The 288,358-nt window shown below is 35.8% G+C and overlaps 2 protein-coding genes across 6 annotated transcripts; both read left to right on the top strand.

Annotated features, from left to right (window-relative positions):
• Window positions 1-100,948: 100,948 nt before the first annotated feature.
• Window positions 100,949-237,542, top strand: LOC149576301 (3-hydroxyisobutyryl-CoA hydrolase-like protein 3, mitochondrial). 5 transcript variants are annotated; one of them, XM_089816771.1, is made up of 11 exons: window positions 100,949-101,305; window positions 145,545-145,646; window positions 145,836-145,900; window positions 146,024-146,088; window positions 149,098-149,232; window positions 149,344-149,440; window positions 155,781-155,910; window positions 156,199-156,377; window positions 201,969-202,096; window positions 202,220-202,321; window positions 237,140-237,542. In XM_089816771.1, the coding sequence occupies exons 4-11, from the start codon at window positions 146,041-146,043 to the stop codon at window positions 237,239-237,241; spliced, it is 921 nt and encodes a 306-aa protein (XP_089672897.1). In that variant the 5' UTR covers window positions 100,949-101,305; window positions 145,545-145,646; window positions 145,836-145,900; window positions 146,024-146,040; the 3' UTR covers window positions 237,242-237,542. The 5 variants fall into 5 exon arrangements, 4 of the variants coding, with proteins under 4 accessions (XP_089672897.1, XP_089672886.1, XP_089672883.1 ...); XM_089816760.1 differs by lacking the exon at window positions 145,836-145,900; XM_089816757.1 differs by lacking the exon at window positions 146,024-146,088.
• Window positions 191,972-194,370, top strand: LOC149576302 (uncharacterized). Its single transcript, XM_089816775.1, has 3 exons — window positions 191,972-193,552; window positions 193,677-193,829; window positions 193,949-194,370. Exons 1-3 carry the CDS (start codon window positions 193,489-193,491, stop codon window positions 194,269-194,271), a joined length of 540 nt encoding a protein of 179 aa, XP_089672901.1. The 5' UTR covers window positions 191,972-193,488; the 3' UTR covers window positions 194,272-194,370.
• Window positions 237,543-288,358: the final 50,816 nt, after the last annotated feature.

Raw genomic sequence — 288,358 nt, 5'->3', positions numbered from 1 at the left:
CTCTTGGTCTATTTTTTCTGCTATGTGAAAAAATTATTTCCTTTAAATGGAACTATTGTATGGAAGAAAGATACCCCAGTGCTATATTAGATCAATGAATTCATAGATGAAATGGGTGAGAATTTTGAAGGCATCATAGATGCATAATTTGAAAACTTCAAGGAGAGGATGTAGAGTAGGTCTAGGATCCCCAAAAAATTTGTAGATGATTATGAGAAAGACATATGCTTCTTGGTTGACTATGATAAAGTGCATCTTCAAGCAGTCAGACCTAGGATTGTATGGGTGAAATCTCTAGCATCTGAGGTAAACATTGATGAAACTAGAGTTATCATTAAAGCCCTTGTCAATAATCCTATAGATCCCAAAGCTACATAATTTGGAACGTATGAAGAAAAAAAGACCACAATCTCACTTGAGATTCAAATTCCTCAAATCTTGAAGAGAGGAAAGAAAAGATTAGAAAATATTGAGAAGAAGCCTATCAAATTAGATTCCCCTCTCATACTTACTGAAAGGAAAGATGGTGATATAGAAGAGGAAGTTGATAAAGAATAATAAGAGGTGGAGGAAGCTCCTAAGAAGAAGGTAAAGACTCCATCAAATAAATTACCAAGATTCGCTACCCCTGTGATCACTGCTACAAAGCCTAGGAAGCCCAGAAGGAAATTTAGGCTTGAGGATGAGGATGATGATGAAGATGAAGACAACTCTCCAATAATTTCTTTGAAGAATCCACCACTTAACTTTGAGAAATAATTGAAAACAATAAGAGAAGGAAGTGGAATGGTAGGGTTCAAATTCTTCAAATATGATTCCAAAAGTAAAGAGGAGCATAAACAGATTAAAGAAGCATTATTTGAGAAGATGGCTAGATGAAAGTATGACCCTTCTGAACTCAAAGGACATGCCCATGAAGCCCTAGTGAAAGTTGTTTCTTGCCATTGGGATAATGTAGTAAAAATAGAGGACATTAGAGAACAAACTTTATGGGAGCTCATACCAAACTTCTCTAACAAAGAAATAAAGAAGGCCATGTCTAAGTATGAAAACAAGCGAACTCCTAGATATAAAGCTTTTAAAATTTTGTCAAATAAGATAGAGGATGTTGTGAAGTCCACAACCAATATGTGGAAAATAATTTTTGATATTAAAGAAGAGGGAGAACTACCAAAGGTTTAGACTATTGAAGAATCTAATCCTAAGAAAATTGTTGCAGAGGTTGTAGCATCACTCCCATCTACACCTCCTAAGGTAACACCTAAGCTACAGTTTACTGAGTTGAAGCTAGTTCAATCAAGCAGTAAAGTGAAGACTATTACATCTTCACCAAGTTCTCTTTCAGTGGTAATCAAGAAATAGGCTCTCATAGTATCAACTGAGTAGCAGCCAAAGAAGGATTCGGTTGACAAAGGAAAGGAGATCATACCTTCATCAGCTATCAAGGGAAAAGAAAAAGGAAGGATTTTTTATGATATTAATCTAGATGAAGAGATAATAATCCCAAATTGGGACCAATATAATCTTTTTGTTGAGAAAATGGACATACTGGGAGAATTATGGAAGAAAAGGGCCAAGCAACAAATTCTAAGGGAAGAAAGGGATAGAAGAAAAGTTTTAGAGGATATCAAGGAAATATTTGTGTATGCACTATATATTGAGGTAAATTAAAAATACCCTATCATGGAATAACTTATTGAAATTTTACATAAGTTCAATGAAGATACAGATGGGTAGGAAAAATTTCTTGAGAAAGTTGAAAGGAAGTTTGAAAATAAAGTGCCAGAAAATGTAGCACAAAAAATAGCCATTGATCAAGTAGAATTATCTACTTTAACTTCTAATTTAGAAAATTTTGTGAATAATTTTGTATCTCTATTTGTAAAGTTGATTGATAAAAAAAAATTTACCAAGGAAATTAAAGATAAACTGGCTAAGATTGATATGGACTTGAAGGCTAGTGCCAACTAGTTGGCACTCAACCCAAGTTCCAGTCCAAATCATTTTGCAAATGTAATATTTTTTATAGATCTTCAAGAATGACTACTAAAAGAAGAGGTTGGGACAAGGGAAACCTTGGTAGATACATAGAGTATGATGCTTCCCCACATGGACATTATGCAAAAGAGAATAGAATGCAAAGACACTAGTTAAGGACACAAACCTTTTAGTGGCAAACCACATGTTGGAGTTATCAACATAGCTTCATATTGATCAGCACATATTAAAGGTACTTCAAGATAACTGGGATAAGACTATGTCTTTTATTTTGAAGGTACATCATGATTTTCTCTCATTTTGGCATTTGTAACAAAAATAAGGGGGAAAGTATATATAAACTATAAAAAGAGGAAAGTATATATTTATGCATATAAATGGATATATGTATAGAATGGATGAAATATTTATAGAATAAAGATATTTAAAAATAAGATTAAAAATCAAAAATAGAGTTTTTAGTGTAAACTGAGCTATAGAACATAGTACACTCAAAGGGGGAGTTTGACTGAAGAATTTTGATTTCAAATTTTGTGCATGAAAAGTGCTTTTGTCACTAATGGCAAAGGGGTAGATTGTAGACATTATGGCATGACATATTTGTTTATTAGTGCCAAAACACTTAGTCATTATGAGAAGTCAGTAGTGACCAAACTACCAAAAAGAAGTGTTAACTGATTTGTAGTGTTAACCTAGTTGACAGTATGCACCAAGCTCTAGTGTTAACTGAGTCAGGTTAGTATTCTTGTTTCAAAATGATAGCCAAGTAGGAAGAGTAGTGTGAACTAAGCTAGCCAATTTTGTCATGTGATTAATATGAACTGAGCATCCGGTATCAACCAAGTGCCAAAGTTAGTCAAGGTGAAAGTGTTGCCTGAGTATTTGTAGTATCACCTAAGTAAGCTATTGGACCCAAGTCTCAGCACTAAGTTGACTTGGTATATTTTTTGAAACTATTGAAGTTGTAGCCGACTTGTTAATGCAATTATTTAGATGGATATAAATATAAGGTACTTTGATTATCCAAATGATGTACTGTAAATTGAAGAACATTAAATACAATTGAATATGAAAGAGTAGAGTATTTAGAAGGCTACAAGTAGCATAAAGGAAAGATAGAGACTCATCTATCACAATCAAGTGATTAGTTTCAAAGGATCTTCATCAGCAAACAAAGTTGCAAAGCAAAGATCAATCCATTGATTCTTCCTAATAGGTGCATTAGTCCCAAATCCTTTAATAAGGTGGACATAACAGTCCTTTACAAAAACTCCTAACGCAGTACATACTTAATTGTATTGTATAAATCTTTTCACAAGGTGGACCTAACAATTCTACTTACTCTTAACTGAGTAGATCACCAAAAGTGATCAATTGTAAGTGTTAACAATCCAACTTTATTATTGCAGTAGTGAAGCATTGTGGATGCCTACCCCACCCTAGTTTTATCTTCTACTTAGAGGGTTTTTGGGTTACCAATCTTGTGTCAAAAATGTTATAGTGTTGTTACTTTAATGATTTATGTTCCATACATGCAAGTAGATTAGATAATATAATAAAGTGGATTAAGAGAAAGAAGTTTTAAGTGGTTCTTGATTCACCCCCCACCCCCACCAGTCACCTAGCTTGCATTACATTTCTAGCACCACCACCACCCCCCCCCCCCCCCCCACCCCCGCAATTTTTTCTTTTAGGTCATGGGAATTTTCTCTTCAAAATAAGGTGTCTTTTGAGATTCCTTGGAGAGAAGGAGTACCATGGTTTTAGTTTGGTGGTTGAGAAAGAGTTGCACATGTGTGCTTAACACAAAGTTGTGCACATTTAGATAATGTGAAAATGCATGCATGTGCATAATACCAAAATGTGTATGTGCATGTAATACAAAGTTGTGCATGTAATACAACAAAAGTGTGTATAACATGAAGTTGCACACATGCACATAACATGAAAGTGCACAAGTGCATAACATGATAATGTGCACATGCATATAATTCAAAGGTACACATGTGTGCGTAACACAAAAATATGTGTATGTATGTAGAATCTAGTTTGGTATCACTTTTTTATCAGGCTACCCAAGTCTTAGGGTTTTTGGCTTTCTTTTTGAGTCATTAGGAATCTATTCACCTTCAAAATTCTTGGCTTACTAACATCTATTGCTTTGTGTAGATTATCATGGCATCTTCATCTTCAGCAGCAACAAAGATCCCACCTAAGCTAGTAACCTTCACCTTTAAAGGAGTTCCCATGCAAGTTCCTTGTCTTATGAAACTATTTATGGAAAGATTAAATACAAGCACCTTAGGAGTTCATATTCAAGAAGAACAAGGATCTCAAGTCCATGCCAATGTTGTACTATAAGGAGGGCATAAATCATCAAAAAGATCAAATATAATTAAATAAGAGTGGTCCTGGACCCCATTTGAGCAAAACCCATAAATCATTTTCAAATCTAATAACTTTGATTTTTGGGGGTCGTGCACACCTTGCATACATCTCCAATGGTGTGCAAGTGCACAATTTGAAGATTTGGTGAAGAAATTGTCTCTACAGGTGAAGTATGCATATCCAAAACATCTAAAAGTCCCCAAATTATGCAGGTCCATAAGTTTGAAGTGATGCTGATAGTTAATTGTCATATCTATTTTTTGAGTGTTTCATGCACCAAAAATGCATTTTAATGATAGTTTAACTAATAAAGACACACAATGGAGCATGATTTTGCATCTAAAGAAGTGTTTGAGTCTCCTAGAACATCTAAAGTATGTTCTCTTCTAATCTTCTCTTTCTTTATGAGTTTCTGAGTCATGTAAAGGTCCATGCACCATGTAATTAATAAATAAAGAGTATAGGCCTACTTAGAACCTACTTAGGAGTCTATTTGTACATAATTTACTTAAAATTAGTTATTTTGGCATGCTTTTTTCAAGAAAAAACCCTAGATCTAGAAATTGCATTAAGGATAGGGTTGTCTATAAATACAGAGATGTAATATGTATTTAAGGTTGATATTTTGATGCAATAAAGTATGATATCATTGCTCTCATTTTGTGTGTGGTGTTTCTTGTTGGAATGTGCCTTTCCTTTATGAATTTTATGTTCATGAATAGTGATAGAGACAATGGTTTAGTTGTGTTTGAATTCTTGCATGATCTTCTAATTCTAGTGTTTTTCATTTGCTAACAAATTCCTCTATTGTGACAAATTAGAGAGAGGATCACCCTCAAGTTATTTTATAGCAATTTGTCTCATGTATATGCACTTTATGTGGCTACACGATTTGATGAGTTGTGAAACATCCTACAATTTTCATTGTTCACCTTGATGATTGGATCAATGGAATTGATGACATGTTGCTCCTAATTTTATTGGTTTCTACTTGATCTCTTTCAAAAAACTAATTTGCAGATGCACTGTGGCTATGACTTATGTCCATTAAGAATTTCATTTTTAACATTTTCCTTCAATCTCTTGTAACCCTAACTCTGTTATTTACTTTTGAACACGTGGTTAGAATAGTAATTCATATAGTTGCATTGTTAGAACTTTTATTCATCACAAAAAATATATAATATAAAAATATATTGATTTGTGGTTGTTTTCTTCATATTTTTGTAGGATTTACATATACCAACAAAGGCCTCCTTGTGAATAAATTAACATTTATATTCAAATTGTTCTAACCATCTAAAAACTTAGAGTCGGCTGAATTAATTATCTTTTCAAGAGATAAATTTGTAAGGATTTATTTCATTGGCATTGTACAGAAAAATTGCTCAACAACAACATCCTCCAGTAGATTATTACACTAATCAAGACAAGTAATTGTCTATGATGAGCCATGAGTTTAAAGGTGGAGTAAAACAAGTCATAGATAGAGAATATATTTGATGAGTCACCATTTTAAGGGACATAAAAATGGGAAAATAAGGTGTATGATATGACATGCATTCATGTTAGAATTCCCTCAGATAGAAATGACAAAATCTACTTTATAGGTGTATAGGGAGACTGGGTGGCCTTCCTATATAGGCACCTACTCATTGGTAGTCATGGGTGCTAGGTTGCATTTCCCTGTATGCTATTCAAATTTTGGATCCATCATTTTGAGCAGGATGTTTAGAAATGGTTTTGACATGCTGATATTGGGAAGTGAAAATAAGATTTTATACACATTATTTGTTATTTTGTTGTTAATATGTGGATGAAGAGATTAGAGTTGTAGAAAAAAGAGTAAAAAACAAACGTGTTATTAGACATAATGAAGAAAAAATAAGGGGAACATGTGACACAAGAGTATTCACAGGGAAATGCAAGGTAGAGAATGGAGATTAGAGAATCTTCAAGGGTTATATAATGGATTTTCAAGGCAAATTGTGCCATTCATTTAGATCATCCATCTAGTTTTATTTATTACTATCATGGCTATTTGTAAGCTTTTAATGAGGAATATTTTATTGTACAAACACCATGGATGAACTTTTTGGGGGCCATTTTTTGGCTATTTTTCTAGGGGTTAACATGTTGTATTTATTCTAACCCAAATTTTGCAAGTGGCAAAAATCTTGTATAAAATGGCTTAGGGTTAGGGATTTCATAGTGTATGATGGGATAGTAGCTTCTTGCAATGGTATCGAGTTGTAAGGGATTATAGATTATTATCAAGTTGTATCACTAGATAATAAGAAGAACTTAGACTCATTGTTGGGTGGATGTAGTCCAAGGATTGGGTGAACCACATTAAACCATTGTGTCTTATGTTCTCTAATGTGTGTTTTATTATTTTTTGATATTGTTAATATTTGCAAGTAATTATTATTTCTATCTCGTTGATCTCAACAAGTAGTATTAGAGTGAGGTTGTTTTAGTTATCCTCTATAGGAAGGTCTCACAGTTGAGTGGGAGAAATGACAGATGAGGGTAAGCTGAAGGTTGAGAAATTTAATGGGAAAAAAATTCGTTATGGAAAATGCAAATGGAGGACTATCTTTATCAGAATGATTTATGGCAATCATTGGAAGGAAAATCCAAGAAAGAGGCAACTATGACACATGGGGACTAGGATATTCTGTACATAAAGGCACTTAGAAGTATTCATTATGCCTAGTGCAATCTATGGAATTTAATATTCCAAAATAAAAGATGACAAAAGAGTTGATGTAAACCCTAGAAAATTTCTATGAAAAGCCTTTTGCTTCAAACAACATTTTTCCCATGAAGCATTTATTTATTGTGAAAATGGTAGAAGGTTGATTAGTTGCATATCATTTAAATGAGTTTAATATGATTTCCATTCAATTATCTTATGTAGATATTAATTTTGATGATGAAATTAGGGCTCTCTTAATTCTATGTTCTTTGCCTAAAAGATGAAATAACTTGGTAATGGTTGTGAGTAACTATGTTTCTAGTTCTAATTTCCTAAAATTTGATGATGTTGTTGGTGTCATTCTATGTGAGAAAATTCATAGAAAATCCTCAAGTAGATCTACATTGAACACACAGGGTAAAGAAAGAACAAATTAGAGAGGAAACAATTTCGGAAATTGTGGGAAATTAAGAGGAAAATTAAAGGGAGAGAGGTCTCAATCTAGAGGACTAGGAGATTGATGGTAGTATGGGAAATCAGGGCATAAGAAGAAAGATTGTTGGAATAGAAAGAACAATGAAGGAGAAAACCAAGAAGAAAACAAGCAAGAAAATATGGTAAGTAATAAATTTGAAGAGGATGCTTTGATTCTTTCTCCAAAAAATGTTGATGATTCATGTGTTTTATTAATTATGTCCAAGGGGATTCTGGGCCAAGTTTATTTGAGAGATAATGAACCCTGTCATATTGTTAGACAAGGAAAAATAAAGATTAAGTTGCAGAGTGGGAATCATTGACTACTACAAGAGGTAAGACATGTTCTAAGGTTAAGTAGGAATTTAAGTTTAGTATGGAAACTAGGTGATGATAGATACACCATTACTTTTAATGATAAAAATTTGAAGGTTTCAAAGGGTTCCTTAGTAATAGAAAGAGGTGTAAAATTAGGCACCTTATATCTTTGTACAGGTCATATTTCTCCTTCTACTTTAATTATTTCATAGAAAAACAAATGTTTAGGAAGAGTTGTTGTAGTTGGGAAAGGAGAACAAATAGTTGTTGTAGATTCTAAAACAACATACTTGGGTACATGACTAAAAAAGGTATGAAATTGCTTCATTTAGAGAAATGTCTACCTAGCCTAAAATGTGTCAATATGGATTTCTATGAAAGTTGTGTATATAGAAAATAAAAGAGTTAGTTTTGAGAAGAGTGGGAAGGAAATGAAAAATGAAAAATCAGAGCTTGTGCATACAGATGTATGGGGACTAGCTCAGGTATCATCCCTTGGTATCTCTCATTATTATGTTACATTAAATATTGATGATGCGACTAGGAAAGTATGGGTTTATTTATTTAGATATAAATATGATGTATTTCAAACTTTTAAGAAATGGAAATGCTTGATTGAGAATGAGAGTAGTAAAAGATTAAAATATCTCAAATCTAATAATGATGGTGAGTATTACAGCCAAGAATTTGAATATATTGTTCCACTAATGGTATTTGTAAGAATAAAATTGTTCCAAGGACTCAACAAGAAAATAGAGTGGTTGAACATATGAACATGACAATAATGGAGTGTGCATGGAGTATGAGGTCGCATATTGGACTTCCCATAAATATGTGGGTAGAGGCTATCAATAATATTATATATTTGAAAGAGGTTCAACAACATAATGAAATGAAATAATTCAAGAGAGCTAGTGATGAAAATAGTTACCATAACTCAAAGCCAAAGACAGAATGGAATAAGAAAAATCCAAAGAACAACTACCAATTAATCAACAAGAGGAGACAAATATTTTGAAAGGGGAAAGAGAAGAAAACTCTTTGTGTATAATATAAATAAGATAAAACCTTAAAGAATGAAAGAGAGAGAGAAAGAGAAATGCAGTCATAGGCTAATTAGAAAAACTACATAATGAGTGTGTAGTGTAAAAAATGAGAGAGGAGCATCTCTTATATAGAGATGAGAAGAGGAATTATTTAGTAACTCCCATGTGAATGATTGTCACATGCATAAGTGTGTGCATAACAAGTGTCATAATCCTTTTAAGGAGGAATAAACTATTTTCCTTAATAAAGGAATTACAAAAATGGGTTGTCTTCACACATGAACATGAGGAAAAAATACATAAGAGATACCTTTATTTATCTCATTTAATAAATAAAATCAAGGAAAGAATACTAATTATGACACCCCCCTTTAATCTTTACTTGGGGATATTACAATAAGGGGCATCAAACCCAATTTTCAAAAAGTACAACTTAATCTTTGAAATATCTTCAATTGTGCAAGAGGTTTCTTGCCCATGTAGGTATGTTTTTCTAGAGCCAATAAAAGTGGATAGGTCATTTGAATGTGTTACATATTCAAGTAGATTTGTGGTGCATAGGATATACCTAACAAATATGAAGGCCTTGTATGTGTCTTGATGGATTACCTGAAAAATAGAAACAAAAAACAAGACAATTATCCACAAGGAGAACTTCATCTTATAATCAAGTTAGAAATCCTTTTTAAATGTTATATAAAATAAAATCGCATAGGGTAAATTGGGATAGAGTGATAAATGTAAATGTAACTTGTCACCACAAAGCAATGGAGTTAACTTGATATCAAGATAAATTATATGCTCAAAATATTAAAAAATATTAGACATGCAAAGTGTTATCAATACTCCCATGAAGGTAATATACTAATAGACAAATGACCACAGAAAAGGCCAACTAATGTTACCAAAATCAACATTATGTCAATCACATAGATATAGACAATCCACTAATGAATCATCTCACTACAAGTGAATGGGTGTATCATCCAACACTTACATGACTCGCTATCTAAGCAATGAAGCATGTAGAACACTATCCATTTAGTATAGTTATAAGATAAATATGATGAGAGACAAGGATATATCAGTAAAAATGTGACTCAAGCACCAAATCAACTCAAGATCCTAATTTGTCAGCATGTTTACTTGAAATAGTAACAACATATTACCTTCAAGATGCACCAAATCAAATGAAATTGGATGAAACCTCCATAAATAACATCCTCTTCGTGAGGAACAAATGGAAGAAAAATCAATATAAATATCATCCTTTCAAAGTAGACCAAATAGATCAAAATAGAAGGAAACTCCATAGAAATATCATATTTTCAAAGTGGAACAAATAGAACCAAATGGAGGGAAGTTCCATAGAAATATCATCTTTTCAAAGTGGAACTGTAAGGAAACTTGTAACAAAAATATAACCGTTTCCACATAACCCATAATAGATCTGAAATAAATATGTAATTAAAATCCACATGCAAGAGAATAGACAACATACCCACAAAAATGTGATACAAAATATACCTTGGGAAAAACCCTCATTGGGGGGAAAAATCCAGCCTCCAAAAGCATCCTTCACCATGTATTATTCAGCAAAAAAACCATTGTAATACAACCATGGAATCCTTCAAATCCATAGACACAACCATGTAATCCATATGACCAAGCATGAATCCATACATCCCATGTCATGCTTCTCAACCTTCACAAATGCTCTATTGGCTAACCTGTCAAGCCTTGTCTCTCTCAACTCTTGTCATTTTTCCCTTTTGTCTTATCTCTACAACTACCCTTCTGGCTACTTATATAGTAGCAAGTCCCACAAAATTACCAAGTGGTATTACATAAACCATGTGCTAAAACCATGTGCTATCTAACCCATTAACCCCACATTTAATATTGGACATTTACTTCTTTTCCCCAATATTAAATAATTACATCAAATATTATCACAATGTTATAATACAACTTATCAAGTATATCCCATGGGAATCTTTTCATGTTGCACATCCATCTAGATGCTCCTAGGTGTAACATTACATAATAAAATAAAATATTGCAAAATAATAATATTATGCAATGTGTGCAACACACATAATATCAACAATCTTCCACTTCTTATATAAATTGCATAGGGTCAATTTGTATCTACATAAATGGAAAAGGAAATAATCCTTCCTAGCACATCCACCGTCATGGATCAAAGTACCCCATGTGCTACATCCTAGTACCCACAACAAAATCAAACTATCCAACTTCTCCAACATGAATGATCCCACCTCCTATTATGCCACTATCATTGGACATACATAGAAGCCATCCAAAGAGAAAGTCACCCAACTTGTCACATTAGAATCATAAATTATTGTACCAACTAAAATGCCAAGAACAACACCTAATACAAAGGTAATCACATCTATCTATAGTTTTCAGAATCCATAGCTAAAATAGCACCCACACAAAGTGCCAACCTATCCAACTATCCATACCTCTAAAGGCATACAAATTGAATCTCATGTCATCAACATATCCAATCTGTAACCTAAAATCACAAGCTTCAAAAGAAATACTTGCCACATGCATACCAAGAAGCTCCCACTATAAAAGATGATGTCAAATATATAACCAATTCACTCACAGCATCTCAAAGAAGTGAATCCATGTAGTATCAAGGTTATCCACAGTACATAGACTAATAACCTGCAAGAACAACTCCTACAACAAGTCTTCATTGTTCTCCCAAGTTCTCCACAACCAATAAAGGGAAGAGATAAAGGAATAACCATGTTATCTCTTACATGACATACATGAACACAAACCAATGATCACAAACTCTAATAAATACCAAATCTAATGCTAGTAAAATAGAACCTCCAAGAAGATAACCAAGACCAAAGAGAAACTATGAAAATCATAACCTATATCATATCCTTCTACACACACCTTTAGATATAAAATATGCCAAGTAATATCTCCTCCATAAAACCCCAACTAAGAAGCTGCAACAACACTCAAGCCATACCATATAACTAATCATGGATGTAAGCCTCTCACAAGAAGATCAAATGCATAAACCTTGGTATAACCATTCCTAATCTAAGGAATATGCCTAATCTAAAATCATATCCCAAACTCAACTAGCATAATAACACCATATGCACATGGAGATAACCAATGATAAATTATCTCTCAAATGACCCCTCTAGAACTAACTCATGTATTGTAGCTCAAGATCCATATCTATGAAAGACAACCATAAACATAATGCACTTGAGGGAAATAATGAGCTTTACCTCTCAAGTAGTAAATCGTCGAGTAGGCCAAAGTAGGGAATGAGAATACTCATCAAGATATCCAATTCTCTAACCAAGACTCATCTAAGAATAGTCTCCTCTCAAATCCATATTGGGTGAATATCCCTCACACTTCCTATTGAAATCAAAAAACTGCCCCAACAAATACTCCTCTAATCAAAGAGAATTCAACATCATGACTATCTCTAAGTATCCATGAGCACCTATAACCAATCAATCCATTCCAACTCCAAATGCAACATAGCAATATATCATGAAGCATCCAACAAATGATCAATTTACTTAATGTAGACACCTAAAATCCCTTAGAAAATAAAGTATTTTTATTCTCTGAAAAGTCCCTAATGACATCATCATTAATTAATTAATTAATTATTTGATTTATTTATTTATTTTTGTGCCATTAAATCCCTTTATCTTAATTAAAAATATTTAATTAAGAAATCCCTCCCAAAAATGTTTAAATCTTATTTAAACATTATTTCTTTATTTATTAATTATTTAATTAATAAATTTACCAAAAATCTCAAAATAAATTATTTATTTATTTTTTGCCCAAAACTTGGCCAATTTCTTTAAGACCACTAACCTCTTCCAAAATCTTCTAATCCTTCTTTAATTTCGATTAAAAGTTAATCTCATCATTTCCTACCCCTAATCCCAACTCAAAATATTTAATTAAGATTAAATATTAATCCTCATATTTATAAAAAATGTTTTAATGAATGTCTCCTCAACCCAAACTTTTAAGATAAATAAACTTTATTTATCCTCATCCTAGGAAGTTCTAGACTCTTTTAGAAGGTCTTCATCCTCATCCTAAGCCTATCTCTAATCCTCCATTTAGCCTAATCCACCCCATCCACCCATACTAACCAATCTTAGCCACTAACTCACCCACCCTCATTAAATGCCATCCACTTGCCCATCTCTAACATCACTAATCTAATCCTAAACTATCTCTAATCCTACCTTAATCATTTGCACAATCTTAAACAAGCTTAAGACTTTTCTAAGCTAAGACAAAGTCTTCCCTCAAAATATCCCAACCACCAAGCCATAAATGCTCTTACAAACCCATTCATTGCTCTTACAAGCCATTATGAAAGGTCTTTATGAAAATATTATCCCTTGAGCCTCCTTTGTTGACTCATCCTTGCCCTTTTCTCCATCCTTTCACCCTGTGACATGTGTCACTCCCTGATTGATTGTAAGGAAGCACAATCCATGTGCTCCACTCTCATGCAATCTAAGCCCTCCATGAGCTTTTTCTCATCCTTGCATCTTAGTCCTCAAACCCTCAAGCCCTTAGCCTATAAATTGAATCCTCTCCCAAGCCATTTCATCACAATCTTTAAGCTAAAGTTATAATATTATTTTGAAAAGTCAAAATCCATACTTTTTACATACATCCACATCCAAATCCCAACATTCATTGAAGCAAATTTGAAGCCCTTTGAGCATATATACCAATCCTTTACTTAGACTCATCTACCAAGCAAAGAGTGAAATCCTATTGGGAGAGTCCATTCATTTGGCTCACATTCCTAATTAAGGGTTCCTCTTTAGTCTCTCGTATATGTTATATTGATCTTGTTAGTTAATGCTTTAGTTTTTAAATATATTAGTGTTTTCTTGCTAACATATTAGTGTATACATTTTGGCGCGCCCAGTGGGACCCCACTATGGGTCATTCATTCATCCATTTCAATCCATGTTTTGTTCTTATAAACTAACCATCTAATGTTTGTTGTTGTTTGAGTGGGTTGTAGGGTCTTTTCCTTATTTTTGTAGGTTAAAGGACGCACTTGGGAAGAATTTACATATCCTCAAAAATCTAAAAAATATCAAAAAAATAATAAATTTTTTGGAAAAACTTACGTCCATCAATTTTGTTCGCGTAGTGTCGTCTCCGCAATTTGACGTCTCTGACTAGTGAATTATCATCTCTGCCAGGTCAACTATCGTCTTTGCCTGACAAATTGTCATCTACGCAGTTTGGCGTCTCCGCCTAATGAATTGTCATCTCTGCCAAATTAACTTCGTCTCTGCCAACCTAGTTGTCATCTCTGCAGTTCAACATCTCTGCCTAGTTTCCAGTTGTTTTCGTCACTAAAGTAACTATCATCTTCATAGTTTAGCGTCTCTGCCTGGTTTCTTATTTTTTGCACAGCCAGATTAATTGTCATCTCTGCCTGGTTCTCTATCATTTGCGCAGATTAGCATCTCTGCAGTTTAGTGTCTCCACAGTTTAGCGTCTCCACCTGGTGAATTGTCGTCTCCGCCTGTTATTGTTGCCTAGCTGTACCATCATCATTTATGTTTTAGCATCTCTGTGCCTTACTAATCCTTGCACTTTTTATAAAAAAATTAAAAAATAAAAAGTATAAATCAAATTTTAACTTTTGGTGGTTCCATAGAGTAGAGGTTTTTTTAAGCATTTTTACGCCTATGAAAAAAAATTTAAAAAGTTAATTTTATTTTTCTCATAGTTAAGTTTTAATTTTTGATATTTTTGGATGACTAATCAAATTGGCTTTTGTAGCTTTGCAAATTGGAGCATCTATGAAACCACTAACCATGTTTCTTGCAGGTTCTCCTTACATGGTTTAATGCTCTTGAAAAATGAACTTGAATGTTTAAACACTTGTCTTTGAATGCATGTTGCTAAAATAAACTTGAATGTTTATACACTTGTCTTTGAATGTATGTCACTCAAACACAATCTTGAATGCAAAAGGTCAATTAATCATTACAATATCTCACACTTCATCTTTTGGGGCATAAAAAGAATCCACATTTTAGAAACTTTCTAAGTTATAAAAATAAATAAAGACACTTTGAGTGAATTTGTTGTTGGACTCACCATCTTTAATCACCCATCATTCTAACCATTGGTTGCAATATCAGTGCCATATATGGGGATGGGTCTACCTAAGAAGGTGTTAAGTGCTCCATAAAAATAAAATTCCACTCACTTGAGTTTTTATTAGTTTTTCTAAGTTAAAATTTTTTTTGAATGCACATTAGTCTTGCTAACACTTCATTTGGGCATAAAAATTGAACAAATCTTGACATGGAGGGCCTCCAGGCACGTGCTTGAAATTGAGTTTTACACACATCTTTGTTTTGGGCTTAAAACAAACTCACACTCAATCTTGAATGTCTTAAAGAAAATCAATCGATACTTGACGTGGAGGGCCTCCGGGCGCGTGGGTTTATTTTCTTGTTGACCCTAACTCTTCTTTTTGCTTGCATTCTTCGATCAATTTTACTTTTTGTTGACACTTCAAAATTGAAATAAACATTGTATCTTAAACATGAGTGCTTGCAAAGTCTAGATAAAAAAACTTAAGTGTCAGTTGGAAAAAAAACTCTATCTTTTAGCCCAAGATCATCCAAGTCTTCTCTCCCCTTATCGTCTTTCGAGGCCATCTTGGGTGCATAAGATTAGGATCCAAAATCTTGTTTAAGTTTTAGGAGGCCTGCTTGGAGATTTTATCACCCCTTAGGATGACCTCAACTTCAATATTTCAACGGAGTATAAAGATCAAGAGGTGAATCCAAAGACACCTCTCTTGGAATCAAGATTTTTTCACTCGGGCTAAGCCTCAAGGAACTTTATACCCTTGAGAAGTGAAAGAGGAGAAGTGGGTTACTGCTCCTCTCGACTGTGTGATATTGTTTTGGTTTCATCTATGGACTTAAGCCTCACGTACCTTGGGTATATCGAGGACTCCCTAGCTAAACCAATTGTCAGCCTTGTAGACAACCATCTAAGATGTTAATATGTTTGAAGTGACTAATCGAAACATTTGTATAACATACACACTCCTTGGCGCAAGTATCACATTCTGAGAATCACAAACTTCTATCTGGTTGTTCCTATCTATTGCTTGATTTTTTTTACTTGTTGAATGAATGTTTTCCAAACTTGGTCAATCCTAGCTTAGGGCACACTTAGCGTAGTCATTGCCTATTTCAGAAGTTGAACACGTTGAAGCAAAACAACCTAGATCTCTCAAAGCCAAGCAGATTCAAGAATTTATGTCAGAACAACCCAAACCCAAACAGAAGTTTCACAAAGCCAAAATCAAGCCATCTCAGGTATATCAAGAAATTTCAACCAAAAGAAAAGAAGTAACACTAAGATCTTAAATTACCAAACTCCACAAAGCAGAAGACAAAGCTACCGACGAAGCCCTTCAAGATGCCTGGCTAGATCGCACTATCAGATTTAGCAAACATCCAGGAGTTAACCCTGCTTATGCCTTACCAACTAGGCATGATTTTTATTATTAGACCCCCTTGTTTCTCCACATCTTCTTGCATAAACTTCATGTTAGAGTCATCTTTGTAGGAAAGCCAGCCATTCTAGGTTATCCCTTTAAGCATTTTAGCTCATCCATCTCATTTAGATCTTTGCCTTAAAACCAAACCAATCCCCTCAAACCTAGCTAGCATCCCAAAAGCCTAATTTTCACATCCAAGCCTTCAAAATTGTTGTCACCTTGCCAAAGGTTTTCCATTCCTACCATCTTGGAAATCCACCAACCTCACCGAGGTTATCCCTCTGACAGAGCTTTGTCTAGGGTAATCTAGCTTTGTCACTTGTTATCCCTCATCACCTTGAGCTAAAGGTTGGGATCCACAAGTGGTCAATCTCGTGTTTTTCCTAAACAATCATCAGTCTATCCTTAAAGTTGACACACTCACCACCAAGATTGCACATAGGAAAGCAGACCTTTAATGCTTTGGCAACATATCTTTGAAGTTAGAATCCCCAACCCAATCCTCCTTAGGTTTGTCATATAGCTTTGCCTCAACATAGGAAATCATTTGCATAGAAAAGCCTTCCCCTTTTGCATCTATTAGCATTGTTGCATCTCATCCCTAGGAACATTCTGCATTTTCATGCCACTCGTCACTCACTTAGCCAAGAAGAAGAAGGAAACAATGAAGCCCTATCATTTGGATCAAATAGCATCACTCCCCTTGAGCACTCAACCATCCTTCAGCCCAAAAAAAGCTATACCATCACCTACTGACATTGAAGCTTTCATGAACCAACTAGGAAATGCAGTATTGGTACCATCACCTACTGACATTGAAGCTTTCATGAACCAACTAGGAAATGCAGTATTGGTGAACGCCATTATAGACAAGAACAAAGAAACAATCATGGCTAAATTTCAAAGGGACAATATAGGAGCCTTCGACTTTGGAAGACCTCCTCCCTTATCAGATCCATCTCACCCGTTGTTTGGACAACTACCACCCATAGGCTCTTATTATTTAAATTATCCTTAATATGTGCCAAAAGAAGAGCCTCAAGCCAATCCTTTTGATCCAACAGACCCAAACATATCATCCTCCACCCAAGTTGAAATCTCCATTCCGCAAGCCAATCCAACCACCACCACTCCATCATTGGTTTATACCTCACCACTCCAAACCCCCTTCACCCAAAACACCTCATCATTCACTCCCTTCACTATTGTTGTTGTTGCTCTCCAACCCAGCCTTCCAAATCCACCCGTCTCCCAAATCAGTGCTAGCATCTTTGGCCAACCTCAGCAATATACAATCGGGATGCCACCCATGGGGCCAAGTAATCAACCTTTCATCACCCCCAGCTTGTTTGCCTCAGCTCAGAGCACAATTCCATCATTTTCACTAGGTCCTTGGAGCTCAGTGATGTCAGCCACAAATCCACAAGCTACTGCCCTCACTCCACAAAGCTATCAAACCCCACAAGCTACTACCAATGTTCTGCCAAGCTCTCAAGTGACCCAAGCTCTTGCCACCACTCTACCAAGCTTTCAAATCTAGCCACCAAGCTATCAAACCCTATCAGTTCCATTTTCAAGCTTTCAATTCCCACCACCTCCACCACCAACTAATCCATTACCTCCTATTACTAACTATTTTTCTATGCCACTTCTAGGAGGAAATCCATCACCACCAACCACCAATTATTTGGCCTCTTTTGCCATGCAGATACCTTCCCAAATAGGGGCACAACCCACATATATTGGTCAAACTCCTCAAATCCAAAGTCAAGTTCCACAAGCTCCCCGATCCTTTCCCCAAGCTTCACAACCATCTTATACCTTACCTCCACAAAGCAATCCATTTATCCCACAACCAGCTTATGTTCCTCAAATCCAATATCAACAACAAGCCTCACAACACATGCAGCAATATGTGCCACCTCCACCTCAGCAACCCATCATCCACCATTTAGTTTCCCAAGCCATGTACAATCCCTACCAGCCCATACCTCAAAGCCATCCATAGCATTGCCCCATCTAGGACATACCTACCTCAAGGCACTCCTACATTGGGGGCACCCTAGCCATCACCCATTAATTCGGAATGGGAAGCCATGAAGACAACTTTGAAGAACATCTAGGAGGGAAATGATCCAAAAACCTTTAAGTTTGAGAATGCGTGTCCTTACCCATTTGACAGAGCCATTACCATGACACCATTTCCCAAACACTTTGAGATACCCAAGTTTGACAAATTCAGAGGAAAAGGAGACTGTCACACATATCAAAGAATTTTACATGCACTGCCAAGAAGTGGCATACAGTGACGTCTTCCTCTTGCATCTCTTTCCCAAAAGCTTGGTTGGACCAGCTCTTGAATGGTTTTATAGAATCCCATATGGCACAATTAAAAACTTTGTTGAATTGTCTGAGGCATTTGTAGCCCAATATGCCCATCTTGTCAAAATAGAACTATCAGTAGTTGATCTTGTCCACACTAAGCAAAAAGGTGGAGAAAGCCTTCTCGAATATCTACAAAGATGGCAAACCCTTACCACCTGCATATCTTGCACCTTGCCAGAGCGCCATTTGGTGAAAATGTTTATTGATAATGCCCATCCTAGCTTGGCTCACCACATGACCATGAACTGTTTGCATACCTACAAAGATATCAAAGAGAAAGGAATGATCCTTGAGCAAGGACTCATTAAAGATGGTGTGGTTAAGATTTACAAGGAAGCCAACCAAAATCAAACACATTCAAATGACAAGTCTAGGTATTGGAACAAAAACAAGCACATTGCAATAGATGAGGTTACTGATACAAGACATGTGAATATTGTTGGTCCTTCCCAAAATCAGTCCAACCCACCTTATCAACCAAAAAATCAACAAGCTATCAATAACCAACAGCAAAATCAACAAACCTTTCAAAGCCACAATCCAAAGCCCAACTCTCAAGGGTCTAACAATCAAGCTAATGCCATCAATGTAGCTGCAGGACCAAAGCCCAAGTTCCAACCTGCACCTCAAAACTATACACCCCTTGGTGAGCCATTGGATGTCATTTTTGAGAAATTAGTCAAGGAAAACCTCATCAAATTTCCTCCTACCTAGCAAATTGACCCAGGACAATCCAAAGCTGCATGGTATAGAGACAATGAGTATTGCAAGTTTCATAGGGTGAAAGGGCACACCACCCTCAGATGCATGAAACTGAAAGATTATGTACAGGACCTCATTGATCGAAAAGAAATCACCGTTGGTGCCCAAACCTCTCCCAATGCAAGCTTACAAATCTATCAAAATGCTTTTCCTCCTCACAACAACCAAAATCCTGGAAAAGCACCTATCCAAACCAACAACAAAACCAACAACCGCCAGCCAAACCAACAACATGGGAAGAACAATGACCACACTTCATCCTACATAGACTATGGTAGCCTTATCAGTTGTATATCTGAAAAGGAGCCTTCTGTCAATGTTATCAATATCCAAGGCCCAAACAATGAGTGTGTAGTCACCACTTGAAGAGCACGATTGAACACCGCAGCCCCATCAGTCCCATCAACACTATCAACCCTAGCAGTATCATCAGCTCCGTCCAAAAGCCAATACAATATTTTGGAACACCTTGGGAACATGTCAACCCAAATCTCCATTTTAGACCTTCTCTGCACTAGTCCTGTGTACAAGAACATCCTTGACAGTGCTCTCATAGAATCTCGTGTCCCTTTAGATATCAACGCTACTGATTTTCATAATCTTGTTGGACACCTTTCATCCTAATGTGCCCTATCATTCAAACCCACCGACATACCCGTGGTCGAGCCAGATCACACCCTTCTACTTCGCATAGCCATCATGGTATCCAATTTTCCTGTAAAAAGAGTAATGATAGATAATGGATCAGCCTTGAATATTTGTACCTTACAATTCATAAAACAAGTTGGGTATACTAAGGTAGATATCATCAGTGAGGTTATCACCATCAAAGCTTATGATAATTTGAAAAGAACCACAGAAGGAATTATTTTACTGCCAATCAAGGTTGGCCAATCATCCAAGAAACACTCTACCATGTTATTGATTTAAACCTACCATTTAACATCCTCCTCGATCGCCCATGGATTCATGCCATGAAAGCTACTCCATCTACTTACCATCAGTGTGTCAAATTTTTTCATCAGGGCACTGAGGTAACCATCCATGTCAATCCAGAACCCTTTGCTTATTGTAATGCAGTTGAAGCTTCATATGCAAATCATTTCCCTGGAATTGATATCGGCACAGCCATCACCAGCTCATCCCACACTTATAATGAACCAAAAACCATCCTCTCCTTCACCCTATCTACCATGAAGATCAATAACAAAGGTTGTGGAGAGTATAGTTTATCAGACGCATTTGTTGTCGGGGCACTCCCACTTGATCCACACACCCATGCACGACTGACATATCACAAAGCTAAGGAGATTCCACCTCCTTGATACAAATAGTTTGGCCCAACAACTTTTGTATCCTCAAAAATCCCTCTTCATGAGGAGCTCACTCCAGATATCAACAATTGGTTACATAAGGATGCACCTCCAAGAAATCAAGCATGCCTTGATCACTTCAGCCAGAAGTATCCCCAAGAACATAAGCTCATCACTGAAAAATGGAACTATCAAGGTGGTGGTCTAAGATCAGAAGAAAGAGGCATGCAATGCCCCATCGAAGCACACAAGTGGGAAATGAAGTCAGGTCTTGGCTTTGGCATACCCACAACTAGGGGCACCAATGAGAACGGTCACACTTTTTCAAACATTCACCGCAACCTTGTTGAAATCGAAGATATTCCTAAGGAAGTTGAAAAGAGAGCCTATGATGATATCCCAAACCAAATCTTCCTTAGAGACTCTGTTCTCCAAGAACTATCCATCCATTTCATTGACCTACCACTTGCCCATCCACAACTCATAGATTGGGACCAACCAAGCGTCATACACATTGATGAGTTCACATCAGAGGAAGCACTTCTCAGATTCATGGGAGCCAAAACTCCTCACAAGCAAACAAAGCCAGATTCTGCCTACATCTATAAGCTAGATCCCAAAGCATATTTTGGAGAAAATCCTCAACCTAGTTTCGATACACCCAAAACTGGAACTAAGACGAATCCAAGACTAGCTAAGGTAGCATAGAGAGCCCCTCAGCAAGAAAATTTAGAGTCATAAGTAGAACATGAGGATTTAGCATTGCCTCCTCAAGATAATCGACCAGAGGTGTCTTCTATTCTAATTGAGGATACTAGAGAAGTCAACATCGGTTCTTCAGAGATCCCTAGACTTGTTCACATTGTTGCATCCCTATCACAAGACCAAGCTAACCTCCTCTTTGAGGTCTTAAGAGAGAACATTGGCCAATTTTCATGGTCATATCAGGACATTCCAAGACTAGATCCAAAGCTTGTAGTTCATCATCTTGCAATCGATCCAAAGATCAAGCCCGTCAGACAAAAGCTTAGAAAAATGCACCCCAAGGTGGCATTATTGGTCAAAGCTGAATTAGAAAGAATGTTAGCTACTAAGGTTATCCAACCTATCGACTACTCATAGTGGATCTCCAACATGGTCCCCACCACTAAGCCTTCCGGTGACATCAGAATCTGCACTAATTTCAAAAATCTTAACAAAGCTTGTCCAAAAGATAATTTTCCTTTACCCAACATAGATATGATTGTAGACCTTACAGCTAGACATGAAATTTTGTCTCTCATGGATGGATTTTTTGGGTATAATCAAATCAAGATTGCAGAAGAGGATCAGCATAAGACAACATTCACTACCCTTTGGGGAACCTTTTGCTACAACATGATGCCTTTTGGCCTAAAGAATGTTGGGGCTACCTATCAAAGAGCTATGATAGCCATTTTCCATGATCTTATCCATAGCATTTTGGAGGATTATGTGGATGATATCTTGGTTAAATCTCACACCTTCATGGATCATCTTGCTGGCCTGGAGAAAGTCTTTGATAGGTTAGCCAAATATCATCTCGTGCTGAATCCCAAGAAATGTGTCTTTGGGGTCACATCTGGCAAGCTTCTAGGCTTTATAGTTTCTAAATGAGGTATAAAGATCAACTCTAAGAAGGTCAAGGCTATCTTAGACATGCCTCCTCCCCAGACACTGCAACAGCTTCGCACTCTTTAGGGAAAGCTTCAATCCGTTTGACACTTCATCTCCCAACTTGTAGATAAGTGTACGACATTTGCACATTTATTAAAGAATGATGAAAACTTCAAGTGGGATCCTTTATGTCAATGCAGCTTCGATCATCTCAAGAAGTATCTCACCAATCCCCCTATCTTGGTTCCACCAGTTCCTGGTTGTCCCTTGATCTTGTACATATCAGCAACACCTACTGCTCTAGGGGCACTTCTAGCATAGCTCGAAAACTACGGCAGAGAAAGAGCCATCTACTACATTAGTAGAACCCTAGTTGGTTATGAACTCAATTATACTCCTATGAAAAAATCTTGTTTGGCAGTTGTTTTCTCAACTCAAAAGCTTTGCCACTACATGTTAAGTCATACCATCCAACTAGTCTCCAAGATCGACCCTCTCAAGTATATGCTCTCCTAAACAGCACTTACAGGCTATTTGGCCAAATGGGTTATGCTCCTTAGCGAATTTGACATCCAGTATGTGGACAGAAAGGCAATCAAAGGGCAAGCTATAGCAGATCACCTAGTTGATGCGCCTCTAGTAGATACATATCCTTTGATCACAAAATTTCCAGATGAGCATATCTGTCTAATTGAAGAACAGCCCCCATGGAAACTTTATTTTGATGGCTTATACACATCTCATGGATCAGGAGCAAGAATATTGTTGGTCACACCTCAAGGAGATTACATTCCAAAAGCCTTCAAGCTACAATTCCCTAGCACCAACAATATAGTTGAATATGAGGCTCTCATAACAGGATTAAAGATAGCTGCAATTACAAATCTTTGGCGATTCTCAGCTCATCATCAAGAAAGCCCTAAATGAATATCAAACCAAAGATGAAAATCTATTACCCTACAAAGAGTTAGTTGATCAGTTAACCCAGCATTTTACAAAGCTTCAGTTTACACAAGTGCCTTGAATGCAGAACAAAGCAGTAGACGCTATGGCTACTATCGACTCGCTCTTGGAAATTCACCAAGTGGCTACGCAGTATGATTTTTTAATCGAGCAGCTCCTCACACCTACCTATGCAAATGATGATTCAAATTGTGTTTGCATCTTGGTTGGTCCCCAATCCCCTTGGTACCATGAAATCCACACTTACCTTAAAGATGGTATCATATCCCCTCACCTCACACGAACCCAATGCCAAAACCTCATCCAAAAATCATCCCGCTATGTTATCATAACCAATACCCTATATTGTCAGGGTTATCATGATACTCTCTCTCGATGTTTAGATGAAAATGAGGTCGCGATGGCATTAAAAGAAGTACACTCTGAACTTTGCAGTGCCCACATGAGTGGTATTGTCCTAGCACGAAAAATTCTTAGAGCAGGCTAATATTGGCCTACCATTGAAGAAGACTCTTGTGACTTTGTCAGAAAGTGTCTCCCATGTCAGCAGCATGCAAATCTTGTGCACACTCCAGCACAGGATCTACAACCTATTGCACCACCTTGGCCTTTCGCTTGTTGGGGCCTTGATCTAGTTGGAACTATCACACATCTCTCATCTGATGGACATAAATGGATAATAATAGCTACAGACTATTTCAATAAGTGGGTGGAAGCAGTCCCCCTAGTCTCAGCTATAGGAGTTCGGGTCTCCAAGTTCATCTTGTACCACATTGTTTGCCGCTTTGGCATCCCATCCACCATCTTTAACAATCATAGAGGTAACTTTGAAAATCTCAACATGGAAGAACTATGCACTTCCCTCCACATCCATCACCACTTTTCTAGCCCATATTTCCCACAAGGTAATGGCCAGGTAGAGGCAACTAACAAAACCCTCCTCAAACTCCTAAAGAAAGTTGTCAACGATTTCGGCTACGATTGGCACCTACAAATAAATCCAACCCTATGGGCCTATTGAACCTCCTTCCACAAGCACAACTCCATAATCCCTAGTTTATTATGGCAAAGCGATACTACCTATAGAGGTTGAACTTCCCTCCTTGCGCATATCTTTGTGAGGGGAAATATTAGATGAAGAATATAGAGTAGCTCGGCTCACCCAACTAGATCTCTTAGACCAGAAGTGACAACAAGCCTATGATCATCTCACAGTTTATCAAACTCATCTCAAAAGGAATTTCAATAAGAAGGTGCTTCCACGACACTTTCAACTGGGCGACATGGTCCTCAAAGAAAATATGAAAGTCCAAGCTGATTGAGAAAAGAAAGGCAAGTTTGAACCTACCTGGCTTGGTCCTTATGTTGTCACTGCCTCCTTTGGCTCTGGAGCCTATCAGCTATCTACACCAGAAGGAGAACTCTTGAATGATCCTACTAACATCATTCATCTCAAGAATTTCTATGCTTGAAGATCCTTGGTATACCCAACTTTTAAAAAATACAAAAAAATAGTAAAGAGAAATAAGCATCCAATGGTGAAAACTTGGCAATTCAAGCACCTTGGATAGGTACCTTGGTGAAAACTTGATAATTCAGGCGTCTTGTGTACTAAGACTAATCCATTATCTATCACTATCATATCCATCATCCATTCACCCACCATCCCATAAAACACCTGCTTGTTCCCTTGGTGTTCCAACCAAATATCCAAAATCTAATGAAGCTTGTAAATACCTCCTGTACAGCTTGTAAATTGTGTACCTCAGCTTGTAAATCTTGTACCTCAGCTTGTAAATCTTGTACCCCAACTTGTAAATCTTGTATCATCCATTGTATCATAGCTTTTATATCCAAAGCTTGTACCATATTCCAGCTTGTATTATATACCAAAGCTTGTATTCTAGTTTGTATCCTATCACATGCACACAAAAAACCCCATTTTCACTTAAGCTTTTCGCAAACCATCTACCTATCTGCCTATCAACTATTACAAATATCCCACCCTTCACAAAAAATTCCATCTCACAAAAACTACAACATGAACAACCTTGTACATTTGTAACATATCTTGGTATGTCAGCTTGTACATCCTCTTTAGCTTAGTACCATTGTATCTATCCAAGTTTCGTGTTAGTTCATCCTTGATCAGCATCTTGCACACATCGCACAACCCTTGGTTAGCTATTCCAATGCATCCTTTAGCTATATCTCCTATCACCAAAGTGTTATCCTTTTAGTTTAGCTTGCTAGACACATCACTCATCCAGATCCATCAGCTTAGGTGCTCTCTGATAGATCCATGTAGGATATAGCTTTCCTCATGTCTGATCTTGGTCCGTTAGTACCTCATCCTACCCATCTCATTAGCAAACGGTTCTCTTTTGGATTTTCGCTTTCTTTTGATTTGGAATCTTCCCTTTTGGGTCTTGAAGTATCCTTTCCAAGCAATCTCCTTGTTCCCTCCTCAAGGTTGCCACGATCTTCCATATCATGGTATACTACGAATGGGGCAATCTGAGCGTAAGGTTTTGATCAAGTCTTTCATTTGTTTCTTTTTTGCTTGTGGGTTATCCAGTGTCAGTTCCACGCTGTTTCCTTTGGGTTTCATGTGTGATGCTAGGGCAACCCTTGTGTGTTTGTTTTGAGTCAATATGTCATTCCTCTAGACAATTGGTGACATGGCCTTGATGTTCTTGGTAACCTTGGCAATTAACCAATAGTCCTATAGAAAATCTAGTGCTCAACTACATGGTGGTACTTCTCTTTGAAGTATCCCCCTGCTCAAAAAGCTTCAATGGATTCCCTTCATCTCCATTATCCCCCATCCATATCCAACATCTGTCTCTCCTACCCCAGCTTATGCATCTGTGTCTCTTTGAATCACTCTTCACTTTTAGCTTTAGGGATCCACAATCTTAGTCTTAGGGATCCACCAATCCAATCAATCCACCAAGCCTCATCTTTCGAGATCCACAATCCTAGTCCTAGGGATCTTTGAAACCCATCTTCCGCCAATCTGACTCTTTGAAATCCTGTTGCATCAGCTTTATAATCCCCTCATCCTTCTCCCTATCCTTGATTCCTTTTTATAGCGCTCTTCTCCTTCATCCTCCACCTTTCCTAAAGTCTTAAGCTTGCTTCCTCTTGTGCCTCTAATTCTCCCTTTATCATTCTCCCGTAGTGAGAGTTTGAGCTAATTCAACCCCTTCTCTTTGCCAATCTAAGTCTCCTTACTCATCCCGAATTCTTGTATTTTTCAAAAAACCGTCGAGCCTCGCTTTCTCTCCCTGCTACCTTCTTGAGGGGGCATCTCGCAAGATCCATTCTCTCCTCTTCTACTCTAGCCTTGGGCATCTTATTTTCTTATTTTTGATGCCATGCCACTTGTGGCATCACATCAAAGAGGGGCAAAATGTAGACACCTAAAATCCCTTAAAAAATAAAGAATTTTTATTTTCTGAAAAGTCCTTAATGACATCACCATTAATTAATTATTTATTTATTTTATTTATTTATTTATTTTTGTGCCATTAAATCCCTTTATCTTAATTTAAAATATTTAATTAAGAAATCCCTCCCAAAAATGTTTAAATCTTATTTAAACATTATTTCCTTATTTATTAATTATTTAATCAATAAATTGACCAAATCCTAAAATAAATTATTTATTTATTTTTTGTCCAAAACTTGGCCAATTTCCTTAAGACCACTAACCTCTTCCAAAATCTTCTAATCCTTCTTTAATTTCGATTAAAGGCTAATTCCATCATTTCCTACCTCTAATCCCAACTCAAAATATTTAATTAAGATTAAATATTAATCCTCATATTTATTAAAAATGTTTTAATGAATATCTCCTCAACCCAAACCTTTAAGATAAATAAACTTTATTTATCCTCATCCTAGGAAGTTCTAGACTCTTCTAGAAGGTCTTCATCCTCATCCTAAGCCTATCTCTAATCCTCTATTTAGCCTAATCCACCCCATCCACCCATACTAACCAAGCTTCGCCACTAACTCACCCACCCTCATTAAATGCCATCCACTTTCCCATCTCTAACATCTCTAATCTAATCCTAAACCATCTCTAATCCTACCCTTAATCATTTGCACAATCCTAAACAAGCTTAAGACTTTCCTAAGCCAAGCCAAAGTCTTCCCTCAAAATATCCCAACCACCAAGCCATAAATTCTCTTACAAAGCCATAAAAGACTCTTACAAACCCATTCATTGCTCTTACAAGCCATTATGAAGGGTCTTGATGAAGATATTATCCTTTGAGCCTCCTTTGTTGACTCATCCTTGCCCTTTCTTCCATCCTTTCACCCTGTGACATGTGTCACTCTCTGATTGGTTGTAAAGAAGCAAAATCTATGTGCTCCCCTCTCATGCAATCTGAGCCCTCCATGAGCTTTTCCCCATTCTTTCATCTTATCCCTCAAACCCTCAAGCCCTTAGCTTGTAAATTGAATCCCTTTCCAAGCCATTTCATCACAATCCTTAAGCTAAAGTTATAATGTTATTTTGAGAAGTCAAAATCCATATTTTTTACATACATCCACATCCAAATCCCAACATCCATTGAAGCAAATTTGAAGCCCTTTAAGCATACATACCAATCCTTTACTTAGACTCATCTACCAAGCAAAGAGTGAAATCCTATTGGGAAAGTCCATTCATTTAGCTCACATTCTTAATTAGGGGTTCCTCTTTAGTCTCTCATACATGTTATATTGATCTTGTTAGTTAATGCTTTGGTTTTTAAATAGATTAGTGTTTTCTTGCTAACATATTAGTGTATACACTTAATACCAAGAAACTAAACCAAGATCAATGTCAAAGTTTCAACCATGGCCTCAGGAACATAAACATGACAACATGATCCAAACCATCTTAACCAAAGAGATAACATGTTCCATATGAACATACCATAACATGTCAAAATTCTAAATGCATTTCAAGAGTATACCATGACATAATAATGAAACCATCCTAATACCAAGGATAACATGTCAAATGAAAGCATAAACCACACCTTTACCAAGAACCTTATGAATCATTAAGATGCAACTATCTCCATGCACCATGAAGATGACCAAAAAACTCATAATTCCTCAAGATCTAACTATCTTCACACACCATGAATAACCATCTCCACACACCGTTAAAATAACAAGTGCGCTATGCAAATGTCAAAGATGTTTCTACAGCAATAGGATCTAAGACATCCTCCAACATCTACAAACACTCAATAAACATATCAATTTCAACAACTTCCATTCAACCGTGGTACCAAGTCACCTTTGGAATCATAAAATACATCTCCTACATGAAAATCCTCTAGGTATACACAAACACACACACAACCAATGTGTTAGTTCCAAGTGCAACCAAGATCTCCAACCCAATAAGATACAAACTAAGGCATAAACTAATATTGCACTAACACCTCATCACTATCACAAGCTCCCACTAAATTGTGTATCCAAGCTATCCATGAAATTATGATGAAAATCCATCCCCTAACCATGAGAATCAACTAAGGCATCAACCATCAAGAAACTCAAAGTGCACATCAAGAGATCCTCAAAAGAAACCAAATAACCATGATCCTTAAAAAAGAAGATATATACCACCATAGCCAAATCAAGAGTCTAAATCAATGAACATCAAATATGTACCTATATATCCAATCATTTCATGCCAAAAACCATGGTACCATGATCACATCCATGAACTAAGAAACTAACTCTCAAAGTGTCCAACATGTTAACATAAAATAGTCAACCACAATCCTCCACCGTGATTGTACCTGGTAACAACATCGCATCCCTTCTACATGAAAAAAAATCAACAAATCATGTGACTTCATTATATATATATAAATGTGTAAATATATAAATGTACAAATATTAGCTTAAAAAACTTCATTGAGGATCAACAAGAGAACTTAAATTATTTATGAATTGAAGTATTTAACATGTTTATTTGAAACAATAATATAACCATACAATTAGGTAAGCATCATAGTTAAAAGATTATGTATATTTATATAGGCATATATGTGTGCACTCATATATACTCAAGTAAATACACCTAAAATATAATGGTATTGATGGAAGTTTAATTGGGAAACTAAGTTACTCAGGGGGTGAATCAGGATCTATAAAACTTTTCACTGATAAAACAATTAATTGTATTCACACCTAAACCTTCTCATATCTTATATCTCATACCATAAACTCATAAATTTTAATGCTGAAATGAAATATTATATAATCATAACATCCATGAAAATATGAACACATAATACAAAATATTTTTGTAACCCAGAAACACTTCAAGATGAAGGTAAAATTGGGGTGGGGATGAAACCCACAAATTTTTGTTGTTGCAACAAAAAAAAATTCCTATTAGGGCTGTAATTTGATCATATCTGATGATCTATCCTATGAGGGGTCTACTCTGTTAAAATTATTTAAGACTATTAGGTCTTACCTTGATTAAAGGATTTCACACTTACAATAAAGTAAGGACTTTGCTGGGAGATTTAAATAGGTTTCTTAAAACTACTATGTTTAGAGATTTTCCCTAACTCAATTTGTCAAAACCAGTACCTGATCCTTCGGTTTGCTCTAAAATTTGTTGATGAATCTTCTCTCTTCAATATCTCAAACTAATCTCCTTATCTGATATCTTAATTTTCTCCTTCACCACTAGGTTTCTTTGTCTGATCTCATTTCACACTTAGTCTTCCTTGCTTTGTTCTAAGCTTTCTTGCTCCTTTATGCTCACTTATATTCACATACATTGATCTTAGGGTTATAACCCTTTCTTAAATAGATAATCATAGAAAGTTCTAGATCTTAATCAATGATCCATATTTCACATTTTTTTATTTTCCCTTCTAATTTTTTGATTGGTTAATCTATTAATATTGGGATGAATACCTTCTAACAAAACACATAATATTGACCTTAACTATCTGTAAAATATTTAAATGTCATGTAGAAGTCGGCTAAAATGATTTACATATGTGTTTGTGTCATTAAAAACTCATATGTCAGAATTGGTTTACTTGGCACTTGAATGTTTTGACACTCAGTTAGGACTAATATTCATGTTGTCACTCAGCTTCTATACACTCGACATATACTTATTAACTTGGCATCAATTAACTTTCCATTAGTTTGGTCTCCACTATTTTACTCGGCATGTGTGTTTGCTTGATCGCTACCAAGGTGCTTAACAACCTTTGAATTGCTCAACATGCAATGAAATATAAACAAGTCCTTGTAACTCGACTTTCTCTAGATGGCTCGGTCGTAGTGATGACCATCTAACACTACCTTGACAATGACTGAGTGTTAGACACTAATAGGAAACTTAGGCTTAGAGATCATCAATTTCCCCCTTTGACATTGGTGACAAAAACACTTTGTCGTGACTTAGCAATCCATACAAAATAATACTCCAACTAAGACTATAACTCAATCTTCAAAACTTATTTTTGCTATACAATATATACATGTCTATAGACTCTGATGGTGACTCGTCTGATAATTATGTTTTTGATTTTCTATCTCCCCTCTTGTGTCATCTCCCCCTCTTTTTATGTCATATGGATATTTCCCCCTTGTTTTTGTCACTCACGGCTTGGGTTTGCAAGGGTTAGCTTGTATTTATCCAAAAATATTTGATGACTTTGCAAAATTTCTTCAATTTCTTTATTCCATCTATCTCTTGATGATTCCATGACTTGAATGTGAATCTCTAGCTGAGTAACTAGATCAATTAGGCTCTCTACTATTAAAAGATGTGGATCTTTCTTTATTAAATTCTGAGCCATGGATAATTCCCTCTAAGTTATCTTCAAATAGGGTAGTAACATAAATTGACTTGAAAATAATTTATTCCTTGTGCCACTATCTCTGGCCACTGACTCAACTAATCTTTTCTAATCAAATGTCAACTGATTGTATGAAGGTGAGCTTGAACTTTTATTCTTGCTCAGTTAGATTGTACACACTTTCATATATGCTTCTATCAAATCAATAGAATGTTGATTCTCCAATGTAAAGAACTCAACGTCACAAAGTTTCATATATAAAGAATGAATGACCTTCAAAATTCCTTCCAACTAAGTGGTAAGGTTAAAAGCTCAACCTATTGCAAATTTTGTTGAGACTTTCTCCAAAACTTTGTGCTCCAATTTCTTTTTAAACCATCTCAAAAATTTATCATTGGTTTTTATGTCTTCCATTTGTTAGAATCTGAAAAGATTAATAACCCGAAAAACTAGTGCAAAGAATAGATATCTAAACTATGAATGCAAATGATACAAAATCAAAATAGCGACATAGATTTAATCTCCAAGAGAGTAATGCAAATGCTAGAAGCAAAATAGCATTAAGAGGATGCAAAAGAAATTGATCCCAAATACAAGCCAGGTAGCATGCTTATATAGACTAGGAAGAGGGAGGAGGTGGAAACACCAACCAATGAGGAGCAACCATCTATCAGACTAAAGATAGCAAAGTATCTTCCTAAGATAGCTAATGAATGCTGACATGTAGGAAGGTGACACCTTGCAACCACTTACTAAATAAGACATGCTTTATTAACCTAAGCAAGATTATTAAAAGTGTAGGAAAAACCTAGCAATTTAGGAAAAAATAAATAACCCACTGAGAAATTAAAAAAATACACTAACACCCCCCATAAGCGAAGCTTAGGTGGATGTAGAAATGGGTCCCGGAAAGTCAGACCTAATGAGGTACCTGTGTACATAAAAGTCCCCTAAAAGAGAGAGAAAAGAGACTCCCCAAAAAGTCAAGACTCTGAGTGAGAGGAAGAGGCCACCCCAAAAGATGAAGCATATTGCACCCCTAGCAAAGCTCACAAATGAAGGAACTTGCTCTTAATGAAGGGTTTGGTGAAGATATCAGCAACCTGCTCAGAAGTCGGACAATAGTGAAGGTTGATGACATGACCATGGATGAGCTCCCAGATGTAGTGCATGTGGATCTCTATGTGTTTGGTTTGTTGATGATGGATCGGGTTTTGTGAGATATAAATGGCACTTTGGTTGTCACAAAATATGACTGATGGCCATTTGATCTGGATGCCAAACTCAGTGAGAAGATGTTGAAGCCAATTGGCTTCTACCCAAAATTATGGTGCAAGAGATCTAGAGTGAATCATACAATTTGTCATTTCCTTCAAGGATCAATTCTTCTGTTATCCTAGAATTGTGAATAAGTTTGCCTGGTGTTTGATTGATCCCCAACCCAATTACTTATAGATTGTAAGGTCTGTCTAGCCCAAAGTGGACTAGAAGATGGAGAATCTAGAGGGGAATCATTAACCTTTGAATGATGACTAGGAGAGGAAGGAGGTGAGTTCTCTGAATCACTCTCTATATTGGAAGTGGAGGAAGAAGAGTGCTTAGGTGAATTTGACTCATCAGAAGATCTATCATGTATTCCAAGTGACTCCAATGTCAAAGAAGAAGGAGTTGGAGAAGTGATAGAAAGTGACCTTGAAGATCCCTCCTCAAACTAAACACTCCTCTCAATGAGAAACTCATGTGCAGTAGGGTGGAGCAACCGATAACCCTTCACACCATTAGGATAAACTACAAATATGCAAGGTTTTCTCTATGGATCTAAGGCCTTGTGTTTCTCTACAAGAATGTGGGCCCATGCAAGAGAACCAAAAACTTGAAAGTGCTTAATTGATGGGTTTTTGACCACTCCAAGCTTCAAAGGAGTAACTCCCTTCAAGGATCGGTGAGGAACATGGTTCTAGATATAACAAGCACAGTTAATGGCCTTTGCCCAATATTGTGGTGCAAGAGATCTAGAGTGAATCATATAGTTTTCCATTTCCTTCAAGGATCTATTCTTCTATTCTACAACACCATTCTGCTAAGGATTGTATGGAACTGAATGTTGTAAATCAATCCCCTCTGAAGTACAAAATCTTTCAAACCATGGTTGACATACTCACCATCATTGTTTGTGTGTAAAACTTTGATGGCTTTCCCGGATTGCTTCTCTAAAAAAGTTTTGAAGTCCTGAAAATGATGAAATACCTCTAACTTTTGTTTGAGAAAGTACACCCAAGTATATCGAGAAAAGTCATCAATGAAAGGACATATCGGGCCCTGTTGAAAGAAGGATGCTAAAATGGACCAACCAAATCACTGTGAACTAACTATAGTATCTGTGAAGCTCTCTATGCCTTACTTTTTTCAAACTTTTGTTTAGGATGATTACCAAGAATGCAACCTTGGAAAACACTGCCTGAGAATTGAATTGAAAGCAACCCTGTGACCATGCACTGCTAGTTGAGGTGAAGCAAGTAGCAAAAGTTAAGATGGCCAAACCGCTCATGCCATAATTTACTCACATCATTAGAGTGAGAGAGAAAAATAGTTGAAGGAGGATTAGGAACAAAGTCAAAAAATAGATAGAGTCATGACTGATGATCTGCTCTCCCAACTGCAACTATAGAATCACTATGCAACTCATGTATCTCCATTGAATCAAGAGTGAACTCAACATTGCCTAAACCTATGTGAGTGATCTAGTATACTGATAGGAGATTAGTTGATAATGCGGGTACACAAAGGACATCATGGAATGTGCCATCCCCCACATCAATAGACCCTCTCCCACACACCTCAATAGGAGTGTCATCACCCATCAAAATAGAAGGCATAGTACATAGCTCCAAGGATGCAAGTTCTTCCTTAGATGAAGCCATGTGGTGCAAAGAATATGAATCAAGAACCAAAGTGGATGGTGAGGAAGCAACTACAACAAAGGCCTTGCCCTTTCCTTTCCCCTTGTTATTTTTTTTTGCCTTGTTAGACCCTTCATTAGAACTTTGTTTGATAGACTCAATAACACTGATATTATTCTTTTCAAGAATCATGACCAAGTCTTTTACAATAGGCACATTGGACATTATCTTTCTTAGGCTTATCGCCCTTGGAAGATGGGGTATCAATAGTTGCTTTTGAAACAACCGATATCTAATCCTTCTTTTCCTTGCTATTCTTTTGTTTCTTATCTTTACTATTGTTGTTACTACTTTGTCCTTTTTGTTCTTTTATGTCTTGGTTGGTAGCCAAGGCATGTGACTTAGAGGACTTAAGAGTGCCCATCTAGATTATTTTTCTTGTTCTCAAGTGAGATTGACAACAAAATCATCTAAAGATGGCATGGTGAATTGAGTGCCAAGTGCACCCTTAGTAGCATAGAAGGTAGAGACAAACACAAAATATTCTAAACTTAGCTTAGAGAGAATACTAAGAATCAATTGTTCATCTTTCTTTTCAATTCCATGTTGTTTTAACTGCAGCCTTAGTGATTTCAATTTAGTGAAGAACTCCTAGATTGTGTTGAAATTGCTTGGACTTAAACTAATTAGTTCATTTTCCAACATATGACCCCTCACTAAATCTTTTGTGCCAAATAGTGTTTCTAGCTTTGTCTATATTTCATTTGGTGTATCCAAAGAATCAATGTGAAATAGCAAGTCAGGAGAAATAGATAAACACAATGTTCCATATACCTCATCGCATTTGTTAAACCACTTAGGCTTATCTTCATCTTTATCAAGTTTAGTTTCAAGTCCCATAGTTATCCTATTTAATCCAGCTTTCCTTAAGTGAATTTTCATGTGTGATTTCCACTCAAAGTAATTGTATGGAGTTAGGATGGGATATTTGTTTGATCCATGATGAAAAAATACAAAGAAGAAATGCCAAAAAAAGAAGAGAACCCAGCCAGAACAATGCCCCCCCCCCCCCCCTCTTTACGCAATCAAAGAACCCCCCAAAGAAATATGATTTGGCACTTTATTTTATTGCATTTACAACTACCACTAGCAAGAAATAATAAGTGGTCTTTATTTCAATGCATTACAAAACCCACACGAAGAGCATATGTTGAAAGTGAAACTTGGGCACAATACTCAAGGAAACAAATAGCACCATTGTGATCTACTCAAAAAATATGCACTTTGAAAAAAAGAATTGCCTCAATACGAGGTCGTATGAGAAAGTTATGATCCTTCAAAGTTTTCAAAATGAGAACTGTGTGAAGTCATGGCTAAGAATTTGCAATTTCTGAAACATTTATGTATGAAAGTCAAAAAAAAATTGCAGTAGTTGATGGCGCACAAAAAAATAGCCAAGATCATAACAAGAATTGTCAAAATCAGAGTCTGTATGAGCAAGAATGAGGCATTTGAAAATTGCCTTCAAATCTGCAACTGCCAATGGAGACGGGTACAGTTGTAACTTTTTGTGCTCGATTGTGTAAAATATACAAATTGCATGCAAAAACTAAAAGATACCCAGATAGTTTTTTGGTGATGCAAACAAAACCCTTAAAGCATTTTCTCTTGTTGATGTACAAAAGATGTAGCTGTAGTGTAAATCAAACACCTTTAACAACAAAAAATGGCCCCAACAACCAAGAAATGACCCCAGCAACCAAAAGACGACATGAAAAGGTTGAATCAGCTACCTAAGTCAATCAATGGCATGCTGGAACCTGCAATACTGATTGAAAACACCAAATATGCAAATTGGTTATCAAATTTAACATTGAAACCCCAGAGATTAAAAATGTTTTTGTCAACCTTTTCTGATTCTCAAAATCATCCAAAGATGCAAGAGAAGAGCATACTAGGTTTTTCAAAAACCTAAAATAAGATTTATTAGCGACCCCCCCCCCCCCCCCACCCCGAATCTCTGAAATAAGGAAACTAAAATCTACTCTTGTACATAGAAAAACTCTAATACCATGTTAGAATTTGAAAAGATTAATAACCCAAAAAACTAGTGCAAAGAATAAATATCTAAACTATGAATGAAAATGATACAAAATCAAATTAGCAACAGAGAGTTAATCTCCAAGAGAGTAATGCAAATGTTAGAAGCAAAATAGCATTAAGAGGATGCAAAAGAAATTGATCCCAAATACAAGCCAAGTAGCATGCTTATATAAACTAGGAAGAGGGAGGAGGTGGCAACACTGACCAATGAGGAGCAATCATCTATCAAACTAAAGATAGCAAAGTATCTTCCTAAGATCACTAATGGATGCTCACATGTAGGAAGGTAACACCTTGCAACCACTTACTAAATAAGACATGCTTTATTAACCTAAGCAAGATTATTATAAGTGTAGGAAAAACCTAGCAATATAGGGAAAAATAAATAACCCGCTAGGAAATTTTAAAAACCACACTAACACAATTTGAACTTTATCAACTATATACACTAGTTGATCCAAAATTGTATGTTGCTCATTAACATTATAAATCTCAAATGCATCAACAAAAATATCTTTTATATTGTGCAATACCTGTTTCTTTTTTTGTCTTCTCTTCTTAACTATCCTTGCTTTGTCTTGCGGCTCAGCAAAGTTTTCAATTCTTGCATATGTTCCAGTGTCAAGTTATTTAAATCATACATATGTAATGTGATTACCTGATCTAAACTCACTGACACTTTGGATGTATTATCTTTGTGTTCCATTATCTTGGATCGAGGTATGCTATCACTAGGTAGTGATATTTGTAGTTGTTTTCCCTTTGCACTCGATTCAGATATTTGTCTTGACTCCTATTGAGTTGATCTAACTTGTTGTACATGTGTAATAAAATGTCTATGTTGGGACAACATTCGGTAGTTCTATAAGATCTTGAATAGCCTCTTGTTCTTTGGATTTCTCTATTGACTCTTTCTCTTCTTTAGCTTGTGTCTTATCTATAACATGAGTAAATTCTGGAAACACAATTATTGCCTTGCCCTATTGCTCGGCACTCATGTCAGAAGTAACTGATGTAACATGAAAACCATTAGTTCTAGCATTGTCAATCCTTAGATAACCCTATATTAAAACTCGATTGGTACATGGTAGAGAGTTATCTGATGTAGCATTTTTTAGATCTTCCTCAATCAATAAATTTTGATTCTGTGGAGATGAATCAGGAATGTCCTCAATTATGACAACATCTTGTTGTTCACACCCTTCTACCAATTGCCTTATTTTTTCTTCTAGCTTAGCAACTTCTTCTTCATCCTTCTCTTCTAGCTCTACTACATCTCTACCTTCTTCTTCATCTTTATCAATCAATGGAATGAGCAATCCAAATGCTTCCTTCCATATGAGAATGCGCTCTTTCTCAACTTCATAAGCCTTATTCTTCAAAATTTTGTAAGCTCTTTGTTTAGGTATGAATTTATTTACAAAATATTTAAGGGCTATAGATATATGTTTCTTTCCCAAGTCTAGCATTGTTGTGCTAACATGGTCTCCCTTATTTGTTTTTTAGTGGATAATACCCACTTCCACTTAGCATCTAATTTATTGTATAAATTGTCAGGAATGTCTTCTCCTAACTCTATAGGTGTATACCTAAACTTTATCATCATGTCCATCATAGCTTTTTCAAGCTTCTCTTGATCAACTTTATTTAGAGAATCATATTCAATATCCTTAAAACCTACAAAACTTATTGAATCCTTGATCTCTTTACATACCTAGTCTATAGTCATTGGAGGCAATCTGGGTACAATCTAAAGTTTGTTAGATTGTCAAACTTGGTCATCTTCCTCCTCCTCATTAGATGTCATGACTAGTTTTCTCCTACGCCTCTTTGGTAAGATTTTCTTTGGTGGTTTGATTAGCTTCCTCTTTGATGGACTTTCTTTTTCTTTTGTAGTTGGGAGGTGAATCAGGATCTATAAAAATTTTCACTGATAAAACAATTAATTGTATTCACACCTAATCCATCTCATATCTTAGATCTCATACCATAAACTCATAAAGTGTAATGCTGAAATGAAATCCTATATAAGTATAACATCCATGAAAATATAAACACATAACACAAAAGATTTTGGTAACCCAAAATACTTCAAGATGAAGGTAAAATTGGGGTGGGAATGAAACTCACAAATCTTTACTGTTGGAACAACAAAGTTTTCCTATTAGAGCTACAATTTGATCATATCTAATGATCTACCCTCTAACGGGTCTACTTTATTAAAATATTTTAAGACTGTTAGGTCTTACCTTGATTTAAGGATTTTCCACTTACAATAAAGGACTCTATTAGAAGATTTAAATAGGTTTGTTAAAATCACTCTATTAAGAGATTTCCCCTGACTCAATCTGTCAAAGTTGATTCAATACCTGATCCTTCAATTTTCTCAGAAAGTTTTTTATGGATCTTCTCTCTTCAATATCTCAAACTAGTCTCCTTATCTGATATCTATGTTATGTCCTTCATTGCTAGGTTGCTCTGTCTGATCTCCTTTCATACTTAGCCTTCCTTGCTATTTTCTAAGCTTGTTCACTCCTTTACACTCACTTCTATTCACACACACTAATCTTAGGGTTAGAACCCTTTCTTAAATATATAATCATAAAAAGTTCTAGATCTTAATTAACTATCCATATTTCATCCTTTTGTCATTTTCCCTTTTGATTTTCTAATTAGTTAATCTATTTTTCTTGGGATTAATGCCTTCTAACAAAATGTGTAATCTTCTCCTTAACTATCTCTACAATCTTTAAATGTCATGTAAAATTTAGCTAAAATAATTTATATAATTGTTTTTGCCATCACAAACTCATATGTCAAAATTGGTTTACTCGACACTTGAATGTTATGATGCTCAGTCATGACTAACATTCATGCTATCACTCAACTTCTATACACTCAACATATATTGACTGACTCGGTGTCAATTAGCTTTCCATTAGCTCAGTCTCCATTATTTTAGTCGGCATGCACGCTTCCTCAATCTCTACTAGGGTGCTTGACAACCTTTGACTTGCTCAACATGTAATAAAAAATAAACAAGTCTTTTGTAACTCAATCTTCTTAGGATGGCTCGGTCGCAGTGATGATTGTCCAATGTTGCCTTGAAAATGACTAAGTGTTAGACACTAATAGCAACTTAGGCTTAGAGATCAACATGTATGAATGGAAAGGTCCACCCTTCAATCTGCAGGAAAAACTTACATATAAAAAAGGGAGATTAAGCTTTCCTTTATAAAGTTTGTGAAACAAAAAATTATAAATTACAATAATTAAAATAAATAGAAAAAGTTGTACGTAGCATACAATAATTATATTCTATGAGAAGTGAAATATTTCAACTTTACAAACACACAAAGTGGAATAAATAATTGAGTATATTTCATGCATTTCATGCAACCAATGAATACTAGAAAAAAGTTACACTTAAGTAAGTCCAAAATCATGAAGTCTCAACAAAATACTAAGAACAACAAGGTGTAGGTGTAAAATAAAGTACTTTTAAACATAAATTGGTGACAAGAACCAATGAGGTGAGAAATCCCAAGATTGTAATAAGAATAAGGTTAGTCCAAACATTAAATCTAAGCATGTCCAAAAAATACTTGTATAAAAAAATCATCTAATAAGATAAATGAATTGTATTGAATATTAATGTATCAAGACAATTGTAGCTAAAATATTGATAAGAATAAAATTAGATAACAAGAGCTCTTTGCGAGCTGGAGTCCCTGCCTTTTGGGGTCATTGTGGGGGTTGTAGATGTTAGTAAATTGTTTGAAAATGATTTTGCACTTAAAATTTTGTGTTTCTATAACAATCGAATAATATTTTACTATTTTTGAATGATGTACTCTTATACAATCTTTAAGTTTAAAACAATATTATGTAATTATAAAAAGTTCTCAAATCTTTTAATTGATGTCGTGATTAAGAATTATTTTAATGAAGATAACCTTAACTATTAATTTGCCATCAAATTATGGGGGCTAAAATTGATTCTTCCCAGCACATTTATAATCTTTGATTCAACCCTCAATTCATGATTTTTATGATTAAGATAGATTTTAAATAAATTTTGAGTATAAAAAAGGAAAGCTAAATTTGTTTAATACTTAAATCATTTACTAAATGGTAAAAAGTATAGAACATATGAAATGTATAAATAGATAGAATTAATATAATATTTTAAAAATAAATAAATAACAATGATACTTGAAAAAACAATTCAAAAATATTCATAAAACAATAAACAATTTACAATACATAATTTAATAAACAATATAAAAATAAAATACATATGTAAAATTTCTTTTTAATCAAAATGAAACTATAAAAATAAAATACTTCTTAGTATTTTTAATAAATGTCTATTATTTGGAATAGTATATAAAATTCTTTAAACTTAAAATAATGTAAAACTAAATAAACCAAACCCATAGTTAAGAAAGATATTAAAAGCACAAACTTTGCAAACTATACAATTAGTTTTATATTTTAATATCATAGACCAATAAAAATCTAGGTTTTCGCCCTCATCCCTATCATTTTTTTGTTGGAGAATGGACGAGCATGGAGATCTAGTTTCCAGCCTTTAGATCAAGCTGGTAATTGAAGTGCAGCGGAGAGGAATCAAACGCGCGTCAAGCAAAGTTTGGATAGTAAAATTGGTAGCTAATGTTTGCCTGGCTATGGTGGTGTGAGGTCACTGCCTCATTATATTTGCACAAGTAGACAAAAGATAGTAGCCAACTAAATTGACAAGTTGCAGAAGTTTGTATAAAATATCAAACAAATTCTAACATGAATATTAATTACATTCCCATCTTTTGAATTTTTTCTGAATTTTACTATTCTGAAAAATAGGATTTATGCCCAGGAAAATGAGCTTTGACCAATTAAAAAATAGTTCTAATAAATAATTTTAAAAATATACAGCTCAAAACTTTAGAGATGTGACCTTGCTTTCTTAAAAAAAGAAATACTAGGGGGGTCAAACAAAAACATTAGTTCCCTACCTTATATAAGGCAAGGACTAATAATGTGAAAATATAGAATCCAATATAGATAATGAAGAAATTTAAGATTAGTTTAAAATTCATTAATTAGAATAAAAAATAAGTAAACCAAAAGACTTAGTTTGATACCATATGACAAAGATTAAATTTAAATAGTGATATATAAGCCTAAGTCAAAGAAAAGTAAAGGAGATTTTTAAGCCAATGGGCTTTTTTATTGTGGCACACAATGGCCTGAAAATTGTCTAACATCTGAAAATTGTCAGATGTTGGCTAGAAATATACTAATTTGAAATATCAATTTATTGAAGCTTATTATAATTATCACCAATATATGAGATCTTTTTCACTCCCTGAAAAGAAATAAAATAATAAAGCACAACACATTAACTGATTCTAAAAATGGTTCTACTCTTTAACCCCATGTGTCCTAAAATTAGGTTTTTATGTTGTAATTGTTATTCAAATTCGTTCTTCAACTCTGTTAGGCACGTTTGTAGTTTTGAATGTGCCAATTCTCTTCGTCTTCAAAAGCTTCGAGAGGTCAAGAAAAGGTTTCAAAGTATGTCTCTAAAAGGGACATTATGGATTTCTGGGACAAAACATGATCCATGTTGAGAGCAAGGTATGATTCTTCTTTCCTTTGTAAAGATTTTCCAATCATTCTCTTTCATCAACTTCAGAATTTGTCTTCGCCAAAACTCATGAGGGTTTGTTAATCTTATTGATTTTAGAGTGCCCAGTATGTATTCGTATGGACATGTTGGAGATAATCAAGACTAGCTAGGTTACTGAGAGGGGAGGGGTGAATCAATAACCTCAAAAATTCTAAATCAATTTAGCACTTAACCATATAAATCATTAACCATTCATTTATCTAATATATTGCATATATGAGAAAAGATAAACATTCATAACACATAAACATAGTATTTTGGTGACCCAAAAACCTTCCAAATAGGAAGTAAAATTGGGGTGGGGATGATACCCACAAAACTTCACTACTGCAATATAAAGTTGGCTTGTTAGGGCTTACATTGACCACTTCTAATGATCTGCCATGTTAAGAGCAATTTGGACTGCTAGATCCACCTTGTTAGAGGTTTTACAAACATATAATGAAGTATGCACTCTGTTAGGAGATTTATACAAAAGACTGTTAAGTCTACCTTGTTAAAGGATTTGGAAAACTGATTCACCTGTCAGGATGAAATAGTAGATCTGATTTACAACTTGATTGTTGAATAGATCTTGAAGTACAAATCACGTCTTGTGATTAATATGTACTTGTTGCTCCTTAATGACCTTGCTGAAAACTTTGCTCTGCTGCTAATTCGCATTCACTCTTCTCAAAACATTACATGTCCATTCCTTAACATACTCATGATAATAATACTTTGCAAATGATACAATACATTACATATATACCATTCCAATAATTACAATTGCAAGGTCAGCTAAAACACAAGTAAACAAAACATTACTGAGTCAGCCAAACAGTAGAAAACTCGAGCTCTTTAAGCTAACTTGGTGACCTTCTAATACACGACATTCACTGCATTACTCGGCATTGTCATGCACTCGGTAGAAGTAGAAGCTCGATCCATACTAATCACACAACGTAGCTTGGAACTCGATAACCATTGGAGACTCGATAGATATAGTGTCACTTGGTAAATATTGAATCCTTCATTTACCTTGTTGTCACTCGGTAAACGCTACACATCCATCACTCGGTAGAAACTGGCTTCATATCATGCAAACTGATGACTCGGTAGATATTGTGAAGCTCAGTGACCATTATCTATTCAGTGAACATTGTAAGCCCGGTAAACACTATTGAACTACACATACGCTTGGTAGCTTCAGGAATACTCGGTGTGAACTACTTAACTGTTGAACTTACAAGGTAACCACTAAATGCTCAGTATAAACTGTGGACTAAGTGATGAGCTTGGTAGCCATTCAAAATCAAATATGTGTTGTCACTAATGACAAATACAACATAATGCCAATAGGACATATGTAGATGGAAAAGAAAAAGAAAAAGAAAATAGGGGAAGAGTCATGTAGTTGTAAGCGTACCGATAAAGAGCACTAAGTGTTGAATGGGAAGACTAGGAGATGGTCAAGGTTAGGATCTACAAAGGTTGGAGACAGTGCATTGATGGCTAGAATAGCATGGGCAAACAAGTGGATAATTCTCTCCAATTCTTTCTCCCCTTCTGGACCTCACCTTCTGCCCCCACCTCCTCACTTTATCAAACAACACTGTATTGTTACAAATAGTGAGTTTTAACCTTTCCCCATCCTCATTCCAGGCATTGTGTTAAAGGTACACTGGATGCAAATCTAGTGAAGGGGAAGATAGTTGTGTGCAATCAATTATTATTTTCCAAGAATCCAAGAGAGTCGATTGTCATGGATAAGGGGAACGAAGTGGCTAGAGTGGACAGTATGGGAAAAGTTGTTGCAAATGAAGTGGACATCGGATCCCAACAACGGATTACCAACCCTAATAAACTGCCCTATAATGGTCTCTCCTCTATCATCGCCACTTTTGTAGACAGTGAGAGAATAAAATCGTACATCAATAGTAAAATGAATAAGGCCACAACCATGATGAATGTCGCTGGCTTGACTGTCGTTGGAGAAAAAAATAACTGCTCCAAAAGTTGTTGCATTTTCTTCAAGGGGGGCAAGTAAAGCATATCCACTTATTATGAAGCCTAATATAATTTCTCCCAGAGTGTGGTAGTGGGATATGGTTATGAATTTATGTCAAGGACTTCAATGGTGGCCCCCTCACATGAGAAACAATGTGGTGCTCATAAAAGTGGTGCATCAAGGGTTGCAGTCTTCTGAAAAAATGCACAGTTTTTGTTTTGTATGTGTTAGTACCCAATACAGCCACAGTTTTAAAACTTGTAATTCATAGCTTCGAACCACTTTGAACCTTAGTTCAAAGTAGTTCGAAGTGGTTCAATGGTTCAGTCGATCTATCCTGCAGGTTCAATAAAAACAAAATTCAGACTCTCGGTTCAAAATTGCAGATTTGTTAATTCATAAAGGTTCAGAATTATGTCTCAATTCACATTTTAGGCTCAGACTTCATCGGTTCAATGGCTATACAGTTTCATCAGTTTAAAGTGGCATAGCAAATGTGTTCAGAGAATAGTTATCAGAAATGAAGGGTTCAATGAATTTGATAGTTCAAAGGTTCGGTAATTCAAAGTTTGAGTTTAAAGGCAAGCATAGAGACTCTGCTCTGATATGATTGGTTTCATCGGATTCAATTGATGCAGTTGATTAACATAAAAGACCATCACATTCATTTTAATTTCAAGTTCAGGGTTTCTGAACCACTTCGAACTAAAGTTCAAAGTACTTCAAAGCAATTCAATGGTTTAAAAATGCAAAGTGGTTCAAAAATTTTAATATGTAGATGCAGAAATAAGTTTCAGGTTCAATGCCTTCAAAATGATCCTACAAGCTTGTTGATTCAATATGGCTTATTCTATGTTCAGAAAAGTTCATGTGATGTGACGGGTTTAAGATAGTTCAAATTAGTTCAAATCTGGAGCTCCAGCTTGTCAGGTTTTGAGATCCAGATTAACGAGAACAACGGCTCAGTTTTAGAATCACGCTTAGATCCAGAGTCTAAATGCAGATTCAGGCATAGTCAATTTGTGAATTTTAGATGTGAAAGAAGTCCACACACATATTGAACATGGAATCATGGTTAAGGTTGAGAAAGATCAAGAGCTATCATTTGTCTATGCATTAAAACAAATCAATTTCCAGCTCGAAGAGATTGATCTGCTTGATAGAGGTGATGAGCATTAACCTTATATTGGTGATATGGATTTGTATGAAGTTTAACTGAATTGAATAGTTGATAAGAATAGCATTGATTTCATGCAACATACATACAATGAGCTGACATTAGAATGCATCCATCTTAAAGTAGAATAAATATATACAAGTAGAAGAAATCTCAGATTCTCTGATGACCTAAAAATAGTCATATTTTGGAGGTCGTATTTCACAATTTAACCGTTGGATCAAGCTCAATTTTGGATATGTGTTTGAAATCCTAGTTTTCTACGTTCTCACTGGAGCGATTTCCAAAATGTATGCAAAATCATGAGATATGCATCACTGTTTGCACCTCTATCGGCTCAGCAATAATAATTACAAAATGCAGATCACAAAATTGGGTCTTAGTGCGGGGGGGATAACTTCTAATTGAACCGTTGGATTTGGCTCAATTTTGTTCTTGGTTCACGAGTTATAGTTGACAGAGTAGATCACTATCAAAACTGTCAATCACAGTCACAGAATTATAACAAAACCACATCACCAGCAAATGCCACCTGTCAACATGAGTATACCATAGGGGCCATGAATTTGCTAAGATATAAGACTATTTTTATAATGATATAAAAACCTAAAGAAGGAAAAGAACATAAATTTTAAATAAAGTTCACCAAAGAAAACCAATGGTGGGGGAAAAATTAAGAAGTCTCCACATAAATGATTTTATATAATATTGATATCCAAGAATCAATTACGGGAAGGTGAATGGAGATTGACAAAAGAGAAGAATAAATAAGTGACAGGAGGTATTCACAGGGAGTTTTTTACACAGATCTTTCTCTCCAAGACTGCAGACTTGGTGCTACAACAAAGAGAGAAACTTTTCTAGGTTATTTCCAACATTAGCCCATTTTCTTGTGAAGGCCATGAGGAGCAGAGCCAGAGTTTTTCTTTCTTGCTTTTTGAACTGTGCATGTCAGAAAATAAGAGAGTTGTGTTTGTTTGAAATGCAGAGAAAAACTTTGGGTTTCATTAATGGTGATTGTGATAGTAAGTGCATCTTTACGCTTTTAGAGGAGGGAGACTTGAAAGTTAGTTGTTTATCAAAACTTTGAGTTTGAGAAATCTACTTTCCACTAATTGTGATCTTTGTGTCGCTTTAGTTTTCTCTAAAATATGTTGTTATATCTCCATATCTTCATTTTTGTACTTTCTCAAGAAGATGGATAATGTGTTTCTTGATTCTATATGTTGTTAGGGTGAATGGACTTTGTGTCATTTACCATTTAATTTCTTGTAGTTGTTTAGTTTTTCCCGTTTCTACGTTGTATTTATAGGTAGATGTTTGATATCCTTTTATGCTTTCTAGTAAAAGCATTCACATTTGGTTCATTGAATATTTCACACGAGGAGTTGTATCCAATAAAAATTCAGAGGAAGGTTATCAATCCATGATAACCTATCCAACTGTTGGTGTTAGTTTGTCTTCTCACTTGGACATTCAGGGTCCGATTTGCACATGTTTTCTTGGAGGACAATCTGTTCACTAACAGTATGATTAAAATTTTTTTATCTATAATCTTTCTCTTCATTAAGATAAGGCTTCTTTATAAATGGTTTTCAATTTCACATTGAAAATAGAATGTTTATGTAATCAACATATGTTTGAGTTAAAGTTATTTTTCTCCAATTGTTTTTGCTTTCTAATCTTGTACCCAAATCATTGTTTAGTATTTACACAGTGTTTGGTTGTCTTCAATGCAAACATATATTTTATAGTTATCCATTCCAGTGGGAACGCAAAACTGCATATATATTTGTGGATATGTTTCCAGTTATAATTCAGTTAAGATATATTGCTATCAACACTTCGTGATTGGGAATAGATCAATGTAAATCCAAATGTGGAGAGGCTAGATTGATTCTAAAAATGTTTGTAGGGTCCTCTTGGTTGTTACTTAAATATCAATTAATTGTCACATCAAAAATTAGTAAATTTCTAAAATTTAAAAATATAATATTTTTTTAAGTTTTGAAATAATTTTAGTCATTAATTTTTGTTTTTCTATTGCTTCTTTTTAATTTTGTTGAAATTATATTAGATTTTCTATACAAACAATTTAATAATAATTTTTTTGAAAATTTTGTGGAGAGCACCAACTCTGGCATTTTATTTGTATTAAAAAAATGTGTATATTGATTCTTCAATCTATTCTAACAGCCAGTTGATTCTATGGATGAGAATGGAGTTTAATGGCAAATCATGTTGAATATTTTTCCTCAAAGTTCTCTAAGTCCCTCCTCATTCATAGTGGTTTTCTAGGTATGCTTGTTTTCGCAAACGAATAGCCAATTGTTTCTCTTTTACTTTACAACGATATTGATGACCCATACTATATTCCACGTTGATCTACACTATTTCTCTAGTTATTTGGATCATGTCATTATATTAAGGCATCAAGGGTTTTATCAATTAGTGGATCAACCCACTAATTGATCTACTAAATATTCAATGTACACTAATTGCATGGTGTTGGCTCTTATGATTTTGCAGGTCAGAGCATCAAAACAAAAATCAATAGCAGTTAATGCTACAGTTAAACAAAAATAATAAATTGGTTGGTTACTTGTTCTATTTTGATCATATGTTATTTATGATGCAAACCTTCATGTTTCAACATTGGTCAACTTTCCTTTGGCATATATTATTTTGAATGTGGTCTTGATCACTTTGGCATATTGTTTTCAAATGTAAGTTCTCTCCACACTTGTAAACCCAGTGTAATTCTTTTATTAATAAGTTTACTTTAGTGTATTTATTCAATACATTATATTATATAATTTTTGAAAATATTATGCCTCATATTTAGACTAGATTCTTGATAGATGTACAGGATATGCTACTATCGGCATACACATTGCACCTTAGGATGCAAGTGCTAGTTTTTATAAAACCCATGTGAATTCCTAAAGAGATAAAAGGCAACTTATATGATGTCAAAAATCAGTCAAGATAACATTTTTGATGAAAAAAAGCTAAGAGCCCAAACATGGCTTGAGTTTCATTTATAAGTCTACTAATCCAATGCAATAAATTTTTGGGTAAAATCAACTAAAGTATAGTTCGTTATAATAGATTTAATTCAATCTTACTTCTTCATAGCTCTCCTAAAATAAATACATACATTCTATTTTCAAATTAGAAGGAAAATGTGGCAAGTATAGATTCTTAAAAACTTCTCATCACAAATCAAAGTTGTACTAAAATACATTCTCTCAAAAATGAACCATATCAATCAAATAAACTTTAATTTTGAGTCACTTTACCCTTCATGTTAGACTTGTTTGAATAAACTAAAATATTCTTCTAAATATAATGCAAAACTCTACTTAATATAGAAGTTTTGACAAAGTGAAATAAACATTTTTTTGTAAGAAGCTTCAATATGTTATATATGTGATATGCTAGAAAACTTGATAGAAAATGTTGATGAAATTAAAGTGTTTATAATGTTAAAATTAGATTACCAAAAAGTTCTTTAATAATAAAACATTTTCTATGTAATATTGATCTGAGAAAAAAATGCATATGAAATAAACTTACAAAGTCTTAAAAAAAAAGGTCAAGAAATACTCTTGAGAAAAAGTTCATTTTTAATTCAAATAAATTTCAAATTAAAATGACATAATAATAATAATATTAAGAAGGAAAAAGGGTAAAAAATCCAAGAACAAAGATAATGATTTAGAGGAATTCTATTCTAAATGGATGATAAGAGAAAAAAAAATTGAAAATTATAAATTGTTCATATGCATTAGAAGCTTTTGTTTTGGTCAAACTTTCTAAAACAATAAATCAAGATTAAAGTTTTAAATCTTGCATATAAGATAAAGAAAATGGTATGAATGTGCTTTAAAAATATACTGTTATTATGAAGAGAATATAATGATAACTATTACTATTTGTAATCTGAAAAAGAATAAAATGATTATATAAAAAAATGTTACAAGGAATAAAATAACAGTAAATGATTGCATTCCAACAATGGGGAATGGGAGGTCCAAAAGAAGAAGAAGGGGGGGCGAAATTAGATGTTGGTTCCTCTGTGATAGTAGGAAGACCGTCTAGCAGCCTAGCTACTAGGACAAAGCAAATAGCTAGGGATGTTGCCAGTGGTAGGCAACTTACACTGGAGATAGTTACTAGAGGTAAGAAATGAAATTTCTTTCTTGGAATGTGAGGGGGTTAAATAATCCCCAGAAGCAATATGCTTTGAAACAATATATCTTGCAAGAAAAAGTTGACTGTGTCTTAATACAGGAGACCAAAATGTCTAGTGATAGTTTTGATAACATTGCTAGTTATATTTGGCCAAGGGCTGCGCATTTACATACAGATGCAGATGGAGCTTCGGGGGGTATTTCCACCATGTGTAATCCGAACTCTATGAAGGGTACAGAGGTCTGAAAGGAAAAAAAAATTATCATTACTAATTTCCAGTCTAGCAGCCATTGTTGGGGGTTGATCAATATCTATGCCTCTAATAGCAAACTTGGGAGGAAGGAAACGTATGATAAACTAGGTAGGATTGCTAAAACTATAAAGGGTGAGCAATTGATGTGTATGGGAGACTTTAATACCCCCCTCTACCATTTGGAGAAGCTGGGTGGTAACAGAGAATGTTTGGAAAGTTTGCAAGACCTTAATGACTTCATGAGTAGGCTAGACTTTATGGATGTGGAGTTAAGAGGAAATCCATATACCTGGACTAATAATAGGAAAGTGAAGGACCTTATTCAGGTGAAGCTGGACAGATTATTGGTGTTGGGGAACTAGAATAGACTAGGGAATGCCCACCTTGAGAACATCACTAGAACTGTTTTAGACCACTCCCCTATATTATTCCACTGGGAGGATGGTTTTAAAGGTGGACAAAAACCTTTTAAATATGAAATAATGTGGCAGTCTCATCTGGAATTCAAAGAACGAGTTCAAGACTGGTGGAATATAAGGATAGATGGTACTGCAATGTACAGACTTACTCAAAAATTGGATAATATTAGGAGGAATGTTAGGGTCTGGGCAAAGAGTTCATTTGGTGACTTATTCAATGTCAAAGGTGAAGTGGAGGAGAGGCTCAAAAAACTCCAGGGAGAAATTACAGCTGGGATAAATCTAGAAGGTGCAACTCAGGAAGAGGAGTATAGAAAAAAGTGGAAGGATATCCTACTGAGGGAGAAATTTTTTTGGAAACAAAGATCAAGAATTCAATGGCTTAAGGGGACAAGAACATGACATTCTTTCACAGGTCTGCCTCGAACCATAAAAGAAGAAACACTATCAATTCACTGAAAGATGAAGCGGGAAGGGTCTTAAAAGAGTAGGAGGAGATGGGAAGACATGTGGTGGAACACTTCAACAAAGCTTATGTTAAAGACAATTTTGTAGGGAACCCGTTAATTAGAAGAAGCTTGATCAATTCGGTCCCAAAGATACTTGGGGAGGAGGAGAATAACCAGTTACTTGGCAATATTACTGAGGAGGAGGCGAAAAGAGCGGTATTCTCTATGAAAGCCTATAAGGCTCTGAGACTGGATGGGTTTCCTCTGGCGTTCTTCCAACATTTCTGGGAGGTGGTCAAATCGAAACAAATTTGGGCCACTAGAGATTTCTTCAAAACTAGAAAGCTGCTAAGGATGATTAATAGAACCTTCTTAGCTCTAGTTCCTAAAATTTTTACTCCTTTGAGTCTGCTTGACTTTAGACCTATAAGCTTATGTAATACTATTTATAAGATTTTTGCCAAAGTTCTGGTGAATAGAATAAAGCCTTTCTTGGAAAGAATAATTGGTAGCCCTTAGAAAGGGTTTGTCCCAGGAAGACAAATATTGGATGTGGCTATAACCACACATGAAGTTATTCATTCTATGGAAAAAAATACAAAACTGGGGATGGCATTTAAATTGGATATATCCAAAGTTTATGAAAAGGTCAACTGGGACTTCCTTCAGGATGTGCTGGAAAGAATGGGATTTAACAATAAGATTATAAACTTGATCATGATGATGGTTGGTTCAGTGCAATATGTTGTTCTACTTAATGGTTCCTCCTGGGGCAACTTTGCTATAGAGAAAGGCCTAAGATAGGGTGATCCACTTTCCCCCTACCTCTTTATAATGGTCGTTGAAGTCTTGGGGAGGTCATTCTATAAAATAGCTAGTACGGGCTATATCAAAGGGTTTAAACCTGCTACTACTGTTGAAACTGAGGTCATTCAGCAATTTGTTGATGACAGTTTTCTATTTGGAGAATCTTCAGTTAGGGAGGTAGAAGCTTGGAAGATGATTTTACATAATTATGAAGAAAGTTCAGGGTAGAGAGTGAATTACCATAAGAGTAAGATCTATTTCTTTAATACAGAAGCCTCACTACAAAGGAGGACAAGGAACATTTTGGAATGCCAATCTGCTAGCCTCCTGGATACTTATCTTGAATTACCACTTACTACTAAGGAAGTGAGTAATGATTTCTGGATTACAATAGTGGAGAGAATTCAGAGGAAGCTTGTAGGGTGGAAAGGGAGGATATTAAGTAATGTTGGAAAATTACAATTGCTCTCTGCTGCTCTTCAGGGTATCCCTATTTACTTCTTATCCATTTTCAAAATCAATCAAACCATGGCAGAGAAAATTGAGAGAATACAAAGGAATTTCCTTTGGTCAGGGATAAAGGAGAAAAATTAATTCAATTTAGTAAATTGGGAGGAGGTGTGCAAGCCAAAGATTAAGGGGGGGTTGAGTGTAAGAAGGCTTTGGGACCTTAACAAAGCTCTCCTTATGAAAATTGGATGGAGACTAGCTAAAGAGAATACGGATTGGGGCAATATCATGAAAGCTAAGTATTTGTCTAATACCTCCTTTGAGTGGAATCTATTTAGTAATGACCTCCTAGGAGGTTCAAAAATATGGTAGAATGTTGTTAGGAATAGGGGTTTATTAAGAGAAGGTTTAAGGTGGATTGTGGGGAATGGTTTCAATATCAAATTTTGGAAAGATAGGTGGACGAGTGGGAAACCGCTGGTCTTCAGTAAATTTAAAAGATTGATGGAATTACTTAAAGAAGATGTGGGGGGGAAATTTGAAGACTATATTGATCAGGGGAGGAGGTGAAAAAGCTTTAAAAGGAAGATTACTCCTAGGAGGATATTCTTCTCATCAAGGAGTTGGAAGAGTTGATAAAGGAACAAAGACTCCCCTTACTACCTCAGGAGGACACTATGGCTTGGGACTTAACTCCAGCTAGTAACTTCATGGTCAAATTTGTATACACACTCATGTTTATTAAGGACCCCAACCAAAAATTGTGGCAGAAGGTATGGATTAATGACCTTATTCCTAAAATTAATTTATTTTGGTGGATGGTTCAGCATGGTAAAATCTTGACTTTGGACAATTTGAAAAGAAGGGGTTTTTATATTACGAATCGCTGCTATCTTTGTAAAGAAAAGGAAGAAAGTATCTCCCACCTTTTCTTAGAATGCTAGTATGCTTTAGGGATTTGGGCTAAGGTTTGGGAAATATTTAGCTTGGAATGGGTTATGAAAGATAATCTAGGACAGTTTGTGGAGAATTAGTGTTGCCCCTTTTATCACCCTAGATTAGTTTTTCTATGGAAAATTGTTCCTCCATATGTTTGCTGGCACATATGGAAAGAAAGAAATAATAGATTATTTAGGGAGGAGAGTAAACTAGAGGAAGTGGTTTTTGGAATTATGGACAAATTGTTGAAGGAAAATTTAAGAGTGGCTAAATGTAAAATGCCAAAGGTAGAACTAGTTAGACATGAAGGCCTAGTTGCTGAAAAATGGGGTTATCATGAGGATTTCTACCTGTTTGATAACTCAAAGTTGATGATGAGACAGCAGGCGAGATGGAGACCCCCCACCCTAATGCAGTATAAACTGAACTTTGATGGTGCTACTAGTGGAGGATTAGGAGTGGCAGGAGGTGTGCTATGAGACAGGAATGGTGATGTACTGCTGGTATATACTGGAAAGGTGGGATTTGGAAGCAATAACTTGGCTAAGGCCATGGCATTGTTATGGGGACTTCAATTGGCTAGGGAAATGCAAATTAAGGAGCTAACAATTGAGGGGGACCCCAAATTAATCATTGACTTGGTTAAGGGAGTGGCTAGACTAGGCTGGAATATTCAAAATGCCATTATGGATATCAAGCAATTCTTGAACGGAATGGAAAGTGTCCACCTACAACACATTTACAGGGAAGGCAATAAGGTGGCAGATGCAGTAGCAACTATGGGGTTCAATGCAAAAGCACTCACATGCTGGAGGAATTGGGTTGATCTCAACGAACATTTTAAGTCGTTCATAATCAAGGAAAGAGATGGGAATAGTATATGATGTCGACTATAAATTCTAAAAGTACGGCCAAATTTGGCAACATGGTAATTATGTTCACTAAATTTTAAAATGGCTTTTTGGAAATAATGGAAAGACGTGGCCATACAAATGGTAATAGGAGTGATTACGAATCAAGAAAGATGTCATTTCATAATTATGGTAACCCATGGCGAGTTTTAAATTACTTCCCAATTGGAAGTACAAAAGATATCATTAATCAAGTTGTCAGAAAACATCGGGGGGTGAAAATTATGATTTTATACATTCACAAATCCCATCATAATCTCACATGGGATTTGGGAGTACATCAAACACAGGTTTGCAAATTATATTTTTTTGCTAAAGGGTTTAAGGCAGAGAGTAGTTGCAGAGAAATTGCAATTGAGAAAGTTCAAATGCGTATTACTGAAGAAGGGGAACCAAAAACTGGTGAAATTGAGATGGGGGGGGGACTTGAATAGGCTAGAACCCATGAAAATTGAAAATTTTAAAGATAGGATGGCCACCCGGTTTCTTTTGAAGGAAGGGGTTTTTTTTGCCCCACATGCAGTCGATGGCAGGATACGACAAGAACTATGAGCTCCAATTTGTTAATAGTTGGAATGATAGAAAGGTCACCATTAATGGAATTACATTCCAAGTCACTTAGGAAGTGATTGCCATGGTGACTAGCCTCTCAATGAAGGGGAAAAAATGGAGAAAGGTAACTAAATTCAATGATGAGGCCATTATGAATAGCTTCTTTGTGGATGGTGAGGAGTCGATTCATTACAGAGGAGGGTTTAAAAGAGACAAGCTGCCCACCCCATGGGATGATGTGTGCCTGGTCCTTATGAGGTATCTAACACTGGAGGGCAGGTTCGGTGTCTGCTATTACTATCATTTCCCTTTATTAAATCATTTTAGGAATAGGGATTTCATTTCTATCTCTTTTTACCTCCTGCATTCTCTTAAGGATATGGTAGCTGATGTTAGGGAAAAAAGGAGTAAAGGTTTAAATTTTACTGTAATTCATCAAGGTTTAATCCTCCACCTCTATCAGTTTCACCTTACCCTGTGCCCCTCGAGGGTGATAGTGGTTGATAACCAGTGCCATTGCCCGAATTCATCCCCAAGCTTCAGTACGGGCACCAAAATCCACACCCCCCGACCCTCCCCTAGTAGGGAAATCAAGAAAAAGAAAAAACCTGATATAACAGTGGAACAAAAAGGAAACAAGAAGTTAAAAATTGAAAAATCAGTTGAGGTTGATGGAGAGGATTCAAAGGAGGAGACAAGGGGTAAGGCTAGGAGGAGATCTGGTAGGCGCACAATCTCAGGCTAGGTGCAAACAGAAATCCATCAAAGTCCCGATTGAGGAGGTTGAGGAAGATAGTTCAGAAAATAATAATGAAGGGAGGGAGGAGGAAGATATTTCCAACTCCGAGAAGGAGGATGGCAAGGAAGAGGGGGGGAAAAGTTTTAACTCGAAGACAACTCGATGGATAATGCCCAGACTCAGGCATCTACTGGTAATGTTGTAAATACGAAGATCACCCATGTGACTGCTAGCTTCTCCCTTAAACCCATTACCTTTTGTGAAGAGAGCAGCATAATGGACACCTCCCCCTTAACTATTCCTCCCTTGTTAAAGATAATTATAAGGTTTCCTCTAACCCAAGGGTTTTGCAGAAGGATTTCCAAGAGTAGAATGCTAAGGAGGAAGTTGTAAAGGTGGAAGCGAAGACTAAAGAAGGGACTCAGAGGCTGCAGGAATGATATACCAAACTGGAAAGGAGGGTTAAAACTTTGGAGGAAGGGTTTTTTACCTTCTCCAAATTCAGCCTCAAAGTTACACATGCTATTGCCACCACCCTCCAATTGCTGGCATAGGAAAAGGAGGACACGGGTATGGACATGGAAGATCACGAGTTGCTCTTCAAGTTCCTTGCGGATGACTGGGCACGGATCCTACTAGATGCGAAGGGGAAGAGGGAAAAAGAAAATTAAGTTGTTTAAGTTTATTGGGATCCTTGGATTCAATACTTTTTATGTTTTATTGTTGACTAAGGTTTTGTTGGTTTACAGCTGTTATTAGAACTCAGGTTGGTCAATGTTGCCAATTTTGGTTTTGATAAACTCTCGTAGTTTTCTAGTTTTCTCTGGTAGGTGTTAGCTTAGTTGTTCTATTTCTCTGTTGGTTCTTGCAGACTACTGGTTCTTGATGTTTAGTTAGTCTTTTGTCTACGGGTGGTTATGTTGGTAATGCGTTGGTTACCAGCTTTTTGCTTGTATGGGCTGACCCCCTTGTTTTGGTCGCTTTTAATTTCAAAAACAATAAGACACACACCTTGATTGGTCAGATATGTGTGAAAAGGGTTGTAGGAGATGTTTAGAACTTTAAAATAAATCCAATCATGTGTAAATAAAACTCTACAAGCTATTGGATCAACCTAATCAAATGTTGTATAGTTCTACTAAATTCATGTCAACTATATATGAACTAAAAAACTTAATGAAGGGTACACAAATTTTATATTCATAGAATCAAATGCTTCCTCAAAATAAAAGCTTGGATTTTCAATCTAGTTGACAACCAATAAAAATTTGTGGAGACTTACAAACATATGTGGAGATCTAGCTATATGCTAGCAATGTAAGAAATGTATGGAGAGTTGTGTAAGAACCTCTTATGGTTCATGGGGCACATTTAGATTCTTAGAGCATGAGACTTGAATATTTGTATGGAGATTTTATTTAGTGATTTTATTTGATTGAAATTGAATGACATTTTTAAAAAGTCATAGACAAAATGATATTATATGGAGATAACCAAAGTGAAAAGACTAATTATGAAAGGTGTGAATAGATCACACTTAGAGAATTAAAGGAAATGGACTCCTCTCAGCCTAGATGTTAGAAGTGGGGTGGAGATATATGTTTAATTCTAGAATGAAAAAACTTCTTTTTTGGTCAAAAGTTGATTCAAAACTGTGAATGTTTGACTTTGAACATTGTTATTCCATCCTTTCAACAATTAAGCTTTTACTTGACTTTTTCTTTTCACCTTTTTGTATAATTGGGAAAATAATTAATTTTTGATGCTTGTTGATGTTAAGTTATTCTTCAATTTCAATAATTAAGATTCCTTTTATCAATCAAATAACAATTGCAGAAAAGAAAAAGTTAATAGCATAAAACAAACTCTCGATACTTTAACAGGAATGTTCAAATAATGTTTTGATGTAGTTAAACTTGATTGACAATTTGTTGAATATTTAGAATTATTTTGATAAATCAATAATGCATAGAGATATGATTTTCATTCTTTTTTTAAAATTTGCAATACAAACATTTAAAACATAGATGTGTTTTATAAACATAGAAAAATGTATTAGACTAAGTAAGTAGCAAATTTCTTTTGTAAATCTGAAAGAATAGATTATTAATAAAAACTTACAAAAAAATTATTAATGAAACTTTGATAAAATGAAATAAAACCTGCAAACAAGGTTAGAGAAATGAAAAGTAGAGAAACTTTTCTCTTTGTTTTTGGTGTCAAGCCTTCCAAAACAACAGGAAAAAATGTTAAATGATATAAAAAGGAACTCTTTGGTGAACAACCTTCCAAAGAGAGTAAGGAAAAAAAACTATAGAAAAAGTTGCAACACAAAAGATTAAGAATGAAATTTTGCTCCTCTTCTTCTCTCAACAAAAAATATTAAATGTGCCAACCATAAACTTAAAGCTCAAAACAAGGATTAGCAAGCTTTGATACCATGAAAGAAGATCAACAACAAAATGAAATAAAATAATCCAAGAGAGATTGTGACAAAAATAGTTAACATAAACTCAAAGCTAAAGAGAGCATGGAATAAGCAATACAAAGAACAACTACCAATGAATCAGCAAGAGGAGACAAATATTTTGAAAGGGGAAAGAAAAGAAAACACCTTGTGTATAATATGAATGAAGAAAAATCCTAAAGAATGAAAGAGAGAGAGAAAGAGAGATGGAGTCATAGGTTCATTACAAAAACTACATAGTGAGTGTGTAGTGTAAAGAATGAGAGATGAGCATATCTTATATAGAGATGAGAAGAGGAGTTATTTAGTAACTCCCATGTGAATTATTGTCACATTCATAAGTGTGTGCATAACAAGTGTCATAATCCTCTTAAGGAGAAATAAACTATTTTCCTTAATAAAGGAATTACAAAAATGACTTGTCCTCACACAACAACAAGAGTACAAAATACATAAGGGATATTGTTGGAAATATTCAAGATATGATAGGTTACTAAGAGGAGAGGGGTGAATCAGTAACTTCAAAACTTTAAACAATTCAACACTTTAACCATTCATCATTCATTTATCTAATCTACTGCATATATGAGAACTAAAACATCCATAACACATGTACACAGTGATTTGGTGACCCAGAAACCTTCCAAATAGAAAGTAAAATTGGGGTGGGGATGATACTCACAAAACTTCGTTATTGCAGTATGAAGTTGGCCTGTTAAGGCTTACATTGACCACTTCTGGTGATCTGCCCTGTTAGGAGCATAAAGGACTGCTAGGTCCACCTTGTTAGAGGATTTACAAACATACACTGAAGTATGCACTCTAGTAGGAGATTTATACAAAGACTGTTAAGTCTACCCTGTTAAAGGATTTACAAAACTAATTCACCTGTTAGGATGAAATAGTGGATCTACTTACAAACTTGATTTTCTAATTAGATCCTTGAAGTATATCACCTCTTGTGACTGATAAATCTTTACTGCTCCTTGTAGACCTTGCTGAATACTCTGCTCTTCTGCTAATTCGCATTTACACTTCAAAACATTACATGTCTCTCTTGATACTCTTCACATTACACACATCTTGCAAATGATATAATACATTACATATATACCATTCCAATCATTACAATTGCAAGGTCGGCTAAAACACAAGTGAACAAAATATTACTGAGTTGGCCAAACAGTAAATAACTCAGGTTTACTGAACTGACTCAATGACCTTCTGATACTCGGCGTCCACTACATTACTTGACATCGTCATGCACTCGATGGAAGTGAAGGCTCGGTCCATACTAATCACTTGACATAGTTCTAAACTCGGTAACCATTGGAGACTCAGTAGATATAGTATCACTCGATAAGAACTAAATCCTTCATTTACCTTGCTTTTAGTCGGTAAACATTGTGCTTTCATCACTCGGTAGGCACTATGCTTTCATCACTCGGTAGACACTGTGCTTTCATCACTTGGTAGGCACTGCGCTTCCATCACTTGGTAGACACCATGCTTTCATCACTCAATAGGCACTGTGCTTCCATCACTCGGTAGGCACTGTGAAGCTAGGTGAACACTGTAAAATTGGTAGCTATACTCAGCTTAGTTAACACTTGAATGCTCGGTGTGAACTATGAGACTCGGTGTGAACTGCTTCAGTGATGAGTGTCCAAGGTAACCACTGAATACTCGATGTACATTGTAGACTGAGTGATGAGCTCGGTAGCTATACTGATACAGATAAGTGTTGTCACTAATGGAAATAATAACTTAATTCCAACAATCTCCCCCTTTGGCATTAGTGACAAAAACACTTATAAGCCAAAACATATGTACACCGCCTGACTGAATGAATTTAGGTTTTTCAAAATTGATCTTCGTAGAATTGTTATATATACAAATATACTTATGTACACATGCAAACTTTATTGAGTGCTAACTCCCCCTATCACTTATAGTGATGACTTTCCTCTGAATCTCTCTCCCTTTTTGACAATAATGCCAAAGGACTGCATATATAGAATTTATATGGCTACACCAAAATGAGATAGAAATTCTTGATGTACCTTAAGAATGGTTGCAAAAGTATTATCCCAAGTTTGCTACAAAATTTGATAGGTCGAGAGGGCAGTTTGAACTTCTGCTAATAATTGGATCAAGTGATCAGCCACTGAGAAGTTCTGATCTTGAACCAATGTTTTGCAATGTACAAGATGTTTTTGCATTGTGTCCATGATAGGAAGGATCATGTTCTAGATGTCTATGAGTGTAGACTGGATCCTTGCTTCCTCTCTCAATAATTCTACCTGAACATCAGCCAAATATCTGATCTTGGTGTGGTGGGAGGTTGTGGAGGAGGAGTCCACCTTTAGCTTGGAGGCACTTGATTGCATATCAATGTAAATATTATTTAACTTATCTTTAATTTCTTTGGTGAAGCCAAAAACATCACAAAGTTTAGCAAAAAGTGATGCTGCATTATTAAAAGAATTTTCAAAATTTCCCAAAAATGTTGACAATTTAACTTGCTTTATTGCTATCTTTTGAGCAATGTGCTCTAGCACCTTATTATCAAATTTCTTTTTAGCTTTCTCAATAAGCTTTTTTTGTCCGGAAGAATCCTCATTGAATTTTTGTACAGCCTCTTCTAACTGGATCAAAATGTGTTGAGTAGAATCTACTTCAACACCTATAGCATCTATAATTATATTCTCGGCATGCTCAATTATTCTTCATTCCTTATCCCTTTTAGACCTTAACTGTTGCTGCATAGCTTTCATCTCTATTAGTTGACTAGCAAACCTCATCTCTTCAATGGTAGCATTTTCATAGTCAATCTTTGGAATTACTATCTCTGTGTCTAAGTCAATATCTTCTGGAATTTCCTTTCCAGTGATCAGAAGTCTTAATGGATGCTTTTGTTTGACTTCTGTGATGACTGGTTTGACCTTAGGAATAGACACAATAGTGGAGATGGAAGGGCTAGTAGTAAAAATTGGGATAGGACTTGAGGATTGAATGCCAATAGAAGTAATAATTGGATCAAAAACTGGAATACTTCCCAAAAATGATGATACACTCGGTATAGCAGTATCTAAACTAATTGGATTTAAAGTAGATGCAAATAATGCTGACAAAACTGTAGAACTAGCCAGAACTGATGAAAACAAAATTGTGGAACTTACTAGTGCACTTATTGTTGATGAAAGAGTTGAGGAGGTTGGCTCGGTAGCTGAAGAAGTGACAAACAGCTTGGTAGATGAAGTGCTTGACACCTCTATTTTAGATACCTGGAGCTAGGAGGTGGTCGGTGAAGATTGAGCAATTGATGTGCCAATTGTGCTCACAATCTCACTTGCAGAAGCTGTCTCCATAGCAGATGTAACAATTTCGGTAGAGAGTGAGGAAGGGATGCAATCACTTCTACTACTATTATAACTAGATCTTCTTCTTCCTCATTTTCTTCTTCCTCCTTGTCTTCTTCCTCCTTGTCTTCTTCCTCTTTATCTTCCATAAGTGCATGCAGTTCTCCTGGAGTAACTGTGATGGATGGAGTGCTATCAAAATCATCACCGTCACTGCTATCATCATCCTTGATCTCCACTGGATCTTCACTGGGCTTTTGCAGATGATAGATGTCCTTCCACATGTTTGTTGCATCATTTACAACATTCTCAATGTCTTTAATTAAGATCAAACATGTGTGAAAACTAATCATCATTTTACCTTCATGGTTTTTCATTGTTGCCTTCATTTCTACTCTAGTGAGATTCGGTAGAAGATTCTTCAGAGATTGCTCATATATGTCTATAACCATTTGGGTGGCTGACTCCCATCTTGGTTGCAATCTCTCCAACAATTCTTTGGAGATTTGAGAGGCAAGCTAGTCCGAGGAGTATTTCCATTTACCCATCTTATTGAGTACCAGTTCCTCAATCTGCATTTTCTCAACATTAGTTCTTGTTTCAAATTTCAATGCCTTGAAATTTGTGATGTTGACTCCTTCTTCCAATTGTTTAAGCCTTTCCTTGAATTTTGGTGGAGGCTTGACCAGTATAGGTTCCTGCTTGCCTTTTCTAGTTCTTCTGGAGAATACTGCAATGGACTTTTTCTTAGGTTTGGTAATAGTTACCTTACCTTTCTTCTTTGGCTATTCCTCTTCAGATTCTTGTTCTTCTTTTTCTTCTTCTCCTTCTTCTTCTTCATCATCTTCTTCATCTTCACCTTTTCCCTCGATAAGCATAAGAGGGCTTGATGTAGTTTTTAATTTGGCTATCTTCCTCTTGCCTTTGCTTATGGCCTGGGGTAGCTTGATTTCAAGCTCAATTTTGGCCTTTGCCTCATCATATGTTCTGAAGATTGGTTGCCTTGGGTCTACTGGCTCATTGACCAGTGCTTCAATGATATCCCTGGTCTCATCAATATTTACCTCATAAGGAAGAGGTTTTACCCATGCAACTTGGGGTCTGACTGCCTGAATATATACCTTATCACAGTCAACCATAAAACATACATCATCTCTGTAGTCTTCAACTAATTTTGATGGAATCTAGAACCTATTATTCATTCTCTCCTTGAAGTCCTCAAAATAATTTTCCATGATGCTATCAAAATTTTCACCCATTTCTGCTACAAACTCATTAATCTGATAAAGAATGGGAATGTCTTTTCTCCACACAACTATTCCTTTTTATGGAAAGAATTTTTAAACATAGAAAAATAAATAGATCAATAGAGATCCGAATTTGCAAGGATTATTCTTTGAGGTCCTTATACTATCCATATTTTTATTCAATTGTCTCTACAATAATTCTAACAGATCAAATTCAAGGGTTTTCTTCACAATTTTGAAGGCTAAATCCACAGCTTCACAAGGTACACTGTTCAGTCGACTGGAGCTATAGATTTTGTGGGCAATGACATGAATGCCAAATCTTAGTTCGACATCTGATACAGTGGTGACCTTTAAACCTCTACCATCCCACTTGGCTAGGGTTTGGTTCTGTAACTCTTCCTGACCTAGGGTTTTGGTGGTTTTTGCCTTGCTGAGCATAGGGAGACCTGTGATTTTGTGAATCATCTTCTTTGTGATTAACACTAGCTGCTCTAACCACAGTTTCCCATTGTGCACCTGACTCAAAATATACCTAATCTATTTAGTTTGGAAGCTTCTAGGCATATGCAAGATATGAGTCAAACCTTTGGTTTCAAGATGCTTGAATTCGGGTTTCAAAGAGCCATCTACACTCATCTCTCCTTGGGCATTGTCCATCTCTAGTTTTCCAATTTCTTAAATAGAACATTTGAAATGAGTATGAATATCATTAATAAGAAGTACCTTAGGTGGAATTTGCGATTGAGCTCCATTCAGGTCGAGTAATTTTGCAATGGCCAAAACAATTTTGAAGTTGGGCGCTTTCGATTTTGTACCCTTTACCAGCATTTCTGAACCTCTTTTTGCCTTGGTGTCGCTGCTACTTCTAGATGCCATTGCTGCTTGGTAAGTGTAAGAAAAATTTGAACAAATTTTCTGCTTTAAAAATTGCTTGAAATCGCTTGGAGTCACTTGGAATTTGCTTGGGAATCACTGTAAGTTTCTTAGCTCTAAAATCGCGATGAAGAATGAAATCGAATTCTACCCTTTTGACAAAATATTGCCATAAATGCTTGGTACGAAGGTAGCTGAGATGACATAGTGTTTGACAAGCTATCATTCATTTTCTCGGTAGAAGCTTGGAACTCGATGATCGAATAAAAATTTTGTTGCATCTGACCTAGCTCAGTAGGGTCTATAGCCAACTTTCCTCGGTAGATGCAACTCGGCAAAAGATATGCTTTGTGTATTTCAAATACTGATTTGATCATTTTACTTTCTTGCATTTGGAACTGCTCTTGATATAGCTAGATGATACAGTTCCAGATCCTTTATGAATCTAATTGGAAATGATGGAGTAACCCACTTCTTGAGTGACATTACCATTACTTGAACTATCTTGCTTGGTAGATTTTGGAATCCACTGTTGCCTCATTTGCTTCCGAATGTTTTCAGCTTTAGCTTTCTTTTCATCTTCAACTCTTCCTATATTCGTGTAGTTTTTAGCTATATGACTGAGTTGAATGCATGTATAACATCTTACTGTTGTGTCTCTTTTCCTTAAGTGATGCCTTGAGCAGTCTTTGCCAATGTGTCCATATTCTCCACAATAATGACATTTGCACCAAGTATTGTAATCCCATCCAAAGATTTTTTTAACAAGTTGTTCAGCTGGATTGAAAGATTTGAATCTGCATTGGAATGCCTTGTGACCATGCTTTTTGCACTTGTGACAATTGCCTTCAAATTTTGGTTTTTCTTTGCATTCATTAGCTTTAGGACCATGCTAACTGCAATTGTAGCATTTACCATTGAATTTACCTTTTTCATTGCTCCAACACTTGTTTGATGTGTGAATTAGCTTACCATAGTGATTACAAGTAGGTCTTTGATTCCTTTGGGCACCTTGTTTGGAGGTTTCACCTTCTTCCTTGTAACCAAGTCTAGCTTTGCCTTTTTGTCTATGAAGATTTTGCTCACTTTGTTGATTTAATTGAGTCATGTCTGCTTGAGATTTCATCATTCTCTCATTGATTTTCTTTTCAGTGATCAAGTCATTTTCCAAACTTTCATTAATTTGTCTTTCAGATCTCAAGTCACCTTTTAAGCTTTCATTGATTTGTCTTTCAGTGATCAGATCATTCCTTAGGTTTTCATTTTCAGATCTCAGATTCATAATTTCTTCATTTGCATTAGATAGTTGATTTACAAGATTTTCATGCTGAAGGGACTGATTATTTCTTACCTCTAAGTCTTCATTTGCCTTGTTTCTTTGTTCCAAAACTTCACATAGCCTGATTGATTGGATTTCTTGTTCTCTTTTAAGCTTTCTTACTTCTTCCTGCAGGGAACCATTCTTTGCTAGGAGTTCCTTGATTGCCTCATTAGCTTCATTTGAACTACTCGATGGTGAAAGGTCTTCAATCTTTTCTTCAACATACTAATGATCATTCATTTGTCTTGCAAGTTCCTTCCTTCTCTTCAAGGATTGAGAAAGATGCTCCTTAGCTTCTTTGAGTTGAGCCATGGCCATTTCCAGATCCAGCTTTTCATTTTCAATAGCTTTGTCAAGTCTGAATATCTCCATTCTCCTTGATCTTTGTTCAAGCTATCAAGCTTTTTCCTAAGAACCAAAATGCTCTGATACCAATTGTTGGAAATATTCAAGATATGATAGGTTACTGAGAGGGGAGGGGTGAATCAGTAACTTCAAAACTTTAAACAATTTAGCACTTAACCATTCATCATTCATTTATCTAATCTACTGTATATATGAGAAATAAAACATCCATAACACATGTACACAATGATTTGGTGACCCAGAAACCTTCTAAATAGAAAGTAAAACTGGGGTGGGGATGATACCCACAAAACTTCGTTACTGCAGTATGAAGTTGGCCTGTTAAGGCTTACATTGACCACTTCTAGTGATCTGTCCTGTTAGGAGCATAAAGGACTGCTAGGTCCACCTTGTTAGAGGATTTACAAACATACACTAAAGTATGCACTCTGTTAAGAGATTTATACAAAGACTGTTAAGTCTACCCTATTAAAGGATTTACAAAACTAATTCACCTGTTAGGATGAAATAGTGGATCTACTTACAAACTTGATTTTTTGATTAGATCCTTGAAGTATATCAACTCTTGTGACTGATAAATCTATATTGCTCCTTGTAGACCTTGTTGAATACTCTCCTCTTCTATTGATTTGCATTTACACTTCAAAACATTACATGTCTCTCTTAATTCTCTTCAGATTACACACATCTTGCAAATGATATAATACATTACATATATACCATTCCAATCATTACAATTGCAAGGTTAGCTAAAACACAAGTGAACAAAATATTACTGATTCGGCCAAACAACAAATAACTCGGGTTCACTGAACTGACTCGGTGACCTTCTGATACTTGGCATCCACTGCATTACTTGGCATCGTCATGCACTCGGTGGAAGTGAAGGCTCGGTCCATACTAATCACCTGACGTAGTTCTGAACTCGGTAACCATTGGAGACTTGGTAGATATAGTATCACTCAGTAAGAACTGAATCCTTCATTTACCTTGCTTTCAGTTGGTAAACACTGTGCTTGCATTACTCGGTAGGCACTGTGCTTTCATCACTCGCTAGACACTATGCTTTCATCAATCGGTAGGCACTGCACTTCCATCACTCGGTAGACACTGTGCTTTCATCACTTGGTAGGCACTGTGCTTCCATCACTCGGTAGGCACTGTGAAGCTAGGTGAACACTGTAAAATCAGTAGCTATACTCAGCTCGGTTAACACTTGAATGCTTGGTGTGAACTGTGAGAGTTGGTGTAAACTGCTTTAGTGATGAGTGTACACGGTAACCACTGAATACTCGGTGTACATTGTAGACTAAGTGATGAGCTCGATAGCTATACTGATACAGATAAGTGTTGTCACTAATGGCAATAATAAATTAATGGCAACAATCTTTGTTTATTTTATTTAATAAATACAAACAAAGAAAGATTACTAATTCTAAGAATGTTTGACCAATAGAGGTCCCTCTACTCCTTTAGATTGTGGTACTCTAGAGGAATTGTGGAGTGGCAAGAAGGTGAGCTATTATTTTCTCTAAACCTTTGGTTGTGAAACATTTGCACATATAGATCTTAAAGTAGAACCAAGCTAGAATTTAAATGTAAGAAATGTATGTTTATTGGATGTGACATTGATTAATTTGACTATAGACTTTGGGATTTTGAAAATCATAAAATTCTAAAAAGTAGGGATGTCATATTCAATGAGAAAGTGTTGTACAAAGATATGTTGCAACAACATGAGAAGAAACAATGTAGCGTTGGATGATACTCAAAAGGATGATGTTCCACCAATCCACAAATACCATTGTTTTAACTTTAAGAGGTTGGACGATGACAATTACATTATTTTATGTTTATATGTCGATGATATGCTTGTCACTAGGTTTAACATGGATCACATCAAGGGGTTGGAAAAATAGTTAGTGCATTCATTTTCTATGAAGGATTTGAGCACAAAAAAATAAATCCTTGGTATGAAAATTTGCAAAGATAGGAAATAAAGAAATTGACTCTATCTCAAGCTGATTTTTTAGAGAAGTTGTTCTAACATTTCTCTATGGAGAATGCCAAAGTTGTTAGCACACCTTTGCCTGATCTTTTGAAATTGACTAAGTAGATTTGTTCAAAGATACAAGAAGTGGAGGATAAAATGTCCAAGGTACTTTATGCTTCAATGATAGGAAGCTTAATGTATGCTATGATATGTACTTGGCTAGATATTGCACATGTGGTGGGAATCATTAGTAGGTATATGAGTCATCTTGGGATTGAGCATTGGAATGTAGTCAAATGGATTATTGGATATTTGAGAGAAACATCCAATAAATGTTTACATTTTGGGAGCTCTACTACTAATTTACAAGGCTACATTGATTCAAATTTGGCAGAGGATCTCGGTAATAGGCGGAGTACTATATGATATGTATTTACTATTCGTAGGACAACATTGAGATGAGTTTATTAGTTACAGAAGCTGAATTCTTTATCCACTACAAAGGAAGAGTATGTTGTTGCTATAGAGGAAACTAAGGAGATAATATGGCTTCAATTCTTTATGGAAGAATTGGGACACCTACTAAGAAACAATTTTTTATTTAAAAATAGTCAAACTATCATTCATCTTCGAAAGAATTTTGCTTTGCAGTCAAAGACAAAACGCATATTATTGCAGTACCATTTCATTTAGTCAATTTTGGATGATGAATAACTAAAGCTAGAAAAGATACACACAGATGATAATCTAGTAGATATGTTTAGAAAGGCAGTGACAAGGGAGATGTTGAACTCCTCTTTAGCTTTAATTGGTCTTCTTGACTAACTAAAATAAAAGAACAACCAAGTTCAAGGTGGTTCAATCTAGTGGAGACCTCGCAAGGTAGTGGTATTGATACATGATCACTCTCCAAGCAGGAGGTTTTTGTTTAGTGTGGAGCCTAATTAGTCACCAAGTGGGAGATTGATTTCTTGTTGTGGTTAATCAGGATGGTATTGTACACTCACCATAGAGGTTTTTTTTTGGGCTACTATCCAGCTATTTTTTTTGGGGGGGGCAGGGGGGGGGGAGGCAACATGTTATAATTATTCCAACCCTAATTTTGTAAGTAGAAAAAATCTTGTATGAAATAGCTTAGGGTTAAGGATTTCATAATGTGTGAAGAGATAGTAGCTTCTTGTAGTAGTATTGAGCAGTAAGAGATTACATATTGTAATCATGTTGTAATCATTTGATGATAAGAAGAAATTGGACTCATTATTTGGTGGACGTAGCCTAGAGATTGGATGAACCACGTTAAATATTTATGTCTCATGTTCTCTTATGTGTGCTTTATTATTTTCTAATATTGGTTATATTTGCATGTAATTATTAATTATGTCTCATTAATCCCAATAGAACTAGGGGGTTAGGATTGGGTTAAGGGTTAGGCTAGAGTTATGATTGATTAAAAGGAGATTTAGTTAATCAAAAAGGATTTTGGAAAATCAAATTAAATAGGGTTCTATGCAATCATTAAATTTAATAGAGGGAGTGGAATTTAATTAATAATTAGACTATTGATTGTAATTTTGATTTATTATTTGGACTATAGTCAATTAATTAAGTTAATTAACTAGGAGATGACACAAATTAATTAAATATTTAATATTTAATTAATAATTCCCTAGAAGAGAAGTAAATATGATTACTTTGTGAAATCAAATTTAGGTGTCTATAGGTAAAACCTAGGAATAGTCATTCTAGACGCACTTACAAAAGTCAAAATTGTGATCCACTCTCTACTTTTTGATATCATGTGGGGTACACATCTCTGCCCCAACCTAGCAAATACTCCAATTCTATAGTTCCTACCATCTTGAATACTGGTCTCATTGCAATTCCAAATTCTACTAGTTTTGTAGTGGTTGAAATTGTAGATATTCTCCAAATTGTCATAGAATGACATCTCAAAAGAAAGTCATACCATAACTACTCAACCAATATCCACTCCTTAAAATATTCTCATTTCTAAATCAAAGTTCCTATGGTGAAAACCATCCCACCACAATTTTCCTATCATACCATTATTGATTAGGTTCGGCTTATTCCCACAAATTTTGATAACACTTGTTTGTAGTTGACTGATCAAAAAACCCTTCTTAGTTTCTACCATTTCCTTGACCCATTGGGAAATTTTAGACTCCCCCTATTCAAATGAAATGGTATTTGGTCCCTGAATTGTGGTTTGTGTCATTATTGTTAGCCATAACCTCAAATTGGTATTGGGGACACCAAACTTGATTGTTGCAACTTTGATTGACATCCCTTGCTCTTCTACATAGGTAATTTCTTATCTCATGTCATGTTTGGTCCATTTTACTCTTGGATATGACTGAGTAATAGGATGAGCATTTTCAACAACAAGCTCTACATGCATTCTAGGCTTTGCTTTAGATGCAATGTTTGCTTCCTAGCTTTGATAACAAATATTACTATCTTGGTTGGGGATTTCATCCACTGGATTTGTGTAGCATTTTCAACAATTCAATCTTACTTTGCTCTACCTCTACCTCTTCCTCCTATCTCATTCGCTTTAGGAGCCTCACTTCCTTCTGTTGTCATACCCATTCTACTTTTGCCTCTACCTTTACTCTATGTCATTTTTTTTAGTTAACTTGCATGAGGACAATCAAGTTACACTCAATAATCATTTAATAACAAATTGAAACCATTAACGCCACTTACAAAATAATAAGCATTGTCAAGAAATAGAAGGCACTGAGAGAATCATTGCTTAATTTCATCATTGCGCATACAAGAAAGGAAACATGCTTGATGGTCACAATGATACTTGGAGGTTGCACAATAGAGCCCAAATAGTTACAAATGAGTAGAGATTTGAAGTTGATGGAAAATGGTAGAAGAAGAGGGAAAAGATTGCATAGAAGGAAAAGCTTTCCATTTTAGGGTTGGAGATTCATGTGTATGTATATGCATACATAATTATATTTATGTAAACATATTCTTGTGTGTGTGTGTGTGTGTGTGTGTGTGTGTGTGTGTGTGTGTGTGTGTGTGTGTGTGTGTGTGTGTGTGTGTGTGTGTGTGTGTGTGTGTGTGTGTGTGTAATTATAATTACAAGTGTTTATGCCTATGTGCCTATTTACATGTTTCAATTTTGTACTGGGAAAGGGTGGACCTTGAATCCCTTCTATATTTATGTAGTATACTACATGGTTATTGTCATATGTATGTATCTATGAAGTACACGTGGCTAAATGTGTGTGTGTGTGTGTGTGTGTGTGTGTGTGTGTGTGTGTGTGTGTGTGTGTGTGTGTGTGTGTGTGTGTGTGTGTGTGTGTGTGTGTGTGCAATAAACATGGATATTATTATATGTATATATCTATGCAGTATAGATGCCTACATACGTATGCATATGTATGTATATATTAATTTATAGTTATACATGTATCTATGCATAGATGACTACATGTGTATACATATGTGTGTAAGTAGTATACATGACTACATTTTCATCATTATGTCATTTTATATACAATATGTGTGTGTACAGGTTTATATATTTTAAGGAAATAAAACATATTTAAACAAATCATGACAAAAGATACAAAAATGTAGGAACATGGAAGCATAATACATCATTCTATCACAACCCTTTATACATAAAAACAATCAATTGACAACAAAATAAAAAAATGATGACCAAAGAAAGGAAGATGCATGAGATAAAACATAAGCACACATGGCTACAACCATTTAATGTGACTTTCAATACAAAATCATTTATACACAACATATATATATATATATATATACATATATATACATATATATATATATATATATATATACATATATATACATATATACATATATACACATATATATATATATATATATATATATACATATATATATATATATATATGTATATATACACATATATGTATATATATATATATACATGTATGTATATATACATATATGTATATATATGTATATATATATATATGTATACATATATATATGTATACATATATATATGTATACATATATACATATATACATATATACATACATGTATATGTATATATATACATATATACATATATATATATACATATACATATATGTATATATGTATATATGTATATATATATATATATATATACATATATGTATATGTATATATATATATGTATATATGTATATATATATGTATACATGTATGTATATATGTATATATGTATATATATACATATATACATATATACATATATGTATATACATATATATATATATATATGTATATACATATATGTATGTACATATGTATATACATATATGTATATACATATATATATACATATATGTATATATGTATATATGTATATACATATATGTATATACATATATGTATATACATATATGTATATACATATATGTATACATATACATATATATATACATATATGTATGTATATACATATATGTATATACATATATACATACATACATATATGTATATATATATGTATATATGTATGTATATATGTATATGTATATATGTATATATATACATATGTAAATAATTATGTATACACATACACACTAATAAACACACACACACATACATACATGGATATGTGTGCATGTGTATGTGTGTATTCTATATGTGCATACATTCTTTAGCCCCAAAAATATAATTCATTCATTTTATTGTAGCACTTTATGTATATAGATTACTAGCTAACAACAAAATGAAACCCTTTACATATGCGTATATGTTTTAGAACTTAAGATTACATAAGCTTGATATAAAATAGTACATTTTTAACATATTAATATGTTCCATCCAAACGAAAACAATTTAGTTAAGGGTACCAACCTAAACAATATCTCTTTGATGATAGTGGTGCATAAAACTCACACTTCACCATTGAATTGTGCAAAAAATATTTAGACAAAGCAAGTGGTATTTGTGGTAATGAAGATCAAAGTTACAATTCCTTTCATAAATACATTCAAATGAGCAAGTTGATTTCATTCATTTATGGTAGTTGATTCTCAATTTTGAATATTGGTGGAAACTATTTAGTCATTTAATACTTGATTTGAAAATGTGCAACACAACCTGAATTCTTAATTCTTGCAGACATTTTGTCATTTCATACTTGCATATCCATTTAAATTTGATCATTTCATACTTGCATATTCATTTAAATCCGGTCATTTCATTCTTGCATATCCAATAATATTTATTTTTGTGTCTCTTTGGGAGCCTTACACAAGTTGCTGACAATACAGGTATTATTTGTAGATAGAGTTAATGTATTTACAAGTGCAAATAAGTTTGGGAAAAAGTGCATATGATAACACATAAAGTTCTTTTTATGTATTTTATATTTTCATTTGAAGGACCAATAAGTATCCATTTATATTTGTAATTTGAATTCATTTGTACTTTAGAATCACTTGCATAAGGTGGGTTTTTGTATACAAATACATTTAAAAATAATAATAAAGTGACTTTATTTGTGCAACATTATATGTATGTTATCACATGAGGACTTGATGTAGGAGCATCCCAAGGTAGTTAGGAATCCTACATGTTGGAGAAATTTTGGCTTTGGAGTTGTGGACTCGGTCACCAAAGGAGTGGTGCTCGGTCATTACTAGGTGTAGTGCTGGTCAAGGAGCTCGGTCACTAAAGGAGCTTGACATGTACAACTTCTCGGCATATGTTGTTGCCTAAAAATGCTGGTGGTGGTTGCTAACGCTTGGCAATGTGGCTTGTGTAATGGATTTTTCATGGATTTATTCAAATGACTTGCTGCATTTATTGTGTGAGGACTAAGATCATGGTGTGGAGTGATCATGAGAGTTTGTGTAGACCCATTTAGGTCTTGGTATGTTCTGTTTGTATTTAATGAGTGTTTTAATCCTTCTAAGACATTTGGTATTTAATATCTATTGGAGGCCGACTTGTGGCTCAACATGTATTTAATATAAGTTTTTATTTAATTTGTAACTTGCTAGGTTGACTTGTGCCTTAGTTGGGTATACGTAGAGGAGTCTCGGTACTACTACATTTGTACCTAAATTGTGATGAAAAGTCGTCGCAATTGTGATGGCCACTTGTCTCCCAAGCAACATAACTACAAATTGGCTCTTATCAGATGGGCGTCAAACTTTTGCTATCGCAAATTGTGATGGCAAGGGCATCAGTTGCAATTGCACAGATAAAATTGTCATAACTTGAAAGAAAGAAGGGGCAAGATTTCATGTTGATGATGTTACAATTGTTACAATGCATAGTTGTAATTATGATGTCTGTCGTAATTACAACCTCCATATGACAGTTGCACTATGGAATTGACATTGATCTATCAGGACTAGTCATTGTAATTGCAACTCTCTTGTGATAGTTGTGTTATGCAAGTGACGACTAGCTATCAGAGCATGTTGTCAAAATTGCGATGACTAGGTGAATAATTTAAAAAAAATTGTTGCTTGTAATGCCTAGGTTGCTTCCGCTATTAGAGAGGCTTCAAGCTCTCCAATCAATTATAGTTAAGTGAGTCAGTTGAAGTCAATAAGAAGCCTTTCAATCAATTTGGACTATAGTCTAGTTTGGGAGCATATTTTCCATGTGGAGTTACAAATGGTGGAGAGTGACAATTATTTTTAGTGAGAACAAGGCCTCTCCGTAATGAAGTGAAAATCCAGTTGCCCTGCTTTCACCCCTACTTGTTCAAATCAAAAAATTTAGAAGCTGATTTAAGACATCAGATATCTAAGAAAAGAAGAGTAGCATATGAGTAGATGTTGAGTAAAAATAATCAATGCCATCACAAACAATGTCAAATAAATTCTCTCCTAAACACTTAAAGACAAGCATGTTTAATGTTAACTTTTTTTGAACCCTTACTTTTTGTCCACTAGACTTGGTGTTATTTTTTATTTTTATTTTTATTTTTGGACCCTTTCTCACTTTAGCTAATAAAAAAAAATTGAGACATTTTAGGCCACACCAAAACCAAAAAAATATGTTCAATATATTCTCTATATGTTCTCTTCATATTGTCAAAATATTTGTCAAAACAAATTACTTGATAATTCAATGTGAAGAGGAAGTTGATTCTTACAAGAATGGTATTTCTCTACACCACATAAAAGTAAAGATGTTGAAGTTATTTTCTATGTATATTATCTTCATATTGTCAATGTATTTATGGTAACAATTTACTTAAACAACATCTATTTCAACATGGGGAGGTTTTTGGTTCTCACCAAAGTGGTATTTTGAACAACATGGATCCAAATGAAGATTATTATGCAAATCACAGAGGGGAACATGTTGGATTAAATTTTGCATAGTATAGATTTGAAGGTGAGCTTTGAATCACCTTAGGTTTTGCCTTTGTGTGGTGGGGTCCACTATGACTACTCATTCCTAACCAATATTCTATGAGTCAAAAATAAGAATTGATAGTACAACACCAAGAATATGTGTTTCAGTTACAGTGTTACTAGATGCCACAGCCTTATCAAAATATGAATACCCCTTTTGCCCATAAGAATTTAAGAAGACTTATCATATGCAAATATATAGCTCTTTCCAATGATAATATAAGTAGATTCATCACATTAAAATAACCCATTACGTGAAGGAATACTTTTATATTCCAAGCTCTACTCGTTCTCTCTTTTTAAAGGATGGTAATTAAAAGTGATGAATAACAACCAATCAAATCATTCACTTAGTCATATTACTCAATAAGGAGTCATCCTCCACAAAGGATTGAAGAGATTATGGTAGGTTATATAGACTATAGTCAATATTAGTCATGGCCAAATCAATATTCAGAGTGAAAGTTGTATTTGTCGAAGCTTTCTCCTCCTTCAAGATTAAAAACAATGGCATGCAAAGTATAACATGGTAAATACTTGAAGCCAATGTTGTTTTGATTATTGATAAATAGGAGAACTCATCAATATGAAGAAAATAGATTACATAATCAAGATGCAAGGAAATAAGAATGGAACAAAAGGTAACTTGGTATCTTTTGCAAAGATTTTAGAGGTTACACCTTCATTCTTTGTAATAATATGAAAAATTATGTAATCATCAGCTTAAACCTACTCTCAAAGATATCGTATGGGTTTGGCAAGATGATGATCATACTTTGGGACTTCAGTCATTCTTAAGGAAGAAGCTAAAATTATTAAGTCAAATTGAAGAAACTAGATTGCAAAATAAAGATGTTGGGATAAATGGTTTGTACATTTCAAAACATTAAAAAAAAAAATCCAAAATCATTAATCCTTGTGAATGATCATTTTCTCAAAATAAAAAGTTGTAATGAGAATGTGATAATAAAATTCACTGCCCAATTCTATTAATTTAAAAAAAAATTAACTTGTCCACAATTTCAAAAAATTGATGACCATTATCTATATAGATTAGAAAAGTACCAAATACTACATACCTCACTTCCTATTTTGATGCAATCCTAGTAAACTTGTTTGCATTATATCTAGCAAGCACAATCCATTTGTCACCATTAGCAAGCACCGGAGCAGCAAAATCTAATGTTAGAAAATATCATAATTAAAAAAATTGACATAAGTTTCATATTAAATCAATTGACATAAGTTCTAGAAAATTTATACACTTAACCATTTCTTTTTCAAGTCATCCTTAAATTGGTCTCCACATCTCCATATTTCAAAGACAAAACACCATAGAGTGTCCAAGCTACAGGGTTCAACCGATAATACCATCTCCCTCATAAAGGAATCATCTGTCAAGTTGTAGGTGTCCACCCTACTTGTGAATGCCTCTCTGAATTGAGAATGCACGTGCAACTACATTCTATATGCATGGACAATAGGTGGAGATGAAAAAATGCACCATGTTTACATTTATTTAATAGGTCTATTAAGTTTTTAAAATTATAGACCATCATGAATGTTAGAAATCTAGCTACTATGGACAAGAGAATATCCTCAGCAAGCCAACACATAGAAAGTCTTGATTTTCTTGCATGTTGAGGATGTTAATTACCCTTTCCTATAAGAGTCAAAGTTACAATGTTCGTGATGGTCTATAACTTAAAATACCTAATTAAAGACCTCTAACAAAAATGCAAACCTATTTCATTTTTCCAACTCCACCTGATGTCATATGCATATGAATTGAGATTGCATATTGAATAATAGCCTCCTTCTCCATTGCCTGAAACCAAGAGATTCACATAGTTAGTTGTCATGCAATCATATGTTAATGTTGAGCTTCACTTGGTTTCAAGAATAGTTTAATATTCTCTACTAATCAGGGCCAACCACGTGAAGGTACAAGCTCATTTGCACCCCCCCCAACATTAAATTCAATGTTAACATCTGAAATCTTTATTAAAGGATCAATCTTTAAAGTACCTGGAAGCTGGGCTACTCTTAGGGGAAGCTCATCTTCATTGCTCACAATCAATTCATCACAATTCTTTAGAGTTCCTATACATCTAACATGAGTACATCTAGGAATGTTCTCATCGCCTCCTGCATAAAATGAATCCAATATTACAAAATACCCCCTAAGAAATAATAGTTCAAGTGAAATAAACATATAAAAAATGAGTGAGAGAAAAGAGGAATCTACTTACCAATAGGCATTGTCATCGCATCTATGGCCATGCTACGTGTTGAGTGAGTTTTATTGTTTTATTATTTGGATTTTGGAATATGTATGCAACTAGATCAATAAGCACCTTAAAAAATATCACTTTGTATACATACATACATACATAGACACACATGTATGTGTATGTATGTATATATACACATATATACATATAAATATGTATATACACACATACATATACATATACATATGTATATATATGTATATATACACATATATGCATACATACATATATACATACATACATACATATATATAGATCACAAGGGCATGACAACGAAATCCTAGATCTCCACCTATCTCCACCAATGTTTGAAGCTCTCCACCCTCTTTCATGCACAACACTCCACAATCGATAAAACAAATGGAGACTGATTAATGTTATGTTTTATTTTTTGTTGTTATTTATAATCCATAATCCACAATCCACAAAATCTCTTTGATTTTCTCCAATTCAATTATGGTGCATCTCTCATTGGAGTAGCTATTTGAGACGCACCGTAATCAAATTAGAGAAAATTATTGATAAACCAAACATATAATGAAGAGGAAACTTGAAAACTTGAATGTTGAAATGAAAAACTATCAAGGATCAAACACCTATGCTAGAGTTACAATACAATGTGAAGTTGATTTAGATATGGTAGAGGCAGATATTCAGAAGTTTGATCAAAATTTAAGGTACAAAAGAGAGTCTATGGAAATATACCAAAAGGAGAAGCGACTTTAGAAAGAGATTGTACAAAAAAAAAATAGCTAGACAACATAGAGGATATTATGGGATCACCAGAAAGAATTCAAGAAAGTGTTGCGATACGTACTATGATATTTGAATCACTTGCAAGAGTCTTTGAGAATTTGCAGTCCAAATATCAGGAGGACTAAAAGTTGTGCAATTTTTCATGTATCACATCTGCATTTGCTTTGTCACTGCTTATAAGTGTTTCAAGGTTGGGAACCACTTCAACATCCTTGCATGGTTTAGAGGTAATGTCATTGTAAGAGGCTTTTGCAAGGGAATAAGCCTCATGATTATGGCATTTACACATAAGCAAAACTTACTTCTTCAACTCCTTACACTCAACTCTTCAATGAAGTTATTCTTCCAACAATGAGAATAACTACTACAAATTCCTGGGAGCCAAGGGACCTTGAACCTATGCTACATTTACTGGAGACATGGGAGAAGTTACTACCAACTTCAGTAGTTCATAACATTATGGATCATATAGTGATGCCCAAATTAATAGTGGCAGTAGATACTTCATATTCTCACAAGGAGACTATGCCAATACATGCATGGTTGCATCCTTGGCTTCCATTGTTGGGCCAACATATGGATCCTTTATATCCAACCATTCTTTATAAGTTGGGAATGCACTTCATGCCTGGCATGCAAGTGATGCATCTACATATGCAATTTTATCACCTTGGAAAACTATATTTGATCCTACTAGTTGGGAACAATTGATTGTTCATTTTATTATACCTAATCTAATGACAATTCCACAAGAATTTGCAATCAACCTAGCTAAACAAGAACTAGACCAATTGAACTAGGTTATGGTTTGTTTGTTTTTGTAAAATTTCTTGCAAACTCTACCCATTTTTCTTGGTTTGCATTATTTTTGTGTAGGATCTTGAGGTAAGTCACTTAGCACAGGTTGAGTGAGCTTTATTTTTTATTATTTGGATTCTAGAATATGTATGTGATGCAGAGCCACACCTTGGAAAGCTCAGGAGGAATACTCACTCAACTGAGCTACTTCAAGGGGCACGCACATCAATCAGCCAGGATCGAACTCGAACCAAACTTAAGATTGGATTGCTCAGAATATATAAATTTGCACGTTCTTCTACTTTCCTTTACAAACATGGTTTAAAGGTTTTCCATCTTTTCATAATCTACTAGATCAGGGTGTTTCATTTTATATAATATAATACGAATAGAGACACCATTAATTATCTCGAGGTTTCAACACGGCTACTAAGCTACGAACAGAGAAAATTTAAAATCGAAAGTCCAAAATAATAACATCAAGCAACACCCCGAGGCCCTGCCAGCATGAATAGAATCAAAATAAAGGGCTCGAATAAGCTGAAAAGATGCAAGATTGAGTCAGAAAACAATAACATTGTTCTTCAGATGATTCGATGATTGGTTTTTTCCATCACCCCCCAATCTACTATAGATGAATCAAACTTGCATTGCAGATGTATAGCAGCTATATATATATAGAAATAGAGGGTTCTTCGTCGCTAACAACCTAAGCAAAAGATGAACGTCAACCATAGATCTGTGCAAACGATCTTGCTGCCATTTATAACCCAAACACGGAGATGAATACAATACTCTCCAAATTCAATTCCTCAATGGTGGAAGTCGCAAAGTTCAAAATGTTGGAGATTTTCGAAAAGATGACATCCCCTGCATGTATATAAAATCAGAACCTTCCTTATCTCTTTTAATATCAATGGGACGTGTAATGGAAACAGCAAAAATAAAAATAAAAAATCTCCTTCTCCAAAATTTGATAATTCTCTTCCATCTCCAACTGGCTATTTAAAACTGACTCTCCTTTTCTAATAAAAGGAAGAGAAACGTTTTTTTGTCTTCTATCCAAGAAAAGGATAAGAATCTGAAAACTGCCTACTACCTATTATTGGAATCTGACAATCATGCCGTAGGCCACATGTTTTTTCCGTCTTCTATCCAAGAAAAGGATAAGAATCCGAAACTGCCTACTACCTATTATTGGAATCTGACAATCATTAAAACTATTCTAATTTAAAGAATCTACACCCGGTCCTAGGTGGCTATATCTGGAGAGCTCATCGAACTGCTACTCTAGGTATGCCACCACATGTAGGACATTTATTGAAAACATTAAATTTAAAATACACAAAACATAAACCTTTCTTATTCTATTTCCCGCTCTGCTACTGCAGCATACTCCCCTGTAGAAAGAATCTCAAGTCCACTTGAGATGAGATCGTGAACTAATGAACCATGTTTGCTAATTTGTTGCTCATCCATCCAAATATCCTTTTTCACTGGTTTGTTCTTCCATTTGACTAGATACTGAGTGTATTGTCGTCTGCGAGTTTTCTTTATTTTTGTATCTAGGATTTTCTCCAACTGAGGTGGTGCTGGTTTAGGTAGTTGTTGTAGATCTTCTATTACTAAATCTTCATGTACGGCTTGTGTTTCAGAACCTCTGTATTGTGTGAGATCACAAACATTGAATATGGGTGAAATACCAATATCTGTAGGTAACTAAATTTTGTAAGCATTATGTCCATATTTTTCCAGAATTTGACAAGGGCCAACTTTCTTAGGTAGTAACTTTGTATTCTTCCTTTGAGGTAACCTCTCTTTCTTCAGATATGCCCATACTAAAACACCAACTTCGAATTGTACTTCTCTTCTTTTCTGATCAGCAACTTCTTTGTACTTTTGATTTTAATTCTGTAGCTACAACTTGACTTGATCTTGGACCTCTTTAATAGCTTCAGCAAATTCTTCAGCATGTGAACTACTTGGAAAAGTATTTGGAAGTTCCCTCAGCTCGAGAATTCCTCTTGGATGTGTACCATACACAATTTGAAATGGAGATTTCCCTGTGCTTCTATTCACTGTATCATTGTATGAGAATTCAACTTGAGCAAGTACGGAATCCCACTTTTCTCCATGTTGTTTTGTAAGGCATCTCAATAGATTTCCCAAAGATCTGTTGACAACTTCTATTTGGCCATCGGTCTGTGGATGATATGCAGATGAAAATGATAAATTTGTGCCAAGTTTCTTCCAAAGAGTCCACCAAAAATGAGCCACAAATCTACCATCTCTGTCTGAAACAATATTTAGTGGTAGTCCATGAATTCACACTATCTCCTTGAAAAATAAATCTGCAATGTATGATGCATCTTTGGTGGATTTACATGGTAAGAAATGTGACATTTTACTGAATCTATCCACAACAACAAAAATGCTATCATACCCCTTCTGAGTTCTTGGTAATCCCATAACAAAATCCATACTAATACTTTCCCATGGTCGTGAAGGAATAGGTAAGGGCTGATACAATCCTGCATTGGTACTTTTACCTTTACCTTTCTGACAAATGGTGCATTCTTCTACAAACTTCCGCACATCCTTTTGTAAATTTGGCCAAAAATAGTGTCTACGAACCAGCTCTAAAGTCTTATCCAGTCCAAAATGACCAGATAATGCCCCACTATGTTTCTCCTGTATGATGTTATCTCTCATTAAACACTTTGGGATGCAAAGTTGTCCTCCCTTGAACAATAATCCTTCTTGAACCAGAAAATTAGAATATTCCCTATTGTACCTTTCATCTAGATTAATACATGCCTGGTAAATGTCTTTGAAATTAGCATCATCAACATACATACCTTTCAGATTTGAAATACCTATAGTTTCCAACTGAATTTGTGACGTAGTCAAAGTTCTCCTACTTAATGCATCAACAACCTTATTTGTTACTCCCTTCTTATGCTTGATAGAAAATGTGAATGCTTGTAATGTCTCCACCCATTTCATGTGCCTATGATTCAATTTCTCTTGACTGTTTATGAAACTAAGTGCCTGGTTATCTGTGTACACAATGAATTCCTTGGGTAGCAAATAGTGCCTCCATTTCTTCAGGGATTGAACAAGTGCATACATTTCCAAATCATATGATGAATATCTTTGTTCGGCTTCATTGAGCTTCTTGCTAAAAAAGGCTATTGGTTTGTCCTCTTGACTAAGAACACCTCCTATGGCTATGTTGCTTGCATCACATTCTATCTGAAAGACTTTATTGAAATCAGGAAATGCCAGGACTGGTTGTCGGGCCACTTTTTGCTTAAGAAGTTCAAAGGCTTTATTGGCTTCTTCTATCCAAACAAATTTACACTTTGGCCTCCTTTTATGGTGTTCAAAATAGGTGCACAAATCAAGCTGAAATTTCTAATAAACTTTCTGTAGAAAGTGGCTAAACCATGAAAACTTCTAACTGCTGCAATAGTTCTGGGAGTTGGCCAAGAAAGAATTGCACTTACCTTATCTTGATCCATCTTGAGTGTTCCCTTTGAGATCACAAAGCCAAGGTATGTCAGTTCCTCTCGCATAAAACTACATTTCTCCATATTGATCATTAACTTTTCCTCTTGTAACCTTCTCAACACCAAATCTATGTGTTTCAGATGCTCCTCTTTTATTTCACTGAAAACCAAAATGTCATCTAGATATACAATCACAAACTTCCCTGTAAAATCCTTCAAAACTTCATTCATAAACCTCATAAATGTACTAGGAGCATTAGACAATCCAAATGGCATTACCTTCCATTCATACAATCCCTCATTTGTCTTAAATGTTGTTTTCCATTCATCTCCTGGCCTAATTCTTATCTGATGATACCCGCTTTTCAAATCAATCTTTGAAAAATATCTTGCTTTCCCTAAACAATCCAGTAAATCTTCTATTCTAGGCATTGGAAATCTGTACCTTATAGTGATCTTGTTCAGTGCTCTTGAATCTGTGCATAATCTCCATGTTCCTTCTTTCTTTGGTGTTAGAACTGCAGGTACTGCGCATGGGCTTAGACTTTTACCAATCAAACCAGTCTCGAGCAATTCTCCAATTTGTCTTGCCATTTCTTCATTTTGTTGTGGTATTAGTTTATATGCCGCCTTGTTGGGTAATGTTGCTCCTGGTATGAGATCAATACAATGACTAATTTCTCACACTGGTGGGAGACTTTTTGGTATTCCATCAGCTATAATTTCTTTGTACTTGTCCAGAATTGGTTCCACTTCGTCAGGTACCTTTTCCTTGTTCTTTTCTATCACTTCCACCTTCAAGTTTGAAGACTCCAACTCTGAATTTTCTTCCTTAGTCTGATTTTTAGCATCATTCTACAATTTATCCTTGAGTACAGGAATCAGTGCAAAGAGTGGGCTCTTCTTTCCTTTCACTTCTTTCAAGAATTCTTTCTTGCCCATCACCATAACTTTGGCTTCTGCGGCTTTTGCTTCTTCTTGACTTGGCTCAACTAAAGGTATCAGTTCAATGACCTATCCATTCTTTGTAATGGTATATGTATTCTTCACTCCATCATGATGTGCCTTGAGATCATATTGCCAGGGTCTGCCGAAAAGTAAATGGCATGCATCCATGTTAACAATATCAAACAATAATCTGTCCTTATAGGCTTCAATCTGAAATTCCATCCAAGCTTGCTCTTCTACTATAGTATGTTGCCCTTTATTTAACCAAGATATTCTGTAAGGATACGGGTGTTGTATTCTTGGTAGCTTCAACTTTTCCACCATTTCAAGAGACACAAAATTTTCTGTAGAACCAGAGTCCACTAGTACCTTACAAATTTTTCCTCCAGATTTACAGGTAGTTCTGAAAATGGACTTCCTTTGTGGTGGTTCTTCTCTGACAGGCCTTTTCAACAGTGTTCTTCTCATCATAAGTGCTTCCCCTTTTTTCGGATAACCATGATTGTCTGAATCTTCTTGTAAATCCGCTTCTTGTGTCAGATGTATTCTTCTTTCGCCATGAGTACTAGAGCTTGCTTTTGTTGGACATTTGTGTGCCATATGATCTTCCTAATTACAGTTGTAACATCTTATTGGTCCATTCGTCCTTCCTGGTGATCTTCCTCTGAAATTTGGCCTTCTACCTCTGAAACTTCCTCTGAAATTATCAAACTTATTAACTTCATTATGCATCTCTGGTTGTGGCTGAAAATTTGAACTCCTTCCTAGAAATGTACCTCTTCCTTTGAATGGTTGTCTTCCTCTGCCTCTGTTATTATTTTCTTGTCTCCTTTTGATTTTCTCTTCCACCTTCAAAGCCAGCTGATAGCATTTAGCGACGGTGTTTGGACTCAGCAACTGCAACTCTTCTTGTATGTTCATCCTCAAACCATTTAGGTATCTTGCTACCTTGATACTCTCAAGTTCTGCAAATTTTGACCTTAGACTTAACTTCTGAAACTCTTCTGTATAAGTACAGACATCCATATCCCTTTGTCTGAGATTCTGCCTTTTCTGATGCAATTGTACCTCATAGTCTTCAGGGAGATACGTCTCTCTTATCATTGACACCATCTTCTTCCATGAACAGATCTTCCTCTTATCTTCCTTTACCCTTTCTTCTTGCATGAAATTCCACCATGTAAGGGTTGCTCCCTTCATTCTGGACTTGGCCAATTTAACTTGCTGCGACTCTGAAACTTTCTCACATTCAAAATGATTCTCTAAGGCTTCAATCCATTCCAACACTAATTCAGCGTCCATCTTTCCTATAAACATAGCTAAATCAACGAGTTTTCCTCCCAAATCCTTTAAAGCTTTAAAAAATGGCCTCTCGTTCTCAGCTATTCTATCTTCTTCACTGTCGGGTACATCTTCTTCTTCTTCCATTCATTCTTTCATTTCTTTCTTCTCAACTACACTCTGCATATATTCCAACTTACTGGCTAGTTCTGCCACTATCCCCTTCAACTCTTGATCTTGTATTCAGTTGGAAACTACAGGTATTTCAAATCTAAAAGGTATGTATGTTGATGATGCTGATTTCAAAGACATTTATCAGGCATGTATTAATCTGGATGAAAGGTACAATAGGGAATATTCTGATTTTCTGGTTCAAGAAGGATTATTGTTCAAGGGAGGACAACTTTGCATCCCAAAGTGTTCAATGACAGATAACATCATACAGGAGAAACATAATGAGGCATTATCTGGTCATTTTGGACTGGATAAGACTTTAGAGCTGGTTCATAGACACTATTTTTGGCCAAAGTTACAAAAGGATGTGCGGAAGTTTGTAGAAGAATGCACCATTTGTCAGAAAGGTAAAGGTAAAAGTACCAATGTAGGATTGTATCAGCCCTTACCTATTCCTTTACGACCATGGGAAAGTATTAGTATGGATTTTGTTATGGGATTACCAAGAACTCAGAAGGGGTATGATAGCATTTTTGTTGTTGTGGATAGATTCAGTAAAATGTCACATTTCTTACCATGTAAATCCACCAAAGATGCATCATACATTGTAGATTTATTTTTCAAGGAGATAGTGCGAATTCATGGACTACCACTAAATATTGTTTCAGACAGAGATGGTAGATTTGTGGATCATTTTTGGAGGACTCTTTGGAAGAAACTTGGCACAAATTTATCATTTTCATCTGCATATCATCCACAGACCGATGGCCAAACAGAAGTTGTCAACAGATCTTTGGGAAATCTATTGATATGCCTTACAAAACAACATGGAGAAAAGTGGGATTCCGTACTTGCTCAAGCTAAATTCTCATACAATGATACAATGAATAGAAGCACAGGGAAATCTCCATTTCAAATTGTGTATGGTACACATCCAAGAGGAATTCTCGAGCTGAGGGAACTTCCAAATACTTTTCCAAGTAGTTCACATGCTGAAGAATTTGCTGAAGCTATTAAAGAGGTCCAAGATCAAGTCAAGTTGCAGCTACAGAATTCAAATCAAAAGTACAAAGAAGTTGTTGATCAAAAAAGAAGAGAAGTACAATTCGAAGTTGGTGATTTAGTATGGGCATATCTGAAGAAAGAGAGGTTACCTCAAAGGAAGAATACAAAGTTACTACCTAAGAAATTTGGCCCTTGTCAAATTCTGGAAAATATGGACATAATGCTTACAAAATTCAGTTACCTACAGATATTGGTATTTCACCCATATTCAATGTTTGTGATCTCACACAATACAAAGGTTCTGAAACACAAGCCGTACATGAAGATTCAGTAACAGAAGATCTGCAACAACTACCTAAACCAGCACCACCTCAGTTGGAGAAAATCCTAGATACAAAAATAAAGAAAACTCGCAGACGACAATACACTCAGTATCTAGTCAAATGGAAGAACAAACCAGTGACAGAGGTTATTTGGATGGATGAGCAACAAATTAGCAAACATGGTTCATCAGTTCACGATCTCATCTCAAGTGGACTTGAGATTCTTTCTACAGGGGAGTATGCTGCAGTAGCAGAGCGGGAAATAGAATAAGAAAGGTTTATGTTTTGTGTATTTTAAATTTAATGTTTTCAATAAATGTCCTACATGTGGTGGCATACCTAGAGTAGCAGTTCGATGAGCTCTCCAGATATAGCCACATAGGACCGGGTGTAGATTCTTTAAATTAGAATAGTTTTAATGATTGTTAGATTCCAATCATAGGTAGTAGGCAGTTTCGGATTCTTATCCTTTTCTTGGATAGAAGACGAAAAAAACATGTGGCCTACGGCATGATTGTCAGATTCCAATAATAGGTAGTAGGCAGTTTTCGGATTCTTATCGTTTTCTTGGATAGAAGACGAAAAAATGTTTCTCTTCCTTTTATTAGAAAAGGAGAGTTAGTTTTAAATAGCCGGTTGGAGATGGAAGAGAATTATCAAATTTTGGAGAAGGAGAATATATATATATTTTTTGTTGTTTCCATTACACGTCCCATTGATATTAAAAGAGATAAGGAAGGTTATGATTTTATATACATGCAAAAGATGTCATCTTTTTGAAAATCTCCAACATTCTAAACTTTGCGGCTTCCACCATTGAGGAATTGAATTTGGAGAGTAATGTATTCATCTCCGCGTTTGGGTTATAAACGATAGCAAGATCGTTTGCACAGATCTATGGTTGACATTCATCTTTTGCTTAGGTTGTTAGCTGCGAAGAACCCTCTGTTTCTATATATATATAGCTGCTATACATCTGCAATGCAAGTTTGATTCATCTGTAGTAGATTGGGGGGTGATGGAAAAAACCAATCATCGAATCATCTGAAGAACAATGTTATTGTTTTCTGACTCAATCTTGCGTCTTTTCAGCTTATTCGAGCCCTTTATTTTGATTCTATTCGTGCTGGCAGGGCCTCGGGGTGTTGCTTGATGTTATTATTTTGGACTTTCGATTTCAAATTTTCTCTGTTCGTAGCTTAGTAGCCGTGTTGAAACCTCGAGATAATTAATGGTGTCTCTGTTCGTATTATATTGTATAAAATGAAACACCCTGATCTAGTAGATTATGAAAAGATGGAAAGCCTTTAAACCATGTTTGTAAAGGAAAGTAGAAGAACGTGCAAATTTATATATTCTGAGCAATCCAATCTTGAGTTTGGTTCGAGTTCGATCCTAGCTGATTGATGTGCGTGCCCCTTGAAGTAGCTCAGTTGAGTGAGTATTCCTCCTAAGCTTTCCAAGGTATTTCAAATCTGAAAAGAATTATTGAATTTTGGAGAAGGAGAATTTTTTTTATTTTTTTTGTTGTTTCCATTACACGTCCCATTGATATTAAAAGAGATAAGGAAGGTTCTGATTTTATATACATGCAGGGGATGTCATCTTTTCGAAAATCTCCAACATTCTAAACTTTGCAGCTTCCACCATTGAGGAATTGAATTTGGAGAGTACTGTATTCATCTCCATGTTTGGGTTATAAACGACAGCAAGATCGTTTGCATAGATCTATGGTTGACGTTCATCTTTTGCTTAGGTTGTTAGCTGCGGAGAACCCTCTGTTTCTATATATATATAGCTGCTATACATCTGCAATGCAAGTTTGATTCATCTGTAGTAGATTGGGGGGTGATGGAAAAAACCAATCATCGAATCATCTGAAGAACAATGTTATTGTTTTCTGACTCAATCTTGCGTCTTTTCAGCTTATTCAAGCCCTTTATTTTGATTCTATTCGTGCTGGCAGGGCCTCGGGGTGTTGCTTGATGTTATTATTTTGGACTTTCGGTTTTAAATTTTCTCTGTTCGTAGCTTAGTAGCCATGTTGAAACCTTGAGATAATTAATGGTGTCTCTATTCGTATTATATTGTATAAAATGAAACACCCTGATCTAGTAGATTATGAAAAGATGGAAAGCCTTTAAACCATGTTTGTAAAGGAAAGTAGAAGAACGTGCAGATTTATATATTCTGAGCAATCCAATCTTGAGTTTGGTTCGAGTTCGATCCTGGCTAATTGATGTGCGTGCCCCTTGAAGTAGCTCAGTTGAGTGAGTATTCCTCCTGAGCTTTCCAAGGTGTGGCTCTGCATCAGTATGCAGTTGGATCAATTTTTCTATTGTGCCAAGATCTCTTTGTATATAGACATACATATATACATAGACACACACGCACGCGCATGTGCATACATACATACATACATATACATAAATAATAGTAATATATGTTTTGCATTTGCATTTGCTTTGCCATTTCTTATAAGAGTATTTCAAAGTTGGGAACCACTTCAACATCCTTTGCATGGTTTAGAGGCAATGTCATTGTGGCAGAGGCTTTTGCAAGGGAATGAGCCTCATGATTATGACATTTATATAGAAGTAGAACTTGCTTCTTCAACTCCTTACACTCAACTCTTCACTAAAGTTATTCTTCTAATAGTGAGAATAGCTATTACAAATTAATGGGAGCCAAGGGACCCTAAACCTATGCTACATTTTCTGGAGACATGGGAGAAGTTACTATCGGCTTCAGTACTTCATAACATTATGGATCATATAATTATGCCCAAATTAACATCAGTAGACACTTGGGATGCTCACAGGGAGACTGTGCCAATACATGCATGGTTACATCCTTGGCTTTCGTTGTTGGGACAACGTATGGAGCCTTTGTATCCAACCATTCGTTATAAGTTGGGGAATGCACTTCATGTTTGGCATGCAAGTGATGCATCTGCATATGCAATTTTATCACCTTGGAAAACTGTATTTGATCCTGCTAGCTGGGAACAACTGATTATTCATTTTATTGTACTTAATCTAATGACAGTTCTATAGGAATTTGTAATCAACCTAGATAATCAACAACTAGAACAATTTAACTAGGTTATGGTTTGTTTCTTTCTAAAATTATCTACTATGATATTTTAAATTGTAAAATTTATTGCGAACTCTGCACATTTTTCCTGGTCTACATTATTTTTGTCTAGGATCTTGAGGTAAGTCACTTAGCACAAGTTGAGTGAGTTTTATTGTTTTATTATTTGGATTTTGGAATATGTATGCAACTGGATCAATTTTTCTATTGTTCCAAGTGTTAATCTGATTAAGGTTTTGACAAAGTTAGTGACAAAATACTTAGTCATTATCTAGCAGAATTAGACAATCATCACTATGAATGAACTACTACTTAGGCTTAGTAAATAGAGCAAGTTGAGCATAAACATTCAGATAATACATGTCGAGTTGATATGACAAGTTAGTTTATGTCAAGCTGATATGACAAGTTAGTTTATGCCGAGAAATGGTTAATGTTGAGTTATTTAGGAGCTGAGCAACAATATGTGTCGAGCCATTCAAAAGTTGAGTAACAACAAAGAGTACAATAAAGGCTGAGCATTAGAAGTTTATTGATGTTGAGCAACTAGTCATGGACATACAAGTTTGTAATGGCACAAACTCGTATGTAAACCATTTTTTGGCCAACATAATCTTTTATTTGTGATATTGTGAGATAAGAACAAATTCATATCATGCATCCCAAGGTAACCTAAGTAACCAATAAGAAAAAGACAAGCTTTAAGCGGCAAAAATAATCAACCAGAGTTGTTGATCATGACCTAAGATTGTCTCCAAATGCCTACATAAAGAAGCAAACCCTAAGGGGGGGTATGAGATGCAAAGAAGAGTGAATGTGAAGAGGAAAGAAGGCATTCATGATGGAGAAGATGATTAAGTGAAGGATCAAAGATGCAAAATCGATTGATAAGAACAAAGTCATTTGAGAAGACAAGCGATGAAGGATCAAAGAAGAGAAATTTGATCAAAGGGATCAAGATATATTCAACAAAGAGGAGATCTGATATCTAGCAGAAAGGTGCTAACTGAAGGATCAGATACTAAATCATTTTGATAGGTGATATAGGTTAAACCTCTTAACAAAATAGTCTTAACAGACTTGTCTGAATCTCCTAATAGAGTGCTTGCTTAATCATGAGTTTTAATCCTTTCATCAAGGTAAGACCTAAAAATCTTGTAAGCCTTTAACAAGAAAGACCTTTCACAGGGAATGGTCATAGATTGTGATCAAAACTTTGTAGCCATAATTGGCTACACTTTATTGTTGCAATAATGAAGATTTGTGGGTGTCATCCCTACCCCAATTTTACCTTGACCTTGGAGGGTTTTTGGGTAACTAAAATCTTTTGTGTTACTTGTTGATTTACATTATGTTATGGTTGTGATACATCGTTAAATATTTTAGTTTATTTGATAAGTTATGAGATGGCTGAATGGTGAAATGTTTTTATGGTAAAAGTTTTAAAGTACTGATTCAACCCCCCCGCGCACCACCCCCCCCCCCCCCCCCCCCCCTTCCCCCCCAACCAAGAACTTACTTTCCCATTTATATTTCCAACACCAAGATCTCTCTATATACATACATACATACATAGACACACACATATGTGTATATGTATGTATATACACATACATATGTATATATATGTACATACATATACATAAATAATTGTAATATATGTATTACATTTGCATTTTCTTTGTCATTGCTTATAAGAGTGTTTCAAAGTTGGGAACCACTTCGACATCCTTTGCATGGTTTAGAGGTAATGTAATTGTGGTAGACACTTCTGCAAGGGAATGAGCCTTGTGATTATGATACTTATATAGAAGCATAACTTTCTTCTTCAAGTCCTTACACTCAATTCTTCACTAAATTTATTCTTCCAGCAGTGAGAATAACAAATTCATGGGAGCCAAGGGACCTTGAATTTATGCTACATTTTCTAGAGACATGGGAGAAGTTACTATCAACTTTAGTACTTCATAACATTCTAGATCATATAGTGATGCCCAAATTAACAACAACAATGGATACTTGGGATCCTTGTAGGAAGATTGTGCCAATACATGCATGGTTACATCCTTGGCTTCCATTGTTAGGCCAGCATATATAATGCAGGAGCATTAGAACATGCAAGGATCCCTAAAGAAGACAAAAGATGGAATAGAGGCAAGGAGGGTTTAAACCAATCAATTGGCATGTCTTGAAGCCAATCTTGGCCTTAGAAGGTTTTAAAGATGATAAAAATTTAATGAATCCTAAAGGGCTTGTAAAGGACCTTAGGATCTTTGATAGTGAAATATGGGCATAATGTCATAGTGGAGTTAATTGGGTCCTTAGGAGTCTTATAAGGGTTTAGGATTGGTTAAATTGGTTTTGAGAACCTAATAGGCAATTTTAGTGGGTTAATTAGTTGTTCTATTCAATAAATTGTAAGTTGGAAACTTCAAATATTTGAATCCCAACAATTAGTTCCATTTTGGATGAAATTAGATTTAATGAGTTTTAGGCATAACTAGGCATTGAAACCAAACCAAATTGATTGGGATAGTTGTAAGGGATGCTATTACGTCAAGTTCGAGGCATTGTACGGAGAGAGCAGTATGAGGATTGATCAATTGTACGAATTGTGTAAAGAGAGCTAATAAAAACTTCATTTTGCAAGCATTTGGTGCATGGTGGCTTGACTATCATTGATTTCTTGTAGCCTCATGATCTCATAAGAATTTTTTCATATTGTTTTATCAATTTCTAATGCACTAAGATTTTTGAATTTCATTCCTTTCAAGTTTGTTGTTGTTGCTTTAAGGGTTTCGTTGTTTTCATTAACAAGTTTGAGTCTCTACTTGAAATGTTGATCATTCCATGAGTGTAGGAATCTCATCCTCATGGAATGATCTTGTAAAAATGTGTACAAAGCATATCTAACAATGTTTTGACTGGAAGTTCTAAGGATTGGTGATCATCATTGGAGTTTGTGAAGTAAAGGGTACTAAATTCATGGCTATGGAGATACATCAAGATTTCTAGCCATTAGAGGTCAATGTTTAATGATTGGAAGTGCTTTGGTATGTTGGAGACAAGGGAAACAACCTTCAATTGAGTTTGAAGGTGCTTGGAAGGCAAAGATTTAGAAAACCCCTCATTTGAGGGTTTGTAGGAGACTGATTTGGGGCTTTTGGGGTTATAGATGTTTTGGGACTAATTCTTTTGGATTTGAAACATTTACAACATAAGCAGAGACTATCCAGAGTTTGGGGTCTTGGGAATACAAGAAAATTGTAGTTACTTTATTAAATTGTGCTCTTTTCATGCATTTTTTAACCACAATATGGTAACAGTAGGATATGGTCCAAAGGAATACATAGAACCCTTCTAATATGTTTTAGTATGGCTTAATGGGTATTTGAATTCATCATTTTTTTGGGGAATTTTTGGAAATTTTGAGAGGAAAGTTCACTTTTGTGCTGCTACAAGGCTACTGGGAAATCAATTAGGCCTCTAGCACAATTTGAAGGATTTGGGTGTTGGATGTTACTTGAGGACCAAAAATTGGTTGAAACCTTTTGAATCCACCTTGATTTGTCCTAAGACACCCATCCTAATCATTGGGGAGGTGTGGAGTTGTTTGTGTACTTTTTGCTTTGTAGAGGGTTTGGGGAAGCTTGTACTTGCCTTATAGGTTTAAGTGAGATTAACTTGGTTTTGACTCCCACTATCTTTACCTTTGCATCAGTATGGATTTTTATATCCATACCAATCGTTATGAGTTTGGGAATGCACTTCATGCTTGGCATGAAAGTGATGCATCTGCATATGCAATTTTATCACCTTGGAAAACTGTATTTGATCCTACTAGCTGGGAACAATTGATTGTTCATTTTATTGTACCTAATTTGATGACAGCTCTATAGGAATTTGTAATAAACCCAACTAATCAACAACTAGACCCATTTAATCGAGTTATGGCTTGTTTCTTTCTAAAAATATCTGCTATGATATGTTTTTGTAAAATTAATTGCAAACTCTACCCATTTTTCCTGGTCTGCATTATTTGTGTGCAGGATTTTGAGGTAAGTCACTTAGCACAGGTTGAGTGAGTTTTATTGTTTTATTATTTGGATTCTAGAATATGTATGTAGCTAGATCAATTTTTTTATTCCACTACGATATAATAAGAACTTTAAAAAGATCTCTCTGTATATATACATACATGCATACATAGACACACACACACACACACACACACACACACACACACACACACACACATGTGTGTGTGTGTGTGTTGTGTGTGTGTATGTATATATACATATACATATACATAAAGAGAAACATCTATATATACATACATATATAAACACACACATATAGAAGCTTCTATATATACATGCATACATAAAGAGAAGCTTCTATGTATATATACATATACATATACATAAAGAGAAGATTTTGTACTCATCTGCTAGGGGAAATATAAAGAGATACATGTTTAGAAGAGAGAAAAAAAAAAAGAACATTTATGTAGGTACCTCTTCTCCCCTCGAAGAAAATCACAGAGAAAAGGTGCAAAGATCACAAGGGCACAACAATGAAATGCAGAGATCACAAGCAAGGGCATGACAATGAAATGCAATGATCACAAGGGCACAATAACAAAGCCCTAGATCTCCATTGATCTCCACCAAGGGTATGACAATAAAATGCAGAGATCACAAAGGCGCAACAATGAAATTCAGCAATCACAAGGGCATGACAATGAAATCTCCACTAGCATTCAGAGCTCAGAGCTCTCCATCAACATTTAGGGCTCTCCACTCTTGTTCAGAGTTCTCCACCTTCTTTCGTGCGCAACTCTCTACAATCAATCAAAAAAAATGGGGAATGATTTATACAATTTTTTTTTTATATTGATCATGTGGTGTCACAATTGTGATGCCAATGTTGGTATTGCAACAACAGCGAGGGCAATTGCAAAAAAAAAAACAAAAAAAAAACATGAAAGTCACCCACAAATTACCTTGTTGTTGTAATTTAATCCCAAATGTTGTAGTGTGGGGAGTCTCGAGTAATAATCATCCAGTTTGGAGAAGAGGATGTGGAAGAGGACCAAAGTTTGGGAAGAGCTAGTAGTTTCGGTTTGAGAAACTGTAACAAACAACTTTTCTTAACTAAAAAGAAAAGAACTAATATCTGATTTCAAGTAGAAATGAAAGTAATTCTTCAACTAACTTTCGAAACATAACATCTTAAAATCCATTTCATGAGATATTAACTGAAATAACAACTTCCTAACATTATTTGTATACAAGTAATGTAAATAACTGTTATTTTCACTATGATACAAAAGGAAACAATTGCATAGTAGGGATATAGAAGGAACATACAAAAAAAAACTGATTAGTCTTTAATTGGTTGTGCAAGCCTCACCTTTCAGGTAAGAGGAGAAGCATTGACTTAGGCTTAACCTTCCAACCGCAAACCATATCCATCCCCACACAATATTTTGAAAATAAAGATCCTCCCTACCCTGGGGCTAGGCTTGGGGTACTACCAGTCTAGCCATTTGAGCAATGTTGATGTTTAGAATGTTTGCACAGTTATGGACAAACATGTTTGAATAATTGGTGCTATCGACATCATGTGATCTTTAGAAGGTAAGAATGTCTTTAATGACCTTGGCCAAGGTTTTTGGATGGGTTTTTAATACCTGATCACCACCGCTCGACTTGACAACATGAAAACAATATAAAAGGACATGTATGAGCTATTAAATGATTCTTTTAAAATAATATATGTATTGTACCACATTTGATTTTGTTTCATGTTCTTGCAGAATTTTCTCTCACCTCTTCACCCTTTACCTTGGCTATACAGCCAGGTGAGTCCTAGGTGTTCAAATCCTAGAGTAATCCAACTCTTTATGTTGAACCTCAACCGGTGTAAAGAATATTATAAAATCTCAGTATGTCATATCATAGTCTTTAAGACTTGAGAGCTGATCTTAATGGACTTGCAAAGAATATAATTTGATTTTGAAATCCATCAGTAAATAGAGATGTATGAACATATCACACACATTTGATTTTGACTCAACATGGGAAGAATGGACTCATCGAATATCTATTCAATATTGCAATACAATAATAATGTACGAAAAACATGGACACATTTCTTACTACTGTAAATTCAATTACAATTATAAATATATAACAATTTATGTTTGGAAAATTTGACCTCATAACCTGGTATGGAAAATATGAGCTTGGCTGGACTTTATGCAACTGACTCCTCTTGATGTGAGCAATCCTAAATGTAGAACTCAAGGTACAATGAATACAAGTTGTCTTTAATCATTTGTAGTAGAACATAAAATAGGAAAAACATAGGAGAGCAAAGGTATAATGTGCAAAGAGAATAATATCTCTTTAGCTCTCTCAACTTCTATATATAAAAGAGGCATTCAGAATCATAAAGGCTTCCAAGAAGCTACGACTCTATGATTGGTTATAAGAGAAGAATAATCATCTTCTTGAATCATCGATTAAATTGCCAAGTGTAGATTCTCGCCTTGTAAGAGGAAGAAAAAATAATAAGAAAGAGAACTTGAAGGTCACGAAATCAAATGGATAATTTATAGAGTTATATACATACTTATATATTTGTGCGTGCGCGTGCATGCACACACATAATGATGACATCATATTTAATATTTATCCAAGGTTGTACCTACTAAGGTATGCATATCTAGATATGTGTATCACTTGGAAGATTATTTTATTTATGTATCTTCTCATGGTGTATGCATATTTAGATATACGTATTTTAATAGATATAATCTTGTATAAATTAATACTATGGTGTCACCTTATTTTTACATCTATGTGCATGTACATAAATATGTATTATATTGAATTGATAAGAATGTCAACCACAAGCTATTAAAAGTATGTACTTTAATTAAGTTGAAATGTGTAATGTTTTAATGTTTATCCAATAGCTCATGCGTGTCCAGTGATTGTATCCTATCATTCAAGTCACTAGGTCCTTACCAAGGTAGTTAAAGGTCATACCTGTTTATCAGATAAATGGACTATGTTAGTACCCCATTTCATAGATCCCTTAAAGCAATGTTTCTCCCCTTCGTCTTCTCCTGCAATCACTTGTGCAACATTTTCCACAATAATAACAAGTTCCATGGCAAATCCAAAATAACAAATAACATAGATATTAGTAAGGAAGTTAGTTAATAATGATAATTCTGAAACCAAGCAACTGCTAACTACTATCATCGCCATATGACAAATAACGGATAACAACCATCATCATTAAAAAATTATACAAAATAATTGATGACAACCAATTCCATAGGATACAATGGTTATATTTAACTACCCCTTTCACATGAATAGGAAAGAAAATACCATTCAACTCAACGACTATAATAATTTAAATTAAGGTCAAAATTTGGGATGTAACATACCCTTCCCCTTATGTTTTCATCGTCCTTGATGAATATCACAGCAAAACTTAAAAATAATATTTGTACAAACCATTACAATTATAAAAGAATTGAAAAATAAAAAAGTTCAGGCTCTAGCCCTAGAGAAAACATGGGAATATTTTTGAAAAATTTCATTGTAATCTTCTCGAGTAGCAGTATCTTCTGCATATTGATCCCACTAGACCTTGCATTGAGTGACATTTCAATTTCGTAAGTGTAGCTTACACATCTTGAGTATTTTGAGTGGTTTTATTTCCACCACCCCTAGATCTCGTACCTACAATAGGTTCCAATAAATTATATGCTCATGATGAGTGATGTATTTATTAAGATATGACACATGAAAGACGTCATGTATCCTTGCAAGAGTTGGTGGTAGGGCAATTCTATAGGCTACTAGATTTATGATTTCCAATATTTCAAAGGATCCCACATACCTTGGGGCCAACTCGGCATTCTTACCAAACTTGATGGTACTCTTTTGAGGTTTTACTTTTAATAGCACCTTTTCTCCCACTAAGAATTCTCTAGGTGTTCTTTTTACATCTGCATAACTTTTATGTCTATCATTGGCTTCTTTCAATCTTTGATGAATTTGTATTACATATTCTTCCATCTCCTTAAGCATTTTGGGTCCAACAATTATTTTGTCCTCTACTCGATTCCATCTTACACGAGTTCTACATTTGCGACCATATAGAGCCTCAAAGGGGGTCATTTTAATGACAGATTGATAGGAATTATTATAGGAAAATTCCACCAAGGGTAGATACATTTCCCACTGGTACTATTGATCCATACAATAAACTCTTAAAAGATCCTCCAAAACCTAGTTTACTGTTTCTATTTGACCATCAATCTTGGGATGATAAGTTGAGTTGATATTTAGCTTAGTTCCTAATGTCGAAAATAATGTTTGCCAAAATCTAGAGGTTATCCTAGCAACCTTGTCTAAGATAATTTTATCTGGAATTTCATGTATTCTAAAAATATCCTATATAAATTTGTGAGCAATTTTTGGTGCTCCATCGGTTAGGTTTCCTGGTATGAAGTGAGCAACCTTAGTCAACCTATCCATCACTACTGAGATGTTGTTGTGTCTAATATGTGTCATAGGTAATCCTTATACAAAATCCATGGAAATTATCTTCCATTTCCACTCTAGTACTTCGTTTGGGTGCAAAAGGCCAACTGGGTAACGATGTTCTGCCTTTACTCTTTGGCATTCTAAACACCCTACCACAAAATTTGTGATCTATATTTTTATTCCTTTCCAAAAATGTAGTGATTTTATATCTGACAACATTTTAGTCACTCCAAGATGTCCTAAACAAGGAGTTGAATGAGATTCCTCTAGAATTATTCTTTGAAGTTCAAGTTTGTTGGGTATGTAAATCTTGTCATGATATCTTAACAATCCATCTTCTTCTATTCTAAATTATGAGTACCTGGAATCATGTGGGTCTCTAATGAGAGCTTGGCTAATCTTTGCATAAAATTCATCATGCTCTAGATGTTGTAGTACCTGATATTTTAATCTAAAATTTATGATAGTCATCGCGAAAATATGTCTCCTTCTGCTTAAGGCATCTGTCACCTTGTTTTCCTTACCCTTAATATAGTTAAAATCAAATTTGTAATCCACTAGAAATTCTAGCCATCTCCTCTATCTAGCATTAAAGTTGGGTTGAGTAAAGATATATTTTAGACCATGGTGATCGGATCAAAGTTCAAAAGGTTTCCCAATCAAGTAGTGTCTCCACATTTGGAGGGCATGTACTAGTTGCTAGTTCTAGACCATGTGGAGCATAATTCTGCTTGTATTTCTTCAACTTCCTTGACTCATATGCAATTACCTTCTCATCCTACATTAGCACACCTCCTACTCCTTCCCCTGGTGCATCAGTTATGATGATAAATTTCTTCTGTGGGTCAGGCACTCTTAGTATGGGTGCAGTAATTAATTTTTCTTTCAAATACTCAAAGCTTGATTGACATTTTTCAATCCATAAATTTTTTTTTCCCTTCATCTGAAGTGAACTGATCGAGTGTGTTATTTTGGAGAAATTTATGACAAACTTCCTATAGAATCCTGCCAGTCCCATGAAACTCTTGACTTTTGTCACATTATTAGGCATAGGCCATTCTCTAATTGCTTTGATTTTTGAAGGATCTATGACTATTCCTTGGGTTGATATAATATGTCCTAAATATCAGATTTCTTTGTGATAAAAAGTGCATTTAGACAAGTTCCCATATAGTTTATGTTCTTTTAACCTTTGTAGGAATTTTTCCAGATGCTCCTAATGTTCTTTTTCATTTTTTGAATAGATTACTTGATATCATCTATGAAGACCAGTACAAACTTATCTAGATAATCTTGAAATATGTTATTTATCAAATTTGTAAAAGTTGTCGGAGCATTGTTTAACCTGAAGGGTAATACTGTGAGCTCATAATGCCCATATCTAGTTCTGAATGTAGTTTTGAATGTCTTCATCCTTGATGCAGAGCTGGTGATATCCCGACCTTAAATCAATCTTTGACAATATTGCAACACCCTTCATTTGATCAAAGAGGTCATCTATTCTAAGAAGTGGGTATTGGTTCTTGATGGTGATCTTATTGAGCATCTTATTTTATATGCACAGCCTCATAGTTATGTCATTCTTTCTGATGAACAATACTAGGGCTCCCCATGGTGAAACACTGGGCCGAATAAGTTTCTTGCTTAAAGTATCCTGCAATTGCAATTGCAACTCCATTAATTCTGTAGTGGTCATCCAATAAGGGGCTTGAGAAATTGGTTCTACTCCTAGTACTAAATCTATGGTAAAATCAAAAACTCAGGATGGAGGTAATCTGGGAAGTTCTTTGGGAAACACATCCTAATATTTCTTTAGGTAAGGATACTTCTCTTCGAAAGATTCTTTCAATCTTTCCCATTTTTCTTCATTTCCATGCATGGCATCCATTGTTCCTCTCAAATCTTCAATCCTTACTGCAAAGATCTCACAACCTTTTCTTCCACATTTCTTGAGTTGCATGGTAGATATCTGTCTTGATTTAATTTCATGTATAACCCCCCCCTTAATGCTTACAGGTTTGCCTTGGTCATCCAAATAGTCTATAGTTTTAGCAAGACAATCAACCTTGGCCTTATGCTCATTGAGCCAATTAATGCCTATAATAATGTCATAAGACCCAAGAGGTGCTACATACCAGTTCAATTCAACGGAGAAATTTGAAAAATCAACCCAAGCATCTCCAATGATTGTATCCAATCATTCAAGTTGCTAGGTCCTTATCAATATAATTAGAGGTCATACTTGTCTATTAGATCCCCATTCCGTAGATCCCTTTAAGAAATGCTTCTTCCCTTCGTCTACTCCTACAATTACTCGTGCAATAGTTTCCACAATAATAACAAGTTCCATGGTAAATCCAAAATAGCAATTAACATAGATATTAGTAAGGAAGTTAGTTAATAACCATAATTCCTCAACCAAGCAACTGCTAATTACTATCATCATCATATGACAAATAATGGATAATGACCATCATCATTAAGCAGTTATACAAAATAATTGATGACAACCAATTCCATAGGATACAACGGTTATATTTAACTACCCTTTTCACATGAATTGGAAAGAAAAATCCATTCAACTCAACGACTATAATAATTTAAATTAAGGTCAAAATTAGGATGCAACAAAAATAAGGAGATTGCTTGGTGGCTTGCAAGCACAAGTTTAGATCTTGCTTGGAGGTTTTTACTGGAGTGCTGTGGTGCTACAGGTCTGGACTAGCTAGGGTTTGGATTGGATCTCGAGGGATCTTGCAGAACTTTTACTTGCTTTGTATTTGGTTGTAACCAGGAAGGCCTTACAACCCAACACATTGCATATAATCAATTATTTTATGAATAAAGAGTTGTATTTGGTATTAGATCTTATATCTTGTATTGAATTTTCGCTATGTGGTTATTTCTTAGGGGCTAGGACATCTCTTGCCTTGCACTGTATTAGGACCAATAATGATTAATTTTTTAAAACTTTCTTTGGTTCAACTATTTAGTAATGATTTAACATGTATTAGTGTCAAATAGTTATTTTTTGAGTTAATTATGTGTATTTACTGAATTAGATATATTCATTTATGAGGGGTCAATGTAGCAAAAAGTGATCAAGATATTGAAATTCACTATTGGTCCCTTTTCCCTACTTTTCCCTACATCGTTAAAAACCAAATTCCATATTTTTGAAAATACAACTTATAGTTCCAAGAAAAATGTAATATTTAGACCATTATGATATTTGCTATCACAATTCAATTATATAATTTTTTGAGTCAAATTCATTGACCCATATACAAATGTATCTCTCATGAGTGACCACCCCTAATACTCATTGCATGTAAGTGATGCTCACAAAAGTGAAACCCTATCGTCGCGAAGGGATCAACACGGATCCATTTCCAGATACAACTCGTAGGGGTGGGGTGGGGCCCTTACAACTATTGTTGTAGTAAAGGCAAAGGCTACGGGTGCCTTTGATCTACCTATGCATCTTTGGAAGAGATCGATGGTGCATGTAGAGGTCGATGTGCGACATGAAGAAAACCAAATGATCAATGAGATATCGACCTTTGCATTACCAATCTCTTCTCAAGGCCATAGCCATAGCCATAGCCATAGAGTTTATAGGCTAGGGATAGGGATAGGGCCGAAATGGTGCATATGAACTGATTGAGAATTGTAGGGCATGAAGCCCTCTAGAATATAGGCGGCTATAACCTTCCCTTTACCCTTTACCTTTACAATAATCAGTTTGGGGGCCCTACACCTACAATAATATGAAGGGAGGCCCCTATAATAATCTAGAAGGGGCCAGCTTCAATTATGTCATTTTTTGAGTCAAACTCAATGACCACCCCTAACACTCATTGCAAGTAAGTGATGCTCACAAAAGTGAAACCCTACTAGCGTCAATTATGTAGTTTTTTAACTCAAATTCATTGACCAATGTCAATTATGTAGTTTTTAAAGTCAAACTCATTGACCCATACACAAATCTCTCTCTTGTAAATGACCACCCTAACACTCATTACATACAAGAAGTGATGCTCACAAAAGTAAAATCCGAAACTTGCCATCTCAACCATCCATTTATCACCATTAAAACTTTTGAAGTGGAATCGTCTGAAAGCGACACGAAAAACCTTGATCACTCTGCTGTTCTCACATGCTTTGAATCGAACCAGTTTTCGAATGATGCTCACCCTCTCCTCTTCTTCACAAGCCCTGCGACTAGCCTCACAAATTTATATTACCAATTGTAGAGTCTCTTCGCTCGCATCTATTTTTCTGTCATTTCCGCCTTGTGCGAAAGCAGCGGGACCTCTCGGCGGCCATTTGAGGTGTTTCGGAGCGAAGACATTCAACACCAGCACTATGGCGGAAGCAGCGGCTTTTGTACGCGGCAACGTCTTTCCCAACGGAGTGGCTGTCCTCACTCTTGACAGGCCCAAAGCTCTCAATGCCATGAATTTAGGTCTCTTTCATGTCTTCTTTTTCTTCATTTTTCTCTCAGAAGCGATTCTCTAGAGGGTTAGGGTTTACATATTGGCCGCAGCACATGCTTGATTGTCAATTGTATATGCGAATTTCGTAAATTAAAGATCGCAAGTTATTTGCTCATCAGCTACTTTATTTAATTGAAAATCCTGCTTTGTGTTGATTTTCTTTATGGTCACAGTGATGTCTGGGTCAGGCAACCTTAAAAACCTAAATATGAAGAGAAGTACCTAAACTGGCAAAAATTACAGGGTATGGAAGGTGTGGCGAGGATCCATGCCCAACTATTTGGAACAAACTCACATTGTAATGTGCACGCGACTTTAATGTCTTGTTAAACCTAGCGGCTGTTTTTAAATCACATATTTCTGAATATAACGGAATGCCTCTTTCTATCAACCCCAATGGTTTTGTGTTCTTTCACAGGCAATGTCGCTACATCCTGTCTCAAAGATGAATATTGCTGAGTCAACTGCAGTGTAATGTCACAACGGTTTTATCTTACACCAAATAAATATGCAACTCATTTGCCACGTGGATGAGTGACCCCATTTTTCGTTTTTATTTTATTGAGGATAATGGTTACAATTCTGAATTTAAAAGCATCAGTTACTAATTTTATGGAAGTCTTTTTATAAAAGTCTTTTCAGACCACTATTTGACACCATTAATATGTCAGACGGTGGTCTGAAAAGGCCATTAATATGTAAAATATGGTCTGAAAAAACTTTTATAAAATTAGTAACTGATGTTTTTAAATATTCATATAAATGGCTATTAATATGTTAGATAGTGGTCTTGAAAAGGCTTTTAATAAAATTAATAAATGATGCTTTCAAATATTCATATGTCTGATAGTGGTCTGAAAAAAGCTTTAAATTGTTTTTGGTAACTGATGCTTTAAAATTTAGAATTGGAACATTATTTTCATTAATAGAATAATAAAAATGAAAAATGGGGTTCACTCATCTGCATGGCAAATGAATCACATAATTATTTGGTGTAAGATGAAGCGGGTTGTGACACCCTTCTTCACTTAGAAAATGAATTGTCTTGATATAGTAGTGAATAGGGTGAAAACAAGACCTATCCTCAACCTTGATTTCCAATAGAAATGATCCAAATTGATTAAGCACAAGAAAGTGATCAATGCACAAATGGATCATGTAATGGAGAATAAGGAGAAAGGAGGTCCTATGGTTTTCCTATTTGAGAAGTATGTGTTTAAATCTTGAAATAGATAAAAGACAAATACGAACCTTGAAGTAGGATAAATCTGTAAAATGCTGATTTCTGGTGTCAGTATGCAATTTCGGGGATCTCTGCAACTTGTTCCGAACTGGAAATGTTGAGACAAAGAAAACCCAGAAAACTTGTCCTTTTGAAGGGAGGTCGACCTCGACCCTAATAGCGGGGCACAATCTTACCCTGGGGCACAATTGTATACCAAAAAGTTGACTTTGACTTGCACTGCTTCGACGAAATTTTTGTTCGCAGAGGCTGCAAGTTCGACGAAAAGGGTATCCAAATCTGCTCATCAATTCAGTGTTCCACACTTGTATCTGCAAGAAAAAGGGGTTTTGTTGTTTGGATAGGGGGTTTGCCTTGGTTAAACCCTAGTTTGGAATTAACCTTGAAATTGAATCGAAATTGCAATATGTATAAACAAAGTAAATGAGACTATTCACCTTGCTTATATTGAAATCCTTGTGGCTTGAATCCACAATTACAGATGCTCCAAATGAATGTAGAAATTTATGTAGGATGTCTCAAATCAATGACAGTAGATCTTCAACACCAATCTTGAATGTATCTTTGCATAGAAGAAGACTTGAATGAATGTGGATGGAGAAATCTTCAACAAGAGGGCTCCATAGAGATTGAATGCTTCAATAGCTAACAATGGACCTCCTTGATGAATTGGATGCTTGAACACTTGAATGCTTGAATGTTAGTAGATCTTCACTTCATAGAATAATGGATGTAGAAAGGTAATAGTTCGCCTGATATCACAATGCATCTTCTTTCAGAAAAATGAGAGGAGGCTTTCTAATGTAGAGATCTAGGGCACAAACACCTAGAGAAGGCCAACATGGGAGCATTAATTCCCATTTAACTTTAACCTCTAGAAGTGGACCTAGATTAAATGTAATTTAAGAGTCTACCATTCCGAAACCCGAAACAACTGATCCAAAAGCGGGAAATTTTTTTTCTTGAAGTCCGATTTCCCGAAATTGAAAAAAGGACCTGGGGTTAGGGACGAGGTTGACCTTGCCCTAGGTCAGGGTTGAGGTCGTCCTTGACCTAGGTCAGGGTCAAGGTCAACCTTGAGCTAATAGGTCGTCCTTGACCCAAAAAGTCAAAGTCCTCAGTTTCACATAGGAAGTTGTCATAAATAGGCTGAAAATAGAGAGAGAAGCAGAATAGGGGGAAAACAGCCAAATCCATGCAAAGACCCATTCAAGGCACTTGACATGACTCCAGATCACTTTCTTAGAGGGCTAAACACTCTTAACATAGAAGTGCTTCCATTTTAAGACGATACAAGTAGTATATAAGAAATTGCAATCATATCCAAAGGGATTCAAGAAAAGCACATTAAGAAGATCATAATCTAACATTAGTTATTTAGAATAATGCATGAAACCATACTTAGGTTCTATCCTAAAATCAACAAGATCTAATTCATTTACTTTGATTGGAGCTTACTTTTCATTTGGAATAGTTTCCAATAAAATCATCATACACTACCTTTTTCAAGACAATATTAACATAAATCGAAGTAAACATGGTAAAGAAAAACAAACACACACTTGAAGTAAGCACATATATCAATTTATCATTTCAAGAATATTTTCTACGTGAGTGTGAATTCCATTACCATCCTATAGTTTTATAAGGTTACCCTACCTCTCTTTGACAATATTCCCCCTTTCTTATGATGCATCGTTCCCCCTATTGCATTTATAGATACAACACCAAAATATCAGTCCATATTATATCATAAATCAAATCAAATATTTCCTTATCTCAGTTATTCTCAAAATTAAGTTGTGTACTACCTTAAAATCACACAATAACACACACATACTTGTGCTTACTTACCATAACTTGATATCACATGGATTTGAACCCACTAGTAAATACCTCATATGTACTTTCTAACATTCTCATACATATACACATACAATACTTTTAGTTCATTCACAATGTCAATAGCTCAAGAAAATAAGGTTTCAATCATAGTTCTAGGACTCTGTGAGTCAAAACAAGATTCGCCAAGTCAGAGCCAGAGTCCATCAAAACGAGGCAGATTGCCTTTGGCCTTAGACTTGGCAGAGGCTTGGTAGAGTCACCATGGACTCGCTGAGTTGAGGGACTCTCGTGCCTCGTCAAGTCCTGAGCTTTGGACTCACGCTGACAACAGGATTCATAAAGTGCAAAAAATAATAAAATAAAAGGGTTAAGTGAATTGTTTGTGCTTTGTATAACATCTATTTGACCTAAAAATGTCATTACATCCTTTGCTAATGCTTGTGATAGGAGAAAAGAGTTAGAGAAGAGTTTTGGAGTTCTGAGAGAGAAATTAGCAAACCGGATTACTTTCTCATATCGATTGCTAATTGTTTGTGCAACTTTGGAGCTTGCAGTTAAGCATTGATAGGAGCTAAAGGAAGCATTTAGAAGAGGCTTCTACAAACTTACTTGCATTTCCATTGTGCAAATTTAAAGAGGTCCAACATTCAAACTACAACCTCCGCCTTCACCTTAGACAAATCCAGGGCATCGATACATCACTGATTGTATTAGGTGTTGATCCACATGCAGAGTGGAAGACAAAGATTGCTGATCTTGTCTTTAGTGATGAAGATGTGGAGTGGGTTGATTAGGTGGATTGAGAGGCAAAGGCAATGGCGATGGCAATTGAGGAGGTTAGAGCACGAGGAGACCGAGTGTAGGACCCTGAGGTTAGGAGTGATGGATTTGAGTCTAATGATGAGGATTTTGTGGGTGAGGATGAGGATGATGACGCCCCTAAGGTTCAGCCTCAGACATAGGGAGAGGGGATGGCTCTAGAGTAGTCCATGATTTATCTTAGGCATATTTGTAGGAGGACATAGGCTACTATGAGCCTTAGTCTTCTACACTCTAGTTGTTATTTTGATATATGTTTTGAATTTTTGATTCCGTGGATTTTATAATCCATGAATATTGTAGACATTTGACAATGACACTTTGTTTATAACTTTATGTTATGTTATTCAGTTTTTTTCCTTTAGAAATTCGCTTTTATACTTATGTGATGTATGCAAAATAGTGTATGTGTGTTAGGTGGCTTCTAGTTATCTCAATTATTGTGTATTTGATGCTAATTGATTGAATGATGCATGAAAAAATCTTTAAATCCTTAAAAATCTTTGAATTTCATGGGTTTTTTGATTTTCTGAGTCCTTGCTGAGTCCCCTGGTCAAGTTCGAGTCCAAGCCCAATTTTGACTTTTCAAGTTAGAGGCGAGTCTGAGTCCTGTAACACTGGTTTCAATTCTAAATATTAAGAGTCAACGTTCTCCTTTAAAATTATGATTTCTTAACTGAACTTAGCTTTAACCACATTTTGGTCATAAGTTAAAAAAATAATTAATCATACATACCATTTAAGATGTGGTGCTCATTAAGTGAGTAAGTCATCTAGGTGTGCTCATCAATCACCTGTAAAAGATTAGTGCATCCACATTTCCATTTATGTGATCTAGGCTTTCATGCTCATTTTGTTACCATAATATTTAAAGAGAAATTTTAAGTCTAACAAATGTTACATCTTAACAAAACAAGCATTCATAGTTTCATCTATTAAGTGCGCCATAATCCAGGTAGAAGCACAAGATGTAATCTATGGCCTTCTTGCCATTTAACAATCATTGTTAGGTAACCACAAAACATAAAAACAAAGTTGAGGTGCTTTTCACCGCAACCATAAGCCTTACACTTCCTTGGCATCTTACACAACTTTTAGAATTCCCAATCCTGCAATGCCTATGAGTCTCAACACTCTACAAAAGGTAGGAGGTATCTGGTGCAGTTGAAGCTAACTACTTTCCACATATGTCTAAGTAGAACTAATCACGAATGTGGAAAGGAGATGGGACATAGGCAAAACATATTCAAAAAAACATAGCACATAGCTTTGGCCAAATTATTTTAGTACTAGATTTATACTTGTAGGTAGAGTGAAAAGGAGAGATCACTTCTATTCTTCCCTGTCTTGTCCAATTTTCCTAAATTGGTTGGCACTCTTCTCTCTTTTGTTTTTGTTCGCTAACTAGAGGCACGGTGTTGAAATCTAGATCAGGTGTATTCTGTAGAATAATTTTGTCCATTTCCCCCCTCTTCTTCCCAATCATGGCACTCCTTTTAGAGAAGTTGGTGATGGGGAGAGATGACAAGGTTAAAGACTTCTTGTAGGTTGACTTTGGTCGAATGGAGCTTGATTTTGCCGAACTTGAAATGCTTGAACTCATGGCTTGCAGGGCTGAGTTTGGCCCTTTGCAACAGTTCAAGGGAGCTCAAATTACTGGATCTCTTCGTATGACCATCCAAATGACGGTTCTCATCAAGACCCTCACTGCCCTCGGAGTTGAGTAGAAGTTGGGGGGAAGGTCGACTTAAATTTGGAGAGCTTCTTTCATTTCCATTCAGCATTTGCAAGGTATGGATGCCTACACCTATGCTTGTATATCACAGGAATGTCCCTCTTGTAATGTTTTCGTTCCCCTATGTCTTCTCTGTATTAGTATTTTTCTCGTTAATAGCTGAAAATGTCAAATGATGGAGCAATTGTAAAGACCGTACGGTTTGATTGGGAGACCGTATGGTTAGAGTAGGATGCCGTACGATCAATTATGTGCAGGGCCAAATTTAATACGGTTAGAGCAAGAGGCCATACAGTGCAAAGCCAAGTTGGATGACGTATGGTCAGAACCAGAGGTCTTACGGTGTGATGTTGGGGTGGACGGAAGGATGTCCGCATAGTAGACTCAAGATGCTGTATGGTGGAAACATGCTTTATCGTACAATGTGTGACAAGGAGGTATGAGTGTCGTACAGTATAGGGAGGTAGTGATGTATGGTTTGGTGTGGAGGGAAAAATGAAGAGGGGTCGTACGAACTAGGAGGAGGGGTGTAGCTACATACAGTAAATACACAAATTCGACTAAGAGATATTACTAATATTGAATATAATTGGAGTAACGGGATTACCACAAACATAATGCAACTCTAGAAGACAATGATATTAGCAAACGAGATTAATGCTTCGATTCGCCAAATTCGAGCCAAGTAGCTCCCAGACGGAATAGGGTGAGGGTTGAATTCCATCGAAACCAAAATGGCCAAGTAGGGAAGATCTTTCATTTCTGAAATGCCAAACAACAGAGAATCCTAATTGGAATTTGTAGTACAAAGAAGAATAATCCAAATCGCATACAAACTACTACCTACATGATGTGCTTAAATACCCTTCAGAGGAACTCCTGAAGGTTTACAAAGACAGCCGACGGTAACACCTATGGGAACAATGAAAATAAAAATGGGTCCAAGATATACTATAAATCAATCACCCTATAAACAATGCTTTGATTAATTATATATTTTATGACGGCAACATTATAGTTGTCCCATTCCAAAATTTGCTTGTCCTCAAGCAAATGCAATTTTGGAGGCTGAAGAATGTCTTCACCCTCCCAAGTTGCGTCGTCTAGCGGCAAGTGTTTCTAGCGTACCAAGTATTCCCTTAGGGTGCAGTTCCATAGAGTCTCTCGTACATCAATGATCTCGACATTTCTAACATGAGGTTCCCTTCTTCATTAAGTGGTGGAAGGTCTGTGGTTATTGCGATGTTTTGTCTCGAGACTTTCTTCAGGCAAGAGATGTGAAAGACGTTATGGATGCGACTCCCTTCTGGAAGTTCGAGTTCATAGGCAACTTCACTGATGTGACGAGTTACATGATAAGGGCCATAAAAACGTGGCTTAATTTTTCTTTCCCTTTTTCCTTCAATGAGGATTGCTTGTACGACTGGAGCATGAGATAGACCAAGTCTCGCACTTCGAAACTTCTCTTAATTCGATGTTTGTCGGCGTAGATCTTTTGTTGATTTTGTGCTTTTTGTAAGTTCTCCTTCAAGAATCTCAAGATGTCTTGCACTTCCTGAAGCCAATCCCTCACCCTTGGTGCGCAACTGTCACCTAGTACCATGTCGATAAATGAAAGAGTTTCATACTCGTATAGCGCTTTGAAGGGTGCCATCCCAATAGATATGTGATAGGTTGTATTGTAACAGTATTCCCCCAGATGCATCCATTTGACCCATGCTCGTTACTGTGTTGAAACATAGTTTTGGAGGTAGCCTTCCAGCCACTTGTTCACAATCTCTGTTTGTCTGTTTGTGTGAGGGTGGTAACTAGTACTTGGCGACAATTTTGTTCCTGCCAATTGAAACAATTTTGTCCAGTAAATACTGAGAAACCGACTATCCCTGTCACTAAAGATGTTTCGGGGTAACCCATGCAGATGAAAAACTTCTCTGAAAAATAAGTCAGTTACTCGTGCATCCTGGAAATTTAAGGAGATGGCGAAGAAGTGTGCATAGTTTGTCAATCTGTCAACTACCACAAAGATACAGTCCCTTCCATTTACTGTAGGAAGTCCAGTGATAGAGATACTTTCCCACTTCTGTTCTAGTATCGGCAAGGGTTGTAATAGCCCAACAGGTAAAGTGTGTTCGGATTTGTTTTGCTAGCAGACTGCACATTCCCGTATGTACTGCAAAGGGTCACATTTAAGTCCCTTCCATGAATACCTCTCCTTGAGCTGTCTATAGGTTTTGAGAAACCTTAGGTGCCCAGCCAAGGGTAGGCATGTATTTCCTTCAAAATTTTTTGCTTCATTTTGGATTCAGGCACTAAGTATATTCAATCCTTATTGTAAATGATGTCATCCACCACCTTGTATCGGTCATCCTGAGTGTCTCGGTCCATTAGCTTATATGCAAATGTGTTTTTGGAATATTCCACCAATAAGTGTTCTTTCCAGTTAGCTGAAATTTGATACAGTAAGCAGTTTCTTGACAAAGCATCTACAACCACATTGTTCTTTCCCTTCACATATTCAATGTTGAAATTAAAAGTCTGAATCTTACTTACCTATTTTTGTTGCCTCTTGTTCAGATCCCATTGCTCCAGAAAATATCTCAAACTATTGTAATCGGTAGGGATGACAAACTTGACACCCCCCAGATATTGCCGGAACTTGGTTAGTTCCTGCACGATGGTCAACATCTCTTTGTCATAAATGGAATATAGACCCTCTGTTTGTGTAACCTTCTGACTCTCATAGGCTATAGGGTGTCTATCTTGCATCAATACCGCGCCAATGCCCTCTTTGGATGCGTCACACTCCAGAATGAATGGTTGAGTGAAGTTAGGTAAACTGAGAATCGAAAAGTGCTCATTGCTTTTTTAACTTATCAAAAGTGTGTTGCTCTTTTTCATTCCACTAGGAGTCTTTCTTAGTTAGATATGTTAATGGTGCATTGAGTTGAGAGAATTCTTTTACAAACCTTTAGTAACAACTGCACAATCCAAAGAACCCTCGTAACTTGGACCGATTTTGGTGGGGGCCAATCAAGGATTGCTTGAATCTTCTCTTGGTGGACCTGCACTCCATATTTATTGACAATGTGCCCTAGACACAATATTTCTGTCATTCCGAATTCACACTTGGATTGCTTGGTGAACAAGGACTGAGCCTTCATGGTCCCTAGGACTTCATCCAAATGTCTCAGGCATTCTTCCCAAGTTTTGCTGTAAATAAGGATATCATCATAGAATATCAAGAAGTACTTATGCAATTGTTTGTTGAAGATGCAATTCATGCAAGACTGGTAAGTAGCCGGTGCATTGGTTAATTCGAAAAGCATGACCAGGAACTCATAATGCTTATAGTGACAACGAAAAACCGTCTTCTCCACATCTTCTCGCATGCGGATCTAATGGTTTTCAGAACGAAGATCAATTTTAGAAAAAAAACTGCACCATGCAGCTCATCCAAAATTTCATCGATCCTGGGAATAGGGTATCTATTTTTTATTGTCTCCTTATTCAATGTCTAGTAGTCCACACACATGCGCATCGTCTCATCCTTCTTTTTTACCAATACTATTGATGATGCAAAGGGGCTAGACCTGGGACGGATCCATCCTTTCTCGAGCAACTCCTAAATCTTCTTCTCGATCTCATCTTTGAATTTTTTGAGATGATGGTATGGCGTATTGATAACTGTTTTGGCGCCAACTTCCAACTCGATGGTATGCTCAAACTCATGATGGGGAGGTATTCCAAGAGGAATGTCTCTAAAAACTTTATCATAGGTACTGAAGATATTCTGAAGATCATCATCCCAGTAGGGTGCCAGGTTGTCCTTTTATAGGTTCTATCGAAATGAAACAATGTGCAGCCCATGCAATGTCATGATGCCAAAAAATGGCCTCCATTCGTTGTGCTAAAACTTCCTTTAGTCCCTCATTGGCCATCCCACGGAGAATAACTTTCTTTCCATTGACAACAAAAGTGAAGTCCATCTGCTTGAAACTTTGTGTGTATTCATCTAGTGTCTCCATCCACTGCATGCCCAAAATAACCTCCATATCATCCAGGTCCACTATAAAGAAATCCTTTGTCACAGTGTGATTAGCTATGGTGACATTTAGTTGGGGGACAAGGTGCGTGCAGGGTAAAAGTGTTCCTCCGGCGACCTTGACCTGGAATCTTGCGTGCGTCTCTGTAGGTAGACCTCTTCTTTTCACCAAATATGAGTTTATGAAGTTTACAGTGGCTTTGTTATCGAGCATCACAATGACCCTCTGTCCTTGAAGGGTTCCCCGTACTTGAAATACTGTACATCTTGGACTCCCAGCTAGGGCGATGGTTCCTCCATGCTGTACTAATGTAGCGATCCTTTCTGCACTGTTCAAATTTACCATTTTGGAGTCTTCGTGGGGGTGACCATCCTCTGTGGATAGATTCTCTTGATCATCCTCGTCATCAGACATGGTTCATTACAATTGAAACATAATTTCTTCCTTTCAAGCTCTTGTTTGATAGCTTCGTCCAACGAAGGCTTCTTTGACAGAGGTTTGTTATCTTTGACCCTTGAAAATACTGGCAATTTGGAGTGGGAGTAACCTTGAGAGGATGATGTTGATGATGATGATGATGCCATGCTTAGCACCTTTTTTATAGCCTCCGAAAGGGTGGCAGGATTGAAAACTTTTACTCAACCCTTTAGCGGTTCTGTCAGTCCGTCCATGAAGAGCACTATTTGTCTCCTTTCAGATATGTTTGTAACCAAAACAAAGAGTTTCTGAAATTCTGTGATGTATTGATCAGTCGATCCAATTTTGCCTCAATTGTGCCAACTCTTTAACATTAAGCTCCGGATCTTTACCATCAAACTGATCTATCAATCTTTTAGTGAATTCTGCATAAGTATGTACTTGGTCATGTCCCAATGTGATAGTGCGACGATGCTTCAATTCATGCGACACTCCCTCCAAGTGGAGTGCTGCAAATTTAATTGCTTCTTCTGGCATTGAATTAAGCTGGAAGTATCAACCTTCATTACCCATGTTTCCGCAGATATGGATCTAGATCCGTCAAATGGTGATAGATTTACTTTACTTGACTTTCTTTTGAGATCATTGTTAAAATATCTTCGGTTTCCGCCTTCGGAATATCGCATTCTCAATTTTGTGTAATCTTTGTAGGATATATCATCTTCTAAGTTTGCATTCTTCCAGTCTTCTTTCAATTGTTCTTGAATTTCCTCAAAGGTTGGTTGCTTTCCTCTTTGTGGTACCTCCGCCCGTGTAGGAAAGGTCGGCATGAAAGGTTGAGAGTGTGTCGGATGAAGGTTTGCCTTTCTTGAAATCGAGTCGGAATTGTGACCATTTTGTTCCCCAGATATCTTATTGTCTACCAGTTTCTGGGGAGTTTCTTCCATAAGTCGTTGAGTGTCATTGATTTGTGCCTAATTCCTTGAAAGATCCCTCAACAGTGCTATGACTTCCGCAGCAGTGGGTTCTTGATCTACCATTCTATCGAGTGGGATCTCCTTTTTTGGCTATAAACTTTCATTCATTGTCCATAGGCTAGCAGGATCCTTGGCTTTGATACTACTGTAATGTTCCCGTTCTCCTACGTCTTCTATATATTAGTATTTTTCTCGTCAATAGCTGAAAATGTCAAATGATGGAGCAATTGTAAAGGCCGTACAATATGATTGGGAATCTGTACAGTTAGATTAGGATGTCGTACGGTCAATTATGTGCTGGGCCAAGTTGGATTATGTATGGTCAGAGCAAGAGGCCATATGGTGTGATGTTGGGGTAGGCGGAAGGATGTTTGTATGGTAGACTTAGGACGTCATATGGTGGAAGCAAGCTTGACTGTACAATGTGTGACAAGGAGGTATGAGTGTCGTACATTATAGGGAGGTAGTGATGTACGGTTTGGTGTGGAGGGAAAAATGAAGAGGGGTCATACAAACTAGGAGCAGGGGCGTAGCTGCATACAGTAAACACACAGATTCAACTCAGAGATATTATTAATATTGAATATAGTCGGAGTAATAGAATTACCACAAACAAAATGTAACTCCAGAAGCCAATGATATTAGCAAACAAGATTAATGCTCCAATTCGCCAAATCCGAACCAAGTAGTTCACAGAAGGAATAGGGTGAGGGTTCAATCCCACCGAAATCGGAATAGCCAAGTAGGGAAAATCTTTAATTTCCGAAATGATGAACAATAGAGAATCCCAACTAGAATTCGCAATACAAAGAAGAATAATCCAAATCACGTACCAACTACTACTTACATGCCGTGCTTAAATACCCTCTGGAGGAACTCCCGAGGGTTTACAAAGACCACCGACAATAACACCTACAGAAATAATTAAAATAAAAATGGGTCTGAGATGTACTAAATCAATTTGCCCATAAATAGTGCTTTGATTAATTATTTATTTTATGGCTGGAACATTACACCTCTTATAAGTTAAACTTATTTTATTTTATTTTGCTATGTCGATGGACATCTTCCTTTTTGCTTGGTTATTTGCATTCCCTTTGCAACATAGATTGTAGCTGTCTTTCTCTCTTTATTTTTTTTTGTTTGAAACTACTATAGATTTGGAAAGATTTTGAAAATCATATTCCCTCTTGCAGATGTCGATGAACTCGATGTTAGTTTAGTTATTTTTCTTTTGTTTCCACCATAATCTGCCAGTTTGGGTAGTTGGTAGTTTTGATATGCTCCTCTTAAATCTATGTTGCCCGGAGTTGTCTCCTCTACCCTGCCTGCATTTGCTGGGTTATGTTGTTAGTGCTGACCTAAGTTCCACTCTCTTGGCAACTTGATCTTGGCTGAAACGGCCAGCTAGGCATCATTTCTTGCCATTGTTGGGTATTGCATATTGAAAACTGTAAAATTTCCTTATTATTTTGTTTTGCCAACCCCTCTGCAATCCTTTTCATGATTTTAGATTGTTCATATCTAGTTCTCAGTTGTCATCAGGTCTAGATGTACCAATTTAACTTTTACTAATGTCAACCAACTTTAACAAACTCATAAAACCACTTGGTCCATATGGCATCTCATCATCAACTTAACATTTTGTTGATTACTTAACTCTCTGGTCAATATATGTCGACCAACATAAAATAAACAATAGTAAATAACATGCATCACACATATTTGACACCAAGATTTAACGTGGAAACCCAATTTGGGAAAAACCACCAAGTAACATGCTACCACTTTTCACTCTTATGAAGTGAGCTCAGTTAAGAGCCAACCTTGTTAAAGGTTACAAAACACATTGTTAGTGTAATGCCTAGCCCAAAGATCCTTGGAAACAAGGATAAACAAGGACAAACATTTTTTTTGAAGATAAAGCATAAAAACATGCAACAACAAACATAAAAGAGATTGCAACGGAAGACTTAAGGTCAACCAAAGATCCCCAAGCGTTCATCACTTACTACCACATTCATTTCCATCTACACGAGTTAAACATACAAGGTTTATTCCATTAATATAATAATAAGGTAATGATCATTTTAAATCCCAAACATAGATTCTTAAATGATTAAACCATACAAGTCCATTTACAACTAACCATAACATAATCAAGAATTATAAGTAGAGACCCTCAAACGGTCAAGCACAAGACAAGGGCTCAAGGTTACGACCACTCATTTACTGGGCACCATGCTGAAAGACAAATGTTGAATCTTGAAATTGGCTAAATTTGAAATCCTGAAGCCCTAAGATTTTCTAGAATCTTTATCTTGACTCCTAGAGGGTTGGAACCTATCTCAAATGAATCGTTGCATATATATAAAATATAAAGAATAAGGAAGAAGGAAGAAGAGAATGCCAATTTATATGCCAACTTATACTTGAATTATATATTTTATATATAGGAAGCAAGAACCTCGAAAGGATGCCCAAATTGCCTTAAAGAATTTGTGCGATACTTCACACAATTGCCATGCAATACTTCTCATTACTATGGTGCGATACTTCATCAGTACCGTACGATATTTCATATACCTGTGGTGCGATACTTCACCAATATCATACAATACTTCCTACAACTGAGGGTGATATTTCACCAGTATTGTACGATAATTCCTCCAACTGAGGGCAATACTTTACTAGTATCATATGAGATGCTGTCCTAGTGTCGCCCAGTAATAACAAGATTAAAAGGCCAAACTAGGATGCAAATAAGGTTAAAACCTCCATATTGGGGGTACTGGAACCACCAAACTCAAGGAACAAACACTAAAGAGGCATTGTATGGATACAAAAGATCCAGATAACTCACATAAACAACATGCCACTCTAAACCATGAAAAACAACATTTCAACAAAGTAAAGAAACATCCTCATAGGATACATATACATATCAGCATCTCAAGAAGGAAAACACAAAAGAAGAAACCACCGAACTAAAACAACTGTACTCGTTTCCTCCCTACCATAATGGCATCATGAGATCTCAGAGATCCTTACCATACCCCTGAGCATGAATCTCAAATTGCCAACAAGATAGTTGGAGTTGTCTTATGAGATTGTTCTTACCAATAACCATCAATTAACATCATAAGAACAAGTACATCCAACATGCTAATCTACCAATAGCATCACTAATCCAAAGTTGTGGTAAGAAACATCATCTAGCAATATGATACACCATCATGATAAATGAATGCATCAACATACTAAACATCATCTAAACATGATATCAATGCATCTAAGATAAAAGATAAACCACAATAAAACATATTCTAGATACACCAAAGTACCAAGTGAATATCCAACACCAACCTCAAATTGGAAGTAGATTGTCTCTGTACACCAATCTCTAGTAGTGGTATAGGTAGCTACGCCTCCCAACCACGTGGTACCCATAGGTCCACACCCATTGTGCTCATGGAGATAATGACCCAACCACAATCACAAAAGACAATCACCCATGGCTAACACTCATGCCAATCAAGTACAATACCAACATCTATATGATCATGAATACAATGTAGTACATCAGGTCACTGGTCAAACCCACCAAGGATAACTATGTAGGGACTCAAGTGGAGTGTCAATTGCTTGGCATCAAAAAGCCCAAGCTAAATGTGGTGTGGAACAGATCTCTTAGGAAATCATCACATCGTGTCCTCGCAATAGCTTCCACGGAAGACTGCAGAACACACAAACACCACACACCCTCACATCGAAGCATTGGAGAACGTTCAGGTGTGCCCTTATCTTATTTAAGTTTTATTACCCTTTAGTTAATTTAGTTATGACTTATTTAAAACCTCTTCATGATACCTTGTCGACCCTAGTCCGGGGTAATGAGGGAAGCCACTCCACCACCTACCCTACATACCCATGCTCATCACACGATGAGTGCCCAAAGGCAATGCAAGTTCCCAACCCAACCCCCAAATGAACAATCCCTCAATTGGCCTATATCCGAGAGTTCGGGTCTCGCAACATCTCGTCATATGCATGTGCACGTGCTCCTGTGTGAGCACAACCAGCTTCACGAATGTAATCACATAATACCAAGCAAGGGTTGGATATGAGAAATGCAACAAATGAAATAAGTATAACAATCTCACTCAACTAGCCTATGTCTGGGAGTGTGGATTCTATATGAATCCCAATAATGCGATAAATTGCCGAGAATCATGAACTCACTCAACCGGCCTAACTTCGGGAGTATGGATTCAATAGGAATCGCTATGTCCACAAAGCAAAACAGTATAACATATGAGGAAACATGAAATACAAATCCATTTCCACAATCCAAAGAGACAATGCCAAAATCCCAACAAAATATGGGTGACACGCAAAATGAGGCAAGACTAAAAGTCCAAAATTCAAACTTCTTGGATATTAACAAAATTGAAACCTCAACTCAAGAATATGGTCACAAGACTAAGGGCCCAATAAAATTCCCTAAACACGATCAAATTCACAAACTATCAAATCCGACAAAATGTATAAATCCACAAAATCCAATATGGAAACACGAGTTCAGATTGGGAGATAAAATACCGTGGAATGTCTTATAACCATTTTGATTCCATGAGCCTAATCGTTAAGGCAAGAGCTAGAAGATTAAAACTTTAAATAAGGCAAATAGAGAATTGGGTGAAAACTAGATGGCACGCAAAATGAGACAATGCCAAAAACACCCAAAATTCAAACATAAAAAAAACAACAACTAAATTAAAACCCATTAGTCTAAATCTACCCAACATCACACTTTTCAAATTAAATCATGGATCCAGATACTTCACGGAAATCCAATAGCATAACAGCAAGAAAACCCTCAAACCCACATGCTGAAAACATCAAATGCTCACACCCATCTAACCGGGTGATGTAATTGCATAACAATAGAGGAGAACACTAGTTTCCCACTCCCTAACATTTAGTAACAAGAATCAAAAGCTAAAACGAAGTAAAACCATTAAAACCAGAAAGTCCTACCTCGCAGCCAAAAGGGCAAAACAAGAATTACCACCGTAAAATAACGGGGACATTGAATCGGATGAAATCATTGACATAGTGGAGCAATCTCAATACAAATCTAATGAGACTGATCTCACGAGGATTCGTTGAGCCAAACTCTGACAACAAGCAAAACTCTGAATTCTCACAAGAGGGTTTTTGGAATTTCCTCCAAACCATAAAATAAAGAAGTGAGAAGTGAGAATAAACTCACTTTTTAGCCAATATATGCACTTTTGCAAAGTGACATAAATTAGATTATTTAAATTAATAAATTAAATAATCTAATTGACTCCCTTTACCCAAATTAAAATAGGTGATTCCAATTAAATTGGAATTCAACTACGGCAAATTAGCTAGCAATAAAATAAAGATTAAATCAAATAATTAAGATCCCTCTAAGCCGTTAAAATAACATTTAAATAATATTTTCCGTGGCAACTACAAATTCCTAAATGTACAAACACGCTTACAGGTCCAATCACATAATGCATAATGAATTCGGATTTATCAATTACCGCAGGTTAAAAATAATAATAAAAGATACATCACCCATACATGGACGACATTGGCTCATCATGAAAGGTCTGATCAATAATTCCATGTGCCATTGCCGAGGATATAAGTCCTGCACAATGAATGAACACAATCAAGCGTAGATGCACAATAATAATAGTCGAAGCAACACTTACACGAAATCATGTATTTAAAACATCTAGTTAATTTCAGTGAAATAATAATTTAAATGGCTCATTTGCATAAATTACTGAAATGATTAAGGTAAATATCCATAGCACATACTTCCATAAATCTAATATGGATAACTCACTTCCAATTATTCTAAGCATTTAATAATGAAAATAATAACTAGTTACTCAATAGTAATTAAGGCACAATAAACACATAAGTCAACATGGTCAAACACGAGTAAACATTGCTGCAAGAACCTAGTCAAGTGCAACAAGACAAATAGTACAGTGTAACCACTATTCACATCTTAGGATAATCACCGAACAACATTGTGATGCCACATCAATCTAGGTAACTATTGGCACAAACCTTAGTAAAACCACCAAATTCATCATAATCTCATGAATTAGACATAAACATAAATTAATCCAACTGATACAATAAAATAAAGAAATTACCCCAAGGGTGTAGACCACTCACGAGTCCTGATCACAATCACTCACAACACAAGATCATCATAGTTGCATCTATTAGGTTGAATTACAAAAATCAAATGAGAGAGGCACTACAGTTAGGTGTGACCTTGGTAAAAGATTTAATCACTCTCTTAAGAGTGGCCGGGTTAGAGGACTTTGGATCATTCCATTAGAATGTCACCTTGATTAAAGGATTTACAAAATGACTGTTAGGTCAACATTGATTAAATGATTTTCACTACCGCAATGTTTAGAAAGTAACAACAAGTTTGATCGATAATAATACAACTCACTTTGCAAATTCAGAGCTCCATTTGGCTCATTTGTTGGTTCATTGACTGGACTACACTGTCATCTCCTTCTCTGATGTGCTTGGCAACCCTTCAACCAATCACACTTCACCAATCTTCTCACTTTTCCTCTGCTACTTTGTTCTTTATAGGTTCTCCACAAAATTACCAATTAACAACAAACCAACCTTAGAAAAGATCTCTTATGCCACCTTAAATAGGTAACTTTGATCTTTTGCCGCTTAAACATCACCATAGATCTTAGGGTTTGGGTAGATTCAATGAATCTATCCTTCATTTTGTCTTTCTACTCCTTTTTTGATACTTCTTGAAACTTCACTTTAAATTCTTGCCTGTGATTGCATAACAAACTCTATTCGTGCATTAAATATGCCAACTCATCAATCCTTATCATACATGTGTTTTGACTAATCCAAAAATTCAACTATGTCAACCTCAAACTCGTTTCTTTCACAAACTATTATTTTGTTGACACTCGGTCATCATTGAATTGCTCAGTCTCTATTATTCTGTTTCGTTCGATTTACACTGGTTTGCTCGGTCTTCACCACGCTCAATCATTACTACATTTCCCTTCTTCAACTTGCTTGGCCATAACTATCACTCGGCTAATACTGTTTACTCAACTATCTCTCAAGTTGCTGTATCTTCTGATTCAATAGCCTTGTAAAACTGTCACTCAGTCAAGCTTAGTGATTTACTCATTTGCTTGTCTTCTTCTCTAAACATCAACTCAATTGTCTTCTTCACTTAATATATGGATTAAACAACACATTATCTTGTCAAAGACTAACTGATCAAGTTCCCATTGTAATTCCATCATACTTTCTCCTCTTTACTCAACAACTTCACTAGTTCATCTAGTTATCTCTCTTTTCAAATCCTCTTCATCAAACAATTGATATGGCACTATACTGTTAGTAAATGTCACTCCAGTAGGTTTGACATTAGTGACAACAAAACAATTATTCAATTGTAGTTTCCAACAACTTTAGACTCTTTACTCATTTGATTAGCAAATGATTTACATAGCAAATCACTACCACCGAGTATAATATCATTTAAAAATATTTCAACAATCAATACCATGTTTTCACTTTCGCTCTTAAAATACAAATTACCATTTTCACCAATTCTTGCAAATCTAATTTTAATCAAGTATGAATGTAACTTTGTATACCACGCTCTCGGTGTTTGCTTCAATCCATACAATACTTCATTCAATTTGCAGACCATGTGCCTTTGATTAGGTTCAACAAATCCTTCTAGTTGTTCTATGTAGACTTCTTCAACAAATATTCCATTCAGAAATGCAAGTTTAACATCCATTTGATACACTTTGAATCTCTTATGAGTAGCATATCCAACAAAGGACTCCTTCCTATCTTTCTATAGGAACAAAAGTCTCACCATAATCAATTTCCTCTTCTTGAGCATATCCTTTGCAAACTGATCTTGCTTTGTTTCTCACAACTTGGCCATTTGCATTTAGTTTGTTTCTAAAAATCCACTTTCTTCTAATCACATTCTTGTCATTGGGTCTCGGTACTAGTATCCATGCGTTGTTTTTTCTCAATCTAATAAATCTTTTCATTCATAGCATTTATCCAATCTTCATTGTCAAGTATGACTTTCACAGTTCTTGGTTCATTCAGCAATTAACCATGCAGGGTTCTTCAACTTCTTGTCATGACTCCAACACTTCTATCTCCAATGATTTGTTCAGGTGAATAGTTCTTTCTCACATACTTGGCTACAAGAGCTTCAATTTTCTGATCTCTAGCATTATCTCCATTTGGTTAGGTCTCTTCATTCTACTCGGGTTGTACTGTTAGTGGCTTGGGTAGAATAGGCTGATGCTCTGTAGCACCATACTGTTGTTTAGGTATTACATGTTTCTTGGGTACTACATCAAGTGTATCATCATAGACATAGATAAACTTATTGTAATCATTAGGTTCCTTTTTGCTATCCTTCTTATTCTTTTCAGCAAATTCATCAATTCTCACAATCACACTTTCGATCATTGTGTTAGTAGTTTTGTTCAAACATTTATAAGCTTTTCTCTTAGAGGAATAATCGAGGAAAATACCTTTATCACGTTTATAAACAAATTTACCATTTCTTGCATCTTTGTGAATGTAGCATCTACTTCCAAAAACTTTGAAATCGCTTACATTAGTTGCATGACCATACCAAAGTTGATAAGGTGTCATATTTGTTCCTGTGTTTAACTCAACTCACTTGAGAGTTAGACTAAATTAACAATTGCTTCTCTCCAAAAAAAACCAGCAATCCCTTGTTCAATCATTAGCATCCTTGCACAATCAACAATAGACCTATTTTTTCTTTCAGCAACTCTATTCTGTTGTGGTGTCCTCAAGCCAGATAGTTGTCTCTCAATTCCATTCTCAATACAAAATCAACAGAGATAAACAACAGGGATGAACTCACCACCTCTATCAGATAACATTTTAACGGTTTGCCAGTTTCCTTCTCAACTCTTTCCTTGTACCATTTGAACATATCAAAAGCATGTGACTGAACTTTTATAAACATGATAGTCATCATCTTACAGTAATCATCAACAAATAGTATAAATTATTTGTTGCATTAATAACTTTCCACTCCCATTTGTCTACACAAATTAGTATTTACAAGTTCCAAGACATCATTAGAAGTATGTACTTTGCTTAAAAAACTTGACTTGGTCATCTTATCGAGTTGACATTGTTTGCACATTGCATTCTCAGGTGTTTGCAGATTTGGTAAGCCTCTAACTCTTTTCTTTCTACGGACCTTAACTCAAAGTTAACAAGACAACCTTTTGTGCCACAACCATACATCTTCAACTTTTGGAAACAAGAAAGTATCAATTGTAGGATCAAGGTAGAATAGATTACCTTTAGTTTGTTCACCAGTGCCAACTAGATTTTCATCATTATCAAAGATTTTCACTTTTTTGTTCTGAAATTTAAGTTTATGTCTTGTATTATTCAACTAAGCAACTCTCAACAAATTAGATCTTAGTATCCAATATGCATCATCACGTTGTATTTTTTATCATTAAGCATTAATGGTCCTCTACCTTTCACTGGACATGGAATATCATTGCCTAGCTTAACAGTTCCACCATCACATTCTTCAAATTTGTCAAACTTACTAAGATCACCAGTCATATGATGTGAACAACTATTATCAATGATACAAGTATTATTCTTACTAACTTGTGAAATAAGTGCCTTTTCTTCTTCATACCTTTCATCATTAGGGTCTTCTTTAACAGAAACATACACCACTTCAACTCCATCTTTGTCATCTTTAGTATATGACTCGGTTTTCTCTTCCTCAACAATATAGCACGACTTCTTCTCTGTCTTAATAATCTTTGTAATCTGTGTTCTTTTTGTATTTGTGCTCTCTCTTGTAATGTTTGTCATTCTTGTGCTTGTTAGGACATTTGGCAGCAAAGTGATCAACTTCATTACATATGAAATATATCAGAGGTAATTTACTTTTGTATTTACCTTTGCCTCTCAATAACCTCCTTGCAAGCAATGCTTCAATCTGAGCTATATCATCTTCTGATTCTGACTCACTTTCATCTTTACTTTTCTTATCATTCTTTGAACTACCAATGACTAGTGAAGACTTGAAAGAATTCCCAAGTGTATGGATATTCTTATCATAATTGCTTAATTTAACTGCATTCAACGATCCAACTAAACCATCAAGTGTAAGAGTATTACCAGACATAGCTCTAACTTCCTGAATTGTAGAAACTTTTATGGGATAGATAGGTAAGAGTACTCTAATAATTTTATCTACAATTTCAGTGTCACCGATAACTTTTCCAGCAACTTTGATAGCACTCACAATTTCTTTGATTCGGTTCACATATTGAACAACATTCTCACCTTCCTTCATTCTCATGTCATCATACTTTCCTCTCAAACTTTTTGACTTATCTCTCAACACATTCTTGTCATCGGTAGAAATTGTGTATCGACCGATGGTCCCTTTGGAAAAGAAATTGTGCATCGGCCGACGGGTCCTTTCGGAAAAAGTCTTGTTATGTAGCCGACGGGTAAATAGTTTGTAGCGGGCATAATGTATTTGGCCGACGGACTCCTTCGGGAAAGTTCTTCGAAAGGTATTTATAACCCCTTCGGAAAGCATTGTAATCATGATAGATCCTACCATCGAAGTATAATGTACTGTGGGCATATGCAAATAATAATAAGAGTTCTGCTGGTTGCTGTTCATGTTCGTATTCTTTGGCTGTGTACGTTTCTTGATTAATCCATGCGGTAAACATTTGGCGCCGTTGCCCGATGGACTTGGTACACAGGTAGGCGGATATGAATTAAATGCGGAATCAGTTGAACAAGAATAAGAATAAGTTGAAGGAAAAGGATGACATACGCATTGCGCAGGAAAATTTAATTTTGGCTCAGCAGACAGAGCGTGAAGGAGATGTCAGAAGATTGCCGACAGAAACAAGAGCGCGGAAGGATTGTGGAAGGAGACTCGACAGCGGCTCGTTTTGGTAGAAGAAGCGAGGGAGGAGTTTTTGAACCTGCATACGCCATGGGAAGAGAATCCTGACGGAAGGAGATCGACTCACACGTCTCAAAGTGCCGAAGGAGCACGAGCGTGGAGTGACCTCTTCGTTTGAGATATACTTCCGGAACGAACAACTTCGGTTGACGAACCCTCTTCTTCACAAAACAGCGCGGAAGCTGAAAATAGCACGGGTGTTGAAAACAGTGCGGAAGCCAAAAACAACACGAGTGTAGAAAACAGCGCGGGTGTGCAGAACAGTGCGGGTGTTGGGAACAACGCGGGTGTGCAGAACAACACGGGTGTTCAGAACAGCACGGGAGCTTAGAACAGTGCGGGTGCTCAAAACAGCACGGGAGTGCAAAACAGTGCAGGTACACAACAAAATCTTCAACATACAGTGATAATGGCAGGTCCGAAGGAAAAATTGCCTAAATTTGATGGTGATGAAGTAGCTGATCCCATTCGACATTGTAAAACATGTGAAACAATCTGGAGGGCAAATGGCATAACAGATACAAACGAATGGATCCGACAATTTCTCGCTACCCTACGGGGTGTTGCGATTGATTGGTTTATTGATACTGATCCACAAAAGTTAAACAGTTGGGATAACATTAAGGAGTTCATCGCAGAATTTCAACTTTTGCGCGACGATAATGAAATTGTAGTGGAGATATTCAATACCAAAAAAAAAAAGAATGAAAAAAAAAAGTACTGTATGGATTTTGGAAACAAAGCACTGTACGGATTCGTAACTGTTCACCATACAGTTTTGGAGGAAGTATGGCTTTTGCATATTATAAAGTATGAGATGTACGACTTTCTACTGTACGGATTTCCAGCAAGTGTACGGTTTTCTTTTTGGTGTACGGGTTTCAATATTTGAAGAAAATAGTACCGTACGGTGTCATATCTGAAGGGAAAAGTACCGTATGGTTTAGTACTGTACAGATTCCATTAATAAGGTACGGATTTCATTGCCACCGTACGGATTCCATTGCTAAGGTACGGATTTCATTGCCACCGTACAGATTCCATTGCTAAGGTACGGATTTCATTGCCACCGTACGGATTCCATTGCTAAGGTATGGATTTCATTGCCACCGTACGGATTTCTTTGCTAAGGTACGAATTTCATTGCCACCATACGGATTCCATTGCTAAGCTACGGATTTCATTGCCATCGTACGAATTTCATTGCTAACCGTACGGATTCCATTGCTAACATACGGATTTCACAGTAAATAAGGACTACCGTACGGTTTTCAATGTCTGAAGGATGGTGTACGGGTTTTAGTCCACATCTGAAGGATGGTGTACGACTCTCCAGATAAATTAATGTATAGTACGGTTTGCAAATGTGAAGTACGGGTTTGAAGGCAAGGTTTTATAATATATATAGGCCTTGTGTGGGTATCAAAGACAAAGTTGCAGGTAAAATTGATGAGCTCGCTTCGACGTTGAGCTTGTACAGATCCTGCAATGCAACAAAGGAGGACAATAGCATTGACTGATCATCTTTAGCTGAAATCTTCACATGGGTTTCTTGCTCCGGAGGCAGGTATTTACAATTGAATGTACAATTTGTAAGTGATAACGTACGGATTCCAAATTGTTCTCATTGCATGGCCGTACGGTAACCACACCATTCCTATAATCCATCGTACGGATTTTTTTTTTGGGGCAACCGCTCTGTAGACTTGTGCTCTTGCTGTTGTACGGATTTCTCAATTTTACCACCGTATGGATTTGGAAGACCGTTACGAAAAGACAAATATAATTAATGGAATCTACAGGTAAATGATAGTGGAAAAAACAATTAGCACAGTCCAAAGTTGTGGAAGGCAGGAGCATGGCAGGTACAGGTAATCTGAATGAAGGCTCGAGCAGTAGCAAGGAGAAGTGTAAGACTACAACACCTGTAGCAGTTGAAGTCACACCACAGACTATACAATTTGAGGGATTAAATGGAACGGATTGTCGGAAATGGTGGCAAGAAACCCCTGATGACTAGCCAATTAAAGCAAGCATCAGTAGAGCGCAGGTTGATTGGGCCATTCAGATGCCTATTTTTTGCATTCGAGATTACGAAGGGTATCTGTGTACCATGATTGAGAGATATGGCAGAGCTTCTCGGAGGAGCACATTTTAGTATCTGGGACGGAAGTTTAGTGGTATCATTCAAGGCAGCCGACTTCACACGTGTTTTTGGCATTCCAGGGCAGCAGGGCAGAAAGATTCAGCCGAAGAAAATTTCAAAGGATGGGAAGCTATTTTTAATCAAATTAGTATGTGGAGATTTGACTGAAGCAGAACAAGCGGCATTAGCCGAGACATCGAAGGGAAGGGGTTTAAAGAAAACCGACATTCCAGAAGGGCCATGGCGGTGTTTGATGGACTTGGTCAAAAGCAGGCTCACGGGATCCTCTAGGGCATCGGATATCACATTTTCGCAGGTGTCCATGATGAATGGCATAATGACTAGGAAAGTGTATGATTGGGCGTCTGTGCTGGCTGAACGGATGCATGAATTCATGACTCTCCAGCACAAGACCTTCTATATGCCCCATTACGCCATTGGTCTATTTCTTGATGCTGTAGCACGGATGATTCCAACGGAGGAGTTAGAGGCAAAGCCTGGACCACTGGCTGTAGGAGAACCTCCTATCATGCAATGGAAGCACTTGGACATAATCTCTGGGCAGAAGGGTTCAGCAAGTCAAAAGAGGCCCCGGATAGACATGGCAGGTGATATTGACAGCGGCCAACAGGAGACATCTTCTGAGCAGGACAGTATGGAGGAAGAAGAAGGGGAGGGTGAGGATGATAAAGAGGTTCAGATTGTCACGGTTACCCCCTTGCTATTTCCGCGTACTACAGTTCCTATGACTTCCGAGTTGACATCCCGAGGTCTGCACATGGCTCACATTCCAGGGTTTGGATAGACTCGGCGATCGATATTGATGACTGGAGGATCCCACCAGGTAGTCAGACTGGCTGCACCATGGCAACACGGGGTACGGCCTTCTCCTGTCCGACCGAGAGCAGGATTTGTGGTCGGCTTTGCCCACCTGACAGCACCCGTCAACCGAGAGACTTCTTTAGCTCCTGAAGCACTTCCGGTAGCAGCACCCGTGGCGCCTGCCATAAGTCAGCCAGCAACAGTTGTTACCGTAGCACAGTCAACAGAAGCTTAGGCATTGCCAGTAGAGAACGTACCAGCAGCTCGAACAACCAGAGGTCATGGATAGAGCCAGTGTTTTTCTGAGGCAGCAGTTCCGACTCGTTCCTGACCGGCGTGGCCCGTCCATTCAGTCCCCCAGCTATTCCGGAGTAGCACCTGTACCAGAGCCTCAATCTCAGGAGGAGGGAATGCCACATGCCGTGATTGCGCCGACAGCAGAGGAGGCGGCACCGGATGTGGGCATGGCTCCCGCTGATGAGGAGGACAATAGTGATGCAGAATGGTCATTTGATGACTTCGCCAAGGAGGATTATGGGTCGGATGAGGACAGGTGCAGGGACTACCTTAGGACTATGAAATCTGCATTGAAGAAGGGGCATGATGTGGCGATTCAGGCTCTAACTCGGCGAAGGGAGTGGCATTTGATCTGAGCGTATATTCGTGGGATTTGTCCTGAGCGATTTCAAACTTGTTTTGTGGATAGAGGTTGGCCGGCAGTTGAGACACCAGAGATGTTGGCAGATTGGGCCACTGAGCTAGAGTTGGGACCAAGTGACACTCCGATGATGAAGTTGGCACATGAGATCGTGGGACTGTACAAAGAGGTTTTCTATGCACGGCAGCGCGCGGAGGCGGATAGGGCAGCAGACAGTGTTGCGGCTCAGAGATCTCTAGCGGTTGAAAAAGAGGCAAGAGAAAAGTTAGCCACTGATTTGGCCGACAAGCAGGTAGCATGGGCAGCAGAGCGGGCAACACTATTGAAGGATATGGCAGTAGTGGTACAGGAGAAGGACGTGGCTATCCGGGATAAAGATGCGGCAGAGCATGAGTTGCAGTTGGCCAAGAGGCAGGCTATGGATGCTGCGCTTCTACTGAAGGAGGCCGTAGAGGTTAATTCACAGATTCAGACAGATCTGCGCATCCGGACTGACTAGGTGTATGAGTTACGTCGTCAACAACACTCTTCTGGGACACCTCCTTCTCTCTAGTATTTCTTTTTCTTGATTGTGGGTTGTCTCCTAATTTTGCTAGTCGTCAGGAGACGACTTTTCTTTTTGGGGGGGATGATGTCGTCGGTAGAAATTGTGTATCGACTGATGGGTCCCTTTGGAAAAGAAATTGTGCATCGGCCGACGGGTCCCTTTCGGAAAAAGTCTTGTTATGTAGCCGACAGGTAAATAATTTGTAGCGGGCAATGGGCATAATGTATCTGGCCGACGGACTCCTTCGGGAAAGTTCTTCGGAAGGTATTTATAACCCCTTCAGAAAGCATTGTAATCATGATAGATCCTACCATCGAAGTATAATGTACTGTGGGCATATGCGAATAATAATAAGAGTTCTGCTGGTTGCTGTTCATGTTCGTATTCTTTGTCTGTGTACGTTTCTTAATTAATCCATGCGGTAAACAATTCTAATCTGCACCATGTACAAGTGCCAACTTGTCCCACATCTCTTTAGCATTAGTGCATTTCTTGATATCATCAAATTCTAGATCATTCAAGGTAGATGCAATTTCATTTATCACGTTGTTTTGTTCTCATTTCTGATTCATTTCATCCATAGTCATAGGGCTAGCAAGAGCAACATTTGTATTGTCTAGCAAGTTTAGAGCATGATCTCCAACTCTAGATAAGTGCAACATCATTCTATTTTTCCATGAGAAGTTCTCCTTGTTCAGCTTAGGTGCCTCTTTCTTGTACATCTTTGGATCTTTAGCTCAAGTCCCTTTAAACTTCTTTCCTTCAAGCACTCAACTTTGATACCAATTGTTAGATAACTGAGAGGTGGGGGGGAGGGGGGGTGGAGGTGGGTGAATTACTTATATCCAGTTATCTCACTGGCCTTAAAAACAATTCAGCACCAATTCAACCTTATATACTTTCTAAACACAAGCTCGGTAACCACATGCAACATTTCATCTTTCACTTATAACCTTTTTTCTTCAAATTGTTAACTCACTGTTTATGACTATATTTAGCTTATATTGAGTTACAATATGAAACATAAACATGAAATAAACCTTGCAACACATAAGCAATCACACAATTGAATGCACAAATTTAACGTGGAAATCTTGTAAATGGAAAAACCACCTGAGATCGGCAACACAAATAATTCACTATTATGAAGTGAGCTCTGCTAGGAGCAAACCTTGTTAAATGTTTACATACACATTTTTTGTGTGACCTAGTTAGAAGATTTTAGTCAAAGATCATCTAGACCTTATTCACTCCTTGTTATTACTAAAGAGTGACCTTTAAATGACTTACAAACATCTAATTGCTGTTGCCATATATGATGTCACAAACTTGTTAGGTCTACTCGGTTAAGAGATTTTCTTTGCTACAATGGCAATACAGTAATAGTCAAATGACCTGTTTAGGTTTCAACACTACCTTTACTTGTTCAAATCTCTGCTTCGCCTGGTCTTCTTCCTTCTGATCTCTATCTGGCTGATTCACACTTTTTCTCTTTCACCTTGTACTTCCTCTGTTCTGCTTGGTTCACCTTGTTCTTCTTTCTCTTTCAATAGTTTGCACTTTATCACCAATATCAATAAACAATCACCAACGATCAACAACCAAAAATAATCTCAATTATCTCTTTCAATAACTAACTTTTACCTTTTTGATTCTTCCATATTTTGTCACTTAATCACGATCGTAGATCTCAGATTCATTTTATCTAGTAATTTGGTCAATACTAGTTCACCTCAAAGTTTGTGGACATTCTAAAAATAGAAAATCCTCTCCATACGATCATCTTTGAATTATTCTAGCGATAGATCTCATAACAAACTTTGTCCTTATTCTTTATGCTTCTCGAACATTCTTAATTCTCATCATTTGTTTGCCTCAAATCTCATCCTTCTATTTGCTCTCCACTCAGTGAACGTTACCACTTTACTTAGGCAATACTGAACTTGATTAACACTAAGATTACTTGATTAACACTAAATTCCATCTCTACTTTTCCAGATATTACTTTAGAAGCTCAAGCAATACTGTATTCCTTCTTTCACTCGATATAATTGGTGTGGCTTAGTGAATACATGAAATTCATTACAACTTTACATGATTGCAAAACAATCAAATCAACATTACACTGATAGGAACTCATTCAAGTGCCCATCGAACACCAATACTTACAAACTCTGTCATCATCATACTTTCTTCAATTCCTCTTCATCAATTAAATGGTATGACACTCTACTAAATATGCATAATGTCTAACCAACTAAGGCTTGACATCAATGACAATATAATAATGGATATGACTCTTTCACATACAATAATAGCATTCTTACCTACATTATTAGTTGGGGCTAATAACCAAGGTCTATGGATTGCACATCGAGAACTTATAGATGGTTACTGGCTTAGTGAGATAATATAACATTATCCAAAGTGTCAACTTTTTCAATTAAGATCTATCCATTCTCAGTGATCTCTCACACAAAGTTATGATGAAAATCAACATGTTGGGTATGACCAATAGCATTACCAAGTCTCCATTCTCAATCATCTCTCACACAAAGTTATGATGAAAATCAACATGTTGAGTATGACCAATGGCATTACCAAGTCTAACACCAAATTACATCCTTATCTCAGCATGTGTAGTAGGTATGTAATCTATGTTAGTGATGGAAAATGCAATTGTAGGTTGTCTTTTACTCATCTAACTCATTGTTCTTTAAAAATGTAAATACATAGCCACTAGTGGACTTTTTCTTGTCTAACTCACTTGCCCAATCTGCATCAAAAACCTTGACATATGCAATGATTTGTCCACATCATCATTATGATGATAATACAAAAAAAAATTTGAAGTTTAGCTCACATGTACACAAATGCCCTTTAACGAAGGGTTAAATATATACATGTTTAATATTTCCACTGCTTAGGCTATATCTAGTTTAGTATAAACCATTACATTCATTAAAAAAGAAATAGTATAAGGTGTAAGGATTGAAGGATACTGAAAGGGGGGTGATTAAGTATTATAGCTCTTTTAATAACTTTAAACTGATTGCACAAATTCTATATAAATAAAAGAGAAAGTAAGCTAGAACAAAACCCAAAAGTAATCCAAGAACTCGTAACACCATTTTTATTTTCAAGGAAAACCCGGTTATGGGAAAAAAAAGAACGGGGATGAAACTCATAGATAACTCAGTACTGCAATAATAAGTGCCATGTCAAAGGCATAAGTACAAAAGAGAGGATGCACTTACATTCATGCACTTACTTGGATCACATCGCTCAATTACAAAATAGATTTTACTCTCATTTAGGTTCACTGATCAAATTATATAAACAAAATGGACTTCTTGTCTTATGTCAAACTGACTAGTATAATCAATAAGGTTTATCTAGTTTTGATGATGTTATAACAAGTATCCACATCAAATATAGTTTCTAATCACATAATTCAAATCTTCAAAGCATATTTTCTATCCACACATCATACATACTCATCTCAATCAAAACTAGATGTCATATATGAGGCCATAACTCGAATTTACAACTTGTCAACTTTAAAATTGAAATGTATAGCCAAATCAACTAAACAAATCTTTCTAACCAAGAGTAATTAACTCTGTGTTAGCTCAACCAAAATATTACTACGATACTAGAAGCTTCTATTATTAGTTAATGGTTATTTGTTTGTAATCTATTGTAAATATTAGAATGTTTCTAATATTTAGTTAGCTGTAGTTATTTGTTAGCTTTCTTTAGCTTTCTTTTAGCTAGAATAGAATATTTCTATTCTTTACGATCATTTCCCAAGGAAACATCGCTTTATTCTTTTGTATATATAAACCTCTTGGTCTCTGTTAATAATAAGCAAGTATTTTACCAACTACTTCGTAATATGGTATTACCACTTTAGATTTTTTCAAAACTCGTAATTTCTTTTATGAAATTATGAGACCCAATATTCAAAATTGTTTTTCTGAAATATTTGCTTCGAATTAGGGTGTATCTAAGAATATTGACGATCAACATTCGCGTTTTTTGCTGGCTGTTTTTGAAAAAATGCAATTGTTTTTTGGGCATTTTCATCCATTTTTGCTGCACATCTAGGGCTGGGAGCAACACCAAGGGTTTTTTAAAACCCTCAATAACAGATTCGTGCCTAGAAACTGTGTTTTTTGCTGCAGATTCACCATTGATTTCAAGCTTTTTTCAGCCTAGGACTTTTCTGTTCGAAACCCTAATTTTTGGGCTTGAAATGTTTTTCTAATTATAGATTCTTGATGGGTTTTTTGAGAGCTCAATTGGGTTGCTATTCGATTTTTTTGGGTGCCTTGATTTTCGTGTCTTAATTTTTGAGTGAGCGAATCTAGAAACAAACATATTCTTTCTAGGTTTCTCAAGCTCTCTTTTGGGTCACCTTTCAAATTTTTTGGCTCTTTGATTTTTTTTGCCTCAAAGAACATGCCTTCATAGATTTTCACACCTTTTCATTGAAAATTGTGCTATGGCATCATTGATTAATATTTTGTTCGATAGCAATTCCAATTTCAATGGTCAGAATTATGGCACTTGGAAGCAATGAATTATGGCAATTTTTGAATATTGGAATACCAATTAGATTGTTTTGGGTGTTACACAGCGTTCGACTGCCCCTAGTGCTGATCAGGATAAATGAGATTTGAATAATCGGAGGCGGTGATACTTCCCAAATTATCTGTAGGTGATGATCAACTCTCTCAAATTTCATCCGACAAGACAGCTGCCAAGATAGAGGCACATCTCAAAAATCTTCATGAGGCTTTTGACAAAAGCAAAGCTTTCTTTTTGAAGAACACTCTGTTTTCTATTATCATGGATGAGCGAACATCGCTCCAGGCTCATCTGAATAAGATTCAGTAAATCTATGATTAGTTGCTTGCTATTGGTCGCAAGATGAAGAGGAAATTGTGGTTATCACTCTTAGGAGTTTATTGAAGTCCTACGAACATTTTATCGAGACTCTCAACATCACGTCTTCTGGTGTTGATTTGAAGTTCATGGATCTCTGCACACTTTTGCATTAGCAAGATTGGTGGAAACAATAGTAAGGTAGCAGTTCTAACTCCACCTCCACAGAGAAAGCCTTTGCTTCTAAATCATTTTAGAAGAATAAAGGCAAGTCTCAACACTCTTTCCAGCAGAAGTCCTCTGCTCCAGCTTCAGAAGGCTCCCGAAAGAACATTCAATGCAACTATTGCCACAAGTTTGGTCATATGAAGGTCGAATGTCAAAAACGATTAGCTGCCCAATCTAATCAATCGGGGTCGCAACCCAAAGTGAACAATGGAGAGCACACTGAGCAGATAGAATCTGCCTTCTACGCCTTCATGGCTAAAAGACGTGCAGATCATGTGAAGTCATTTGCCTGGTATATTGGTTTAGGTGCCTCTTGTCATTTCACCTACCTCAGAGACTGGTTCATTGACTACCAGCCTTGCTCAGATTCTATTATTTTTGGTGGCGGAGAAGAGTACACCGTTGTCGGTAAAGGTGACATTCAGATTCAGTCTGTTGGGAGGAATCTCATTTCCCTCGATGTGTACTATGTTCCAGGAATGGAACTAAATCTACTCTTAGTCAGTTATTGTGACATTCTCCACACTTGGATGTCACCTTCAGTTCACATCAGTGCACCATCACTGATAGGGCGACTTAAGTGTTGCAGTGGGTCTTGAGGTTCATGGTCTTGATTTTGGTGATTGTCAGCCGACTGGATGGTTTCGGCGGTGTTTCTATATTCTGTAGCCGACGGCGTGATGTCTGGCGGTGTTTTTGTATTCTGTAGCCGACGTCGTCAGTAAATAGTTTGTAGCGGATAGAATATTTGTGGCCGACGGACTCCTTCCGGAAGGTTCAGCGGTAGTATTTATATCCCGTCTGGGATCATTGTAAATCATCATTCATCTACTATTGCGAATATTATGAAGCCTAATGTATGTTCTGGCATATGCGAATATAATTCTGCTATTATTGTTTGTATGCGTTGATCTCTTTACCAATACGGTAAACAGTGATTCTCGGGACCTAGCTATGACTGCTTGATTGTCTTCTGTAAGCACACTTTGGCATCAATGGTCTTCTATTACCACACTTTGACATCAACAGTATGGGCACTTAAATGTGCATTATCTTTCTTAGTTTGCTTAGGAAGAACTTATCCTCGGTTTGCCAAAGATTCAGAGTCAGTAGCTTCGAGTTTGTGATGCATGTCAGACGAGGAAGCAACATTGCACACCTTTCACCAATGGCGATTCATGACAAGCTTCTTAGGTACTTCAGCTTGTTCATGCTGATAACTGCGGCCCTATGGCCACTCCTTTTGTTCTTGGGACTAGGTATTTCTATTGTTTGTTGATGATTTCAATAGAAAAATGTAAGTGTATTTTCTTAAAAAGAAATTAGATGCATTTTTTGTATTTCAGAAGTTTAAACCTTTAGTTGAAAAAGAGTTTGGGAAATGTATTATTACTCTTAGATCAGAGAATGGGGGGAAATTTTTATCTAATGAATTCTCTAGCTTTTTGGATACACATGGCATCAAATACTAGTTAACCACACCCCACACACCACAACAAAACAGTGTAGTTGAACATTGGAACAAAACAATCACTGAGATGGCTTGATCCATGCTCCAACACAGACATGTTCTGAAGAAGTTCTGGGTAGAAGTGATCAACATTGCAGTTTATCTTTTGAACCGATCACCCACTGTAGCGGTCAAAGGTAAGACTCCGGAAGAGGCTTGGTTAGGTCGCAAGCCCAAAATTAGTCACTTGAAAGTTTTTGGCTCCTTTGCTTTTTTTGGGTCCTTGATGCATCATGCCAAGTTGGATGCCAAGAGTCAGAAACTTATGCTTACTGGATACAGTAGTCTTCACAAAGCCTATCGCTTGATTGACACCGAGACATCTTGTCTCCTGTACAATCAGGATGTAGTCTTTGATAAGCAATGAGGACCATTCATGCATGTTTCTCCTGTTCTCGATGCAACAGACCAGCCTATGAAGGCTCATGATTTGCGAGTTAGGCTTCCATTAGGTCCACCTGATGGGAGGGCTCTAGTAGCTCCTGTAGCTATAGTTATACCTGTGATCCTTGGAAAAACACCTCTAGCTTCTCCTGTAGGATCACCTCGATTTGTAGATGCTTCACCTGAGTTGGATCTAGATTCTTCTGATGAGGAATCTGATCACTAAGTATTTCTTGATACTAATGTTAGTCGTTCTCCTCTCTGGCCTAAGTGGTGGGCTAAGACACTTGCTGATCTTTGTAATGGTGAGCTCAATGATAGGAGAACTGCTCGGAAAAAGAGCAGACCTACTTAGTTTGTTAACTTTTCTCTTATGGCTGAAATTCATTGTGTGTTTGAACCTCAAACATATTTTGAGGCTAAAGGAATTACAAAGTGGGAACAAACCATGAAATCTGAACGCCAGAGCCTGATGAAGAATAACACCTGGGTCCTTTCTGATCTTCCCCAAGGGAAGAAACCCATTGCTTGCAAATGGGTTTACAAAATCAAATACCAATCGGGTGGTACTTTGGATAAGTACAAAGCTTGTTTAGTTGTGAAGGGCTTTTCTCAGCGTCAGGGCATTGATTATGAGGAGACCTTTGCTCCTACTACAAAGATGAGCACAATCAGATTAGTCCTACCAATGGCAACACAGTTTGGCTGGAAGGTCCATCACATGGACGTCAAGAGTGCTTTCTTGAATGGTGATCTCCACGAAGAGGTCTACATGATGCAACCTCCTAGTTTCAAGGTTGTTGGTAAAGACCATCAAGTTCTTAGATTGGTGAAAGTTTTCTATGGCTTGAAGTAGGTCCCTAGGGCATGGTACATAAAAATTGATAAGTACCTCAATGATCAAGGCTTTCGGAGGAGTTCGTCAGACTCAAATTTGTACATTAAGACTATTGACAGTGACATCATCCTTCTGGTTATTTATGTGGATGATTTGATCGTCATTGGCAGTTCGACATCTTTGATTCAAGGAATCAAATAGAATTTATGCAGTCTTTTGATATAACGGATCTTGGGCTTATGCATTATTGCTTAAGTGTTGAGGTTTGGCAACAATCTTCTGGTATATTCATCTTCCAATCCAAATATGCAAGGGCTCTGTTAGATAGATTTTGTATGCAAGATTGCAAGCCTGCATCTACACCCATGGAGAAAGGTCTCAAATTATCGACCAAGTCTGATTCTCTTCTTGTTTATGATACTACATACAGGCAACTAGTAGGCAGCCTAATCTACTTCTCTGCTACTAGGCCTAATATAAGCTTCGTAGTCAGCTACATCTCACATTTTATGACAGCTCCCAAGGCTGATTATTGAATGGCAGCAAAGTGTGTCTTCGTTATGTGAAGGCACTTCAGATTATGGACTTCTTTACTCCCAAATTTCTGATCCTAGACTCAGTGGGTTCACCGGTTCAGATTGAGCAGGTTCTATTGATGATAAAAAGTCAACTTTTGGATATGTGTTCAGTTTGGGATTAGGTGCCATCACATGGACCATTAAGAAGCAACATGTAGTTTCTCTCTCCTCTACAGAGGTTGAATACAGAGGGACAATCAAGGCAGGTTGTGAAGCTGTTTGGCTTTGTCGGATGCTTGGGGATATGTAGATGTCAGCAGCAGGACTAATCACTTTGTTTGTTGATAATGAAGGCATTATCAAGATAGCATGAAATCCAGTGTTCCATGAACGAACCAAGCGTGTGGATATTCATTGTCACTACATACGAAAGTTGGTTGAAGATGGGACAATAGACTTGCAGTATGTTCCTGCCATAGATCAGACTACAAACATTCTCATTGAGCCTTTTGGTCCTGATAAGTTTGTCAAATTCAGAGGACAACTTGGTGTTGTGGATAGATTAGCCATTAAGGGAGGGTATTATGATAATAGATAAGCTTCTATTATTAGTTAATGGTATCTGTTTATAATATATTGTAAATATTAGAATGTTTCTAATATTTAGTTAGTTGTAGTTATCTATAAGCTTTCTTTAGCTTTTTTTAAGCTAGAATAGAATATTTCTATTCTTTACGATCGTTTCCTAAGGAAACATCGCTTTATTCTTTTGTATGTATAGACCTCTCGATCTCTGTTAATAATAAGCAAGTATTTTACCAATTATTTCGTAATAAATATATCATTTACCCAAAGCTTAACTTTGATTAATCAAATGTACTGAGCAGTCATTCCAAACTGCTATGTTGTTTACAGAACATTTCAACCTGATATTTAATAGTGAATATCTCACAAATATGATCACTTATGGTGGTACAAGATAACCCCTTGGATCCATGAAAAACTTGAAGACATCTATGAAATATATTGGAGAATAAGGATCATCAAGAACCAATTGTGATGTATTTGTTAGATTAGGTGAAAAACTAATCTCCCAAGAACACCTGCATGCATAACCCTGTCACATGGATGAAGCAAAGAACAGAGGCAAGGAAAAAATAAGGAGGCCAAAAAGCCAGATCCATCTTATGGACATGCAAAGAGCAATATCTCATATAATCCAATAAGTGAATGTTTAAAATACAAAGAGGTGAATCCTTATAAAGGAATCACGAAACCTGAAAAGGGAAACTAAAGCCTAAAAAAGCTAGGGCTGCACAATATAATTAATAAAATATTAATTATATGCACCTACAAGATAGCTTAAGAAAACTAGAGTAATAGGCAACTTAATTAATTAAATCAAAGTGATTTAATTAATAAGTTAGAACAAATAATTACTCTAACACCCCCCCTTAAGCGAAGCTTGGGAGGAAGCTAACCTAGCACAACTATGAAAGAGAATTGGGTCCCGGCAACAAGGCCAGATCAGGTACCCAATCATAACAAAATCTCTATAAAGAGGAGAAATAGAGAAAACCAAATGGGAAAAACCCTACTCCAAAAAGAGATAGAAAAGAATGTTCCAGAAGAAGGAACAAAGAGATCAGAAGAGAATCATTGAAGCATGAAGAACCGCAAAACTCTGTCAAAATGCTGATCTGTAGAACCTCCATGGAAATAGAAGGCACGAACCATCAACCAAAGGAACCTCCATGGAAATAGAAGGCACGAACCATCAACCAAAGAAGCATAGAACAGCAATATAACCTCCCCTTAAGGCAGGTGAGGTGACAGGCAGCTGAAAAGATGGGCCAAAAATCTCCTACAACACAGGAGCCAAACACATCGAGAGTGAGGTACAAACACAAATAAAGGCACGTGTCATCGACATTGCATGAGGAATTAGAGAAAGAGGGCCTATAAGCGGCAAACAACTATCCCCCCCATGGCACTTTATATAATAGTGCGAGTACAACGAATCACAATGATGAAAAGGATCCTGAAACGCAAGAGTGGCACTTTATCTCAGTGCGTTGCATAAAAATGCTTACAATGAATATCAACAATGATCAGAAAAGACATAAGGCTGAAACAACAGAAGGTAGAGCCCAAAACGAAGCAACTGAAGCAACAAAATCGATCCCCGGACCTGAAACAAACAAGATATCCACCAGAATGCTAAAATGCAAAAGACTGAATAGGATGTGCCTGGAATAGAATCTGGAACAACAACCAGCATCACTGGAAAGAGCATAGAAAGAGCTTTCCAACGATATAAAGAAGTCCAAAATCGGAGATCGGAAGCTCAAGATACGCCTCCCAGAGTGCAAAATAGAACATCCGGCTTTGACTGCCAAAATAGGCAACCAAAATGTATCAAAAGTCCAAATAACTAGCACCATCATGACGGGCTCGGAAAGAGCTTTCCGACGATATAAGATTCATCAAAAAATACCTCTGTATGACAAAGATATGGCCAAAAAACCACAAACAGCTTTTAAAACAAAACAAATTATAGAAATGATGATTTGAAAGCCGTCAAATTTCGGCCCAAAGATGGATGACGTCAGCACCTGCGGCTGTTAGACCTGCTTCAGTACCTTGCTGATGTCACTTCTCTGTCATACTTTGCTGATGCAGCATCCTTTTTTGGAAGATTTTGAAAATGTTTTTTTTAAACAAAAAACAAAAAACTTTGAAGAATTTTTGCAAAAAAAACAAACGCTTTTTTTAATAAAAACTCATGAGCCTTTTTTTAATAAAGCCTTTTGATTTTATGATTTATTTTTTTAATAAAAAAAATAAATCTTTTCTTCGGAAAGCGTGCCCAAATCTGGTAACAAATTTTTGCATCAAATTTCAACTGTGTCCAAATTGGACAAATTTTATATGGAAACAAGGGTTTTTGGGTGCTACGAATCCAACGGTGAGGTCCATTTGGGCTCAAAATGCACCGAAAAAATGACCCCTCCAAATCCAATACAAAATAATTCTAAAAATTGAAACCCTCTGAAAAATGCAACTTCTGAAATGCTTCAACAAACCACGAACAACGAGCAGCAAGCTTGCTCTGATACCATGTTAGAATCTGAAAAGATTAATAACCCAGAAAACTAGTGCAAAGAGTAAATATCTAAACTATGAATGCAAATGATACAAAATCAAAATAGCATCATAGAGTTAGTCTCCAAGAGAGTAATGCAAATGCTGGAAGCAAAATAGCATTAAGAGGATGCAAAAATAAGAGATGCAAATACAAGCCAGGTAGCATGCTTATATAGGCTAGGAAGAGGGAGGAGGTGGCAACACCAACCAATGAGGAGATATGTGAGTTGCACATTGATTCTACAGTTGCAGTTGGGAGAGCAGATCATCAGTCACGACTCTATATGTTTTCTCACTTTGTTCCTGACCCTCCTTTGACTGTTTCACTCACTCACTCTAATGATGTGAGCAGATTATGGCATGAGCAGTTTGGCCATCTTAACTTCCACTACTTGCATTAGCTTAACCAGCAGAGCATGGTCATAGGGTTGCCTTCTACTTTGACATTGGAGTCACTTGGAATACATGATAGATCTTCTAATGGGTCAGATTCACTTGAGCAGTCTTCTACCTCCACTTCTGATGCAGAGAGTGATTTAGAGGACTCACCTCCTTCCTCTCCTAGTCATCATTTACAGGTTGATGATTCTCCTCTAGATTCTCCATCTTCCGGTCCACTTTGGGCTAGACAGACCTTGCAGTTTACAGGTGATTGGGTTGGGGATCCATCAGACACCAAGCAGACTCGTTCACAATTCCAGGATGCTCTACATATCTTCATTGCTACTGCCTCAAATCCACAGTCCTTTCATGAGGCTTCTGGTATTTTTGAGTGGGATACAACTATGCAGGAAGAGTATAGTTCCTTGATGAGGAACCACACTTGGGATCTTGTCCTTTTTCCTAAGGGAAGAAAACTTGTTCGATGCAAGTGGATCTACCGGACAAAATTTGCAAGCTTTGCTGGAGGTGCGGGATGCTACATCTTTTGGGGGGGCCTCTTCCTCTTACTTGGAGTCCTAATTTTCTTTGGGGAGTCTCTTTTCTCTCTCTTTTGGGGGAATTTTATGTACATGGGTACCTCATCAGGCTTGACTTGCCGGGACCCATTTCTACATCCACCTATGCTTCGCTTATGGGGGGGTGTTAGTGTTGTTTTTTAAAAAACTACAATAAAGTTTATTTGCCCCCCCCGAATCTCTCAAATAAGGAAACTAAAATCTACTCTTGCACATAGAAAAGCTCTGTATGACAAAGATATGGCCAAAAAACCACAAACAGCTTTTAAAACAAAACAAATTATAGAAATGATGATTTGAAAGCCGTCAAATTTCAGCCCAAAGATGGATGACATCAGCACCTGCGGCTGTCAGACCTGCAAAATTTTGGTTGCCTATTTTGAGATTGAAACCCCAGAGAAAAAATGTTTTTGTCAAAACTTTTCTGATTCTCAGGATCATCCAAAGATGCAAGAGAAGAGCATACTTCGTTTTTCAAAAAACAACACTAACACCCCCCCATAAGCGAAGCATAGGTGGATGTAGAAATGGGTCCCGGCAAGTCAAGCCTTATGAGGTACCCATGTACATAAAATTCCCCCAAAAGAGAGAGAAAAGAGACTCCCCAAAGATAGCTTAAGAAAACTAGAGTAATAGGCAACTTAATTAATTAAATCAAAGTGATTTAATTAATAAGTTAGAACAAATAATTACTCTAACAGTATTGAGGCCTACAATGGCCATTGAATGTAATAACAATTATGTAAGGGTCAAATGTCATTGGTCCTAATAAGGACCATAGGACCAAAGTTGTAAAATGGCATAAATGACGCCAATTGGGTTTGTGAGAGAATAAAGAGTCTTAAAATATTTAATAAGGTCAAAATGAGACCATATTTATGTTATTAGGAGGTTAGAAAATCATTTATTTAAATCTTAAACTTTGAATTTTTAAATACCAACGGTTAGTTGGTTCCTGGCAGTTACTAATGGTTTGGGGAGTTGGGTAGTTGTATAGGCCTTTTGAGCACATTAATAATTTAATAAAAATTATTGTATTCTAAGGAAGGAGGAAAAATGTGTGTGTAATTTTTTTGACCAAATTCTCAATAAAGAATTCAGATTTCTTGCAATTTTGTTTAGATTTCAATTTGATTTATGATCACAGTCTAAAACACATACTTGTTGCATTGAAATGGGATTTAATTGCATTCATATTGGTGTCTTGTATATTTTGAGATCATTTTGAGGCTTGAGACTTTTAATTCTTATACAGTTGTGTTGATTGATCCAAGACAACGTTGGGGAAAACTAAGGACTTTTGAGAGTTTAATGGACTTTTGACCCATTCGTCTTTATGATTTGTTCTATAACGTGTTTAATGGTTCACAGTGTATTCTTATGATATACTAACTTTCTTTTGGTGACTACCTTATAATCATAAGGTAGTCACCAAAAGAAATGAGAGCACCTTAAAAAACTTTGAGTTTTGTTGTGTTTGAGGTGTCAACATGTAATAAGTCCTTGTGGCAACAAGTCTAGTAAGAATGAGCCAAAGAAGGACAATTTTTGTTGTGAAAAGTCCCAAAGTTGACATAGTGTAATTAGGTGGTCAACTTGGGTCAACATGGTCAAAGCATAGGTGAACAAATGTGAAGTGTTGGAGTCATTAGAACAAGGTTTTGGTTGAGTTGTAACAAAGTTGTCAATGTTGCTCAAAAGTTACGAAGTTGCAACTTGACAATATGTGCAACTTTCTGGCAACTTTGAGAATTTGACACCTATGGTCTGAGAATCAGTTGGAGAGCTCGCTAACCATCCCAAGAGCTTATAAGAGCCTTGGAAAACTGAATTTGATGGGTTGGCAAGCAATCTAAATCAGCATTCTGCAAGTTTTTACTGTTTTTCCTGCATTTGACCATACATTTCAGTATTGTCCTTGATTGATGATTGCTTAAATCTTTAGTAGTAGTTAGAGTTGTGAATTAGCTTTCTTTTGCAACTGGTTTGAGGTCCCTGAGTGCTCATTGGTGGATTTTCCGTGAGTTTTTGTGTAAGTAGGTTTAAAACCCTCACAAATCAGGGTTTGTACAGAATAATGGCGTTTTACCAGACATTCCACAGTTGAAAACTCCCATGAATTGGTGGAATGTTAGGTCAACCTGTATAGATTTCATTGTTGTTAAAGTTTGAATGGTTTAGACTAGTTTGGTAATTTTAATGGGAAGCCCTAGGCTGATCACTGTTTGGTGGTGAGCTACGAAGCTAGTGCAAACACCCAAGCAAGTGGGTTGTACGGATTGAACAAGTGGATCCATACCTGGATTAATGTTCTTTGATGTCTTACAGACTTGAACTAATGATTAGTTTGATGGGTTGAATCCCCTATGTGGTATATGAAGACCAAGTTCTGAATCTTGTTCAGGAAGGTCTAAAAGCCTTAAAAAGGAGGGTTTTGTGAAAAGGTGGGTAATTGGAAGAGCCCAGATGCCAAATTGTGATATTGTTTAGAGCATCCAAATGTCTGTCTGAAATGTTCAAGAGTTTGTACCCTTGCTCAGCAAGTTTGAGAAAGAGGTTGGAAAAATCAAGAATGGAGGCCTAATTCTAGTAGGTCAATTAGGCCTAGTTTACCTAGCAAGTTGTATCTTGCCAAACTGATGCAAACCCACAACTCCACCATTTCAGAGGTGAAACAAGTGATGGAAAGGGACTCTTAGGACCAATTGGGAAGATGATTCTATTGGTAGAGACCATTGTGGTTTAGCCTTGTTTGGTGAATAAGGTTGCCTAGTTGGGAACTAGGAAATGCAAGATTGATTGGTTTATTAATTATCTTGGGAAGGTGAAACCTAATCTTTGTAGACCTTGGGAAGGTCTAGGATAGATACCCTTGGAGGGATCAAACCCAAAGCAAGAAGAGAAACCACAACTCACCTACTGTCTCTGCATCACATCCCCATGTTCCACTAATATTTAGACATGGCAGTAGAACACACTAAACTGACAAAACTGGAAAGATGTTAAATTCGAGTGTGTTTCAGATTGTGGGGGAGAGAAACTAAGTGGTAGATTAGTGCCTTCCTCCAATCGGGCGATAAAGTCCTTGAATTCATTCAAAAAATGTAATAACCAAAACCAAAGGTGATAGATACCTCGATCAATATACCACAAAAGACTATGCCTTTTGAAATGCATAGGTAAGTTGGGCTCGGCTCTACAAATACATTCAAAATTCAATATATAGTAGCAAAATATAAAATGAATCAACTAAATAATCCATGAGTTTACCTATCTATTCCTTTCATTATGTTGAAAAGATACCTTATAGAAGCCTTGTAACGATTTTAGAGTCACAAAGTTGACCAAGTAGACAAGAAGCATTCATAAAAATATACCATAGACAAGGAGACATTCAACTTAGGAGATTCCACCTTTAATTCTTCAATCTATGAAGGTTACAAGTGTTTATTACAAATTTGGGATGAACCCAGATCATTGCAATATAAAAATATCTCCACCTAGAACTCAAGATTAAAACCCTAAGGAATCCTATAAATATCCCCCTTTTTTGCTACCGTTGCAATTGCTCTCTGTTTTCCCTCTTCTTTTTGCCCAATGTGCAAAATATATCCTTAAACCACTCAAAGATCTTGGGGAAAGAATCATGGTTGTCTATAATTTTATAGGCCTTCCATGCTTACTTGCATCATCCTTACATGGCTCTACACTTGCCCTTTACATTATCGACCATATGCTTTTACACACTAATCATGTCTTAGAGGGGCCCAAAGGCTCAAAGATGCATTTGGGAGTCCTCAAATGGTGAATCATATTCATTACAAGGCCATTAATGATGTCCCAGGCTGTGCATGAAGGTAGGTTGAGTTTTTCATTTGGACGACAAGGTTTTGAGGCTTTGAATGCCAAAAGCGGAAGAAGGAAAAAACTGCCTCAAAGGTACAATAAGCATTCAACAATATGAGAAGCTTCAAAATTTGAAATTGGACTTGTTAGAGATGGCATGCTATGCATGAAGTTAGATTGGTCTGATAATATGAAAAACTTTGATACCTTGAAATTTGTAAAGTGGAACTTTGGTAAGAAAAGTTTTCAATTGAGGAATGAATGCATGGATGACCAAACCCAAGATATTGAATTTTAAGAAAAATGAACTTAGAGGGGACAATCAGACTTTTCTAGGATGACATGACATGTTAGATGGGTATGACAGTATGAGATTCATTGAAACCTCATTATTTACAAAGTGTTGTTTTGGGAAGAAATAATGGCAGTTGAGGAAAGGATACATGGATGACCAAATCTAGGATCTTAGGTTTCAAGTAAAATGAGTTGAGTGGAAAGCCGAACTTCTTAGGAATTGCATGTCTTGCATGCTAGACATGATAAGTTAGATAGGTATGATGGTATTAGAAACCCCGAAATCCCAAAATTTAAAAAATCGCAATGATACCCAAACAAAAGCCAAATTACAAGGCATAGACTACAAAAGAATCCTATAACAAATTTTATGAAAGATATATGATAAATGATAAACATAGTTTGAATGAATACCTTTAGAAAACTACTCAACATTGGGGACATAATGAATGACTTTTCAGATTGGTTATCAAAAAACGGTGGATAGGGCCAATTACACCTGTTGTGGAGCACAATGAAGAAAAATTTAGACATAAAGTTGAGGTGCTAATGTGGTCTACATGGCTTTTGGGCTGCCTGAGCCTTGTCTAGGGTCAGTTGTTTCTTTAGATGTCTGCATTGTCTGCTTGTTTTATCAGTTGGTTTCACAAGGAGCCATCCACTTTTTGTCAAGGAGCATGTCTGTTGGGTTTAGAATTCAAGTCTTTCTAAAATTATGTACTTTATAACATTGCCGGATCACACCTTAACATATTCTTACCTCGTAGACTTCAAATAAAGTGTGAAAATTATTTATAAAATATATATAAAACCATAGTCTGATTCTCATAATTTTTGTGGATTGTTTTTGTTTTCCTGAGAAAAGCTTTGTGCGACTCTGAACAATTTTGTTGTACTTTTGGTCTCATTGTAGATTTGTAAAAGCTCAGTGATGCTTTGTTAGCTTACTTTCTTTGATGACAATTGCATATGGATGTGAAGAAGTGAATTTGTCTTGCATAAAGATTTCTTCCATTTAAACATTATTGCTACACTTTTCACTGTACGTGTCATGAACATCTCTAACAATACTTGTCTTTTGAGTAACTTGACATTGTGAAATGTATTTATTCTATAGTGATTACATTTTTTATACATTGTGCAATATTCTTTATCATTTCATCTGTTTGTAGTTTAGGCTGCACGCCTGATACAGAATTTTTCCATCAGTAATATTTACAGAAAATCTGACTCTTTAATAACAGAGATGGACCTTGTGTACAAGAACTACTTGGATGAATGGGCAATGGATCCAAAAGTGAAGTGTGTCCTTGTAGAGAGCAGTTCTTCTCGGGCATTCTCTGCAGGTAAGATCTAGGATTTAATGCCTTTCATTGCATGCTGATAATTGTAATAATGATGTCTTCATGATTGTCATCGAAGATTATTGGTGAAAATGAATTAACTACTTGTATTTCCTTATTTTCACCATTGATTGCCTGGTGAATTTGTTGTTTATGGACGTGTTTGAGATTTGATTGTAATGATCAATGCAGGTATGGATATAAAAGGTTTGGTTGCTGCTATTCAAAAAGACAAGAACACTGATCTTGTCCAAAAGGTGCTTTCATGAGCATGATTATGTTGATTGATGAAGAATTTATTTGCTTTTGGCCATAAAGTAGGAACTCCCAAGTCAAGCATATGCTTTGAAAAAGGTCATAGTCCTGATTGTACCCTGCAGGTGGTGATGTGAAGTGGATGACAACTGGACAAAAAGAATCGGGAATGTTTGCAATAACCCCTAAGGTTCTCTTGCACATAATTTTGCTGTTTCATTAACATGCATGTTATCCTTTCAATAAAAAATAATTGGCAGAGCTCCTCAATGAGTTTGCTGGCATTATAAGACAAAACAGTAAATAAGCTAAATGTCACAAGGTAAATAATGGTATTTGCACTTAAGGCTTTAGTTTCCTTCACCTCTTGCAAAATTGTTTCTATCTGATTCTGCAACCATTTGAGTTTAAAACATCAAATTCAATTCTGAAGTTGTAATCATTAGTAGCATGGATCATTGGATGCTAATAATTGTGTCACAAAAATTGGCCATTTGAGTGCAAAGCTCAAAGTCAGCTCTGACATTTGCCTATGCCAGGTAACATATGGTAGCCTAAAGGGCTATCTTTTGATATAATTGCATTCTAATGAACAACTAATTGACTGTCTACTGGCTATGGATTTGCCACATCAACTCTTCCATTATCTAACAATGGAAGCTCCTCGTTCCAATTATCCTCTCTGAAACAATGATAAGGCAAATTTATGCCTTATTAATTGAGTCATTCAATCCCTAAATCCACATATACAAACTTTCTCCAAGCCTGAAAACTGCTAACTACCATCAAGAGCCATTGTCAACTAGAGTGGTAGCATGAGCTAACTGAGTAAAAAATCAACCGAGAGATATCTAGCTACTGCTACTGTAATTCCTTGGTCAGATGCGAACAAGGATCAAGTCTTAAGCATGCAGTTTTTCATTTGAATCTTTCAATAATAACTTCGATTCCCTCTGCACTGTTAGGATTTCATCCCAGGTCCATGGAGAAACATCCCAGAGCAATACCAATAGTATTAAAATAAAATCTCAATCTAGCTTGATTTATGTTTCCTTGAGATATTCCATCAATGGTTAGCTTGATAAAAAATCTCTCTCATGTCGAATCCAAGTGCTTGGCTTAGATTTACTAGCAGGGCCATCAATGTTCTTCTGGTCATAGTATCTGTCTTCTTGCCAATGTACATAAGGGCTTTGATATTAACCACCTTATTCCTTTTTGAGCATGTGTTTTAGAACATAAATTTACTATCGCTTACAAGTCTCACTCAAAAAATTTTGTTATCACCACATCAGTAGTGAGACCATTTGCAGTTGTATACAAGATAAATGACGTTAATAGATAGGACTGAATCTACATTTGTTCTTTTGCCTTAAAATTTGAAATGGTCCTTTCTAATTCACCAATGCCCCCATATTTCTAGTAGTGTTGCCATAAAGATTCATACTCACAGTTCTATGCTTTCGGAAAAGAAAACCATTGGGACGATGATCAACATATTAGCTTGGTGACTCTGCTTGTTAGCAATGACTTTTGGAAGAAACTGTAACAAATGTTTTTCTTTCTAGTAATGCAAAAAAACTTACTCCACGGTTTCTGCTGAAAATTGATAGTATGAATCTGTAAACTTCAAAGTCTGATGACCTCCTGGTTGTGTTAAGTCAGGTGCATTTACAGCCAAGTCAATTGAAAATGCAACACCCTTCCAAATGCTTAATATTAATATGAACATAAAAATTGTTCTTTTTTTAATCGCCATTGTAAAGACTGTGCCGTACCAGTTCAATTTTTAATTTTTTTTTTCTTTTGTAAAATAGACAGCAGAGACCTTGTTCTTCTTTAGCATGAAATAGCTTGATATCTTGTGATGGCGAGTTTTCCGGCTGTGCCCTTTGTTGGAATGAATCTCCTACATTAAATCCATATTGCCTGTCGAATTTTAATAATCTTATTGAACTTTGATATTTTTTTTATAGGATGTTGAATTGCTTTACTTGGTGGTCTGATTGCAATTATAATATGATGAACATTCTATTGCATCTGTGTTCGTATTTTTTATAATTAGCTAATCCATCTGTGGGTCATGCTCAAATTTATTTTTCAGTTATGTACAAGCATGAGCAGCAATGCAGCAGGATAATCACTTATTCTGTTGCTTCATGAAAGGATCTACATATTATGAATGGACAAGAACTTTCATCCATGTAATTGGCTTTCGTTAGCTGACATCATTTAGTTTGTGCTGATGTAAAATGCTAATGCTGATTAACATAGCAATAGCAGTAACACACTATTGCGGTTACCTCATTTAATTTTTGTTTCAGCAACTCCAACACGTTCTAAAATTTTGCAAATTTAACTTGATTTGGGGGCTTTCTACATATGCATGCTTCTTGATCTCAGTTCTATAGCAGATTTAATGCTTGTTCACTGCTGTGTGCTGCTAAACTTCAATCTAATTGTCTGGGCATGGTTTATTGGATGCTGGGCATCAATATTGCACTTTAGTAGAAGTTAGCTGGTTTTTTATTCAAGCAATGGCACACTTGCATTTAGCAGCTAGTTTTGTATTCTGCTTCAGTAGAAGTTAAAGCAATTGTAATTTATTTCTTGATGTACAAAGAAATTGTTCATTATCATCAATTAATCTACTTTATTTTGAATACAGTTGAATTCAGATTCCAATGTGATTCTTTGGGCGGGGTCAAAAAATCTTAAAAGGACAACAGCAGTGTAAACAGTATCTGGTCAGGTCGTTAAAAATTTAACTAGATTAATCTGAGAATGAATTGTCTATGTTAGGTTCCATCTGCAAGTTTTATCTGATCTTGAGTTGGTAATTTGATGCCTACTTATATTCAAGTTTGTCCAAGGGTCACATTTCTCCATTGTCAATCTGTTCATGGCCTCTTTCTATACCAGTTTGTGAAACAAGTATTTATTTTCTCCTGCCAACCCTTTCCCTGATGATAATGGAGCAAGCAGATGTGCTCATGTAAACAGTAAAACTACTGTCAGCTTGGTTGTTTTTTCCCCCTTAAAATTTTTGTTAAGGAATATTCTATTGTAGGGCATCTAAGATTCATCACGTTATCTTTGACCAAGCTCTTATTTGCTCTTCTTGTTAACAATCAAAAATCTATTATTCTTGGATCATTATATTAAGGCTAACATAACTAGGATTTATTTTATGCTATAGGTCTTTTCAGCAGAGTATACTCTTATATGTAAGATTGCTCATTATGAAAAGCCATACATCTCGTTGATGGATGGCGTAACGATGGGTTTTGGAATTGGACTTTCTGGTCATGGCCGGTACCAAGTTATTACTGAGGTTTGTGGTCTTGTTATAATTCATTTCTGCTATTTATTTACGTTGTTTGTTTCAATTTGTCCTATTATAAAGTTCTGATGTTTGGAGCTTTTTGAAACTCTTATTTTTCAGAGGACCCTTCTTGCAATGCCAGAAAATGGAATTGGCCTATTTCCTGATGTTGGATTTGCTCACATAGCAGCAAGGACTCCAGGAGATGGAACTGTTGGTATATGCATTTTTGCATCCCTTGGCTATTTATTGTTGTTGATGAAAGGCCTTTGAAGTACATCTGATTCTTAATTTCAATTCACAAGCTGTAAAACTTGGAAACATTTACAAGCCTCTTATTTAGCTATAAATGAAACTAGCAATATATTGCAAAACTCCAAAATCTGTTGAGCAGATGAATTTGGAACTCAACTCATGAAACTAATAATTAAACACATAACTTCAACAAATACATGCATATCCTCGTGTGCACAAGTGTGTGGGACTATGAATCAACATTTATTTGATAGTAAAAGACCTGTTGAGATTGCCAAATAACTAATTTTCACCTCACTATAAAAACTGAACATGAGAGACTTACCTTAAATATGGGAATGATGACAAGGCCGTAAAACTATTGAAAAACTCTACCAACTTAATAGTTAGTATTGAAATAACAAGATAGATAATTGATGCAGAGCATCCTGCAAAACCAACAATCTCCTAGGATCTTGCTGATCCAAACAACATCTCGTCATAAAGGCAAGTCATTAGAGGCATTTATCGATAGTCTTAACATCCTAAAACTCAATTCATCATCCCATCACATCCTACTTCTAGGCAACTCAATCAGACAACTTACCAAGTCATTGCCATTTTGTAACCACACCTTTGGTCTTCAACCAACATCCTTCTCATTACCCTGCACTCACAAACTTTAGTCATTTATGTTGACCATTCAAACATAACCTTGGTCTCTGCCTGCACACACATATTGTTAACAACCACCTTAATCTCCACACATTGTCCTGATGTTCACTTTCCATAGTTCTTATCCATCTGCATCTCAACTCATCACTAACCATCTTCTATGAGCCATTCATTACATATTACTGATCTTCTCCCTGTCACAAAATAACAGAGAATTCATGCGAATAGTCATCTAGGGCATCAATTTTCTCACAACACACAACACCATTTGATTCCAAACCAAATCCATGTGAAAGTCAAGTCAGTCCACTGCTAGAATCCAGAATATTACAATTTTCCAATGGTTAAAATGCGAGATATTAATAGACCCTTGATGCTACCTTTGTAAATGAGGGTTTGCAAACAGTTTGAAAAAACTCATTTTTTCTTTCACCATAAACCACGGCCAGACCCCAAATTTGTTTTTAATCGAATAAAATTCATCATATAACAACTTCAAATTGATTTTGGGGTCCATTGAATTCAATTACTAATAGAATCATTCACTGAAACAGAAGGAAACATGACTGATTTCTGAGACAATTAAGTTTATTGAACAAAATCTATTCTTACATTCAATAGATCTATTTATAACCAATACATTTCCAATGTCTTACAATGAAGAAATTTGCTCCCATGATCTTCCAACCACCCTTACATGGAGATTTACTTCCTCATTTTCTATCTCAACTCTATGACTGTCAATCAACAACCTGCAGATTGGTGACAATCAGAGGTAAGAAGGTGCTTTCCTTGCAATGCCTTCCTCCAAACTTGTCACCATGCTTGAACACGACCATCACAAGACTTTTATAATGCTCTTGGCAGTTACAAACTTCTTAACTGCCATTTGGACCGATCATCTAACTCTTTTACAACTTTTGAGTGCAATGGTGCAAAGTTGCATTGTGCAACTTTTACGTCTTACACCAAATAGCTTTGAAACTTGAAATTGACCCTTATAACACCTTGATATGAACTAAATGATTAATTTAACATTATATTTGTCACCTCACTGACACCTTTACATCATATTGACCTCCTAGTCCAATAAGGACCTTATTGACAACTTTGAGCAGCTTTTGCACAAACCATCACATTGCTTTATCAATACATCAATATGACTTGAATGACTCTTAATACATCAATATTGACTCAAATATAATCAAATGGATCATTTTGTGATCTTTGACCTCCTGTAGCTTAGGAGCTCCTGCACCAATTATGCTCAAAAACTATAAGATAAAAAACTTCTAGAGGAAAAGAAAAGAGTGGAAGAAGAATGAGACTGGTTCATCTTGAGAAAAATAGAGCAAGTAGATGAATTTCCAAAATGGTAGCTCAACTATTGATATCTTCAAATTAGCTTAGTTAGATGACAGGTATGTTGAAGAGGTTGAAAACTTGAAAAGAGCACGAGTGAAAAATCGTAACTCACATTAGAGGAATAATGTATTATTTTCGTCTGACCAAAATGATCCAGCAACATATGATGATGTGCAAGGCAAGCCAAAATGGGGAATATCAATGGAGGACTATAAGGCACGGGTTCCATGGGAGGGCTTGGGCTCCATTTTTGTGGAGCGGGTAGATCCATGATAAATTTTTTTTTTGGGAGGCTAAAGGTTTAATTGGAACCTTTTCCTACAAAATAGGAGCTCCGACTTTTTAGCCCTCTCAATTTGAGTGGGTGAAAATGGGGTGGGGCTGGTAATAGCCCCACCAACTTAGGGTTTTTTTTACCACATGTCAACAATCTATTAATTATTTAAAATATTTAATTATGATATTACTAGAACAGTGACTTCATAAATATAAAATTGACAAGTAATATTCATGAGACCACTAGCTTCCCTAAATTTAGGAGCTAACATTTTAAAGCTGAAACAAACGAAAATACTTCAAGGGACCATTCACCTTTAAATATTCCTAAAACTCTCAGCAGCCACCCGCTCTATTTTTAAGGAAGCCCTCCCTCCATGGGACCCCAGTCTAATTTATTAATTACTAATCAAACCCTAAAGCAATCTTAATGATCACGAGTTAAGCATGTTATCGTGGACAGGCATGTATAGAACTAATAACATAGTTGATTGTAGATTAATGGAAAGTGCTTTTAAAAATAGCAAGATGTAAGAAACAATATCTTATTTGAACACAATCAGTGCTATTTCATCTTTAAAAGCTTAGTTTGACTTAAAAAATTATCAGATGGATGCAATGAGTGTTTTCTTGAGTTACAATTTTGAAGAGGGAGTTTAGTTGGGGACAGTCTTATGGATTTGAGAAGAACAGGTAAAGTTTACAATATAGGCTTGCTTTGACAGTCTAAATAGGTAGGAAGAACATCTTTCTGAATTGTAAATTTAAAAGAATGCTGGAGCCAAGTATGTTCATTGAAGTCATAAAACTATGTTAGTTATTATTCTTTTCTTATACATTGATAACTTGATCCAGAGTTGGATGATGATTTTGTGATTGGTCTAAACATCATAGTTGAAACGAGAGGTCTAAGAAAATCAACGCATACAAACAATGGAACAGAATAGCAGAATTATATTCGCATATGCCAGACATACATTATGCTTGATAAGATCAGATGATTAATGATGAATGATAGATGATGAATTACAATGATCCCAGACGGGATATAAATACTATCCACCGAACCTTCTCGAAGGAGTCCGTCGGCCACAACCATTATGTCCGCTACAAACTATTTACCTGTCGGCTACAGAATACAGAAACATCGACGATAATCATCCCGTCGGCTACAGAAACATCGACGACAATCACTCTGTTGGCTACAGAAACACCGACGACAATCCAGTCGGCTGACAAGCTTCTTGAAGTCCTACAAAAGGAAGAGGGTTTTATTGTCACCAGCCAAGTATACTTGCAACATTTTTAAAAAAGCACAAGAGCATAATGAGGATTGATATCCACTTTTTGTAAGGCTTATAAGTTTTATGCCATACGATTATTTTGATATAAATGGTTGGCTTGTCAATACTAATGAATTTTCATCATGGGTTGTGTCAAGGTGTTATTTGAACATCATTGTTTACTTCTTTATACAATGATGAGGTGATTGATATTGTTGCACTGTTAGCATGGTGTGAAGCTTTATCATATTGAATCCCTTTTTCCATGTTTAGCTGGATCCATTTGTTAACTTGTCCATAGATGCTGATGCCATGGTTATTCCTTTAAGCTTCTTAAGATTCATCATTATTAAGGTTGTGTTGATAGGTTTGTTGTGGTCATGTGGGAAAACAAGTCTAAGGCTTATGCTCTAATGTATGAATTTCTGTAATGCTGTAATTTGTGCAAGTAAAGGTGATTTGGCAAGGTAGGATGCTTTGCTAAATGTCGACCGGAAAATTCCAAAATTTTGGGGAATAAATCACTGCACCATGCTGGCTCCTGATTATTTGTGTATAATAACGTTTTTTGCTGTTTTCTGCTCTATGCTATTGATATATATTAATGGTCAATAATGTAAACTTTGAAACTGCTTTTTGATATTAATTATAAACTATAGGAACTCACTAGTTTCCTGTGAAAGTGCCATTTGTAATACTGCATAGTAGTTATTAAAATTAGTGTATAATCTTAGTTATATATTCGATCTCATAACAATCCATGAGGCGAGGCGTGCAAAGATCTTAGCTCATATTGAAACTGTGATTTAGAAAAAATTCATTAGATGCTTCGACACTATCTCACATGCCCCCCCACTATTTAGGAAATTGAGGCTGGTTCAAATTTCGTTGATGCCTACCAGTGCTCCTCCTGTTCCTCTATTTAGGGTTTTCCAAAGGTCAGAAAGAAAACTGAAGGATACAAATTATTTCCATGTTGATTCTGCATGGACGTCACTTCCATTCTGGAATCAACCCTGTTTTGGATGATCCATCAATTTTGTGAATTTATTAGTGTTTTGTAGGTTTTTGCAATGATCTGTAACCTTTTTTTGCCATTTTTAGGGATTTAATAATGATTTTACTGCACTTTAAATGCAATACGGTTATTGAAAATTGTGTTAATGATTTTTTCATGTATCGAGAATTTTTTGTGGAAAAAATTGGCTGGCTCTAGGATTGAGGATTAATTGGATATAATTAGGTTTTTGTGCAGATTTATGCTTCTATGGTTTAAGTAAGTTATGATTGTGCTGCTGAAATCATTATTCAAGTTGGTATTTATTTTGCTTTTTGTTTGATTGTGCAATGTGATCACTTTATTAAATATTTGAAGGTTGAATTGGAAGTGGGAAATCAATATCAAGATTTTTATTGATTTATTTGCCCATTCAGGTTGATTTTTATGCAACTTAGCTATTTAATTCTTGGAATCTTGTGTTGTCTATGCAAAAATTAGCTAACTATTTGGGTTTTTCCAGTTGGAGGGTGCTGCTGTTTTTATATTTAACTGCTTTTACTCTTAGCGGCTTAAATTCATAAAATCTCGCTGGTTAGAGAAGAGCTTATTTTCAGTTTTTCTCACTTTGGAGAAACTCCCAGAAAATATTGTTCATTGTATTAGTAATTTTATATTTTGTCAATTGTCTTTTGTCTAAGGGGCTCAATTTTCAAGGATCTTTGTGTTATAGGTTGAGAAGAGGTTTTGCCTCACATATTGCTCTAGTTTGAGTTGTCTTGCTAAAGAGTAGTTAAAATGCTAACAGTTACAGAGACTGTGCTGCACTGTAAAGTTCACTTGATTAATAAGGCATGATGAAGTTGCATCAACAACTGTTTCTTTTTAATTTCTGTTTGCTCCTTGTTTATTTTTGCATAGTTCTTGTTCATTTAATTTACTTGTACATTCAAGCTAGAAGTAAGAAGCAGCACAAGGACACTCATTAGATTTGAATCGAAACTGGCTTTTCTGGAATGTTCACATGTTCGTAAAATAAAATTTGCATCAACAAAGACAAAATTTTATCCAGAGACAATTACTTTTCAAAAAGATATTTGAGAAGTGCTGGAAATGCAGCAAAGGGGAATGATAAAGAAAAAAGATGATACCTAGAGCTTGAGCTAAATGTAGAAACTCATTTTTGTAACATTAAAGTAGGATTATGCAGTCAACCAAGTGAAATGATTTATTAAAAAAGGCTGTCTTGGCATGACTGCAATAAATTATTGCAGTTTCTATTTAAATATAGCTTCACATCATTAGAAATTCATAGATCCAAAATATTGTTAAACTAAAGGTGGCAAAACAGTAATTCTTAGAATTCAAAACTACATATGGCCTGTGGAAAGCTGAAAAATCTTAAAAGTTAAAAAGCTATATAATTCAATTTCTTAGTTGCAGCTATATCTGAATATCCCTTCTTTGTTTGTCAAATAGCAATGAGCTAAACCTATTTCGAATACATTCTTTTCTCTATTAGTTCTGCATGCTGTTGGTTCTATGCTTGTTCAATTTTTTGAAATTGTTTATGCAAATAATTAGATTATTCTCGCAATTTGAATTTTGAGTGGGAAACTCCCTTTTTTTAGCAAGTTAGAGATTTTGGGTAAAAGTATCATTTGAGATCTATTTTTTCATCCACTTGGATACAATGAATTTACTAAATTATTTTTAGTTTTGTGCAGGTTTGTATCTTGCCTTGATGGGGAAAAGGATTTCAAATCCTGCTGATGCTCTTTATGTGGGCTTGGGCACACATTATGTGCCATCAGCGGATCTACCACCACTAAAGGATGCTTTCCTCAACCATGACTTGTATGCCACACAGCCATTTTGTTCTCTATTCATTTTGTGCTAGGAGAGACAATTTTTGGAGTTGGCTTTGGAAGCTCTGAAATGTGTTCTTTGTAACACTATTATTTTGATATATGTTTTTTTTTATCCCTTAGTTCACATTTTTACTGATATTTTTAGTCTTTTGACTTATGATTCGTAACTGTGATTATAAGGCTCCCATTGTTTCTTTTTAGGTGTTCTTGTATGTTAGTAAATTTTCTTTCTTCATACGTACCAGTTAGAACTCGTTTGAGACTTAATTTGCAGCTCACATGATCCGCATGGAGCTGTTCAGAAGCTATTAGCAGATTATGGCAGAGAACCTGAGTCAAAGTCTCAACTGCAGGTTCTCCTGCCATCAATTACAACAACTTTTGGTAGTGACAAGTCAATTGCTCAGTCAATAGAAGAACTCAGGAAACAACAGCTCTCTTCTGACGAAACAGGTTTGATCATATACCAGAACTATAATGATGTCTGCGGTTAATTTGTTTCATTAGCCACTACAAATATAAAACAGTAGCACATTCCGCTACATTTCTTGGGAAATGACTATGTTATTGTTGTAGATTTTAGTCCGAGTGGCAGTTAATTATTGCAAATTGAAAACTCAATGGAAATATAGTACTTCACACAATATGAAAAAGGTCGAAATATGATGGGAAAATTGTATCCCCAGACACAATTATTCTGATTATCTTTCGCAGTAGGTAACTGACCTTTCGTAGGTTCCATTTTGACTTGAGTATATGTTCTTACTTTTTTATTTCTTTTTGATATTGAGGAATTGGCACTAGCTAGGACCTCATTTATAAGATCTTAATTATGCAGCTTGAATAACTTGTCGCCTCATGAGCTGCCCTTACTCATGCAGCATTTGAAGCTGTGGATTCAAACCTATGACCACATCTGTGTCTTTCAATGCTTAAACATCCAATCTGCACGCCATGGGCTTACTCACATTTCTGATTTCAACTCACTCTCATTCTTGCCATACAAGTTATTAATAATCTATGTCCCCTGGGAAATATCCCTCCAAAATTTGCTCGTCTCTTATAGGGTCACTTCAGGAATGCAGGATTGGGTAGCAAAAATTCCCACCCCATCCTCAATTTAAAAAAAAAAATCAAAGCATTTGAGGGATGACAGTTTTTTGACAGGAAAAGCAAGGGGATGGCCAGGGGATTCAAGTCTGTTCTGTGGATGAGTAGCTGTCTCCTATAGTGTAGTCAACATAAAATGCAATTTCAAAAATAAAACCTGAAAATAAGGGATGGGGGTCGTTAAGTACCACTAACATGCATTTACATTGACCCTAACTTGGAACTTGAAAAAGTCACATTTACAACTATAAACGAAAAACATTTATTTGCAATTTTCTGTAGTCTGAAAAAGAAGACAAAGGGAAACAAATGTGAGAAGAAAATGATAAGATTGTGAAAAACTATGTATGCTTTGAAGGCTAGTCTGGTCTCAAAGGCTTTACCTTGGGCTTGGTGGTAGGGATTCCACGCCATACTCCACCCTGTAGTGTGATAGGCACTTTGATGGGAGTATTCCTACTAGATTCTCCTTGACCTATTGAGGGTATTAATCCCAAACTCTCACAAGACACTACCCATCAAGCTTACAACCTCTGTTTACTTGGTTATTCTACTGACAAGCTAAGTTGCCAGTTTGAGTTTGAAGAATTGGTTCGTTGGTACGACAAAAAATGGAAAGGGGGTTTGGTATTAATCCCAAACTCTCACAAGACACTACCCATCAAGCTTACAACCTCTGTTTACTTGGTTATTCTACTGACAAGCTAAGTTGCCAGTTTGAGTTTGAAGAATTGGTTCGTTGGTACGACAAAAAATGGAAAGGGGGTTTGGGTTTGTTTGTAGAAAAACATGTAAGAATTATATATACATTACATACATACATATTTATGCAACCTAGAAGCATGAGTTAAGATTACAATGTCACATAGTGTCATGTCCCTTATTTATAAGCTTTCATAATAAATAAAATAATAATAGAATAATGTAATGTCCCCTTTTTAGCATTCATAGCATGATGTTGTCGTTAGCCTATTTCCCCACAGTCCCGTAGGCTAACCAGGACATTAAAGGGGCTTAGAGGCCATTTGGCCTAGATAGTTTCAGTTGCAGGTCTTTCTGAGGGGTTTTGAGGCAACTTTGGGCTTACTTACTATTTATAGTAAGTCATCTTGGACATGGGCGGACATCCAGTGGCAACGGTATGTTGATGGTAATTGTTTAAAATCGACAAGAAGACTTGTTTATCATTGATAAGATTTGTTATGCATTGATAAAGCTATTTTATAAAGTTAAATTTAAATATTTAACTTTATTAATGCATAGACTATAGTTTGTAGGAAATATTTAAATTAAAAGAGTCCCCTTTATTTTATAACACATTGGAGACATAAGTTACATAAAGGGAGTTATGTTTTATCCCACATTGAGAAAACGAAGGATGGAGCTCTTGTGAGAACACTATAAAAGAAATGGAAGAGCTTTTTTTAAGCATGCTTGGAAATATCAAAGAAATTGGGAAATTGTCTGGAGATTATGTCTCAATAGTTTGAAGGACGAAATCCCTTCAAGTTGGAAATCTTGATGCCATTGAAAGATATGGTCTTGAGATTCAACATGGTAGCAGTCCGAAAAAGTAGAACCGAAAAAGCAGTCCGAAAAAGCAGAACTGAAAAAGCAGATTGAAAAAGCAGTCCGTAAAAGCAGTTTAAAAAACAGATTCGAAAAAGCAGTTCGAAAAAGCAAATCGGAAAAGCAAAGCAGAAGGGGCAGCATTGAAGAAAATTATTACAGCTATCTACAACCAGGTTCCTTTATTAGTATTGCTTTTTAGGTATTATAAGTTTCAGCTGTCAGTGTGCATTATACCAGCATTATCATTTTGTAATCCATGTAAATGCCAAAAGTCTTGGCCCTATTTCATGAGCATTGCATTAGAAATTTCATTGCAATTAAGAAGATAATAGTTGCTGGTGTCATTTAAGCAATTCAATATCGTTATTTATTAGCTAGTTAGTTTGCATACCAACTGTTTGTAAAAATGCTAGTTGGCTGTAGGTGTTCATTTCTCATGCTTAGATCATATATATGCACTGAATATTGTCAAAATTAGTAGCACACTCATGTTAGGTCATTGTGTAGTCCATTTGGAGTCTTCTAGCACAAGATTCTCATTGATGCAAATTGAAGAAAGAGTCATTTAAATCCAGTTGAAATACTATATCAGTCATACGTCCCTTGCATGTGAATTGTTTGATGAAATTCCTTGAGCTTTCATCAGCGTTTTTGAGAGCAGATTTGAGGAGGGTCATTACAAATAAATAATAACATGATAAAATTTATTATTATATTGTAAATATAACAAAATTATGAAATTGAATTATAAAAATAAATAATTAACAATTCAAATGTATAACTTGACATTATAAATTTTATTATTAATATAATAACACAATATAATCTGAATATAGTAATATTATGATACAAATTATATCAAGCATGAATATCTAGAAATAATCAATATTTCCTTTAACTATAATACTGACAGCAAATAATATTTTGTATACAATAGAGACTTATATTGGCAAATGCTAAATACCAAACAATGTACAAAGGCCATCTAAGAAGACACTATGCCTAAAAGGCATTAATTGAATAAGAGGTATAATTAATTTGATAAATAAAATAAATATAATCTCGAGCCATAGTCGATAACGAAGGAGTCATCGAAAGTAAAGTAAACTCAATCCTCACAAGGGCTAAGTTACCTGGCATAGTCAATGGTTAAATGAACCAAATCTTTAAATTGACAATTTACAATGGTTTAGGATGTAACAGATTATTATACGATTAACAATGATTGTTGAAGCCTAATGAAAGTTGCGATTAGTTTACCAATAGACACACCACCTTGGTTATTCAAAGACACCTGCTTGTCGTAAAAGGGTTATTATACAGAACAATGGTCACTAAATAAGGATACATGGAAGAATATAGATTCAAGCAATGAACGAGAAAGATGAGGGGTAGATTGACCAAAGGTGACAAATGCATACACTGGCTCAGGAGTGTCATCAAACAAAAAATTAGTAAGAAAAAGGATAGTCAATGCTGAATTGAGAGAGATAACTCAAACCAATCCACATAGTGATATAACTCATCAGATAACAACTTTAGAAACGTGAAAGACACCAAAAGGAAGGGAAGTTTCCAAGGTGCGATGAGAAATCAATAGCCAAAGAACTAGTATCAAGTATGAGATCGTTGAATAGGAAATGGAATAAGAAGTGTACATAAGTCATTATTTCCTACTATTTACGCACAAGGAATCATAAATATTAACAATGATGCTAGATGATTGGACTGTAGATATGAATGAATTGAGAGAGGGATCAATTAAGGATATGAGGTAACTTGGATACCAAATGGTGAAGAACATGATTAAAATCATCTCGAATCTTAAAGTGTTAAAACCATCTCACCCATGATGCACTCTTAGAATATCAATGATCAAGTATTTGTTATTATAATCTCAAAATAAGCTTATTATTGACTTTGTTTTTAGTGGGCATAGTGTTATAGAAGGAAATGGTAATCAGAAATATGAAGGACTTTGTCATGATAAAAAGAATATTGAGGAGACAGTTGCATAATTCAAGAGCCTAAACTAGAAAGTAGCAAGGAACTTACAATATAATTTATATTGGTATAAGCATTTGAAGGATGACTTGCACACTATTAGCCCACCATATTGTTAACGGTTAACAAGTAAATTCAAGTGAAAGTTACATTTTAGAGAAAGTAGAGAAAGAGTATAACAAAAGTCATCCTTTTATAATGTCTTATCCATACATCATTGATAGATAAGAGAAGATAAATTTATTAATTTCCAACAAGAGGCCACAAAAAGGGTCTAAGATACTAAAAGCATACAAACAAGCAGACTAACAACAACAGGATCACCAAACGGTGTCCGAGAAAGAGTAGAGCAAAAGAAAACAAGAAGGTGAAAGAGAAGCCAGAGCAAGAATAAGAACAAGAACCACTGCCAAGGCAAGGACTAGAGATCCTTCCTTGGTGCAAAGAAGTCCAAAACAAAAGGGTAAGGCCCAGGGCAGCCAAGAATCCTAGTGTATCTTTGAGTACTCCCAGAGGGGTGATGTTGTCGAGATAGCCCGCTGCAAGGTCTCATGGATCTGGAATGAGCGATGTAGAATTGTCGACCAGACACTTCACACCCCGAGCAAGAAGTAGGGGCAAGAAGAAGGCATTGATAAGCTGATTTGAGGCCTGGCTTTGGGGGAAAAAGAAGCTCCAGAGTATGGTCACAAAGTTGCATGGTCTCCCAAATGTAAAGCACAAGACATCTTTGGTCTGTATAATTGAAGAAGGTGGAGATAGACTAACAATCTCTGAATAAGCAATAGTATTTCCCTCTAATCTCATAGTAGGCGGGGCATCGATGAAGGAAGTGGGTCTTAGTCTCCACCTCAGCCAAGGTACATAACCCATAAAGCAGGTCCTTATCAATGTGATGAGCGGTTTGGATTTGAAGCTTGTGAGAACCAACCTGAAAGGAACCCAGGGAGATACGCAAAATGTGGCTCTATCACCGTGACAAATAACCTGGGTGTGCAATAATCCCATCTTGAATATCCAAAAACTGCTCAATGTAGAAGGCCATTTGTGGATGTAACCCCCATAGGGGATTACTCCAAGTCATGACAATATACCGCCTATAAATGTCAAGTCCGACATGCCCATTCAGCTCTTGCCGAGAAGGAAAGAGGTGAGCAGGAGCATCCAACGCCCCAATCCCAATCAAATCCATCAAAGTAGTGGCTTGATCGTACCAACAATGAACTCTGGTGGTAGTGTCAGTGTCGGCAATAGTAACTGAAGACCAATAGGCCAGATAAGAGTAGTGGTGTTGACACCGCTGAGTCCGCATAGCCACAAAGATGGCGGAGAAACCAAATCAAATCAAAGATAGCCCCTAGCCTGATGGGGAGGGCCCTAAACTCAACAAGAATAATATTGTGGAGTGGACCGATGGCACTTGATAATCCATCAACAGAGAAGACTCAGAACCCGCTCGATCAAGGCCCAATTCAAATCAAGGAGGGAGGGGTCCCACACCACAAATCCATAGAAAATAGTCGGTCTAACTAAGGAGTCAAGGAGGAACAACTTAGACGTAGTATCTTGAAATTGATGTCTGAAGCGCTGTCTCTCCAACATGGAAAGGGAACCCATCCCTTTACCGATCCTGGGCTGAATGACCGGTATCAAGTTGAAGCAAGGCCACAGAACTTAACCTTGAGGTAAGTATAAGAGGAAGTAATCTCAACCTCTTAACCTTGAAAGTGAAAATATAAATGCAAAGTCTTCAAGCAATTGAAGACCATGACTCGAGTCTTGCTTAGGTTCACAACAAGCTAACGTAAGTCGCAAAAGGATGCAAGCCCATCAAGAAGCCTCTAAAGACCCTCCAGAGAGGCCATAAGAATCACATTGTCAACGAAGAGAAGGATTGAGATTATAGCATGACGCAAGTAACATCAATTAATAGGGTGCGAAGAGTTCCTGAAAAAGGCCTTGAGCTCATCGATGTAGATGTTGAATAAGGTGGGCAAGAGAGGGCAACCCTATGTCATGTCAATGGTGCTCAGAATAGGATTGAAGAAACCCTCAGGAGTCCTGAATCTTCCCTCAATAGCCTCATAGAGCCTCATAATAGCAGTCAATAACATCTAAAAAATCCCAATATCTCAAAGTCTCTGGAAGAGGGCCACTTGTGGGTGGAATCAAAGGCCCTATGAAGTTCCACAAAACAACAACCTTTCGCCGAGCGGTGCCGAGCCTCCTCAATAATAGCACGTAGAGTCAAAATATGGTCCATAATCTATACGAAATCTAGCCTGGCCCCGAGCATGTCTCTTGTCAAGTACACTAGATAATGCTATGGCATAAAGTTTGGGAAAGGTGTGCCTGATCTTGATGGTTTTGTAGTTGTTGGGGTCGGAAGTCACACCAAACTTATGTATTGGATAGATCACGTGCCTCGACCAAGAATCAGGGGAACTAGTGCAAACCACCCTATTAAAGAGTGAGAAGGAGCCCAAGGTTTGGATGCTGAGCTTGAAGAACTTAGCCTAGAACCATTCCTCATCCACCGCCCTACTGCATCCCATTGATTTGACGCCCTTGTGAATGTTGGAGGTAGTGAAAATGTGGCAATGGGAAAGGGGTTGAGGCAAATAGAAAGCTGGCCAGGAATATCATAAAGCACAGAGGTACGAGAGATGAATGCAGGGGAACAAGGTGTACTAGAAAAGCTTGGGGTTGTAGATAAGTATGTTACAAAAGGATATACTCTGAGAAGCAATGAATAACCGCTTCTTATGCCTAAGTAAGCGGTGTTAAGAGAGACACATGGGTGTAGAAAGGGGAGCTAGCAACAAAGGCCGAGTGTAAAGAGCGGTAAAAGTTTTTATTGTCATCATCATACCACTGGTTCATAGGGCAGGTATTATGACATTTGGGGCCAAGGGAGGTCAAAGTAGTCAGTGTGGGATGGAGAGGAGAGCCGACTCCCAAATCGCTGTGGCCAATAACTTGAACATGGAAGACACTTGGCTAGAGTTTGTGAAGCGGTCATGGGGGAGGAGACATTTGAGATGGATGATGAAGAGGTCCTAGTCACTCTCTAGGAAGAGGAAAAGGGTGCAGGGGCAAGGCACAATGGGTGGGGGGTAGGCAAGAGGGGATGGAGAGTGGGGAGGGGGGAAATGAATCGCGAGGCTAAGGAGGGCATGATTAGCCAATGGGAGGTGAAAAGTAGTGAAATTACAGATGGAGGGAATGAAGGAGGCACAGGTAATCATGTAGTCCACCATGCTAGCACCACCACATTGAGGTTCAAAATTACGAGCCCAAAAGAATCACAAAGTTGAAGAAGGTGGCGACCATAACTAGAGAGAGGCCCCCAACAATTCTCAGAGGTATGCTGCATGCTGGTAGGATCTATCTCCAAAATGCAGGTAAGGTCGGATTTGCGTTAATGAAGATGAGTTTTTAGGTCCCTAGTACGCGCATTGAAGTCTCCCAAGATAATGATATCAGCCATAGCCGAAAACTTAGAGATGCACTTGTGCATGTCCATAAAGGGGTCCCCCTCCCTGGTCCTGTGAATGGCATACAACCAAGAGATCGGTGGAAAGTAGAAGACAACCATGAAGATATCACTATGATGGGGACTTGCACTATTAATACGGATCCACAAGAATCTAGCATAGGTGTCAGAGTGAACAATTGAGATAGAGATGAAGAGACCATCTTTGGCTAAACAAGCAACGCCACCAAAATTACAAACATTCCCAGAAGCATAAGCCTCATCTCTACAAATAAACAACTACTGGTAGCCAATAGATCCAGGAAGAGGACAGACAGGGCTCTCATGAGTCTCTAACAACCAAAATGTTTGTAGATCCCACCACATCCTAGAAAAGACCAGGCAAGGACCATAAAGAGCCATTCACATTGCAATAGTTAACAAGAAGAGAGAAGAAGAGGACTTACTCTTGCTCAACTACTGGTGGGACTGTCATTTGGCCACGTGGGTTGGTCTCAGTTCCCAACCACTAGGAGACGAGTCGCAAATCACCACTTTGAGGTTCCTAATCATTGCCCATTTACCGTTGTGTTTAGCCTTAGCAACAAGGCCCTTGGCCTGTTTCAACTCTGTCACTTGTGATCTCATGACATCCTTATTGAGGAAAATCTTAGTGGAAAGAGAAAATAACTTCCTTTTCGCCCTAAAAGCTTGTACTCTATTAGATAGAGAGAGGAATCAGAGGTAGAGGTTATTATTTGGATTGAACCAACATTTATCCAATGTGATATCGGAGACGCCAAGTCGATCACAAAGAAATGAGTTACCGACTAAAGTGGGGTCCACCAAGGAAGCAAGAAGCCCCTTAACTCGCAAATTAAGTTCCCGAGCACACCTTACTCGTTCATTGTTAATCTTCCCTTGAACCAACTTTTTGACACCCAAAAGAGGTGCAACCTGTAATGTCCCCTTTTTAGCATTCATAGCATGATGTTGTCGTTAGCCTATTTCCCCACGGTCCCGTAGGCTAACCAAGACATTAAAGGGGCTTAGAGGCCATTTGGCCTAGATAGTTTCAGTTGCAGGTCTTTCTGAGGGGTTTTGAGACAACTTTGGGCATACTTACTATTTATAGTAAGTCATCTTGGACATGGGGGGACATCCAGTGGCAACGGTATGTTGATGGTAATTGTTTAAAATCGACAATAAGACTTGTTTATCATTGATAAGATTTGTTATGCATTGATAAAGCTATTTTATAAAGTTAAATTTAAATATTTAACTTTATTCATGCATAGACTATAGTTTGTGGGAAATATTTAAATTAAAAGTCCCCTTTATTTTATAACACATTGGAGACATAAGTTACATAAAGGGAGTTATGTTTTATCCCACATTGAGAAAACGGAGGATGAAGCTCTTGTGAGAACACTATAAAAGAAATGGAAGAGCTTCTTTTAAGCATGCTTGGAAATATCAAAGAAATTGGAAAATTGTCTGGAGATTATGTCTCAATAGTTTGGAGGACGAAATCCCTTCAAGCTGAAAATTTTGATGCCATTGAAAGATATGGTTTTGAGATTCAACATAGTAGCAGTCCGAAAAAGCGGAACCAAAAAAGAAGGCTGAAAAAGCGGGTACGAAAAAGTAGTTCGAAAAAAGTGGAACCGAAAAAGTAGGCTGAAAAAGCGAGTATGAAAAAGCAGTCCGAAAAAGCAAAACCGAAAAAGCAGTTCGAAAAAGCAAAGCAGATTACAGCCATCTACAATCAGGTTCTTTTGTTAGTATTGTTTTTAGGGTGTTATAAGCTTTCAGCTGTAAGTGTGCATTATACCAGCATTATCATTTTGTAATCCATGTAAATGCCAAAGTCTTGGCCATATTTCATGAGCATTGTAATTTTCATTGCAATTAAGAAGATAATAGTTGCTGGTGTCATTTAAGCAATTTAATATCATTATTTATCAGCTAGTTAGTTTGCATACCAACTGTTTGTAAAAATGCCAGTTGGCTGTAGGTGTTCATTTCTCATGCTTAGATCATATATATGCACTGAATATTGTCAAATTTAGTAGCACACTCATGTTAGGTCATTTGTGTAGTCCATTGTAGTCTTCTAGCACAAGATTTTCATTGATGCAAATTGTAAAAAGGTCATTTGAAGCTGGCTGAAATACTATATCAGTCATACGTCCCTTGCATGTGAATTGTTTGATGAAATTCCTTGAGCTTGCATCAGCATTTTTTTGAGGGCAGATTAGGGGTGGGTTATTACACAACCCTAGTATTGTTACACAAGGAAGCCCACGTTTTAACTTTTTGCTCAGTTTTAGTTAGCAAGGAGGAATGCTGAGCCACAATTTCAGTTTGCTTGTCCTTCATGGTGTCTAATTCTCCCGATTGCCTAATGATCGAGACTAAGTCAACTTGATCCCTGTTGTTTCAGTGGTGAAAGTGGTAGAGAAGCTTCTCAAAAGAGCTTGATTAGAATTTGTCTGTAATTTGAGCATTGAGATTTTCTTTGTGAGAGTCGCCACAACATCTTTCAGTCTGCTTTTTAGTTTCAAGCTTCAACAGACGTTCGACAAGCCTTTGATAAGTTAGGGACAGAGGTGGCAGAGAAGGGGGAGCCTCGGCAGAAGTCGACATATTGGATGAAGCAGACAACAAACCACAAATCCTTTCCAAGAAATAAAAAATGGTGAAGCCGCACTAGAAGGAGAGCAATGCACAATAATGCACAGAAAAGACTAGCTTGCCACAACATCCAATAGCAGAGTGAAAAGACCTTGCAAAAAGCAGAAAGGTTACGAGCAAAAATGATTGAAGCAAACAAACAGGGAGCTGGAATGACAAACGTCTGCCAGGAAAGATTAAGTGACGATAATGCAAAGCACATCCAAAATGTTGGAGAAGAGGAGGCATGCATGCGTGCAACTTCATCCAGCAACACATAGGAACCCTCAATTGCTCGCGACCTAGAAAAGATCGAAAAGAACACAACAAAACAAGAGTTGGCACCAAACGCAGGAGCCAGTGCACGAGAAAGAAAAGGAAAACCAGGTGGGAAGACACAAGAGCCACTGCCAAAAAGAACGCAAGAACACCAGGCTAGACAAAATGAGAGGGAAAATGTAATACAAGAGGTTCAACAACCCCAATAACAAGCATGAATGGTGCGTGCGCAAGCAAAACAAATCAATCGTGTCGTGTTAGCAAGTTTCATCAAAATTGTTGTGTAGGTCATCATCAATGAAATTCTGAAAGTCTAGGGTTTAGTCATCAAAATTGTCGTGTAAGCAAGTTTTCCACATAAGAAAATTCCTTGCTTAGGAAAAGTTCGTCATGCAAGAAAATCCACATCGGGAAAATTCGCATAGGAGCAAATTTTTATTAGATTTCTTATGTCTTTAATCAAAAGGACAATTAAAGTATGCATTACATTCCATGTGATTGATTATACAAGTTGATTGTTACTATGATAGGATATTTGTGAATTAGTATCCATAAGGGATTTTATGGTATTTGATGGAATTTAATTGGCGAGATAACAACCTCAAATCTCCTTGACCGAATTGGGGATATTGTAGTGCTATCCAAGCATGATCCTACCATCCTGCAGGGTAAATGATAAAAATGGAATCATTGTATAAGAGAGGATTAAAGGAATAACTATCACTTAGTCACAAAAGAAAGGGCACCAACATTTAGCATCAAATGACATTTGGCAAGTCTCAATTCTAGGAAAGAAGACACATATTGTTGTGGTGATAGAAACTCAGAGCAATATGAAGGAATGAAAGCATATGAAACATATTGGTATCATTTAAGGAAGATGTGATAAAATAAGTATGACTTGTGTACAAGATTTAAAGAGGGCATTTGTGATGAATGTTGAGATTCCTAAAGGGAATCTAGAGACCCAAGATATTTTTTGTAGAGGCATTTTTGAATGTCGAGCACAAAGGGCATTCATGGTGAATGTTGACCATAGAGGGCATTGTTGAATGTCGGTCACAGTGGGCATTCATGTGAATGTCAGCAAGAGGTCATTCTTGAATGTCGGTCACAAAGGGCATTCTCGGCGAATTTGGGCTATAGAGGTGTTCTTAGTGAACACCGCGATGCATGGTAGAGGGTGCTCTTAGTGAGTGTCACCATTGTTGGTGGAGGGCATTCTTAATGAATGCCACCATTATTGGTAGAGGGCATTCTTAGTGAGTATCACCATGCTTGGCAGAGGACATTCTTAGTGAGTGCAACCATTCTGGGCCGAGGGTGTTCTTAGTGAGCACTGCCATTCTTGGCAAAGGGTGTTCTTAGCGAGAATCGCCATTTTTGGCAAAAGACGTTCTTAGTGAGCGTTGCCACTCATGGAAAATGACATTCTTTTAGAATGTTGCCATTATTGGCAGAGGGCATTTTTGGAGATTCTATATCCCAGTTGCTTATTTATAAGAGTTGAGCAACACCTATCAGAGGAGAAGAAAGTGTTACAACAAATCAAGATAAGTTTTATTTGAATTGTTTTTATTTTGAATATTAGGATAAAATATTTCAAGTTGATAAGTTTATACTCGTGAATGTATTCTAGTTCTAACCTTAAGTTGAAATTGCCATTTCAGGACTGCTCAATTGGATGTTGGGTTACATATCAGTATACCCTTACATTGACGGTTTTGCATTGCTTGAGGATAAGCCATTTGAGGAAGGGCGAACTGTCATGTCCCCATATTTATAAGATTTAATAATAAATAAATCAATAATAGAATAAATAATAATATAATTTATTATTATATATTATAAATGTAATAGAAATATGAAATTGAATTATAAAAGTAAATAGTTAACAATTCAAATGTATAAGTTGGCTTTATGAATTTTATTATTAATATAATAACATAATATACTTTTGAATATAGTGATATTATAATACAAATTATTATAAGCACGATTATCTAGAAATAATCAATATTTCCTTTAACTATAGTATTGGGTGCAAATAATATTGACAGACTATATTGGCAAATGCTAAATACCAAACGATGTATGAAGACGATCTAAGAAGATACTATGCCTCAAAGGCATTAACCGAATAAGTGGTATAATGAGCCATAGTTGATAACAAAAGTGTCATTGAAAGTAAAGTAGAATTAATCCTCACAACAGCTAAGTTGCCTAGCATAGTCAATGATTAAATGAATCAAATCTTTAAATCGACAATTTACAATGGTTAAGGATGTAATAGATTGTTATACAATCAACAATTATTGATGAAATCCAATGAAAGTTGCAATTAGTATACCAATAGACACACCTTGGTTATTCAAGGACACTCGCTTGCCGTAAAAGGGTACTTATAAAGGTGATCATTAAATAGGGATACATGGAAGAATATGGTTTCAAGCAATGAACAAGAAAGATGAGGGGAAGATCGATCAGAGGCAACAAATGTATACACCAGTTCAGGAGTGTCATCAAACAACAAATTAGGAAGAATTAGGATAGTCAAACGTGAATGGAGAGAGATACTGAAACCAATCCACATAATGATAAATCATCGGATAACAACTTCAGAAATGTGGAAGACAGTGGAAGGAAGGGAAGTTTCCAAGGTGGGATGAGAATTCAATAGCCAAAGTGTTGGAATACAAACACCACTGAGAGGGGGGGAGAATTAGTGGTTTAAAATACTTTTAAAAACTTGAAACAATTACAAATTATAAAAATTTAACACGTGAGCAAGAGAGTTAATGAATAACAAAGTGACACAATATTTTGACGTGGAAAACCCGTTAGGGTAAAAAACCACTTTGAATCTGAATCTTTATTGGCCTCTTGGGCAAATCTTTTAGAGCTACAACTCTGGGAAGCACCAACACCCTGTTTTAGAAACACCAATTTCAAGGCACACCAATCCCTTACACCTGAAGCACCAACTTCATGAACACAAGAAGCACCAACTTCAAAAATGAACAAGTTGAGATATAAAATCAGAGGATCATCTTTGTTACAACACAAATCATGAATCACTAGTTTCAACTTCTTGTTGAAAACACAATGCAGGATATATTTCTATTCTCCTTGAAACATCCAATATCCAAATATAGTTTCTTTTTCCATTAAAAAATCTGATCAAATACTGATATGAATGAATGAAGAAGCAATATATAGCCCACCTTCTACCTCTGATAAACTTCTGCAATGAAAATCAAATCACAAATATGAAATAAGAAACATAAAGCATTACCCTCTTCTTTGCTGTTAAAAATTTGCTTGCAAACTGTTTGGTCTACAAGGAATTCCACACCAATTTTGCAACTTCTATCAAAACCACCTGTTGGATGTTTTAGAGGAGTGTATCCTCTACTTACAAACCAAGAAAAAGTCGAAATTTTGGAGGCAAGTACATACTTCAAACTTCCATTAGACCAAAACTGCTCAAAATTGCTAAAACTATCATAACAATTTGGTAATTGTTTCTGATAAACAAACTTTTTCTCTTTCCGTACATGTGTTATGCAAAAACTAACAAACACCCATTTTAGCTAACTCCGAGACCTTTTCAAAAAGGTCTGATAGTTGGGGTCTATCTGATAAAAAAAACTTGTCGACTTTCTAATAAAGCAAAACTATTTTTTATATCCGTTTTCAAAAACAATGTGAACATTAAGTGTTAATTGTATAACACTTAAGTATTTGTCTTGAATATGTTTTGAACAATATTGGAGGACATCAAATAAGATAATTACATGATGTTAGCCATACCATATGCTCATTATTGATATCAATGACAACAATCAAAGACCAAATACTAAGGGTTCAACACACTCCCCTTTGGCATTGATGTCAATACCATCTTCACCTGTATATCCATGTGTACCTGTATATCCTATTTTTGTACCTGTATACCTGTATATCCATGTGTACCTGTACCTGTATATCCATCATGCAGACATCTTCATTTTTCTCCCCCTTTGACATCAATGACAAAGGAGATATACCAAGGTTTTAGTGTAACAAAAAGATAAGCAAAATATGCTCCCCCTGAAACCTATCACTCATTTATGAACTTATGCAAGAGAAGAGAGGAATAAAACCCTCAATCTTGTTCTTAACCCTTCAAATGTGGCTCTTGAGAGAGGTTTTGTAAATATGTTAGCAAGCTGATCTGAAGAAGGAACAAATTCCAATTCAACATCACCATTCAAGACATGTTCCCTTATGAAATGATAACGGACATCAATGTGCTTGTTGCATGAATGCATAACTGGATTCTTAGAAATATTGATTGCACTTTGATTATCACAATAGATAGGAATTGGTTTAGACACTATTACTTTCATAGCTGATAAAGTTTGAAACATCCAAAGAACCTGTTGACAACAAGAACATGCGGCTATATATTCAACCTCTGCAGTAGAAAGTGTATTGGATTCTTGCTTCTTACCATGCCAACACACTAGCCTGTTACCGAAGAAAAATGCTGCTCCTGAACTACTTTTTCTTTCATCTAGACAACCTGCCCAATCTGAGTTAGTACAAGCAACAAATCTGAAATCATCCTATTTAGGATACCAAATCCCATAATCCAAAGTACCCTGAATATATCTGAAAATTCTTTTAACTACCATAACATGAGATTCTTTAGGTGAAGATTGAAATCTCGCAACCAAACATACAACATGCATGATATCAGGCCTTGAAGTTGGGAGATATAGTAAACTACCAATCATGGATCTATAAGTAGTTTGATCAACATCAGGAGAATCATCATTTTTAGTAAGTTTACATCCTGTTATCATTGGTGTTCCCATGGGCTTACAATCTTCCATATGAAATTTCTTTAACATTTCTTTTGCATACTTAGATTGGGATAAGAATATACCATTTTCCAACTGAGAAATGTGCAACCTAAGAAAATAGGATAGTTCCCCAAGCATGGACATTTTAAATTCAGATTGCATAAGCTTTGAAAAACTTTCACTTAAAGCATCATCAACATAAACAAGAACAATGAGAACATTATCACATGTACCATATATGTGCAAATTGCTATCAACACCACCTCTTCTGAAGCCATTTTTGATAAGATACTAATCCAACCTAGAACACTAAGCCTCAGAGCTTGTTTCAAACCATAAAGAGCCTTTTTTAACCTATAGACATGATTAGGATAGTCTTTGTTTTCAAATCCTTCAGGTTGGTCCAAATAAGCCTCTTCATGAAGATAACCATTAAGAAATGCCGTTTTAACATCCATTTAGTACATTTTAAAGCCCTTGAAAGCTGAATATGCAAGAAAGATTCTAATTGCTTCAATTCTAGCCACCGGTGCAAAAGTTCCATCAAAGTCCACACCTTCTATTTGTGCATAACCCTTACAAACTAATCTAGCCTTTTTCCTTGATATCTTTCCATTTCCATCAAGTTTACTTCTAAAGACCCATTTAGCACCTATTACATTTTTGTCTTTAGGTCTAGGCACTAATTCCCAAGTTTTATTTTTTTTCAATTTGACTTAGTTCCTCTTTCATAGCATTAACCCAAAACTGATCCATACGAGCTTCTTTATATGATTTAGGTTCAATTTGAGATAGCAAACATAGATTAGCACATTCACTAGATTTAGTTCTTGTTCTTGTTTGAATACCTGCATGTTTATCCCCTATAATCTGTTTTTGAGGATGATACTTCTTCAATCTTGTTCCTGTAGCCTTTGTACTTGTGGGTTCCGGTGTTTCTATTTGATCTTTTATCTCTTCTTCAGCTTTAACAACTTTATTATCTGCTTCTTTCAAGTCTTTATCACTGTCTTGTAGGAAAGTATTATCCATTCTTATTTCCTCTTTATCTTGCACAACTTCGTCCGCTTTCACATGCATAGTTTCAACAAGTTTATTCAATCTTTTATTAAATTATTTGTAAGCTTTACTTTTACAAGAATATCCTAAAAAATCACATCTTGAATCAAAGCTTCCAATTCTTAATGAAACATCTACTTCCAAAAATTCTAAAATGCTTAACAAATGCAGGATGTCCATACCATAACTCATAAGGAGTGTACTTAGTTTTTACCTTTAGTTGTGCCCTGTTTAAAATATATAATGCTGTTTGAATTGCTTCTTTCCAATACCTGTTTGGTACTTTAGATTCATCTAACGTAGTCCTTGTCATTTCTTTCACTGTTCGGTTCTTTCTCTCAACAACTCCATTTTGTTGAGGTGTCCTGGATGCTGCATATTGTCTTTTGATGTCATGTTTTTCACAATAATCAACAAATTCATCTGAAGTAAACTCACCACCTTTATCTGATCGTAAGCATTTAATCTTCATGTCTGATTTGTTTTCAACCATTTCCTGAAAATCTTAAACTTGTTAAATGCCTCTGATTTATGTTTTAAGAATGTTACCCATGTCATTCTTGTATAATCATCTATAAAAAGCATGAAATACTTTTCACCATTTAACAACATTGTCCTTGTAGGACCACATAAATCAGTTTGTACTAATTGCAATGATTTAGAAGCAAAATATTCTTTTGAAGGAAAAGATGCCTTTGTTTATTTACCATGTTGACACCCTTCACAAATAACATTCTCTGGCTTACTTATACATGGCATACCTCTTACTTTCTGATGCTTACTAACTTTTACCAAGTTGTCAAAATTCAAGTGCCCAAGCCTTTTGTGCCATAACCAACTTTCATTTACCTGTCCCATAAGACAAACATCTTCATGATTGTTAGTATTTGTGATATCTTTTAAATTGTATACATTCCCTTTAGATCTTTTACCTGATGCAACCAACTGTCCAGATTTTAATTTGATTTGGCAACCATGGTCATCAAAAACAACTTATATCCATGATCACAAATTTGACCAACACTTAGAAGATTGTACTTTAATCCATCAACATAATACACATCATGAATGGACATTTTGTCACTAAGCATCAAAGAACCCAAACCTTTAATTTGCCTTGAAGAATCATCACCAAAACTAACATTGCCACCTTTGTAGTTAATCAATTTGTCAAATGTCATTCTATCTCCTATCATGTGTCTAGAACAACCACTATCAATTATCCAAAAGTCCTTTTCTTCATAATGTAGAGCCATTTGAACAAACATAGACTTATTAATCTTAGGCCTCCATATCTTAGTGACTTCAGTATCAAATTCTTTATCAACTTGTAGACTAGCATAAGATTGATCATTGTGAATTGACTTAGTTTTGCAATTACCCATAAGATGACCAAAGAGATTGCATTTGTAACATCTTAGACTATTCATTCTAGGAAAGGAATAACTAAAATGAAACTTTGAATACCTCCTTGACATGTATCTGCAATTACTTATTCTATGTCCATATTGATGACACATGAAGCAATACCTATCAAAGAAGGAAGTGAACCTGTTTGAGTATCTTTTACCCATGAATGAAGTGCTTGATATACCCTGATTTTTATAATTAGAGATCTGATTAAAATCTGCATTTTTACCTGCATTTGAAGTGGTAGCATTTTGATTTGTATCCTTACTTTCAGATTTAAATATCTCGAATAAAGATTTATCTTTCTTGTCACTAGAACATTGTCCAAGTTCAAAACCAATTCCTGTTAGATCATCAGTTCTCCTTTGTTTCCTTAACATATCATCCAAAGTAGTGTTCTCATATTTTTCAAACTTTCTTCTATATGATACTACTTCATTCATTAACCTTGTACATTCCCGATCTTTAAAACTTAACTCTTCCTTAGTGACAAACACAATTCTCTTTTGTTCCTCAACTTGTAATTTCAATTCTATAACTTGTTGATTTAAGTCCTTAGTTTCTTTTTCAAAGTTCTCTTTTTCTTTTAAGAATTGATCTTCTTGAACAATTAAATTCCTTTTTGATTCCTTGATTATTTTAAGTGCATAAAGAAATTCACATTCTAAGTTAGCCTCAACAAGTTCAACATCATCATCACTATCTGATTCTTGACAAGTAGTTTCTATAGCCATGAATGAAACTTCATTTTCATCATATTCAAAACTACTAGAGTCACTATTTGATACATCAGCAATCAAACTCTTCTTCTTCTTAAAGAACTTTTTGTTATAGAATTTCTTTTTACTTGATTTCTCTTTCTCATCATCTACTTCATCATGACTATTATAAGGACATTTAGATGCAAAGTGTCCTATTTTACCACAATTAAAGCATTTGAAAGGAAGTTTACCTTTGTATTTACCTGCTCCTTTATTTAATTTCCTTGATAAATGCGCTTCAAGAACATCAAGATCTTCTGATTCTGAAGAGACTTGCTTCACTTTCTTTTCCACCTTGAATGCTGCTTCTTTGCTTGTGGATTCTTGTTTGCCAAACTTTCTCATTTAATAAGCTACAAGTGCTCCATGAATATCTTCCATTGTATACTTGTTAATATCTCTAATTTCTTTTATAGAACATATCTTAGAATCAAATTTATTAGGAAGAGATCTCAAAACTTCCATGACAACATCAATATCATCAATTTTTAAACCAAGTCCTCTTATGCCATTTACAGTTTTATCTATCTTAAGGAGATAGTCTTCTACCTTTTCATCATTACCCATCTTAAGGTCTTCAAATCTTGATTTCAAATGTTGTATCTTGGCTTCTTTAACTCTATCATTATCATGATATGTGTTTTTCAATTTGTCCCATACATCTTTAGAAGACTTGCAATGCGTTACCTTAACAAAAACATCTTTAGATAAACTGTTAAGTATAGCAAATTTAGCTTTCATATCAGTTTCATACTTCCTTTTTTCATCAAGATATGTTGGTAAAGTATTAGGAACTTTATAACCATTAACAACTGAAGCCCAAACATCAACATTAATAGATAACAAATATGTTTGCATCATTACTTTCCAAAAAACATAATCTGATACATCAAAAATAGGAACCTTTGAAGAACTATCTTGAGCCATGAAAGATAAGTATTCCACTCAACCAAAATCTACCCAAAGTTGTTAAACTTGATATAGGGAACCTTGATCTGAAACTGCATGTTGGAATACAAACACCACTGAGAAGGGGGGGTGAATCAATGGTTTAAAATACTTTTAAAAACTTGAAACAATTACAAGTTATAAAAATTTAAGACATGAGCAAAATAGTTAATTAATAACAAAGTGACACAATATTTTAACGTGGAAAACCCCTTAGGGTAAAAAACCACTTTGAATGTGAATCTTTATTGGCCTCTTGGGCAAATCTTTTAGAGCTACAACTTTGAGAAGCACCAACACTTTGTTTTAGAAACACCAATTTCAAGGAACACCAATCCCTTACACCTGAAGCACCAACTTCATGAATACAAGAAGCACCAACTTCAAAAATGAACAAGTGAAATATAAAATTAGAGGATCATCTTTGTTACAACACAAATCATGAATCACTAGTTTCAACTTCTTGTTGAAAACACAATGCAGGATATACTTCTATTCTCCTCAAAACATCTAATATCCAAATATATTTTCTTTTTTCATTAAAAGATCTGATCAAATATTGATATGAATGAATGAAGAAAGAATAAATAAGCCATCTTCTACCTCTAATAAGCTTTTGCAATGAAAATCAAATCACAAATATGAAATAAGAAACATAAAGCATTACCCTCTTCTTTGCTGTTAAAAATTTGCCTGCAAACTGTTCGGTGTACAAGGAATTCCACACCAGTTCTGTAACTTCTATCAAAACCACTTATTGGATGTTTTAGAGGAATGTATCCTTATAAACCAAGAAAGTCGAAATTTTGGAGGCAGGTACATAACCAAAACTTCCATTAGACCAAAACAGCTCAAAACTACTAAAACTGTCACAACAATTTGGTAATTGTGTTTGATAAACAGACTTTTTTCTCTTTCCATACATGTGTTATGCAAAAACTAACAAAGAACCAGTTTAGCTAACTCTGAGACCTTTCCAAAAAGGTATGATAGTTGGGGTCTATTCGATAAAAAAGCTTGCCTACTTTCTAACAGATCAAAATTGTTTTTTAATATCCATTTTTAAAACCAATGTGAACATTAGGTGTTAATTTTATAACACTTAAGTATTTGTCTTGAATATGTTTTGAACAATATTGAAGGACATCAAATAAGATAATTACATGATGTTAGCCATACCATATGCTCATTATTGACATCAATGACAACAATCAAAGACCAAATACCAAGGATTGACACAAAGAACCAATATCAAGTATTAGATCATTGAATAGGAAATGGAATTAGAAGTGTATGCAAGTCATTATTTCCTACAGTTTACAAATAAGGAATCATAAATAATAAGAATGATGCTAGATGATTAGACTACAAATATGAAAGAATAGAGGGAGGAATGAGTTAACGATATGAGGTAACTTGGATACCAAATAAAAAAGAACGTGATTGGTAACTTTAAAATCATCTCGAATCTTAAAGTGTTGAAACAATATCACCATGATGCACTCTCAGAATATCAACAATCAAGCATTTGTTAATATAATCTCAAAGACATCTTATTATTGACTTTGATCTTAGAGTGGGCATAGCGTTATAGAAGTATATGGTAATCAGAAATATGAAGGACTTTGTCATAAAATAAATAAATATTGAGGAGATAGTTGCATAATTCAAGAGCCTAAATTAGAAAGTAACAAGAAACTTACAATATAGTTTATATTGGTATAAGAATTTGAAGGATGACTTATAGACTATTAGCCCACCATATAGGGAATGGTTAATTGACAAGGAAATAGGGGTAAAAGTTACATATCAGAGAAAGTAGAGCAAACTCAATCATTGTAGATCAAAGTATAGTAGAATTCATCCTCGTATAATGTCTTATCCATACATCATTGATAGAAGAGATACTCTAATGCATCTTTATTTAAAAGGACAATAAAAGTATGCATTATGTTCCATGTTAATTGATTTAATACTATGTGATGCAGGGGACACCCCTTAATACCATAAACTCATAATAGAAACATGGAAATAATAGCAAATGCCAGAACAAAATATGGACTTCTTATTTGCACCGCAAATGTGGAATTATAGAATTCATAAGTACAATATGCTAACCCACATGGGCACCTTCATTACAATAATCTACAAGACAAGCTGCCAATTATCACCTAGAGCTGTCTTAGACAATGTTCGGGTCTTTCTTAAATAGGCAATTTTATGCCGCTCGGGAAAGTTCTAGAGACTCAAACTTAATACTTAGGGCTGACAAACCCTAACAATACACATAGAGTCGGCCAAATGCATCTTTGACAAATTATTTTAGAAATTTCGGTAGCCCAACTTTCGAAGGCCATAACTCACGAACCGTTGCTCCGATTGGCTATTATAACTATTTTTCGGAAATGCTAGCTCTTGATCTACAAGCTTGAAATAGTGCTAGCGTGTGTCCGTCGAGTTTTCGGACCTCATCCGGGCACTCGAAGGCCTCCAACGGTGAGCCTGGAGATTTTTCAGCAAATTTTTCCACTGAAAATCTGCAATAACTTTTCTAATACTTATGCTTGAGCAATGAGATTTTTATGGTAGGCTTATAACTCTAAAATGAACCGTCCTGTAGAAAATGAGAACATTTCGAGCTCATATGACAAACTTACTAAAAATAGCAAGTTCCCATTAATAGTAACCACCATGTCTACTAGTCCTTATTAAAATAGAAAAGATTGAAATACAAATATTTTTGGGGTGATGCAAGATTGCTCTTACACCCAGGATGCTCCTGCATCAAACACCTGGGGTAATTTGAGAAGTGACCTCGTCACATTTCAGGTGTTTAGAGGAAAACCAAGACGATTAACCTCCTCCTTTGCTAGCCGTGATGAATCTTCAACTGCTCTCCCTTTGACCAAATATTCCTCATAAGTTCTGTTTCTAGTACTTTTCTCAACACGATTGTCTAGTATCTCCTCAATCTCCTTTGTAGCCGAACTAGCTGCTGGAATGCTCCACTGCGCTTTTGCAACTTCATCTCCATCACCTCCTTCATAATACTCTGTCAAATCTAAAATATTAAATACTGGTGAAATATTCAATTCAGCAGGCAACTCCATTTCATACGCATTTCTAGAATCATGTGTCTTCATCAACTTGCATGGTCCAAACTTCTTCAACTTATTATATGTACCCACTGGAAAACGCTCCTTTCTCAAATGAACTATGATTTCATCTCCAATCTCAAATTCGTTATATCTCCTTTTCATATTTGCCTTAGCCTTATACTGTGTATTCATCTTTATGATGTGCTTCCTCACCTACTCATGAATGTTCGTCAAATGTTCAACAAAATCTTTTGCTTCACGCTACTTATCTCTCCTTTATCCAACTGCCTTAGTTCAGAAGCAGTTTTGGGAGTAGTCCCATATACAATCTGAAATAGTGATTTACTAGTACTCCTATTGATAGAATTATTATATGCAAATTTTGCCTGTGGTAAAATCATATCCCATCCTTTTGGTTATCTCCAATCAAGCATCTCAGCAAGTTTCCCAAACTGCGATTCACAACTTCTATTTGTCCATCAGTTTGTGGATGATGTGATGAATTGAACTTCAAATCTATCTTCAACTTCTTCCATAATGTACGCCAGAAGTACCCAACAAATTTGGTATCTCAATCTGAAACTATACTCTTTGGCAGACCATGTAATCTCACCACTTTTCTGAAAAACAACTGTGCTACGTGAACAACATCACTAGTCTTTTTGCAAGGAATAAATTGTGCCATCTTTGAAAACCTATCAACCACCACAAAAATAGAATCATGCCCGCACTGTGTCCTCGGTAATCCAAAAACAAAATCCATGCTAATATCCTCCCATGGCTTTTCTGGTACAAGTAATGGCTGATACAACCTTGTATTTTGCTTCACTCCTTTCGCCATCTGACATACTCTGCAACTTTGTACAAATTTCATCAAATCTTGCTGCAGCTGTGGCCAGTAATAATTTTCAACAACCAAAGCTATGGTTTTATCTCTACCAAAATGTCCAGCCAATCTTCCACTATGCTTCTCTTTGATGAGATTCTCTCTCATTGAACTTTTGGGAATGCACAACTGACTTCTTTTGAACAACATATTATCCCGGATCATGAAATCCAACCACTTTGTCCTGTCAAGTGTAACAGGTTCTGTACAAGCCTTCCATGCTTCACCAAAATTAGGATCATCTGGATACAATGTGCTGAGTTCCTTGAACCAAACCACTTCTATTTGCATTTCTGTCAGCAAAAGTTGTCTTCCACTAAGAGCATCTGCAACTTTGTTAGATTTCCCACTCCTATGTTTCAAAACAAATGTATAACTTTGCGAAAACTCAACCCACTTTAAATGCCTTTGGTTCAATTTTCCTTGACTATTCAAATATTGCAAAGCTTGATGATTAGTATACAAAACAAACTTCTTAGGAAGAAGATAGTGTCTTCACTTCTTCAATGCTTGAACTATAGCATAAAATTCCTAATCATAAACAAATTTTTTTTTTTATGTCATTCAACTTCTCATTGAAATAAGCAATAGGTCTACCTTCCTGACTCAAAAGAACTCCTATTGCAGTACCACTAGCATCACAGTCTATTTGAAACACCTTGTTAAAGTCAGGAAGTGCTAAAACAGGTTGCTCAATAACTTTCTGTTTCAACAGATTAAAAGCTCCTACAATCCACTTAAACCTTTTCCTATTCTCTCTCATTGTTTCAGTCAAGGGTCCACAAATATCGCTAAAACTTCTTATGAACTTTCTATAAAATGTAGCCAGTCCATGAAAAGATCTTTACCTTTGTCGCACTCCTTGGAGTAGGCCATTTAAGGATAGCCTTCACTTTCTCTTAGTCCATTTTCAGACCTTCTCCAGAGACTATAAATCCTAGGTACACCAACTCTTTCTTTACAAAACTGTAATTCTTCAAGTTTATCAACAACTTTTCTTCCCTCAACTTATCAACCAGCTTGCGAATATGAATCAAATGCTCCTCTAATGTCTTACTAAAGATCAATATATCATTTAGGTAAACAATGACAAACTTACCTTGAAACTCTTTTAGTACCTCATTCACGAGCCTCATGAAAGTGCTTGGTGCATTGGTTAGCCCAAAAGGCATGACTAACCACTCATATAGTCCTTCCCTTGTCTTGAAAGCAGTCTTCCGCTCATCACCTTCTCTGATACGAATCTGAGGGCACCCACTCTTTAGATCTATTTTTGTGAAATACTTAGCTCCACTCAAACAGTCCATAATATCATCCATCCATGGCAATGGAAATCTATACTTTATTATGATCTTGTTGATAGTGCGAGAATCTGTGCACATCCTCCATTCTCCATTCTTATTTAGTGCTAATACCGCTAGTACAACACATGGATTCAGCCTCTCTCGAATCAACCCCTTCTGCAACAACTCATGAACTTGCCTTTTCAACTCTTCACTTTCTACTAATGTCATTCCGTGCGCTGCCTTGTTTGGCAAACTGGCTCTTGGAACTAAATCCATCTGGTGACTGATCTTCCTCACTAGGGGCAATCCATCAGGTACATTATCTAATACAATATCAAAAAACTCTTCCAACATATCTGCAACTTCTACAAGGACGTCCTCTATTACTTCTTTACTATCTTTAGGAATTATAGCAAAACACATATGCTCATGCTTCATACCTTTAAAAAACTCTTTTCCATCAACAAAACATATTCTGGCAGTACTACATACCTTTTCTTCTTTATCCTTCAAAGGCTTCAACTTATGTTTCACTCTATCTTTAGAGTGTAGGTATTTGCTCACCCATCATGTACAACATTCCTGTCAAACTGACACGGCCTACCCAACAACATATGACATATATCCATAGGTATGATATCACATAGTACCTGATCCTGGTAGCTTCCAATCTTGAACTTCACTGAGCACTGCTCATTGACCATAAGCTTGTGGTCATCTTGCACCCAAGCAATACAGTATGGACACGGGTGTTTCTGTCTCTTTAGCTTCAACTTGGTGACCATTGTTTTTGACACGAGATTGTCAGTACTTCCACCATCAATGATCACATTACAACACTTATCTTCACATTTGCACCTTGTGCAAAACAAACTTCTTTTTTGATCAGGTTCATTCTCACCACTTAGCAGGACTCTTTTGTTAACTAGGACTTCTCCTCTTTCAGCATCTTCAGAATGTGAGGATCTGACATCTTCATCAACATGTGCAACCTTGGCATGGCGTTCTATTCTTTGATCCATCTTTCCTTGGCGCTAGGTAAATTCAAATGCTCTATGCTCTTCTTCTGCAGTGAAAACATTTCTCACGGAAGCCTCCTCTTCTAGATCCTTGCCCTCTGCCTCTTCCCCTCTGATCTCTATTGTTCTGATCATGGAAACAATTGAAGTTGTTTCTCCTCTGGTTCTGATTGCTACTTTCAGCCTCATCCTTGCTTTTTTGATCATCATTACGATCACCATAAGATCGTCCACCAAATCTTCCACCGCGACCTCTTCCACTGTTCTTATTGTCAAACTTCTTGCTTAGTTTCTCCTCAACTCTTAGGGAAAACTGGTATGCCTCCTCAATACTGCTCATTTGAACTAGACTTAGCTCGTCTTGAATGCTTGGCCTTAACCCATTAAGATAACAGGTGAATTTCTCCTTATCAGCTTCTGCATATCCGGTTCTAATGAGAACTTGGTAGAACTCTTCTGTATACTCTTGAACAGATTTTCTCGCTTGCTTCAACCCTTGCATTTTCTTCGATAGATCAAGCTCATAATCCACGGGAATGAATTGTCGCTTCAATTTATCTTTCATCCGATCCCATCTGGTGATTTTGTCTTTTCCCTTTCTATTTTGCTCCAACTGAACCTCCTACCACTAGATCTTCGCATGTCCCTTTAATTTTGCCTTAGCAAACTTGACCTTATCAGGATCATCAATATCATCATACTCAAAGTACTCTAGTTCATTGATCCAATCGATTTGCTCCTCTGGGTTAAGATTTCCTAAAAATGTGGTAACCTCAAACTTTGGTCTTTTTCCAATCTTGGAGATGGCCCTAAAAAGCCTCTCTTCCTTGGATTTAGAACTACTTCTATTTCGGCATTTTCTTCTACTTCATCCTCATCCTCACTTTCATCTCTTATGGGAAGATTTATTCTTCTACGCATTTGTTCTTCCAATGCTTGCATTTGTCTTTGGAGGGCTCAAAAACCCTCAAGTGTAATGCTTACAACTTTTCTATCATGCTCTCTTCGTGGAGGCATTTTTGCACTTCTGCTAAAATCCTAGTGCAAACTGCCTCACAATTAGTGATCTGTCTACACGCTCAGCCCAAACCACAGTCCTAGTGTGAACTGCTTCACAGTTGCTGATCTATCCACACACTCAAGAACTCTAGCGTTAATACCACTTGATGCAGGGGAGTCCCCTTAATACCATAAACTCATAACAGAAACATAGAAATAACAACAAATGCGAGAACAAAATATGGACTTCTTATTTGCACCACAAATGCGGAATTACATAATTCATAAGTACAATATGCTAACCCACATGTGCGCCTTCATTACAATAATTTGCAAGACAAGTTGCCAACTATCACCCAGAGCTGTCCTAGACAATGTTTGGGTCTTTCTTAAATAGTCAGTTTTATGCCGCTCGGGAAGGTTCTAGATGCTCAAACTTAATACCTAAGGCCGATAGTGCCTAACAATACACAAAGTCGGCCAAATAAATCTTTGACAAATTATTTTAGAAATTTCAGTAGACCAACTTCCGAAGGCCATAACTCACGAATCATTGCTCCGATTGGCTATTATAACCACTTTTCGGAAATGCCAACTCTTGATCTACAGGCTTGAAATAGTGCTAGTGCCTATCCATTGAGTTTTCAGACCTCATCCGGGTACTCTAAGGCCTCCAACGGTGAGCTTGAAGATTTTTCAACAAATTTTTCCACCGAAAATCTGGAATAACTTCTTTGATGCTTATGCTTGAGCAATGAGATTTTTATGGTAGGCTTATAACTCTAAAATGAACCTTTCTGTAGAAAATGAGAACATTCCGAATTGATATGACAAACTTACTAAAAATAGCAAGTGTTTATTGTATAGGGTAAACGGTTTATTAATGCATTCAGACAATAGAAAAGAACTTGTAACACAGAAGTATTCTTTTTATTATTCGCATGTATGCAGAAGATACTACAATATTCGATATGATTGATTACAATGATGATGCTTCCAAGTCCATTCCGGACGGTGTACATATATTTTCCCGAAGGGTTGACTCAACCGTGACGCACCCATTTGGATACAATTGTATCCGTCGACTACAATATTGATTTTACCGACATCATCCCCCCCAAAGAAAAGTTGTCTCTGGACGACAATTACAAAATATCCGAGATTGATTAACAAAACAGAATACATTAACTATGACTAACTATAACAGGATAGATCTATTTCCGTCACACCACTTTTACATTCGTCTTGTGCTTGCACCAAAGTGGTCTCCAAACACTTTGCATCTGTAGCCTTTGCTAACACAATACTGTCACCTTAGCCAATTTGACCTTGATAGCCACCTGTGACGCCTTCTCTACTTCCAACGCATTGGTACGCTAAGCCAAGTGTCGTTCTATTACCTCCAACTGGATGATCAGCTCCTCCCGAGCTCTCTATGTATCCACCAAGACGTCGAACATCTACTTTGAGTGCCTCAAAGCGTATCACCTCTCTCGAAATGCTTGCTCCAGTGCTCTCTCCACCTCTGGTAGATAGACACTCCATGCTTGCAGGAGCTCTAGGTCTCATCACCAAATTAGTACCCTCAAACCCACACAGAACTCCATGGAACACCATTTTGTGATTTTCTTCTGATTCCATATACTTTCAACCAACTACTTATGTTTTACTACTTGTTTATGTCTTTCCCTTCCCTTCGGTATCATATGTTTTCCATTCTAAACTGTTTTGATTTGTCATCATTTTTTTCTTTTTACTTTATGGCTTCCTCCTTGAAAAAAAATGTCATACTGGCTTTCCCTGTTGCCGTACGGTTATTTACCAACAGCCATATGACCTTTTCAAATGACTCTCTGTGTATCCGTACAGTTGCACATTATTGCTCCCTCTTATGCTTAAGTGCCTTCCTCCTCTTTGTCCGTAGGGACCGTACAACATCGGTGCTTCACCCTGTTTGGCTGTACGACTTTTTTAGATTTTGCTGGTATACTGGCTCTGCTCTCCCACAACAGGCCGTACATTCTACTCCTGTCTCAGAAGTTCGTACACCATATGGTATCCTCTCTCTGAAGTTCTCAAGCCGTACAATATTCTCTATAGTACGGTGCTTACTCTTCTAGTGATCCATATGGTATTGTTTTCCTAGCTGTACGAGATGTGTTCCTGTGTGGCCGTACATTAGTCTTCCTAATGGGCCGTACGGTGTCCTCAATGAGCCATACGACATTCTCCTAATTTACCTCCTTGACCGTACGCCATACGGTGTCTTATATTTCACTTTCTAAATTCTGTACAGTGTGGTTTTAACACTCTTTAGTCTGTAATTGCTCTTCGTATGGTGTGATCTCCCCTTGGTGCCCATACGGTAGTGAATTTATGCTTACTTCCCCTGAGCTGTACGATCAATTATATCTCCCTATTGGCTGTGCGGTTCCAATTCTTTGGCTTATTCTCTCCCTTCTTGCTTGTGGTACAGGCTGGATTTTCCTTCAGATACTCTTCGTACAATGATTGTTTTAGTAATTTATGTCTTGCTAGGCTGTATGACTCCGCTTTGCTGTGATCGTATCCCCTTTTATTCTCCTCCCCATGTGGTCGTACAAGGTTTTCTTTGCAGTGCCCTTCCTGTTTATGCCCTCTGTACGGACCGTACGTTGCTTTTCTATATCGTCAATCTGTCGTACGGTGTCTAGATTTCACCCTTATCTGACTGCCATATGGTACCTTTGTTTCGTACGACCGTACGGTCTTTGTTTGTATGCACAAATTCCCTTTTCTTTTTCACAAGCTGTACGGTAGGCTTTCCATTCCCCCAATAGCCATACGGTTCTGTGTTTTTTTTTTTCCTCCTTCCCTTTATGCTACTGTAAAGGCCGTACGACACTTATTTTGTTTTACTATATTATTCCTGTTCTTTTACTCATTTTATTACTTCCAGGTCCATACTTAGAAATTATGCTCAACTTTATATATTATCTACATTTACTTATCTTACATATATACATTATTATTTATTATTTTTATACTGTCCCTCAGTTGTTTATCCATGGAGGTGCATTATTTCTTTGTTGATAGACTTTCAGCTTCAACCCATTCACTGCATTGGCTACTTCCTTCCTATCGAGCGTCCATAATCTTATTGCTTTGTTATCGCCTACTTTGCGGATTTTATATGACCCAACCCACTTTATTAGTTCCTACCTTTGGCAGGTAACTAATGGAATCACGAGGTTTCATATTAGTTATATAATCTAAAAATTTCAAGATATACTAATGTTTGCAAAAACTATATTAATTTGCATGTTTTTTTGGAATTGAAAAATACAATTTAAAAAAAATTGTATTGGCTTGTAATGAAAAAGGCAATGAAAAAATTCAATTTTCTTCAACAAAAATACAAATTTTTTTTTTAACACCTCTATTAATGAATGCACTAATTGCATCTTTATCTTTTCCACATTTGTAACAAGTGGATAAACTTTAAAAAAAACAATCATTTTTCTAACACCTCTATTAATGAATGCATTAATTGCAACTTCATCTTTTTCACATTTGTGACGAGTGGATAAACTAAAAAAAAAAACAATCATTTTTATCTTCCACCTCACAAATATGTCTAATCAATATTAATTATTCCTATCTATTTTCCTTACCAAGTTCACATATAGACTTCAATGTTTTATATTTCTTATTTTAAATATATTTATTACTAGTTTTACATTGATGTTTTTTTTGTAATTTGTAAAATGTTATTCAAATATAGAGTTAAATATATTTCTTATCTTAAACACATTTATTATCTTCTACTATTTTACAGTTTTGCTCAATTTTTTTTTAATACCATTAATACTACCCTTCAAACTTACTACATATTTTGGTATTTTGATATAAGTAATCAACAATTTTTTTAAATTAAATATTTCAACTTATAATGGAATTGGTAGAAATGAGTAGTTCATTTATATAATATAATTTTTATTGTTATTTATATATTTCTTAAAATAATAAAATTATTAATACTTTTCAAATTCTGTTCAACTCTCTCTATTATTCTACCTTTACTTGTCCTTATAATAACATATCATTCTCTTTTAGCTCTGTCTTCGTATAACATTATATTCCATGGGCCATAGGCATCCTTGATATCAACACTAGCTTAGTTGTATATATATATATATGTTATGAACGTTTTCATTTTAAAAGACACTTCAACGTTTTCCATTAGTTCCTCACTAAACACAAAAAACTAATCTTGAGCCATAAGTTTCCATCAATAAAACATAGAGGCGTTGACAAGATAGAGATCATTGCAAAAGTTACTTCAGTCAACCATAAAAACATGAAGGCAGGAACTTTGGTGCATGCGCCCCTTGTTTTAAATTTGTCTGGTCTGATCTCGTTGCGCCCATTATACTTCAGCACTAGTTTTCCTGAATGAAATTTGTTCAACTTCAAGTGCTTATTCTGCCATGCCTTATGCCTGTTCTATATAATCTTCGTGGCCCATTGTGCCTGCAATCGTCGCTCATCAATTTTATTTAAATTATACCATCCCTCCCTTAGACTTTCCATATCTCCAGGTTTATTTCCCTTGCCATCAATAATTGTATTCTTGATTTTAGAACCTGCACTCTGTACTAGTGAAGTTTTTATTAAGCCTTTCCTCTTTGTTTCTTGTGCAGACCATACGATGTGTTTTCCTTGCTGTTGGTACCTTTCTACTAAATCCGTGGTGCGACGTAACATTTTCTTTTTGCGTGGTCCGTTCATTGTGTACCGTACGGTGGAATCTTTCTTTTTGTTGGGTTCGTACAGTATGTTCTTCCCTTCAGCTTCAGTCGTAACCGCTTTTCCTTCTTCCACTTCTCTGTATTCCTTCGGACATTCATTTTCCTCTCCTTTTTCACCTTCGTCGACCCTTTAACATATTACAGCTCGGAAAGAGCTCATAATCCTCTATCTGCCAGTGGAATAAACCGTTTAGCGAATCCAGATCATCGTCCTTCAGTCCACCTTCCAACCGTAGGACTCCTTCCTCATCCGGTTCCATTTGCATCTTACTTTCGTCCTCTCCTTTTGAATTGGATGATCCGACTTCTTCTCCCACCATTTGTTTGTGTAAATCAATAATGAATCTTCGTCCTCTGTTCTCCATTGATAGTTTATTCTTCTTCCAATCATGTTTAACCTTTGCTTGTACGAGCCATTCTTGTCCAAGAATGGCATCATATCCCCATCTTTTTAGCGGGATGACTACAAAGTCAAGCAAGGACGACTATGTTTTAATAGTCACTGGTTGTGCCATCAGGAGGCTTAATGCCATGTTGGTCTGTAGTTAGCAATTGGAACATGGGTGGCCACAACTTCGGCTGTCCCAACTTCTTCCCAGTATCTTCTGGTAGGACATTTACCCCCGAACCTCCGTACACAATTGTGTTTGAGAGGATTGTTCCCAATATACCCATTTCTACGATTGTCGGATGCCTTCCTGATGTGAGGGCTAGCAGCATTGGGTCTAGTGCGCTTGTTCCGCTTTCTTTCTCCTTCCTAGGTTCTTCTGGTAGTGTAGCAGCCAGTGCCATGTTTGTGAGTGTCATTCGTAGTTGGGGCATTGTGAGGACCAGATCTTTTAATTTTACTGACACTTTAGTTTGTAATATTTGCCTTATGATGTTCTATTCCGCGCAATTCCTTATTGAGGTACCCGCAGTGTCCTCCTTTTCTATTTGTGATTTTTATATTTGCATCCTTTTCTCAATTTCCGCCCATGCTTCTTCTAGTCCCTTATTTTCTTTCGTCGAATCTGGGTACAACTTTTCCTGTTTACGTGTAATTGCTAGGACTTTCTCTTCGTCCGTTCTCGATTCGATGCTGATCAAATTCACTTCTGATTTCAATTTCAGGCACTTAACATTTTCATGGTCTCCAAGACCACACCATCTGCATAACAGTTGCGGTGTGTTCATCGTCGTACAGTTTCGTGCAAAGTGGGCCCACAAGTTGCATACCCGACATTGAACCATCGATCGGCCGTTCACATCATACTGAATTAGACTATGGCCCCCATTATTATTGTTATTATTGTTGTTGTTGGTGTTGTTTTGTCCCCTTCTGTTGTTTTTGTACCCACCCGAGGTGGCACCGTCATTATTTGTGTTTTTGTTCCCTTCTGACGTGGATGCTTCTTGTGTTAGGAGCACTTGTTGATGCCCTCTTGTTTACATATTGAACAGGCATTCCTTTGTGGAATGTCCTGCAATTTGGCAGATATCACAGAACTGATTCTTCGGACAGGATCCCTTAGTGTGACATTCTGTCTTGCATTTTGTGTATCATAGTTCATTTTCTTTGGTCTGGCTATTCCCTTTCTGCATATTCTTAAACTCTTTCATCATCTTGATCATATCCTTCTGGAGAGCTCGGACCTTCTTAGTTCCCTTTTCATCACCATCACTATCTTTAGAAGAGGATTCATCCGAGTCGAATGATCTACTTTTCTTCTTATTATTTGTTTTCTGTTCACTCTCTAAGTCCATCGCTTGATTGTATGCTTCAGTGTACGATGATGGCGGCACAATCTTTATTTTCCTTTTTAACTCCGAGTGTAGTCTTTCTATGAACCATCTCTTTTTCAGCCCGTCTGTTGGCTTATTTTCCATTTTATTTATTAATTCTTTTAGCTTTCTAGCATATACACGGACTATTAATGCGAACAAATTTCCACAATCCATGATAGTTATACTGAGTTTCTGGATTAGATTGTGTGAAGATTTTTCCATCAACGTTTCGAATCACACTACGTGATCCATCATCAGGATGAGAGAGCAGGAGGTGCAAAACAATGTAAGTCGCAGATTTAGCCCAGGTTCACCAAATAAAGGAGATTAGGAGGAGAGGGATTGCACATCTCCCAAAGCGAGAGAAAATAATAAAATAAAAACTAAAATCCCTCTCCTCCTGATCTCCTTTATTTGGTGAACCTGGGCTAAATCTGCAACTTACATTGTTTTGCACCTCTTGCTCTCTCATCCTGATGATGGATCACGTAGTGTGATTCGAAACATTGATGGAAAAATCTTCACACAATCTAATCTAGAAACTCAGTATAAATATACACAGACTGTTTCATTTTTTCCTTATTTTGTGGTGTAGATTTCTGTTACCATCTCATTATCATCTCGAAGCAGTTGAAACTCTGTAATAAATTCCTTCTTTATGTTTTCCCATGTCGTTAGCTTTGCTGGATCAGTGCCAGAAAACCAATCGATTGCTACACCTCATAAGGTGGCTGGAAATAGCCTTGCCCATTCGTCCTGGTCGTTTTCTCCATTCACTGTCCAAATCATCTCACAAATTTTGCAGTGTCTGATCAAGTCAGTCGTGCCATCCCTGTCGAACTTCGGTAACTTTTCCTTTGGATTGGTCATCGGTACCCTCTCTTTCTTTTGTTGTGCACTGTTGTTTGTACCCACATTTTTCTCTACTTCCGTGCTGCTCTGAACACTCGCATTATGGACACCTTCGTTCTCAGGTGGCGTGAAGGCTTCCTCAAGGACTTGGTTGTTTCGACCAAACTATATTTGCTCGTCAGATGTATCAGGGACGAAGAGTTCACCCCACGCCCGTGTTCCTTCGACACTCTGAGCCGCGCTGGTCCTTTTCCTTCCATCCGGATTCCCCCTTGGCGTATACCAGTTTGCCAATTCTTCTTTTGTTCTTTCGATCACACTTCGCCTTTCTCGGGCTTCTTCTATCAACCTCTCCCTTGATCGACTTGGCGACTGCACTCCGTTCGTTAGTGCTCCCATTGTACCGTGGTCACCTCCTGTGCCACCATTGTCGTACCCTTCGGCGAGTTGTTGGAGTCTATGCCTCCAATCGCTTCGCTGTGTGCGGTTTAATACTTGCCATGCCACTCTTATGTCGTCATCTTTTGGATTCTTATTTCTATCTTTATTCAATGTGTTCGACATTCATAGCACCTAGTCTTTATAGGCAACGACGCCAAATGTTTACCATACAGGGTAAATAGTTTATTAATGCATTCAGACAATAGACAAGAGCATGTAACACAGAAGTATTCCTTTTATTATTCGCATGTATGCAGAAGATACTACAATATTCGATATGATTGATTACAGTGATGATGCTTCCAAGTCCATTCCAGACAGTGTACATATACCTTCCCAAAGGGGTGACTCAACCATCATGCGCCCATTCGGATACAATTCTACTCATCGACTACAATATAGATTTTACGGACAATAAGAAGTTCCCATAAATAGTAACCACCCTATCTACTAGTCCTTATTAAAATAGAAAAGACTGAAATACAAATATTTTTGGAGTGATGCAAGATTGCTCTTACACTCAGGATGCTTCTGCATCACTATGATAGGATATTTGTGGACAAGTATATCAATAAAAGACTTCATAGTTTTTGATGGAATTTAATTGGCGAGATAAAAATCTCAAATCTCCTCGACCGGACTAGGGACATTACACATAGTATCATATAAACCATAGTTTCGAGAATCGCTCGAAAATCACCTGAATTGCCAGTTTGGCGATTCGGTTCAAACTAGGCGGTTGTTTTTGAATCGTGAATCATCTCGTTTGATTTTTTGGCATGAATCACCTGAATAGCTGATTCAAGCGATTCATGCCAAAAATTGCTTGAATCGGTCCTAAAAATCAACCTTGGCAGGAAATAAAGTTGGCTTGATTTAAAAAAAAAACACATTTTTTTTCCTTTTCTTTTTGGCCTTTCCTCTTTGTTTTAACCCTAAAGGGCCTTCTAATTGTTAAACATGAGTAGAAGAGAGGAAAAGTGAGAGACGAAGAGAAAAAAAATACCATAGGTTTCCAACCGGCAAGAAGGAAGAGCACCAAAGAGATCAGAAGTCCATCTGGGGAGGCCATAAATTACATTGGGAGCATTAAGGAGTCAATATCAACACTCTTCAACACTCCTGAACTCATTTGCAAGAGGTAAGTGCTGATTTTTATTTTGCGTGTTAGTGTATTATGCATTTTTTGTTAAATATGTTTAGTTTTCATTTGCAAATCTCGAATGTTTTTTAGTTTTACTAAATTGCAAACTAGGGTTTGTTGTTTTGTAACTTTTGTTTATTAGTTTCAAATTTTGATATTTTACATAAATTTTCTTATTGCAGCAGCCCTTTGCTTTCATTTTCCGCAATGGGTAAAACAAATAAATGTTGAAAATATACTGAAGAGTTTCTTGGAAGAAACAAATTTTAAACAAAATGTATGTTTTGTAAAGAAATAAATTTTGGAGGTATTTATAGATTCAAATACCACATTGCTGCTATATCTGGACATGATGTTACAATTTGCACTAAAAAAACTGCTAAGGCAAAACAAACTTGTTTAGTGGCATTAGAAAAATATGAACAAGAGAAATTGAATAAGAAAATGCAACTTGAAGGGTTAAGGGCTATTGGCTCCCATGCTCTCGTAGCCGCATCTGCATCTGCATCAGCTTCCGCATCCATAGGTTGTGTTGGAGAGGGTTCTTCCAGGCCTCCTTTTCATCCTAGTTCTAGGACTCATGCGAGTGCTAGTGCTAGTCGGTCTTATACTAAGACTGAGTCCAACTCCAACCTTTTGCAGCCTAGAGTGTGGAAAAACAGAATGGATAGTTACTTTGTGCCTTGTGCTACTCCTATCTCACAACCCATGCTTGAGGGTATGGGTTTGAACAAAGAGATTCATAATGCTGCCAGAAAAAAGATTTGCAAATTTTGGTATTTTTGCAACATTCCATTTGTTGTAGCCAAGTAAAAGATTCTTTTTTCTTTGTTTTCTTTAAGGTTAAACTTAAAAGTAAAACTTTAATTATATCTACTTGTTTTATGATTCATTGATTAATCATAGATTCGCTTTACAAGCTTACATATTGATTTGACATCTAAATTTCTAATCATTATCTATTTGTGATAGGACTCCTTATTGGTAAAACATGATAGATGCAGTTACTATTTGTGGTCCGAGGTTTAAAGCCCCAATTGAGGCTGAGTTGAGTGGATACCTCTTGGATGATATGGTAGAGGATATGAGGGTTGAGCTTGAGAACCGAAAGTAGTGGATCAAAAAGGGTTGCACCATCATGACTGATGGTTGGACAGATAGGAGGAATAGAACACTCCTCAATTTTCTTGTATCTTGTGGAGGTTATTGATCATTCCGCTTTCCTACATACATAATTGTGAATCGTGATTGAATATATTATATTTCAAATTTTGATTTGTTGATTGCTAATTTGTTGATGATCCATTATAATTTGTTGTTTTGTAGGATATACCATGTTTCTCAAATCCATTGATGCTTCTGTTCATATAAAAAATGCCACATACTTATGTGAGGTTATTGAGGAAGTCATAGCAGAGGTGGGGGAACAACATGTGGTGGAGGTGGTGACAGATAATTCAACAAGTTATGTTGCTGTAGGTAAACTTTCAACTTTTCAAGTTTTGAAAATAAATTTATTTGAATTTTGAAATTTTCGAATTCTAAGTTTCCTAAGTTTTAACATGTTTGAATTTCTAATTAACTTAAAATTGTTGTAGGTAAACTTTTGATGGAGAGGAACCCCTCCATATTTTGGTCCCTTTGTGTGGAACACTACATTGACAAGCTTGAGTGGGTCAAGTCATGTGTCGAAAGGGCAAAAAATATATGCAAAATTATTTATAATCATTCATTTGTCCTTAGCACAATGAGGAAGTACACAGAAGACAAGGAATTAGCTCGTCTAGGGATCACAAGGTTTGCTTTAAATTTCATCACACTGCAGTCCTTGTTGACATCAAGGGATGATTTGAGGAGCATGTTTGTTGGACAGGAGTGGATTTCATCTTCCTATGTGATGCAGGAGCATCCAAAGGGATAAGGGCAATCCTGTGTCACCCAAAAAAATGTATTTAGACTTAGTTTCTGTTTCATGTGTTTTTATTTTTGGACACCCATTTGGGTCAAATAAAGGTTCCAACTCTCACAGTTCAACTATCAGTGTGCTAGAAAATTCCGAAAAAATAGGAGCATGCAATTGGGCCATCAGTTTGGTAACCTAGAAGGTGTGAATTGGCCAAATGAATGTAATTGTGATTTAGAGCATTCCAGAAAAAGAATCAGGTCAAAAGGCCCCACGGTTTGAAACTTATTGCAGTTTTTCGAGTTGTGTAGACCTCTTAAGAATGCTTCAAAGTCAGGTTAGGGGCATTAAATGACCTCGAAAAGGGCCAAAAAATGGGGGACCAGCGAAGCTGGTCCATAGGGCTATAGAGCGCTTCGAGAGCTTTCCGGAAATGCAAACGGTTCGTCAATCGGAGCTACGGTTCAAAAGTTATGCCTCCCGGAAGTTCGGTTACCGTTTCTGGATTCTTCTAGATTTGCACCGACTTCTAACGCAACTTTTGGAACCTTCTATTTGGTCGGTGGATGTCTACTAGCACTTTCTAGAATGTACTCCTAGTCCTTAACCCTTCGGGGTCTATTTAAGGAGATTTCTGGCATTGTAAAAGGCAGTTCGGAGCGGAGTTTGAGAGGAGGTACTGAAAGGAGAAATTATCTCCAGATTTATGCTATTGTAAGCCCTTAGGGCATGTTTTGAAGTTGATTTTCTCTGTACTGTTTGTACGAGCTTATTTTCTCAGTTAATATAATTTCCCTTTTTCTGTTGTGTCCATTCTGTTCTTGGGTTGTGTCCCCATCACTATGCTACGACCACTGCAAGGGTAGATGTGGGGAATTGAATATTTGATGATGATGGATTTTGGAAACCTGCTAAAGAAATCCTTAAGGTAAATTTATTGCAATTTAACATTTAGTATTTTACAATTTACTATTTAGTATTTAATATTTAATATTTAATATTTAATTGTTTAATGATTTAATTTAAGTTATATTATTTTATATGTAAATTTTGACTCAAATTTTTGTTTATATGCAGGTCACTAAGCCCCTTGTATCTCTCCTACAAACTGTTGATGGGGAGAAGCCCTCTATGGGCTACATATATGAGGGCATGGATAGGGCCAAAGAGACCATTAGAGCCTGGTATGCAGGAGTGTAGGAGAAGCATGCCCCTATTTGGGATATCATTGATAGGCGATGGCAAAATCAGGTCCACCAACCCATCCATGCAGCAACTTACTTTTTGAATCCGGCATTTCGTTTTCGTCCTGACTTAAAGGCGGATGAGGAGGTTCTCACTGGCTTATATACAGTGATCTAGAGGTTGAGTAGTGATGAGGATAGCGCAGTTGCAATCATTGAGCTCGACAAGTTCAATAATAAAAAAGGGCCACTTTTCTCTAGTAGGATAGCCATAGATGCTCGGACAACAATACAACTAGGTAAAAATTAAATAATATATTCATGAATCTAAAGCTTATGACTTATAAGTTGTGCATTTTAAATTTTAATTGTTGATTATGTAATTTTAAAGTTGTAAATGAGATTAATTGTTTTTTGTTTTCCTTTATTTCAGATAGATGGTGGCAAATGTTTGGGCCCACAACTCCAAAACTTCAAAAAGTTGCCATCTATATTTTGAGTCAGCCAAGTAGCACTTTTGGATGTGAGCACAGTTGGTCCATGTTCAAGCACATCCATTCGAAGAGGAGAAATAGGTTGACTGTGTTGAGGTCGAATGATCTTGTCTTTGTTCATTACAACCTTCATCTTAGGATCAGACAGATTTTGGGTGCTCACTCATCTCCGATCATTCTGGAGGAGATTGATCTAGAATTAGAGTGGCTCACAGAGGTTGTGGATCGAGTCTTCACTGAGGAAGACCGTGAGTGGGTTGACCAGGTGGATATAGAGGCTGAGGCTGTGGCCATGGCAGAGGAGGCAACTAGAGCACATTCAAGCACTAGTAGACACGCATGCGCACGCATAGACACAGGCCGTAGCGATGTTGTTCGTAAGTTCATCTTACATGTGGGGGATATGGCTCGGCGGTCCTCTAGGACCTACGTTAGATGCCTTTCTAGTAGGCAATTTGGATACTTAGAGGCTAAGGCTGAGGCTGTGACCGAGCTTGAGGATGATGATGAGGATAATGATGAGGCTTGAGCTAGAGCCTTGTTTTTTCATTTTGTTTACAGATATTGATACTGATAGACATATGTTTCATTGATCTTCATCTTAGATTCTTACATACATTTATGATTTGATGTTTTATGGATCTTCATCTTACATACATTCTATGATTTGAATCATTATGATCATATGATTTCTATTTACTTCGGCTACAGCCTACGATTTACATTTTACCTAGTTACGTATGTGATGAATTTATCATTTATGTTTCATGTTTATGTATGTTAATTTCTATTTGATGATATTATAGTGTGTTTAAGTTATATTCAATAAAGGTTGCATGAAATAAGTTTTAAATTTTTAAAATCTCTAAATTTAAAGGGTTTTTTCTAATTTGCCAATTCATAGCCGATTCATGGCCGATTCACGATTCGATTCGGCCTTGCCGATTCCGATCCAATTTGATTCTTGTTACTTTGATATAAACAACAAAAACAGCATAAACTTGTAACTATAACATCGCGATCATACTATCATATACTTCAACATGAAAGATTTAGAATATTAAAATGTCAAATGATAAACCATAACAACAATTTCAAGCATCATTGTTTCAAGTTGAACTAATGTATTTATAATTTATTGATCATCATCATCTTCTTCTTCTTGATTGGCATTGGTTGATACACAAATAGTGCTGAGACCAGTGACCTTATTGGTGTCAAATTCTTCAAATTCAACAAATGCAAGTTGAGAAGTGGAAACATCCAACTCCGGATACTTTGCATTCAAATTTTACGTCTTTGTCTCCCCTTCTTTGTATTCTTTATTCTTGTGCAAGATGAGACACAAGTTGCAATGCACATATACGAAGTTCTCCGCTCTTTTTGATTGCAACCTATTGCACTTTATTGAGTGGATGAAAGAATATGTGCTCCATTTATTTTTTGATGCAGATGAACTAACAACCTATGAAGATAAGACAAAGTAAACAATTAAAATAGAACTATTAATCTTATGAAGTATAAATTACCAACGATTCATGAAGACAAAACAAACTTTAAAAGATAAAAATAAAACTTTGATAAAATTTTGATTGCAAGGGGCTGCAGCATGTGGAATCTTTGGTCATGGAGGTACCACCAACTATGAGCATCCTTCCTAAAGCGATGACAAAGAGCATCAATACCTAGACCTCTCGCATTCACAAACTCTATGAACTCATTTGTAATCAAATCTTGCATATAATCATTAGGAAAGAGTCTTCCAAATGCTGCATTGTACCCATCAAACACTTCTAAATCTCTATATGGTGGCAGCCTTCCTTGTAGATCAATATATTAGGTGCTATAATATTTTGGTGTCAATGCATAAGCAAGCAAATGTAGAGGAATGGTAATCTTGTTCCATCATTCTACAAGAACTGCTTGCAATTTTTTGAAAGTCTCCTCGCCCATCAAACACTTCTAAATCTCTATATGGTGGCAGCCTTCCTTGTAGACCAATATATTGGGTGCTATAATATTTTGGTGTCAATGCATAAGCAAGCAAATTTAGAGGAATGGTAATCTTGTTCCATCATTCTACAAGAATTGCTTGCAATTTTTTGAAGGTCTCCTTGCCCATCAAAGACTTCTAAATCTCTATATGGTGGCAGCCTTCCTTGCAGACCAATATATTTGGTGCTATAATATTTTGGTGTCAATGCATAAGCAAGCAAATGTAGAGGAATAGTAATCTTGTTCCATCATTCTACAGAATTGCTTGCAAGTTCTTGAAGGTCTCCTCAGGATCTTGCTCTTTTTCATTTACAATTTGCTTCATCTTCTCAAGCATTGAGTATATGCCATCATACACCTCTCCAAGGAAAGGCGTGTCTATTTCATTGCAGAAAAGTAGGGTCATAATTGGCTCAGTGAATTTAAGGAGATACTTTACACGTTCTCACCATGAGCCACCTGATATCCTTTGCTTAATTTTTGTTGCCCTCTCAGTGTTGTTTTGTTAGACCAATAATTGCTGATTACCAATTGCAAAGTGCCACTTTCACTTGCACAAGTTGTCACAAGATGATTAAGTTTGATGCAAAATGGGTCTCAACATCCCTTAACAAAATCAGAGCAAACAAAATAGAACTATTAGAGACATACTTCAAAAATAATTCACATCACACAATCAAATTATGAAAATCAGAAATTGTAAAATACTGATTTTGTTTTCATAAATTAAGTTTCCACTTCAAGTTCAAATTCACTTACCTTCGATAGCTCCAAATGTGAGAATAATCTGAAATTTCTTGAATCACGTGGTGGCTTGTGACGAATACTTGGATGTCCTCAACCTCTTTATACACATGTTTGATTTACCCAATTTTGATCCTATTCTTTAGTAGCATAAGATTGAGTGAGTGGACCGCACAAGGTATCCAAAAGATATGATGATATTGTTCTTCAACCAATAAACCAACAACTCTACAATTCTTTGCATTGTTCGTTACGACTTGGATAATTTTTCCGAGTCTCACTTGTTCAATGGTAGAGACGAGACTATCATCAATAAAGACCCATATTTTACTTGCCCCCTTACAAGCCTCGAATTTCAAAAATATTGGTCCTTTAGGGGACACTACTATGACATTGATCAAGGGATGATTTCTTACATCTTTCCTCCCATCTGAAACAATCAATACCCCTATCTCAATCCATGAATCCCTTACGAGCTTGAACGCATTCTCAATCCCCTTAACCTCTCTATCCAACAAGGTGGTCTATACTCTCTCATAACCGTGGCCCTTGTACCCTCTTGGAGCTTCATCAATACTTTTCATTATGTTATGGGGACCAAACCACATTGAAAGACAACCCATTTGCAAATAGACATCTTGCTACATCAATTTCCGCAATTTCCCGACTCTCATTTTGAAATGCAGTTTCCAATGGTCCCTTTCTTTTGTGTGTAATGGGTGCTTGAGTTTCAATTTCAGGCTAAGTTATAGTAGTATAAAAGTGGTGGTCTTTTATCACAATATTTGTAGAGGGGGGCTGCATTCCCTTTGATTTTAATTTTTTAGTACTAGTAGTGGTATTTTGTCTATGTGCTTCTCTCTCTTCCGCTACTTTATGCTCTGCAATATATCTTAATACTATTACATTTGGTATAAGTACATTTCTTCTAGGGCATTTGCCGACTCCTCTTCTAGTGAATTCACCTAAATAGCTTGTTGGTTTGTGGTGACTATTCTAGCAATTTTTTTTTTGGTTAACTTGTCAAGCATTTCTCAGGTTAACTCACCAAGCATTTTTAGGGTTAATTTGTCAATAAACATCGGTACATTGCATAAAAGGCCTGTAAATAAGTGATGATGTAATGTCAAATTATCAGATTGTAATTTGTTCTTCGTCTGATAAATAAAATTAGTGGATGATTGTTTCTCTGGTAGATGTAGCTCACACTGGGTGAACCATGTTAAACCTTTTTGTTATTTGTTTTCTATCTCCTCTATTTTTGCACTATCTTAATATTGTTTATTGGTCATATTTGCTTAAACCCTAACATTGCCTACCACTTGATAAGATGACCTTTTCATTTCTACATTGTAACCTTGACATGTGCTACAAAATGCACCACCTCCTGGAAGGGCTCTTACAATACCAACATACTTCCAGAAGGGAGAATCATAACGTGGTTATATTTGTTTCTCTGTATTGCCTACAAGGGAAGAGGTAGATGTGATTATAGTTATTATAGCAAGAATTTTATATATATCCAATTTAAAAACAAGAGAATGAAAAATTTAAAAAAAGTGAGATCTTATGGACAATGAAAGGGAAATGAAAACAATTGAAACTTAAACAAAGCAAAATCAAATGGAGAAAAGTTACCTTTTTCAGTCATTGTAAGCTTGCAAAGGTGTAGGAATGAGGCACAAACCTATTATGAAGACCACAAATCAATCTTCCAACTCTTTGTCACACAATCAAACTCTTGCTTATCCACCTATTTCCTCCATCTCAAGAGAAAATGACCTATTGGCATGCTACAAATGAATGTTAGAAGCCAACTGAAGTCTTTAGAAACATTAAATCTGCCAAAAAAAAACACTTGGCCGCTGACTTTGACCACTGTCCCTGCCAAGTTCATTCACAGTTCTGCCAAGTTCGGCATTGTCTGAACTGTGGCTGGTCTGGTTTGAACCAGCCACCTATGGTTGGGACCCTATCGGGACCCCCAGCAGACCGGGCTAGAACCACTGACCAGTTTGAACCATGTCTGGTCTGGGTTGCTAGGGGGCCAAATTGGACAACTTAATTTACAAGAGTACAAAGTAAACAAGATGTATATTTACAAAACATGGGAATAGGAGTAACTTTTGACATATTCAAAAGATATAGCTTTATTTACGGATTCTCAGATGTGCAATAAGTACAAAGTGGTCCCAGACTATGAACAATAAGCACATATAAATAGTAGACCGATGTTGCTTAAGGCTGCCAACTTTCAGTATCTACTAATTACCAACTCACAATTAGTTGGGAAATAGACACCATAAATATAAAACATAATAATTATCCATTTCACCCGCTACAATAATGTGCTTTATTCTTTTCTAACTACAATCTGATATAGTTAATTAAGAGGAATATGGTCACCACTCAACAATTGGAGAAATTGGTGGTGTATATGGTGCCTCGTGACTTTAGGATCAACATGGTCTCGACTATAATCAGACTCTGACCACACATTGGGATGACGACCCAATAGATGCCTCCCAGGTTGATGAGGAAGATATACAAGGGATTGTTGGGCTTTCATTGGATGAGGCAATCCTTCATGGTTACAGAAAGTTAGACTCTTGTTTGATGCAATGTTAGTTGATGCTGATTAGGGGCAGCAGTATATTTCTGTGTTTTTCTCATTTTGTAGTTTATCTTTTTAGCCTTTGGGCTTTTTGTTGAATTTCTATTCTATATACAGTTACATTGACAATGAAGCACAAACAATTAAATTCAATTTGTTGGCCCATTCATATGTGAAATCTTAATTCAACTCTAATGTTATGTATTAGGTTTCTATAATGTAGATGATGAATGCCTTGTCAATGTTATTGTATGAATATTTGAAATTTCCTAGCCTTTAAAATTTACCCTATTCTTCAATAAACATCCCCTAAAAAATAGCCTCCCATAAAATGCTTCCCAGAAATAAGTCCCCTCGTGCCTTGCTATACCTGTCCTGGCAACTTGATAATAGGTTATTATGTTGTATTTGACAATCTTACATTCTCTTTCCCTGCAGAAACTTTGACCTGAAGCTAATCATATGTCCCATCAGGCTCTACCTCAATCAATCAGGATATTGTTGGTCTTAAGGAGAACATACTAAAAGAGGCATTGTAATTTTACAGTTCTGATGTTCTAACTAAAAGTTACCTGCATTTAGATGCCATGAGTTTGTTTCTTGCAACTGATTATAAGAAGCATATTACTGTTGGGTGAGCTTATATTTCCTATATTTTATGTTGAACTTTTAATGTGAAAACAGTGGCAGAGTGGGCAAAAGATGCACTCTCAGGACTGGGAAAAGGTGCTCCATTTTCTCTTTGTTTGACACACAAGCATTTTTCAACCGTCACATCTGCGCATGGCGATCTTGGAAATGAACTTTCTAAGGTTAGTTTCTTTGCCTATACTGTGCATTGGAGATCTTTACCTAACTTCTAGGAATCAAATTCTGAAGGTTTATGCTGTGAGTATGGTATTGATTGTGGAATTTGTATTTCTTTGCATGTTCAGTTAGATGGCGTGATGAAAGTAGAATATCGGATAGCCCTGAGAAGTTCACTTCGAAATGATTTTGTTGAGGGAGTCCGTGCAGTTCTTATTGACAAGGACCAGGTTTAAACTTCCTTCTAATTCATTTTCTCACTAAATCTACTTATAGCATCTGTTTTTTGTGTCCTGTATCTACTCCATTCTTACCTCAGGGTTCATAACATCCCTTGTATCGATATCAGCTTACGCAAATTTTTTTTGAATGTGATCTAGCGGAAGTCAGTCCTTTCACTGCTAGGATTCTTACTTTGTATTCAGGTTTGTAGGATATATAAAATAGTGTCTCAAAAGTGGTCCTCCGAAAAGATTCAATGCTAATGAGAGAAACACTAAAAGTGAATTTTTTTTTCAAAATCTAGTATACATTTTGTCCCATTTAAATTGTTGTCCTCAATTTTGTATTCGCAAAATTGTACAACACTACAGCAAATTTCTTGGTTTAATTCTTAAAGGTGAGTCTTTTCTTGATTTTTTTGGTTGTGTGCTTCGTTATGGTTTTCTTTTCACACTAGGATTGTGACTTTTTTCAATTCCGCTTGTTTTGAGCTACCCTACCCTAGACTCAATTGCAATTGTCTATCAAAAGTTATTAAGGAATTAAGCATTCTGCATTTTGGGTTTTTCGGCCTAACTACATATCCTTGTTCTTTAATTAAAATCTCTCATTAGTGGGCTTTTTGTTGGCAACTGCACCATATAGGTGTTATTTACATGTGAGATTGATCTAAAACTTCATTTTAAAATTTCACATCAAAATATGTTAGGCTTCAATGATTTTTGAATGTAAGGTGGACTTTTTAGGTGTTATTTTCAATGATTTTCTCATTAAAGTTGTTAGGACTAATTATGGACAAAAATAACAATTACATGCAAATATAACCAATATTAGAAAATAATAAATTGCACAGAAGAGAACACAAGACATAAGGATTTAACGTGGTTCACCCAATCCCTAGGCTACGTCCACCAACAAGAAGTCCAATATTATTATTATCTAGTGATTACAATCCACAATCCCTTACAACTCAATACCGCTGCAAGAAGCTACAATCTCATCACACATTATAAAATTCCTAACCTAAGCCATTTTATAGAAGATTTTGCCGCTCACAAAATTAGGGCTAAAATAAGTTGTCCAATAGAAAAATAGCAGCCGACGCCTTTTACGATAATGAGTCATTTTTTGGCTTTAGGGGCGCTGCCCCCGAAAACTGCCACAAGGGCATTGCCCCTCGACCCCGTAGAAATAATCTAAGGGTAAACTGCATCGAATAAACCTCTAAGTCTGATTAGGCTCCACATCACAACAAAAGTTTCAAATTACATGTAAATTTAAACATGAGAACCTATGTGCATGTAGAAGTGGCAATTTTTATATGCATTACATATTAAAAAGTTTGTTATTACCTTTAACATAATGGCTTGCAAATCCATTTAAAAAGACCACCATGGGTTTATAATGGCAAGTCATTGAAGTTTTAAATATGCAATGGTTTATTTAAAACCCGTTTTTTGCATATAAAGGGCGAGATATGGAGTTTTTAATATGGATTTTCTTTGCTAAAGCCCATAGGGCTGATTGTGATAAAATAAACATCATATTTCACATGCAAATGCATATTTAAAACCCATTTTTGGTGATTTAAGCAAAAAATAACATATGCAAACTCTCCTCTAAAGCCTATCAACGATAATTTTATTAAAATAATGTTTTGTTAATTATTTAGTTTGGACTGGTCATGTCTGATCTTATTTGTAGTCTCTTTTTAGAAACCTGTTTATTTTGTAAATGTTGTAAAATTATCTATTGAGCGCCTTTGCGCATTGCTAATGTATCAAATAATTTACCAATTACTTGCGTAATATGGTATTAGAGCCATAATCCAAATAAAAATTCACAAATAACTTCTAATGCTTTCTTGAAAAAATTTATGGTTTCTGAAATTGGCTTGTGAAAAAGGTTTTGAGTTTCAGACAAATCATGGAAAGGAAGAATCATGGGTTTCGTTTTCACCTGCATTTTGGCCATTTGTATCGTCATATCATTTCAATTATTGGTCACTTTTTGGTTGCAACTTGTTGTGGACACTGGGCAAAATCATTTGACAATTTTAGTGCCAATTTCATGACCAATTGTGGTTTCTTTTTGCTTGTTTTCATGGTTTTTTCTTAGTCTTAAGTGTCTTCTTTGGGTGTCATTCATGTAGAGACATTTTTCTTTTACTCGCTTCTTCTTGCTGCTCACGTGACTGCTTGTCTGCGATTTACCTCTGCAAATCCGCATTTTTTAACCTGTTTTTATTGCTTGCTTGCTACTAAAGGCCCCGTCAAGTGTTTCTAAAAACCCTTTGCCTTTGATCTGCGACTAGAAGTATTTGTTTCCACTATTTTTTTTATAGTCAAATCTGCAATTTTTTGGGTTTTTCAAAAACAGGTAGGGTTTCTTTTGAAACTCTCAAGGTCTTTTTCGTTGTGGAAAACTACTTGGAGGTTCTTGATGGGTTTTTTGAGATCTCATTTGGGTCATTGTCAAAATTTTTTGGGTACCTCAATTTCTATGACTTGATTTCCATGTCATTGGATTTTTATTCCGGTTTCAAAAATTTTCCCTTTTTTTTAGATCTCTTCTAGGTCTTCATCGGATTTTTCTAGTTCTTTTGACAATTTTGTCTCAAAAGCCATGCCTTGATTTTTGTGCTAGCAGATTTGTATTGAAATTTGTGCAATCAACATCTTCATAGTCCTTTGTTTTTCGTGTCTCAAAAATGTCAAGATGGCTTCATTGACCAACATCATGTTGGAAGGCAGACAACGTTTCAATGGCAAAAACTACAACAATTGGAAGCAGCGAATGATGACCATTTTTCAATATTGCTGCCTTGATAATATCTTCTTGGGCACCATTCAATGTCTAGTCACAGTGAATAAAGATCAGGAAGAGTTTGATGAGTGCAATTGTGAAGCTGTCATGCTCATTAAACTTTCTGTTATAGATGATAAGCTTCCACAGGTTTGCTTTGGAAAATCAGTTGTTAAGATTTGGGAGCACCTAAAGGCCTTGCATGAAACCTTTGATAAAAGTCGTGCATTCTTTGTAAAGAATTGATTTTTCTCCATCATGATGTATGAGGAAGTGTCCGTACAGCAGCATCTGACAAAGATTAAGGACAACTATGATCAGTTGGAGTTAATTGGTCAGAGGATGGAGGAAGAATATATGGTTGTGATATTGCTATTAGGATTTAACTGTGTAGTCTTTGAGTGAAACTCATTAACCCATGTTTCATGAGTTCTAATTCAACATGAATCCATCTATCATGAGAACAAACGGAACACTTAACACTCATTGGATCTAGGTGAAGCACCAAAACTTCTCGGGAGGTCACTCATCCTAGTACTATTCCAGCTTGAGCGCGCTTAACTATGAAGTTTCCTCCATGGTTAAATCCACCCTGTTTGCAACCCCATTTGCAAAACCTTCACCAAGTGTTGTGCCTTATGAACCATTGATTAGAAAGCCTCTTAAAGCTCATCAATTGTTAAGGGATAGATTCCATAGCAAGTCAAATTGTGATATTGCTATCAGGATTTCACTATGTAGTTTTTGAGTCAAACTCATTGACCCATGTTTCATGAGTAATGATTCAACATGAATCCATCTCTCATGAGAATAAATGGAACACTTAGCACTCATTGGATCTAGGTGATGCTCACAAAGGTGAAGCACCGAGACTTCTCGGGAGGTCACCCATCCTAGTAGTACTCTAGCTTGAGCGTGCTTAACTACACAGTTTCCTCTATGGTTAAACCCACTTTGCTTGCAAATGCATTTGTAGAACCTTGACCAAGTGTTTTGCCTTATGAACCATTCATTAGAAAGCCCCTTAAGCTCATCAATTGATAAGTAGGAGATAGCTTTCACAACAAGCCAAATTGTGATATTGCTATTAGGATTTACTTGTGTAGTTTTTGAGTCAAACTCATTGAGCATCACCTAGATCCAATGAGTGCTAAGTGTTCCATTTATTCTCATGAGATGGATTCATGTTGAATCACTACTCATGAAACATGGGTCAATGAGTTTGACTCAAAAACTACACAATTAAATCTTGATGGCAATATCACAATTTGACTTGCTGTGGAAACTATCTCCTACTTATCAATTGATGAGCTTAAGGGGCTTTCTAATGAATGGGTTTATAAGGCACAATGCTTGGTGAAGGTTTTGCAAATGGGGTTGCAAGCAGAGTGGGTTTAACTATGGAGGAAACTTCGTAGTGAAGTGCACTCAAGCTGGAGTATTACTAGGATTGGTGACCTCCCAGGAAGTCTCGGTGCTTCACCTCTATGAGCATCACCTAGATCTAATGAGTGCTAAGTGTTCCATTTGTCCTCATGACAGATGGATTCATGTTGAATCACTACTCATGAAACATGGGTCATTGAGTTTGACTCATAAACTTCATAGTTAAATCTTGATAGCAATATCACAATTTGACTTGCTGTGGAAACTATCTCCTACTTATTAGAAGATATGGTGTTTATTACCTTGAAGAGCCTTCCAAGGTCCTATGAACATTTTGTTGGAACTCTAAACATTACCTTTACGAATGTCAATCTGAAGTTTCCAGACCTCTATACCTAGCTTTTGTAGCAGGATCGTTGGAAACAATAGTTTGGTATTGATTCTTCCCCATCTTCTATAGAGCAAGCTTTTGCAAGACACTCTCCTCTGCAACACAAAAGGAAAGGTCAACCTTCGCAACAGAAAGACTCAAGTCAACCATAGGATAGTTCTAAGAAAATGAACATACAGTGTAATTACTGTCACAAATACAGCCACATGAAGGATTGCCGGCAAGGATTGGCTTTGAATAGAAGAAGCGGGGAGGGTCTCAGCAGAAAGCGCATGTAGCCGAGCACATTGATCAGAAAGAATATGCTTTTTACGCCTTCATGGCTAAAAGATTTGCAGATCATGTGAAGTCTTTTGCTTGGTACATTGACTCAAGTGCTTTGCACCACGTTACTCATTGACATGACTTCTTTATAGACTTCTCTCCGTTTACAAACTCAATTGTTTTTGTAGGAGGAGAAGAATGCACAGTTGTCATTAAGGGGACACTATAGATACATCTTGGTGGGAGAGATCTCATGTTCCTCAAAGTGTACTATGTTCCTAGCATGGAACTAAATCTTCTCTCAATTAGTTAGATCATGCGACATTCTCCTCAGCTAGATGTATTCAGCTCACACGCATGTTCGATTGTGGATCAAGAGATTCACACTACTATAGATGTTGGCATTGAGGATCATGGTCTTTACCGACTTTTGGATATTGGTGATTCTCTAGAGTTAGCCATGGTAGCCAGAAGTTTTTCCATCACTAGTCTTTGGCATCAACGGTATGGGCACTTAAATGTGCACTATCTCTCTCAGTTGGTTTGGGAGAGACTTATAGCTGGTTTACCTGAGATCCAAACTCAACCTCATGGTGTTTGCAGAGCTTGTCATGATGGGAAGCAGCACGAGACACTGTTCACAGATGGTGACTCATGGCAAGCCTCTAAGGTACTTCAGTTGGTTCATGCTGATATTTGTGGGTCAATGCATACACCTGTTATTGGTTGCAGGTATTTCTTTCTTTTTGTCGATGATTTAGTCATCAAATGTGTGTACTTTCTTAGACAAAAATTAAATGTGTTTATTGTATTTCGAAAGCTTAAGGCCTTTGTAGAAAAAGAGTCTAGTTTTATAATCACTTTTAGGTTAGGTAACAAGGGGGAATTTTGTTCTACTACATTCTCCAACTTCTGTGATATACATGGTATAAAACGTCAATTAACTACACCCCACACTCAGCGAAACAGAGTTGTAAGAGTGATGCAATTGTACTATTGTTGAGATGGCTTGTTCCATGTTACAACACAGGAGTGTTCCTAATAAGTTTTGGGCAGAAGTTATTTTCATTGTGGTCTATCTCCTTAGTAGGTCCCCTACACAAGCTGTTAAGGGAAAGACTCCTAAAGAAGTTTGGACTAGTAGCAAGCTTAGGATTAGTCATCTCAAGATATTTGGCTCTTTAGTTTATGTATGGATTCCAGATGCCCAATGCTCTAAGTTGGATTCCAAGACTCAAAAGCTTATGTTCATAGGGTACAGTGACAACCATAAGGCTTACCAATTGATAGATGCCGACATTTATCTTCTTGTCTTTAGTAGGGATGTTGTCTTTGATGAAGCACATGGACCTTTTTACCCATCTCATCTGTGCAGAATTCAGAGGATCAACCTTTAAAGGCTTCGGATTTGGGTGTTTGTCTTTTGATAGGTCTACTTGATGGGAGGGATGATACTGATTCTAAGTTTGAAGATGTTCAACCTGAGTTTCCTTTGGATGATGACAATCTTCCACCTCTTGAACTTGTTCTAGATCCAATACCAGTTCGAGCTCCTACATTGGATGTTGGTTCTCCTACTCTTCAGCCTAATGGTGGGCTAAGACTATTAGTGATCTCATAAAGATGAGCTCATTGAGGGTAGATCATCCAGAAACAAGAGCAAACAATGCACAGTTAATTTTTCTCTCATGGCCAATGAGTCTTCCTTGAGTGGGAAAAGACTATGGAATCTGAATATCAAGCTTCAAAAGAATCACACTTGGGTCCTTTCTGATCTTCCTTCAGAGAAGAAGCCCATTAGATGCAAATGGGTGTATAAGGTGAAATACAAAGTTGATGGAACCCTTGACAAGTACAAAGCTCATCTCATTGCTAAGAGGATTTCATAGAAGGAAGGCATTTGCTATGAGAAGACTTTTGCTCCCACAACCAAGACGAGTACAATTCGGCTTGTCCTTGCCTTAGCAACTCAGTTTGTTGGAAAGCTCATCAAATGGATCTTAAGAGTGCTTTCCTGAACGATGAGTTGAAGGAAAAGTCTATATGACTTAGCCTCCAGGGTTCAAGGTTGCCGGTCAAGAACAAAAGGTGTGCAGACTGGTAAAAGAACTCAATGGCCTGAAATGGGTTACTCAGGCTTGGTACATCAAGATTGATAAGTGCCTCATAGATCATGGCTATCAGAGATGTCCATTTGATCCTAATTTGCATGTCAAATAGGTTGGTACTAAGATTTTTCTTGTAGTTATCTATGTTGATAAACTGATCACCACTGGCAACTCAGAACAGTTGATTGGTGAGCTCAAACAGAGTTTGAGCAGCTCATTTGGCATGATAGATTTGGGACTTCTTCATTATTGTTTAGGTGTTGAGGTTTGGCAAACAAAGAGTAGTATCTTCATCTCCCAGTCCAAGTATGCTCGAAGTCTTCTAGATAAGTTCTAAATGTAGGATTGCGAACCTACCTCCACTCCGATAGAAAAAGGGCTTAAAAAGTTGTCAGCTAAGTCCGATTCACTTGTAGTAGATGAATCGTTGTTCAAGCAACTAGTGGGTAGCCTCATCTATCTCACCGCCACTAGACCTGACCTTAGTTTTGTAGTGAGCTACATTTTACGCTTCATGACAACCCCCAAGGCTAATCATTGGGTAGCAGTGAAGCATGGGCTGTATAATGTGAAGGGCGCTTCTGATTTTAGACTCTTGTACACTCGTAGTCAAGATCCTAGACTTCTTGGTTACACAGATTCAAATTGGGCAACTTCAGTTGATGACAAAAAATCAACATTTGGGTATGTGTTCAGTTTGGGATATGGTGCAGTTACATGGACTAGTAAGAATTAGCAGGTTGTGGCTTTCTCCTCAACAGAAGTAGAGTATGGTGGAGTTGTTAAAGTAGCTTATGATGCAGTTTGGCTTTGATAGATGTTCGCAGATATGCAGATATTTCAAACATCTTCGACTCCTTTATTTTGTGATAATCAGGAAATTCTCAAACTTGCCAAGAATCCAGTCTTCCATGAGAGAAACAAGCATGTGGAAACTCATTGTCACTTCATTCAGCAACTTGTTGAAGATAGATCCATTTAGTTGCTATATGTTCAAACAATAGATCGGACAACATATATCCTCACCAAGTCCCTCAGCACAGATAGGTTTGTAAAATTTAGGGGCGCTATTGGTGTTGTTGATAGATTGGGCATTAAGGGAGGTTATTAAAGTAATATTTATTATTTATTTAATGTTCAATAATGCACTTTATTGTAATTTTAGGTGATAAGATCATCTCTAATCTTATTTGCAATTTCTTTTTGGAAACTTGCTTATTTTCTAAATATTGTAAACTTATTTATTGAGCATCTTTGCTCATTGTTAATACATCAAGTGATTTACCAATTACTTGCATAATAAATTTTGGGCCAAAATGCGTCTTGTTTTACATGTGATTGGGAGTCTAAAGCCCGTTTAAAGCTGGGCAAATAAAAATGTGATTGTTACTGGCTGCATTTGAAGTTTTAAAGCCCATTTTTGGATATTTTGACTAAATAGACTTATCCAAGGAATGGATTCGCTGTTCGAAAGCTCATAGAGAGCTTTTTTGTGCAAACGATGCAACATTGTATACATGAAAATGCATTGGTAAAGCTTGTCTTTTGGGGTCGGAGGTAATAAACGACTTCATTAGAGGTTTTATTTGAGATTCCAAAAGTCGTCTTTTGGCATTAAACAACAAAAATGACCAATTATATTCCCACAAATTTGTTTTCAAAGCTTGTCTACGGCATCATTTGCAAAAAATGGCATTTTTGGATCCAAATGCATCTTCATTACTTATAGGTTTGAACCATTCCTTCCTTAGTGCTATTTTGATGCAATTTTATTCCCAATCATCACACTTATCAAGCATTTGTTCTTGACTCAAAAATCCATTGATTTCACAAGAAGATTTGGTCAATTTTTGATGCAAGAGCATCCTAGGGTAGTCAGTAGTCATGTATGCAAGGGCATGGAGCTTGGATTTGTGGACTTATGGTTTGCGCAGTTAGGGATGTGTTCGAGACATATTGGGCGACCTTGTCCTAAGTGCACATAATGATTGAAGTAATCGTCTTGAAGTTAGAGACATTTTGGTGATTGTTGGTAGCGTATTCTTGATTTCTTGGACAAACTTTGCGATTGTATTCACGAGCTTCAATCTGAGTTAGTTGGCGTGTGTGCTCTTGGATTTGGATAGTTGGATAGCATGTGGACCTATGCCTAAGGGTGTGTACTTTGATTTTGTCATATGAGTTAGTTATGCATTGCAAACTTGGGGCTTGTCCTAAGTATTTAGTTATTTCCTGTATTTAATGTCTATTGACAAGGTGACTTGTGGCTTGAGGGTTTATTTCATATGAGTGTTTATTTAATGTAATTTGCTAGGCCGACCTGTGGCTTGGTTTAGTATAAGTAGAGGGTCTTGTGAAGTCTAGAGTGATCATTCATTCAACATGGAGTTCAGCATGGAGTAGCTGAGAAGAGCGAAGTTTGGCAGAGCTATTAGCCAAGTGTGGGCTTGGGAAAACAAAAAAGTTGCTTGGTGGCTTGCAAGCACAAGTTTAGGTTCTTCTTGGGTTTTCTACCAATTTGTGGATTTGGGCTAGCTAGGAGTTGGATCTTGTGAGGTCTTGCAGAACTATAATTGTAATTGTAATTGTATTTTATTGGCTGTAACCCAATATGCCTTACAACCGGGCATGTTGGATGTAAACCTTATGATTCTTTAATGAGAATTGGTGTTGTTTTAGATCTAAATCTCTGTGTTATTGTTTATATTCTTCTGTGTGGTTATTCGCTAGGGGCTAGGATATCTTATTTGAAGATTCTCCTGCCTTGCACAACATCAATTTTGTTGCCCATGTAGCCGCACTTTTGAAGAGTTTTCCTAGATTCAAAATCATCAAAGAATTTGGGAGGATTTCTTCAAAGTTTTGAGTCTTCTCCATTGCATATGTAATTCTTAAGAAAGATATGCTTACTTTTTTAATTCTTTCTGTTGTAGGCTAGGGCTTCTTTTGTTTTGTGTATACAATTTTGTTTCTAAAACCAGATTTGTGTGGTCCTTTGAATGAGAGCATTGGTTTTCAAAAAGAAGCAAGTACTTCCCCTTGAAGTGCAGCTGCAATATAAGTTCTTCCCTGAATGGTGTGCGAAGAAATGCAAGTTCTTCCCACAAAGAGAGCCCCAAACACTCATTTCTCTTGCATATGAAGTTGGGATAAAAAACCCCATTCTAAGTAATGAGCTACTCCAAAGAAGCAAGCCACTTCCTCATCATGGAAATGCAAGTTAAAAACCCCCTCCTAAGTGCATAACATACATTTTCCATGTTTTTGACAAGGCTGCAAATAGACATAAAACTTCTGTTTATGAGCTTTAAGTGCTTGCTGGTTAATATGTAATGCGACATAAAAACCTCGCTTATGAGTAAGTAACCTTCCCATTTGTATGTATATACATATGCACCTCATTTCCTTGACCAAAACTTGCTGTCCGCACATATGCAGCACTCCTAGAAAACCCCATTTTTCATCTTTTTTCCCACGTAAATGGCTGATTTCACTTTTCTCCACTCTTTGTTTCCCAAAGGCTTTCCACTCATATCCTATAGGCATACTCTTCTAGATGTGTAACATTTTAGCTTGGAAGATTGTGCTATGGCTTTTTGTAGTAATTAAAGAATGACATGGGGCAAGAACGAGAACATGATGGAGCCATTTAAAGAAAGGGACGAGCAATGGAATGATGAAAGCATAGAATGCTTTGAAGACTAAATGGTCATGAAAAAACTTAATGATGCAATGTTCCTAACAAGTTATTCCTTTGATAAAGGAAATGTTTTTCACAACAAGTCAAATAGTAATATCGCTATCACATTCTAATTGTGTAATTTTTTAAGCCAAACTCATTGACGCATGTTTCATGAGTAGTGATTCATATGAACCCATCTCTCATGAGAATGGATGGAACACTTTAACACTCATTGCATCTAGGTGATTCTCATAGAGATGAAGCATCATAACCTTCCGGGCGGTCACCCATCCCAGTACTACTCTAACTCGAGTGCACTTAACTACAGAGTTTCCTCCATTGTTAAACCTACTCTGCTTGCAACCTCATTTGCAAAACCTTCAGCTAGTATTGTGCCTTATGAACCATTCATTAGAAACCCCTTAAGCTCATCAATTGATAAGTAGGAGATATTTTCCACAAGTCAAATAGTGATATTTCTATTAGGATTCAATTTTGTATTTTTAAAAGTCAAACGCATTGATCCATGTTTCATGAGTAGTGGTTTGCACTAACCATCTCAAATAAGAATGAAAAGAACAAGCACTCATTGCATCTAGGTGATGCTCATAGAGGTGAAGCACTAAGACTTCCTGGGTGGTCACCCATCTTAGGACTACTCCAACTCGTCTACGCCTAACTACGAAGTTTCCTCCATGGTTAAACCCAAAGTAACGAGAATCGGAATCGTATCGGAATCGACACGGCCGAATCGAATCGTGAATCGGGGGTGAATCGCCGGTGAATCGGCAAATTTGAAAAAACCCTTTAAATGTAGAGATTTTAACAATTTAAGACTTATTTCATGCACCCTTTATTGAATATAACTTAAACACACTATAACATCATCAAATAGAAGTTGAAACTTAACATATATAAACATGGAAGTTTGTGTTTACCACATGGGGTAAAGAGTTTTTATAAGACAACTTCACATCCAACACCTACTCCAAGTGCTTCAAAGCATATCACCCCTCTCAAAAGGCTTGCTCTATTGTTCTCTCCACCACAGACACTCCATGCCTGCAACAGCTTCAGGTCTCATCAACTGGTGAGACTTCCCACGACTGATAACTGCAGCGACTGGGGGTCTCATCAACATAAGTGATTTTTTTATTATTTCCAACTAAACATGCATGCTGTTGCCAGCCGATTTTTGGCGATTTCTAATGGCGATTCAGGTGATTTTTTGAGTGAATTGCCGATACATGCGATTCAGGCGATTCACCCGATGAAATCGCCGATCACGATTTCCGACTCCAAAAAAATCGGGGTGCATGAATCTGATCGCTGAATCGGCGATTCACGCGATTTCAGCGCGATTCTCGTTACTCTGGTTAAACCCCTTCTACTTACCTGAAATCTTATTTGGAAAACATTCGAACGAACCATTCATTAGAAATCCCCTTAAGCTCATTAATTGATAGGTAGGAGATATTTTCCACAAGAAGTCAAATAGTGATATTGCTGTCTAGATCTTACTGTGTATATTTTCAAGTTAAATTCATTGACCCATGTTTCATGAGTAGTGGTTTGCAAGAACCCATCTCTTATGAGAATGAATGGAACACTTAGCACTCATTGCATCTAGGTGATGCTCACAGAGATGAAGCACCGGGATTTCCCTAGAGGGCACCCATCTCAGTACCACTGCAGCTTGAGCGCACTTAATTACTGAATTTCCTCCATGGTTAAACCCACTTTTCTTGCAAACTCATTTGCCAAACCTTTAGCAAGTATTGTGCCTTGTGAACCATTAATTATAAAGCCTCTTAAGCTCATCAAATGATAGGTAGGAGATATTAGAAAGTGAATCTTTTGCCACTATTCCTATTATATCCATATGCTTGAGAACCAACAAAGCTTTTTCAAGTGGGCAGCCTTAGGAAGCAGCCAAGTGACAAACAAGAAATAAGAGATTAATCCATTTAAGAGCTTTAGAAGAGATAAATTAGCTGATTAAGAGTTCATCAATGTTTGAAGTTACCAATTACTTGTAATTGTCAATAGTGGTTTTCTTTTATGATTGGGAACTATTTTCTTTGCTCCTAAATTTTATGCCTTGATTATTGTGCTAAACCTAGTCATAATAATGGATTTTCGAACCAAATCAAAGTGGGCATTTATTTTTGGTCTGGGTGGATTTGTTCAATTTGGTCTCGACATTTCAATTCCTATGGGGATATTTCCCCGTTTGGAAATTGTTGAATAAATAGTAGCTTCGGTCAGATATAGAAATGATGATTGATTTGATCATGTACATGTGTACATGCATATCAGTCCATTGTGTGAACTGACATACATACATACATATTATTTTTATTCAGTCAAATCATTATTTCATATTTTTTTGGAAAACAATCATCACTCTTGTATCTAATTGAAACTCTATATATGCTAAGTACATGATCTTATTGAATATATATTATTATCTATATCATATTGTAATAGATCCAAGTATATTGCAAATCTACACTTGCAGATTCAACTTCTGATTATTGTCATTTTCATGTTCCTCTTGCCCAGATTGATTAATTATCAAATGCTTATTAATCAAATGCTTGACTAAATCAGATCGAAGTCTAATTATTCTTCATTGCAGATCGATGACATGCCATATATATTGGTTAAATGCTAACTATTACTGATCCCAATTAGGATCGGGCTTTTGTTTGGATATCAAATACTTGCATTTGAAGAGACATGTCATGAGTAGACATGCCTTTCCATCACATACATATGTTGGAAATGTCGAGTGTAACTGAGAGGGGAGGGGTGAATGTAATGTCCCCATTTTTGCCAGCATTGGAGTTTCAGGGATTAGCCTATTATTGTGATCCTCGTAGGCTAATTATTGTGGATAGAGGGTCTTCTGAAGCGGTGGCTTCACTTGGGAGGGTCATATCTTCTCCACAATTCAGTAAGTTGTAGGTTGGTCTTCGTTTGGCTTAGATTGGACTTCATTTGGGCTTAGTTTTGTGTACTTACTATTTGTGGCAAGTTGGGTGTTGATTGAGATGGACCCTTTCTACTTTTGGAAAGTGCATTTGGTCACATAGAGAAATAATAGGTATGACTCCTATTTCAAATGACATAGTTAAATGATCTATTTTGGAAGTTATTATATTCTTTTGTGGCCAAATTATTAATGGCTTATTATAGAGTTATAATTTCACTTAAGTTGAGATTTGAGTTATCATTGGAAAGAGTCATTTATTAATTAGTTAAGCCAAGTCAAGTGAAGAATCTAACAGAAGCTTCTAATTAATGTTGTGTGGTGAAGCTTCTTGAGTGAAGTTATATTTTGGAACAAAAGGGAATTTGGAGGTTATAAATACAAGCCCATTTGTTGAAAAAAACATGCTTGGATATTTTATTTTCTTTTGATGCCTTTGTGGCTTTCTCTCAGTTCTGATTTTTTTGCCCTTGCTGAAGTATAAGGGTCTGAATTCTGAGCTGTTCCATTGGATCTACAGCTGAATAATTGTAGATTTGAATCTGAGATTTTAGTTTGTGTTTGATTTGCAAATAGTTGTGGTAAAACTATTTGTTAATTCTCCTACTGTTTAATGTGTGTTCAAGGAGATTGTTTGCTAGAGGTATCCTATGGATCTATGGAAGAGGGATTTTTGTGAACTGCTATAGAAATTAATAGAGTTCGAAATTGGATCCGTGAGGCAAGCGTTCAAATTATTGCTGCAAGTTGACTATAGCTGGGAATTTCAGGTTTCATATTACTTGTTAAGACTCTTGTGTAAGGTTATTAAAATCATATGAATTAGATTGCACTTGAATTTCATTTTAGAACTGGCTACTATTTACTCTTGCAAAATTGTCATAATGTGGTTGGCAAAAAATTGATGATCATTTATGAATTGAGCACATTGGATTTGATTGTTAACATATTTTGAGCATTTTCTTTCTTATATTTATGTATGCAAAAATCCAAAGTATTAACACAAGCAAAATAGATTTATGAAATCTGAAATCTATCAGCATATCCAGTGGTAACAAGTTTGCTTGCCAAGTGTTTGACATAATGTCAAGTGACTGAATAAGTGAAGAAAATTAGAATTGTTGTGGTCATAACCGGCAAGGGTTATTAGAGTGAATCATTTAACATAAAAATAATTCCCTGTCCTTAGATGTCAATTCAAACATTCCACCGATCATGCACTACTGTCTAACTCAGTTAACACCAGAATATTATTGTCACTCGGTTAACAAAGCAATTGTATGATTATTAAACTGTTTTAGCCTTTAGTAACTTAGTTGCAAATAACATGAACATAGATGACACCAAGATTTAACATGGAAACCCAATATGGAAAAACCACCATGCAACTAGTTGCAATATTTTTCACTCTTCTGAAGTGAGCCTTGTTAGGAGCCAACTCTGTTAAAGGTTACAATACATATTGTTAAGTATGACCTTGTTTGATGATTTATATCACCCTGTTAGGAGTGGCCTAGTTAAAGGTCTTCAAACACTTCAATCTTGAAATGTTACCTTGTTAGAGGATTTGCAATATGACTTTTAAGTCAACTCTGTTAAAAGATTTCTTTTTAGCTACAATGTTTAGAAGGTAACAACAATTTGACCTCATTTATGAAGCAACTATCTTTGCAGATTCAAATCTCTGTTTTGGCTTGATTTCTGGATCCTTATTGATCAAGTGTTCTTTGCAACATATCTTCCACACTTTCCTGCTCTGCCTTTTTCTTCGCTCACACATCCATCTTATTCATATTCCACTTGTTTCTTTTTATCCTCACAACTTGACCTTTCTTATATATTATAAGATTGGACAAGTCAACTTGAATACCCTTCCAAATAATCAATAAACATCCAAATAGTCAGCCTCAATCATTTAATAATTAGACAAATGCATTCTGCTATCACTCAGTCAATACTAGGATTGAACGCTCGATTAATATTGTGAGTTCTTGGATGCCCGACCACTCGGTCAATACTACAAGCAAGGTACTCTTCATTAACCAACTGCTCTGTTAATATTGAAAGTTCTTCTTTACTTGACTTCTCGGTCAATATTGAATTATGCAAGGTTAATAATACAAACTCTTTATTGCTTAGTTAATACTGACATTTGTGTAACATTTTTAGCCTTAATTTGAGTCGCCATATTTTAAACTTTCTCTAGTTTCCTTTGAAGCTCGAGGTCATACATTGAACAAGCCTTTCTCGGTCTCATATCTTATGAATCTCACTGATTCTTGCATATAGAGATTAATCATGTGATGTCCATCGCAACTCTTGTGTCTTGAACCTCTTTGAACTTCGGTTCGAAGTAGTTCAAAATATTTCAGCCAAAGGTTTTGATACTAACTATTTTCTGCAGGTGGGACCTGTTGAGCATAATGAAGATGTTTGTTTGAACCTTTTTGAACCTCTTCGAACCTTGGTTCGAAGTGGTTCAAAGTAGCTCAATTGCTGAAGATTTTTTGAGCAAGCATTCTCCAAGGACAACCGGTTCCCGAGAAACTAATTTAGATGTTAGGAGTAATGATTGGGGATCGTGTTGGATTTAATTTTTGTTTGAGACATGAGACTGGTTGTCATCATGATTCAAAAAGGCAATTCTTTCATCTAGGGGTTGGATTATTTGTCAAAAATTTGTAATTATTGCAAGGACGCCCACGAAGGATGATCATTTAATGAAGCTGTCTTATCACAGTTTCGAGCGTGCAAATCAAGCCGCAATGAAATTGCCATGAATGCCTCATAATGAGGCGGTACTTTCGCCATTATGTGTCCTTTCCTTTTGAAGTATGAGTTTCCTGTTTCATTTGTTTTATCATGCGAAGGGCGAATTGAAGGAGCAACGATAAGCGAAGAAAAGAGGTTTGGTTCTCCCTCAGCAGGTTACAAGTGAGAATACGAGAAATCCCTTGTTCTTCCCTCTGTTGTGTGTTTTGAAGAATAAAGCAGTGTTGGGTTTTTATTTCCTTTGCTTAAAATGAAGTCTGTTCTACATTTCTTCGGGAACATTTCCAGTTTGGAGTATAGGAGGCCCGTCATTTCTAATACTAATTTGGAGGGTGTCAAGGTTGAGAAGTTGCAAGGAAATTTTCTTGAACAAGCCGACGAAGTTAATTGTTGTCTAGAGATTTTAACAAGTGGTTTGATTGAAGCTGCGACTTTTCACCCTACCCTTTTGAATCTTGAGTTACTCCATTTATGTATTGACCACTATGATGTGAGGACTAAGATCATTTTGAACAAAGATGGAGAACCAGTGTTATCTGTCTCTAGGGAGACTATTTTATCAGTCTTGTGTTTGTCTGAGTGTACTTTTGCTGCTTTTAGCCCTACCCAATCTTTGGTTGAGTATTAGGAAAGCCCAGTCAAATACCATAACATGTTGGCTAGGAAGTGGATAGAAACAAATTATAAAGGCAGTTCAAGACTCCCCAAAATAATCACCAAGGATAATATGAAACCTCATGTTCACGACCTCATGGTCTTATTACACTGGGTTAAGGGTTCTTCGGATGTTTTTCTCTTTGAAGATTGTATATATTGTTATGTAGAAATCATTCTAAAGGGAGAACAGATGTTGGATTGGGCAGAATTGATAGCTAGCTCAATGAGAAATCAGCTAAAACATGCTAAGGTGTCTAGAGAAGATTTCTACATGTCTTCGTATCTAACCCATTGCATTGCTTGTGTCAGCAATATACTTCCCTCGGAGTGAAGATGTAACTATCTACCAATATTGTCCTTTGCTCCAAAGGGATAGAATTTTGGAGGATTTTAGGAAAACGCATGATGTGCTAATAGAAAGTGTGCACTTGAACCTCAAAAAGGCACCAATGTTGAGGGTATCCCTGGAGGCCCAAAGGCTAATTCAAACATATGGGAGCTATTTTATCCAATTTCCTAAATTTACATGCGTAAGAATAAGAGGATTTGAAGAAGAACCAATAAAACTGCCTTAGTATGCCCTTGATTGTTTTATCATAGCTAAGGTTTGTAGACAATTGTTTTCAGTAATTAAAGACAATCTACCTTAGGAAAATTGGAAGTTTGTTTTCCCTGTTAAGCTTGGTCACTTAACTTGTAGCAACATGATTAATGACTCAGTCGTTGGAAGCAACTTGCTCAGTTTCAATCTTGGATCCTACCTATTGAGAATAAAGGATCTCTGATAGATAAACAATTAAAAATATTTGTAGATAAATTTTGATTCAAATAAGCAGAATGAATGTACTTATCTTTCATTGTATTTGCAGCAAGGTCTTTAATATTCTTCCTTGTTCAGCAACGATCACTGTACTGGATCATTGTAAGACAAATGATGTAAATAATAGCAATGACATTCAATAATATTGATCTGATACTGCAGGTACTTGGATGCTTGTTATTGATGCTTTCACTGCAGTTGGATGAGCACACACACACACACACACACACACACATATATATAAATAAAAGGAGACATGACTCCAAAGAGTCATGTCCCTACGTGGCCTTAACAAGCATCCAAGTACCTGCAGTATCAGATCAATATTATTGAATGTCATCTCTTTGGAGGCATGTTTTAGTTAGCATGAAACTGTTTCAACATTAGTTTATGTATGCTGCCCGATAACACAATATTAATAACAAAGTCAAGGCACGGGTTAAATACTCGACACAGGCAATGTAACCTTGACTTGGGTAATATGAAACCCGACAATAGCATCAGTTGTGAGTAATATAAAACCCGACAATAGCATTAGTCGGTGGATAATATGAAATCCAACAATAGCATCAGTCGTGGGTAATATGAAATCCGATAAGGCAATAATATCTGTTACAAGTAATATGACACTTGACCGATTAAGTTGGTCAATCATCATGCACATTTTCTGTCAATATTCTATATGCATAACAGAGATATATGCATACGTATATGTATGCATAAATCAATATGAATATATGTACGTATACATGTCTCTGTGATGTATATTAGACAGTGATGGCATTATATCTCAGTAATGTATAATAGATATCAGTGATAGAATACAAATGCTTATATCTTTGAAATGTATTTGCAAATAATAACGTCATAGAAGATTCAAGTTTTGCTTCTCTTGACGCTAAACATCAACACTACCAAGGAAGTAGAAATTTTGACAACAAAGGTTTCGCGGCTAAAGTACTTGGTCTAAAGGGTCAATCACTCATGGTTCCGCATTTAGAAGATTTGCGGCAAGATTGTAATGATGAAGAAGAAGTGATCAAGAAGGATCATTCAAGATTAACACTCTTGCAAATAAATTCTCTCAAATTGAAGTTTCAGTTGGAAGGAGTAATTGAGGATGGTATGGATATTGTTGAGCCAGGATGGGAAGAAGCAAGTGAACTAAAACAATTGGAGTTAGACTGGAGCCAAGGGGAAGAAGATGATATAAATTTGAGAACTAGATCTATCCTTACTCACATAGATAATTGGTTGAGAAGAAGAAACATGAAGGTTGTCAACAAAAAACAAACTGGAAAATCTCCAAAGAAAGTTTCTTTCTTTGAAACATTGACCTCTGGCATATCAATTTCGTCTCATGTTGCAGGTAGTACTTCGGCTCCCATTAAGCAGAAAAGAACACCGTCCCCTAAACAAAGCATGTCGCCTACAACTAGGTCAAAGATTAAATCCGAGACACTCATGTAGTAGGAGATCCAAAAAGAGAAAATGATGTCTCAAGGACAAGGCCTAGGAGAAGAACTTAGCTTCCTAGATACTCAGGATGGTGATGTGCAGTTAGTAGAAGCTCCTAGGTTGGATTAGCCTAAGTTGATGACTCCTCCCAGGGGAAGTCAAGGGATGACCGCTACGCCCATTCCATCATGGCTATCTAATTCAGTCAGCAAGAAACGAACCCTGTAGCCTGTGTCTACACTTGTTAAAGATATTGTCACTAAGTATACATCTCGTGGTTCTAAGAGTAAAAAGATGAAGAGTGATGCATGCTTGATCAAAGATCCAGTGACCGGAAGGGTAACAGTAGAAGTAGCTACATACAAACAGAAAGATGAATCTGGAGAAATTGATGCCAAAGGCTTCAAGGTTACCACTCTAGAATTAGGGGCTATTACCAAAGACACTGGTAATCATTTCTTCAAATTCTTTGCAGACCATATGCTAACTCAATCAGAAAGGGACAGCAAGGAGAAGAAAGAGTTAAAGGCACTGATAATCACCATAGTGGCTTATATAGCTTCGCTGATGAATTTAGGCACCCTTCCATTGGTCCAAACCCCACAGTCTTTTGATCCCAATTTCTCAGACAACCAACAGTTGGTTAAATAGATGCAAAGGGGTAAATTGCTCTCACGCACAGTACACGAATGGGTGGCATCCATTGTAAAGAAAGGCAGTAAATTCATTTTAGATTTTACCACCACATTCGCTGAAGGAGAAGTGTTGTTGGGTGAGATTCAAACCCTCGTGCCAGTTTGGGAAGCCGATCAGAATCACTACCAAGCCGTTGTGTTCCAGGTTAATGAAGTTGAGAAATATAGGGTATTGGAGTTTCTAAATGAAAACCCCATGAAAACTGTGGATTCATGCATGCTTTTCATTCTTAAGAGCAATATGAGATGGAAGGAGTCAATTTACAAAGGAGCCATTGAAGAAATGTGATCAATGGAAACTAAAATTGCGGGAATGTGCAAAGAACTCCTAAAGGACATGTAGGTTGTCAACCCTACTAGAATCTTGCAATTCGAAGATGGTAACATGGACTCCGAGGTCTTGATCAAGAACTTAAATGATGTTGTGACAGAAATCAAAGAAAACGACACGCCTACCCCTGGAGACTTCACTACCTTGGCAAACATCATATCAATGTTATATCTAAACAAGAATTTCATGCCGAGACAAAGCCGAAGAATTAAAGAATTAAAATGGCAAAAGGATGCTTGCAAATAAAAGTTACTCAATCTAAAGAATCCTCACTCCCATGCAATGCAGGAGTCCACAAACGCCTTCAAGAGCTAGAAACTGGTGAAGTAGACTATAGCGGATGGAGGGAATGCTGGCGATGGTGTTTAGTTAGGAGTAGTTATTTTCTATTTTGTTTTCCAAGCTGTTTTTAAAACTATTTCTTGTCCTCGCAACTATTTCTAACTGAAAGCTTGGGCTTTAATGGAGGCCTTTTTGGGTTTGTAATGAACTATAAATGTTGGAGCATTTAGCTAGTTAGGGGTTAGATTTTTAGTAGCCAAAATATACTTTGCTAAAGTTAGTACTGTTTTAAGTTAGTTATCTGGAAGTAGTGATAGATAGATAGTCATATATTTGGAAATGCTTTCTTAAATGACTTGGTACTAAAGAAGTCTTTTTGAATATATATTTATCAAATTTTGCTGTGCTATAAAACTTGGTGTTTAAAGCGGTTCAATCATGGTTACTTTGTGAACTGTGATGATTAGTTTTGTGTGACATCTACTGCTATTTCTTTATTGTTCGTTTTCATTTATCTTTTTCCAAAATTAGTCTGAATTATTGTAAAGTTCAATTCCTTAGTTAAATCTTTGCTTATTTGTGGAAAGACCTTGAGCTTTTCATTCATTGAATCTTTGAATATGTAAATTCTTATGTCAGTACCTAAGAGTACATGAGCGTTCCTTCCGCACTTTTTGAAAAAAGTGTGCATTTAGTTAATTTTGATCTTTTGAGTTTATTGATAAATCTTTTGTAAAAGGGAGCTGTACTTGTAATTCAAAGGGAAATTAATAACACAACGTTTACCCAACTGTTATGAACCTTATTGGATTTTCCGAGCCTTGGGCATAGATTGAATTGTTGTTTTAGTAGGAAAAGACACTCTGTTCACTAACAAACATTAATGACAATATACAATTGAAGAATTGTTTCCAACAAACTCCCTCTTTGGCATTGATGGCAACACATGTCAACATAAACTGATAAAAGTATGAGCAATTAGATAATATCCTAAGTTTCATTCTGATTCTCGTCCGTACCAATTCCCTTTAAGATTCTACTTGGATTTGTCTCTGTTGCTTCCCTGTCAACACTCTGCTATAAGCTTTTGTCATTTTCTCCCCCTTTGTTGTACATTCTATCATCTAAATATCTTCTTTTTGAGATAACTCTCCCTCTTTCTCTTTGATATTGAACTCTCTCTCACTCTTCCTTGTTGACATTGAACTCTCCCTCTGTGACATCAAATGCCAAAGGATGCAAATATTCAAGTTACTATGTACCTTTGTATTGATTCATATGCAATATGCTCTGTATTTCACACCTGAAGTGTGACAATCTGCATCAACTTGATAAATCTTCAATGGAATTTGGTTGATGCCTCACTGTCTTTTTCTTTAGTGAGCATTAAATAGGGGAAGAACCCCTAGTTTACCTCTTAGATACATAAATGCATCCTTAGGTAAAGCCAATTAAATATATCTGCTATTTGCTCCTCAGTGTTCACATATTCCAATCTCACCTCTTTGTCTTGAACCAATTCCCTTAGAAAATGATATTTGATTGCAATGTGTTTTGGCTTTGTGTGCATCACAGGATTTTTGGATATATTGATTGCACTTGTTATTATAGTAGATAACCACTGGTTCCTTGATTTCTTCCTTTATTCCTGACAATAATTGCTTGATCCATATTATGTTGGAACAATTGACTACTGCAACAACATACTCTACCTCTGCTGTTGATTGAGAGACACAATTTTGCTTCTTCCTTGCCCAAGATACTAACCTCTTCCCAAGAAAGAATGCTCTTCCACTAGTGCTTTTTCTATCATCAATATCAATAAAGGCTCTCAACTCAAGAATTCCTCCTTTCTTATACCATAAACCATATTCTTTAGTTCCTTTTACATACCTCAGTATTCTTTTTACTGCCATCATGTGATTTTCTTTTGGATTAGCAGAAAACCTTGCAACTATGCCAACTGCCAATGCAATATCAAGTCTGGTGTGTACCACATAATGAAGTTTCCCAATCATTGATCTATAAGTAGTCTAATTTACCTCCTTTGAATCATCATTCTTTGAAAGTTTATGTCTAGTAGACATAGGTGTTCCAACTGGTTTAGAATCTTCCATTCCAAATACTTTCGACATTTCCTTGATGTACTTTAATTGAGTGATATATATGCCATCCTTCATCTAATAAACTAGTAGACCCACAAAGAATTTAATCCCTCCATACTTAGACATTTCAAATTCTTTCCTCATTTCTTCAGAAAATGACTTGCATAACATCTCATGTCCTCCAAATATGATATCATCTACAAATATTTCTGCAATCAAGATCTTGTCTTGTGATCCTACCTTTAAATACAAATTACTATTATCATTTGTGTTTTCAAAACCAATTCTTACCAAATATTCATTTAGTCTTTTATACCATGGTCTGGGAGCTTGCTTCAATCTATATAAATCTTTGTGAAGTTTACATACCATGTCTCTTTTGCTTGATCAATGACACCTTTAGGCTGTTCAATGTAGACTTCTTCTTTCAAGACTCCATATATGAAAGCTGATTTAACATCCATCTAATATGCTTTGAATCCCTTTTGCATTGCTTATGCTAGAAGTATTTTGAGTCCTTCAAGTCTTGCAATAGGGGCAAATGTTACCCCATAGTCAATACTTTCTTCTTGAGCATACTAGCCTTGCCTTGTTCTTTGTTACGTCTTCTTGCTCATTCAACTTATTTCTGAATATCTATTTATTACCAATCACATTCTTATCCTTAGGCCTAGGTACAAGAGACCAAGTTTTATTCTTTTCTATTTGCTCAATTCTTCATTCATTGCCTCTATCCAATCTTCATTTTCTAATGCATCTTTTATAGATCTAGGCTCAAATTCATTAAGCAAACATGTACCTTTTAATTTTTTTCTTATCAGTATGCCTTCTGTCTCTCCTCCAATTATTTGTTTAGGTGCATGATGTCTTCTGACATATTTTGTAAGTCTTGGATCTTTCTTTCTTGATTCTGAACTTGGTTCACTTGGATCTCCATGATCTTCTGTCTTTTGCTTGGTCTCTTTTGGTTGATCTTGCTGTAACTCGGGTTCCTCTAACTGTGACTCGGGTTGCAGTGCCTGTGGCTGCAACTTGGGTTGAACTATCTGTGACTCGAGTTGTACTGCCAACTATTGATTGACTACAACTGATTGTGGTAAAGTCTCAAGTTCCTTCTCATAGTAAACAAACTCTTTATAGTCTTCAGGCTCCTTGCTGCTCTGTTCTTCACTTCTTTCTGCAAACTCATCAATCTTCACATGTGCACTTTCTATGACTTTGTGAGTAGCAAGAATCAAACATTTGTATGTCTTACTTTTATTGGAGTACCTTAGGAATATACCTTCATCACTTTTTGCATCTAGCTTTCCTTTCCTTACATCTTTCAAGATATAGCATTTGCTTCCAAATACTCTTAAGATAACAAACATTAGGCTTGTACCCATACCATAATTCATAAGGTGTTTTATTTGTACCTTTTTTTAGTTGAACTCGGTTAAGTGTATGGACTGCTGGGCTGATTGCTTCTCTCCAGTATTTTGGTGCAATATTCCTCTTAGTCATTAATGTTCTTGCATATTCCATGATGGATTTGTTCCTTCCTTCTGCTATACCATTTTTCTCTCGAGTTCTAGGTGTTGATACTTGTCTTTTGATTCCTCTTTCATTGTAGAACTTGTTGAATTCATCTGAGATGAATTCTTCTCCTCTATCTAATCTTAGGCTTTTCAGGTTCTTCTCTGTTTCTTTCTCAACTCTAGCCAAATACCATTTGAACTTTTGAAAAACATCAGATTTATCTTTTAAAAACATTAAAGTCATCATCCTAGAATAATCATCGACAAATAGAATGAAGTATATGTCTCCACAGTAGCTTTCTATACCTATTGGCCCACAAAGATCTGTATGAACTAGTTCCAAAACTTCTTCAGAATTGTACAACTTACTTTTGAAACTTCTTTTACTCATCTTTCCAATTTGACATTGTTTGCACATGAGGTTTCTTCCGATAAGGTATACCTCTTACTCTTTTGTTCTTTCTTATGGTAACTAGATTATCAAAGTTAACATGACACATTCTTTTATGCCATGGCTAGCATTCCTCTATCTGAGCTAACAAACATGTACTTTCAGTGAGATCTAGGTAAAACAAATTACCTTTTGTCTCTTTGCCAATCCCAACCAGGTTTCCTTTTCCATCCAAAATTTTAGTTTTGCGATTCATGAATTCTACCTTGTATCCAATATTGTTCAGTTGTGCTACACTAAGTAGATTGTGCCGTAATCCTTCAACCCAGTAGGCATTTTCACATTTGATTCCTTCAGTTAATGCTATGATTCCTTTTCCTTTTACATAATATGGTTCATTGTTTCCAAATCTAACACTTCCACCATCATAGTGTTCTAAATGTTCAAACGTAGTTTTGTCACCAGTCATGTGATGGGAACAATCACTATTTATGATCCATGTATCATTTTTGCTAACATGAGAAATAAGTGCCATCTTTTCATTTTCCTCATTATCAGATTCATCCTTAACAACAATGGAAACTACTTCATTATCATCACTATTAGAATCTTTAACAATGTAATAAGATTTCTTACCTTTGTCTTTGTAGTGCTTGTAGCTTTTGAAGTCTTTCTTGCCTTCGAATCTGTTGTTTTTTTTCTCATCTTTATCTTCTTTTTTTGGACACCTTGCAGCAATATGACCAACCTCTTCACATGAGGAACAAATCAATGAAATATTGCCTCTGAATTTTCCTTTCCCTTTTGATACTCTTTTTGCAAGTAGGGCTTCAATAACTTCAAGGTCTTCATCGGAATCATCTTCTTTATCACTGTCAACTTGTTTCCCTTTTGAGTTTCCTCCTTTTCTGCCAAGAGTTGGTTTGGCCTTGAATGCACATTCAAGGTTGCTAGAAGTAGGAGCATAGTTATCAAAGTTATCCAACTCAAAAGCAACTAATGTTTCCACAATTGCATCCAAGGTTCTATCATTTTTTGTATTTCATTTCATCTCTTGAATTGCTGAAACTCTAATTGCATAAATAGGAAGACGAGTTCATAGTACCTTATTGACCACTGCCTCATCAGTTATATCTCCTCCTATAGCTCTGATTGCAGTCACTTTTTTTTTATTCTTTCACTGTATTGAACAATTTTCTCACTTCCTTTCATTTTCATTCGATCAAACTTTCCTCTCAAGCTTTCTGTCTTGGCTCTTTGCACATTTTTATCACCTCCATAGACTTTTTGCAACTTTTCCCACATATCAAATGTAGTAGGACAATCTTTAACCTCATCAAATTCAGAATAGTTCAGAGAGTAAGCTATATCAATCATCATTATATTGTGATCCTTTGTCTCTTTCATCTGCTCCATAGTCATAGGTTTAGGTGGTGGCACATATCTATTTTCCAAGTAGAACAGACCAATATCATTGATGCTTGATAGATGCAGCTTCATCAATTCATGCCATGCTGAAAAGTTGTCTCTACTAAGCTTAGGAATCTCCCTTTTGTATGACATCTTGATCTTTAGCTTAGGTCCTTGAAACCTTTCTTGCAAGCACCAATAACTCTGATACCAATTGTTGGAAATGTAGAGTGTAACTGAGAGGGGAGGGGTGAATTAGTTACCAGAAAAATAATTCCCTACCCCTAGATGTCAATTCAAACTTTCCACTAATCATGTCCAATTCGGTTAACACGAAAATATTATTGTCACTCAGTTAACAAAGCAATCTTATGATTATTAAACTGTTTTAGTGTTTAGTAACTTAGTTGCAGAAACATAAAGCATAAGCAAATAACATGAATACAAATGACAACAAGATTTAATGTTAAAACCCAATTTGGGAAAACCTCCATGCAACTAGTTAGAATATTTTTCACTCTTCTGAAGTGAGCCCGATTAGGAGCAACCTTGTTAAAGTTTACAATACATACTGTTAAGTATGACTTTGTTAGAGAATTTAGATCACCCTTTTAGGAGTGGTATGTATGACTTTGTTAGAGAATTTAGATCACCCTTTTAGGAGTGGCCTGGTTAGAGGTCTTCAAACACTTCAATTTTGAAATGTTATCTTGTTAGAGGATTTGCAATATGACTGTTAAGAGATTTCTTTACAACTACAATGGTTAGAAGGTAACAGCAATTTCACCTAATTTATGAAGCAACTATCTTTGCAGATTTAGATCTATGTTCTGGCTTGATCACTGGATCCTTACTGATCAAATGATCTTTGCAGCTTATCTTCCACACTTTCCTGCTCTGCCTTTTTCTTCACTCACATATCCATCTTATTCATATTCCACTTGTTTCTTTTTATCCTCGCAACTTGGCCTTTCTTATATATGATAAGATTGGACAAGTCGGCTTGAATACCCTTCCAAATAATCAATAAACATCCAAATAGTCGGTCTCGATCAATTAATAATTAGGCAAATGCATTCTGCTGTCACTCGATCAATACTAGGATTGAATGCTTGGTTAATACTGTGAGTTCCTTGATGTCCAATCACTTGGTCAATTCTGCTGTCACTTGGTCCATACTAGGATTGAACGCTCGGTTAATACTGTAAGTTCTTCTTTACCCAACTTCGTGGTCAATACTAAATTATGCAAATGCAAGGTTAATACTACAAACTCTTTATTGCTCGTTTAATACTGACATTTGTGTAACATCAATGGCAACATATAATTGAAGAATTATTTCTAACAACATCTACTCAAACCGATCGGCCAAGAAGAGCATCAAAATCAATTAGTGCTCTACCCTTTGGAGTTTGGTGACTACATATATCAAATTCAGAGTTACTAATTAATATTCAGTATTTATTAATATTGAACTGTTACTTGCATCCACATTTGTCAAAGATCAGATTCTGATTAAATCCTGCAAAGTGGAATTCTGAGATTAGTAATAATCAGATCCTGAAAATAAAAGATATTCATAGTTCTAATCTGAGATAAATTTAATCAACATTTACAGAAATTCTAGATTTCTGATTATTTTCTTACCTTCTGAATGAATCATTTTTTTTGAAATTGGTAACTTGAGGTAGGTATTAATGTAAACATGTATAGGAAATTCTAAAAAATTCAAAAGATTACCAGCGTGATTAAAAGGATTTGTTTTTTTGGTTTTTGGCTTTGCAAACTCCAATGTCATGCTCGAAATCCTTGCGTGCGCAAGCCTGCAAAGCTATTTCTTTCCATTTATGATTTTACCTTATATATTGTTCAAATATTGTATCCCTGGGTTTTGCTCATGTAACCATGCTTTGGGTACACTCAACTTTGCCAATAGGCTGGGTTATTGGTACATATAAAGATGTTGTACCTTATATGAACATGAGCCATTAAGATGTTAGAAAAAAAACCTCAGATTTATATATAGGTTTTTGTTTCAGAGGAAACTATATATCATTAATTTTTCTTGCATGTTAGATTGCATCAATACAGCTTGAGTTCATTAAAGAGTATGTTGTGAAACAATGTTTTTGCAACATCCCATTTTTCCCAGCCTTAGCTAACAACTATCTTATCATTGACATAGTTACTTCCCATATTCTTGAACATGTCAAGGCAGTTATAACAGCTATTTTACATGTTCATATGAAAGAGATTAATGGTTATAATTGGATTAACTAACAATTGAAGAAGTATTCAATCAACAAATACGATGAATATAACTGTCACTGTAACCAACCGTTACTTAATGGTAAAAGAGACATTTTCTACTAATAAAGATGCGTGCCTTTCAGAATCACATGAAGACAGTTTTACAACTCCTCTGCATATTCAGATGGAAGAGAACCAATGACTATAACTGAATAAATGAAAAGAAGATGAGTGATTAACGATATTAACTATCTAACATATCTTCAACTTGAAATTGCAAATTCATAAAGTAAAATACCTGTTACTAGAAGATATTTAAATGCAAATCATAACTATGTCTTGTGCAAATCTTGACACCTATTGGAGAGGAGAAGCAGTGCCAAGCACTTAACCTCCCAACCGTAGACCTTTAAGTATCCCCACACAATCTATACTGAGAATGGCCCTTCCTACTCTGGGATTAGGCTTGGGACACCATTGTCCAGTCATTGAGCATCCCGGTGTTAGAGTGTCAACCCACTGCTTGATTCAACAACAAGACCTATACAATGGACTATCATGAGCTGACTCAGTTGATGTAGATTTATTACATTCATTTCTTGTTCACCAATTTCATTCTCTTTGCCATGTAGGGTTAGCTTGCTTGTTAATGGTTACCAATTCACTCCCTTCTTCTTGACCTTATTGGTCATCGTTGATGAATCTCTAGGGGTGAAGATCTAAGCATTGTTTTATCACAGCTATTTACATCTGCCCAATATAGGCTTATGACTTTACATAAAGATTCATCTTACTTGCAACTTAATTATTGGTTCTCCTTGAGAGTGTTGCCCCTTATCTTAGGGACATATGGGGAAGGTCCCTGTACAAGTGTGTGCTAGAATGGAATTATATTTGAAACACAATTCTGATATGAAATCAGTATTCGAATATGATATCAATATTTTGATATGGACTCAATATCTTGATATCAAAGCAATATTCTACTATGAATTTAGTATTCTGATATGATATCTGTATTCGAATAAGAAAATCAATATTTATAAATACATTCAACTGTTCGGATTGTAACTTGATCTTTAATACTTATTCTAATGTTCAGCCATCGTGAGGAACAAAAGATACGTCTTTCAAATTTAGTTTAAAGATTCCCCTTTTCCATTTTAGAATTTACCCCCCCCCCCCCCCTTTTTTAAATCGAACAACATTAGGAAAAATCAGTGTTCCACAAGGACATGTCCCCTATGGTTTCGGGGTCATACCCGTACCGGGGAAAAAATGGTACGAAACAATGACGCGGGGACGGGTTTTGGCCCTCACCTGAGTTGCCCCCTTTTTGGCAAATTTGGAAACATCCTTGAAACAACCAATTTTTTTTGGGTAGGAAACTTAGTGATGGCCAGTAGTACCGGGGACGGTTTTGCCATCCCCTGTTTGTCCCCAAAATTGCTAGTCGTCCCCTTTTTTCCAGTCAATCTGCTAATTGCAAAACGCCCTGAAAAAATCAATTTTTTTCTATTTTTTGTTGTCCGCATGGCCCCTAGTCGTCATCAATCCATATTTGGTTCATAAAAACACTAACTCTTCTAATCATTTTTAGATTTGACATACTTGCTAAGAGGAAGAAAAATAACATGAGAGCAATAGCAACAATGAGGAAAGATTGTGTTTAGTGAGGAAAGATTGCATTTAGTATTTTCTAACTATTTTAGGTCGACTTTTCTTTATTTCATTCTGATTTTAGTATGATACTTGGAGCCTTTAGGCATTTTGATTTTTGCTATATATGTATGTGATATTGTTACAATGGAAGTACTTAGTATTTGCCATTTTATAATATTCCATATATTGATCTTCTAAAATGTCTATGGTGAATGGTTTATCAATGTTATGATATACATATTTGAATCTTGTCTCTATATATAAAAAAATCCCATATATTTTTAATCGTCGTCCCCTAAGGTTCTGCCCCTTAAATTTTGGCTTCAACTCGTACCCCTACCGGAAAAACGTCCTTGTCCTCGTCCCCTAAAACGTCTTCGTCTTGGAAACTCCATGGAGCATAGGAAAAAATGCATAACCTAGTAATGATCACCGCCTCTTGGCTATGCAATCAGGTTCCTTGCACTTGTAGACTTTGAAATCCCAATAGTGGAGACTGATGACACCAATCAATAAATACACTTCTATAAACGAAGGTTCTTGCACAATGTAACTAGGGACTAGGGTTGTGATCAATGCAAATCACAAATCCAATGTGACCAAAAATTGGATGCATTAACAAAGCTATCGTGACTAGAAACAAATGCAATAACAGAGCTATTGTGGTTGGAAAAGATGGCAACTCATAGTTTAAATGCTTGGTAATTACTATGGTATCGAGGGGTGCCTTTCGCAATGAACTTACTGCATATATATTTGCTTCTTCAACATGCTCGGTTATGGCAAGAGCAAGAAAAGGGTGGCGGAGAGAGTTACAAATGGGACAAGAAGTCATCAGCACATGTGGCACAAATAATATTAATCTTGGTCATCGTAGTGACATAAGGCTTGATGAGACAATTAGCTAAGTGGCCGTTCATGAAATATTATTAAGACCACAACCAAGGTGGAAAAATAATAACTTCACCCACATGATGTTTTAATATAAGGACATTGTTGTACTTACATATACTCATAAGCCTATGTTCACATACGTGTATACATGTGTAAATCCTAAACATATATATTTTATGAATACATCCAAAATAGGTGTATACATCTTAATTGACTTACACACATATGCGTATATATGTATGTACATGTATGAATATATATATATAGGTATCATGGTGTCATTATATTAAGACAAAATTTACACAACATAGGATTCTTAAAATATAAAGGTAACAAATTATGTGTGATAATTTTTCTTTTATAAGTCAATGACCTATGATAATTAGTTAGCTCATGGTCGTCCAAAGTATACTCTTGTTTGCCTAGCCTTTTACCCTTAGCCATGGTGGTTTAGGACTCATACCTATTTGCCCAATGATAGGTGGTGCCCCTATGCCTAAATCCTTTTCTGGCAATGTAATTACCCTACCTGGTTATGGCTAATCAATGACCTATGATAATTTTTATAAGTAATTTTGCCTTTATAAGTCAATGACCTATGATAACTGGTTAGCTCATGGTCATCCAAAGTATACTCTTGTTTGCCTAGCCGTTTACCCTTAGCCATGGTGGTTTAGGACTTATACCTATTTGGCCAATGATAGGTGGTGCCCCTGTGCCAAATCCTTCTCTGGCAATGTAATTACGCTGCTTGGTTATGGCTAATCAAACAACAATTTCCTCCAGAAATTCATGGGTTTGACATTTCATCAAACGATTGGCAAGTAATTCAGCTATCACTGTGCATATGCATTCTAATTTTCTAGCACAATACTAGGGATATGTAATGAGCTACTCACAATTACTAGATTAATCAAACATTGAAGGCTCTTGCATAAATGAATACCAAACAATTGATAGAACTGCAATAATTTTATTAATTGCAAGAAGGAACCTGGTTATCATAGATGTCCATTATGCACAATGTCTCATTTGATGCCAAAATTCAATAGCAGCCCGATCAGGGACCTAGATGCTGCCCACTTTATCACACAGAATTTCCCAATGTGGGCTGCTACAGGTACATCTGAAGCATTAATTCCCCAACACCACCCTTTATGTTGCCTTAGTATTTTGCTTACAGGCAGAAAATATATTGCAGGATGGAATTATATATTGCCTATTATAGGCAATCACACAGCAACGCCAAAGAGACTCCAAATCTGGGTGCCAAATTCACCACAGTCCACTCCAGTGATACACCCAACACTTGACGCCAATGCAGAAACAATTTGCCAATAGATTTGTAATGCTCATTCTCAATAATCCACAGCTCAATAAATGCCCAAACAGCAGAAACCTCAAACGCCTCAAACAGAGATCAATGGCATCCAAAACAAGCCTTTCCCAGGAAGAATGACAGAAAGATTCGACACCTAAAACGCCACAGCTTGGCGTCCAGGCTAGGAAGTTACAGAGCCAACGTTGCAGACCTTGCAATGCCAATCAAATGCTCTCAAACACATTTTGCATTCCAAATGCTTCAGCCAAGAAACATTGAACCAATAGTAGGGTAATCGGACGCCTAGTAGAGAAGTTCCAATTCTCAAACTTGCAATCGACCACAAATTGTATCTCCTGCTAGGTTGAAAACCTCTCCAGTCACAGATGCCACAGTTAGGAAAGAACCTAACAATTTTCAAAATTCGATGCCAATTAAACCGTTAACACAATCGGTATCTTTATACATTAATTCTTCAGACACTAAAACGTCTCTCGGCCACAGTTTGTACAGTCTGAGAGAACACCTATAATCAGAATAAAAACAAGTCAACCCAACCACTTAACCTCAGCAGTGGTGAAAATCTTCAGCCTTCAAATCCTTATACTTCAGCAAGGGCACGGAAAACCACAAACTCAAAAATGTCACAAAGACAACAAAAACAAATAATATTCAATCGGATGATTTTTCCTTCACAATGAGCTCATATTTATAATCTCCAAATGGCCTTCTGTTTCCAAAATTTAACTTGGCTTATGAAGATTCTCCAACACTACATCACTTTATAACATTTAATGCTTGGCTTAGGCTTATAATTAATTAAATAAATGGCCCCTTCCAATGATGACTCAACTTTCAACTTAAATGAAATTATAAATTTAAAGTATAACTTTATAATAAGCCATTTAATGATTTAATAATAATTTGGCTACCAAAACGATAATAAGTCCCAAAATACTTATCTTTTAAATATGTCGTATGAAACAAGAGTCACTCCTATTATTTCTCCATATTACCAAATGCACTTTCGAAAAATAGAAACGACCCCACTCAATTAACACTTGACTTGCCATAAATAGGAAGTGCATGAAACTAAGCCCAAATGAAGTCCAATCTGAGTCAAATGAAGACCAAACTAGAACATACTGAATTGCGAAGAAACAAGACCCTCCCATAGCTAAGTCTCTGCCTCAGAAGATCCTCTATCCACGACAATTAGCCTACAAGGATCATAATAATAGGCTAATCTCTGAAACCTTTGATGCTGACAAAAATGGAGATATTACAGGCAATGCCTCCCCCATTTGTCGCGTTCCTGCAATTGAAAATTTATCACATTAACAACATATTGGTCATCATATTTCGAAGTCCAAATTGCCATAGCATATAATCATATTATCCATCCATTTCCAGTTCATATATCGTCATAACAATTGACCAATATTAATGAGTAACCAACACTTCATTTTCACGTGAAACCATAACGAATAACTAATTTAACCACTCACTCAACTTTGCATGAGGCCATAGTGGCTATATAAGGAGTAACAAGTTCAATACATACATTTGGGTTTGAGCCTACGTGATTTTAGAGTAGTATTTGCAATTAAGTGGAAAGTTTAATACATAAATCACTGACCCTAGTAGCATGCAGTTCAGATTAGATTCAGTTTAAAGCATAGTGATGAGAATCACCGTAATTCAAGCGATTTTGGAAATTTTGCGATCCAAGGAAGCATGGGCGATTTTTACTGACTCATTAAACTGGATTGCTGATTTTTGAGGCAAAAATCACCTGAATTGCCTAACTTGGTGATTTTTGTCAAAAATCGGCAAAAATCAGCCTAAAAAATGGTCAAGTTGGTAAAAAATCACCAATTTCTTTTACTTATGTAATGGATTTATTGTTTATGTATGTTAGGCTTTAACTTCTATTTGATGATGTTATAGTGTGTTTAAGTTATATTCAAGAAAGGGCTCATGAAATAAGTTTTAAATCATTAAAATCTTTAAATTTCAAGGGTTTTTTTTCATTTTGTCGATTTGTAGTTGATTCGTAGGCGATTCACGATTTGAGTAGGCCTTTCCGATTCTGATCCGATTCCAAGTTTTGGTACTTCAGTTTAAAAGGATTAGCAAATGTAAATTAATAGCAGTAAATTCTCAGGCCATGGTTTCATGTGGCTGCTTCGCTTAGTTTATTTAGCAGAAGTGCTCAATTTTTTAATGAGGTTTTGTGGATCTAGTGGGGCCATGACTTTATTTTTCCTCTTGTTTTAAATAATTTTCTTTTTTGCTGTATAATTTCAAAAATTGTTGTAGAGATGTTTTGAAAATAAAATTAGATTTTACCTATAGAAGATAAATAACACAAATGCCATTATAAAGAAAATTTTGATGGTAAAAATTGGAGGAAAACTCAAAAAAAGAGGGAAAGAAATGTATACAGTAACTTTTGCAATTTTCAGGAAATATGCTTAGATTATTCTTCATGCTTATTTAAAAACTAGCATGGGACTGCTTATGCCACTAGGAAGGGTTTGTGAATTTCATGCTTGTGAAGATAGAATTTGTTTCTAAATTTTAGTCATGCCACTTTTCTGTACTTCACCTTTTTATTGTTTTTGCAGAATCCAAAATGGGATCCACCAACTGTTGAAGAGGTCGATTTAAGTGAGGTGGATTCTGTTTTAAGGCCTTTGCAAAATGAGGCTGATGAATTTCAAGTATGAACCAAGAATATCAGTTTTTCAGCCATCTAATCTCTTAGAGCGTTTGTGGTCTGACAATATTCATATTATAAGTTGGAAGTCACGTCCTTTGAAAAAATAAAATCTAAATGTTCTTTCCAGGGTGTACAGCTTTAAATATATTATTATTTAAATAATATTGAAAGTGTATGATCAATTTCTTCTTACTGTGGAGGAACTATCCGACATGCAAGGGGAACACTAAAATTGCTAATATCATTGGGATCCTCACAAAGTATTAAATGACTGAAACAAATGCTATCAATCATGGATTTAAAGTTAACTTTGTGTTTTGTCCATTATAATAATGCTTCAGCTTGTAATGTACCAGTTCACAATTTGCATGGTCTGAAAAACTTAGATAAACTTATTTTTGCTATGTAGTAGTGTTTGATAATCATGGATTATGCATAGGATAGTAATTATTTACAACTTTCCATCTTCTGACGTACAGTTTTTTTCAGTGTGACAGATTTTTTTCTTTTACTTGCACCCTATATGATACTTCATATAATAATTTGCCAATTTAAAATTTGTCATGTTCTGATAATTGGTTTGTTTATTGTCTCCTATACTCTAAATTTGGCAGATAAGGTCCTTTGTTGTAGGCAAAATTTGAGAATCTCGTAGTTTCTCTATTTAAACAACATAGTTCTCATTGACATTGAATAAAAAACCTCAATTTCATCCAAAATCAAGGATTCTGGCATCTATGGCTGGAAAATGTTTAAAGCTTAATGTTTTTAAATTTTTCTTTTAATAATATATTAATTTTTTTTTTTGTATTGTAAACTTATCTAGTACCTCGAAAACTCACTGCATCTTGTGATTGGCTTGAAATGATTGACATCATATCCTTATTGCATGCGAAATGTGGTAGGACCGTAGGACATTTATCTAGTTTTGGTAGGAAATATGGTGTTAGAATTCAAGATCTGCTAAATTTATAAGCCACCAAAGTTCTGTAATGTTTGCAGTGTTGTAATGACGATTATTGGTTGGACAACATTAGGTTTGGATGCCTAGACTTATCATAAATTGAATACATCAAGTGGAAATTCTTCACAAGCACTACTATCCTTGGGCTGCGAAACCATCAATCATGTTAATATCAGACTAGCTATTTCTTGGGTTTTAATGTTTTTTGTTTTTCTGCCTGCTGAAATGCAGTGTGTGAATTATATAGATATAATAGAAGAGTATTTAGAAGTAAATGCATATTCTAGTAGACTGATCAAAATATGGAAACATCACCTAACCAAGACCATAATAGAGCACAAAGCCCATACATTGCCTGATGAACTGATCGATCACAAAATGGGAGCAGAGCTCAACCATGACCTCATGAAACACAATCAAACTATGGAACTAGGCCAACTGAATCTCCAGGACAAAAGCAGCTATACTACTGCCCAGTAAAAGATGTCTGAAGCCAAACAGGCAGACCAGAGGCACTAACTAAGAAAAGAGAATATAATGCACTAGCCATTAAAGATATACCAGAATAGAAGAGGGGATACCACCAAAGGGGCAGCATACTATTTAAACTCTTTGAATTTGACAACAATTAATACCAGGCCAAATAAGAAATCAAGGATCTTCCTCTTATCTGCTCCTGAGATAAGGTCCACATTGTTTGCAGCATAATCATCATGTATAATAATATGATTTGAAAATAGTCCGTGCCTCTTTCATCTTTCTTCGCAACTAGTATTTAAATTGAATATGGCACATAGAGAGCTTGGATTTGATACTGTATTAATGCTTCTCAAAGTTCGAGATACCTGCAGCCAGTATTGAGATGCCACAAGTCTACTCTCAACAATGCACACCCAATCAGGGAAAGTGACTATTTATAGCAAGGGGGGTAAAGAACAATTGAGAATTACTCCATGTTTGTAAGACTTCCCAACACTGCTTCAGAATATAGGACATGGCATGCCAAACTTCATCATCCTTTGACTTGAAGAATCTATGATGCTGATCGTCAAGGGATTCTTCCAAACACACAAATGTGACACCAAAGAAATTCACTATCCTAAGATTGGGGATGAACGAAATGACCACCACTGGATTGAAATGACCACCACTGGATTGTATTTTGTCATATAAGCAGTTCAAATCAATGCTCAATCTCTGCTAGAAATAAGCTCCCTGAGAATATGAAAAGGGAGATGAAGATGTATATAAAGATCAATCGTAGTTACAAAACAAAAGACTTAAGGATGCCAAATTTGAGCAACATGAAGAGCGATAAAACTCCTTGCAGACAAGTGTTCACAAACACAAGAAGATTCCCTGAAGGCAAGAATCCACACAGTAAGTTAGAAGGACAACAAAAATGGAATCTAATGAAGAACTTTGAAAAAATACAATAGCAACGACATTGAATTCGTCAGAATTCCCTACAATCTCAAGAATCTTTGCAAGGCTGCAACCATCAATCCATTCAAATCACTGCACAACCAATAAACTCCATGAACCTGCAACTAAGAAATAAATCAGAGACTACTACAATGATAAAAAAACTTGGCTTACGTAAATCCCATCATACACAACAGTCATAAGCATAAATTATCACTTAAACACAAGTGTAAGCCTATAAATGTTTCTAGTCATGTAAGTCCATCCTACACAATCATGCATCCATACATATGGGCATGATCATATAAGCATAATCTTAAAGCATCACATCCTATATACCATAGTGTAATCCATTGTAATAAAATGAAATTCACATAAGTCCTCCATAGGCCAACCCTAAGAGTTTGTCGTATATATCTAAATGTCTAAAAATGTCTCCAAAAATACACAATGATCATTTTGCCACAATAATCATGTAGACATAATAAGTCATGTCTATCCTTGTCTCAATATAAATAAGTTGAAAAACTTGCTCAAAATAAGGCTTCATTTAGCTCATGTCTACGACACCTCTATTCACCTCCTTTACTTGTGTCGATGCCTATGTACTTATGACTTGGTTTTTGTCCTCCATTTCCCCAAAACCCTTTGATCCCTCTTGTTGTGATTCCTCCGTCCCCTCAAATTCCTTTGATCCCTAATGTATTGCTTCCTACTATCTCCCATCCCCTATTCCTATAACCTCTTCTAGGGAATCATTCCCATGCTTGTATTTTGTCCCATTCCCCCTGTTATTATAGTCTCCACCTCGAGAGTTGTTGCTCTCATCTCCATCCCCTAACTTGTCTGCCCATGCTTGAAGTCATGTTATGTTTCGTCATCCCACTATTAGTTCCTATCTAAGTGGCATTGACCTCAAACTTGTTGATAATTATGTCAACTTGTTTTTCCCTACAATGAGAGGTGTCACTCCTCTATTGTGCCTACTACTCCTATTAGATCTCTCACTGCTCTTGTTTGAGCCCCCGCTACTCCTAGTTCTTGTGCTACTCTTGGATGATCCCCCACTTCAACTTGACATTTCATTTTGTAAACTCCTATTGGATCTTGTAGGTGGATAAATTTATCTCTTGTTTGGTGGCATTGACATCTCATATGTTGGCCTGTGTTGAACACAATTTAATACTGAGAGTGTGGAAGAATTGACACACTTAAAACCATAATATTATCCCAATTTTGAAACACCATAGTTAGAGATTTTGAATGCACATGAAAACATAAGAACACTATATTTATGTCGAAAAATCCAAAATAATAAAATCTATAGTGAAAAATGCAGTATATTCAATAACCTGGTTACAATGTTTTAGGGTAGTTGCTAGGGAACTCATTGTCCTTTGTCAATTTAGGCGTAGTGCTAAGGATTACACTTAATGAACAAACATATGAACTCATTTATGCTATTGTTTCCTTATGATCTTGAGTACACTCCTTCAAATAGCCTTTCAATCTTGCCTTGTTTGTTGGATCTTTATCTTCACACTTGAACCCTAAAAACTTCACATTTATCATCATGCCACTCCCTTTCACCAATTTCAGCCACTACCCACAAAATAGATAGATAATTAATCATCAGACACATCAACAAGGTCGACCACAAAAATTAAGCATTATTGATACAAGGTCAACCACCTTAAATAAAAACACTAAATGTGGTCCACTCCAAAAGGTGAAGACCCAAATACATCCCAAAAGATGTTCTCCAAGCAATTTAAATACTTTATGAGCACAACCCCCAATTCTAAAGTTGGACCCAATAGTAATGTGTGAAAAAACATTAAAACTAGGTTATCAATCTACCCAAAATCATTCTTCAAAGCATGAGTTGTCCTTCAAAGAATATCACATCATAACAAAATATTTTATGCTACTTATCACTCCACCTGACTAATATATAGACTCATCCATCATAAATCAAGTTTTGCAAATAGCCGAGTTTGCAAGAGACCAACGTAGACATAAAATAGAAAATGTGACAACAAATCTAAACTTGTGAAGCAAACCAATAGAAGATATATGAACTAAAACACCGCACAAACCATTTGACTAACTCCACAGAACCACATATCCCAAAATATCCTTTGTAGAGTAATGCGAGTCATTCTAATAGGGCGAACTTTACAATCAACCAAACACATAACCAAACTCTTAAATAAATAATTTGGGAACCTAAATGCATGATAGTGCAATATTTACTGTAATGAGTCATGAAGCCAAGAGTCACAACCCACCATCATTCCAAATCATTCTGTGGTAAGAACTTCATTTTTTCCTAGTTGCACATTTTAGTGTTTTGGAAACAAGCATTCTTCCTCAATCAATGCCATAGTAACAATGTGAATCCTTATTTTCAAACTTCTTCATCAATTATGTCCAGATGGATAATCTTTTGCGGTCAAACAATAATAGTTGACATCAATGACAACACAAATTATAATGCTAACAAATTGCGCTCTTTGTCATTGATAACCCCAATGACCTAATAACCAACATAGCATTCATGATTTCCTTCTCCCCCTTTGAAAACAAGGACAAAGGGAAAACACAATTTCTCCACTCTAATAGAAAACACTTTTTCTGCAAACCAATACGTGCCCTCGAAACAACCATAACATCAATTTAGAAAACTAAAGATGAGCAAATTTACTAGCCCTAAAAGATTTATGCCTCTTATGCATCTAGTTTGAAAAAGAAGGGGCAACAACCACCAATTTATATCTAATATACTCAAAATTATTCTTAGCCAAAGCTTTGATGAAAATAATCAACATTCTACTCTTTGGTAGACACATTCTCCAACTTTACTTCTTTGTCAACAACATTCTCTCACAAGAAGTGATATTGGATAGAAATGTTTTTTTGTTCTAGATGTTAATGTTATAACTCAATTAGATAACTTAAATTATATTTATGACATATATAAATAATTTATTACATAATATATGGAATAATTGAACTTATATTGTAATAATTAATTATTACAATTATAGTTGTCATTGTGTTAATTTTGTGATAATGAATAGAAATGTCCTTGAAGGGACATGTCTCTTCTTGGTTGATTCTCCATATAAATGGAAGAGAGAGTAAGAATTTGGTATAGCTCTAATATCATGTAAGAATTTGCCTAAGGCAATAATTCAACGGCAAGATCAAAGCTCAGTAGATAGCACAAGAGAGATAAATGATGATCAAATGAGAATGGATATTAGATGATTGGATGAATACATTATAAAAGTGTCTTGTATATAAAGGCAACTGATATGACTAGGAGTCGGCAAAGAGATAAGCATAACAACTAAGCACATGTCCACCAAGAGTGGATTATCGTCCATCGTGCATGAATGTACGTGCAACAATAAGAGGATAAGAATGCAAAGGTGTATCTCATAAAGAGATGTAGTAGACAACATGTGCTCAATTGGATTGCAAACTACTGTGTTGTTTACATGACAACTCACATAAATATGCAAACTCTTAGGTGTCTACATGACAACTCATATGAATAAGCATTATCCTAAGTAAACTTAAGTAAAGTGTAAATAGTGAATACTTATTTACACCAACACCCCCCCTTAATTGCAACTCAGGGAAATGTACTTAAGCTCACAAAAGCTAGATAATAATGCAAGAAGGGTCCCAACTACTAAACCATCTTAGGTACCCATGTACAATATACAAGTGCAAATGATATGCAATGCAATCTCTCATAAAACGAAGAAAGAGGGAAAACCAGGTGGGAAAAACCCCCCTCCAAAAAGAAAGATGAGTATAATAAAAGAAAATGAGAGAGAAGACAACCTCGTGTGAGGAAAAGATCCCTCCCATAAGAAAGAATGTAATGTCCATCTAGAAAGAAATTAATAAATGTCTCATAATATTAAACTTTTACAATATAATAATTTAAATTCTAGATAAGAAACATTAAATAAATATTAAATGAAGAAAAAAAGAAATAATATTTATTATTAAATATATAATTAATAATAATAATATGTAACTATAATCTATTATTGAATGATTGTTAATACATTATAATATTCTTATATTATAACTACATAGAAATCTCTATTATCAAATACATAATTTGCAATAAGAATATTAAATAAAACATTTAAACACTTATCATCATCTAATTCTAGATAAAGATTAAGTATTGGTGAAAATATACAACCATAGACAATAGCTACCTGCAAGAGTCATGTCCCATCATTAAATTCAAAGGGAGATATATAACAAGAATGGACAAGCAGCAAGAGAGACATGGAGGAGAAGAAAATAAATAAATTTGATACTTGATCAACGAATGGAGGACGAAGAACATCGAGTTGGCAGTCTATGACAGAGGATGTAGTTGGAAGAATACAAGAGAAAAATATAATAATAATAGGGAGAATTCAGTGGTTCTGATAGCCACCTTCATACCAGTGCAAAATAAATAATATATAGTGTACAGTTAGCATTCCATATTGGAATGGTATTCAGGGTTGGGTCTCTTCGAAAGAATACTTAAACAGAGGCATCAAACAATATAAATATATTCTGGAGGCTGATAGACATCGCAGGTGGATATGCAAATCCTTATTCTTATCAAAATAAAATTAGTGATGAGTTCCTACACGAATTATGTTTGGGATTAGCCAACATTTCATATATCAGAAGATAGACAAACATCAATCATGAGCAACGAAGAAATACAGAAGTGAAAAGGCATCAACTCATCTTAGTCTATAGCCATCTAAACATACAATGATCAATATATTAAGAGATGTTTATCTACAGGAGATTGACTAATATAACGGGGACATTAATATAAGGGATTGATTAATAGTGGAGACAAATTCACTGTTGGGATCAATTAATGATTATAGTTGGAGTTGGTGCTTACATATTTATACAATAATTGAAATTTGTGTAAATCAGATATTAAAATGTACTTATATTAGAGAGGTGAAGATCAATTGGGAGTAATCCATAAATCTAGTATTGGAAAGTATCAATGGACATAGGCACATGCAAAATTATTATCTTCTTGAAACTTTTATAGATCTAAGGGATATGGATTAATTATTTCTAGTCGGTAATGTATATATCCAAAGGGGTGCTCTAGTAACTATGTTCAATACCAAAATGTTAATCAAATATAAAATAGCTATATCATAAGACAAATCATTGTGAAGGTAATAACATTGTGAAAGGCCTACAATACAAGTCTACCAAAGTTATTGATAACATAAATCTTTAGACAAGTTAGGGGTTATAATGTTGTAAAGAGAAAACATTTATGATGATTTTCCCTATTCTTCAAAGACATTATAAAGGGGACATTATAGTGGTATCAGAGCATGATCTTGCCATCCTGTGGAAAAATAGTGAACGCAAATCTATGGTGGAGAAAATGATAAACCAAATATTTACAAGAATAAGATATGATGAGAGATGTAAAGATGTAAGATAGCTATGGAAAAGCATTAACATATTATTTCAAATTAATGATTATTACAAAAGCATATATTATATCTGCAAATGTAAGGGAAAATTATGCTAGTTCAAATGAGAAGCATAAAGAGGATAACAAAAATATATATATAAAGAATAACACGTTGGAAGATGTTGATGAACCATGTAAGAGAGCACCATAGTCTAAAAAAAGGAAACACCAAAATGTGTGAATGTTATTGACAATTTTATGGCATGAAAGTAGAAAAAACTTCAGGAGAATTGTATGACACTAAGTCACTATGAGACTTGGGAAGAGATAAAGTATCTCCCGACAGTTATAGAGATGAATAATCCTAAAGGGATATCCATAGAGGCCTTAGGGTTAGATAAAGTCTCTCTTAAGGATTACAAAGAGAGATAATCCTAAAGGGATATCCATAGAGGCCTTAGGGAGAGATAAAGTCTCTCTCAAGGATTATAGAGATGGGTAATCCTAAAGGGATACCCATAGAGGCCTTAGGATGAGATAAAGTCTCTCCTAAGGATTAAATAGAGAGGGATAATTCTAAAGGAATATCCCTAGTGAACTCGGATGAGATAAAGTCTCTCCTAGGGATCATAGAGATGAGTACTTCCCAAAAGGATACTCATTAAGGCCTAAAGGAAAGATAAAGTCTTCCTTAAGGATTTTGAAGAAAAGGAAAAAAAGGGTATCCATAAGGAATTGGAAGAGATAAAGTGTCTACCAATACTCATGCGGATTACTAATCAAGACTTATCATGGCTCAAAGAAAGGAAAATGAAGGATCGTGAAGTACACACTATATAAAGATAAATTCCTCTTTTAAAATTGATCTTAGTAATTTAAAATCTAATCTTGTGATACTTAAATTTATATTTTCAACTATCTAATCCCAAACTAAAATTGTTGTTGCAAGATCATCAATCATATCACAAGGAGAACAAGCAATTTTGGGAAGGGCGAACTGTAATGTCCCTTCATCTAGAAAGAAATTAATAAATGCCTCATAATATTAAACTAGTACAATATAATAATTTAAATTCTAGATAAGAAACATTAAATAAATATTAAATGAAGAAAGAAAGAAAGAATATTTATTATTAAATATATAATTAATAATAATAAATATATGTAACTATAATCTATTACTGAATGATTGTTAATACATTATAATATTCTTATATTATAACTACATAGAAATCTCTATTATCAAATACATAATCTACAATAAGAATATTAAATAAAACATTTAAACACTTATCATCATCTAATTCTAGATAAAGATTAAGTATTGGTGAAAATATACAATCATAGACAATAGCTACCTGCAAGAGTCATGTCCCCTCATCCAATTCAGAGGGAGATATATGACAAGAATGGATGAGTAGCAAGAGGGACAAGGAGCAGAAGACAAAAAACATTCTGATACTTGATCAACGAATGGAGGACAGAGAACATCAAGTCGGCAGTCTATGACAGAGAATGTAGTTGGAAGAATACAAGAGAAAAATAAAATAATAATAGGGAGAATTCAATGGTTCTAATAGCCACCTTCATACCAGTGCAAAATAAATAATATATAGTGTACGGTCAGCAATCCATATTGGAAGGGTATTTAGGGATGGCTCTCTTCGAAAGAATACTTAAATAGATGTGTCAAACAATATAAATATATTCAAGAGGTTGATAGACATCACAAGTGGATACTTATTCTTATCAAAATAAAATTAGCATTGAGTTCCTACACAAATTATGTTTGGGACTAGCCAACGTTTCATATATCAGAAGATAGACAAACATCAATCATGAGCAACGAAGAAATACATACGTGAAAAGGCATAAACTCATCTCAGTCTATAGCCATCTAAACATACAGTGATCAATATATTAAGAGATGTTTATCTATAGGAGATTGACTAATATAAAGGGGACATTAATATAGGGGATTGATTAATAGTGGAGACAAATTCATTGTTGGGATCAATTAATGATTATAGTTGGAGTTGATGCTTACATATTTATACAATAACTGGAATTTGTGTAAATCAGATATTAAGATGTACTTATATTAGAGAGGTGAATATCAATTGGGAGTAATCCATAAATCTAGTATTGGAAAGTATCTATGGACATAGGCACAATCAAAATTATTATAATCTTGAAACTTTTATAGATCTAAGGGATATGAATTAATTATTTCTAATTAGTAATGTATATATCCAAAGGGATGCTCTAGTAACTATGTTCAATACCAAAATGTCAATCAAATATAAAATAGCTATATCATAAGACAAATCATTGTGAAGGTAATAACATTGTGAAAGGCCTACAATACAAGTCTACCAAAGTTATTGATAACATAGATCTTCAGACAAGTTAGGGGTTATAATGTTGTAAAGAGAAAACATTTATGATAATTTTCCCTATTCTTCAAAGACATTATAAAGGGGACATTACAAAGAAATAAGGAGAAATGAAATTCCCCCATAGTGAATGATCTCCTACAAGAATGTTGAGTGCTTGAAGACAAAAGAGAATCCAATGCCTACAAACAACATTTTTCCCCTTATGAAGAAGATGCACCAAATATAAATGCAAGAAGGCTTCCCATTGTGGATAGGAAGATGGACGAGGAATCCATATGAAGTATGTTGCCTCTGAAGTCTGAAGATGTGTCACCATGTTCTTGAATATTGAAGATGTCACGAACCAATCATGATCAAGTCCAATAGAAGAAGGTGGCAGACAAGGAACCAATGGTAAATGCTCCGTATAGGAATGTGGATCAAACTCCAAAGACCAAGATGCCTCCTCAAAAGAATAAGTAGGAAGAGAAACAAAGAAGCCCCCCTCAATGTAGAATTTTCACTCATGAAATATGCTCCTAGATCAATGTAGAAGTTGCACCATGAAAAATGAATGATATTTCTCCATTGAGGAAGAAATGGTAGCATGGGTGTACAAAAGAATCCTCCCCAATCAATAGTAAGAACTCTCAGAATATAATTTGTCTTAAGAAATTGCATAGGCATCTGCAACACATGAGTATGATCAACCATGCAATTTGACATCTCAAGTGAAGTTTGAGATTCATGTAAAGCAATGTCCAAAGACTCAAATGTATTCTCTAAAGTGAAAGGAACCTCCTAAAAATGTTGTAAGAAAGTATCCACAATCATGTCAAACTTGAAAGAAAGATCAAGTGGAGAATCATGAGCGTTAGAGTGTTCCCTCGCAACAATTGAAGAAGGATCATCCTCAATAAAGAGATGTACATCATCAATAGTGTCTACCATATCCTCAATGTATGACTCCACAAACAAACCTGCAATGTTTGTCAACAAGTCATCCCAAGGAACTAAGTTTGGAAGACAATGAATATCTTGTTGCATTGAATCATGTGAATCCACGACTGTGTGAAGACAAGTATCATCAAGAGCAATAGTAGATGCAATATCAATAGGAGAATTAGTAGCTACAATTGGAGGTAAAAGATCTTTTGGGAATGGAGGAACATGTGGATCTCCATACATCTCCCAAAGATAGATTCAAATATCATAAAATTAGTTGACTTCATGTCATCAAGTGAATCCATAAACTCCATATCCATATGTAGATAGAGTGCATGACAAATGATTGTAATAGTGTCACGATTGTATGAAAGTCCTTTCACATATGTCAATGCATTATGCTCACTAAGATAAGTGAGAACTAATTCACTCCATTTCTTATAGTTTTGTGTTGTCAAGGTAATTAAATCTTCCTCATCCATGATGTACTAATCAATGCAACCCCCCCTAAATAGATTTTTGGCACTTTATACTAAGTGCATGTACAATTGCCACTTGTCAATTTTGGGCCAAAGTGGAACTCTGATTTTTAATATTTACAATTGAAAATATGAAGCTATATATGACTCAACAAGATAAGATACAAGACCTCTTAAGAATCTAATTAATTACAAGTGCCAAAATAGGCAAAAAATGACCAAATGTTGAAAGTACTATGTCCACTCAAAATTACTTCAAATTGATACTAGATCTGGAAAGTAGATAAAAAATTATGCACTTTCAAAAAAAATAGCACCTAAATATGTGTCCATATGAGCCCGAACAAAGCCTTTGAAGTTGTAAAAATTGAGATTGACAATATTCAGAAAAATTCAAGGACAGAGATCACAAACAACCTACACCAATGTGTAGATCATAAAATTCTACCTCAAAAGAAAAAAAAATTGCTTGAAAAAAAGGAGTCCGTATGAGGGAGATATTGTTGTCTGAAAATCACCTCTGTAATTATTTTTCTTGAATCGCCGCCACCGCACCTCCAAAAATCAAATGACTCTAGATTTCACCTCAAATGTTCAATTTTGATGAAACAAAAGTCGATTTGGGAGTTTTTTGACCTTCTAAATGTGATGCCAACATCTGATTTGCACCAGCAAGCTCCAATCTTGATTTGCAAAAAATCTCTCCAATGGCTATGCAATGAAACTCCTATGGCTCTAATACCATGTAAGAATTTAGTATAGCTCTGGTACCATGCAAGAATTTCTCTAAGGCAATAATTCAACGCCAAGATCAAGAAGTTCAGTAAATAGCACAAGAGAGACAAATGATGATCAAATGAGAATGGATATCAGATGATTGGATGAACACATTATAGAAGTGTCTTGTATATAAAGACAACTGATATGACTAGGAGTCAGCAAAGAGATAAGCATAACAACTAAGCACATGTCCACCAAGAGTGGATTATCCTCCATTGTGCATAAATGTGCATACAACAATGGGAGGATAAGAATGCAAAGGTGTATCTCATAAAGAGATGTGTGCTCAATTGGAGTGCAAACTACTGTGTTGTCTACATGACAACTCATGTGAATATGCATTATCCTAAGTAAACTTAAGTAAAGTGTAAATAGTAAATACTTATTTACACCAACAGAGAGCAATGTTTTGGAAAACACATATTGGATCAAGCAGTGCCATTACATTTGCAGCAATCCTCTAAAAATAACATGGTATCAGAGAAAAGCCTCGAAGAGAAGATGTAATATTTTTGTGGTTTTATATGCTTAACAAGATTGCAAGAAAACAATTGGTCCTTCTATCATGAAAATCTGAAATTGCGGCATATATGAGAGGAGGCTCAAGGAATCAACTACTGAAAGTTTGCAGTTGATTATTGTCTATATTTATAGAAGGCTCAATACAACTCCATGGTGGTAAATGATACTCAAATGGGATAAGGAATTTACTAGAGAATAATTATAAACATTGACTTTGTAGTCAACATTTTATTTTGGCGTGATTGTGACAACAATTTTTGGACATTCACTTCTACATTTTTGGATGATGCAAAACAACCCATATGTTAAATAATGAATTGGGAGCAGAGAATCATGAAAGTTTTGTTGCAGTTGTTATGATCCTTGAGAATATTCTAGAGGGCACGAGTTTGGGAATAAGACTATCATTCAAAATAACATAGGATCATTAAAAAGCCTAGAAGAGAAGATGTAATATATTTTGTGGCTTTATATGCTTAATTACATTGCCAAAAAACAATTGGTCCTTTTGTCATGAAAATCTGAAATTGCGACATATATGAGAGGAGGCTCAAGGAATCAACCACTGAAAGTTCATAGTTGATTATTGTCTATATTTATAGAGGGCTCAATACAACTCCATGGTGGTAAACGACACTCAGATGGGATAAGTAATTTACTAGAGAATAATTATAAACATTGACTTTGCAATCAACATTTTATGTTGGCATGATTGTGAGAACAATTTGTGAACATTCACTCCTATATTTTTGGATGATGCAAAACAACCCATATGTTTCTTAGTGTGTTGGGAGCAAAGAATCAAGAAATTTATGTTCCAATCGCTAAGATTCTTGAGCATATTCTAGAGGACAACGAGTTTGGGAATAAGACTATAATTGAAAATGACTCCTTCACATTCAATGGAAGGTTTGAAATAATTTTATTCATTATCATATCATGCACACGAAGGAATTTTATCAGTCTAGTCATGTGCCACCTAGGGAAAATGAGTTGCATTTTGGACAACGAAATAAAACGTACAAAATTGCCACAAAAAGGCTCTTGAACAACGTGCATGGTCGGTTTACATAAGCAAGACCATTCCAATGCAATTCAATGTCGGACAGACCTTCGAAAAAGAATTGAGGATTGCGTTTTAAATTAAAAAAGACATAGCTCGATGGGAATGGAGAAGTGAAACCAATGTACACACATCATATATATACTCCTACGTGTCATGGGGCACTCTTGAAAGGAAACAAGGCATGCTTAGATGTCTCAAAATTATTCTATTGCTATGATGAGTTAAATCAGTGGTCCCTGAGTTAGTTGGATATCTTGACAACGACCATGGTAATGTGGCGTACTTCCCTGCCTGTGGAATTCGACAATTGATGAGACGTCAGGGCAAATTCACTAGCATGAATGTAATTCGCACATACTACAAGGGTATTATAGAACAACACCTTTCCATGTCTGTAAAAGGCTTGTTTGGTGAGCGAAATAGGAATATGTATTCTGGAATACAACGTATTCCTGTTCTCCGTTTGGTTCAGCCAATATTTGATGGAAATTTGCAGATCCGAAAATTTATGTTTTCTAAAATAAAATAAAATGGAATAGGAATACATATTCCAATAACACCTATTTGGGTGGAATTGCAAAACCCCATTTTTGGGCCAAAATTGGAATACGTATTCCTATTTTACTTCGTATTCCAATCCCATTTTGGTGCATCCAAACAAGGAATTCAAAATTTTTCGAATACGTATTCCTATTCCGCTCACCAAACGAGCCCTTAGCCTTCGTTTCAAAATGCATTGTCAGTGACAACTATTAGGGAAGAAATAGTATTGAAAATGACAGGGATCCCATCATATAAGGTAAGTATAAATGTTATATTATTATTATGAAATATCAATACTAGCATGTTTATCTACTAATATTGATCTATTAACATACTTTGTAATTATGAATGGTGAACATTCAAATACCTATTACCCATGGTTATATGAGACAGTTATATAGAACATTAATTAATTATCATAACAGAATTAATTAATATACAATTGTTTTCAATTACAATATTAATTTCTAATGGAATGAAAGATTAAATAAAAGGATATTGATGTGCAAATGAACATTTATTATCCTTGAGTATATTACTTATCTAGTCATTGTAGTATCTTCCTTCTTTTCATCTCTATAAAAGCTATTTGTCTTTATATTTTTCGAGGATGCTTTATAGGAAAAGGAGGATTGATATTCAAAGGGAGTTTGAAATTCTATGTGTGTGATTGTATCATTATCACTTGTATTTGCAAAAGGTATTGGAAGGTGAGGATTTTACAATAACATAAATCATGATATACATTTTATGTAAATGTTGAAACATATCATGATAAATTATATCTAGTAAATCAACAACTAAGAGTTAAATGTCATTCACTTGGAGGTCTATGAGTTGTTTGTATAAATATGTGATAACTATTTGGTGAATATCATGAGTTGATATTCTACAAACCATTGCCTTATTGAGTACTTGGTGAATATCATATGTTGATATTCTACAGACCAATAAAGTATTTGGTGAATATCATATGTTGATATTCTAGAGTCCAATACTCATGATATCAAATGCAATATCAAAATGGTGGATATCTTCTTATCAAAGAGATCCTTAAATTTTGTCATTTCAAATATTACCAATGGTGTAATATATGTGTTCTACCCTTCATTAAGAGGAAGTGTTAATGTTATAATTTAGTCAGATAAATTAAATTATATATATGCGATATATAAATAATTAATGATAAATATATGGAATAATTTTACTTATATAGTAATAATTAATTATTATAATAATAGTTGTGATGGTTTGAATTTTGCATAATAATGAATAGACTTGTCCTATGAAGGGACATGTCTCTTCTTGGTTGATTCTCCATATAAATGGAAGAGATTGTTGCTTTGGAAAACACATACCAGATCAAATAGTGTCATTACATCTACAACAATCCTTGAAAAATAACACTAGAATGGTTCTTAGAAATGTTAATAACACTTATTTTGACACATATTATGAGAATTGCCTCATCATAGAATATCTCCAAATCCCTGAGAGTTTGTTTCATTCAAATGATTTTAGTAAAACACGATATTGTTGTAGTGCACTTTGCTTTTGTTGTGGATAGAGAAATTGAATGGTATTTTTTGCTTATCCATGAGACTAACCTATCTTGTAAGAAGAATGCTCCAACAATGGTTCTTCTCCTATTATCTACACACCCTACCAATCAACATCTGTAAAAACTTTAAGTGAGAAATCAACATCCTTTTGTTAGAAAGTAAAGTCCATCGAGATAACTGAGAGGGGGGTGAATTAGTTATAAGATCTATATAACTTTTATCAACCTTATCAAACCTTAAACATGTGATCAATATAATTAGTAACCATAAGAAGATAGTCATACACAATAACACTAGATATGTTAACTAGGGAAACCCTTGATCAGAGGGAAAACCCTAGTGGGGATGGTACCCACAAAATAATGTACTAATATATAAGTTCCTTGTAAGAGGATGGACTCTGTTAGGAGCCAATAAAATACGTTAAGTATATATCAGTCCCTATTAGGAGACTTTGAATCCCTATGAAGAGATTCCAACATTGTTAGGAGTTGTAGAAGGCAAATAGACCCACTATCCAAATAGCTTTAGGGGCAAGATCACCGAACTCGCTGTCCAACTGGCCTTTGTATTATTCCTTTTAGAGTAATAGAAATTCAATTGATCTTCGCAACTTGAACTCTTTCTGTGTCCTCTTACTATGCCAATGCCTCACCAAATACTTCTCAAATCTCAATACCAGATTTCCAACTTCGCATTACATTGATCCCTTTGATCACTTACTCATATTTACCAACTTCGCATATCACTTGCACTTTTACACAATTACACTCAATTCCATCTTTCATCACAAGGAAAATAACCTTCCTTTATACCATTTTCTCAAAATAATTCTTTGAGTCGACTTTGAGGCTTTCCAAATTAATTATAATAGGACTTCATTAAGATAACACAATTCATTACATCTTTTCACAATTACAAAATGTTGTTGGATCATAGTCTTCACAAATTTTCACATGTGTGACCTCAAACCTTGTGCACCCATTGACATCATCATCAGGTTGTCTATTGCCACTGTCTAACTTCACTCATCATGATTCTATCCATGTTAGGAGATACAATCCGAACACTAGAAACAACTTCTCAGGTACTCTATTTGTACACCATCTTCTATAAATCACAAATAAATTTCACATGTCTTTGACTTTCTGCACGTGTACTTGTCCATGTCATTAGGAGATACTATAGAACATATACTCAACCACACTTGACCTCATCATCAATACATGGTCTGTATGACATCATTCTCTATTTGGTACTTTGTAAGTCTTTACGGAAACAATACTATGTTGATATCAATGACAAACACAATCATGAATGCAACATGTCAATCTCCCAAATGTTCCAGCAATTCTCAGGATACTTTTGCAAAGGAATACCATCAACATTCATGCTAACACCTTTTTGTACCAAAGTTTAAAATTCCAAAGGCCTTTCGAGTATCTTAATATCCTTTTTACTGCTAACTCATGAGTTTGCCTTTAACTTTCTTGATATCTTGTTCAAAAATGGTTTGTGTCTACTGCTTAATCACATTTTCATACTAACACATCCCATTTTCTCATTTTACTAATTCTGATCTTTTGGCCAAATTGATTAGCATGTAAGCATATTTAGACAATATTCTTCATCGCTCACATCCCCTTTCAAATCAATTGCAAATCTTTTTGGAATCGATTCTTGTTTTATCTAAATGTTTCAAAATCGAATATAAATAATTTCAATATCATCAAAATCTCATCCAATCAACCCTAAACCATTTCAATATCATCAAAATCTCATCCAATCAGCCCTAAACCATTTCAATATCATTGAAATCCTATCTAATCAACCCAAATCATCCTAAATAAACCCAAAACCGTTCCAAATCAACCCTAATCGACCCAAAGCATGTCAAACATCCCCAATCAATCATCATTTATTCAACCCTAAGCATTATCATGTCCCTCAGTGCCTTAGCAAGCTATCAAACCTATCAAACCTATCAACCCTATCAAATCTGACCTTAGCACTGCCATGTCCCTTGAACCTAGGTTCATTTTTATCATTTGTTCATCGACATTATTGAGTCCCTCAGTGTCAAATTGTGACCTTATCCAATCCATTTAATAACATTGACAATGTATGTTGATGTTATTATGATCAATTTTTTCAATCAATTTCAATCATGTGGCCTTTACAATGTCTATTAAATGTCACATGTCCTTGATCCATGTCATTTGTCCTTGGCATGTTATCAATCCTAATCACTTGATCAATTTGTTCATAGCTTTGATCTACCCACCATCATCCTAGTCGATCTACATAATCATCACATCTCATCAAAAAGATAATCATGCATTTATTTCATCAAATTGGCCAATCATTTACTAATTCATCCTATAGGATTAGATAACTCGTGATATGTTCCTATGTCCCTTCAATCATCTTCATCCCACTTTGCTAATTATTCTTATTAACCCATGTTCTCAATTGATTAATATTTATTAATCAATTGATTCATCTTTGCAAACTATGGCAATTCTCAATTTTCTTAGTCCCATTTTCTCATTTCTAATTTTTAATTTACTAATTTCTAATTGTATCAAATTATGAATTTTTAATTCAAATATTCCACCTAGTCTTGACACATGGACATAATGTGTCATATATCTTCTCTCTACACTAGGCTAATATGTGTCATATTTGACATATATTATTCCTTACGCATGACTATAATAAGCCACATTCATCATAGATTCTTGTCTACAAGTGGCTTTGATATCTCATATGCATGTCATCGATTCTCCTCCACTTTTAGCCATGTTGACTTTTATGTGTCATAGAATCCTATATGTGGCATATTGTGTCATATTTCTCATAGATATTCTAAGGAATATCATGCCAAATTGTGCATTCAAATTGACAAGTGTCCATCTCCTCATTCATGTCCTACCTCTTGCATTTTGGCTATAAATTGAGCCATCTTGCACTCATTTTTGGTCTTCAACCCCTATCCTTAACATCGTGCCCAAGCCACACTTCTATTATTATCAATAGCATCATCATATCATTATATCATTTTCTTTTAATTATGTGTGAAATATAGGCAATTGGAGCTACATCAAACTGGAGAAGAAAGAAGGACATGGGAACTACAATTGAAGATGGGGTTTTACTTTTTTTACTTCCTTTATTTTAATTGGTTTTCATAGTAGATTAAAAGGATTTCGTATATGTTGATTGAGTTTGTGGTTTCTCATAGTATGTTAGGTTCTAACCCATTTTCTAGTCCTACAACGCAAAAACCAGATCAATAATGCCCCTTTAATTTGTCCAAAACCTCATAGGCATGTTAACGTGATGATTTTATTTTCATTTCTTGAATGGTATATGCATACACATTTAAAGGTATGCAGTGATTTATTTTTTCCTGTGATGCCCTTCTGATTGACATTTATGTTGCTGTCGTACCCTTGTGATTTGCATCTTTGTAGTGATCTTTTTTAGTGGAGAAACAAGAAAGGGAAAGGAAAAGGAAGGGCTCCAACACACACCCATTTGATCTTGAATGATGATATGTGCATACTGAATGCTAAGTGTGTATACAAAGTACTCCAAAATCTTCCATTTCACACCTTCATTTTTTTCATGGCCTTGCAATCTACATCTCTACAGTGATGAAGTATTTTTCGATACATAATTCCTCAAAAAAAATGTTGGGAATGATTATTGTATGATATAGAAGCCTAGCATATGAACTAAGACTTAGAATTTCAATAAAATCTTAGTAATATTAAAAATTTTGATGTTTCCTTGCATGGTTTAAGTTTCATATTGATTTGTGGTTACTTCAAATGTTATAGGAATACTTCCTTAGCATTTTCAAACACTTTTGAATGCTTTGAGATTAAGTTTTGTTTTAGGCTTAAATAATTTATGTTGACTATCATCATATTTCATTGTTTTTCTCACATTAGTTTGGTCTTTTTAAGGAATCATGGTCATTCCATGAATGCCAACATATGATACCTTCATTTGACTTCTATAATACATCTCTAACATAATATATGCAGATATAGTGTAGAGATTAGGTGATCGCCATGATAGTTTTTGGAAAACCTAATGAAATTGAGTGCTAAGGTAAAACGGTAATAATTTTGGCTTAATAAGAGGTATGTTTTATTTTTTGAAGTGCTTAAGCATTCATTTTAAAGTTGAATCCATCATTGTTTTGATGGAGAAGTTACAAAAAGATAGACATTAAAGAGGTCTTAGCTTCAAGAAGGTTTGGTGAGGGTTTGAAGCCAAATTTGGGGCTTTTAGAGTAGATGGGTGTCTAGGTCCAAATTGACTATGGATTTGGTTAATTGGAGGTTTCTTAAGAGACTGTTTGAAAGTTGCAGGTGTTGGAAATATAAGAGGAGTAACTGAGAAGGGAGGGGTGAATTAGTTACCACTGAAACAATTCCAAACCCCTTAGTTGTCAATACAAACTTCCTTTTAACTCACAACTTGGTTAGAACTAGATATTCATTGTAACTCGGTTAACAAAGAAATCTTAAGATAATGATGTATATTAACCTTTAGTACGTTAGTTGTAGAAAGATAAAGCAATAATAAAATAACATGAACACATGAGACATCAAGATTTAACATGGAAACCCAAGTTGGGAAAACCACCAATGCAACTAGTTACAACTTTTCACTCTTCTGAACTGAACCCTATTAGGAGCCAATCCTATTAAAGGTTACAAAATGCACTGTTAGGTGTAAACCTGTTAAAGGATTTGTATCACCTTGTTAGGAGTGGCCTTGTTAGAGGTCTTAAGACACTTCAATCTAGAAATGTCACCTAGTTAGAGGATTTACAAAATGACTGTTAAGTCAACTCTGTTAAAAGACTTCTTCACTGCTACAATTGTTAAAGAGTAACAATGATTGACTTGATTAACGAAGCAACTGAATTGCAGATTCAAATCACTATTCTAGCTTATCCTCTGGATCCTCCCTTATCAGAATATTCTTTCCAGCTCCTTGGATACTCTACTCTAAACTTGATATCCTTGTTTATTCCCATCTTATCTTCTTCTCCACTTTATCATTTTTCAATCCACATTTTAAAATTTTATGTATATGAAACCCAATGTCAAGTTGGCCTAAATACCCTTTCAAATAAACAAATAACATCCACTGAGTTGGCTTTTATAAACCAGCTAATAAATAAAACTAATCTGATGTAGGTTGGCTAGAGCTAAAAACTAGGTCACTTGGTTACCACTGACTTCCTTAGTAACTGATTTGAATGGGTTTACATTGAAATTCTTTGGTAACTGAGCTGACTTGGTTTACATAGGAATCCCTGAACTTTTCTTCTTCTAAACTTATGCTCAGCTGATGCTGGAGTCTTCTAAACTCGGTTCTTATTGGTAGTGCTCGATTAGAGTATAACGTTTGTCCAACATCAATGACAATATACAATTGAATAATTATTATCAACAATCTCTGTCTTTGGCATTAATGACAACACAACATGTCATTGCAAAAAGAAAACTTAGAGAAATCAAAATGATTTGTAAGATTTTATAATATCCTTAGTTTCATTTTGATTCTCCATCCATCCATGAGAAATCCCTCTGAGATTCTCCCTCTACCATCTTATCTTCAAACTCCATCAGATCAAGTTCTCCTTCTTGCAAATTATTGCCTCTAATTCTTCTTTGATTACATCAATCTCCCTTAATGAATATATGACATGATTCTCTCCCTCTTTGACATCAAATGCTAAAGACTTGACATGGTGATTTTATAATTTACCTAATGTATTGATTCATATGCAATGAGCTCTGATTGATTTGCATCATCTTGATAGATCTTCAAAGTAGTTCAGTTGATGCATTAGTAATCTATACTCTAGTGAGCATCAGATAGGGGAATGACCCCTAGCTGTCCTCTTAGATACAAAAATGCATCCTTAGGTAATGGTTTGGTAAATATGTCAGCAACTTGCTCCTTTGTGTTAACATATTCTAATCTAACCTCTTTATCTTGAACTAATTCTCTAAGAAAATGATATTTGATTGCAATGTGTTTTTCCTTCATGTGCAACACTAGGTTTTTAGATATATTGATTGTACTTGTGCTATCACAATAGATAACCACTAATTCCTTGATTTCTTCCTTCATTCCTGATAACAGTTGCTTGATCCACATTATGTTGGAGCAATTAACTGTTGTAGCAACATATTCTATTTCTTTTGTAGATTGAGAGATGAAATTCTACTTTTTGCTTGTCCAAGATACTAACCTCTTTCCAAAAAATAATGCTCCTCCACTGGTGCTCTTCCTTTCATCAATGCTTCTAGCCTAATCAACATTAGTAAAGGATTTCAACTCAAAGTTTGCTCCTTTCTTGTACCATAGACCATTGTCTTGAGTGCCTTTTAGATATCTCATAATTCTTTTGATTGCCATCATATGCTTTTCTCTGGTATTTGCAGAGAATCTTGTAACTATACCAACTGCTAATGCAATATCAAGTCTTGTATGAACAACATACTGAAGTTTTCCAATCATAGATCTATAGGTAGTTTGATTTACCTCTTTTGAATCATCATCCTTGGATAGCTTATGTCTAATAGACATAGGTGTTCCAACCGGTTTGGAATCTTCCATTCCAAAGGTCTTCAATATCTCCTTGACATATTTTGAATGAGTAATATAAATGCCATCTTTCATTTGATGAACTTGTAAACTAACAAAGAATTTTATTTCTCCAAACATTGACATTTCAAATTCTTTCTTCATTTCTTCAGAGAATGACCTGTAAATAGGATATCATCCACAAATATTTCTGCTAACAAAATATAAGAAGAGTTGGAAATATAAAAGGAGTAACTAAGAGGGGAGGGGTGAATCATTTACCATTGAAACAATTCCAAACCCCTTAGTTGTCAATACAAACTTCCTTTTAATTCACAGCTCAGCTATAACTAGATATTCACTATAACTCGGTTAACAAAGAAATCTTAAGATAATGATGTATATTAACCTTTAGTAACTTAGTTGTAGAAAGATAAAGCAACAAGAAAATAACATGAACACATGAGACACCAAGATTTAATATGGAAACCCAATTTGAAAAAACCACCAATGCAACTAGTTACAATTTTTCACTCTTTTGAACAGAGCCCTGTTAAGAGCCAACCCTATTAAAGGTTAAAAAATACACTGTTAGGTGTAACCTTATTAAAGGATTTGTATCACCCTATTAGGAGTGGCCTTGTTAGAGGTCTTAAGACACTTCAATCTAGAAATATCACTTGGTAAGAGGATTTACAAACTGACTATTAAGTCAACTCTGTTAAGAGATTTCTTTACTACTACAATTGTTAGAGAGAAACAATGATTGACCTGATTGAAAAAGCAACTAAATTGCATATTCAAATCACTATTCTTGATTATCCTCTGGAGCCTCCCTTATCAAAATATTCCTTGCAACTCCTTGGATACTCTATTCTAAATAAGATATCCTTCTTTATTTGCATCTTATCTTATTCTCTACTTTATCATTTTTCAATCCACATCTTGATATTTCATATATATGAAACCCAATGTCAGGTCGGCTTGAATACTCTTTCAAATAAACAAATAACATCTACTGAGTCAGCTTGCATAAACCAATTAATAAACAAAATTAATCTGATGTAGGTCGGCTAGATCTGAAAACTGGGTCACTTGGTTACCAATGACTACTAAGTTCCTTGGAAACTGACCTGACTCGGTTTACACTGAACTCCTTTGGTAACAGACTTGACTTAGTTTACATAGGAATCCCTGAACTTTGCTTCTTTTAAGCTTATGCTTGACTAATACTGGAGTCTTCTGAAATTGGTTCCAACTGGCAATGCTCAGTTAGAGTATACAATTTGTGTAGTATCAATGACAATATACAATTGAATAATTTTTATCAACAATAGGTTCAGAGAGTGAAGATTTATAGCACTTCCTTTGGAAAGGTGACCTATTTTACTTGGCTTGACTTGGAAAGGTCAATAGGTTTGGCTTGATAATTGATCACTAGGAACATTGATAAGTGATTATTTGTATTGATTGGGTTGTTTTAAGACACTAAGAGCCCTTGGAGACCATACTAAAAGGCCATTACATATTTGGGCTATTGGGATCTAGTAAGTGCCTTAAGGAAGCCTTTGGGAATAGACTCTATTTGGTGAACTTTAACTAAGTTTGATAGAAATAACTTTGAAACCAAATTCCACCACACTTACCTTTGTATCAAATGACTCCTTTTCGTGTAGTTTCAATAGCCAAAAGGCTATATTTTGTGTGCTATGACCTTTAATTTTCCTCCACTATCTTGATTATTTTAATCACACTCTTCATAATTGACTTAACTGTGTCATTATCTTTAAATTAATTATTTGATAATGGCTTCAAGTAGATGCCATATTGATTCAAATACTACAAAAATCTATTGCATTAACTGAAATTATGTAATGCCCCAAATTTACAATTACAACACTAATATCTCTTCAATTTTGTGAAGTCTCTAAAGAGACAAAATTATAAAACAGTAAATAGTTCATGAAAAATATCATAATAACTATAAGTTAATGGCCGTATCTACATATAAGTCACATCAATTAGAGTCAATATCAACGTTATGAAACTCAGCATGGGATTACAGAAATCTTACACACTCTTGACATTATGATAACAAATGAACAATTGATAAATATGCAGCAATACCATATTTTCAAGATTCGAGATGGAATTTGAACTCACTTCATAATCATCATTAGATATTTTAATATATTTTTCTTATCCCTTACGGATTGCTCTATTCAAACAATATCACCCCTTGGTACAAGAAATATAAATCTTTATATAGAGATGACATATCAAGGTGATACATTCATTGTCACATTAGACACAGTTGACATTATAAGTCATATTCAGAAACAAAATCTCTTTTGCACATCATTATCGCTAGATTTATTGTTACATTAGACAAATTTGGATTTATACGCCATAAAAAATAAAATCTCTTGTGCATATATTTATTGCCATATTAAAACAACCAAAATTATCATTGCAAGCATATAGTTGACTATCAAAGACGATAACCAGATCCTTGTAGCAAAATTATATCAGACTTTGCATATAATCAATCTCTCATCAGAAACAACAATATATACATATAAATACATCAATTTTTTGCACAATAGATATGAGATATTTTCCATTGTATGTACCACGATTATATAAATCAAATATTACAATTACTATTGTGAGATAATGATTACAGAACTGACATTGACACTATAAAATCATTGTGATTTACATTACAGTGAGCATCATAATTGTACACTGTGAGCATCATAATTGTACACTGTCTGTTAAATATATTTATAAATAGATCATATTACTCATTTATCTTCCATTACTTTCTTAAAAATCATATCTATTTGACATAGTAAGTAGAGAATTTTGATTAATAGTCCTAGCTTTCATAATACTGAAAGAAAGGGACATTTCAAATGGCTTTGTCATTGATGGCAGAATACATTTAGAAAAGTATGGCTATGATAATATGAGCTAAAAATAATAATTGTAAAATCAAATTGGGCTTATATGTACTAGTAATTTGGAATTGGTTTCATTCTTATAATATATTTACATTATGGGTATGTGCAGGATCATGGTGTACTAAACTATGGCCTTAAGTGGCAGTGAAAAATCAGCAAATCAGGTTTATGTCAACTTGACACATAATTTTGAAGTGGTTATGGACTTTATATCAAAAAGTTGTAACAAAATAATCTGTAAGAAATTCAATATAGTTTCTAAACTACCAGGTCTTATCAGGAGAAAAAAATAATTAACTGGTCAAAAGTTTGAATTTTAATGCAGTACTAAAAAAATTTCAGGGCGAAAATAAAAAGTAGGTGTATGTCTGACCACTTTAATCAAAATCAAATCATAATATTTTTTTAATATAATTATAGATATGAAAATTAGACTCATGCCCGGATGTGACGCATATTTTTCGGTATTTTTATTCCAGTTAAATAATTAACTATGAATTTTCTACCAAAAAAATTTTGGAAAAAAAAGAGTCCCGTGTCTGACCACCCTAACTAATAGAAAATTTTACCAAATTAAAATTTTTATTTTTTTTCTTATACTAGCCGAAGTATAGAATGTGACGCAACTTTCAGATTTAAAAAATGTTATACCGTTTGAAAGTGATAGCTATTTTTCAATCAGTATGTCAATCAGCACTTTACAATTATTTTCATTAATAATTAACTAATAAATACTTATCAAACTCAGAATTTGACAGAAATTATATTTATGGAATCTAGAGATCAATATTAAAAAACCCTTTTCGTTTTATTCAATTTCGATCAAAATAACATTGTCAAACGGCTACCCGAAGTCTAAGTATCACGAAAACCCTCTTCAAACACATCTTTTGGGTTGACCGGATAGGCTTGGTATTTACCAAGCCTAATCGGATATCCAATTCAAAATCAGATATCCGATATGTTAGGTGGGCAAATTTAAAATCTCAACCCATTTTGGAAGGAAATTTGGGTTTAAATGTCACAACTTATTATTTCTAAATTATTTCACTTATATTACTATGTAAAGATGTATTTTAATATATTATATATATATATATATATAGTAACGTAATGTAAAGATATAAGATATAATCTAACAATATATACTAATATATTATGTTAATCTTATTACAATCTATAAATAGAATTTATATTATTATTATTTTTACTAAATATAATAACGTAATTTATATATATATATAATACGTATTATATATTATTATATTAATATGTATAATAATATATTATATATATATAATAACGTAATATATTAAATATAAATATATAATATGTATTATATATATTATTATATATATATATATATATATATATATATATATAATACCATAATATTTTTATTAAATATAATAAAGTAATACATATATATGTTATTAATCTATATATAATAACGTAATATTTTTATTAAATATAATAATGTAATATATATATATATATATATATATATATATATATATATATATATATATATATATGTTATTAATAGATATGTATATTATTAATATATATGAGTCAAAGGGGGTCATAGGTCAACCATTAACTCTCTTTGACGCATTAAACGATGACATATGTCTTTAGGGGTCCTAAGAGCCCTAGGGACATATTACAATGATTAATATGGATCAAAGGGGGTCATAAGGTGACCTATGACCCCTTTTGATCGATTAAATGACGATATATGTCCCTATGGGTCCTAGGACCCCGAAGGACATATTTGAATAGTTCATATGGGTCAAAGGGGGTCATAGGGTGACCTATGACCCCCTTTGACCCATTAAACGATGACATATGTCTCTAGGGGTCCTAGGACCCCTAGGGACATATTCGAATGGGTAATATGGGTAAAAGGGGGTCATAGGTCCCTTTGACCCATTAAATGACGAAATATGTCTTTAGGGGTTCTAAGACCCCTAGGGACATATTCGAATGGGTAATATGGGTCAAAGGGGGTCATAGGGTGACCTATGACTCGCTTTGACCAATTAAACGATAACATATATCTCTAGGGGTCCTAGAACCCCTAAGGACATATTCGAATGGGTAATATGGGTCAAAGGGGGTCATAGGGTGACCTATGACCCTGTTTGACCCATTAAACGACAACATATGTCGGTAGGGGTCCTCGGACCCCTAGGAACATATTCAAATGGGTCATATGGGTCAAAGAGGGTTTTGACCCATATGAACGATTCAAATATGTCGCTAGGGGTCCTAGGACCCCTAGCGACAAATTCGAATCATTCATATGGGTCAGGAGGGTCATAGGTGACCTATGACCCCCTTTGATCCATTAAATGATGACATATGTCTCTAGGGGTCCTAGTACCCCTAGGGACATATTCGAGTTGTTCATATGGGTCAAACGGGATCATAGGGTGACCTATGACCCCCTTTGACCTATCAAACGACGACATATGTCTCTAGGGGTCCTATAACCCCTAGGGACATATTTGAATCGTTCATATGGGTCAAAGGGGGTCATAGGGTGACCTATGACACCCTTTGACCCATTAAACGACGACATATGTCCCTAGGGGTCTTAGGACCCCTAAGGACATATTCGAATCATTCATATGGGTCAAAGGGGGTCATAGGGTGACCTATGACCCCCTTTGACCCATTAAACGATGACATATGTCCCTAGGGGTCCTAGGACCACTACGGACATATTCAAATCGTTCATATGGGTCAAAGGGGGTCATAGGTCAACCATTGACCCCCTTTAATGCATTAAACGATGACATATGTCCTTAGGGGTCCTAAGAGCCCTAGGGACATATTACAATGGTTAATATGGGTCAAAGGGGGTCATAAGGTGACCTATGACCCTTTTTGATCAATTAAATGACGATATATGTCCCTACGGGTCCTAGTACCCCGAGGGACATATTTGAATCGTTCATATGGATCAAAGGGAGTCACAGGGTGACCTATGACCCCCTTTGACCCATTAAACGATGGCATATGTCTCTAGGGGTCCTAGGACCTCTAGGGACATATTCGAATGGGTAATATGAGTAATATAGGCCCCCTAAGGACATATGTTGTCATTTAATGGGTCAAACGGCATCATAAGTCACCCTACGATCCCCTTTGACCCATATGAACGATTCGAATATGTCCCTAGGGGTTACGACCCCTAGGGACATATTCGAATCGTTTATATGGGTCAAAGGGGGTCGTAGGTTGTAACCCCTAGGGACATATTCGAATCGTTCATATGGATCAAAGGGGATTGTAGGGTGACCTATGACCCTCTTTGACCCATTAAACGACGACATACCCCTTTGACCCATCTGAACAATTCGAATATGTCCCTAGGGGTCCTAAGACCCCTAGGGAAATATTCGAATCATTCATATGAGTCAAAGGGGGTCATAGGGTGACCTATGATGCCCTTTGACCCATTAAACGACGATATGTCCTTAGGGGTCCTAGGACCCCTAAGGACATATTTGAATCGTTCATATGGGTCAAAGGGGGTCATTGGGTGCCCTATGACCCCCTTTGACCTATTAAACGACGACATATGTCCCTAAGGGTCCTAGGGACATATTCGAATGGGCCATATGGGTCAAAGGGGGTAATAGGTCGCCCTATGACCCCCTTTGACCCATTAAACGACGACATATGTCCCTAGGGGTCCTAAGACCCCTAGGGACATATTTGAATCGTTCATATGGGTCAAAGGGGATCATAGGGTGCCTTATGACACCCTTTGACCCATTAAACGATGACATATGTCTTTAGGGGTCTTAGGACCCATAAGGACATATTTGAATCGTTCATATGGGTCAAAGGGGGTCATAGGGTGACCTATGACCCCCTTTGACCCATTAAACGGCGACATATGTCCCTAAGGGTTCTAGGACCCTTAGGGACATATTCGAATGGGTAATATGGGTCAAAGGGGGTCATAGGTCCCTTTGACCCATTAAACAACGAGATATGTCTCTAGGGGTCCTAGAACCCCTAGGGACATATTCGAATTGTTCATATGGGTCCCCTCTTTGACCCATTAAACGACGACATATGTCTCTAGGAGTCCTATAACCCCTAGGGACATATTCAAATCGTTCATATGGGTCAAAGGTCCTATGACCCCCTTTGACCCATTAAACGACAACATATGTCTCTAGGGGTCCTAGAACCCCTAGGGACATATTCGAATTGTTCATATGGGTCAAAGGGGGTCATAGGGTGACCTATGACCCCCTTTGACCTATCAAACGACGACATATGTCTCTAGGGGTCCTATAACCCCTAGGGACATATTTGAATCGTTCATATGGGTCAAAGGGGGTCATAGGGTGACCTATGACACCCTTTGACCCATTAAACGACGACATATATCCCTAGGGGTCTTAGGACCCCTAAGGACATATTCGAATCATTCATATGGGTCAAAGGGGGTCATAGGGTGACCTATGACCCCATTTGACCCATTAAATGATGACATATCTCTCTAGGGGTCTTAGAACCCCTAGGGACATATTCGAATTGTTCATATGGGTCAAAGGGGGTCATAGGGTGACCTGTGACCCTCTTTGACCCATTAAACAACAACATATGTCACTAGGGTTCCTCGGACCCCTAAGAACATATTCAAATGGATTATATGGGTCAAAGGGGGTCATAAGGTGACCTATGACCCCCTTTGACCGATTAAATGACGACATATGTCGCTAGGGGTCCTAAAACCTCTAGGGACATATTTGAATTGTTCATATGGGTCAAAGGGGGTCATAGGGTGACCTATGACCCCCTTTGACCCATTAAACAATGACATATGTCTCTAGGGGTCCTATAACCCCTAGGGACATATTCGAATCGTTCATATGGGTCAAAGGGAGTCATAGGGTGCCTTATGACACCCTTTGACCCATTAAACGACGACATATGTCGCTAGGGGTCCTTGGACCCCCTTTGACCCATTAAACGAGGACATATGTCGCTAGAGGTCCTCGGACCCCTAAGAACATATTCGAATGGGTCATATGGGTCAAAGGGGGTCATAGGGTGACCTATGACCCCCTTTGACCCATTAAACGATGACATATGTCGCTAGAGGTCCTCGGACCCCTAAGAACATATTTGAATGGGTAATATGGGTCAAAGGGGGTCATAGGGTGACCTATGACTCTATTTGACCCATTAAATGACAACATATGTCTCTAAGGGTCCTAGAACCCCTAGGGACATATTCAAATGGGTAATATGGGTCAAAGGGGATCATAGGGTGACCTATGACCCTCTTTGACCCATTAAACGACAACATATGTCACTAGGGGTCCTCGGACCCCTACGAACATATTTGAATAGTCATATGAGTCAAAGGGGGTCATAGGGTGAACTATGACCCCCCTTTGACCCATTAAACGACGACATATGTCCATAAGGGTTCTAAGACCCCTGGAGACATATTTGAATGGGTCATATGGGTCAAAGTGGGTCATAGGGTGACCTGACTCTCTTTGACCCATTAAACGATGACATATGTCACTGTGGGTCCTCGGACCCCTAGGAACATATTCGATTGGGTCATATGAGTCAAAGGGGGTCATAGGGTGACCTATGACCCCTTTCGACCAATTAAACAATGACATATGTCGCTAGAGGTCCTCGGACCCCTAGGAACATATTCGAATGGGTAATATGGGTCAAAGGGGGTCATAGGGTGACCTATGACTCTATTTGACCCATTAAACGATAACATATATCGCTAGGGGTCCTAAAACCCCTAGGGACATATTCGAATGGGTAATATGAGTCAAAGGGGGTCATAGGGTGACCTATGACCCTCTTTGACCCATTAAATGACAACATATGTCACTAGGGGTCCTCGGACCCCTAGGAACATATTTGAATGGGTCATATGGGTCAAAGGGGGTCATAGGGTAACTATGACCCCTTTTGACCCATTAAATGATGACATATGTCCCTATGGGTTCTAAGACCCTTAGAGACATATTCAAATAGGTAATATGGGCCAAAGGGGGTCATAGGGTGACCTGACTCTCTTTGACCCATTAAATGATGACATATGTCGCTACGGGTCCTCAGACTCCTAGGAACATATTCGAATGGGTCATATGGGTCAAAGGCCCTATGACCCCCGTTGACCCATTAAACGAAGACATATGTCTCTAGGGGTCCTATAACCCCTAGGGACATATTCAAATCGTTCATATGGGTCAAAGGGGGTCATAGGGTGACCTATGACCCCCTTTGACCCATTAAACGATGACATACCTCTTTGACCCATCTGAACGATTCGAATATGTCTCTAGGGGTCCTAAGACTCCTAGGAAAATATTCAAATCGTTCATATGGGTCAAAGGGGGTCATAAGGTGACCTATGATGCCCTTTGACCCATTAAACGACGACATATGTGTTTAGGGGTCCTGGGACCCCTAAGGGCATATTCGAATCGTTCATATGGGTCAAAGGGGGTCATTGAGTGCCCTATGACCCCCTTTGACCCATTAAACAACGACATATGTCCCTAAGGGTCCTAGGGACATATTCAAATGGGCCATATGGGTCAAAGGGGGTCATAGGTCACCCTATGACCCCCTTTGACCCATTAAACGACGACATATGTCCCTAGGGGTTCTAAGACCCCTAAGGAAATATTTGAATCGTTCATATGGGTCAAAGGGGATCATACGATGCCTTATGACACCCTTTGACCCATTAAACAAAGACATATGTCTCTAGGGGTCCTGGGACCCATAAGGACATATTTGAATCGTTCATATGGATCAAAGGGGGTCATAGGGTGACCTATGACCCCCTTTGACCCATTAAACGACGACATATGTCTCTAAGGGTCCTAGAACCCCTAGGGACATATTTGAATGGGTAATATGGGTCAAAAGGGGTCATAGTCACCCTATGACCCTATTTGACCCATTAAATGACAACATATGTCGCTAGAGGTCCTCAAACCACTAAGAACATATTCGAATGGGTCATATGGGTCAAAGGGGGTCATAGAGTGAACTATGACCCCCTTTGACTCATTAAATGACGACATATGTCCCTATGGGTTCTAAGACCCCTAGAGACATATTCGAATGGGTAATATGGGTCAAAGGGGGTCATAGGGTGACCTGACTCTCTTTGACCCATTAAATGACGACATATGTCGCTAGGGGTCCTCGGACCCCTAAGAACATATTTGAATGGGTCATATGGGTCAAAGGGGGTCATAGGGTGAATGTCACTAGGGGTCCTCGGACCCCTAAGAACATATTCGAATGGGTCATATGGGTCCCTTTGACCAATTAAACGATGACATATGTCGCTAGAGGTCCTCAGACCCCTAGGAACATATTCGAATGGGTAATATGGGTCAAAGGGGGTCATAGGGTGACCTATGACTCTATTTGACCCATTAAACGACAACATATGTCGCTAGGGGTCCTAGAACCCCTAGGGACATATTCGAATGGGTAATATAGGTCAAAGGGGGTCATAGGGTGACCTATGACCCTTTTTGACCCATTAAACGACAACATATGTCACTAGGGGTCCTCAGATCCCTAGGAACATATTTGAATGGGTCATATGGGTCAAAAGGGGTCATAGGGTGAACTATGACCCACTTTGACCCATTAAACGACGACATATGTCCGTAGGGGTTCTAAGACCCCTAGAGACATATTTGAATAGGTAATATGGGTCAAAGGGGGTCTTAGGGTTACCTGACTCTCTTTGACCCATTAAATGACGACATATGTCGCTAGGGGTCCTCGGACCCGTAGGAACATATTCGAATGGGTCATATGGGTCAAAGGGGGTCATAGGGTGACCTATAACTCTCATTGACCCATTAAATGAAGATATATGTCTCTAGGGATCCTATAACCCCTAGGGACATATTCCAATTGTTCATATGGGTCAAAGGGGGTCATAGGGTGACCTATGACCCCCTTTGACCCATCTGAACGATTCAAATATGTCCCTAGGGGTCCTAAGACCCCTAGAGAAATATTCGAATTGTTCATATGGGTCAAAGGGGGTCATAGGGTGACCTATGACGCCCTTTGACCCATTAAACGACGACATATGTCCTTAGGGGTTCTGGGACCCCTAAGGACATATTCGAATCGTTCATATGGGTCAAAGGGGGTCATTGAGTGCCCTATGACTCCCTTTGACCCATTAAACGACAACATATGTCCCTAAGGGTCCTAGGGACATATTCGAATAGGCCATATGAGTCAAAGGGGGTCATAGGTCACCCTATGACCACCTTTGTCCCATTAAACGACGACATATGTCCCTAGGGGTCCTAAGACCCCTAGGGACATATTTGAATCATTCATATGAGTCAAAGGGGATCATAGGGTGCCTTATGACACCCTTTGACCCATTAAATGACGACAAATGTCTCTAGGGGTCCTAAGACCCATAAGGACATATTTGAATCGTTCATATGGGTCAAAGGGGGTCATAGGGTGACCTATGACCCCTTTGACCCATTAAACGACGACATATGTCTCTAGAGGTTCTAGAACCCATAGGGACATATTCGAATGGGTAATATGGGTCAAAGGGGGTCATAGTGTGACCTATGACCCTCTTTGACCCATTAAATGACAACATATGTCGCTAGGGGTCCTCGGACCCTAGGAACATATTCGAATGGGTCATATGGGTCAAAGGGGGTCATAGGGTGAACTATGACCCCCTTTGACCCATTAAACAACGATATATGTCCTTAGAGGTTCTAAGACCCCTAGAGACATATTCAAATGGGTAATATGGGTCAAAGGGGGTCATAAGGTGACCTGACTCTCTTTGACCCATTAAACGATGACATATGTCGCTAGGGGTCCTCGAACCCCTAAGAACATATTCGAATGGGTCATATGGGTCATATTATAAACCAAGTGACTCCATTGGACCAAAAGGCCTTAGAATAGGGTATTTAGAGTCTAAACAGTATTAGCAAAAAGTGGTTGTTTGTTTGTTTTATGGTTGGGAACGCCTATATGGTTGTTCCAACGGTCATGTAGACCTTTATATATGTCATATGTGATCTCAGTTGAAAGGGGGAGATCAGAGTGTACGGTGGTTTGGAGAAAAAATAATAAAAACTTCAATTTTTTGAAAATTTACTTAGTTGCATTTAATAAATCCATATGACCAATTTTGAGTCAATGGAATAGTTTAGAAAGTTAGGGAATGCATAAAAACTATAGTTTGAAATTTGAATTTCAAATTCGAACGATCATATTAGTTTTGGAGGGAAAGTAGTAATCTGGTATTTGTTTGATTAAATAAACCTTTGTAACCAACTTGGTCGGTTGGACAGGTGCATATAAGCCTATTTAAGTTGTAATAAACATATGCAAGACATGAATCATTATTGGTATGGAAAAAATCACAGAAATTGTATAGAACAACAATCATACTTTCCCCTGCATCAATTAAAAAAATAGAAAATAAATGATACTTATACATACAATGGGGATCTCTGTGCGAATAAAAATCCCTGATGATCTAGGACGTCAAATCTGTACAGGCTCATCGCCAATAGCCACACCCTATATACAATAAATAATGTAATTAAATGAGATTACCACAAACATTTTACAAGAATGCATCAATATTTAATCAATTAGAAAACATCTAATTACCTTTCCTTTGTCAATGCATGCTGGCTCACCTCCCGCACTTTGTCCCCCCGGGGCTATAAGGAAACTTGGTAATAAAGAATATAACCATTTCCACATAACCCATAATAGATCTAAAATAAACACGGAATTAAAATCCACATGCAAGAGAATAGAAAACATACCCACAAAATGTGACACAAGATATACCCTGGGAAACCCTCATTGAGGGAAAAACCCAGCCTCCAAAAGCATCCATCACCATGTATTATTCAGCAAAAAATACCATTGTCATACAACCATGGAAGCCTTCATCGCCATAGCCACAACCGAGCAAACTATGTGAACAAGCATGAATCCGCACATCCCATGCCATGCTTTCAACCTTCACAAATGCTCCCTTGGCTAACCTGTCAAGCCTTGTCCCGCTCGACTCTTGCCTTTTGTCTTCTCCTTGTCACTCTTTCTCTCTCTATTTCTCTACAACAACTACCCTTGTGGCTGCTTATATAGTAGCAAGTCCCACAAAACCACCAAGTGGTATTACATAAACCATGTGCTAAAACCATGTGCTACCTAACTCACTGACCCCACAGTTAATATTGGGCATTTAATTCTTTTCCCCAATATTAAATAATTACATGAAATATTATCACAATGTTACAATACAACTCATCAAGAATATTCCATGGAAATCTTTACATGTTGCACGTCCATCTACGCACAACAATACATAATAAAATAATAAAATAATAAAATAACAATATTATGCAATGTGTGCAACACCCATTATCTCAACAATCTCCCACTTGTTGTATACATTGCATAGGGTCAATCCATAGCCACATAAATGAACAAGGAAACAATCCCTCCCAGCACATCCACCATCATGGATCAAAATACACCAAGTGCTCCATCCTGGTACCCACAACAAAATCAAAGTATCCAGCATTTCGAACATGAATGATCTCACCTCCTATTATGCCACTCCCACTTGACATACATAGAAGCCATCCAAAGAGAAAGCCACCCAACCTGTCGCATTAGAAGATCATAAAATCCTGTACCAACTAGAATTCCAAGCACAAATAACCTGATCCAAAGGTAATCAAATGTATCTGTAGTTGTCAAAATATCCATAGCTAAAATAGCACCCACAGCAAAGTGCCAAACCCATCCAACTATCCATACCTCAAAGGTATAACAAGTGAATCTTATATCACTGACATATCCAATCTATAACCTGCAAACACAAGCCTCAAGAGCAATACCTGCCACATATATACCAAGAAGCTCCCACTACAAAAGATAATGTCAAATCTAAAACCAATCCACTCACAACATCTCAAAGAAGTGAATCCATGTAGTATCAAGGACATCCACAATACATAATCCAATATCCTGCAAGAACAACTCTCATAACAAGTCTCCAATGCTCTCCCAAGTTCTCCACAACCAATAGAGGAAAGAGAAAGAAAGAACCATGTCATCTCTCACATGACATACATGAGCACAAACTAGTGATCACAATCTCTAACAAATCTCAAATCCAATGTAGTCAAAACTGAACATCCAGGAAGATAACCAAGACTAGAGAAACCATGCAAATCATAACCTGTATCATGTCCTTCTACACACACCTCTAGATGTAAACTGTGCAAGTATGATCTCCTCCATTAAACCTCAACAAGAAGCCTCAACAACACCCAAACCATACCATATAACAAATCATGGATGTAAGCCTCTCACAAGAAGATCAAACTCAATAAACCATTCCTAAACCAAGGAATAACCATTCCTAATTCAAGGAATATGCCCAATATAAAACCATCTCCCAAACTCAACCAGCATAACAACATATGCACATGGAGATAACCAATGCTAAACCATCTCTCAAATGAACCCTCTAGAACTAACTCATGTACCATAGCTCAAGATCCATATCCATGAAAGATAAGCATAAATATAATGCAACTGAGAGAAAAAAATGGGCTATACCTCTCAAGTAGCAAACTGCCGAGTAGACCAAGAGTGGGGAATGAGAATGCTCATCAAGATACCCAAGTCTCCAACCAAGACTTATCTAAGAACAATCTCCTCTCAAGTCCATATCAGGTGACTGCCCCTCGGACTTCCTGCTGAAACCATCAACCATCCCAACAAATACTTCTCTAATCCAAGAGAAATCAGCGTCACCACCATCTCTAAGTATCCATGAGCACCTGTAACCAATCAATCCATGCCAACTCCAAATGCAACATAGCAATATCATGAAGTATCTAGCTTATGATCAGTGTACTCAATACCAAGAAACTAAACCAAGATCAATGTCAAAGTTCCAACCATGGCCTCAGGAACATAAATATGACAACATGATCTTACCATCTCAACTAAAGAGATAACATGCTCCATATGAACACACCATAACATGTCACAACTCTAAACGCGTATCAAGAGTATACCATGACATAATAATGAAACCATCCTTATATCAAGGATAACATACCAAATAAAAGCATAAACCACACCTTTGCCAAGAACCCTATGAGTCCTCAAGATGCAACCATCTCCATACACCATGAAGAAAGCCATCTCCACATACCATGAAGATAACCAAGAACTCCATGAGTCCTCAAGATCTAACCATCTTCACACACCATGAAGATAACAAGTGCACCATGCAAATGTCAAAGATGCTTTTGCAGCAACAGGATCTAAGACAAACCTCCAACATCTGCAAACACTCAATAAATATATCAATGCCAACAACTCCCACTCAACTGTGGTACCAAGCCACCTATGGCATCATAAAATCCATCTCCTACTTAAAGATCCAAACCAAACCAGGAACTAATCCTGCACTATCACCTCATCACTGTCACAAGCTCTCACTAAACCGTGTATCCAAGCTATCCATGACATAATGATAAAAAACCATCCTCTAACCATGAGAATTAATCAAGGCATCAAACCATCAAAGAACTCAAAGTGCACATCATGAGCTCCTCAAAAGAAACCAAATAACTATGATCCTCAACCAAGAAGATATACCACCATAACTATATCAGAAAATCTAAGCTAATGAACATCAAGGATGTACCTGTATAACCAATCATGTCATGCCAAAATCCATGGCACCATGAACCGAGCATCTATCTCTCAAAGTGTCCAACCTGTCAGCATAGTCAACCATAATCCTCCACCATGACTATCCCTGGTAACAACATCTCATCCCTTCTACATGAACAAAATAGTAAATCATGTGACTTAGGGCATAGACAACCCAAATCCAAGCCACCAATCTGAATATGCATCAATAATGAAAGATCAATGGGCAAAGACAACCCATAACCAAGCTATAAATGCAACCTGTAAGTATAGACCGCTTACAACACTACACAACTTGTAGATCCAACAAGTCGTCATGCATATCCAAATCCAAACATTCATAACCATATCATCATGAAACCAATCTGAAATATGAACTGAGTATACAATGACATCAAATCATAAATTTTCCAATGCCATAAACTCACAATGTTACCATAGTCAAAATATACTTATAAATTGTTCAGATAAATATATCAAAAAACAAATCATGCCAAACTTGCACCAAATCTGAACCAATGTGTAGAGCTCTCCAAGAGCTTTCCGTTGACTACTTGAAGTCCAAAATCTGACTCCGTATGCCCAAGTTATGCCCTAATCCGTGCTAAAAAATAAAGAATATCTATTTTTAGGGCTCTTAAAACCTAACAAAATCTCAAAATTATAGAACCAAACCTACACCATGTTGTAGTGCTCTGAATTAGCTTTCCAACGCCTATAGAACTTTGAAATCCGACATTCTGAGAGAAAGTTATGGCCATTTTACTAAGACAGTCTTTTTACCATTTTCAGTACGATTTTTCATTTTTTATTTTTTCAGTGACGAAAATTTCGACGGGATTAAATTTGACGGCCATCATGGGCTAAAACCAAAAAACTCTTTCATTTCCTCTTAACATGGCCAAACTAGGGCATATTATATATCAAAATTTATGGAAATGTTGACCCGGATCCAATGGTGAGGTCTTTTTTTTTTTACTAAGGAGGTCATTTCTGCAAGCTACCCCCCAAAACCCTCATTTTAAATGAAACATCCAAAAAATTATTTTTCTTCAACAATTTCACATGCCCAAATATTTTAACATCCCATCATAACAGCAAATCCAAATCCCTTAGATCTGCAATAAATCATTCATATATCTTGCCCTTTCTTTTATCCTCTCATGCATTCCCATGGATTCAATCTAGGGTTACAAATAATAAAACCATAGCTCTGATACCACTTGTAAGGAAACTTGGTAATAAAGAATATAACCGTTTCCACATAACCCATAATAGATCTAAAATAAACACGGAATTAAAATCCACATGCAAGAGAATAGAAAACATACCCACAAAATGTGATACAAGATATACCCTGGGAAACCCTCATTGAGGGAAAAACCCAGCCTTCAAAAGCATCCATCACCATGTATTATTCAGCACAAAATATCGTTGCCATACAACCATGGAAGCCTTCATGGCCATAGCCACAACCGAGCAAACTATGTGAACAAGCATGAATCCACACATCTCATGTCATGCTTTCAACCTTCACAAATGCTCCCTTGGCTAACCTGTCAAGCCTTGTCCCGCTCAACTCTTGCCTTTTGTCTTCTCCTTGTCACTCTTTCTCTCTCTATTTCTCTACAACAACTACCCTTGTGGCTGCTTATATAGTAGCAAGTCCCACAAAACCACCAAGTGGTATTACATAAACCATGTGCTAAAACCATGTGCTACCTAACCCACTGACCCCACATTTAATATTGGGCATTTAATTCTTTTCCCCAATATTAAATAATTACATGAAATATTATCACAATGTTACAATACAACTCATCAAGAATATTCCATGAGAATCTTTACATGTTGCACGTCCATCTAGGCACAACAATACATAATAAAATAACAATATTATGCAATGTGTGCAACACCCATTATCTTAACAGGGGCAAGTGGTATCTGCAAGATAAAAGAAAGATTAGCAACCATATATGCTACAATATCATATAGAAAAAAAAAATGCGAACACAACATAATGTACTATAGATGTCTCAAGGCCAAATGAAATGGCCGAGAGTGTAGCATCATCTATCTGTTTGAGCTCCTCCTCGGTCATCAACTGAACATGAATGAAGATCACATACATGTAAAAGTTAGTATGGCTTAAAAATTAAAATTACTCTATTATAAAAATTAACTTTAAATCACATATGTCATAACAAAAAAATGTATACACATACCGACACCGAAGGAGTCCATGCCTCTGCATTCCCCTCCTCTCTCGCATCAGGGTCTGTAGCCTCTGCACGTGCATCTGGTGTATCCTCGTCTAATACAAAATGATACTCAAGAAGATCACCTATGAGACCCAGGCAAATATTCTTGCATGTAATGTAAGTGTGAGGCACACAAACGTGTGATGAGCTAGCCGATGATGAACTGGCACCAACATCATCAACACGAGGAGGCAGGACTGACCTAGCCTGAGATATCATTAGGCTACTCAGCCTATGAATGGCTCTAATGGTCTAAGAGCTAGCCTCTGCCATAATATCTGTATGCTGCACTCGAGGAGGGGGAGAGATATCAGGGGGGGGGGGACAAAAGTGCCAAGTTTCTTCTGCTGGGAAGAGGTTCTATCCTGAGGAGCTCCTAGTCCTAAGCCCATGTTGGGCTTCATGCTCCAATAGTTCACTTTAAGTTTCAACACAAATTCTACATATAATTTTCTAAAGAAATAAAATGGTATGTCTAAATTTCCATGTGGAGGGATATCAAAGACCATCTACCAACGGTCCCAAAAATTTGCACGTATGGCGTCATTTGTGCACCATTTAATCGATAGTTTGGTTTTTTTTGGGTCAACTGGTATACCCGTTTTTGGGTTAGCAAAAAGGCTTGCCAAATCGTCTTTGGTTATGTTGAGGGCCGCAACCTCATCATAATCGAAACCATCATCAAACATCTGGTGCATTTCATCACGCCAACGAAGAGCGGCATTTTGTTGGTTTGTAAGGGTTTCAATGTTATCCACTATGGTGTTTAACGTGGATAACATAGGAGCCAGTGCAGGTACATTATTGTATGTTCTATGCAAACCTCTCAACTCAGTGAGATTTTTATTTATCAAATCTTCGATTCAAGGAGGGTTTTGAGGTGGTAGAGGATCATTTGGTGGACGATTTTGTGGAGATACTGGATCGTTTGGTGGTGGGTTGCGAGGAATATTATTCCTTGCCTCAGTGTCATCATTTTGATCAACCATTCCTATTGAATTGCAAAACATAATATATATTAAAAAAAATCTAAATTTTAACCATTTTTGTCAAAGAAACCCTAGATTCAACTAAAACAAACAAAATCATGTTAAAATCTATTAAATTTAGGTTAAAAATGAGTTGAGGGGGGGAAACATACTTGATATCTGATATCCGATTTGGTATCTGATATCCGATCCACGATGGCAATACTGGCCCAAATTCGCGTAAAATAACGGCCCGCGGGTCTGTGATTTTATTTAATCCAATGCACTAGTATCGGATATCCAATACAATATCAAATATCCGATATGACATTACAATATATATAATATAACATATAATATATAATATATATTACATTTTATATTTTTTTATATTATATTAATTTACTATATATTATAATATAAAATATTATTATTATATTATATTATTATAATTTATAATATATTATACTTTTTTATTATATATTATATTATAAGATATTACTTTTTATTATTATATTATATCTTATATATATATTATATTACATTACTATATATTATAATATATGAAATATTATATTATATTATTATAATATAATATGTTATTATAATATTATTATTATAGTATAATATTATACGATTATAATATAATAATAATATTATTATTATATTATAGTATAATAAGTATTATAATAATATTATTATTATATTATAGTATAATAATAATTATAATAATATTATTATATTATAGTATAATAATTATTATAATAATAATAGTATGATATATTATTTAATAATAATATTATTATTTAATATGATATATTATTTAGTATACTAATAATATTAAATAATATATCATACTATTATATGATTTTAATTATTACTTGGATATTTGATTTAAAATCGGATATCCGATGTCAAATCGGATATCCGATAAGGCTTGGCTTAGCCTTCCAGGTTTGGTTCCTAGATAGGTAAAAAAAAGTCCGAGCGGATTTTGAAGTGCTTTTAGGCGTCTTCAAACTCTCTTTTTTTCACATCACCACTTTTTGACACACCATGATCCTGCACATACCCTTATATATCCTTTTTATTTTATATAACTCTTTTTTAGGACTACCCTCCCGAGTCTTATGAGTTTCTCAAACTATAGAAGATAGATTCTAGTATTGTCTCATTATTTTTTCTAGGTCCAATCATAGGTTTTCCATTTTACCTTGATCAAAGTAATTGACTCCAAGGTGTGGGGATTATGTTGTCTCTTAGAATTGAGGATATTAAGAAAGAGAACCAACACAAGCATTTAATGTAGAGGTGTTATCTTCAGAGGACCTTATTACATAGTTTATAGTTATATATAAATAAATTCTCATCAATACTTTATACCTACGTTTTATAAGCAACTAAGATATAGAAATCTTGGAAAATATAATTCTTTTAAGAGATATCTAATTTTATATAGACTTTTTGTTTATGATTGTAAGTAATGTTAAATTCATAAAGATCTCATAAAGATAGACTTTTTGTTGTTGATTGTAAACATATGTAACATATCAAGTAGTGGGTGTATATGCAACTTCCAATTTCTTATGTTGTAGGATTTCTACAATGTTGGTGTAATATAGGTATTTTACCTTGGTTAATCATCTCTTGGTATAGCACACTGATTGCTTTCATTGAGACCCTACCTACAAGGTTATCTTTATTACAATATAAACTATCAATACATCAATTCATACATTCTTTTTGGATTCAAAAGTGGATGTATTTTTTGTCTCTTGATGTGCCCTTGTGATCTATGTCTCTACAATGCTCTTTCTTAGTGGAGAAGGAAGTGTATCATACCTAGCATAGTTTTTCCTTCATTGAGACCTTCTATGGTTTGTATGAAAACTCTTATGTTGCCTTCATTTCCTTCTATGTTTATTGTTTGTATGACAACTCTTGTATTTTTTGAATGTTTCTATGTTTATTTAATTTTGTATGACAACTCTATATTTAACATTGTCTTCTTAAGGTATGTTAGCTAATTGTTTCAATGCAAGTATTGAGAGGAAAGAGCATTTTTTTATATAGAAAATTCCTAATATCTATATATCTTATATGTTACAACTCTTGAAGACACATAATCAATAGAACCCCACATCAACACCTAGAGACAATAGAAAGGTTTGCATCCTTATTGTCTAAAACACATAATGAAAGAAACCAAACAAGGGATCTAATAGTCAGATTCAACAAGTACAACTTGTACCACGTTATACCATTTTCATATCCACACTCATATATAGATGGTTTCAATGTTCAAATTCACCATGCACAACTCGTCATTTATGAGTATAAAATTCATTGTTCATTTTTAAGGTTTTCTCTCTAACGTTAATGTGTAGGTTGAAATGGTTATCAATGATAGATCTAGCAAGTAAAACAAATTGAATAAGTGTACAATCATAAGAGATTATTGTCAAGAAGGATCATGTCAGATAATAGAAGTGAATTAGATCAAATTAGGGAGACAGTCGCTACATTGGTGTCTAAATTTGAAAGAGAAGGTAATGGAAAAAATTATTGTCCCTACAAAAGGCGTAACGACTTAAACACTAGAATAATCCTAATCAAAACAACTAAGATACATTGTAGGGACAATGGTCACATTGAAGGGGAGTTCTAATATCATCCATTGGTAAGTTGTTTGTTATACTATTTTAACAATTAATATACATATAAAATCACTTGACGATGAGATCATGATAATGGTTTCTTTATGTTCATCATTTTTATATAGGTCAATCTCCCTAGGTGTTTATATTGAAGCTAAAGATCATGATTCCATGCAAGTTGATGATCAAGCGCTAGAAAACACATTTGAAGATGATGATACAAATACATTTATCCATGACACATTTGGTACTTATGCAACTGATGATGATGATGATCACAATGGTGGTGATGATCACGATGACCTTGACGTCATCCATGATATAGCTCTACTTGAGATGACAAACAAGACCCTTTACGTAGGCTCCCAAACAACTCTTCTCTCTATTGTATTGTTGTTGGTGAATTTGAAGGTTATGAATGGTTTATCCGACATAACAATGTCATGTATGCTAAGGTTTTTCATATATGTGTGTGTGTGTGTGTGTGTGTGTGTGTGTGTGTGTGTGTGTGTGTGTGTGTGTGTGTGTGTGTGTGTGTGTAATTATTGTCAATAAATGATGAAACATGTACCATTAATATTATTTATATCAACAAAGTTTATATTTTTTCTTGTAGATTAATTGGTGAGTTTCTGTTACCAACATCAAATATTCTCCCTCACTCATACCTAGAATTATGTGCCACTATGAAAGATAGTGGAATGGAGTATCAAGAAATAGATGCTTGTCCCAATGACCATATTTACCATAAAGAACATGAATTTGCAACAAAATGCCCTAAATTTCATACACGTAGATATCAACCAGATCAAGTAACAAAAAATGTGCCTCGCAAGTTTCTTCGTTACATCCCAATTATTCCATGTTTGAAACAATTATTCAGGTGCAATAATTTGACACAATTTATGGATTACCATGCACACAATAGAAGTTGAGATTACATGATTTGAATGTCTATGGATGGTTTGACATTTATGGACATAGAGAAAAAGTGGCCATAGTTTAAAGAAGAACCTCAAAATCTCAGGTTTTCACTGGCAGTAATGGTGTCAATCCATTTGGAGAGATGAAACATGTTAGTATGGCACATTTTTGTTATCAACAATAACCTTCCTCCATGGATTTCAATAAAGAGGGAGCACATTAAGTTGGCAGTGATTATTCTAGGTATTTTATCATTTTATAGTTATCTACGTGTAAATATAAGTCTTGCAACAAAGTGGACACTAATTATATAATCTTGTTGTTATTCATTGAACTAGGTAAGTACCAAGTTAATGATATGAATGTACATATTGAGCCTCTTATTGATGATTTGGTAGAGTTATGGAATGGTGTCACTATGTACGACATCTCTAGACCAATTGGACAAAGACAATTTCAATTCCATGCAATGCTTGTATGAACAATACATGATGGGTTGACACATTTTTGTGGTATGTTATGGTGAATTCAAGTTGAAAAGTGATAATTCCAAATATTAAACTTAACATATTTAGTCCAGATGTATCATTATCTTGTAGGTATTCAAACAAATGGAAAATTTGCATATCTAGTTTGTGGTCCAAAAATGAAATCTCGTTATTCAAAAAGTTTAGAAAAATATACATGTAATGCCTCGCCAGGGAACCCAAAAGAAATTAACCTAAAGTTTCACTATGTTTTTCAAAAAAAAAATTATAAAGATAATAACTTAACAACAACAGCTATAATATATTGAAAGCATTAACATTCACATAAATGCATGCCATAAAATAGATTACAATCGTTAAGGGTCCCATGATGTTGAATCACATTTAATTTAATTAGTAATAAAACCAATATATAACAAATCCATATTAAATAATAACTACTAGGACATATCCATTTAAATAATATACAATTATATAAGATGCCACTTGGAAATAAATAGAATGCACAATCATCCACTGTACAGGTCACAGGGTATGAAAGGCTGAAATAATACACATCATGAAATAGATAACATCATCTCTTAAGATCTATGAAATAAAATACAATACAATACAGTACAACCATCTATCATAGTACATAAAAAATAGAATGAAAGGGAGTACAAAATAGGGAACTCTAGCCACGACATCAAACTATCGGATCTCAATGGTATAAAAAAATGCTCTACCACCCGAAACGTCGTGGAACCTAAATGGCCCACTCCCATCACACTGAAGAGATAAACTCAATTCCCAAATGGATAACAAACTCAAAAGTCAAAAACCAACATCTAGGTTCAAGGAATCACCTGAAAGCAAACTATCTCAAAGGGTACCAAGACACAAGTATCAACTAATCCCAGAGGCAACACAGACACGTAGGGAATCTACTATGCAAGTGGGCAAGTGTCATCACATGAGCCAACTCTAAGGTTACCCGGTCTAATCTTTTAATACTCTAGATCCCCTAATGACTATATGCGACATCAGTATCCTTTTGTACAGACAAGGCATACTAACAAGTCAGCTCTAAGGTTACCTTGGTAGTCTTTTAATACTTCAGCCCCCTAGTGACTTTCTGTGGTACCAATATCTTATTGATTCATTTAAAACCCATTTAATGAAATGTTATCACTTAATATTTAAATAACCTACAATGGGTTACACATTAGCCTCTTTAGAGCCTTGGCCTCCATTGCAAGCCCTTTCCAACATGACATACAAAAAATCTACCCTACATTCAACAAAAGCAAATGATCTCAAATGACTATAAACCACACATCAATTCTTAAATAAGAAACTAGAAAGAACTTAAATATCACTAATCATAATCACACATTCCACCAATACAATCATCCTAACAGGATTGATCCAAAATCAAGTAAACATAAACCAAATCCATGTCATAACATGACATCACCAAAAAAAATTCATTTAATCACCTTAGTCTTATACAAGCTACTGGGGAAGAAATCAAGGATAACTGACCGAAGACTCAAAGATTATATTAGAAAAGTCACACCATTCACTTCAATTCTACACAAGAGAACTGAAAGCAATAACAACCATCTAAACAAATTCCTCATAGAATACACATGACACATCACCATGGTCAAGTATAAAATATTGTATACAAAGCATCATCCTGACATCACAGATAAACTCCCAAGCCTCTGGTAAAAATCCTGATTGGTCAAAGCTAAGTCAACCCCAAAACCCAACATCAATAACACACATCACATACAATACATTCAAAAATGAATTTCATATCTCACCAGGTTTTCAAGAACATAGAAGTTTAACTTTTAGTTATAGATTTTCAAGTTTTCAAAAAACACAAAGATTAAATAACAATTAGGGTTTCAGTTTTATTTTCCAAGTATTATTGTTTATAGTGTTTTCAATTCCAATCTAGGTTCACGTTTTCATTTTCATCAAAGTATGTTAACTACTAAGTTCTCCAAATCATAAAATTCCTCTAGTGTTGATTTGTTAATATTTTCGAGTCCACATGAGTCTCAACACTCAACAAATCATAAAAAGTTTTTTAAGCATAGTTTTCATAGTTCAATTCATTTTCAAAATAAAACACAAGATTGAATTTACAATTAGGTTTCTAGTTTCTATTTCCAAGTATTACAATTGATAATGTTTTCGATTTCAAATTGAGTTTCAATTTCCATTTCTCTAGATGTCAGATTCACTAAGGTTTTTGAGTTCATAAGATGCAATAAGAATCCCCCTAGAATTAAAATCATTTTCTTTTAAAATTAATTTGTCTAGTAAAAGCCCAAGTTTACTAAAACAATCATTTTCCAAATTATATACCTCAAATTTATTTTCCAAAAAAAAATTCTAACAATTAAAACTTTAAAAATTATCAAGAAATAATTATTATTATTAAATTACTAAAGAAAATAATAATTTATTTATTAATAAAATTATTTATATTAAACTATTAATCTCTTAATAAAATAATAATTATTAAAAATATAAAATATTAATAACATTTAATATTAATAAATTATTAACATTTAATATATTTTAATTAACATATACTAAAATTAATATAAACATAAAATATAAAAAATTAAAACTATATAAAAAAAATGTCGCCTTACCTTTCATGCGGGCTACTTTAAGCAGTCGTAGACTGCTTAGGTAGTCGCGGTCTACCTTAGGCAGTCACGAGTTGCTTAGCCATTGTAGGTCGCTTGAGTAAGGGAAAGAGGAGGAGGGGGGAGGTGGGATTGGTGGTTTTCCTCCCTATTTCATTTTTATTATATTTTTAAAAAAGAATACCAAGACAATAGCCTTCCCCCCCAGTTCGTACAAAATTGCAGGTCTCTTTAATGATTCAATTTTATTTTTCTAAAATTTGTTTTATATTAAAACAAATGAAAGAACAATGCTCTCACAATAAACTTGCAATTTCTATTATAATATATATGTTTTTGATAATTTACATAATGGTTCTGATATTAGAATAAATATAACTTATCAAATCTATCGATTTATCTTCTGGTAACCCCTTTTTTCCTTCAAACCCTCATTTGGTTATATCAATTCCATATACAAATCTTCAAATTAACAATCAAGGGTTTTTTATTTCAATTTATTTACAGAGGCTTTAAAAAAATGAAAAACAATCAAATTCATACAGAAGGGTTTCAACCCAATTGAATTCTGAAAATAGATTTGCAAACACAAAGAAGACAGAGAAACCAAAGAATGAGCATCCCACAAGATCCTACTTGGATCTGATGCTAAACAATCGACTACACAAAACTTGCAAGCAATTTCCTTCCTTTCAAAAACCCCCTTATTTGGAAATTGGCTCCTCCAAAACTCTATTCTTGCAAAAATGAGCTTTAAATCTCTGATAAAGAGTTCTCCCCTAATTTGGGGCTCTATTTGTGCAATCATGTGAGGGAACTCGCTGATCAATTTATTTCAATATTTTATTATCTTCTACATCGCGATGCACATTTTTACAATTTAAAATATCTTTATTAAATTAGCTTTCTTTATCTCTTTAATTAATTTATTATATTTTAATTTCATGCATAAGCTTTATGCAATTTAATTAAAATAAACTTTATTAAATTATGTTTTCTCTCTCTTATTAAATTGCGAGACATTTCTAATATAATAATTATTAATTTAACTAATACTATTATGTAGAGCTTATTATTAAAATAAACTCCTAAATATATTATTATTAAATTAAATAAATATAAAATGCCAAAATTTAAACTTAATAAAATCTTCAACTCCATGGTGAAAGATCCATTTGGTGGAATCTCCACCTAAATGGTAAACCTTTGGCCCTTACCCAAGGGTGTTCTGCCAGACAGTGGGCTAATAAAGGTATTAAACAATTTATGGATCTCTTTGAGTATGATCAAATTATGCCTTGGGATGTTCTTAAGGATAAATATGCTATCCCGGATTCCCATAGAAGAACTTATAACATGATTGTGCAAGCTTTTGTTGGTCTTCCCACTGTTTGTCACACTGATTCTCTCAGGTTCCTGCAGTGCAAATGGCTTGGTGGTATCATTACGACTCTGCTCAAAGCTAAGAATATTTATAAAATCATTGATTGTAATATTGATATTATCAATCATATTAATGTTGTTTGGTACTCTTCTTATGATGTTGATGCTTTGAAAAAGTATTTTGATATCTTATGGAAGAATCCTGTGGAACCCAAGATTAGATGTTTCAAATGGTTAGTTTTGTTGGACAAGCTACCTATAAAGAGAGATTTTGTTAATTCTGATATTTGTAATTTGTGTAGAGTTCCTGAAACTGGTAGACATATCCTTCTTGATTGTATTTTTGCTAAAGAAATATGGAAAATGTTTGGCATTGTTTATCCTATTAATGTTAATATTTTTGATATTATTTCTGGTCATATTAATGGTCTTCCTAAAGATACCAATTTATTTTGGAATATATTGTCGTCTAACATTCTCTGGCAGATTTGGAAGTGCAGGAACGAGGAAAAGTATCAAGGTAAGCATAGGGATCTTACTGATTTTTTTCGAAAACTCACTTACTTTAAAATCTTCTTGTAGGTGCAGACTGCTATGATGATTGAACGGGACAAAATGAGGAGGTTCCTTCGTGATGGGCATGCTAATCTTTACTACCTTGAGCTTAAGCGTGGGTACCAGTGGCGTAGTACTTTGGATGTTCTGCATGTTTTTGAGCAAGCTTGCAATAGATTGAACAAAGATATTAGAGAAAAAGGGAATGCTAGAAAAGAAGAGTTATTTATGTTGGTGCAGATTCAAGGGCATAAAAGTATAGTTTGGATGGAAGGTCCCTTAGGCTGGACTGCTTGGGTTGACAATCACTATGATCTTCTCAGCTAGATAGTTTTGCTATTCCTCCTTTTGTTGCTTTGTATGTACAGCTGATACTTTCTCTTCTGGGTGAGGCTTGGCCTCCTTGTGTATATTTGTATTGATACTCTGGTGTTTTTTTTTTGTTCTGGAACTCTTATTTCTAATATAAAAAATAAAATCTTTTTAATTTAATTTATTTAATTTAATTAATTAAATATAATTAAATCTCAAATTTCTTTATAAAATTTCTATTAAATTAAATCATTAAATTATCTTTTAATATGACTTAATTAAAACATAAAATCACAACAAACCCACAAAACCAAATATGAAAATTCATCATAAAGTACAGAATACCAAAACAAACTCTAGGGTCAAAATCACGAATTCATGTCAC

Source organism: Cupressus sempervirens, chromosome 1, assembly GCF_028749045.1.
Source record: "Cupressus sempervirens isolate cs-2001-9-10 chromosome 1, ASM2874904v1, whole genome shotgun sequence".
NCBI lineage: Eukaryota > Viridiplantae > Streptophyta > Pinopsida > Cupressales > Cupressaceae > Cupressus > Cupressus sempervirens.
This window is presented reverse-complemented; position numbering and strand designations above follow the sequence as displayed.

Coding starts and splice junctions, on each gene's coding strand:
- LOC149576301 (XM_089816760.1), top strand. CDS start 101,023: ATGATGCTCACCCTCTCCTCTTCTTCACAAGCCCTGCGACTAGCCTCA. Junction 149,233..149,343: donor GGTACCAAGTTATTACTGAG/GTTTGTGGTCTT, acceptor CTTATTTTTCAG/AGGACCCTTCTTGCAATGCC. Junction 156,378..201,968: donor GCTCTCTTCTGACGAAACAG/GTTTGATCATAT, acceptor ATGTGAAAACAG/TGGCAGAGTGGGCAAAAGAT.
- LOC149576302 (XM_089816775.1), top strand. CDS start 193,489: ATGACTGATGGTTGGACAGATAGGAGGAATAGAACACTCCTCAATTTT. Junction 193,553..193,676: donor TTTTCTTGTATCTTGTGGAG/GTTATTGATCAT, acceptor GTTGTTTTGTAG/GATATACCATGTTTCTCAAA. Junction 193,830..193,948: donor AACAAGTTATGTTGCTGTAG/GTAAACTTTCAA, acceptor AAATTGTTGTAG/GTAAACTTTTGATGGAGAGG.